This window comes from Tenrec ecaudatus, chromosome 2, assembly GCF_050624435.1.
Source record: "Tenrec ecaudatus isolate mTenEca1 chromosome 2, mTenEca1.hap1, whole genome shotgun sequence".
Lineage (NCBI taxonomy): Eukaryota > Metazoa > Chordata > Mammalia > Afrosoricida > Tenrecidae > Tenrec > Tenrec ecaudatus.
In genome coordinates, this window is record NC_134531.1 from 69,929,799 (window position 1) to 70,218,156 (window position 288,358).

General features: G+C 46.1%; 1 protein-coding gene across 2 annotated transcripts; it reads left to right on the plus strand.

Moving 5' to 3' along the window:
• Positions 1-21,268: 21,268 nt before the first annotated feature.
• On the plus strand, positions 21,269-134,281 carry ARHGEF28 (Rho guanine nucleotide exchange factor 28). Of its 2 annotated transcripts, none has more exons than XM_075541167.1 (27): positions 21,269-21,849; positions 49,144-49,262; positions 59,436-59,722; positions 64,099-64,306; positions 66,171-66,282; positions 68,776-68,818; positions 71,442-71,565; positions 72,104-72,236; positions 76,442-76,497; positions 77,446-77,494; positions 79,541-79,685; positions 79,773-79,900; positions 81,493-81,633; positions 83,255-83,502; positions 87,631-87,753; positions 89,603-89,720; positions 92,291-92,545; positions 104,196-104,272; positions 109,891-110,069; positions 111,179-111,270; positions 113,825-114,007; positions 117,224-117,376; positions 121,722-121,822; positions 124,889-124,927; positions 125,045-125,092; positions 131,919-132,404; positions 133,867-134,281. In XM_075541167.1, exons 1-27 carry the CDS (start codon positions 21,765-21,767, stop codon positions 134,194-134,196), a joined length of 4,062 nt encoding a protein of 1,353 aa, XP_075397282.1. In that variant the 5' UTR covers positions 21,269-21,764; the 3' UTR covers positions 134,197-134,281. The 2 variants fall into 2 exon arrangements, with proteins under 2 accessions (XP_075397282.1, XP_075397283.1); XM_075541168.1 differs by having other exon boundaries at positions 59,439-59,722.
• The last annotated feature ends 154,077 nt before the right edge of the window (positions 134,282-288,358 follow it).

A 288,358-nucleotide genomic window follows, 5' to 3' on the forward strand; every position in this document is an offset into this window, starting at 1 on the left:
GGCAGTCACAGCCATCGGGGCAATGCTGACTCACGGAGACCCTATAGAGCAGGGTACAACTGCCTCTGTGGGTTTCCGAAACTGTCACCGTCACAGGACTGGAAAGCCTTGTCTTTCTCCCACAAAGCGGGCTGGGCGTTTTGAACTGCTGAGCTTGAGGTTAGCAACCCAACACACAACCACTATGTCACCAGAGCCCCCTGTAGATTCCACAGCAACTGTTTTTGATGTGGTTTTTTTTGGGGGGGGCCTTCATTGGGGTATCCAACCAGTTTTCATCCCCTACCACCTAGGCCAAACTGGGTCTCACTGTTTTTTTCAACAACAGTGGGGCTTGTTTACAAGCAATTAAGTATCTGAGAAGAGAACCAATCAGCCGAGCCACAGAGAAAAATACTCCTGTAAGTGAATGTTCCCGTTCAAGCGAGACCGTCCTGGTGGCTCCCCTTACCAGGAAGCCTTTTCAGGACGAGGGCAGCGGCGGGTGTGCCTGGGGCTGGTCACCGCTCCGAGTGGCACTGGGCAGTGCTGAAGGGCCCTGTGACCCCGAGTGAGGAGAAGCCAACCCGGCTCTAGAATGAGCTGAGCGCTCCCGAAGGCAAGGCCGTTTGGGCCCTGGGTGCAATCGGCGGTGAGGGAGGCAGTTGACGCACTGCGGTTCCTCAGGTGTCCACACTCATGTACTCCGAATCGGAGCTGCTTTGAGTGGCCTTGGGTTGGTGGGCAGCCTGCTTTCCGACGCACGGGCGTTCGTTTCTGAATTGATCTCCTTTTCCCCCTCCCTCGGGATTCCCTGCGAGCTGGTGTACATCTTGGTCCGCCCCAGGAAGACTGGCGCATGGCGCAGGCTCGGGTGATTTGCTCTGGGCCCGGCTTTTTATGAAGTCTCGTCTCAAAGCCCAGGTCAGGGCATACGGCGGCTTGGCCCCTCGCTTGTACCGTCTCATCCCGTCTCTCCTTCTGACAAAAACTCCCACCGGCAGATCCTGATGCGAATTATTCCTTTCGCAGAACTTGAGAATCTGGTGTCCAGCAGCTACTCACCCGAGGAGGAGGGCGCAAAGGTAAGGATTTCTTTTCCCGCGTGTTTCTTGGCAATTTTCCTCTGGTGTTGAAGTCGATGGCAGCATCAACCACGGAGACAGTGGGGAGGAGGGAGAGCGAGCCATTCAAATAATGTGGAATTCCGCGTCTGTGATCAACGTTGCCATCTGGTTATGACCCCAACTGGGAGGGTAGGCCTTGCATCTTCCAGTGGGAATTTGGGATGGGAGGTTGGGCTCAGCAGCCGCCCGCCGGCCTCGCAGTGGCAAGAGTGAATCTGGGCGATACTCTCCGAGAATAAGAGGCCGGTGGACAGCTTCCCAGGCGTGTTCCAGCTTGGGACAGATTCTTTTCTTATTGGTAGCTTGTAAAGGAGATGGATTACATACAAGGGCAGTGTCTGTTTACATGGAGGCAATTATTCACACCTTACGGCTTTCACCACGAGGCCTCCCAAGCGCGTGTTTACTGTTTGCAAAAGCAAGCAGATAAACATTAGTGGAGCAAATATGCCACTGCAAGAGGAAAACCACCTGCCTCTGTCTCCTGCAGCGTGTCCGAAGCCCCGAGGCTCCGCCGGATGAACGTGGAGACCAGGACGATCCAGTTCTGGGTATGTTCCAAAGCGCAGCTCTCCCTGGCCCTCGGTGGGGCTCACAGAGGACAGGGAGAAAAATGTATTTTCAGATGAAAACATTCCTTTCAGGGTACCTTGGCTTTTATCTCGAAAGCCAACCCAGGTAAATGTTCTTTGCAGCCACAGTTGAAAAGGCTTTGCCTTCTGGGGCCAGGTGTCCCTTTTACGATCTGAAATGAAAAGCAAGTCAAAACAAATAAACAGAGCAGCCCACGCATTTGGGGGAGCAACCTCCAGTGGTGCCAGATGCTGACTGGGCCTTGGCGCGCGCACGGCCTTGTTGTGCCTGGGACGCAGGCCCGCTCAGCCTTCGGGTTCAGGTGCCAAGGCAGGGTGGAACCGAGGCACTTAACTCCCTTCTGCTCAGCGCTGCCACCCCCAGGCCTCGTCCTCCCCAGACTTGCCACCTGTGGGGGCTCTCAGAAGCTGAGCCCTGTGAGCTAACCCCTGGTCTGAGAAGACCAGCTGCTTGTCCCTGGGCCTGGGCGGAGATGGGATTCTTCCAAAGATGCCTGGTGCTCCCTTGGCCAGGGGGAGGTGTTTCCTCCGGTGACCTTGGAGACTCTCAGCTGCTCTCAAGGTTTGCCGGTTCACCACCACTCCCTGAGGGCACCTTCTCCCTCTGCCCTTTCTCTTTCTTCGAAGCCCCAGACACACACACACACACACACACACACCACTCACCCACCTACCCACCCACCGCTGCCCCGCAGTTATTCAGTGGTGGGCAGAGCCCAATGAAGACAGTGGTGGTAGCAGTTCTGCGGTTCGAACCCTCCAGGTTGAATCCCCAGCCAGTGCACGTCTGTGCACCTGTGACACTGAACAGGTATCAACGTTGCTTACACACTAAGACGCACCAGGATGAAAGACCAGCCCTGTGGGTCATGATGGTCCCAGGCCGGCAGTGACAACAGCAGCAGCATCTGGTGACGCCGTGGAGAGTTTGCAAGAAATAGACTGGGCTATCAGCAGAGAACCCTGGCTTGGCACCTGGGTCCATTGTGAAGCCCCGCCCCCGGGCCTGTCCACCCCCAACGCCCCAGGCTGCTCCACGGGCAGCAGAGGAGCCGTGTGTATTTCCAGTTGGCTCCTGCAGGCACACCTCGCCCCTTGGGGAAAGCACACACGTGGCTGCAGCAGGCCTTAGGCTGAAGGAGGTGGGCGTGTGGAGGTGGCGGCCAAGTACTCGGGCTGGTGTGAGCCCCAGAAAATGTGAAGCAATGTCCAGGGGGTGTGAATCGGAGAAGGTGGCCGGGCCATCAGGGAGCCCTGGGAGGGCGCTGTTCAGCAGGTCCACAGCAGGGAAGTTACAACAGCTCAGGCCCCAGGAGGCAGACAGCAGGGCCAGGAGGAAGCACCCGCCGCAGGCTTGTCGGTTGACAGTGCTGCTTGGCCAAGAGCCGGAGGGGGGCCTGCTAGATCTCCCTGCCTGGGGTCCCCCGGTTGGAGCGTCCACAGACGGAACTTGCACCGGGACTCAGACCAGCACCAAGAATGACTGTTTCTGCTCTATAAGGTAAGAGTAGTAATGGACTTCAAGCAAGGGAGACGAGGAGGAGTCAGGTAGGAGAGCACACATCTGGGGTATGGACGGCTGCTGAGGGCCAGGGGAGCTGCAGTGTAGCCCTTAGTTCCCGCAGCCAGGGTATCTCATCTCAAAATTGCCTCATGCTCCTGGGAATGTTAGCTTGGAAGAATGTTTACCGGGACCAATGGCTGGTGGGGCAGGAGTGTCGGCTGTGCCCAAGATTCAATGGGAGGAGGGTTTTTATTTGAGTCTGGAAAACCCCGTTCTTGGTGCTTTGCTGGGTGAGGAGACATGTGTTAGGGAGCTCCAGTTGCCATGCCTCATGCGCATGTTTGGTCAGTAATCTCACTGCATCCGAGGTGGATTGGAAGGAAGCCTTTGAAGGAGACAGCCACGTGCACAGCTGTAATTCAGAGATGGCTGGAGAGGGTCTTGGAACGTAGTTCCTTCTACTCACATTGGATTTGGTGGTTGTTGGTTTAAATCCTTTGGATGAAAACCCCCTAACTTCAGGAAACAAGTGTTCAAAGAACCTTCTGGGACAGAGAGGAAGGGCAGCCCACAGTGGTCTGATGATAAACTGAAGTCACCTGTTCCCCAAGACTTGAAAACATATTTTCTGCTCCCCAAGACTTGAAAACATATTTTGTACGTGGCTATATTCTGCCTCGGGAGCCCTGGTGGTTATATATTGGGTTGTTAAACTGCAAGGTCAGTAGCCGCTCCATGGGAAACAGGCCTTTCTACTCCCATAAAGAGTTTCGGTCTTGGAAACATAGGGGCAGTTCTACCCAGTCCTGTAGATTCACTGTGTTGACTCATGCAGTGAGTTCGGTGTCTTGGTTGCTACTCTGCCCAGTCTTTGAGGAAGTGCTAATAAAAGAATGTGGGACAGAGGTGTCTCTGCTGAGCTGTCTTGCCCAACATGACAGGACATAGTATTGTTACTGCTAAATGACCTCAGTCCTGTCCAGTAGAACGTTCTGTGATGATGGAAGTGCTTGATACCCGTGCTGTCCAGTATGGCTTAGCTGTCCATTGAGCCTCTAGCCACAGGTGTCCACAGAGTATGTGGCTAGCGTATTTGAGAAATGCAACTTCAAAATTTTTGTGCTGACAGGGCAGGACCAGGGTAAGTGCCCTTTGTCGTACCGCTGAGAGCATGAAGACTCACATTGGCCTACCCTTGACACAGACTGGTCTGCATATGGAATGTGATGGTTGGCTTAGCATCTCTGGTGGGAGGAGCTGAGGAGCTCACCCACGCCGGCCCCCCCAAAACCCCGTATCCAATCTAGGACTCATGGTTCCCTGGCTGCGGTTCTGTTAAGGTTTTACTGTCACAGTGGAGGGTGGGCTTAGTCAGCAGGGATGGTTTCTTCATATTCTTGGCAAGGCACACGGAAGAAATGCAGAAGGACTTGTAGAAAGTTTGTGGAAAACTAGGATGAGAAGGGACGAGGGGCTTTCATGAACTTTCTGAGGCGGTCCCAAAGAAAGAGTAAATGAAAATGTTCAATGCCAAATAGTGTAGTAAGGAAGAAAGGGCCCTTTGGGCTCCAATAGATGCGATGGAGACGTGGGATCCCAGCTTGAAGCAGAGTTAAAGTCCAATGATAACCAAACGCACTGCCTCCGGCAGTTGACTCGGGCACATAGTGATCCTCACGTGGGCCTCCCAGGCCACTGCATTTCTTTCTGCACTAGATAGCCTCATCTTCCTCCCGGAGAGCGGCTGGCGGGTTTGAACTTTTCATCTTTCAGTCAGCAGCCCCAAACCTAAACTGCATCGCCACTAGGATTCCTTCAGTAATCCCCCTCCAAACAATAACACCCCCCCCCAACTCCACTGCCACGGAGTGGGCGCAGATTCCCAGGGACCCTCTATAGCAGCGGGTTCCCAGATTGCCCTTTCTCCCATAGAGTGGCTGAAGGGTTTGATCTGCCGACCTTGTGGTCAGCAGTCTAATGCACATTCAATAGTGCCACCAGGGCTCCTTAAGGACCAGCCATCGGCAGCAGCAGATGTGGCAAGAAGAATGGAAGGCACATCTCATGGGAACATCTCAGTGCACAGCCCATGCGTTCTGCAGCAGTGGGTAAGGTTTGGATGCCTTTAATAGAATCTCAATAGCAAACAAAAACACGCGAACCTAGCCAGGCAGAGTCTTCACAGCTGCGAATGACTTGTTTTCTTATTGTCCCATTAATTAAAACAAAACAAAACACTTTATTTGAGCAAGTGGAGGTTTACAGGAAAACTGTGCAGAAAGCATCAAGAGTTTCCATATGCCCCACTCCCTCCTCTGTACCATGGCCCAAGGGCCCGGTGCTGCCCAGTCCATTCTGATTCATGGCTTCCCCAGTGCTTCAGAGTAGAATGCATTCCCTTAGGCTGTGGTCTTTCACAAGATGACTGCCAGGCCTTTCTCCCGAGGCACTGCTGGGTGGATTTGAACTGCCAGCCTCTCAGCTGGTAGTAGTGCGTACCAAGGGACCTCTCATAGGCCATGTCTCCTAGTATTATTACTATTGCCATTAACACCTTGTATTAGTGTGGTCAGTTTGTTGCAATTGATGAACTGGTATCAAAGCATTGTTACTGACAAAAGCCCACCTGGTGATTAGAATTTGCTTTTGTGTTGAACAGTCCTGTGGGTTTTGACAGACACGTGATGTCATGGCTGTGCCATTGCCAGGCCAGTATCACACAGAATAGTTGCTCTGCCCTGATACTGCCCTCTGCAACTCTCACCCACCCTCCCCTCTCCCCTCCTCTTGTCAAGGACGTCTCCTTTTGGAGAAGGTCATATCGTTGGAATCATAATCAGAGATAGCTTTTTAGACTGGTTTCTTACACTCAGTGTGCTTCTAAGGGTCCTCTATTATGTCTTTAAAAAATTGTTGTTGAGAATCTCTGCAGTAGAATATTCGCCCATTCGACAGGTACACAATTTCTACATGTTCAGGGGAGTGACAGGAGTTACGGCCTTCAAGCCGTGCAGCGGTTCTCGCCGTCCTTTCTGGGTTGTTGACCTCTTTTCCTATCAGCTCGCTGCCCGCTCCGTTTCTCGTCTGCTCTTCTGAGTTGCTGCTGTCCGGGTGAGGAGCTTTGGTGGCACTGTGGGTAAGTGCCGCGAGGTGGGTGATCCAAAAGCCACCAGCTGCTCTGCAGAGGAACGACGAGGCTGCCCGCTCCTATCCGGAGTCCCTGCCTTGGAAATGGTCTCTAAGTTTGCTGTGAGCCCGAGTTGACTCACAGTGGCAATGCGTTTGGTTTGGGCTGGTTGTTTGGGTTGTCAGTTTGATCCCATATAGATAATTCTTAAATGAGCATATGCTGAGGGCAGGCACTAGTTTAAACAACCAAGTTTGGTTTAAAGAAGACTTCTGGGTATATGATTGTATTTTTTACACACACCCCCCAGGGCAAGACATTTGGAGGGTAAGTCAGCCTCTGTAGATCTAGAGAGTATGGATTCTGTGAGAATCTTGAACTCTATTCTGCACACACACACCCTCCTCCTTCGTATCTTTCTGTAGTCCAATCGTGCCTTTGTTTTATCGCCGACCAACTCCACTTGCACAAGGTTGAATCTGGAAGGGAAAAAAAAGATAAAAAGTAGCATGGGTTTCCAGCTGAAAGTTAAGTTTGTGCCGTGGGGGAGGACAGAGCAGCGAGAGTCATGCAGAGATGTTCTAGAGGGCGCCACTCTCGTTCACTTGGAAGTGATGTTCAATGGGGGGAGTGAGTTGCGTGTGCCGGGCCAGCTCAGGCAACACGCCGAGGCGGATTTTCCTGCCGTGATTTATCAGCAGTGATTGGCATGGGCTAAAAGATGACTTGAAGCTCACTTGGCTGACTCTGCGTATCATGTGACGTTTTGGATGGAGACGTGAAGGACTGGTGAAACTGACCTGTCAAAACAAGAACTTTGTGAGCATGCTGGAACTTTCCTCTGTCAGGGAAAGCAGTGGGACAGGAGGAGCGACTCGTGGTGAGGGAATTGGCTAGCTTGCTTGGGAGTCTCCATCCTGAAGCTCTCTGTAGAAAGCTGTGCGGGGTCTGCTGGGCTAGGTGTGGCTGGCTGGCAGAGAGTGGCTGGCAGAGAGTAGCTCCTGTACCAGGGATGGTTATTTTTAAAACAATTTTCTGCTAAACAAGCTGTATAAAAGACAATTCAATATTTTATAGTTATAGAAATAAATATGCTCAGAGTTAAAAAAATGAAATTTTTAGAAAGTGTAGAAAAGAGGGTGGGGGAAAGCCAAATGATAATTCCACCACCCAAAGACTCACTCATTCACTGTCAGCAAGTCTATGCCAACGTATAGTAACCTTACAGGACAGGGTAGAACTGCCCCTGTGGGTTTTTGAGAGGGCAAATTTTTATAGGAGCAGAAAGCCTCATTTTTCTTCCTTGGAGCTATTGATGGTTTCAAACTGCTGACTTTGCAGTGAGCATCTCAGTGCATAACTCACTCCTCCACCAGAGCTCCTCCCAGTCCCCCCACCTCCCTCCATCCATTTTCACATGGTCATTGTCATGTGTTTTCTGCATTTAAAAAGTATACACCGTAAGTAAGAGCTCTTTCACGATGGTGGAAAATGACACCATCCGGTTTTCTACAAAGCACTGGACCGCGTGGGTAAGAAGGGACGGTTATTTTTTTTTAAAGATCTTTCTGCTTAACAAGCTGTACAAAAGGAAACATATCACAGATTGCTCTCCACAAATCAGAAAAACAAAACCCGAAGGAAACAGAACCCCGTTCATGATTTGTCTCGCTAACTTCACAGAGTCGCCTGGTCAGCACAGGCTGCAGCCGGGACTGCTACTATTCTGCATTCCTTCTACTCTGGGTCCTTTATGCAGAAGACAAAGAACACCTCTTGGTGGATATTGGGGAGTAGGTGGGCCCCCGGGGTCACTGATGACCACTAGTCCCAGACTAGAGGCAGGAGGACACTCAGCGCCCAGAGAGCCCACTCTGACCCGCTGGGCAGAGAAGGAAGCAGAAATAGACCCAACAACCAAGCAGCAGGCTGTGAGGTGCTTCAGATGGCTCCAGGCAGAAGACAAGGCTCTTCCATGGTTATAGGCAATGGCCAAGTGGGAGAAAGAAAGTCTCCACACAGGAAGTGCAGGGAAAACATCAACCAAAGGAAACAGAGAAAATGATGGGCAATCCAAAGAAGTCACCATTGCGTGGCTGAATGTGGTGGCGGCGGTGTTGGTTAGTGCCGCTCTGACCCTGACTCTGGGCCACCCGGTGCCCAACAGAAGGAAGAGCTGAGGCCCTGCATCATCCTCACGGCGGGCTTGCACCCAGGATCCACGTGGTTTGCTTCGGCTGACGTTAGGAAGTACCCCGCCAGTCCTTGCCTTCTTGCTTACCTTCTTAACGGTGATTCGGGTGGAAGTTTCCCGAGCAAGCTTCTTTTCCATTCAACAGTTCACACGCATTTTGCTCTGTGACATTGAGGAGAGTCCCCGCAGTGTCGTGGACTCTGCCTGCCTCCTCGCTGTGTGCACCGTTGCCATTTGCAGTGCATCCCCCTGCACATTATTTCTGGGCAGATGCTGCTTTCGGTGTGGTCCAGTTGGCTGTACCTCTCTGATGTTCTTGTCACCTGTCAGCTGAGTGGCTGAAAGGTGACCCCTGGGGGTAGCTTACAGAGGACTGAGGGCCATGGTCTAGGGGGTTCTATCAGTGTATCTGATCAGCCAGCTTGGTCTTCTTTTTATTTGAGTTTTGCTCCCCCTTTTCTGCCATTCTATTCAGAGTATCCTACTGTGATCCCTTTTTAGCTGGTCAGCAGTGGCAATTCACCATCTAGGACAGCGGTTCGCAACTCGTGGGTCTCGACCCCTTTGCGGGTTAAACGACCCTTCATGGGGTCATAATACGTCCTGCATATCAGATATTCATATGATTCATAACAGTAGTAAAATGACAGTGATGAAGTAGCATTGAAAATAATTTTATGGTTGGGGGGTCACCACAAGAGGAACTATATGAAAGGGTCGCGGCAGGAGGAAGGTTGAGAACCACTGATCTAGTGCCCATTTGGTCTCAGGTTCACGGACCTGGGGTTCCTTTGGATTTTTTCCGGGCCGCTTTGATGTTCCTCATTCTCCTTTTCCCTGGATGGGGAGAGATCGGGAGTTGCAGCTTAGATGGTCCCTTGGTCTTCTTCCTAGTCTGTTTTAGCCGAGAAGTCCATGGATGCCTGTTTTTTATCCTAAAAACATGGAAACTTCCACCGACTGGTGGCTGCAGTTGAGGTGCCTTGGTAAGCAATTGAACCCAGGTCTCTGCATGGAAGGTAAGAATTCTACTTCCTGATCAGAGTGTTAGGTATAGTGTGTGTGTGTACATATATATAATTATACACTGTATAGATTATATTTTTCTCAAGATCTTATCTGTGCATCTGGTTGGGTAATAACAATCCCATGGATTTCAGCAGCAAACTAAGCAGAGATGGTGTCCATGATCATTTGGTAAATAACTAACTAGGTTAGCCTTTATTGTTTTTTCACACGAATTCAAAGTTTGGGAATGGACCTAGGGTTACCAAGCTATAGAGACAGAAATTTTAAGGTTCTGGGGTGGAAAGAAAATTTGGAGTTGGTTCCGAACAAAGTCTTCAGCACCGAGTCCTGCATCCAGGACCCAGGTAAGCAAGTGGTGTCCGTTGTTGCTGGTGTCTTGTGCCTGAGGCGCTTCCAGCTCACGCTGGTGCTTTGTGCCACGCTAGAACATGGTCCCGGGGGATTTTTTTGACAGTAACCTTGCAAAAGCTGACTTGTCAAGTCTTTGGCAGTGTGGCTGGGCGGTTGCAAACTTTTGGCTGGCTTTTTGTTTGCTGAATGTCGAAATCTGAAGACTGGTCCTTCAACATGAAAGGAAGTAAGAACAAGAAAAGGGTCCTCGGAGGAAAACTTAGCAGAGTTTTATCTTGAAAAATAACAAGCTTTCAAGCCCACCGAGGGGCAGAGCTCACTCATGTGTCCAGGGCTACAGAGGTGGATGGGAATTTTTTCCTTTCTTTCCTGCCATACTCCTCACCCCTCGCCCCCCTTCTTTCTGATCATCTCTCAACTGCAGGTTAAAGCTTATGAGGGATTTGGTTTTGATAGGAAGGGGGCACTGGGGAGGGAGAAATACCCAAGAAGATCGTTGGGAATGCAAAATGATTTATAGAAATTCTTCCTCAATTGTTCCTCCTGCTCGTTTCAGGTAACCTTCCTGAGTGTGTTTGGTGAGGTTTGCCAAAAATGTTTTTGGTGGGGGAAAGCGCTGACTTCTGGAATTCGGCGGAGTATTAGAAGCCCAATTGGGTTTGCTGAGCTTGTATTTATTTGTGGCTTCATTGGGTGAAACTTTCCTTGTTGAAGGAGAATAGAGTATGTTCTGTAAATCGGACATGTGGAGTAGTGATGGACAGATTTTTATCCCATAAAGTGAAGGAAAGGACATGCTGAGCTTTGGAAGGCTGATAGAGACTGTGAGCCGAGGAAACCCGAAGAAAGTTTGTACTTGGCCTGAGGGTTACATTCTGTTGCGCTGACCTTCTTTCTAATAGCTGAAAACACTGTGGTACATTTTTTCCTTGGCTTTTATTGGGGGCGCTTACATCTTTTATGACAAACCTTACATTCATCCAGTGTGTCAAGCACATTTGCACATATGCTGCCATCATTTTCAAAGCATTTTCTTCCCACTTGAGCCCCTGATATTAGCTCCCCATTTCTTCCCCCTCCCTTCTCCACTCACCCTCCCCCATGAACCCTTGATAAGTTATAGATTATTATTTTCATATCTTACATTGTCCTCTGTCACCCCTCATCCACTTTTCTGTTATTTGTCCCCCGGGACGGGGTTCTAGATTGATCTTTGTGATTGATTCCCTCTTTCTCCCCCTGCCCTCCCCTAATCCTCCTGGTACCCTGTTTCCCTGAAAGTAAGACATCCTCTGAAAATAAGACCTACTTACAGTTTTGCCTCTTGCTGAAATATAAGGCATCCCCCTAAAATAAGACCTCCCCAAAAATAAGCCCCCCTGAAGTTACTGGACACTGGATTGTAGCGGCAGACACCGCCGTGCAGCTCACTGTTGGCTTCAGCGCAGCCAGAGCAGACAGGAAGTGCGAGGTCTCTTTTAATAAAACAATAAACAATAAATGTGTACCGTATTCTTCTTCATGGAAACATAAAACATCCCTGAAAATAAGACCTAGTGCATCTTTGGGAGCAAAAATTAATATAAGGCTCTGTCTTATTTTTGAGGAAACAGGGTATCTCTACTCTCACTGTTGCCCCTGAGGGGTTTATCTCTCCTGGATTCCCGGTGTTGCTGGCTCGTATCTGTAGCAGTGTGCATGTTCTGTCTAATCTGATTTGTAAGGTAGAATTGAGGTCATGACAGTGGGGGGAAGGAAGCACCAAAGAACTAGAGGAAAGTTGTGTGTTTCATCGGTGCTTTACTGCACCAACTGGCTCATCTCTTCCCTGTGACCCCTCTGTAAGGGAATGTCCAATTGCCTACAGATGGGCATTGGGTATGCACTCCATTCCCCCCACCATTCATCTTGGTATGGGTTTGTTCTGGGTCTTAGATACCTGATGCCATCGACTCCTCATGATCACACAGGCTGGTGTGCTTCTTCCATGTGAGCTTTGTTGCTTCCCAGCTAGATGGCTGCTTGTTTACCTTCAAGACTTTAAGACCCCAGATGCTATATCTTTTGATAGCTGGGCACCATCAGCTTTCTTTACCACATTAGCTTATGCACCCATTCTGTCTTCTGTGATTGTTTCGGGAAGGTGAGCATTACAGAATGCGGGATTGTTAGAACAAAGTCTTCTTGTGTTAAGGTAATACTTGAGTTGAGGTCCAATGTCCATCTGCTACCTTAATTCTTAACATACAGATATGAATACATAGTTTTATTCCCCTCTCGTATATATAACTATATTTACATGTGTATATGCCTGTATTTAAGCCTCTGTAAATGTCCTTTGCATCTGGTTCCTTCCTCTATTTCCTTTAACTTTCCTCTTGTCCCACCTTCATGTTCAACCTGCATTCGTGTTTAGTAATTCCTCGCTGCTACATTGCCCTTGATTAAACCCCACTAGGCATCCTATGACCTTCCTTCCATTTATTTTAAGTTTACTTGTTCCAACACTATTGTAAATCATAAGTCAAGAACTAGGACACCGTCTAGCATAATCATGGGTTCAATGTTCTAGCATTTGCTTGCAAATGTAAACCAAAACTCAGCTAGGTTTCCAAAATTCAATTTCCATCGAGTTGATTCTGACTCCTAGTGATCCAATATAGGGGTTCTGAAGCTGTAAATCTTAAGGGAAGCAGCTATAATCAAAGTGATTGATAGGATTGAACCGGTGACCTTGTCGTCAGCAGGCCAACGCTTGCCAGGTGTTAAGATTGGGAGTTGCTACCCTAAGCACTTGGATATCTGTGTTTCAGAAACCTGCCTGTATATGGGAATTACCTTAGAGCTTAAAAATTCCGATGGTGGACACACACCTGAAGAAAAGTTTGGTTTAATTTGTCTGGAGTGTACCTTGGTATCAGGAGTTGTAAAAGCTCCGCAGGTGAGGCTGGGGTGCAGCTGTGATTGAAAACCACTGTCATAGCTCCTGGAGGGAGCCCCACTTGGTAGAGATTGCCCCTGACTTACTGAGTTTTCATTATTTGGGGACTTACAGAATTGCACTTCTACTTTGATCTCAAGTGATCTACTCTTTGATCTACTTTGATTCCCTTGAGTAAAGAGCACCGTGGGAGCTCATTTGTATTAGATTTCAAGATTTTCAGTGATTATCCCCACCAGGCACCTCCTAGATCTCAGATGAAATGTGAAAACCTTGACAAAGAAATCTTGAAAGCTTTCCCTTGAAGCTAAATGAGGTGATTAAGCCTTATATTTCATTATAGTTATCTTTTAAACATGAGGGAAAAAATCCAAACAAATCAAACCCATTGCCATCAAGTTCATGCTGACTCAGAGTTCTGGCAGCACAACTGAAAGGCTGGCAGTTTGAATGCCCCAGCTGGTCCGCAGGTGAGTCGGCTTCAGAAAGATGACAGCCCTGGAACCCATGGGGAGCATCCTGCTCTGTCCTATGGGGTCGCCATAAGCACATTAAGAATGAGTCCGTGTGTGTGTGTGTGTGTGTGTGTGTGTGTGAGAGAGAGAGAGAGAGAGAGAGAGAGAGAGAGAGAGAGAGAGAGAAAGGGTGAGTAAGGTGGGGTTATGGGTTTGGGGAATGAAAACAGAGGTAAAATGTCATTTCCCGTGCATTGAATCAAGGGCACACATGTATCTACATGACTTGTCACTGTGGATGTTGACCACACTTACCTGACTGAGGTGAGGTGGGTATGTGAGCTTTCTCTACTGTATAGTTACTCTCCCCGCTTCCTCCCTTACGTACTGTACTCTTTGGAAGGAAACCCACACTTGGAGTGATATACTTCCTCCCCCGAAGAAAACACACACACACACACACACACACACACACACACACACCACCCCCCATACCCGTTTGGAATTCTTAAATGTGGTAGAATTGTGTGTCTTCCCCATCCCCACTCCCCTCATTTATTTATTTATTCCATCATTTATTTAAATCACTATGGGCTCATGGATATCTTCTACTTTCAGGAACAATTCAATTTTATTTTCATTTCTTGGTTCAAATTATTATTAATTTTATTCATGTATTTCCATCACTGGCAACTAGGGACTCTTTTGGTTGAGGCCTGGGACCTCTGGATTGTACCCCAGCCATGGAGGGTTTCCTTTGAGGGGGAGGAAATCGGTCTCAATGGTGATGTCACTGATAGCACCGTGCCTTTGTCCCAAGCCATAGAACGTTCCCGTACAAAGGTCCAACCTCAGTGGATACAGCCTTCAACAGATCCTGTAGGAAGTAAGGGCCTCCAGAGAACCAATCCAGAAGGTCACAGAACAACCTCACTGTAGGAAGCAGCCTCTCGAAAGGGAATTGGGGAGGAAAGACATTTGTGCTCGGGGGGGCCAGTCTTTTTCTGGAGATGGTCTTCAGGTTCAGGTGGGATCTACTCAAGGTTCCATCCCAGTTTTTCGTTTTCTTCAGCTTCAACCTGAATTTGCGTATGAGTCATGGATGGTCTCCGCCAGTGTTGGCTCTGGCTTTGTTCTGGCTGATGTGGAGCTGCCCCATCGTTCCTTCACTCGAGTGTGGTCAATTGAGTCCTCTATGTCCTGGCTGGTCTACAGGTGCTACAGATGTACGGTTTCGGTTGCTGAAAAGACAGGTTCTACAATGAAGAAATGGCTGGTTTAGGAAAGCCTGGCTTGAGCTCACTCTCACCAAGGCCGTGTTTCCCAACTACTGCTCCTGCGTCTTTGTTCCCAGTGTTCGTTGTTCCAATTGCCAGTAATTATCAATCTATCGTGAGTCCACGTCTGATCAAATTTTCAGGCTGAAAGAAAATTAGTGGAATTCTTCATTTTCTTCCTCTCTAGCTTCAGTGGTTGGTATGTCAGTTTGAACATTGACCGGACCTTATCACAGGCAGCACTGTATTTCAGGACAGGACTGAGATGTTCCTTTGGACACGGAATACAGCGTAATTCCTCTTGAATGTGTCATTCCCAGCACAATAAGCCATGTGTCTGTCCCATTCATGATGGTCCAGAACAGTCCATTTGAGCATATTAAATATAATTGAAGTCATTTCATCTTGTTAGGCTTCTTGGCTATATCTTTTCCCCCCTCCCTCTTTTTCTGGAAAATAGGGAAACTATTTGGAAGCACAGCAGAACCTTTGAGGAGGCAAGCAGAGCTTTTGCTCAAAGAAATAAAGGTGAAGCTTTTACTGTACAGTGGAATTATGTGAGGTGATGTCATAGAATTCAATTTATGGCATCACGGTCCCAATTCCTGACTGTTCTGTACAAAGTCAATTTTATGATTTCTGGGCTTTCATGTAGAGGCCATGTCATTACAAAAAATACACGTCTCTAGAAGAAGCATGAAGCCATGTGCCACGATGCCCTCACTGTGAGAAGCAGGAAAGAACCGGAGGGGAGGGAGGGAAAATAATCATGGGTGCCTTGCAGTGTCCCCACCCTCCATTCCATTCTATGAGTGTCTGTGTGTCACCGAGTGAGTGTGACACTGAGGGTGCACATGTGATGTGCTGCTGCTGCCTGGGGCTTTGCTCTTTCCTGCTTCTTAAATGGAGAAGACAGTGGCACATAGCTGGGAACTTCCTTTGAAATATGTGTTAGGTTCTGTAAAGCAGGGTGAGATAGTTAAGGTTCATTGTGCCTACCTGGCTGATAAATACATGTGGGGTTAATTGAAGGGCGGAGGGATAAATGGTTCAGTGAGCCTCGCCTTTCTATTTCTCGGGTCTCTTGTTTTGTGATGGTCAGACCAGGGTTTAGCTGCCTTAGCCAGTTCCCTGCTTCATTTGGCAAGGCTCACTTCCTGGAAGACATCCCTGAGGAGAAGCCACATGGACTTACCCAATGCAGCCCTGGGTGCTGGAGCAGCCGTGTGGAGACCCGGGTCAGCGCTGAGATGCTTACACACCACTGGATACATACTTTCTATCCACTGGCCTGTGATCCTCCTGCATTTGGTGCCATTGTGTGTGTATTTTGTGAGACTGAGGAGAACTTTGTAGATTGGTGTTGGACATATGGGCTAATGTTGGACTTATGGGCTTGGACAGCACTGGGTTGGGATGCTTTCTTAATGTACACTTAAAACTCTCGCATGTACATATGAGTTTCTGTGGATTTGTTTCTCTAGTCTACCCTGACGAATACACAAGGCCTTTCAATGACAATCAACCGTGACATCTGGTGCCCCACTAAAGAAACAGAGGAGCTCCTGGGGTGGGAGCTTGCTGAGATGGTATGGCATCTTCTTCAGAGGGTTCTGAGGAAGGCTTTGGCCATGTCTGGCTCTCACCTAGTGCTACATCCTAAGGCTGCCTGACAGGTAGCATGCACCTGACTTGTTGCGGACCTGGCCGAAGTGATACAGGAAAGGTGGTCTTGGCACCAGAGTCCCCATCCCCTCTTGTCTGTACTGTGTATGGCTTTCCAGGAATGACGTCGTACAGTGTTAAGGAATGTGGTCACCAAATAGTGGGGCAGAGAAGCAAAGCAAGGCTTCTCTTCCTCCTTTGGCGTCTCAGTGAAATTTTCTCCGAACTCTCTTGTTTTAAAAGGAAGAAATGGGGTGAGGGTGCTGTCTGACCTCCTCTAGGTATGCTAGGAGGAAGGAAAGTCTGACTGCATCAGGGATGCCCAAGGCTGATTTCTAGGAGACTGAGGTCAGCCATACCTCCACCCTCCAACCATCTTTCCCAAGGTGTCCTATGGCTTCTCTGACGCATTCTCCACTTCTCCTCTGGGTTCAATAACCCCTTGGATGACACTTAAAATTCTGGATTTAATGGGGAAGTTAACAGGAAGTGTTCAGGAAATGTTCAAGAAACAGCTGTTTGTTCAGTCAGGACAGTTTCTTCTCTGCTGTGCCTGCAGCCAGGCCTCCTCTTGGGTCTTTATCCTGCTCGGACAATGTAACAAAGCTCTTTTATGGCTGCCAATAAAAGCCCAAAGGGCATGTAACTGCCCAAAGCCTCAGCTTTGTAGGTCATCAAAGCCAGCTCCCCCAATTAAGTACCTACAGGCCCTCCACTCCACAAGTCAGCTGCCTTCCTGAAGGCATGCAGCTTTGCTTGCTCTGTGGGCTGAGAAACTTGCTCATGGCCATGTCGCTTTTAAAAATCAAGTCCTGTCTCCAGAGGTAAAGAAAGTAAGCATCATGTTCATAATGCAGACACTTTAGAGTCTACATTGTAGAAATGAAATGAAAATGAAGCTTTTAAAAAACATTTTATATTGTAACTAAATTTTATTAAAAACTAATGTTAACTTGAAACATTTTGTGCTGTGATCATCTCTTGAGTGTTACAATGTAACCCTTTAAAGTATACATATTATCACCCCATTTTATGTGAAAGCAATGAAGCTCAGAAACTCTGTCCTATAACTTGGTTAATATAGAAATGACAAAATCTCGATTTGAGGCCAGGCATGTATGTCCCCAAAAGTCACTTTAGCTTGGGGTGCCTTATAAACATGAGTGACATACAGAGGAGGATGAGAACACTGTAAAATTCCAATCAAAATATAACACCTCCCCCACCCCCCAGGAAGGCTATCTTTATCAAAGTTGAAGGCAGGCCTGCTGGTTAGATGAGGATGATCAGACAGCATTCCCGTCTGAGTTGGATCTTCCAGAAAGCTGAAACTTCAAGCCAACATCGAGTAAGTGTGCTGGAGGATTATCACCAAGGAGTCTTTGAATGGTACCAACGATTCTTGCAGTCTTGCACTCGGCTGCTAAGTAAAAGGCAGAGGGTTAAAGTCAACCCCAAGTCTCCTGGGAAGAAAGTCGGGCCACCTAGTTGAGAAAACACAGCCATTGACAACCCTCTGGCACATAGTTGTACTCTGATGTACAGAGTTTGGTCACAAAGTCATTCACATGTTCACACTAATGATCGTATGTCTGGTGAGAAGGAGGGCGCAGGGACATATCACTGGATTCTGTCAACTGCAATTATAATCAAGCAGCGGGGAAAGCAAAGAAGTTACTTAGCAGAATATGCATGATCTGTGATGAATCTAAATGGAACGGCCTCCCAGGGACCTAACAAGGACGATGACGAGGACAAGTGCTTGACAAAATGAAAAGCAAAGCAGTGGAAAGATGGAAGTGTGAGTGTGGTTTAGTGGACATAGTTTCCTTCTGTTTAAAACATGTTGATAAACAGTAAATCAAGGGAGGACACTGGGGAATCAGTCAGTTTTCTGGAGAATTTTTATAGTCAGAATCATGTCCATGTCGATAGTCAGTTGGTACCTAACTGGTAAAGATGAAGATTGAACTCTGGGGGGGAATTAGAGTAACATTTATCTAGCTTCCAAACTCCTGAAGAGCCTTGTACAACATTCTTTCCTCTCTCCATCCGTATGGTCCTCAAGTGCTTTTGAGTTCTCACAGCGGTTCTTCTTCAGATCTGCTGGTATAACCTGATTCTATGAAGTCACTGTCCTAAGATGGAGCTATTTCGTAGTTGTTGTTAAGTGCCATGGAGTCTCTTCTGACTCACCATGACCCCAAGGACAGCAGAAGCAAACACTGCCTGCTCCTGTTGCCATCCTCACAGTTGTTCTTGCGTTTGAGTTTTATTGTTGCAGCCACGGTGTCAGTCCAATAGGCCCTTCCATTATTTTGCTGCGCCTCTACTTTACCAAACAAGATGTCCTTCTCCAGGGACAGGTCTCTCCTGACCACATGTCCAGTGTATGTGATAGGAAGTCTGGCCATCCTTGCTTCCAAGGTGCATTCTGGCTGTATTAGTTCCCAGACCGATTTGTTCATTGTTTGGCCAGTTCTTTGCCAACACTGTAATTTCTTGATTAAGCAACTCTAAAACATCGTTGTGTATGAGAGTTGCTTTGAGCGGGGAGGCTCTTGTTGTAACTACAGATTTCTGGACCACTTTCAGAAAGTCACATTAAAGCAGGTGTAGGGTGAGAATCTCATTATCTGTATATTAAATAAATGAACAATCACTTCCTCTCCCCTTCTCATTCTGAGGACTTCTGGGAAGCTCAGCCCTGCCTCTACAGCTGCAGCCTCTTTAGCTCCATGCTACAGTCTGACCAGCGTGGCCAACAAGCTAGGGAACCTCTGCCTTGCTTTTGTTCTGTGGGTGATGTATAGGACAACATGCCCCTATTTTTCTCATAGTGCCAGGAAAAGAACGTGAGCACAGTGTTTCTGCATCTTTATAGTCTTGCCCGGAGTTATACAAGCCATCACTGATGCAAGAGGAGGCCTTGAATATTTGCAAATGAAGATCCTTTAAGAGGAAGAGCAGGAAGAAAAATAACAGGATCTCCTCCCCCATCACTTTGATTTCAGCGTTGTGGTTGTCTGACTGGCGGAAGTCCTTTCCTGTGGCCTGCAGACATCCTAGCGGTTGACCTGTGTGGACCGCAAGCATCACTTGTAGACCCGGGAGCAGTCGGCAGCTTTGCCTCATCACGACTGCTCTTGTATCAAATGGCTGTTGAGACTGTTCGGATGAATAAAATACAAATCTATAGAAACGCTTTCTAAGAATCCTCGAGGATTTGTGCCAAGATGAACGTTCCACTGGATTACTAAAAATGCACAGCGATTATGGAAAGGTTCTTCATCTGTAGGTTGGTATCACATCATATCATTCATTCCTTCAGCAAATATGCATGATGGACCGGGCACCGTTCTAGGCCCCACTTGCCCACAGAGTTTTGTGCATTTTCTTATTAAACATCATGGATTTCAACATTTGTACCTAATGTAAGGACTGGGAAGAAGTTATTCTTACGTTTGCACCAGCTGATTAAAAAAAAAACGTAATTCTTTCTCCAGTAAGGCTCCAAGTTAGACCATGTTTATTCTCCCTTAGTTGTGATGTTTGCAACCATATTCTAAGGGCCTTCATTCCAGTGTGTACCTGCTGGGGTAGCAAACCAATAGTAGTGATTTATGCAATTCCAAGTTGGGTTTTGAGTTAGTTAAAGTTTATTGTGCCAACCTGGCTGATAAACACATGTGGAGTTAGTTGAAGGGCGGAGGGAGAAATGGCTCAGTAAGCTTCGCCTTTCTAGTTCTTGGGCCTCTTGCTTTGTGATGGTCAGACCAGGGTGCAGCTGCCTTAGCCAGTTCCCTGCTTCAACTTGCAAGGCTCACTTCCTGGAAGACATCCCTGCAGAGAAGCCACATGGACCTACCCCGATGCAGCCCTGGGTGCTGGAGCAGCCGTAGGGAGACTCCTGCCAACGCTAAGATGCTTACTCGTTCACTGATTTGACTTTCCTCTTGCAGTCGGTGTCATAGTGTGCATTTTGTGAGCTGGAGGAGGACTTTGTGGATTGGTGTCGGACATATGGGTTAATGTTGGACTTGTGGGCTTGGACAGCACTGGGTTGGGATGATTTCTTGATGTGCACCTAACCTTTATATAAATCTCTCTCTTACACATGACTTTCAGTGGATTTGTTTCTCAAGAACGCAGCCTGACACAGGCTTGCAGTTGCCATCCCGTGGGGTGCCCCTTCCTCCCCTTCTCTCCGCTCCCCACCCCACCCCTGCTCAAGCAGGCAGAATTGGCTCCCACAGAGCTGGATAGGTGTTTCTTTCCTCACCCAGCAGGGTGCAACATGTTGGGAACTAACTGTTGATTGATACACACGTCCTGGTGTTCCAGAGCTGCCGAGCTGCTGGATCCTCAAAGTTCCACTGCCCTTTCTCTTCCTTGGATGGATGTCAGGCAACCTCCGGAATCCCAGTGCCTCTTCCCAGATCACTGCTATGGAAAGAAATACCAGAAAGCTACTCCCTGGTGGGACGGGCCAGACCAGGCCTCCCTCCCATCCCCACCCCCCTCAGATCTACGCTGCATGGGGCTTATTTGGGGCGTGTTTACATGTGTGTGCCTGTGGGAGTTGGGGGCGTCCGGTTTGATCACAGTTTGGGGAGAAGCAGTAACGGGCTTCGGACCAAGGGAGAACCAATGGTTTGTGGTAAATTAGACACCAGCTCCATTGAGATGGGCAGATGGTTTAGATAGGAGCTAGAAAGGCCCCCAAGTCTTTATGATCGGAGGCCCAATTTAGTGACCATGAAGAAAACCCGCCCCCTTTGTGCTGAACAGCAGTGGGGTGGGGGTGGGGTCAGTGGGGCTGTATGAATCACGAGAGGAGAGTGGTTTTTGTATACAAGTTAAAGCCTTTGTCCGATGGCTAACTCAGTGATCCTCCGAGCAGGTTTGGCGCTGGGCTCGGAAAAGCTTCCTGGCTGCCCATGGTCTGAAGGAATAGCCCCTCCCCCGAGGAGGGTGGCCTTTCTTTGCCCTTGCTTCACCCTTTCTGGCCAACCACACACATCAACCTCATCCTTTCCTCCCTCAAGGCCCAGGGTGGCTTTCCTGGGGACCAGCACTCCCAGCCTCAGAGCGAAAACAAGGCACCGGCAAAGAATCTCAAGCCAGCCAGCCAGCCAGCCAGGCAGCCGGCAGCCAGCTTGCTCCCAGGGCTCAGCTACCTTCCCCTCTTTCCCATTTCCAGCCACACGGAGAGGGGAGTTAATGATTCATCTGCTCCCCGTGACCTCCTGAATAACTGGGCTGCGATGGATCAGCCTGAAGCTTAGCTCCCCCTCTCCCTCTCCCTCGGCTGCTTCCCTAGTTTGGCTTGAATATTTACAGCCTCCTTCTCGGTCTACACGCCTGAACGCCCGAAGGAAGCAAAACCTTGATCGCCTCTCCCTCCGCCTGCTGCACCCTGCCCCATTCCTTCCTTTGACATCACCGGGAGCCTCCCGGGACCTTGCTGCGCGCCGCCACCGCTGCCCTTTCATCCGCGGACTCCCCCAAACGCCGCCGCGATGGATTCCGACTCCGACTCACCTTTCAACTACTCATGGCCTTCCTTCCCTAAAATGAAGATTCGGCGCCGGGCCTCGAGACAAGGTAGAGCGGGGGTGGTCTGGGCTTTCAGCCCCGTGGAGGCAAGCCAGACTGCCCGATTGCTTACCTGGTTCTCCCGCTGCGTCTTGGGCCGACCGTGCCCGTGGAAGCGCATGTTGACAAGTCTCTCTGAAAGCTCCGAGGGAGACTTCCACACTTGGGACGCTTTCCCCTGGCTTTCCTTTCGCTTTGAATCCTAACGCGGCATTCTGGTTTGCGTGCGCGATTCCCTTGGAAAAGAACCGAGGTTTCGGTCCGCGTTTTGGCGGTCACTTACCCAGAGTTAATTACCTTGACAATGGAGAGTCGTGTAGATTTCAGCCCCTGGGCTCCGGGGATTTGCAGGGCGCTCTGCCTGGGTCCCAGACCCACCTGCTCCTCCTTTTGTGTTTTCGTTTTCAAGGATGATTTCATGTTGTTTTTCATGTTCGGCATGGAAGAAAATGGTTCTCTCTGTTTCATATGTTTTATTGAATTTATGTCCGTAGGAACATGTTGAAAAACAAACAACAAACGTTCAATAAGAAAGTATGTTATCTCCAGGGGAGACAGTCGATCATACATTTGAAAAGTTTATTAGATGTAATTATAATACAAGCAAAATCTTTCACTGCCAAAGGGAGAGCCGTTTAACTGCAGTGGAACTGCTAATGGAGTGGGCTGATTTCACTTATTGCCCCCACGGACACCCCTCCGTGTGGTGCAGGCCTCCCAGCTCAGCATCCAGCCATCTGAAGTCCTGCGAGTGAGTGCCGCTGAGGGGCCGGCAGTGTTGTGGCTGCCATCCCCAGGGAGGATCAGCAAGGCCAAGGCTGCCTTGGGAGGTGTTAGCAATGATAAAGGTGGTGAGGAGCCCTTCCCCTCTGTTGCCCTGTGCAGGAATTTCTGGGGTTCTGTTTTCAATGCCAGGAGGACATTTTATGAGCTTCCAAGCAGAAGAGGGATCTTGGAAAGCAGGTTGTCTCTGCAGTATAGACCTCTGGGAGAATATCCATTCGTTAAGAGAAGTCTGTTAAAAGCTCATGGGGAAATGGAATAAAAAATTGTGGGCCTTTCCAGGAGCTTTTACGAAGCCCTCATGTACGGCTGAATTTTCTACTTGCTAGAGGAGAGTTGTTGTCCACATTGAGAGTGATTTTTTAATGATCTTCCCCCCTCATTCTAAAACAAAACAAGAGGTATGTGCTTGCTTATTCTTTGCTGGATCAAGGCCAACCTTCTGGATAAGAAGAGTTGACCATCAGAGAGTCAACCTCGGCAGATTTCTTATGCTGCGTGACTGCTGCTTACTCTTGAAATCATGTCATGGAAGAATTAAAATATATATATATTAGATATAACTATGTTTCTGCTAATTAGTGTTTATACATTAACTGTGATCTATAAGGTCAGCAGTTCAAAACTACTAGCCACTCCTTGAGAGAAAGACAAAGCTTTCTACTCCTGTATAGATTTATAGTCTCGGAAATCCACAGAGGCAGTTCTACCCTGTCCTATATGAATCAACATTGACTTACTGGTAATGAATTTGGTTTTATTTTTGTCTATTTAGGGATAAAGGGCCTAAGTTGATCTATACAACTTACCACTAAAGTGGTTCAGAAGGAAAAACATACACAACATTCGCACAACGGCACAGTCTGTGCTTGTGAGAGGGAGCAAGTGCACAGGAAGACCGAGGCATAGAATGCTGACAATAGGGAGATGGGTGTTCTTTGTGTGATTCGTCTTCTTTCAGCTTTTCTGTGTGAATTTGAAAGTCTTTCCAAATCAAACGTTTGAAAAAGCTCTGAAATTCCTCGGGAGAGGGTGGCATGGTGTGACATAATACTTTGGAGTAGAATTTATTGGTTTGGGTCGCTGTAAGAACTCCTGGAACCCACTCTCTGCGGACTATGGAATCTTCATGCTAATTCTAATCCAGTGGCATTTTTGGGAAGCATTGCTTTCCTTTAGTTTTGTATTTATAGTGTGTGTGACTAGCTGGATACCGATGTTGTTAGGGACCCAGGCAGTCTGATGACTTGGAAAGGTAGGGGATTAGCCATTAGGAAACCAGAGGAAAACCTGAGAGCCCAGTAGAGTGGTAGAGATTATATTAATCATGTTCTTGTTTTAAATCCAAAGTTGGAGCCTGGCCAGTTTGAGTTACAGCAAACAGTCATAACAGAGCTATGCGTAAATTAGCCCAATTCAAGTAAAAGCAGGTATCTGGGATGTGAAGAGAATTGACTATTTGCTCCCCAAACAAGAGACAAGTGAAAAGAGCATGGCGGCTGAGAGCCTGCGAGTCGTCACGCTGGCTTGTTCTTCACCGGCTGGTGGCGGCAGCATTGTGAAGAGGGGGGTTGCTCCGGGTTATCATGTCAGCTGGCTCAACTTGCAAAGCTAGCAGCCCTCACAACGAAAAGAGGTTCAGAGGTGAATTGGCCCAACTTCTACTTTATACTGTAGACTGAAATGATGGTCCCCCAGATGTGACTGGATGGGAAATTATTCATGTGTTGAACAAATACTGCTGAGTGTCAGACACTACTCTGCGGGAGGGCAAGTCCTGAACCAAACAGATAGAGGCCTCCCTTACAGGAGTCTGATCATTTGGAACGAACCCCAAATCTCCCAGGACTTATGTACCCTCCCTTTACGATACAGCAGCAGATGCCCCACGGCACCTGAGTTTTCAGCCCAGTGCCCCGTGTGAAGAATTCTGTGTTCTTAGAGGAGAATTGAAGTATTTTAACCAATCTTTACAACTAAGGAAACTTGAATTTATTCCCCATTCTCTCCTACCTTGTATTCGTTATCACCCTCTAACGTCATTTTGAGAAAGGTTCTAACCACTAGGTGAATCCTGATGGGAGTTTTGAGGGCTCAAGACTTAAGGCTTATTAGTCAACCTCTCCTGCATTTGATCAGAAATATGCTCTTTCAGTTCCTACTATTATGTCCAGCTTCTGCGCACAATTTGTTAGTATCCCTTTCCGTTTTAATACTCTATCATGTCCTTGTTATCACTATTCTTTGATAGCAACACGCATAATAGCACACACACATACGCACACACACAAACACACTCCTGCCTTGTTTAGAAAGTGAGGTGAAAATATAAAAAGAGGGCTTAATAGTATGAGAACAGTTGGATATGAGAAGAAAATTAGGTTAGCATAACCCCAGTGACATATTTAAAACAAACAAATGTCGATAGCCTTTTAAAACGGAGGGGAAAGCACGGCGTCTGAGAAGCCGCGGTGCCCTCGGGAAGGCTGATCGTCTCGAGGGGAGCGTGATGTCAGCACAGCATCAGAACGGGTTAAACCCAGGCTGCCCATGCTGTCTTCCTGGGCTTCTCCCAAGTCCCCTGTCGTGTTCCACCAGCAGCCCCAGGAAGGTGGTGCTGGGAGCCGAGTGGTTAATGATTGGAGTGGGCCTGAATCCACGCCGTTCTGCTTCAAGGGCTCCAGGAATGCTTGGATTTTTGTTTTGTTGGTTTCAGTAGATTCAACCAAGAAATGTATTGTTTATTTGTCAAAGATAAGAAAAATATGGAGATTGGACTTTTCCTAAGGTTTCCCTACGCATCACTTACTTAATATTTAAAAAGGTAGACGCTGGCACGAGTCGCCAGGCCCCAGCACACGTTCGAGGATGCTTTCCTTTGCGCTGCTTGTCCACCGTGTGCCTTCTCACCGCCTTTCTCACCCAGCTCACATCGGAGGCCGCTCGAAGGACAGAAAGTGGTTTTATTTATTTTTTAATACATGAGATCTGATTCTCAAAATAACACTGGAAAATAGTGTTAATAGAGAGTTTTCAAGTTCTTTCTAAGGCCGTGGTAGAAAATACAATGCAGGCAGGGCACTGTGGCAGAATCCGGAAGGAGAAGAAATGAATGACACAGTGTATAAAGCATGTTTCTTAGGTGCCATCTGGTGAGTGAGATGTGATCATCCTCATCGTTGTTTACTTGGGAATGCTAAGGCTCAGATAGGAGGAAAGAGTTACCCAAGGTCAGGACCAATAAATGGCAGCGTGAGACCTAGCACCAATACACTTGACTGCAGGAGTTTTGTTCTTCCCAGCATGCTTCACTGTCTCCTAGTAGGAATCAAAGATGGCGAGTTTCAAAAGGTAGTTGCCTTGCGTTCAGAAGTCACTATTGTGTCTTACCGCTTGAGCCTCCTTCTCTTCCTGTGAATCTTGGACTAGGAATAAAGGTGCTAGAGAAACCCTGGGGGAGAAATAAGATAGGTCTTAAGCCTTGGCAAATCCGTACACACACAGGTACAAATGCACAGCATAGGTTTGGGCCTGGGACACGTGGACAGATGACTGGAGCACTTGGTGGATTGCTGACGAGGGGAAGAGGTGGGGCAGATGGAGAAAAAAATCAGGTAGAATCTCATCCAGTGTGTCCTGAAAAGTTATCAGATTCATTTCAGCAGAGAAAGATTAGAGACTACGCTAGAGAGATTGTGAGTGCCGGCGATCGAGATGCAAATCAGGAGACCAGCTTTGGCCTTTTTCATGAACTTAATTAATGCTTGAACATGCTTGGCAGCAGTAAAGCGGAGGAGCCTCGATGGGATAGACCGACACCGTGGCACAGCAAAGAGCTCCACAGCGGCCAGGAAGGTGCAGGGCCAGGCAATGCTTTGTTCTTTTGTCCGTGGTGTCGCCTGAGTTGGAAACGCCTCAGCAACAACAGCGGCAACAACAACGGCAGCATTTCATGTTTTGAGGACAGGCATGCAGTCCGTGCAAAACGACCTTTGACACAGACAGTGGCTGTTTGGATGAAGCCATTTTAGAAGGTTTAGTGGTAGCTTTCAGGTGGGGTTACTTTTATCTCATGGGCCAACTCACTGCCTTGTGTCTCTTCCTCTTTCTTGCTCCCTTGCTTTGATGAAGCTCCTTGGATGCACACGTGTACACACCCATGTGCGTGTGTGTGCTTGTGTCTACTCAGTCCTAAAATTCCCCCAAAGGTGCCTGAATACCATAGAAGGGATGAGTCTGTACAGAAATCCATATTTAGGTAGAGGAACATTTTCCTAAAGGTGACATAACCTGCTAAGATTTCTTTGGCTCATAAAACAGATAGTGTTTAACCTCATGCGGAGCCGTTTCCATTTCAGACTTTGCCTGGAGGCCTCCCTTTGTGTGCACGGGTGTGTGTGTGTGTGGGGGGGGCATTACAAGCGGTATGCCAAGCAACAAGGCTGCTTAATCCTCCTGGTTCCCTGTAGTTAAACAAATACCGTGCCAAATTTTGAAATGGATTTCCCACCCCCCTTTATTTGGGGCTAGCTCAAATCCTGAGGCAAGGCATCTTCCTCCAAATTAATCTCTGCAGTTGGGATGAAGACTGGATTGAAATTTTATTCTCAAGTTTAGGGTCCTCCCCTGCAGGCCCTCTGTCCCACCCCTCGAATCTTCCACCCCTGTTTGGGGGAAGGTTATTAATCCCATATGGTGTTTATCCAGTTACATCAATTACATATCGTAGAAAGTGGTAAATTCCATAGGAGAGGTCAGGATACATTTCCGTGGAAACTCAAGGCAAAGAAACGGGTTCGAGCTGGCAGCCTTGCGAAAGAGACGTCCTTGCAAGAGACGTCTGTGAAGAACTGGGAGGTTTTTTTAAAATTTTTATTTATTTTAACAATTTATTGGGGCTGATACAATTCTTTTCACAGTTCATACATATACATACATCAATTGTATAAAGCACATCCATACATTCCCTGCCCCAATCATTCTCAAGGCATTTGCTCTCCACTTAAGCCCCTTGCATCAGGTCCTCTTTTTTTTTTCCCTCTTCCTCCCCATTCCCCCCTCCCTCATATGCCCTTGGTAATTTATACATCGTTATTTTGTCATATCTTGCCCTATCCGGAGTCCCCCTTCCCCCCTTCTCTGCTGTCCCTCTGAACTGGGAGGTTTTAACAAGCAGGTGGTCCCGCTAAGAAAATGTGCAGAGTCGGATATAAACGCATCGTTACTAAACCAATAGAAAATACGTCTGCCTCATGGACTGTGCATTCGTGGGGTTATGGAAATATCGACGAGTGCCAACTGTTAGAATCTTTGGGAGCTGGCGTGTTGGCTTGGGTAATGACTTTTGTCTGCCTGCCATCTTCCCTTGTCACATTCCTTCAGGAGTAGCTCCTTCCCTGCTCTGGCTACTGGTCCAAACGCGGCTGCTCTTCTCACGTGATCCTGCCTCCTGGGTGCAGTCGAGTGGACATCTCATCCTGACCGAACCAAGCGTAGCACTGGTTCTGCCCGGCCACAGCAAAGGCCTCGGGTGCGCACCTGACACACACTCGACGAATTATTTTTTTTTCCCTTGGGATTGTTTAAACTAGAGTTTAGAGAGATCTCCCATTTTGGTGATAATTCTGGATGGATTCCAGTGGAGGACATTAACTGGAAGAAGCCAGTGTTTTGTAGGAAGAAAAATGACAGTCATGCCCAATGAAGCAGAATCAAGCCATAGGACCCAGTTCTGTCTCTGTCTGTTCTCATTTCTGAGGTTCCCCCACCCCAAATACTTGCATTGAAATTCTTCTCTCAGGCCTGAGAGTTACTCTTATATGTCTGCAGTACATTTCCTTTCCTCACTCTTATTTATGTTTGAGTGAGTTCAGGTCTGTTTCTCCATTTTCATCCAGAAAACCTCTCTCTTGCCCTTCAAGATGAAGGTTGAAATTCCTGTTTCTGGGAAGCCTGTGCTGAATTCCTTCAGAGTTTATCATTTCATTTACTGGACCACACATGGTGTTTTTTTAAAGTCTCTCCTCTCATTACTCTATTTTAGATATTATTGTCCAGGGATCACCCGAAGACACTGAATTTCTCAAATTCTGACACTGGCTGACCTATTTTCACACCTTCAGGGCCCGACCAACAAACATCAGACAGCGCAATTGGAAATGAATTACGGCACAAATGGATCTATGCTGTATGGTCAGTCCTGCTCTTGTGAGGTGGAGGAGGCTAAAGGGTATACATTTAGTCTAATATCGACAGCTTGGTCTGATTCAGTAAATGTAGACATTTTTAGCAAGTGCTCAGCTTCTTTTAGTAAAATATTAGGTCTTCTAGATTTCTTTTTCCTTCACCCCTTCCTTGCCAAGATGGTGTTGCCTGTGATCACCTGACGGCTTACTCTAGACTAGGCTTTCTAGCAACGCAAGACCAGGGACACTTACACATGTCTCCCCACAGAGAGGGTTATCTCGAGGAAATGACTCACACGGTTGTGAAGGCAGGCAAGTTTCAAGTCTGTGGGTCAGATGTCCCGCTGGAGGCTTCTCCTGACTCACGTAGCTGCAGGGGCTAATGAACCCAAGATTCACAGACCCTTGCGGCAAATTTCAGCTTCAGGGGTGACTGAGTCTAGGTTATCACATAAGGTGACAGCCTCCTGACATCCCCAAGATCCTTAGGTCAGAAGATAGGCTTCTGGCCTCAGTTTACAAAACTGCAGTCAGGTCATGAATACGAGGCAGAATCCAGACTTAGTAAAAAGCAAGCAAACTCTCCTACAGTGTCCACACATATTGGAAGTGGACAATAGCTCTGTAGAAATTTCCTTTTCATTGATTGGCTGCCCATAGCTGATCTCATTGTGAAGATGGTTATAGTATATTAGATCTCACCATGGAGAATGACTCCACTATGTTGACATAAAACCGTAACTATCACACCCGATGGGGGTATGAAGGGAGAGGCAGGGCCCTTCAACTCTGGACCCTCTGGGTCTCTGGTGTGGCTTGACTGGCTAGACTTGTCCTTGAGGCAGGACTGCTGATTGCTGGGTGTCCTGGCGTCTGTGACCAAAGAGCTGGAACCCTTCCTCTGAGGACTTCGAGATTCTCCTTCACTGACTTGACCACAGCAGGGCCCTTACGGTACAGAAACTGGGATTTCCTGCCATTTGGACACTGACCCAGGACCGCATTTACATCTACCCCATTTCCTTCACACCATGGTGGGCCCTAAGCCAGTCCGTAGTGGACAACTCAGCCACTCTCTGATGTTCCCAGGCCAGTGGCAAATGAGGGATTCTGTTCCACCCCGTAGGCACCTGAGAGCCGCCCAAGAGAGCTAAGCCTGACCCTCTCACTTTTTAAAAAAAATTGTGTTATTAGGGGCTCATACAACTCTTGTCACAATCCATACATACATCAATAGTGTTAAGCACATTTGTACATTTATTGCCCTCATCATTCTCAAAACATTTGCTTGCCACCTAAGCCCCTGGCATCAGGTCCTCGTTTCCCCCCCCTCCCTCCCTGCTCCCCCCTCCCTCATGGACCCTTGATAATTTATAAATTATTATTTTGTAATATCTTACCCTGTCCAACATCTCCCTTCACCCAGTGTTCTGTTGTCCGTCCCCCAGGGAGGAGGTCACATGTAGATCCTTGTAATCGGTTCCTCCTTTTCAATCCACCCTCCCTCTACCCTCCCAGTATTGCCACTCTCACCACTGGTCCTGAAGAGATCACCTGCCCTGGATTCCCTGTATTTCCAGTTCCTATCTGTACCAGTGTACATCCTCTGGTCTAGCCAGACTTGCAAGGGAGAATTCGGATCATGATAGGGGAAGGGGGTGGTGGTGGAGGAAGCATTTAGGAACTAGAGGAAAGTTGTAGTTTTCATCGTTGCTACATCACACCCTGATTGGCTCTTCTCCTCCCTGAGACCCCTCTGTCAGGGGATCTCCAGTGGCCTACAGATGGGCTTTGGGTCTCCATTCCGCACTCCCTCCCTCATTCACTGTGGTAAAATTTTTTGTTCTGATGATGCCTGATACCTGATCCCTTTGACACCTCGTGATCACGCAGGCTGGTGTGCTTCTTCCATGTGGGCTTTGTTGCTTCTGAGCAAGCCGTTAAGGACCCAGATGCTATACCTTTCGATAGCCCCCGACCCTCTCACTTAACCCCATTCTTTCAGCAAGCTTCTTTCGAGGTGGCTTACCTAGTGACGGCATTGGCAACCTGCAAGTCACTTTTCTGAAGGGCCCTAGAGGGAGGAGAAAATGCTCTCCCATCTTCAGAATAGCCCTGGCCTACCCAACACTGCCCCCTAGCGCAGGGACATGACTTGTCTCATCCCCTCGAGGCTCCCCGCCCACCCACACGCTGGTCTTTTTAAATCATTCTAACGGAATGGAAAGGGGGTGGTCTCGCTTCTTGCTTGCACTATGGGCTCTTCCTCCAGACCTCTAGGTCTTCATGGGTTAAACGGGCTCGAAAGGAATCGAGAGCAAACCACGCACGCTCTGTCTCCAGGACATTCATGCAACAACCGTGACGTTGGTGACGCGCTACCTTCATGCCGGTTGAAAATTTGTTTCACAGCTGTGATCGTTCATCTCTTTTTGGGGGGAGGGGAGTGGCAAGAGGACCTGAAACCAAACAAACAAGAACAAGCCCAAATCACTTTAAATAAATAAACAGTGTAGGTTGATGTTGTTCACGGCCGGTAACTTGGTTCTGACCCATACGGCCCTTGGTAAGAAACCCTGTCTGGTCCTGTGCCATCCTCATGATTGTTTATATATATATTTGACTTTATGATTTCAGGGATAGCAGTTTGTGAGTTGTTGGCTGGCTTTTATAACCAAACAACACACCGCCCCGCCCCACTCCAGTCTCAGAGGGGTCATGTTGGAGCCCGTTATTATTGCAGACGCGGTGTCAACCGTCTTCATGAGAGGGCTTTCTTGTTTTCCGCTGAGCCTCCGCTCTAGCAAGCATGAGGTCCTCTTCCACGGGTTGGTCACTCCTGATAACATGTTCAAAGTAGGAGAGACAATGTCTCACTGCCATTCTTGCTTCTCAAGAACGTTCTGACTGTCCTCCTTCTACGACAGATCTGTCTGTTCTTCTGGAGGTCCATGGACCGTCGGTGTTCTTCACCAGCACCGTAGTTCAAAGGCATCCGTTCTTCTGTGCTCGTCCCTAGTAACTGGGCGGCTTGCACAAGCATAGGAGGTGGTTAAAAGTACCGTGCTTTGGGCTAGAGGCACCTTAGTCCTCAAAGTGACAGCTTTACTCGTTGACGCTTGAAATCAGTCTTGTGCCACAGATTTGTCCAGTGCGATGCATGGTTTGATTTCTTGACTGTAGCTTCTATGAGCATCGATTGTAGGTCCAACGAGAGTGAAATCCTGAATGACTTCAGTCTTTGCCCATTTCTCATATAGCCCTGTCTGGATCTAGCTGGGAGGCTTTGAACTGTAGCACATACTGAAGGTGGTAGCCTTTGATCTCCATCAGTAAGTGACAGAAGTTCATAGTCAGAGTAAGATCTAGAACTTTAAATTGCACACTCCTACCTTTGAATGTTCTGCTTCTGGTTCAGAAAGAAAGAGGAAGGAGCATGTTCAACTGCCCTTCGCCTGGGATGCAGCTGAGCCCCTTTCTGTAGGTTTGGACTCACTGTTTTTAACTACCAGTAGGAAAAAACCAAAAGTCAACCCACTGCCATTAAGTCCATTCTGACTCATGGTGACCCTATAGGACAGGATAGAACTGCCCCTGTGGGTTTCCAAGACTGTCACTCTTTAGGGGAGTAGAAAGCCCATCTCTCTCTGTGGAGCTGCTGCTGGTTTCTAACTGCTGACCTTGAAGTTAGTGGCTAAACACATGACCACGACGCCTTCAGGGCACTTTACCTCTCGGCTATGTTGTCCTAAGTTATTTTTCTTATTTGTAATTTTGTTTGTAAGTGTATTTTTCTTGCAAGATGACAGTCCCCACCTCTCCCCAAAATATTGATGGAGGAGGAGGAGGAGGAGAAGGAGGAGGAGGGGGAAAGGGGAGGAAGAGGAGGAGGAGGAGAAGGAAGGCGGAAGGAGGAAAGAAAAGAATGACTTCAAGTATCCTTGGTTATTTTACATTTCAAATGATTGCTTATGTAACTTTATTTTCATTGCTTAACTGAATACCTTGGGTTGGGTTGGACTTCATTGCATTTGTAAAAAATTGATGAAAATCTCCCATTTTTCATCGATCAAATTTGAACTTGTTGGCAGGATTTTAAAGAACGCATCAAGTTTTTAATCAAGTTGAGGTACATGGCTATTGGGGTCAGTGTGCCAGGCAAATCTGCGTCGAGATTCAAACTGGCCTGCTCTGAGTTCTCTCACCTTTCCTTGGGGGTGCGCCTCAGGCTCATCTGTGGAGCTGGAAGGCTACGGGAAATATGCTTTCAGTGGATATGCTACTGAGCATGTGGTACGTGAAGCTGCCGCTCTCTCACGCTCAGCCAAAGCCACATTAGAGGAGGCAGGACGGAGGTAGTAGTGCTTGGATGTCGTGTGTGTCCTGTGGGGGTATATGGATCCAGAGTAAGCGAGTGATTGATCTTCCTGTGGAGGTCATGTGGCTTTGGAATGTCCTCCCATTACATTGGGAGTTGATTTCTGCAGCTCTTTAACTCCTTGGGACACTCTCTAGAGCGGTGGGGGACAAGGGGACAGGAGTCAGGAATGAGCGAATCCCCTAACCAGGAGAACCTAGATCATTTGGAGGGATGGACAGTCCTACTTGTTTGTTTGTTTCTCTCTCATTTGTTTGTTCATTCAGAGTATATGTTCCCAAATTTATTTGGTCTACTTGTTTCTTGTCAGAAACAAAAACTATCCAAACAGAAATTACTCAGCAAGCCCCTGGCAATGGAAAGCTTTACACTGTAGCCCATCATCTAAGATAGAGTGTAGGCACCGGCCTTTGCCGCCTTCCCTGGATCATTCTAGTACCCCTTGGGGGTTGGCACCACCCACTTTGGGAAACACCGATTTAAAGTATTCCCGATATGCCCCCTGCCCAAGTTTACATTTCAATGGAGAATTCCCTACTTTGTCAGCATGACTCCTTGTCTGAGGAGCTCTGGGGGGGCATAGTGGTTACACTAACTACAAGGTGAGCAGTTCAGAACCACCAGCTGCTCTGCGGGAGAAACACAAGACTTTGCACTGCCATCAAGAGTTACTGTCAACTGGACATCCCCTTACAGGCAGCCAGGCAGGGGGCAGGGCAGCAACAATGGAACATGCAACTTTCCTCAAGTTCCTTAATGCTTCCTCCCCCCTCCCCGCCCACCACTATCATGATCCCAGTTCTACCTTGCAAATCTGGCTAGACCAGAGGATGTACACTGGTACAGATAGGAACTGGAAACACAGGGAATCCAGGGTGGATGATCTCTTCAGAACCAGTGGTGAGAGTGGCGATACCAGGAGGGTGGAGGGAGGGTGGGGTAGAAAGGGGAAACTGATCACAAGGATCTACATATCACCCCTTCCCTGGGGGACAGACAACAGAAAAGTGGGTGAAGGGAGACATTGGACAGTGTAAGATATGACAAAATAATAATATATAAATTATCAAGGGTTCATGAGCAGGGAGGAGGGATGGGGGGGTGGTGGAATGAGGAGCTGATACCAAGGGCTCAAGTGGAAAGCAAATGTTTTGAGAATGATGATGGCAACAAATGTACAAATGCGCTGGACACAATGGATGGATGGATGGATTGTGATAAGAGCTGTATGAGCCCCAATAAAATGATTTAAAAAAAAGTTGCTGTCTTGAAAACTCACAAGAGCAGCCCTATAGGATCACGTGTGGGCAGGGAGAGTGAGTGGGCTTGTCTGGTCGAATTCCCTGCCTTTTCGGGTGTGTATGGGGCCAAACCACACGTGGCTGCTGAAGAGATGGACATCAGAGAATTGGAACTCACCAGGGCTTGGACATGGACAACTCACTTTTGTGTCCCAGTGTCTCTCCGTAGGATGCTGCTGCATTTGAGTTCTGCAGAGTTCCAGGTGATGCTGGCCGATTGGGAGTCTTCCTGAATAAGTGGTGTCTGTTTTTATCTAGAGGCACCTGGAGTGATCTCTTCCAGGGCAGCCCCTTTATGTGAGGTTTTTCAGTTTTATTCTGGTAGCATTTGTTTACTGTGGTAAACAAACTCTCATTATTGGTCCCGAGGGGCTTATCTGTATCGCTACTCTCACCACTGGTCCTGAGGGTTTCATCTGTCGTGGATTCCCTGTGTTTCCAGTTGCTATCTGTACCAGTGTACATCCTCTGGTCTAGCCAGATTTGTAAGGTAGAATTGGGGTGGGGGAGAAGTATTAAACTAGAGGAAAGTTGTATGTTTCATTATTGCTATATGTTAAAAATAGTTTTTATTTTATTTTTTCCCCCGCTTCTCGGTTTGTCGATTTTTCTTTTATGTTAACTAATTTGTTTTAGCCCTTAGAGAATTACATGAAAATAAAAAGAAAAGTCTTGTTGATTCAATCTAATCACATCCAAGTCCCCACACGGCACAGGACGGAATAGCTGTCTGATTGGTAGCTTGAGGGCAGCAAGGGCAGGGAAAGGTGATTATATATCCAGTCTTTATTGTGGAAACAAACACTTGCACCTTCGCAAGCCATTTGTGCACTGTAAATAGAAGAGAAAACTTGGAAAGATTGGTGTTGTTCTTTGAAGATGGTTTTTCTCTGTCGCTGTTTCTCTGTCGCTGTCTCTTGCTCCCCAAGTTCTTCCAGTGTTAGGAGAGTGGTTTCTTCTTCAATAATTTTGATACTTAGGTCTTTCAAAACAGTAGATTTTGGGGGTTCATTTTGTTTGTTTTAAGATCTGATTTCACAGAACCAAATTGTAAATTGTTAGGGGTTTTTAAAGGCACCTTCTTTTTAAAAAATTATTTTGTTGGGGGTTCTTACATCTCTTATAACATTCCATACATCCATTGTATCAAGCATATTTGTACATATGTTGCCATCATCATTTCAAAAACATTTTCTACTTGAGCCCTTGGTATAAGCGCCTCTTATCCCTTCTCCCTTCCCCACCCTCCCATGCTTGTGAATCCTTGATCAATTACCTATATATTATTATTATTTCATATCTTACCCTGTCCGTTGTCTCCCGTCACCCACAGGTCTGTTATTCTTCCCCTTCATTGGGGTGGGGGGGCGCAGGGGGCAATTCCAGGCACCTTTCCAGGGAAGGGTTGGGGGAAACGCTGTCCTGCTGATACCTCAGGAACGCCCGCCCCCCCCCCCCCAGCTGCTGCTGTTGGAAGGGCTGCTCTGAGAGCCCCATCTCTCCCAGGCCGCCCTTTTCTTTCTGCCGGACCCCAGGCAGGTTAGGTCAAGTCTGAGTGCGAGTTGGCACCTGGATGTGTGTCAGAGACTCTCCAGTTTGCCAGACCAAGATTCCCTGGGCTCTTCAGACACATCGTGATGTCGGCTCGGAGCAATGCTAGCTCATTTGTGACCACAGGAAATGCCTGGGCCCAGGATAATTTTGGAATTGGGATGGATCCTCTCTGTGACTTCACTTCTAACTCAGAAGTGTGAGTGAGGCCAGGAGTTTTTCCAGGCCAACACCAATATCTGGAAAATCTTAAGTAACAGAAGGGGGCTGAGCCAGGAGCTAAAGGCCATTTACCCCTGAAAGTGTTCATCCTGACCGGGGTTGGTGGGCTTTCCCTCTTCCATCTCTCAGACCAAAACCATTGCAAAAAAAAAAATTGCTTTCTGCAATTTTCAGAACCTGGCAGGTCTAAAAAAATTTTAAAATCATTTTATTTGGGGGTTCGTACAACTCATCACCATCCATCCATCCATCCATCCATCCATCCATCCATCCATCCATCCATCCATCCATCCATCCATCCATCCATCCATTGTGTCAAGCACATTGGTACATTTGTTGCCATCATCATTCTCAAAACATTTGCTTTCTACTCGAGCCCTCGGTATCAGCTCTTCATGTTCCCTCCCTCCCTCCCTCATGAACCCTTCATCATTTATAAATCATTATTTTTTCATGTCTTACAGTGTCCAACATCTCCCTTCAGCAGGGTTCCTTTTGTAGGGAAATTTGGTAGCGAGTCCAAGCTATGGAAAAAGGTGGGTTTGCGTGTCAGTTGGCAGTGGGGCTTGCGTCCTGGGCTCATCTTCATAGCCTGGGCAGAGTACGCCCTCTATGGGCCTCACCCTTCTTACCCACTGACAAACCACCGGTAACTTCACATGGGGTAGGGGGGGTACAGGGGTGGCAGGTGGTTGAGCAAATACTGCAGCGTTGAGTAAAAGGTTTCCAGCGAATACATTTGCACATGAAATTGATTGACTGATAAGCTATGTTTTGCATGAGATCTTGCAGCTGTGCTTTTATTTAAATACAAGGTAAACACAAGTGGAAAAAAAAACCAAAACGAAACAAACTCACCACCATCATGTCGATTCCGATCTGTAACAGCCTTACAGCACCGAGTGACTTTCCAAGACGGTCCCTCTTACGGGAGTGGTCAGCCTCCTCTCTCCCGAGGTGCGGCTGGTGGTTTGGAACTGCGGACCTTGCAGTTAGCAGCCAATAAGTAACCTACGATGCCACCCGACTTACATTTTCTCTTAGTTATAGAAGTGAAAATAGCCACTCTCAGAGATCTGGAAGTGGTCAAAATAGAAAGTCGACAATAAAACCCACCTGTAACACCCCTGGCCCCCAAAGAGAACCGTTAACACTTAGTTAACATCTTCCTTCTCGTTTCCCGTCTCATGTTGAACAGAGTGCGATCATTTATGTGCCGCTTTCTGAATGCGGTTTCTCAGCAAGACTCCCGCTGCCACCTGGCGGCAGCAGAGCTCCAGGATGGATGTCCCAGACCCAGGCAGAGGGCAGCCTGCCCCCACGCCCCCCAGGGCACAAAGCGCATTTGTAACACATTTATGAGACTTCTTCATGGGAAAATACCAGGCATTGTTCACATACCATTTCCTTTGGTTCAACATTAGATGCTCAGTTAACCCAATTATGAAATAAAGTTCCTTTGCGCTACCTACTGGAGCACCTGCTTAGAACTGCCATTTACTAGCTGGGTGACCTTGGGTACCCAGCCAGCACCACAGCTTCCTCATCTGTGGTGCAAACGGTCATGCTCTCGACGACTAGTCACAGGGCTGGAGGTTCAGAGTCACCCAGAGGCTCGTCGGAAGACGGCTCTGGTGATTTGCTGACGTCACAGCCTGGACAACCTCTCGGCGGGTCTTCACTGCCCCCGTGGGGCGGTCACCCATCAGGGTCAATGAACGGCAGCCGTGCCAGCTGCTTCCCAGGACTGTTTTGAGGTCGGGGATTACTGTGTAGATGTGAACCTGGCACAGTGCCTAGCGTACAGTAAGTCTCATGTTCATGTTCATGTTAGACATCTAGGGCTACTGTGTGTCAGAGTCCACTCCCTGGCAGCAAGTTTGTTGGAATTTTAGAATCAAAGTTTACATGTTACTGGCTTAATTAGTTAATATATAGCATGTTCCATATGCAGACGTGTGTAGGACGTATTACTTTGCTTCAAAGGAGCCGTGGTGACATAATAGGGTACACACTGTTCTGTTAACCACAAAGTCAGCAGTTTGAAGCCACCGGCCATGCTCTGGGGGGCAGGGGGAGGCTTTGTGCTCCTGGAGAGAGCGTTCAAGCCGTGGAAACCCACAGGGGCAGTTCTACTTTGGACAGTGTGGGTGGGGATGGGCTCGATCTCAGCGAATTTGGTTTTATTGTTTTGCTTCTGTTCCCTCATAATTGGTCCCCGCCCCCCGATAATTTCCTTCTTCCAGCCACTCTACTCTTTAAACGCATACTTTACCTCCCCACTGATTCTTTAAGTACGAGAGAAACCTGGCTGTTGTTCGACGCGGAGGAGCGCAATGTACTGATTGGATGGCAGTGAGTGAGGCCACCCAAGGTCATGTCCAGTGACTTCACGCAGCCAAGGCCAGGGTGCCCCTGTCGCTCAGACTCTAGTCAGGAAGTCACCTGCCCTACTAGGAGGAGCAGAATCAAACCCCCTTTCTCAGGAAGGTTCCAGATGACATAGGACAAAACACGGAGGGAGATGACAGGCCGGAGGAGCCCAGAGGGAAGGAAGAAGGAGAGCCTCGGGCTCCCAGGAGCTTGTGGGGGGAGGAGGTGCTTGGAGGTCATTTGCATGAGGTGGAGAGGGAGGCTGAGGGCCTGGGCTGGGCTCAACAGGTGACACTGCCTGGCACCGGCAGGCCTCAGCGTCCAGACAGACAGAAGAACGAACACACGAAAGAATGAAACAGACAGGTAGACAGACAGACACTCTTCTTGCAACTTGGAGTAGCACAAGGATAGCTAGGCAGCACCTAAGGAAGCCGCCAGAATCTGAGAAAACTTTTTCAAAGACAGAAGAGAATATCCCCTTAGCTGAGCTGGTGTGAGGTTTCTTCTCTTAATAAAGCCAAGCTGGGCATCATTGGAACCCTGGATGGCATCGTGGTTACACATTGGTAGAGATCCGTAAGGTCAGTGGTTCAAAACCACCAGCTGCTCCTCAGGAGCAAGGCCATTTCTACTCCCATAAGCAGTTATACTCTCAGAAACTCACGGGGGCAGCTCTACCCTGTGCTATAGGGACACTTCGAGTGGGCATCGATTCATTGGCCTTGAGTTTTTTATTTATCTTGCAGGGGGCGGGGGCGGGCATTATGTACCCATTCAGCGACTATTAAGTATCTGCGATGTGCGGGGCCTTGTTCTAGACCCCAGGGAATGAATGCAGTGAGCAAAGCAGTCATGGCTCTTATTCTTTTGGGAGCTTATGTCCTCGTGGGAGCAAACAGACGGTATGCAATGAACACACATGCCATGTGCCAGATGAGTGCTAAGCTGGACAATAAAGCAGGGTCTGGAGGGCTTCCATTAGTCTATAACGGTCAGGAAGAGCCTCTTTGGTAAGATGCTGTTTGACCAGATACCTGAAGGAAGTGAGGAAGCTGGGCTTCTCATCTAAGGAGAAGCTTGATCTGGTCAGGAAGCTAGCAGGTCAGCATGGCCCGAGGCTTAACACATCAAGAACATTGGCTGGAGCGAGTGGGCCCAGAACTTCAGAGAGGGTGGGCATAGAGGGTAATTTGTAGGGTCTGCCAGATGCTGCCGGAGAGAGAGAGCCGTCAGTGGGCCTAGCAGGGGCGTGGCATTTTCGCTGCTGCTGTTGAACGCTTTCTCGTGATTGGGGGCAGATCAGTTTCCCCGCCAGCCAGTTGTACACATTTTGTTTCATGTCATCAGCTGCAGCCTTCTCCATGTGACTGCACTCTCCCCTCTTTCTTCCTAGGATCCCCATTTCCATTTGCACACCCGTCCTGCCTCGTGGGCTGTGTTTAGGGGCACATTACTTCCCTTTGTGGCTTGTGTGGTTGATTGCTTTGAGCGGCAAAATTGTCCTGGGTGTTTTGGCTGAGAGGGTCATCTTGAGCGTGCATTCCGGTCCAGGGTCAGATGGTGTCTCTGGGCTCATAACTGAGCCGTCTCTGGAGAAGGACGTTCTGCTCAACAGGGGGGCCCTCCAGTGATCTGAGTGACCACAAGCACGGACTCAGGCGGAGCAGTAAACGTGCGGAGGTGGGCACGGGGCAGTGTTTTACTCTGTTTTACCCAGGCTTGCTGGAGGTGGAAGTGGACACGATACCACCTCACAGCAAGCCTCTCTAGTTAATGATTTCCCCCCCTTTTCTCTCTCGTTGCTGGTTACCATAGCAGAGTGTTTCTCTGTGCGGGCTAATAGTGGTCGCGTACCTCAGTTGTCCCTTTGTGACTGGCTTGATCATGTCCTCCAGGTTCCCCTGTGTTGGTAAGATGCTTCGCAGATGCATTGTTACGCGTGTATGTAGCTGAGTTATTTTATCTACTTATGGGCACTTAGGTCATGTCCATCTTTTTGCCTTGGTGAATAAGACTGTGATAAACATCGGTGTGCATCTATCTTTTTGTCACGGATCATATTTCTCTAGTATATATACATAGCAGTAGGATTGATGGGACCTGTTACCTCTGTTTCTAACCAAAATAATAATATCATTTTCCAAAGAGACTGTATCATTTAACAGTTCCACCAGCAGTGTATGAGTGTTGTAATCCCCCCCCACGCCCCCCCCCTCTTTCTTCGTGCCAGCGTTGATTGTCTCTTTTCCCCCATCATTGCTGTTATTGCTGGGATGAGATGCTATCTTATGATTGTTTTGATTTGCATCTCTCTAATGGCTGGTGTTCACAAGCATCTCTTTAGGGCTGGGGTTGGCTGCCTGGAGCCACGTCTTTGGTGAAGTGTCTGCTCATGTCCTTGCTCCTTTTGTACTTGACTCTTCGTTGGGGTGTGGGCGTTTTCTCTCCATTATAGGGACCCGCCTCTTGTCAGATATGTGGGCCCAGGATTTGATTTCCTTTGGAAAGGGATTATTTCGGCCATTGGTTGTGGAGGACAACTCACCAGAAGACGGTTGGGAGTGTCTGTCAATAGTCTAGGTGGACAATTGGGTGGCTTGCCATTGAAATGGCAAGGGAAGTGCTGGGACAAAGCCCGATTCTGGTCCACGTGGCTGTATAGAAAAGTGACACTTAAAGGCAACTACAAGGGAAGATAAAGTGGCCATGCACTGGCAGGGACAGGTTTGCGAGGGGGATCATGGGGGCTGACCTGTCCAGTCTGAAATGAAGCTGCTGCGTGGAATGTGATGAAGTTGAAGGGTGGGGTCTGGGCTGGAGATGAGTGCCTGGGAGTCATCCTCGTGTGACACCATGCCTTGAGATGACTGAGGCAATGAGTGGAGAGAGACGAGCAGAGATCTGAGGCCCAGAGGACTGACCCTGGGCCACTGCACCCTATAAAAATCTAGAACATACGGAAGCACCCAGGCTGAGCCGGAAAGGCTGGCACGAAGGAATCAACTGTAGCAAAAGCAGCTGTGGGCCACAGGAGGTGAGACCGGAGCCGGCCCATTAACTTCGGTCCTGGCGCCGCCCTCTGTGACCGGGAGGGGACCTGCTTCCGCAGAGTGCCCGGAGTTGAATTCTGATAACATCTCACACAGTTTGTGCTGCTTCGTCATTCTCAGGGAAGCCCTTCTGCACAAAGCTCTAGGTGGAACCCACAATAGAGTGAATGAATGGACGGACGGGCGCGTAAAACCTACCCAGCCATCGTGAGAGGTATGGAGACAGAGGGGCCCTCACCTGCCGGGAAGAGCCTTGACCGAGAGGCCAACCCAGGCCAGCAGCAGGCGTGCCGAAGACTGCCTTCGCCTGGTTTGTTTATGTCCGGGTGTGGGTCTCTTATACAATGAGTCACGTCGGGCACATTTCCCTTTAACCACAAGGCCCTTAACCCCTCCAGGGAGAGTTGGATTTCAGTACAACCAGGTTGCAGCAGCCCTAACCTGGTCTCTGCTACTGACCATGTCTTGCCAGGTGTGGGGCAGTTGGAAATGCCGCAGAAAGGGAGCCAGCCACAGATGCCTTCTGTCCCCCTTCCTGCTGCTCATTCTAGTCCTATGGGCAGAATGCGTAGGGTTGCCTAGATCATGTTACAAAGCCAGGGGAATAATGGAAGAGGGGAGAGCTGGGGTTCCCCTGGAGGGACTGTTTATCCTCTAGGCACTCCGCACTGAGAACTTGGCCAGAGGCCACCGCATCGTGTTAGAACATCTTATTTTCTGAAATCCTCCCTAAGCTTGTTGCAAAATGCTGTCTCTGATCACCTGTCTTTAGCCCGGGTGAGCCCTGTACCTATGATCGCTCGAGTTTCCTGAGCCCCTGCCTTTGGGCTCTCGGGCAGTTGACAGCTTTTCTTTGCTCTTCACACCGTATGTGTTTGGTTACTATGTGCAGGGTGGACTTTATAACACGTTTGGACAGTAGCTCAGTCTTTTTTTTTTAAATCACTTTATTGGGGGCTCATCACAATCCATCTATCCATCCATTGTATCAAGCACATTTGTACATTTGTTGCCATCATCCTTTTCAAAACATTTTCTTTCTACTTGAGCCCTTGGTGTCAGCTCCTCATTTCCCCTCCCCCCACCCCCTGCTCCTTCATGAACCCTTGATAATTCATAAATTATTATTATTTCATGTCTTACTCTGACCGATGTCTTCCTGCACCCACTTTTCTGTTGTCCGTCTCCCAGGGAGGAGGTTATCTGTAGATCCTTGTGATCAGTTACCACCACCCCCACCTTCCTCTTCTCCTGGTATTGCTACTCTTATTATTGGTCCTGAGGAGTTTATATGTCCTTAATTCCCTGTCTGTGTTTTCAGCTCTTATCTGTACCTGTGTACATCATCTGGTCTAGCCGGATTTGTAAGGTAGAACTGGGATCATGATAGTGAGGGGGAGGAAGCATTAAAGAACTAGAGGAAAGTTGTATGTTTAATTGGTGCTATCCTGCACCCTGACTGTTTCGTCCCCTCCCCACGACCCTTCGGTAAGGGGATGTCCAATTGCCTATAGACAGGCTTTGGGTCTCTACTCTGCACTCCCCCTCATTCACAATGATATGATTTTTTCTTCTGGTTCTTTGATGCCTGATACCTGATCCCTTCGACACCTTGTGATCACACAGACTGGTGTGCTTTTTCCATGTGGGCTTTGTTGCTTCTCAGTTAGATGGCTGCTTGTTTATCTTCAAGACTTTAAGACCCCAGATGAGGAGCTCAGTCTTTAATAAAACACCCTGCTTTTCATGTACTTTGCCTATGTAGCAAACAGGAAGCTTTAGGCATTCCAGTTTGATTTGGGTAAAATTATAGCCGTTGTGGAAATCACTTTTCAAAAAGTATCAACTACATAAAAGAGCAAGCTTACATAACTTCATTTACTTGTCTAATAATAACACACATCTATTATGTGTAAGACTCTTACTAATCACTTGAGATCAACTTATTTAATCTTCACAGTAAAAATCATATGAGATAGATCTATATCATGGTCACCATTTACACAACAACAACAACAACAACGATAACAATACAACAGAGAGACTAAGTCACATGCCTCAGGTCCCACAGCTGGTAGATGGCAGAGTAAGGGCCTGAAACCAGGCAATCTGGTGCCAGGGCCCATTTTCTTGCCTCATGAAATGTACTGCCCTGCATGAATTAAAACTTGGCAGACATTTGGATGAGAGTTGAACTTCAGATTACTTTTATACTGTCTCTTTAATATGGTCTACTTAATATTGAAGGTGAATGCTAGCTCCACTGTCATTTTGCGAGGAAAAGCAGTTTATAAGACCACACTAATTTAAGAGAAAAAATATTGCACATTATTTTAATAGACACATTGAAAATGACCTGAAGGGCATGCTTTGGCAAGGATTTGTTCACTTCATTTGCAGCTAAAATAGTTACATATGGAAATAATAAAATTGTGTGTTTTGAAAATCTGTGCAAGGTTAGTCTCTTGATGAAGCCACTGTAGTTTTTTCTCTGGACTCCCCCAAACACAGTCGAGTAGTAAGCGGCTTCCCTGGGTGTTGCTGATGTACATTTGGAAACTCCTTTCGAAGCCAGGCTTGCTTCTCGTCCTCAGCCTTACCGGCACCGATTGGAAGGCTGTTCCGTGCAGTGACTGGTGTGGAAAGGACTACAGGAGGGGGTCCTGTTCCTCTTGGCTATCTTCTGGTTTGTCGGTCGGTGGGCACTGCTAGATCCAATCTTGAGGTGTCTTTTGAAAGTGGAGGGAGGCGAGGCATGCTCCAGAGAATTACACTCCGAGGGACTTTTGTGCTCATTTCTCAAACAGGGAGTCCCCGGAACCAGCAACATGATAAGTTCTGTGGATCAGTAACCCCAGTGGCTTGGTTCTAACCAAAAGGTTGGTGCAGTGCAAATCCACCAGGGCGAAGATGAGGCCACGTGGACACACTAAGCCAATGCATGACAGGGCTAGTTATGTAAAGGTCTGCATTCTGTTCTTTGAAACTCTGGGTACCAAATTTCACTTATGTTAAATCTTTTTGACCTGGTACTTACACCATAGATTATTTGATATCCACAGGAGGCCGAGCATATTAATATTTCTGTAAGGAGATAAATGCACATCCACACCACATGGGGTCCAAATATGCTCTTTTACATTTCACACATGCCATTGCCACGAACCAGGCTCTCTCTGTTGTGGAACCGTCACCAGTCCCTTTTCCAATCTTTGAAATCACCTTTACTGATGCATGTGTTATGAACCCAACTTTTTTTGGGGAAAATTTTGATTTTCAGAGCTTTCTAGCTTTTAGAATTGCCAATAGGAGAATGTGGACTTGTCTTTGGAACTAATTAAAATAATCTCCTGAAACACATGGATCAAAGTCATCATGCAGAGAACATGATCCCAGTCTGGTCAGAGAGACCGGACTCGGTCCTCTTCTAGTTTGTTATAATTTGTGGGGATTTGGGTCCAGCTGGAAGGCTTGGCTCAACATGAAGCATCCTGATAAGTGGAGAAAATATCGAAGCTCTCAAGGGTTTAATTTTCCTTGGATCGGTAATCAATGCTTCAGTCCAGAAGCAGCAGTCCAGAAATCAAATGCTGTGGCTCTAGGAAAACCTGCTGCACCAGCCTCTTAACACGTTCAAGAGCAAAGGCGACGCCCCTCTGAGGACTCAGCCTCATCGGAGCCATGGTATTTTTCAGTTGGACAATGACCATGAAACACCAACGAGACTTAGTGCCTCTGACTCATGGTGTTGGTGAGGAATACTGAATGTGCTTAGGGCTTCCAGAAGAACAAACAACTCTGTCTTGGAAGGAGCACAGCCAGCATGCTCCCTCGAGGCAAGACTGGATTTGTGACAAGTAGGTTTTGTGTCAACTTTGCTGGGCCCGGAGTCTTAGTGGTTTGGCAGGTGAGGTCTATTAATGCCCCATGATGTGACTAACAGCCTGTAGTCAACTCTATAGTGGGATCTGCTCTGAGCAACCAATCGGGTATAAGATTAGGGTGGAATGCTGTGGCAGTTACATAATCTGTCAACTTGCAAAGGGGTGGAGTCTAGCCTGTCAATCAGGTCACAGCTTGATGACCTCATTTGGGGGCGTGATGAAAATAAATAGCTCACTGGAGGCCAGGTACACTCTCTCCCCGCGAGACATTTCTGTTGACAAGCTACATGGAGCTACACTGAGGGAGTCAGAGCCCTGGATCTGGAGGAGCCACGTGGAGACCCCCACCAGTGCTGAGATGCATCCACTGCCACTGGATCCATAAGACTTTGTACCCACTGGCTTGTGATCTTCCTATGTTTGGCAGCATTGCACGTGTTGTGTGACTCTAAAGAGGAAGTTAAAGATTGGTATCGACATATGGGGTAATATCGGACTTATGGACTTGATCTGGACTGGGCTGGGGTGTTTTCTTAATGTATAATTGCTCTTTGATATAAAACTCTTTTTATACACACGTGTGTCTCCCTGGATTTGTTTCTCCAGTCTACCTGGACTAACACAAATGCCAGCCCTTTACTCACAGCCTTGATGGAATGGAAAGGAAGCGTCCCCAGGGGTGTGGCCTATTGATGTTGCTAGTGCCATCGAATTGGTTCCAACTTCTAGCCGCCCTCCACACAAGAGAAGGACACACCGCGTGGCACCGTCCTCACTGTTATTCCTGTGCCTGAGCCCATGGTTGCAACCACTGGGCCAGTCTACCTCGCTGAGGGCCTTCCTTTTTTGTTTGTTTTGCTGCCTATTTCTCATATAAGCAGGACAACTGTGGAAAAGCTTGTTTGCTTTTTGGCTGGGTCTGAATGCTGCACCTGGCTCATTGACTTCTGAATCGTTGGACTTGAACCATAGACCTGCCATATCACCTGGTGATCCCAGGAGTCATCAGCTACCTGACTTGCTGACCTTGAATGAATTCACTTCTCCATTCACAAGCCTGCCTGCTGACCTTAGATTTGTCAGCCTCTGCAGCCACTCACCTGTGGTGGTCCTGCAGCTCTTGGTCTCATCGCTCCTGGAAACTATATGAGTCAGAAGAAGCCTCCAGCTTCACATCCGACCCACAGATTTGGGACCTGCATGCCCTCCGACTGGGTGTGTTCACTTCTACAATGGTGTGAACCATTTTTCTGATAGACATTTCTCTCTCTAGATAGATGTTTCACTGGTTTTGCCTCGTTCGAGAACCCAGCCTCTGTAAGATGGTGAGACCTTTCGTTTCAAGTACTTTAAAAATATTTCCACAGAGGGACATAGTATCAGGAGAAGGACATCATGCCTGCTAAAGGAGAATGGGTTGACACAGCGCCTATCAGTGGCCTGAAAAAGAATAACAGTTGTGAGGCTGGCTCAGGGTGGGGTCTGTTTTGCAAAGGGTCGCTGCGAGTCAGGACTGACTCCATGGCACTAAAAACAACGACATACAGTCGCTGACTTGACATCTAGTGTCAGATAGATTTGCTTTGTGGAAGAAAGGTTGAGTCCTGGATAAGTGAATACAGGAGTCATTGGTGTGCCTGCCCATCCTTGAAAGGAGCGGTCGGTGTTTGGGGTGGGGGGGGCCCTCGCTTCTCCTTTGGGCATTCATGGCAGTCCTGTGTCTCACAGTCTGGCTCCACACACTTCGGGGAAACATTTCACTTGGTTTTGGTTTTTACATCAATTGTTTGCTATTGTCTCCAACATCTTGCTGGTTCTTCGACTGTCTCGTTAGCAACGGCTTCTTAGTTTGGCAGTGAAGGTGAAGTGGTTAACAGAAGGAGCCCCAACAGCTTACCAAGTGAGAGGTGGAAATGCCAGGTGTTTTATAGACTGTGAATTTATGAGGCTGCAGGACAGTTAAACTGGATTAATTATGCTTTGCAGAGGCACGCTGAGTTATTTATGATTGTTTCAGAAAACCTGCTGTAAAGTGACAAATGGGCAAGTCTTTTCTTCAGAACATGTTGAAAGTGCTTTGTCAGGCTCAATTTATAATCTACCGTTCGTATTTTTCTTTTGGGTAATTAGAAGGAAAACACACAGTAATTGATCATAAAGATATGCTTGTGAAATATGTGTGCTGTGTATAATCTAGTGCTAGTTCTTTTTAAAAGTTGGGAGAAGAATTTGGGTCTAAGAAAATCATGTTTTTCTTTTATATTGTCTCAGAGAAGTTTCGTAAAACCTCGTTCCCGTGTTCTTTGTGGAAGAGACAGCTGTGGGGGTAGCATCTGAGACTCGCCAGGGCCGTTTGCGGAGGACAATTCAGGCATCGTTGTAACGTTTCTAATGATCCAGGTCTCTCTGTGGGGAGGACAGCGCTGCTTGCTCCCGGGACACCAACTGCACAGCCAGCACCCATTTTGGTTTCCTAATTCCCTTGCATGGTCTGGCCCAGAGTTTTGGCTATGACATAGCACGGCTAGGCTGGGCCTTCTGCCCCATTTCTAATGGTACAGAAGCAATAGCAAGCTTTGTTCCCACTCGAGGAACTCGGCTAGGATAGACGCGCTGTTGCTCTGGGCAGCCGCACTACACAACCCGTCACACTCTACGAGGAGCAGGGTGAGGAAGCAATAACCAGAGCAACGGCAGATGTCTGCGAAGCTCTTGCAACACGCGGGCCACTTATTACATGCTTGACACGCCAGAACACACTTAATCCTCATAACCACACCGCCAAGGAAGCACGGTAAGAATCTGTTCTTCGGGGGGAGCGGATGCTGTGATGGTGTACGGAGATCAAATGATTCAACCCAACGTCACAGGGCATGAAACAGTCTGGCGCGATGTTTCCTTACCTTCCACTGGAGGCTCCCGTACAAATACAGGCCCATCGGCCTCCGTGAGGGAGCGCAGGGTCGTCTTATCTACTTGGGACACAGCTGAGTGCGGGGAAGCAGGCAGAAACGTTTCTGTCACTGAAAGAGGAGCAGGCCTCTCTGTGCATTTCAGATCACGCACACGTAGCAGCTCAGGTATTGTGACCAACACCAGATTTCATACTACCTGGAGCCCCTTAGCCGTCCATGGACCTGGCGCACTTCTGTGGGACCTCAGGCTTCCGATACAGTCGCTAAGGCTTTCAACCTTTGGCTAGTGAAGTTTCATTTGCTCCATTCGAGATCGAAGGCATCAATGCACAGTGATGGAAAGAAGTACTGGAAGCGGGCAAGCGTTTCTCCATCCGCTCTGTTGGTTTAAATCGGCCCAGTCCTCGGAAGAAGGAGCAGTACGGAAGCCGTCATGCTGTTGGAAGGGTCTGGGTAGCCGAGAAGGCTTACATATGGGAGAGAGGAAACTGGCATGGGGATCTCACAATGGGAGACCGTAATAACATGCAGTATTTTTAAAACAATACAATTTTGAATGCTTTTCCTTTATGGTTTGACCAAGAAGGTCACAGCTTGACTATAATGAATGCTGTCTGCTTGATTTCTGCACTTTTTGTTTGTTATTTTTTCCTTGCAGGCCGGTCCTTTGACGGGCTCAAGTCCAAGCACTCCCCAACGTTCCTGGCGGCGGGCCAGCTTTCTGACATGCTGAATGGCGGGGATGAAGTCTACACTAACTGCATGGTGATAGATCAGGTAAAGCCTTGGCACAGGTGGCAAGCCGTGACGCTCGCCCTCTTACCCAAACTCAAGTTGGTGAGAGATAGATTCCGCTTCATTGGGGCTTGCTTGGCATTTCTGCCCAATAGCAGCCCAGGTGCTGCTGCTGTGGCCTCTCATCAGGTGAGCAGAGTCCCTGGGTAAAAAAGAGGTAAGTGCTTGACTGCTAACAGAAAGGCTGGAGGTTCGAGGTCAGTCAGAGGCGCATTGGAAGAAGACAGGCCTGGCGATCTTCTGAAAATTCAATGCCCGTGGGAAACCCTGTGGAGCGGATCTGCTCCGCGCACACGGGCCACTGTGGTCCCATCAACTGCCCACTGGGCAGCTCTGATGACTTCCTGTGAAACACAGCACACCTTCACCCACAAGGAGCATGGCAGGGGATGGCGCCTGAGACTGCCCCCTCCATAGGGGAAGACCGTGAGATTCACTGCATGGGTTACAATGCAGTAACAACTTTTCATAAAACGCCGTGTGTCTTCCCAGTGAAACACAATTTAAACCCACCTCCAGGAAGTAGTCGTGAGCAGGTGGGTGGGTGCCAGCACCAAACAATGCTGTCACATAAATTAGGTATTTAATCCTCCGGCATCTGTTAACACGCACAAAGAACGTATAGAACTTACCATTCAAACAGGAGGGTGTGTGGACCAGGGACGCGGGCACATTTGGAATTCCCCATCCATTTCCCGACAGAGGCTTGTAAGTTAAATCTCAAAAGGGCCAGTTGGTTTGACTGCGTAGACATCTGCATAGAGACGTTTCTTTTCCTTCTTTCTGTCTGGGTGATCCTCCAACTTGACTTTAATTTAATTTAGATCTGAAAAACTCAGTCTGCCTTCGTGCCTTGGAGACTTACAGGGGTTCCCAGGGTAGTTTTGACAAGATGCACCTTTTTGTCTTAGCCACTGAGTTTTGAGCCTAATCCAAACGCACCGTATCTATCCTGAGAAAGTGATTTTGATCTTTGGTCCTCTCCGGGGTAGTTGCATATGCAAAGGTACTCTACAGAATTTCGCTGCTAGTGTGCCAGCCAGCTCATGCATGCGTGGGCAGATTCTACACGCAATGCGTTTCAACGTGGCTCTGAGGTCAGTGGTGAGCGCAGACAAGTTCTCTCAGGAATATACTTGTCTCAATCTCTTGAGGATGTCTTTACAAACAGAGCCAATCTAAACAGGGGTACCTTAGATAGTCTGCTGGATCAGTTAAAGTCAAGGCACAGAGGTCAGCTCAGAAGGAGATGGTGGCTTTTTTGGGGGGAGGTGTGGTGTGGCGTGGTGTAGGGAATCATTTGGATCGATTTTCTTGAAGGATACAGTGCTCCTGGGGCTTATGAGGCAGAGGTTTTAAGAAAAGGAAGACCTGCCCTGGAGAGCGAAAGCAAAGCAAGTGGGGCTGCAGGTCGTGTGCTCCCTGCAGTGACCCAGACCCTCATCTCCGATGCTGGAAAGGCCGTCCTGAAAGCATTTCATTGAGAAACCTGACCCCATTCACTGTACAGCCCAGATCTTGACCCTCCAGACTATATTTTGGGGGTTCCCCAGCTCAAAGACTCTGGAAAAGGAGCATATTTTGGGGCCCTCACAGATACCCAGGTGGCTGTTTTGCTGTGGTGTAAGTTAAAGAGTATAGCGTTCTTCAGGAAAGAGTTAGAGAGGTGGAAATGCCGCCTTCAAAGTGTATTGACCTAGATCTTGAGAACCAATAGCTTCACATTTTGATATGAAAAATGAAAGGGTTCTATGATTATGTAGCACTGTTGTTTTTTTTACTCACCCTCCTATGAATATAATTTATGCTGTTTCTATTTACAAAAAGGAGCCCTGGTAGCGTAGTGGTTACACGCTGGGCTGCAATCCACTAGGTCAGCAGTTGGAAACCACCAGCTGCTCCTTGGGAGAAAGACGAGGCTTTCTACTCCCATCAAGAGTCACAGTCTCAGGAACTCACAGGGGCAGCCCTCCCTGCCCTAGACAGTCTCTGTGAGTCAGCTTTGGCTCAATGGCAGGGATTTTGGTTTGGGTTATGTTTATGAAGTTTGCTTATGGAATGGTTTTGTAATGTAAACTTTAACAATCTTATCCCGTGGATCTTAATTTTAGCCTTTTAGCTGAATGGCTCTGCTGTCTTTCTTATTACTATTGTTACATCCAATGTGTACATCAAAGAGTATAGAGTGCGAGGATACAAAGGACCTTAGCAAAAGTTTATGAAAATGGAATTATAAGGTAATAGAATTTTTCCATGAACCGTTGGTAGCCCCCTGCCATTCAAAATGGCAAAAACAAACAAACAAACAAACACCCCACAACAAACATGTGAAGTCAGAATGGATGTTGGTCATAAAGAACTGGGATGGCTGCTCTGGTATAAAGCAAAGCAATCGAAGCAAAATATTTTAAACATCATGATACTTCGAGTCTCAGTGATATTGTGATAAACCAGTCCAATGTCAGCCATGGTTATGGAAGAAAAAGTATGTATTTTTCTTATTATTATCACCATTTTTATCTCTGCATTTCTCCACAACGCTCCCTGTCATAACCTATCAATCCAGTTACTGTCTCCTTAGATTCACCTATCTCCTTAGATTTCCTATACAGAAAAACATTAAAAAAAATTAAACCAACATCAGTAACAAAGTAAAACAGATAAAAACCTCAAAAGAAGGAAAGCAGAAAGTATTAAACCCTAGAACAAATTTAAATGGATCATAAGGGAGATCAGGTGATAGGGTGCTTCAAGAATCCATGCATTGTGCACGGTAGCAAGGCTAGTGATGTCTGTTTTGAATAGTGTACAGAAGAAGCAGTGGTGATAGGTTCTGTCGCCGTTGTCGTTGGGTGTTATGCTCTGACTCATGGTAACACTGTGTGTGGACAACAGGAGGAAACACGGCTCCGTCCTGCGTCATCCTTACAAGTGGCTTGAACCCACTGTTATCGCCACTGTGTCAGTCTATCTCATTGAAGAGCTTCCTCTTTTTGCGGACCCAAGCATGATGGATGGATGTCTCCTGATAACATGACCAGTGTACATAAGGCGAAGTCTCACCATTGTCGCTTCTAGGAGTATCCTAGCTGTATTCCTCCCAAGACAGATTTGTTTGCTTTTCTGATAGTCCATGGTCCATTTAGGTTTCTTCAGCAACCCTATAACTCAGATGCATCAAATCCTCTTCAGTCTGCCTTAGTCATTATATAACTTTCCTCTCCACAGGAGGCAATTGAAAATACCATGGTTCGGGTCATGGACATCTCCCTCCTTAAATTGACATGTTTCTCTTTAACCCTGTAACACATTGTGTGCACCAAGTTTGCCTAATGCGATAGCTTGGTGACTGGGCTGCTGTTAATGTAAGCAAAAACCGTGGACTCAAGAACAGTGCAATCCTTGACAACCTCATTCTTCTCTTCGTGTATTGTGATGGTTGTCGAGTGGCCCAATTGTGAGGGCTGTTTTTCTTCATGAGGGAGCATAAGCCACGCTGAAGGCTGGAAGCTGGATCTTCATTAGTAAGTATTTCAAGCCCTCTTCACTTCAGCAGGCAAGGCTCTATCAGTTGCATGCCCACAGGTTGTTCACGGGGCTCCCTCCAATCCTGACGCCACATGCTTTTTCATATAATCTAGCTTCTCAGTTATTTTCTAGGTACACAGACTGAATAAGTATGGTGGAAGAATACAACCCTGACACACACTTAGCCCGATTTTAAGTCATGCACTATCTATCGCCTTGTTCATTTTAAATGATTGCCTCTTGGTCTATGTATAGGTTATTTATTTAAAAGTTTGTAATTTCAGTTCCCGGGAATGGTACCCATAGTTTGACCACAAATGCAAAACATCATCCCACAGATACTTACCGTGTTTCCCCAAAAGTACCCCCGAAAATAAGACCTACCTAGTTTTGCCTTGCTGAAATATAAGGCACCCCCGAAAATAAGACCTCCCCAAAAATAAGTCCCCCGAAGCTACTGTAACTCTGGACCATAGCGGTGGGCACCACTGCGCAGCTCACTGTTGGCCGTAGCATAGCCGGAGCAGACAGGAAGTGCAAGGTCTCGTGTAATAAAACAATAAGCAATAAACGTGTACCATATTCTTCTTCATGGAAAAATAAGAAATCCCCTGAAAATAAGACCTAGCTCATCTTTGGGAGAAAAAATTAATATAAGACACTACCTTATTTTCAGGGAAACAGGGTAGTAATATGTCGGTATAATTTTACTGAACCAGAGGCCTGGCAGAACAAAGGTGACATCACTAGAGATGGGACCGGTTATGCCTAGTACCTCCTGATACAGTGCACTGAGAAGAACACAGCGTTACTTCGGTGGCACTGCTACTGAATGTGCCAGCTTAAATTTGACCACGAGGAAACATCAGAAAACAAAAATTGAGATTTTAGCCAAAAATTATATATATGTATATAAGTCTGTGCTCTTCAGAAATGTCAATGTCATGGTAGTCACTGAAATACCGTTTCACTTGAGTCTGTTTTATTTCATCTTAGAGTTTTCCTGCGCAGCCATGCTGATTTTGTTTCTTTCCCCTGCTTTTCTTTCTTATTTTGTAAAACCTGGTTGCCTGGTTGCAGGTGCATGGTGGCGTAGTAGGTACGCATTGAGCCGCTAACCTCAAAGTCAGCAGTTTGAAACCACCAGCTGCTCCGTGGGTGAAAGACAGGGCTTTCTTCTCCGGTAAACAGCTCCCGTCTCAGAAACCCAGCACGGGCAGTTCAACCCCATCCTCTAGGATTGCTGAGTCCGCACCCACTCGATGGCAGTGAGTCTGGGGTGGAGCCCGGTTCCAACAGACAAGACTGTATAAAGGGTGTCCTTGAGGAAGTGCCTCCCACCTCTTCTTTCCATCCTGTTTCTACACATAGAGAACTTAGCTCTTCCTTTTTGTGTGAGTACATGGCATGTGCTTATTTATTCCCCGTTATTTCTTACTCCAAGAAGCAGCCCTCTATAACCACTTTCTTGTGGGGACTTTGCTTTTACCTCTATCCCTTAGGATCCAGGAAGCCACTTGAGTGCCTGCGAGATCTTCCCCATCCCTTGTTCCCAGGGCCTGGGGCTTGGCCTTCTGGAGGCTCCAGTTCACTCCGTCACTCCCTTCTGTAGGTTCCTCCCAAAGCTTTGCAATTCACACAGTGCCGCGACAGCTGTCAGTAAACACAGTGATGTCTTTCTAAAGTGTGATTTCTAGATCCAAAGACAAATACGAATACACTTTTAGTTGTAAAATGTTTCTCATTAAGAGTTGTGCCATCTTAGGGCTGCCACTAGGGCTGGTGACTTCACCCAGGGAAGTAGCTCATTGTCATTGTCTGTCTGTGTCTCTTTCTTTCTCTCTCTCTCTCTCTCTCTCTCTCTCTCTCTCTCTCTCTCTCTCTCTCTCTCTCTCTCTCTCTCATGCACACACACCAGATCATACAGAATCCTTAGTAATGTTGATTATCCATTTTAATCATACAAAAATGTAAGTAGGAATATAAATTGTTGTATTTTTTCAGCTTACATGAATTCTAACAACAAAATTGTTTTGTAAATTTTGTCTATGTTGAAACACAACATTATTAGTTACAGCTTTAATTGTAACTGAATGGGAGTCTTTTTTGGCTATTTCTCTTTCTCCTTTTGTGACGACTTCATTCTCAGAACAGTTATTGGCCTAAGTTCACCAGCGCTAACAACCACCCCAGAAAATTGCGCAAAATCAGTGGCTGTGCTGCATACTCTGGCAGCAACCAACGCAGTCGTGCTGCGTTTATGTTGAGCGTGCACTGACACCACCGAGTCACATCCTCCTGATAACTAGGTCAGACGGACAACTCTGGCAGGTGTACGAGGAGGTCAAAGAGTGAAGGAGCACACTTTTAGCCATGCAGGCATTTGCATACACATACCTGGATTTCTGGAATAGACTTGCACCGTGGGTCTGTTTCCGGACTTCTCGTTTGATTCTGTTGGTCTGTTAGGTAATGCACCGTATCTCGCTCTTTAGTTAAAGGGATAGTGAAACAAGAATAATCTCGAACTCACTACCAGTGAATCATTTCCGACTCAGCAAGCCTAGAGGAGAGAGCGGAGCCGCCCCTGGGGGCCTCTGAGTCTGAATCTTGTCACAGGAGTGGAAAGCCTCCTCGTTCTCCCATGTCGTGGTTGGTGGTTTCCACCTGCTGACCTGGCAGTCAGCACTGGGACGTGGAACCCTATACATCCAGGGTTCTTTCCAGGGGCTTTCTCCTTTGGACGGAAGAGAGGCTCTGAATCTTGTGGGCTCACTCATAGCATCTGCCACTGTACATCACCTCTCTTAGAAAGTTCAAGGGACTTTCTCTAGTCCTGGATTTTAATGTTGACCACGGGGAATCTCTTGCCGTTGTGCCCTTTCAGTTCCCCGATTCTTGAGAGTTCATTACCACAGGCGATGAATATTAATCTTTCCAGCCCCAGTACGTTCATATTTTTGTGGAGTGCAATAATTTTCTAAGTTATAGTAGGAGAATAAGCTTCTTTAGGGCGTTGACTCATACTGTTGAAGAGCAAGAGATACCTTTCCATTTGTTTGTCTGTTTTATGCTTTTCAGGAATGTTTCCTTAGATATGTTTAGTACATTTTATGTTTCTTAGATTATTTTATCTTTGCTGCTTTTCAGTGGTGTGTCTCTCTCCTTATATTCTTTGACTTCTTACGATTTGGATAAATTAAAGCTGTTGATTTCTGTATGTGTTAGTTTATATCTTGCTACCTTACCTTTTTTGGTAGTCTTTGAGTGAATTATAGTATTGATTTACGAGAGTCTTCCAGATACACTATCATAACAATTGGGCTATCCTTGACTTGTTGTTACTGACTTTAATAGAAATCCCTCCAATCTCAAACCCAAACTCATGGCCCTGTGTCATCCACTTACTCAGAGCAACCTTGGGGCAGAGTGGCACCTGCCCCATCGGGTTTCCAAGGCTGTGAGCAGATACCCAGCTAGACAGCCACTGCTTTCTGCTGTGGAGCGATTCGGAGGGTCTGACGTAGACGACGCCCTGGCTACCACCTACCACTGCTCTGAGAGTTCACCTCAGAAGCTCCTCGATAGCGTGGTAGGAAAATGGGGAACAGAACTTACACCAGAGACTTACTGGTTACATAGTTGGGTGGTACACTTGGTAAGACTTTGGCCTTTTGTCACCCTTAAAGATCTAGACCTGAATTCACCCCAGAATAATCAACCACTAAGGATCAAATGGGCAGCACTTCCCCACGGGCAACGTCCAGAGGGTAGGGCAAAACAGAGGGAGTGGATACAGAACACACGGGAAGGAAGTGGAATAAGTGGCGGCATTTAACATTAAAATGAAGCTTCTTTTGGTCATTGTTTTTGGCTTGAATTTCCTGTTGTCTGATACCAGGATTTCTTGTTGTTTCCCATTGTTAAACTTTTATCCATTTTGAATCACTTTGCGTTAAGTGCATCTCTTGCATTATTGTGTCGGTAAGACTTTGTAGGCCAAATTGAAAATTCTATGATTTTAATAGTTGGAGAGCCTAACTGTGAACATTATTTCTGAAATGTTTCTTTGGTCTCACCTCTTCAGATTACTCCATGTTGTAATTGTGTATATTGTGTTTGCTGCTGTCCTTTTTCTTCATGGTTTGCTTTCTTTCATTTTTTAATCCTCTTTCCCCTAACCTGGGTTTTTGTTTTTAGTTTGGCAATTCTGAGCCCTGGTGTTGTAGTGGGTTATGTGTTGGTCTGCTAACTGCAAGGTTAGCAGTTCAGAATCACCAACCGCTCTACTGGAGAAAGATGAGGCTTTCGACTCCGAGTTGCGTCTGGGAAACCCACCGGGATTAGCATTACCTTGTCCCAAAGGATCACTATGGGTTGGAATCAAATCGATTGGAAAGTGGGGTTTGTTTTGCTTTTAATTGTAGTTATACTTAGGTATTTTTTATTGATTGTATTTCTCATTTGCTTATTTATATTTCTTTCTGTTTGATTTGTCAGTTTGTAATGGTATTATTTAGCTTCTATTTATTATCTATATATAATGATGATCTTGCTCAACTTTTATTACACATTCCTCTCTCATTTTAAAAATTAGATTATTTCTTTTTATTAAAATATATAGCACAAAACATGATGTCATTCTCCACTTTCATTTCTAGCCTTGTTTGTGTTACGTCTAAAGTAACTATATTAAATTCTCCTTAGTCTTTTAGGTGAAATTTTTCAAGTTATTTTTTCCTGGAGAAAGTGAATTCTTTTCAGAAAGTTAATAATTAATCATTTCTTCTCTGGCTCTTTTTACATCTTACTTTATTTCTTTTTCTTAGTATCATCATATATTTCTTCACTGTTCCTTACTATGTTGTTATTTGACTTTCTTATGTTTTGAGTGCCTTGTAAATTTTACTCTATTTCTCTGAAGATTTTTCACCCTTTCTGATCTCAATCAACCCTTTTCATTTCTTCCAGTATTCCTCTCATTTCTTCTTTCACTATTTCTGTTTTTCGTTTTTGGATTTCTGGATTCTTTCGGGAGGGGCCTCTGAGGGGCTTTGGACGCTGTGCCATCCCTGCCGCCACCCGGGGGATCGGTGTGAGTCAGAACCAACCGGAGGATGATTTCCATGCATGTTGTGTGTGTGTGTGTATGTGTGTGTGTGTGTGTGTGTGTGTGTGTGTGTGTAGTTTTACCTTTTAATTTCCTGGTCGCAACACTTTTCAAGATTTGTGGCTCAAGAGTGCCCTCTTCTGACCATAACACAAATTAGCTTCCCGGATGATAGCTTTTCCTTTGGGTGATGGGAGAAGAGGTTGTATGTTTGACCTATGACCTTAGATGTTCCTCATCGTTTTTCCTGCACAGCCCAAGCAGTGCTTCTCCACCTTCCCCAGGCCGCGACCTTGAAGACAGTTCCTCATGTGGTGGTGACCCCCAGCCATAAAGTTATTCTCGTTGCTACTTCAGAACTGTCATTTTGCTACTGTTATGAATCGTCATGTAAATATGTGACATGAAGGATGCATATGCATGGTTACAAATTGAACATAATTAAAGCATAGTGATGAATCACAAAAACCATGTAATTATGTATTGTGAAATCTTTATTTCTAATGACAAATACATGAAATTTTGTCTGGTAGCATGATGTCGCATGGGTAGCAGTCTTCACACGGGGTGCTCATAGGTGGGCGTGCCTGCACGTGGGCGGACCCCCCTGGAGACAGCGCTGTTTTCCTCCGATGGTCTTTCTTAGGTGACCCCTGTGAAAGGATGTTTGACCCCCAACGGGGTCACAGCCCACAGATTGAGAACACTGCTCTACAAGGGGTTGCTTCATTTAAAAGAAAAAACAACACTGTGTTCTCCCCTGGAAGTAGTGCTCTTTGATAACTGCCCCTTCAAGCCATGAGCGCTTTGTATCCCTTCACACGTGCCCAGGGTCTTCCTCTCTGGCAGCGCTGTTGGGTGCTGCGCAGAGAGACTCTGTGCCCATTGGCCGGGCCTCACCTTTGTCGGCCTTTTCTCTCGGGCACATTCCTTAGACTGCTCTGATTTTCCCTGCAGGCTGGAGGTAGTAGCACGAGAGATTTCTTGTTTTATTAAAGATAATTTGAAGTTTGGGAAATTTCCTCCCGTCTTGGTGTTCAAGTACACGCATGTCATTACGGTTTTGTTTGGGTGCTGTTTGGTGGGGTTGGGGGGCGGTGTGGCGATCAGGGACGCGGATTTTTGCAGCCACCCAAACCTCAGCTATGCAGAGTCCTAGTCCCATTTTAAAGAAACTGCCTGATCTTCAGGGTTTTTTTTTCCTGAAGTATTTAAAATATCCACCCCCCCTCATTTCGAGTCGGTGATTCATAAATCGATAAACGCATCATCCGTTTCTGAGTTGGCAAACTTTATGAAACACTGTTTCCTTCCTTTTGATGAATTACGGGACCACGGCCAACTGGATACAAACCGTATCATGAAAGAATTTATATCTGTGTGTACATACATTAAACCAAGAACAAACAAGGTAAAAAGACACACCGCGAAAGGCTTCAATTTGGGAGAGCTATATTAATTTTTAGCTAAGCCGATCTTTGCTGGTTTTGCTCAGCAGATGTTTTTCTTTCAACCAGCAGGTGGGTGATTTGGATATCAACTACATTAATATCGAAGGAATCCCTGCCAATACCACCCCTGAATCCATGGATTCCACCTGTGGGTCGCGGAGCGGCAAGAACACGCTCCCCAGTGAAGCGAGCCTTCGTGCGTGCCCACGCAGCGACCGCAGCGAAGGGACCACAAGCGCCCTGGACGCCCAGCCGTGCTGCCTGGCCCCGCCCAGCGCGTGCGTGTCCAGTTTGAATCTTTCCTTTGGTCTGCATGGGTTTGCCCGGGAACAAAGCCATCTGAAGAAAAGGAGGTAAGATGGCCCGGTTTGGAGGAACAGTAGGGAAAAGCCAGATTCTTGTCGTTGGACTTGGAAAATCCCATTTTCCGTTTTATTAGACATTATGACCTCATTCACTTTTATTCCTCCCTCAGCATGTTTTCTCCTTTTATATTACTCTCTTTGATGGGTTGGAAGGAAGACTGAACTGACGAGAGTGGGTTATAGCCATTAAGTTGCTTATTGCAAGGTCAGTAGTTCAAACCTACCTGCCGCTCCATGGATGAAAGATGAGGCTCTCTGCCTCTCGTAAACAATTACAGCTTCAGAAACCCAAAGGGGCAGTTCCACTCTTTCCTATTGGGTTGCTGTGAGTCGGGATTGACTTAATGACAACTGGTTGGGTTTTGCTGAGAAAGTTCACAGCAGGAACATCTGTATAGTACTGCGAGGTGGGAAAGGGCTATGATAACATTGGGCAATAATCTGGCCTCACTTTGTAAAAGGCCCCTGGTGGCGCAGTGATGAGGTGTTCAGCTCCTAAACAACAGGTAGGCAGTTCGAACTCGCAGCTGCGCCATAAAAAAGATGTAGCAGTCTGCTCAGGTGTGCTTTACGGCTTTCGATCCCCTCCATCCAATAGGGCCACACTGAGTCAGGATCGACCTGGTGCAATCTGTTGTTTGTTTGGTCAAACGCAACGTGCCCGTGCCCTGTGTGCGCCCGCAGTCTTATCTCGGTGTCCTGGCATACATAGCCACCAGTCTGTCAGTTTGCTGTGCCGAAGGACCTCGTGCTTCCCAAAGGAAGAGGCGAGTGGAAGAGAGGAAGGCCCTCAATGAGACGCATTGAGCCGGTGGCCGCAACAGTGGGCACCAGGAGAGGACCACTTGGGAGGATGGGCAGGACCCCGCGGTTCCTTCTGCTGTGAGAGTGTCCAGGGCGCCTCCCACCAAACAGAGCACATGGACGTTACTATTTCCCACGTAGTTTTTGTTACACGATGCCATGCTTCCATACCGGCACACTGTGCGGTAGTAAACATGAATGACCCCCATCTGTGCACAGAAGGACGTGCGTCTTTGAAACGATGCTCAAAATGCTCTTGCATTGAGGAAGTGCTTGAGTGCAGGCCCAAGAACACTTGTTCTACTAACTTGGCGTTCCTAGATGCACACCTTTCTGACACGGTCGCTGAAGACAGATGTGTGCATAGGCAAATGTTTTGAGAATGATGAGGGCAACACATGTACAAATGTGGTTGACATACAATGGATGCATGTATGGATTGTGATAACGGTTGTATGAGGCCCCAATAAAATGATTTGAGAAAAAAAAAGAAAAACAATGCTTAACAAAAAATGAGCCTTTAAGATACTTTAGATTTCATTTTTATAAAATGTAAAGTCCATCAAGGTGCAACAATTTATTTCTATAGAGCATGTACATATTTATAAAGGAAAATGAAGATACATGGAAAGAAACCCTCAAATTCCAGATTGAGTGAGGGATGTGGGGGAAGGGGGGATGGGAAGGCACCTGTAAAAGGTTTCTGAGGCTGTAGATCCCCATGGAAACAGACTCTTGTGGAGGGGCTGGTGGGTTTGAACCTGTGGTTTTTTGGTTAGCAGTCCAACATGCATCCACCTGGGGCTCCTTTGACAAAGGAGGGGGTTAGCCAAAAAAGAGGAACACCCTCAACCTAAGAGATCAATTGACACAGTGGCTGCAACAAACGGCTCAACGTGGCCACGATTCTGAGGATGTCGCACGGCCGGGCAGTGCGTCTTTCTGTCGGACATAGCGTTGCTATGAGTTGGCATCAAATAAATAGCCTGGCGTCTAGAACTGCCTTGCCATTCCTCTGAGACCATGGTAATCTCGAATATGCAGAATCAAACTCGACACCTGGCCGGATGACCTCCCTATAGACCCGACCCGACTTGGTTGTAGGTGCAAGTGTCTCTTACTTGTTCCAGGACAGGACGTTCTTCCCTGGCCTTTGAAATATTGAGGAGGGTCTTTTCTTTCTTACTCCTCACTTGTTTTGTTTTTGTTTGGGTCTTTATATTAGTATTATTTCATCCTTACCACCTTAGTTCGAATGTGGTTTTTATTGTGTCTGTTGGGTTTCCCAGTGTGTGACTGACAGAAGGAGTGGGCGCATAGTGAGAACACGGATACAGGGGTTGAAGGGGGTGCAGGCAGGGGTGAGGAGTGGGTGTTAGGGGAGGGAAGGTATTACTAGTACCAAGCATGTAAGGAACTCATTTCCAGCAGTAAAGTGGTCCCTAGTGGATAGATAAATGTCGCAGTACAAGGCATCACAAAACCTTGCATTCCCGTAAGGTCTTTGCTAATCCTTAGACCAGTGGTTCTCAACCTGTGGGTCGCGACCCCTGGGGGGGGTTGTCGAACGACCTCCTCACAGGGGTTGCCCGATTCATAACAGTAGCAAAATTACAGTTATGTAGTAGCAACAAACATAATTTTATGGCTGGGGGTGGGGGAATCACCGCAACATGAGGAACTGTATTAAAGGGTCTCGGCATTAGGAAGGCTGAGAACCACTGCCTTAAATCATTGTTGACTCAAGAAACGATTACAAGTCAAAGCACCCATCTGTCCTAGAAAATCTTTCTAATATTAAGCTTTACTCTTTTATGAGAAGCCATTTGATGGTCTCTGAAATGTTAGGGACTTGAATGCAGATGTGTGAAATCAACTTCTTTTTGCTTCTCCTCCTGCTGCCCCTGATGAGCCCTTGAAGGAAATCCTCAGATGTCCCAAAGGTGCTCTTTATTTATTGCCCCATTTGCTGGTGCCCAAGAGTGTCTGTGATGCAGACACTCGGCATTGATCACAGTGCTTGTATAAGAGACAAGACCTCTGTCGAAAATGTCATGTATCTTATGAATTGGTGTTCTGCGCTCAGTCAGGAGCTTCGGATTCTTTATGCAAAATAACCCACACTGATTATTTCAAGGTTTCATGTTCTGCTTCCTTATATTTTAAATCAACAGAGTTTCACTGAGTGGTGATTAAAATTTTGCTTTCAGTATGGCAACAACCAAAGAAAAGCACATTTAATAAAGCGCAATGTATTTCACATGCTCAGGTAAGCTGTTGGCTCAGAAGTCTGAGTGGTTCAAAACGCACATGTTATAGAATGAACCTGGAAAGTGAAAGGTCAGTTTCTTACCTTGTAGGTTTATGGTGATTCAAGTTCAACGATGAAAGGAAAATAGTGGTTGAGCAGAATCGCTACTATTTCTGAGGTTGATTTCTCACAGGAATAGTTTTGCAAAAAAAGAGGACCTGATGCAAAGGGCTTACTTACATGGAGAACAATGCTTTGAAATTGATGAGGACAAAGAATGTACAGATGTGCTTTATACAATTGATGTATGTATGGATTGTGATAAGAGTTGTATGAGTCTCTAATAAAATGTTTAAAAAATTAAAAATAAAGACTTCCCAATACTCTAAAAAATACGAATAGATGAACCCCAGGATTGAGGAGCCTATAGAGTCAGCAGGTCGAAGAGGGCCTTCTGGAGGGCCCAGGGGCCTGTGTGTGTGCGGGGTGGGGATGGCGGGACGTGAAAGGGAGCTGATGTCAACGAGTTCAGGAAGTAAGAGAATGTTTTGAAATGGATTGCGGTAGCAGTGGTACAATGCTGCTTGATGTGATGGGACTATATTAGCTCCCAACAAAATGGTTGTGGGAAAAAGGGGGGGAAAAGAGCTGTAGATATAAGAAGAGAAAAGTGTAAATCTAATAAATAAAATAATGATACAACGAAGAAACAAATCGACTACGGCACGTTGAAAAGTTGGGCTCCACCTGTGTCTCAGCTGTGCTTGATAGCAGCCTGCAGGTGTAGCCTTCTCAAAGTTCTCTGTGCAGTTGCCTCTGCCCCACACAGGTTTCCCCCGAGGGACCAGCTCGGCCTGACGCCCTGTGTATTTTCATAGGCAGATTCTCCTCGAGGGGGAGCTGACATCCAAACATTGGTTCTGTTGGATCCACATTTCAATATTGGAGCCTGTAATAATTACGTTTACAAACTAGATACCACGTGGCTCGTTCCAACTGGAACGAGTTTTTGTTTCTTAACCTAAAAACAAACCCACTGCCATGAAGTAAATTCTGATGCCTAGATTTTGCTAGCCAGGAGGGCCCACTTAAGGAATTTGGAACTTTCCAAGGAGATTTGGCAGGAAATTAAAATAGCAAATATAAAGCGCCTTAGTCAATTAATGGAATACCCTTTGCACCGCACAACTGTGAGGGTTCAAGATTTACATTTGGCAAAAATAGAAACCCTGGGCCCACCCAATTATCTGTGCACCCTCCCCACATTGTATAATAATTTACTGATCGAACGGCCCGCTTTGTGCTCCAGTTCCAGCCTCGATGCCTTGGATGCCGACAGCGAAGGCGAAGGACGCCATGAGCGGTCCCCCATGTGTTACACTCCCGTGTCTCAGGGCTCCTCCCAGACCGGGATCCCGAGTGGTGACGAATTGGACTCTTTTGACACCAGCACCGAAACGGATTTTAACATCTCCAGGGCAGAATCACTTTCTTTCTCCAGTAATCTGCAATCAAAGGTATTCTTTGGAGTATTAATTTTGTGAACAATAACGTGGTTGAAAGACATCTTTCTCGGGCTGACAGACCAATGGTGTTTTATTCCTTGGTATAAACCATGTTCTTGGCATCCTGTGAGAGGTGGGCTTGAGATACAGTCTTTCTCGCTTAGTTTTCCTGTGTACAGGCCTTACTTGTCAGGCTGATTTAGATGTTCCTATACTCTTGAAAGTACTTGAAAGACTTTAACCAGTTTATAGAATAGTTTCTATGTAGACCGTTCTATATCATTCCGATGGAGATAAACTCTTAGGATTGAATAAGTTTTACTTCTCAAATTTCCTTTGCTCACCAACGTTTTTGCTGGGCCGTGACAACGAGGTGAATCGCGCCACTGAGGCAGATTGTTAACCAGCCCCGGTTGTGTGGTGCGATCTGCAACACCATCCACTCAGCCAGCTTTTCCAGGAGAGCCAGCAGTCACCTGGTGGACACCTCCAATTGTGGTGATTTGTGGTGGCCATTTCTTAAAGATAATACACGCTCTCCTGGAATCTGGAGAGAAAGACCTTCGGCTTCTGGACGTGTTTTCTTTCCACGCTTGGTCCTGAGTTTCCTGCTGTAAAACAGTGGAAGCTGTGCCCACATGCCTCTTCCTCTGGGCACGTGGTTCTTATAACGGTGCCCTATTTTGGGAGGCTGTCCTACAACAGACGGAGGATATTTAATGCTATACCATTCCTCTTACCACTCAGCTCCGTCATGAGTCACGTGGCACTTTGTTTTCCTTCAGTGGACGAGGTTCCAAATGTTAGCTGCCTCATCCCGGGGGCCCAGGCTGAGTGACAGGGGCAGGAGGCGAATCCAGGCCTTCTGTTGGCAGATCCCATTCCCTGCCCTCAGCCCTGAACCCCTAAGGGCGGCCCTAAGCTTTTAAACTTCAAAGACGCAAGATAGCTCAGGACCACCGGAGATGAAACAAAAATCAAACCCATTGTTGAAATACAGAGACAATGTCATTTGACTCAACTTTTTTTTTTACCTTGAATCAACTTGGCTGGTGTCACAATGCATCCTGAAGTGTAGAAACACACTTTTTCCCAAAGCTCAAGTTTACTGAAGCATTAGAAAGCACGCTTTTAATTTCATTTGATTCCCTTTATGACATCTCTAAAAATGCTACCAATTACACAAAAGGTGAGGTGGAAATGCATGTGGTTAAAGCCTCCGGCGAACTCCTTGTGAATGTAGCCCAGGCCACGCGAATGGCCTCGCTTTTCGACAGAGCACGGTGGGAGGGGGATTAGGACGCATGTAAGTAGGGTGAAAGCCAGGAGGACCTTATCATTTGAGCTCCCTTGTGACACATTTGGTGTTTGCTCTAGTTTTTATGATTTTCAAACTAGGGCTCACCTCTATTGTGTTTTGTTATTGTTGGTAGCCTTCTTGACTCTGTTAACTCTTTGTCTACATCATTTGGTATCCGAAACCCAGGGTGTCTTCATCTGTAGAGACAGTGACTGGATTAAGGGTCCTTGGGCACACAGCAGGGGAGCTTGTGGGTGGGGTGGGGGAAATGGATGCTAATAACCAGGAGCACAAGAAGGAGGAAATGTTCTAAAACTGATTGCGGTTGCCATGGTACACCCCTTCTTGATATGACTTAGCTATGGAATTGAATGGTGTCTGGATTGTCTCCTAAAATGGTTTATGAATATATATAAAAAGTATACATTCAAAAACTCTAAGAAACAAAAGAAAGCAAATGTGTAAGGAGATTCTATCAGGAATGTTTAGGTTGAATCTTTTTTCGTTCACATGCTGCACACAAACAGGTCTCGTAGAATTGTTATGTTTTAACCTTGATGTGTTTCAACCTTTCAGGAGTCGTTGCTTTCTGGGATCCGCTCACGTTCTTACTCCTGCTCATCACCCAAAATTTCCTTAGGAAAATCTCGATTGGTGCGCGATTTTACAGTATGCACTTCAAGAGAAGGTAGGCACCCTTTCCCCGTGGTGGAGAGAGCATTCTAATCCGGAGCAGGGTTTCGGTTAGTGAAAGTACAAGAGTCAGCATTTCTAAACGCTCATAATGATCTTCCTGTGTTTAGCAAGATCCTGTGCCGTCCGTCGCGGGTCTATGACCGATACCGAGCACTGTTGTTTTGGAGCTTCATTAAGTGCTTCCTTTCAGCACGCTGCTGGGTGGGCTCTGCCATCGACATATGTTAGGTTCATAGTGAGTCTTCTTCCAATTCTGGCGCTTTGCTCTTCGTCATATAATCCTGCTTCTTAGATACAGATACAACCCTGGTGGGCACCTTTCTTGATTTTAAACCATGCAGTATACCCTTGCTCTGTACACATGATTACCTCTTGGCCTAGACAGAGCCCCATTAGCACAAGTGAATATTCTGGAATTCCTGTTATTTAATTATCATCCACACAAGGGAATACTTTTGCATAATCAGTAAAACGTAAGTAAACATCTTTCGGGTATTCTGATTTTAGCTAAGATCTGCCTGACATCACAATGATATCCTTCTTACCTGGCCCTCTTCTGAATCCAGCTTGAATTTCTGGCTGTTCCTGTCCATCAGTATACTGCTGTTATAACTGGTTTTGAGTTATCTTCAGTAAAATCTCACTTTTTGTAAGATGTTAATGATATTCTCATTTTTCCATGTTCTACTGTATCATCTTTTGGAATAAGCACGCATAGCATCTCTTACAGTCAGCCGACCAGGTAGCAGGCTCTCAAATGTCTTGGCACAGATGAGTAGAGCTTGGAGTGCCCACTCAGTATCGGTGGTTCTGAATCAGATACTACCTCCAGAAACGGCTGTTGGTCAGTTCTTTTTGATACAGCGACTGTGTATTCCTTCGATCTTCTTTTGCATGGAGCTTCCCGTGTCATTCAGTACTGTTCCTCTAGAATCCTTCAATAATACAACTTGAGATTTGCTTTTTTTCTTTAGCTCTTTCAGCTTGAGAAATGCTGAGCAAATTCTTATTTTGTTTTTTCACTCCATGCCTTTTCGCATTTGATTCTAATACTTTGTTTCCTTCGTCCTCTGTTCTGTTATCTTACCTCATCGTTTCCCCCTCTTGCTTTAGCTAGTCTGTGTTCAAGAGCAAGTGTCCGACATCTGATTTGGACTTTTCTTTTATTCGCATCTCGTTTTAATGGCCTTCTGTTGTCTTCACGTAAGATGCCCTTGATGTCATCCTGCAATTCAGGGCAGACTCCAATCCTGTGGTCCTCATTGGTCTAGTTTACGTTTACATAGAAAGAAGCATCGTCAATGTTGAAGTAGCAATTACAACTTCACCAAGATGACCGAAAGGGACTCTAGAGTTAAGAGTGAAAGAAAGGTGTTTCTTTTTTGTTTGTTTGTTTTTAAAGTTTTGAAAGCTGATGGATAGAATCCCATTGAACTTTGTTCAGTTGCCTGAGTTGGCTTTGATCCATGGTTTTATTATCTCACCCATAGGGCTTTGTTCTCCTGGCACCTCAGCCTACTTAAAACATGGGCAAGGATTTCTGCCCACTACTTGCATCAAAAGGTTTCATGATGGCTATGAAATAAGGCCGTCAACATCTTTAAAGTAAATTTTCTATTAGGGACAATATAGGGTGAGGTTCAACTTGAACACTTCCCCCTTTGGAGGAATATTGATGTGTTCGTTTTCCTCGTGTGCATTTGCCTTCACCTCTTTTGGCAAGCCAGCTGTGCCTCATGGCTGTTCTAGATGCTCCCTGTGAAACATTTGTCCCTGCTCCGTAGATGGCATGCTTCTCCACAGTGACCCTCCCCTCCTCCAGTCTCTCGCCCTGTCTAAGTCAGTGTCTCTGCCCCACCCCGGTAGGAAGTATTCCAGTTCCAGAAACAAGATGGTATTCAACTGCTTGCGTGAGCTTGCCTCTCTGGGCTCGCCCGTGTCCAGTGGGACCGGCGGTTCTCCCTCTCCCGGGAGGCACAGAGCACATCTCTGAACTGGCTGCTGATTGGACTTTACAAGCGTTTTGCAGCTCTGTGAAAAGAAACTCTTTGCTGCACTGGCCCTGAAGACTTGTTCCTTGGGCCTTGCTAAACAACAGCTACACTGTTTATTGTTTTCCTGTGTTTTTGGTATTCAGCATCATGAAATTTAGTGCTGTGAATGAAAAAGGAAGCTCTGGTGAGAAATTAAAAAACCAACCAACCAACCCGCAACTCATTTCCTGCACCTCTGAAAATGTTCGCTGCCCCTCGCTACTGCTGACTGGGCCTCGAAGTCATGAACGGTGGCCTCTTCCTGCTTCCAAATGCAGTGTGGTCGCAGTCTACCCAGAGCATTGGCTTGTTTATATAAAAGGCTTGTTTCTCATTATTTCCTAACTGTTGCTTTCTGGAATGACAGAACTGGGTTGAGTTGTGTGCCTTCTAGACCAACCCAGGACTCCTAGCTTGTCTGAGTTTTCATGTTCGTATTCTGTGTCTTGTAGAGCAACGAGCTTACAGCTTACCGGAACCACCAGAAGAAAAAAGGTATTTTTTAAAAGACATTTTCAGGTCATTTGTATGTTACAGGTGCAAATATGAACCTCCACACAATTCTGTGGATATTTGTGTCACTAGGTTATGTGATGAACCTTCCTGGGATCCCTTGTGTCCTCTGCCACCCTTGACCTTGTGGGTTGGCCATCCCTTGCTTTTCAGGGCCTGGGTTTGTTGGCTTCAGGACAGAGGAGCAGCATGATACTATTTGGGGTCAATTTCTAATCATCTAAGACCAAGGGGCGGCAGTGTGAAGATCCCCAGATTTTGAAAGGCAACAGATTCTCTAAGGCTTTCTGCAGTGACAAGATAGCTCACTATAGCAGCAAGCCCCTTGTTGCTGCTGCTGCTGTTTTGTACGATTTTAACTTGATCCCCTTTTGACACAGATAAGAGTACTAACAGTTAAATTAAAAAAGGGCCCGATCACCTGGCTGCTCCCCGTGATGACTGTTGCCTGACTGGGTCACATTTTGAAGCAAGGACTAACCAATGCAGAAAATAAGCAATTACCAGTGTTCTGTTTGATTTGCAAACCCCAAAGCGTCAGACTGAAGCTTCTGTTTCCTCCTTCTTTCTTTCTTCGTAGAAGGTAAAAATAGGCTACAGCAAAAATTGGAAAATGTATGGTAGCTAAGTGGTAATATGTTGGGCTTCTAATTGCAAGGTCAGCAGTTCAAAACCACCAGCTGCTCCTTGGGAGAGAGATGAGGCTTTCTGCTTCCATAAGGAGTTACAGTCTCAGAGACCCACAGGGGCAGTTCTACTTTGTCCTAAAGGGTCACTATGAGTTGGCATCGACTTGACAGTCACGAGTGAGAATTAGTAAGTGAACTTGACGTTTGTGCTCTGTTGGCCTTGACCCACTGACTGCTCATGTGTCACACACGTGAAACAGCCTCAGGGCTGTCTGAACTGGGTCCCGAGGAGCTGACATCTGGGGCTTTCAGAAACATGAGGAAAATCTAACCATGATAAAAAAAATGGTGTAAAACCGTTTAACATATGGGTTAAAACCCGCTTAAAAAAAAATCACAGACTGCTTTGTTTTAAATCTGGGGATAGAATTATCCACCAGGAAAGGTCTTCTTTGGCTTGTTCCTGTTTTTTGTTGAGACCGGACAGGAACTTTGTAACGATGCCGGTTGTGGAAGGTGAAGAATGTCGTTTAATGTCCACTGTCTCACTTCTTGCCCCAGCCCCCCTGTGCTTCCCATCTCTGAAGTAATTTTGGAACTGTGGGACTATGCGAGGAGGTTCCAGGAGAATTGTCCTTTCCAGGGCTGGGATTTGCTTCTAGGAGTGGGCTAGAAGTAAATTAGGGTAGCTGCCTCTTTCTTTGGAGCGTAAGGTGGGTGTTTCCCCCTTTCAACTGAGAAGATCAAGGGTTGCTGGCAGCTTGGCAGAGGGACTGGCCCAAGAAGCAGACAGTCTGGTTCTGAAGCTGTATCTCTGTGTCTGCCTACCGAGGAAGTGTGCATCTGCAGAGTGTTATTTGTGCCCAGAATAAATCAAAACGAGCTCCATAGTGGGCATTTGATGTCTGTGTGTCCCAGGGCATGTCTATGAATACAGTCAACCTGGAGGATGGGTGTTGTTAGAGTGAAATGATACATTGAAGATTGGCTTTTCCTAATCTTTCATGATAAAAAAGTCTAAATATACCGAAAAACTGTCAAGAATTAGAGACCCATTCCTCACCACTCAGAGCAGCGGTTCTCAACCTGTGGGTCGAGACCCCTTTGGGGGTTGAACGACACTTTCACAGGGATCACCCGATTCGTAACAGTAGCAAAATTACAGTTAGCAACAGAAATAATGTTATGGTTGTGGGGAGGTCACCACAACATGAGGAACTGTATTAAAGGGTCGCGGAGTGAGGAAGGTTGAGAACCACTGCCTTAGAGCCTACCAGTGGTCACATTGTGCGTCTTCTGTGTTACGTGTCTGTTCATTTGTCCATTATCGATAAGCTGTTTTTTTTAGTAGTTCCTTTTTGTCATTAAAATCTGGAGAGATCCCAAAGGGAACAAACTTTGGAGATTGCCAAGGGGTGGGATGGTGGGGGGGATGGGGGTTGAGCAAGGGAGGGAAGATAAATTAATGGACTGGATTGGTATTGGGTGCTCATGGGTAAAATGGAAGAGAGTCTTCCAAAAGAAGGAGAAGACAAGGGGGGAAAAAGAGGACCTGATGCAAAGGGCTTAAGTGGAGAGCAAAGCTTTGAAAATGATTAGTGCAAAGAATGTACGGATGTGCTTTATACAATTGATGTATGTATATGTATGGATGGTGATAAGAGTTGTATGAGACCCTAATAAAATGTAAAAAAATAAATTAAATTTAAAAAAAAGAAGGAGAAGAGAAATCAAGCAGCGAGGGAAGGATGAACCATCAGTGGAGGGGGGCGGGGTGGGGGTGAAGTAGGGGTGGGGTGGGGGCTGTTGAGTGGTTTAAATTGTTGAATGCAGACTTCATCACCCGACATGTTACCCCGCACCTAATAGACAATAAAAAAAATGGAAAATCAGAGCAGACAAAAGAACAGCCCTGCACATCAGGGTTTGGTGTGCTCCGCCGCCTAGGAGCCACCACAGCGGGTTCTCTGTCGCAGGACTCGGGACGAGGACTGGGACAAGTACATTCTGCCAGTCAAATCGGAGTCTGAGAAATACAAAGTGAGCCGGACCTTCAGCTTCCTCATGAACAGGATGACGAGTCCTCGGAATAAATCTAAGGTACGGAGCATCTTGCAGCTATTTTTTTTTAATAAAACGGAGGTAGCCTGTCTTCTCAGCAGTTACTATAGTTTCCCTCTTCCCTTTAATAGAACATACCTTAGCCTTTCCACATGTGCAATTGAAAGTCTCTGTTTTATGGAACATGTCCAAGTCCTTCGCTAGAGTAACACAATTACATTTGGGGGAGTATTACATTTTGATGTCTTTTTGACTCTTTTTGCAATCTTTATATTTTAATAAGCCCTGTGGTCTAGGGATTGGGCTGCTCCCACAAGGTTTTGTGGTTCAAACCCAACAGCCGCACAACAGGAGAAAGAAGAGGCTGTTTCCACAAAGATTCGCCGTCTCAGAAAACCGATCTAGGTTTACTGTGCATTGGAAACAACCAATGGCAGGGGCTTTAGGTCTGGGGCTATATTGTGATAGTAAATGTAGAGACTTTGCTTGGATGAGTTCTGTAATAAGCTTAGCTTATAGCAGTTCTCTTTTTGATTTTCCCTCCACATTCCTACCACGGCTATTGCTATATTTGAAGACAAAAAGCAAGGATGCCAAAGACAAAGAAAAACTGAGTCGACATCAGTTTGTCCCTGGACCATTCTCTGGCCTTCTACAGTGTTGGGTTTGTGATAAGCCATTCCTGGGGAAGGAGTCCTTCCAGTGTTCTAGTAAGTTCTCCATTCTAGTGTGCACTGTGTTTGAGAATAGGATCCATTGCTAATGTGTGTGTGTGTGTGTGTGTGTGTGTGTGCGCGCGCGCGCGTGTGTGTGTTGGACATCTGCCCTAGCAATTCACCATCCCCTGACTGATAATGGCTAGAGGCTTTAGTATTTTATGTTCACAAGTATTTTCTTTCCTGAAACTCAGACTTGTGTACCTCATTGCCTGCTAGATAGATGTCCCCACTTGGATGTCTAGATGTCCCCTCCAGTATTGCCAGGTGTCAAGCTGAGCCCCCGAGCTCTCCATCCTGTGTCCACCTAAGCCCCCAGCCACTCCTGGAGCTCTAGCTCCATCCTGCCAGCCAGATGCATCTGCAAATCTTGAAGTCTTTGTATTTCTTTGTATTTCTGTTTCTCTTTCAGCCCATATTCAATCGTTCAGCAATTCCCTGGGCTCCATCTTCAAAATATACGCAAAATCTAAACACTTCTCACCCCTGCCACTGCTGTGAATGGATTCAGGGTTCTTTTGAGTTCCTCTTTAGTCCACAGGTTTTTCAAAGTTTTCAGATTTGTAGTGTTTGGGGAGGGGGCAAGGAGAGGGAGCGGCATCGGTGGGGTAAAATGAAGTTATGGACATGAGGCACAGCATGCACTTGCTCTGCAGTTTTGAATAATTGCTCCTATTTCATAGGTGTATTTTTGTTGACCATGGTAAAGGTTAAACTTTTGATTTAAGGAAGAGGATATGTTGTAAAACACGAGTACTCAAAACCCTGGTGGCCTTATTCTGTGTGCTCTTGCTGTCAACGACTGATGAGTTGTTGGTTTTCCACTTGATGGCAGTGAGTTTTGCGTGAGGTTGGTATAAATAAGGTTAGCTTAATTTGCAAATCACTGTACATGGAAACACATGGAAACACTCATTAGCATAACATTTGAATGTCATGAGTTTTCTGTTGAATTATACTTTATCTAAAATCATTCTTTTTGCTTTTATTTACTTGAACTACTCTTGTGGGTATTTGCTATTTTTTTTAAATTTGGGGGTGCATGTGTGTGTCTTTTATTTAGTTTTTGATAATCTATAAAATCACTGAAAGATCTCATTTTAACACAGGCTGTTTTTCTTGGACATTTAATGTATGTCTACTAGGGATCTTTTATAGCACCTTGCGATTGCCCTTGCTGTTTGTCTTGGGTCATGCAGTGTTTGCTTTTATTTTTTTGAAGCGATGTAGGAAGACTATGACCTTTTAATTCTTAGCAGTGATAGTATTGAGGTGCCGTGGTGGCTTAGTGGGTGTGAGTTGGGCTGTTAACCATGAAGCTAGCAGTTCAAAACCACCGACTGCTCTGTGGGAGAAAGACGAGGCTTTGTACTGCCATAAAGAGTTACCGTTTCCAGCATATACCCCTTTCAAGGGGGATGATCAACAGAAAAGTGGGTGAAGGGTGACAGAGGATGATGTATATGAAAATAATAATCTATAACTTATCAAGGGCTCATGAGGGAGGAAGGGCATGGGAGGGTGGGTTGGAACTGGGGAGCTGATACCACGGGCTCAGGTAGAAAGAAAATGCTGTGAAAATGATGATGGCAACCAATGTACAAATGTGCTTGACACAACAGATGAATGAATAGATTGTGATAAGAGATGTAAGAGCCCCCAATAAAAGTATTTATATATAAAAAAAGAGTTACAGTTTTAGAAACTCACAGAGGCAGTTCTATCTTGTCCTATAGGATCACTATGCATCAGAAATGACTCACTGGTAAATGAAGGGTTTTTTTTTTGGCATTGACAGTGTTAAGACTGTGTAAGGTGGAGGATCTAATTCTCTTTTATCCTTCCCCCCTTTTGCCTCTGTTAATATAATTTGATTTGGGGGATCCAAATTACTATGACTAATTACTTCTACAATATATGTTTAACATTCAAACGCCAATTTCTGCATGAAAATATTGCTGCCTTTGTTTTGAATTAGAACAGGATTTCAGGCACTTTTTTTTTTCTTCGAAAAGGTCATGGTGAATTTTCTGACCCTTGTGTATCTAAGACGATGGCTTTGCGTCTTTCACAAACGCACAACAGAACCCGGCGAGCTGGATCCATGGGCCAGCCTTTCCTCGCCAAGCTCTGTCATGCTGGGTGATTCCTATTTGGGCAGTTAGTACTACACTGTCACCGTCTGGGGCTGGCCTGCCCTGAATCACTGGCCTACTTCTTCAGTTTGTTTTTGACCTAAATGCTCAAGGTCTTTATAATTTTTTAATCATAATGCTATTTTAAAATACATCTATAGAACGAATGTAATTTAATTATCTTTCCTGGAGCATGGTGGGACAGTTTGAATTGCCGACTTTTAAGTTCTTCACTTTCTCAGCTTTCTAAAGTTTTTTCTTTTACAGTTGTAGCTTTGACCCTAGTCCCTGATCTATGAGTTTGAAAATTTTAGTTTTTCCATCGAAATGTGCCATCTTTGTTGTCTGTCCACTTTCTACAACATCTTCTCATTAATAAATAGGTCCCTTTCTTATTTCAAAATTCTAGAGGGGGTCTTTCCACTTTCATTTTATGTCATTCCTTTGATATGTTTGTCATCTGGATTCTTCTCAACTCAGTTTAAATTCTGCTCCCCTTCCTAAGGCTTCCTCCTCAGCTCACAAAGCTACATTTGCATCTCGCTGGCCCTTCGGCACATCTGCTTTCCCCACAGACTTGGGTCCTCCTCTATGGACAGAGCGCTTCTGCCCCTTCAGGAGAGCACACGCTTCCGGCAAGAGCCCCAGTGACGTACTGGGTTACATGTTGGGCTGCAAACCCCAAGGTCAGCAGTTCAAACAACCAGCTGCTTCTCCCACACAGTGCTCCTCTGTCCTGGAGGGGTGAAATGAGTCACAGTCAACTCACTGACCAGGAGTTTGGGGTGTTTTTGTTGTTGAGTTTTTTGATACTTTCTTCTATATTTCTGGGTTTAATGATGTTCAGGACTGGCTTTTCCTGCCGTTTTTCAGTATAACATTGGTCTGCGGTGTCTTTCATTCCCTTCTCTAAGAATGAGGAGAGAGCCGTCTGACTGCCCTCGGTTCTGCCACTGAGGGGTCATTGGCTCAGATCGATGCTTCTCTACACCTGGAGTTGGAGGGGGCCCTGAATCTAGTTTGGAGTGGGCTGTGGGGGCTTGTTTTGTGTGGCTTTGATGGAGCTAATGGAATCTTCTACCTCCCGCTGAAAGATTCTTTCTAATCAAGTTTCTGATAAGCCGCAGACTCTTCTGTCTAAGATACAGTGTGTGTGTTGGCCGGGGTGCGGAAACAGTCGTCAGGTAGTAGGTGATATAGGCGTGGGATAAGAGAGAGGACAAGATGCAACAGCCTGGCAGCCAAGAGACCGCACAGCGGTGGAGCTCCCTGCGAGGGAGACTGAGTCTCCAACCCGGAGGGTGGAGAGGGGCAGGGAAAGTGTCTTTCACTTTCTTCCAGTGAGATGGCGCCATCGCATTTTATGAAGCCCAACACGGGTCAGCTGGAAACGCTTCTGTTTGGATTTGTCTTCCCCAAACTTTGGAGTTTATAGTAATTCCTGTCCGGTCCTGGCCATCGATTGCGTTCAACACGGTTGAGAATTGGCTTCTTTCTCTTGGTCCTCATAGGCATTTTACCTGTGAGGGAGTGGGGCTTGCAGCCAGATTCCATAAACAAGGCGTCATGTTAGGGTAAATGAGTTTCCAGCTGGGCACAGACGTATCACAGAAGGGCAGCTCATATAGAGTTCCAGGTAATAAGCCCCTGTGTGGAGTAGAGGTGCCCTGGTGGCATAGGAGTTATAATACTCAGCTGTTACTTAAAGGTCAGCCGTTCAAACCCACCTGCCGCTCCCTAGGAGAAAGATGAGACCATCTGCGTCCACCAAGACTGAGTCTTGATACCCTGCGGGGCCACTCTAGCCTGTCCCAGCAGGGACGCCGTGCTGGGACCGAGGGTCTGATTCAGGACAGAGGGGATCAGAGTCTCACGGATGTTAGAAGATTCACGGCGAGTTTGCTTTGAATGATGGGGTTCCCTGTGATGGAAGTCTTTTCCAAACATTTTGAATGTTTGTAATTTTTGTAGTGATCAGTCAAAGCATGATGCGGTCTTATTGATCTCAGGTGAACTGAAATCACACGCAGATGCTTCTATGTCTCCCCTCCCCTTTTTTTCCAGACTGTAGCGCCCATGTCCATAAGGCTTGTAAAGACGCCGCACCACCATGCACCAAGGTAATCTTAGAGTCACATGTGGAGGTAATCTGGGTGTGAAACCTCTTGTATGACCCGCTAGCTTTTGCTCTCATGTGATGCGTGCAGTGATGAAGTAGCACCTGTTCACGGCGTGCTTAACGGCAAAGGGCTCAGGTGCAGCTATTTGCGTTGAAAGGTGTGGGCAGGTTAGGCTTTCTGTCAGGACGCACCGGGCTGACCCGTGAAAATCACAGCAGATGTGAATGGACTAGGGGACCCTTCAGAATCATCTGGAGGACATGTGAAAACACAGACTGCTTGCCATGTCCCCAGAGTTTCTGACCCAGTAGGTCTAGTGGGGCCTGCGACTTTGGTAATAACTCCCTGGGGGAGGCGGATGCTCCTGGTGCCAGGCATGTGCTTTGAAGACCACTGGTCTAGAGAAATGCTTGATGTCTGGGGCAAAGCTAGAGCAGGTAGAGACATCTATGATTTCAGCCACCACCACCCCCCCCCGCCCTCCTGGAATCATGTTTCAAAAATGTGTGGCTAAGCCTTGATGATATTTCTTAAGAAACTCAGAGTCACAGACTCTGCTTTAATGGAAACATGCATTGTGTCAGGTCAGCAGAGTTGAGCTGGCCTACAATTTGCCATCCCAGTGTTTAGAGAAGTCGGGAGGAGAACTAGGAGGAAGGGACAAAGCAAGAGCGGATGGAAGTGACTCTTGGAGCCTGGGCCCAGCCACACAGACTGGTCATCCCTGGCTCCCTGTGGTTTGTCACGAGCCAGGCCTGTGTTAAAACATAGGCCGACATTCTATGGACACCGCACTTTTGATCTGCATCGCGTTTCTTTTTACTCGTTGGGAATAAGCAAAACAATGAAACCGGTAGATAAGGAGTCCTATCCAGAGCAATGGTGTGGACCATCTTGTAGTCAGCAGTGGTTTGGTCTTACTTGACACGACTCTGGTCTTCTTTCCAGAAATCCCAAGAGAAATCCAACAAGACCAAGCCACAGACCATCCTGGAAAGTAAGTGATGTGGAAAACAGCAGGAACCTCTTTCAGTTGAATACATTCCACACAAATTCCGCCCCCCCGCCCGCCCAGTGCAAAATGCTACCTGCCTCCTCCTGTGTTCTCATTGCTTATTTCATGACATGTGCTTGGCATAGGTTTTCATCCTTCATATACATCAAGAACGGCATGTGCCAGCCGACAACTGGCAGCATCGCGAGGGCCACAAGGATGTTTTGTATCAGGGAGGGATCTAAGGAGGAGACCCAGCCATCCTGCCGAAATTCCAAGATCCTGCCTACTGTTCAGTTAGCTGCCACCTTGGGGGGGGGGGGGCGGGAAGAAGAAGCACTGAATTAAATGTACATCTTTTATGCTATCTTAGCAGTAGCACATATTTACCTCTAGAAATGCGTACTACATGATTGTTCAGTGTTTCGGAGGCAAACACAATCTTTCCGTTTACAGGTTGGTCCCTGACATCCATTCCTTTAGGGACCTGGCACTTGTTTTCAGTCGTGCTTGAGATTGGGACCGTGTTAGCACCTTTAGGATGATGATGGCATTCGGAGACATGCTGGAGGGTAGTTCACATGTTGTTAGACTTAGGCGCCCCCTGCCCTGAGCTACGTACTGCGATAAGGAGCCTTGGTGGTAGAGTAGCTACCCCTTGGGCTGCTGACTGCGAGGTTAGCCCTTCAAAACCAGCAGCAGCTCTACGGGAGGAAGATGAGGCTTTCTACTCTTGTAAAGATGATCAGCCTCAGAAGCCCACAGGGGCAGCCTTCTCTCTCCTGCAGGGTTGCTATGAGCTGGAATTGACTCGATGGCAGTGAGTTTGTTTCCACCCCCACCCCCCCCACTGGAATTTCTAGTCATCGTCTGCAGCACTTGGCAGTTCTTCATATTGCATGTAGGGACCAGTCACATCCAAATCCTCTCAGCGTGAGAATCCTTTGTGAGATTTTTTTGGGTGACAGCTTTTGCCATTTCTTCTGCCTCCAATGACCTTGCTTGATGGGTAGTGGGCATTTTAAGTGCGTGATAATTTTTCCTTTCATCATGGCAACAAAGTGTGAGCCGTATTTTAGAGACACTTTGATGAGGGGACTATTAGGTATGCAAAGTCAAGGTCACTCGCCAGTGGGTGTGATCTTGCACAGGTCAAGCCAGCAGGTTTGGGTCCATGTCAAATATGCATCAGCTGTGACTTAACTGACCTCCCTGCCACTCAGCAGAGCCCCAAGACCTCAGCTGTAAAGTTCGCCTCAAATTCAGAAGGTGAAGTGTGAATATCCAAAACATATGAGAATTGGGAGTAAAAAGCCCTTGCTTTCTCCCTCTCCACGTGGAGTCGTGAGAGTAAAGTGTGATCACGGTATCAGTGCCCGCTCACTTCTGTTGGCTGCTGCGACTGTCGTCGGAGGAGACTGGACATCTCTTCTAAGAGCCATGTCCAGCACCCATCGAGTTCCATGCCCGTGCTGCTTTAGAACTGTCCAGAAAGGTAGCAGAGTCCCATTTGGTGTTCAGCAGGTGAAGAGGAAGCAGCCAAGTTTTCCTCATAGGGTTTCATTGGCCTGAACTTCGTATGCTGCCCAGAGCCATCTCCTACGGCATTCCATTCGGTTGACACCCGAGTGCGCCCTGCTTGTTTATGCGCACCGCGGGCTTGCTCCTCGCACGGCTAATAACACCTTGCAGCCGTGTAAAGCCGGCTCTGGGGAGGGCAAGCAGTGGTTTATAGGAGAGCTGGTCCTGTGCTTCCCCATTCCACTTCCCTGTTGGTTCGTGTCACCCCGAGCCCCGACAGTCTGCAGCTGGACGAGCTGCAACACACTCACAGCATGGGTGCCGGGAGGGTGTGACATGGAAGGAGTGTTCGAGGCAGGTGGCAGGACGTGGCAGGAAGCCTGGTTTCAAGGCTGAGCATGCGGCCCATTCCACGTGAGTCATTTCAGTGCTGAGCTTTCTGGCTTTGGGGTACTGGACGATGGCCTACACTTGTTGTGATGACTGTCCCTTTATGGAACCCCCTGAAACTTCCATTCTTATTCTCAGACTCCTCGTTTAGAGACATTCCACAGCCCGGCCTCTCCCTGCACCCTTCTTCCTCCATACCCATTGGATTGCCAACTGGCAGGAGAGAAACAGCGGGCCAGGCCAATTCTTTGTCCAGAAGCGTTCCAGGCACCGCCTTGGAAAGGTAAGGCTCAGTGCGTTTACCCCTCTGAATGCCTCGGGGCTGCTCTGGAGCTGACTTCTCTGTCCTCTCTCCCTGCCTCCATCCCAGCTTCAGGAGGTCAGGGCCACCCTTGGAGTCTGAGAGTGACAGTGGCCACTGGAGAAGCAGGTCCCATTCTGATGAGCTGATACAGTCCATGGGCTCCTCGCCCTCCACAGACTCTTTCATCATGGAAGGTGAGGAGCAGATGCCTGCGCTTTTCTTTGGGCTGCCGTGAGCGTTTATTGGAAAGGAACCGTCTCCAGGGTCAATTGGTGGGCGCCTCCTCTTCCTGAAACGAGAGTGTTCTGTGATGTCTCTCTGGCTTAGCGCAGTGTTTCCCAAAGTGGGCGACAGCGCTAACCTGGAGCTGCAATGATTGGGGGGAGAGGTGAGGGGGACTCTGTAAAAACAGATACCTATGCTTTATCCTAGATCATGGGCTAGCATACTGTTTTTAATTGCCAGGGGATTGAGTAATTTTTTTTGGTTTGAAAAGAAGACAGTAGGTGCAATACGTTTGGGAACACATGGTTTAGTGTCTCTTTATAATACAAATTGGGATTTTAACTCCAGAGGAGATGAGCCAAGGAAACAAGATGCTTATGCCACATGCACGTATTTCAGCAAGGTATGTCACAGACGCAACGAAGAGGACAGAGCACCGTGGGTGCACGTTGCCATTTACAAATGTCTTATCGCCACTGGAAAGCTGAAATAAGATCGCACCTGAAGGTCCACTACTTCAGTGCGTTAAGACCAGATTGGCCTAGATCTCTGAGGTTCTTCTTCCTATCTCTCATCTTCTACTTCTGGGGGAGCAGAAGCATTTTTCACCTGTGTTTTGTGGGGTTGGGCATAATGTGGAGCTCAGCGATCATATCCAAGCTGTGTGGCAAAGGGAACAAAAACCCAGCGAAAGGAGAGTGATCAAGAGGGAGCCCTCTCCTGCCAGGCTTGGCCTCCGGAATTTGCATTTTAAGTCCAACGTCCTCTCTCTGTTAGTGCTTTGGGGTTGAGATCTCTTTAGTAATATGCTTGGGGAAAATCCAGGAGCCCTGATGGTGTAGTGGTTACACATTGGGCTGCTACCCCCAAGGTCAGCAGTTTGAAACCACCCACCTCTCCATAGGAGAAAGGTGGGGCTTTCTAATTCTGTAGAGTACAGAACTTAGGAACTCACAGGGGCAGTTCTACCCTGTCCCACAGAGTCACCGAGTCGGCATCGACTCTGTGGCAGTGAGTGAGTCAGGACTAATGGGATCTCCTTTTCCTGAGAGTAGTGCGTGCGTGCATGCGTGTGTGTTGTCTAATTCTGCCAGAAAAACCTGTACTCGCATGTGACCAGTAAACGCAGCGAGCTGAAGGAAGAGCAGAGCCAGTGGAGCAGCACACACGTGTGATGGACTAACTAGTGCAGAATCACCCACGACAAAGGCAGTCAGTGGGTTCAGAAGCCTACGCAGACACGGCCAGGTCCAGGGTTGCCCCCAGATACAATGAAAATAGAGTGGGTGAACGAACTACTGCTTCCCCCTCACAAGGCCTGTATTGTGGCCTGTCCGCACACCTTCTGTGCTTCCTGCCCTTTTCTTCCTGGATCAGGGCAGCAGTCTGGCGCTCAGCTGTCTCAACGTCCATGGACACTATGCCGGCTTCGTTGCGTCTGTGTCCCCGCAGGCTTATTTCTGGGGATGAATCCACGAGCACTGTGCTGGGGGAGCCTTGTTTGTGTTGTGTGAGTGTTACTACACACCCGGCCCTTCCTTCCCTTCTTCACACATCTTAGATGTTGTGGATTCTTCTCTGTGGAGTGACTTCAGCAGCGATGCCCATGGCTTTGAAGCGGAATCCTGGAGTCTCATGGTGGAGCCTTCCTTTTGTAGCAGGCAGGAGAGAGAGGTCACCAAAAGGCAGGACGTCATTTTCGGTAAGTGTTCCCCACGTGGCCCCGGATCGGTCGAAGCATGGTGGTGTTGAGGAAAGTGCACGGGATTGGAATCCACTTTGATAATTCTCTAGGTACTCGATCGCAGATTAATTATTCAGTTCCCTTGAACCTCAGTATCTCCCTCTGTAAAACAGGGATCATGTCACGTAGGTTTAAGTCATGAGGATGAAATGAGGCATTGGATGTTCCAGGTTCAAATTTAAGAAAGATGTTTAGAATTCTGGTTGCTATACCCTCTTTCCAAGTGTATGTAGGCTTAGCCCGTGTTCTTTTGATGACTTAAAAAATCCCAGTGACCCCTTAGACCGCTGGGTAAAGGGGGCTGCTACACATGGTTGTACAGTGTGTGTTGCACAGCCGTGGGCTGCCGTTCGTGATGGCAGCCAGCGGCCAGCAGCGTTGGATTAGAGCCGCGCTCAACCGTGGGCTCCAGCCCCCACTGTAGAACCCACCTGGGGTGAGATTGCTACATTCATGCCCTTGGAAATAGAGGCCAGGGGCCATCTGCATTAGGGAAGTCTACATTTTATGGTTAACTTAGGAAACTATGTGGCTTTGGAAACAAAGAACAAGAACAACAACAACAAAATGAACAACAAAAACCTTTTCAGGTATACCAGGGGGCTTCAGAAAGTTCCTGGGGGGAAAATTCCATGATATTTTCATCCAGTTTTTTTCAACCAGTGCTAGGTTTAACTTTTAACGGATGCTTGTCAGTTTTCCAGAAAGGATTTTTGTATTTTACATTCCCATCGGTAGTGCATGAGGGTCCTAATTTCCCCACAAGCTCAATACTACTTGTTTGTTTGCCCTGATTATTGTCATCCCAGCGGGTGACATGTTTCTCATGTCCTTGTTTTGATCGGCACTTCCTTGTGGCTAATGTGACCGAACGTCTTTGCACGTGCTCATTAGTCATTGGTATTTCTTGGTTGGAGGAAAAAACAATTCCCCCTCCAAATCTTTTGCCTGTTTTTTAAAGTGAGTTGTCTTTCCTTATTGGGTGGTAAGTATTCTTTATATATGCTCAATTCCAGCCCCCTGCCTGACAAATGCTTTGTAGTTGGTTCTCCCCCTGTGCTGCTCTGTCGGCTGACTTCACGTTCGTCACAGGGCCCTTCGATCATAATACATTTCCCCTGACCCTGGAGAAAGTGGAATTTTGAAGACAGATCCTGCAAATAGAAGGGATCAACAATTAGCCTTCTTTCAAGAGCTTTATCATACTGATCTCCCCACTGTAATTAATTGTGCTCATCCTGAATGCAAACAAGCAAATCAACTGAGGGGGAGAGAGCCTTCAGGAGGGAACCAGACCTGATCTAAAGATGCCAGCTGCTTATCGGATCAGAGCTGCAGATCCATCAGATTCTGATGTGTTTGGCTTCTCATATACTTCTTTCAGTGTCTAAGAGTGGGGGAAATCATATCACCATTTGGGTTTGAAGGCGACGTCTTATGCATGCGACTTGCAGAGTGGCACGTCATCTCTAAGCATTTCTCCTTTTTATTTGCATAACACGCCCTGTTGCCATGCGAGGGCCAGCCCGCTGAGGTCCTTGCTGGCTCCAGCGTGTTTGTTTCTGCTCCTGTGTTTCAGAACTCATGCAGACGGAAATGCATCACCTGCAGACCCTCCTCAGCATGTCTGAGATCTTCCGAAAAGGGATGAAGGAGGAGTTGCAGCTCGACCACAGCACGGTGGACAAGATCTTCCCCTGCCTCGATGAGCTGCTGGAGATCCACAGGCACTTCTTTTGCAGCCTGAAGGAGCGAAGGCAGGAATCCTGCGTTGGCAACGACAGGAACTTTGTCATCAGCCGCATCGGCGATCTCCTCGTGCAGCAGGTAAGAGCGGGCGGCTTCAAGGCTCCCACCTCAACACCCAAACAGCTCGCAGACCCTCCCGGTGTCACAAGTCTATGGAGACATGGGGTTGGTTCCAGGACTTGAATTGCCCGATGGGCTTAGTGGGGTTTCATTGATTTGAAATTCAGATGTCTGACAGATGCCAGCCAATGACGGATTCATTTTCTTACAACTGACAGTCCAGTGACTTTGGCTGGATCTCCCCTGACCCTCTTATTCCGTTTAGTCAGGAGTCACAGTCAGAAATGGAAATTTTTACTAAGACTTTTTGATGTGCAGGACTGTCTAATAGCATGGCTTCCCTAGTGGGCATGGTGGTAGCCTCACCAATGTCTTCAAGACAGATGGTGCCTCACGGGAGCAGCAGGGGAGCATAGCTCATGTGGAAGCCCCTGAGTCTAGGTTTAGTATGGGCAAGACAAGAAAATCTCACTAAACACGGTACTTCTTAGCTATTTGGGATCCCGGAGGAAACTGTGTGAATGAGCCAAGTTAATAACAACAGGACACTAAAAAAAGCTGCCTTTGAAGATTCTTAGTGATCTCTGACCTGTTGGAAGAGACTCCCCATGAAAGCGATGCTCATGTCGTTGTACAGGTTCGTGGCGCCGGCTGAGCCTCATAGCGATCCCATGTACAACTGACTGCAGCACTGCTTGCTTCTGCTTCATCCGCACAACTGTGCCTGTGTTCGAGACCATTGTTTGTTTTTTAATCATTTTATTGGGGGTTCGTGCAACTCTTATCACAGTCCGTCCGTCCATCCATCCATCCATCCATCCATCCATCCATCCATCCATCCATCCATCCATCCATGTGTCAAGCACTTTTGTACAGCTGTTTTTCTCATCATTCTCAAAACTTTTGATTTCTACTTGTGCCCTTGGTATCAGCTCCTCATTTTTCCCCCTCCCTACCCGCTCTCCCACCACCCTTCCCCATGAACCCTTGATTCTTCTATATTATTATTATTTTGTCGTATTGTATACTGTTCGGCATCTCCCTTCACCCACTTCTCCACTGTCTGTCCCTCAGGGAGGAGGTTATATGTAGATCCTTGTAATCTGTTCTCCCTTTTGCCTTCACATTCCCTCCACCCTCCTGGTATCGCCACTCTCACCACTGGTCCTGAGGGGTTCATCTGTCTTGGATTCCCTGTGTTTCCAGTTCCTATCTGTACTGGTGTACATCCTCCGGTCCAGCTAGATTTATAAATTAGAATTGGGAACATGATAGTGGGAGGTAGGAAACATTCAAGAACTATAGGAAAGTTGTATGTTTCATTATTGCTACATTGCACCCTGACTGGCTTGTCTCCTCCCCACGGCTCTTCTGCAAGGGCATGTCCAATTGCCCACAGATGGATCCTGGGTCCCCACTCTGCCCTCCCCATCATTCCCAATGCTATGCTTTTTTTTTTTTTTTTGCTCTTTGATGCCCAATACCTGATCCCTTTGACGCCTTGTGATCTCACAGGCTGGTGGAGACCATTGTTACAACCACTGTCAATCCATTTTGTTGAGGGCCTTCCTCTTTCATTGCCCCTCCACTTTGCCAAGCAGGTGGCGTAGTGGCTACACATTGGGATACTAACTATAAGTTCAGCAGTTCAAAACCCCCAGCTGTTCCATGGGAGAAAGACAGGGGTTTCTATCCCATAGTTATAGTCCAACACAAAGTCCCCAAGGAATGAATCCCCCAAATAGACTGATGACTTGGGGGGCAGTACTTGGCACCTCATCAGACCTGGTTGGAAAACATTAATAAAAGCCAGGTGATAGACCTGGAAATATTTATAGACTTTACATTTTCCCTCTTATTATTATTAGTTAATTTTTTACTTAAAAAATTTAAAATTTATTTTTTAATATATCTGGCTATATAAGATTGGCAGGATAAACAATCCCAAGGAGACACAGACTGTTGGTTCTGGCAGAGCATGGGAAAGGAGTTGCGGGAAAGGGAACAGGAGGCTAACAAACTCAGGGACAAGGGAACAACAATGGATCTAAATTCGATGGTTAGGAGGTGGAAGAGGGTCTAGAATGCCTGATGGAGTTTGATTGATTTTAATGTAACTGAGAGGAATTACTGAGAGCTGAATGAAGGGTGAACATGATAGTGGGGCAGGAGGATAGTAAAAGGAAATAGAGGAAAGACCTATGATGTAAAATCTGTATAGAGGTATAAATATAAGCAAATACATATGTAAATATATTAATATATATAGGGGTATTGGTTTATGTACATATATTTATAGGTTAAAGTATTAAGATAGCAGGTGGATTTTGGGCTTCTACTTAAGTATTCCCTCAGCACAATAACACTTTGTTCTAATAACCTGACACTGTGTGATACTCACTTTCTCGACATGATTGTGGAAAACAAAATGGGTGCATAAGCAAATGTGGTGAAGAAAGCTGATGGTGCCCGGCTATTAAAAGAAATAGCATATGGGGGTCTTAAAGTCTTGTAATTAAACAAGCGGCCATCTAGTAGGTGAGCAACAATGCCCATGTGGAAGAAGCCCATAGCCAGTGTGATCAGGAGGTGTTGATAGGATCAGGTATCAGAAGATCAAAACCAAACAGTTATATCAGTGTAAAGGAGAGGAGTTGAAGTGAAGACCCCAAGCCCTCTGTAGACAATTGGACATCCCCTCACAGAAGGGTCCCACGGAAGGCATTATTCAGTCAGGGTGCAGTCTAGCATCAATGAAACGCACAACCTTCTTCTAGTTCTTTGATGCTTCCTTCCCCCACTATCATGACCCTACTTCTGCCTCACAAATCCTGCTATACTGGAGTGTGTACATTGGTACAGATGAGAGCCTTTGACACACAGAAGCCAGGATAAATACACTTCTCAGAAACAGAAATGGGAATAACAATACCATGAGGGTAGAGGGAGATGAGGGCGGGGGAACCACTAGCAATGATGGATGTATAGCCCTCCACCCCCAGGGGGATGAACAACAGAAACATGGGTGAAGGGATACAGTGGATGATGTAAGATATGAAAGGCAACCATATATATATATATATATATATATATATATATATATATATATATATATATATATAATTTATCAATGGTTTCTGAGTGCAGGAGGGAGGGGAAAAAGAGCTGATAATAAGGGCTCAAGTAGAAAGATAATGTTTTGAAAATAATGATGACAATATATGCACATGTTTGCTTGATATAATTGATTTGTGGATTGTTAAAATATCTGTAAGCACCCCCAGTAAAATGATTTAAATTTAAAAAAAATTAAAGCAATTTAACCATGGAAGTATTTGGTATGTGAATACTATATCAAGAAATCTGCTGAAAATGAAAAGAAAGAAACCACGCTTGGCCTGTGGTGATCATGGGTCAAGGACGGAGAGTTTTTGCTTCGGGGACATTGAGGGCATTTTAAAGGCGATAGAACCATTTGGAGAGGGATATCAATAATGGTTGTACAACACGAAGAATATAATCAATGGCACTGGATAATACACACACAGTGGAATTGGAGAATGTTTAGTTGGGTATATTGTTCCACAATTAGTAAAACAATAATTACATGACTGACAATGAGTACACGGAAGAAGAAAATGTTCTAGAATTGAATGTGGTGATAATTATACAGCTCTTATTGATAGGATTGGATTATTGAATTGTATGACATGGAGATGAAGTGCTAAAAAAATGTAAAAAAAAAAAAAAGAATTAGTCTGGGAAACCCACAGGGACAGTTCTGCCCTGTCCCATAGAGTTGCTATGGGTCAGCATCAACTCGATGGCAGTAAGCATGAGTATATATATATATTCATATATATATATATATATATAATATCTATAGAGGTATAACTATAATGTAAATAAATAATAGCTATATATTTTCATTTGTCTATTAGATAATTACATTATAATGTACAATAGTAGAATATAAATCCTTCCTTTTCCCCCACTCTTACCTTACTCAAAATTATTCTGGGGAAAAAAGATCTTAAGTTCACAAATTCCACTATTTCTTTTATATAAAAAAATTGACTGTGCTTTTTTAGTGTTCATTTCAATGGCTAAATTGATAGATTATTATTGAAATTTTATCCTTCTTAGTTTTCAGAAGAAAATGCAAGTAAAATGAAGAACATATATGGAGAATTTTGTAGTCACCACAAAGAAGCAGTCAGTCTCTTTAAAGAATTGCAGCAGAATAAAAAGTTTCAGAATTTCATTAAGGTCAGTATTTCTAAAGCCTGTTATCAATTGGTGAGCCGGCATGAGGCAAATGGTCCCCGCTCTGCTCCTTACATGACTTCACAAGTTCCACATTTAGGTGCTGTGTATTTATTTGTGTTTTAGGAGAAGGAAGCGGCAGTCAGCTTGTCTTAAAGATGGAAACCTATATTTTCCTTGTGTTCATAAAGTATTTGTCCCACATCATTTCCTTTTTATATCTGTGAAGGCATGTCTCCCAGCTTCTGAGCATGTTTATAATATCCTGAGAAGCAAGTCCGTGCCCTGACCAGTGACAAATTAAAGGAACTAAAATGAAAATAAAGAGGGGATCCATTCTCCAAATAATAGGGGCATAGGAACTGTGTACAGAGATGGCATTTGACACATGGGGAGAAGACAGTTTTGTCTCTCTTTATTTTCTCTTGTCATCAGACCATGGCCTGAGTATTTCCAAACAATGCTCCAAGGAACTTGGGCCTTCTTCTTGGCCAGTCTGCTTCACCAACTCTGAAAGGTGCACTCTTACACCTTCTTATGTTGAGTTGGAAAGTATGTTCTGGTAACTTCTATCACTGTTGCTGTATTCGCCCTGGTATATGTGTATAGGAGGGGGTGGCAGAGGGAGTGTCAAGGAATAAAGAGAACAAATTGATAGGGCAAACTAGCTTGGCAGGTGTCTTCAACACACACCACCACCACCCCACACCAAGGGGAATTTCAAACATACCAAAGACAGAGAGGATAATTCAATGAACAACCCATGTATCCATCATCCAGTTTCTGTGCAAGAACCAGCAACTCATGACCACTTTGACTTTGTTTATGGTCCTCCCCCATCCCTATTAGATTAATTCAAAGTTATTCCCCCCAATCATCTTTTTTTATATGTAAACATTTCAGTATGTCTCTCCAAATGGTATGGTCTCTTTACATCAATTACAATGGACATGCCATTATCACACATAAATAAATGAACAATTCTTTAATATCATCAAATAGGTGGCTAGTATTCAAATTTCCTGATTTTCTCAGAAAATTGCATTGATTAAATGATCTGGTCAAGAGTCACACCTTTAATGAGTCAATTATGAAATCTCTTTAATGTAAATGTCCCTGTTCCACCTTCCCTACTTTTTGAAGAAATCTGTCGTATGAATTTCCCCACAATCTGAATATTTTATCTGGCATTTCAGGAATGCCCTAGATTTCCTTTTATCTTTTTCTCTTTTCACCTAAGTGCATGTTGAAGATTTGAAAACATAAGAAGCACTTTGGGAGTTTAGAAAGATGTTGCTTTGTTTAGAGGCTACCTTAAGTATTATACACAGCCCTGGTGGTATAGTGGTTAGGCATTGGGTTGCGATCCGTGTGGTCGTCAGTTCAAAACCACCAGCAGCTCTGAGTGAGAAAGACTGGGCTTTCTACTCCCTGGAGACAGTTCCAGTCCTGGAAACCCACAGGTGTCACTGTGCACTCAGCATTGACTCAGCGGCAGTAAGGGAAGTGTTTTAATGAATAACAACAAATGCGGAAGAAGACTTGTTGGAAAAGCAAACTGTTAATTGAAAACTGACATTCCAACTCTTATTATCTTTCAAAGTGTTGGCTAATTGTTAATCTTAGTTGTAGAAGCATTGGGATTTATTTTGGGATTCATTACAGATGCATAGAGAAAGGTAAACGTCTTGGGATCTTGGCAAGTAGGCATGGAAATTAAGAACGCTTTGTATAATTTAGGGACAATGAATATGTGTTTAGTTTGACTAGAATTATACTGTAGCCATTTCCTTGTATTATTAAATTCATGCCTAAAAATTACATCGGGTAGACTGTGTCTCCATGTTTGCAGCTCCAGAACAGCAATCTTCTGGCCCGGCGCCGAGGAATCCCTGAGTGCATTCTGCTGGTCACTCAGCGAATCACGAAGTACCCTGTGTTGGTGGAGAGGATTCTGCAGTACACAAAGGGTGAGTGAGCATTTCTCTAAGAAACGTTTGCCTCTTTTATTGCTATGCGGCACAGCCACCGCGGAGAGTGACTCGGTGCCTGGGGTGGGTCTGCGTGGAACTGCGCTCCAGAGAGTTGAGAATGGTGAGTTTTTCGTACGCCAGGCTTTTCTTCGGAGGCGCCTCGAGGTGGACTCGAACCTCCGACCGTCTAGTTAGCCGCTGAGCGAGTTAACCAGCCTCCGCGTCCAAAATAGCTTTCAATCTGTGCGATCTCTGGTTCACCAAGTTTCTCACTGAGGTGGAACTGTCCAAGTATTAGGATTTAGATTAATTTTGAAAGCTTATTTTGTACAATGTGACTTAGCAAATTGTTTGGCTACTCCAGAGTAGCCCAACCAAAGGCGCCTCTTCACACTTTGATCCATATTTCCCAGTATTCTGACTGTCTCAACACTGCCTCCTCCTGGTCTTCCTACAAATGCCAAATGCTGAATGCTTTGATTCAGAAAAAACAAACAAACAAACAAACATACGAAAGAGCTGTTTTGGATCCCGTTAAGTCTGTTCAATTTCAGGAAGTGATTGTTGACTCCTTTAAGATGGTCCTAATGTATGTGGTAGGGGAGCCCTGGGCCATCATAAGCGGCTGAATGCAAGGTCAGCAGTTCAAAACCACCATTTGCTCTGACAGAGAAAGGGAAGGCTTTCCACTCCCGGAGAGAGCCATAGTCTCAGAAACCCACAGGGGCAGTTCTACTCTGTCCTGTGGGGTCATGCTGAGTCAGAATTGACTTGATGGCAGTGAGTTCAGTTTTTGCAACACATGTGGCTGTGATTTCAGTGAGGGGGTTAGGAGGTTTGTGTCTGATTGGTTTACAGATGCCTCTTGAAGGCCCAGAGCAGTGACTGGTTCAGAACTGACTCTCGATACCTGAATACATGTTAGTGCACCGAATAAATAAGCAACACTTCCCCTGCCCTACCTGTAGCCTAGCTTGTTGGTCTTGAGTAAAAAGTTGCCATCAAGTGGTGGTGTGTATGGTTGGCCAAGACTTGGCGGTCCAGTGGGGAGACCTGGGTTGCTGTCGTATAGACTTGGCTCTGCCACTCCTTAGTTGGGCAAGTGAAGGAGACCAGCCTCGTTTTCTCAATCACAAAACGTTATTCTTGTTTTATGGAATGATGAGGATGGAACGAGATTGTCCTGCAATGAGCCCAGTGACGTGCCTGGTATAAATGAGGCGCTCAGTACACGGGGGCTGTTTTCATTCCCATAGTTCTGGTCAGTTGACTTGGAGATCATGAAAAAAAGCTAAAGTGCTTATTCTAAATAAAGACCAATCAAATCCCTCAAAACCAAACCAACCTCAAATTTCCTTAAATCTCTTTGTTTTTTTTTAATGTATGCATTTAGGTAAGTGAAAATGCTTGCTTCTGGGTGGCACTATTGGGTAAGCACCGGACTGCTACCAGCACGGTCAGTAGTTCCAACCCACCAGCCCCTCCCAGGAAGAAAGATGAAGCCACCTGCCCGCTAAAAATGTCCAGCCTCGGAACCCCCGTGTAAGGCTGAAATGGACTCAGTGGAGTGGTTTGGGGATCATTTTTGCCACTCCTAGAATTACAAGTTAATGTAGTTCATTCCATAATGTAATGTAAAACAAAATATAAAGAATGTAAAGAGAAACCTGTATAAACTCGTATTATGCTAATATTAACTTCCATAAGTTAAACATGCAGCACCTCAAAGACCAAACCTTGGCCTCTTGCCTCAGGCCAGCTTGTGCTGCTCCGAGAAGCAGCCACGCCGATTATTCCGGGCCCAGCGAAAGCAGCCACGCCGATTATTCCTGGCCCAGCGAAAGCAGCCACGCCGATTATTCCGGGCCCAGCGAAAGCAGCCACGCCGATTATTCCGGGCCCAGCGAAAGCAGCCACGCCGATTATTCCGGGCCCAGCGAAAGCAGCCACGCCGATTATTCCGGGCCCAGCGAAAGCAGCCACGCCGATTATTCCGGGCCCAGCGAAAGCAGCCACGCCGATTATTCCGGGCCCAGCGAAAGCAGCCACGCCGATTATTCCGGGCCCAGCGAAAGCAGCCACGCCGATTATTCCGGGCCCAGCGAAGGCAGCATTTTGGTTTTGATTGCTTCCTCGGTGTCGGAAACTCCAGGGCCAAAAACCCACCGCGATTGAGGCGAATAGACTTACAGCAATCCAGTAGGATTTCTGAGCTGTGCATTTTCACTGAAGCGGACAGCCTCATCTTTCTCCCGAGGGGCACCTAGTGGGTTTGAACCACCAACCTTGCAGTCAGCAGTCCAGAACCTAACACACGGTGCTCCTGAAGGCTCTCTCAGGTCCAGTCCATAGGGTGGCAGAGGAGACACTGCCTCCTTTCAACAGACCTAACAATTGTCCCTGTTCTTCCAGGCCTTTGGGAATCCTCATTGTGACTGTGATGGCTGGGTTTCTCCAAGAACAGCCCCCCTTCATTGTCTAGCGTTCTTTCTGATGCTTCACTGTCCCCGTCATTCTCTTATTCACGGTCACCTTCTTTCCTTTGTGTTTTCTGTTCTCTGATGTAGAAAGAACGGACGAACACAGGGACTTGTGCAGAGCACTTTGCTTAATTAAAGACATAATTGCAGCGGTGGATTTAAAAGTCAGCGAGTATGAGAAAAACCAAAAGTGGCTTGACATCCTGAATAAGATAGAAAATAAAACCTGCACCAAGCTGAAGAATGGGCACGTGTTTAGGAAACAGGCGCTGATCAGTAAAGAGAGGACCCTGCTGTACGATGGCCTCGTTTACTGGAAGACCGCTACTGGCCGTTTCAAAGGTAGGCCGCCTCTACCGAACGCTTCGCACGTGCTGCTTATGGCACAGAGCACGGCATCTCCGAGGAAAAGTGCTGCCGAAGTGCAGGGACCCACACGCCGGGGCTAGCGGAGAGAGTCCTGCAGGGCTGAGCTGAGATCTGCGCTAGGCAGCTGTGGCCAGGGCTAAATATCTTTGGAGGGAGTTTCTTGCCCTCCAGGAAATATATATATATATGCACACGTGTGTGGTATATGATATATGAGTGTGTACACATTTATACACTTGTGATGTTTGCAATGAGGAGACTGTAATATGATTCTGCTCGTGGTGTGTTCACAAATCTTCTGGCAAGCATGCTGAGTTGAAAATAAGGCATCAGAGCTGCGGACTTAGAGTCTGCTATGCGGCACATCAGCCCGGGGTTCTGAGGCCCTGAAGGGGAGTCGAGAGAGGAGCGCAAATGGCCCTCTTTGTTCATGACTAATGGGGGGCATAACCATGCCCTCGGACACTGTGGTACACGCTTCTTCAAGGCTATTACTGGCTAATAGACTTTCATGTACTCTGGTAAGTAGATTATAGTTAAGCCCTCTCCCTAGTCACCCCCATCCCCACCCCCCCTACGGAGAAGAACAAAAATCAAATGCCATCGCCGCCCACCACAACTCATAGCAACCCTGTCCGTGGCAGAATAGAACTGTGTTGCCTAAGGATTTCAGTGGCTGATATGTTTGGATGTAGCTACCAGGCTACATCTACGGTTGCTTTGGGTGGACTTGACCCGCTAACCTTTCAGTTAGTAGCTGAGCAAGCTAACCATGTCTCCTATCCAGAAACATCATAGTCTGAAACAGTCTGGTTGAATTCTTTTTAAAAAAATCGTTTTATTGGGTGCTCTTACAGCTCTTATCACAATCCATATATGCATCTATTGTGTCAAGCACATTTGTACATATGTTGTTATCATCACTTTCAAAACATTTTCTTTCTACTTGAGCCTTTGGTTTCAGCTCATCCCCCCCTCTTTCCTCTCCTTCCTCCCTCATGAACCCTTGATAATTTATAAAGTATTATTTTTTTCCGTGTCTTACACTGACTGCTCTCTGCCTTCACCCACTTTTCTGCTATCTGTACCCCAGGGAGGGGGTTATATGTAGATTATGGTGAATTATTCCCCTTTTCACCCCTCACCTTCCCCGTATCCTCCTGGTATTGCTACTCTCATTATTGGTCCTGAGGGGTTTATCTGTTCTGGATTCCCTGTGTTGCGAGCTCTTATCTGTACCAGTGAACATGCTCTGGTCTAGCTGGATTTGTAAGGTAGAATTGGGGTCATGATAGTGGGAGAGGGGGAAAGAAGCATTAAAGAACTAGAGGAATGTTGTATGTTTTAATGGTGCTATAATGCACTCTGATTGGCTTGTCTCTTCCTTGTGACCCTTCCGTGAGGGGATGTCCAATTATCTACAGATGGGCCCTGGGTCTCCACTCTGCCCGCCCCCTCATTTACATTGATATGATTTTTTTTTTGGTTCTGGGTCTTTGATGCCTGATACCTGATCCCATTGACACCTCATTCTAGTTGAATTCTTAAACCTGGCTACACATTAGAACCACTGTGGATCTTAAAAAAAAATGAATAATGCTTAAGACTTATCCTAAGATCTTTTCTGAGATAAAGGATAATTTGGGGTGTTTATAACAGTTCCAGGTGAGTGTGTGTAAAGCATGGGTGTTTATAACAGTTCCAGGTAAGTGTGTGTAGCTACGGTTAAGAACCACTGGTCCAGTCTCCTTGTTTTTAATACTTCATTTTAGTAACTTTATCAGGCAAGCAATGTGAGGAAGAGATTGTTACATTCTAGCCTCTCAAAGGTTACTGTACACCAGAGAATAATAACATTCTCATGGAGGTTGCAGTGATTGAGATGGGGCTAGTTGAATAAGAACTGACCATATTGATATACAGTGAAACCTGTGAGAGCCACACTGAAATGGAACAGACTTTTTTTCCAGGTCTTTCAAGTTCTCCACCTTTGATAGGTTTCAGTCTTGCAATATTTTGTTTCTATGTTTTAGTGGGGGAATATTTGTGTTTTCCTACTCTGACAGGTCTTGGACTTACATGGATTCTAGCAGGTTTTACAAGTTTCATTGTGTATAATAAAAAAGAAACACCCACAATTAGTTTGGTAACTTTGTGTTTTGGTGTTCGGTGGTTAGAGGCAAAATAGGTTCTTTTGAACAATCTGAAAAGAAGAGTAGCTCACACCTTCCTTAGAGTTAGTGAAAAAGAATATCAGGTCTATGTACATAATTAAGACCCAAGCTATCCTCTGACATTTTAAAGCACTTTTTTTTTTAAAAAAAGGTTACTTTTTGCCCTTTTATGGATGTAGCTGTTAGTTGCCCACAAGTTGATTCCAGCTCATAGTGACTGACACCACATGTGCTGAACTGAACCGACGCACAAGCACCTCCAGGCTGTGGCCTGTGGGAGGTCAGCCGCTAGCCTTCTCTTTAGGGCACTCGCTGTTTGGCCAGCGATGCAGCGCTTAACCATCGATATCACCAGGGACTCCTTGTCCACTCTCTCTACTAGAACCTCTTTTCTCTACTAGAACCTCACTTTTATTTGAATGCTTTCCTGCCATTAGAAAAAAATCATTTTATTAGGGGTTCATACAACTCTTATCACAATCCATATGCACATCAATTGTGTAAAGCACACTCATACATTTGTTGCCCTCATTCTCAAAATTCACTTTCCGCTTGGGTTCCTGGAATCAGCTCCTCATTTTCCTTTTTTCCCTCCCCTCCTTGCTCCCCCCTCCCTCTTGAACCCTTGATAATTTATAAATTATTATTTTGTCTTATACCTCCTGGCGTCTTCCTTTACCCACTTTTCTGTTGCCCATCCCCCCCAGAGAGGAGGTTATGTGTAGATATTTGTGATCGGTGCCCCTTTTCTACCCCTCTTCCCTCCTGGTATTGCCACTCTCACCGCTGGTCCTGAGGGGTTCATCTGTCCTGGATTCCCTGTGTTTCCAGTTCCCATCTGTACCGCTGTGCATCCTATGGTCTAACCAGGTTTTCAAGGTAGAATTGGGATCATGATAGTTGGGGGGAGGAAGTGTTTAAGAACTAGAGGAAGGTTGTGAGTTTCATTGTTGCTACACTGAACCCTGAGTGACTCATCTCCTCCCCACTACTCCTCTGCAAGGGATGTCCAGTTGTCTACAGATAGACATTGGGCCCCCATCACGTGCTCGCCTCATATCATTCAGGATGATATGATTTTTTCTCCCCCACTTTTGGTGCTTGAAACCTGGTCCCCTCGGCTCTTCATGATCACACATGTTGGTGTGCTGCTTCATGTAGGCTTTCTTGCTTCTTGACTAGATTGCCATTTGTTTACTTTCAAGCCTTTAAGTCCCAAGACGTTATATCTCTCGATAGCCAGGCAACACCAGCCTTCTTCACCACACTTACTTATGCACACATTTGTATTCAGCGTTTATGTGGGGAAGGTGATCACACAGGGATGGTTTTTGTTTTTTGGTGTCTGCTACCTGATCCCGTCAACACCTCATGTTCACACAGGCTTGTGTGCTTCTTCTCTGTGGGCTTTGTTGCTTCTGAGCTAGATGGTCGCTTGTTTGCCTTCAAGCCTTTAAGATCCCAGATGCTATATCTTTTGATAGCCGGACACCATTAGCTTTCTTCGCCACTTTTGCTTATGCACACATCTGTCTTCAACAATCATTTGGGAAGGTGGGTATCATGAAATGACCATTTAGATGAGCAAGGCACTCTTGTATTAAGGGAATGTGCATGAGGAGGCCCAATGTCCGCCTGCTAGCCTATTACTAAACCTATAAATATATGCACATAGGTCTATTTCCCCCATAATCATAAATATATTTACATGTCTGTATTTAGGCTTCTCTGTATGCCCTTTGCCTCCTACTCCTTTCCTCTATTTCCTTACACTTTCCTCCTGTCCCACTACCATGTTCAGCCTTGATTCTGGTTTCAGTAATTCCTCTGTTACCTTGCCCTTGATCACTCCCTACCAGTCTTCCCATCCCCTCCCTCCACTGGTTTTGAACCACTCGTTGTTCCCTTGTCCCTGGGTTGGCCAACACTCCCTCCCTTCCCCTACCTTCTACACTTTCATGTTCCTCTGGGACTGTTGGTTCCATTATTTCCTTCTCACATTGTTTGCCCAGCCTATCTTATCTAGGAGTACCTGCAGATATATTAATGTATGCAACAAAAAATTGGAGGTGACTTTGACAGCACCAAAGTGGCACATAAGAACATGGCGACAACAGCTGCAACACCGATAAGCTAACAAACAAAAAAGCCACTGACATACAAAATTTAAAAGAAGAGAAAAAAAGGAAAAAAAAAAAAGGCTGTTAGTAGTTCGAGGTCTGTTTGTTGACCTTTAGGAGTGTTTTTTGGATGAGTCTGATGGGGTGCCATGTCCTGGCCCCAAAGTCCATCCTTTAGCCTCCCTTGGGACCTCCTTGCTGTGTTTCCTCCGCCGCCCCATTGCATGCCCCCAGTGGTTTGCTTCAGTGTGGTGGGGTCAGCTCAGTCGCACATCCCACATTGTGTAGGGCCATGGTCAGTGCAGGATGTCACATCTTGCTTTGGGGCCGGCTATATGGTCCTCTCGGTACATTGGGCCCTCTGAGCCGGGCTATCATCCTCTGAGCTTGGTGGGCCCAGGTGTGCTCCGCTCCATTCTTCCTCCTTCCTTTGCTTCAGCTTCCTTCTGGGTGTGGTGGGGTAGGTCAGTTCTGTTCCCACACCAGACGATCTATTTTCATTTTCTGTGGTACTCCCCGACGATCTATTTTCATTTTCTGTGGTACTCCCTTCGATGGTAGGGGTCTGGCTAATTCTGGTTAGGGCTGGCATATGGTCCAGTCTCTTTGTGGATTCTTCCACGCGTTAACATGTTGCCCTCCTGGTTTTGCGTGTCATGGTGGGGTCTGTATGCATGTTCCAGTTCTGTGGGGACACAACCAATACTCTCCCCCTGGGTGGGTTAGTGCCCTGTTTCCCCTGTGCCATCAACTCAGTTTCTTCCCAGTGCTTCTCCCTCCACCTGCCCCCTTCCCCTTCTTTATGTTGGACTCTTATGTACCTCCCTAGGTGTGGCCTGCCCTCTCTCCAACTATCTATGCTTCCACCCATTTATTGCGAGATAGATGTTTATTCTTCTATTCCTGGCATGCTGATTGTACTTACCTCAGGGGACTCATGTTATAACTGTCCTTTTGAGTTTGGCTTACCTCGCTTAGCATGATTCCTTCCAACTTCCCGCGAAACTCCGTGTTTCATGTGATTGTCTGTGCTTTTCAGTGCTGCGTAGTACTCCATTGTATGAATGTGCCAGAGTTTACTAATCCACTCATGTATCAGTGGAAACTTAGGCTGTTTCCAAGTCTTGGGGATTGTGAATTGTGCCGCAATAAACACTGGAGTGCAGATGGCTGGTCGTGTTTTATTTGTTGCTTCCACCGGGTATATGCCCAGTAGAGGGATGACTGGGTCATAAGGTAGATTAATTTCCATATTCTTTAAGTATTGCCAGATTGCTTTCAACAGTGGTTGTACACATCTACACCACCACCAGCAGTGGAGGAGGGTTCCTACTTCACCACAGCCCCTTGTTGCTCTCTGACTTGTTGATTTGGGATAGCCTCAGGGGTGTTAGGTGGTATCTCATGGTTGATTTGATTTGCATTTCTCTTATGGCTAATGACCTGGAACACTTTCTCATATGCTTGTTGGCCATATTGGTCTCCTCCCTAGTGAAAGTTCTTTTCAATTCTTTTGCCCACACCCTTAGGGGGTTAACTGTTTTGCTCTTTTTGCAGGTCATGATGGTGTTTTAGATTTTAGTAACGAGTCCTTTGTCTGATGTGTCATTACTAAAAATCCTCTCTCAGTCTGTGGGTTGTCTTGTCACCCTCTTGGTGAAGTCTTTCGAGGTGCACAGATGCTTTTTTTCTTATTAAATCACATTTGTCAATTTCCAGTTCACCTGTGTGTGTACCCTTCCCTATTGCAGTGAGCCTATGAGTTCCCTGGGCCAGTGCTCTGAGGTTAGTCCCAATTCCATCCTTGATGGTCCTGATGGTTTGGGGTTTAACTTCTAGGTCTTTGATCCACCTAGAGTTTATTCTTGTGCATGGGGTGAGGTAAACATCTTGTTTCATCTTTCTACATGTGGATATCCATTGTTTCCAACACCACTTGTTAAAAGGGGCAGCTGCTTCCCACTTGGTGGTTTGGGGACCCTTGTCAAAGATCAGTTGTCTATATGCTGATGGTTTTATTCTTGGGCTTTCTATTCTTTTCCACTGGTCTGAGTGTCTGTCGTTGTGCCAGTACCACGCTGTTTTGACCACTGTAGTTGTGTAATAGGCATTAAAATCGGGCAAAGCGAGTCCTCCAACTGTGTACTTCTTCTTGAGGAGTTCTCTGCTAATTCTGGGTTTCTTCCCTCTCCATATGAAATTGGAATTCTTTGAAGAAGGTTGATGGTATTTGAATTGGTATAGCATTGGACTTGTACAGTACTTTAGGTAGGATTATCATCTTTACTATGTTAAGCCTTCTAATCCATGAGCAGGGGATTTCTTCCATTTGTGGAGGTCACTTTTGGTTTCCTGTAGTAGGGTCTTACCGTTTTCCTTGTATAGGTCTTTAGTATTTTTAGTTACATATATTCCTAGGTTTTTCAGTTTGTTCTTAGCTACTGTGAAGTGTACTTCCTTCTTAATCCCCTCTTCCATGGTCCTGTCCAATGTGTATAGAAAGCCTGCCGACTTCTGTTTATTGGTCTTGTATCCTGCCAACCTTCCATATTCCTCTATTCCCGAAAGTACTCCAGCTGTGGAGCTTTTGAGGTTTTCAGTGTACAGGATCATGTCGTCTGCAAGTAGCGATAGTTTCACCTCCTCCTCTCCCATTTTGATCCCTTTGATGCCCTTCCACTGTCTTATGTTGTTAGCCAGAACCTCCAAAAGATATTGAATAGAAGTGGGGACAGGGGGCATCCTTGTGTAGTACCCTTTTTCAGTAGGATTGTTTTTGTTTTTCTCCATTGACTATGATGTTGGCCGTCGGTCTTTCATAGATAGCTTGTATCAGCTTGAGGAACTTATCTTCCAAGCCTATCTTCATGAGTGTCTTGATTAGGAATGGGTGTTGGATGCTGTCAAATGCTTTTTATGCACCTATGGTTATTATCATACGGTTTTTGTCCTTTATCTTCTTGATGTGGTGTATAATATTGATGGATTTTCCAATGTTAAACCATCCCTGCATCCCTTGGATGAATCCTACCTGGTCATGGTGGATGATATGTTTTATATACTTTTGTATTGTATTGGCCAATATTTTGTTAAGGATTTTTGCATCTATGTTCATTAGAAATATTGGTCTGTAATTCTCTCTACCTGTGGGTTCTTTGCCCTGTTTGGGTATCAAAGTAATGCTGGCTTCGTAAAATGAGTTTGCCATCCTCTTCTATGTTATGGAATACTTTGTTGAGGATCGGTGTTAACTCTTCCCTGAATGCTTGGTAGAATTCTGCTGTGAAGCCATCTGACCCTGGGGCTTTTTTTGTTGGTCGGTTTTTGATGACCCTCTCCATTTCTTCTTTTGCTATGGGTTTGTTGAGATTCTTGATTTCTGTCTGAGATAATCTAGGGAGAGACTGTTTTTCCAAATATTTATCCACGTATTCCATGTTTCTGAATTCATTAAATACAGACCTTTATATTACTTTGTGATTATCCTTTTAATCTCATTGGTGTCTGTTATTATTGCCCCTGTTCCATCCCTCATCCTGGTTATTGATGTTTTCTCCTTTCTATCCTTGGTAAGCTTTGCCAGAGGACTGTCAATTTTGTTCATTCTTTCATAGAACGAGCTTTTAGCTGCATTTATCTTTTGCGTTGTTCTCTTGTCTTCCCACTGGTTTAATTCCGCCCTGATTTTTATTATTTCTTTTCTCTTGCTATTGGAGGGGTTGTTCTGCTGACTCAGTTCTAGTTGTTGGAGGTTTTGTATTAACGTATCTCTCATAAGCCTCTCTTCTTTTTTCTTATATGCAATTAATGATATCAAGCTACCTCTGATAACTGCCTTCGCAGTGTCCTATAAGTTTGGATACGTTGTATTCTCATTCTCGTTAGTTCCTAGAAACTTTCTCATATCCTCTCTAATCTGGGCCTGTAACCACTCATGTCGCAGGAGATCGTTGTTCATCCTCCAACTGGCTGTCCTTGCTTTTCTGGACATTCTCTTATTAATCTCCAGCTTAATGGCATGGTGATCTGAGAAAGATGTCTTGATAATATCCAGACATAGTATGTCTGGATAATATGTGTTTGAATTTACTCAGGCTGAACTCGTGTCCCAGCATGTGGTCTATTTTTGGAAAAAGAACCATGTGGACTTGAGAAGAATGTGAAATCCTTTGCATTTGGATGGAAAGCTCTATAAATGTCTATCAGGCCCTTTTGTCCTAATTACATTGTTTAGCTCTATGGCCTCTTTGCTGAGCTTCTTTCTGAGTGATCTGTCTTTGTCTGATAATGGAGTTTTAAAGTCACCTGCTATGATTGTTGAGTCCGTGATTTCTTTTTTCATCTTTTTAATAGTTTGACGAAATTTGCTGCACCATTATTAGGAACGTAAATATTCAATATGCTAAGTGCTTCTTGGTTTACCGCACCTTTGAGCATTATGTAATGGCCCTCTTTGTCTCTTTTTATGGTTTGAATCTTGAGGTCCATTTTGTCGGAGATTAAGATAGCCACCCCTGCCTTTTTTTAGTTACAATTTGATTGGTAAACTTTCTGCCAACCCTTTATTCCTAGCATATTCTTGTCTGTGCACTTAAGATGTGTGCCTTGCAGGCAGCAGATTGATGGATTATGTTTTCTGAGCCAGTCCTCAAGCCTTTTTCTTTTAATGCACGAATTGAGTCCATTGGGATTCAGAGTTATTATCATTATCTCTGGATTCATAGTTGTCATACCCTCTTTTGTGGTTTGGGTCTTTACCTATCTCACTTCATATCAGTGTGCTGGGTTTGAGTGGAGAGTTTCTATCTTGTCCTCTTTTCCATCTGAGACCCTCTTGTCCTGGTAATTGTTGCTGGCATGTTGGCTTCTAGATGGAGATGGGCTATATGGTGGTTTCCTGTTTGTTCTTGGTGGAGGTTGATCCTCTGGCCATAGTGTGTCAGCCAGTATCTTCCGCATGGTCGGGTGACATGCAGCATATTCTTTGAGTCTTTCCTTGTACCTCAAGATCATTATCTCATCATCTATCTTAATGGGTAACTTGGCAGGGTACAGGATTCTGGAGTGGCATTTTTTTCTTTCAGCTTTTGGAAGATGTTGCTCCATTCTTTCATCCTCTTTATGGTATCTGCTGATAGGTCTGAGTATATTCTTACCTGCACTCTGTTGTATGTGACTGCCTTCCTTTCTCTTGCTGCTCATAAAATTTTCTCTTTTTTTCTTGAAGTTGAATACTTTTACTGTTATATGTTTTGGCATGTTCTTCTTGGGATCTAGTCTAGCTGGTGTCTTTTCTGCTTCCCTGTATGTGTGCCTGGTTCTCCCTTATTATGGTGGGAAAGTGTTCTTACAGAAATTCCTTTTCTATCTTGGCTGTCAATTTGTGTGTTGTGTTGTGCTCCAGTAGAATGATTATTCGACTATTATTCCTCTTCATAGCATCTGTCATTGATCTAAGGCTATCTTCTGTTTCTTTAATTTTCCTATCTGTCTTTCTCACTTGCTTAGGTCTGTTTGAGTGTCCTCGAGATCACTGATACGGTTCTCTGCCTCCTAAAGCCTATTCATAATTCTGTGACCTTGTGTGTGGCTTCTGCTACCTCCTCTGTTAGCTCCTGCAATTCCTTTTGGTGGGTGGACTTCATCCTCTCTATTGTGGACTTCATCTCCTCTATCATTGCATCCTATTCTGGGTTGCTTCCCTCAGCTCCTGTATTACTGCAAGTTGACTTCTGAAAATTTCCTTCTATGGCAGATCTGTATCTGTTTCTTCTATGAGAGATGTTCTCTTTGCTACTATGTTTTGTCCCTCTTTTTTGTTGGGAGTGATGTGGTCTGTGATTTTTCTTAGATCCTTTCATAGGCCCCATGTTTCTGAGAGGTCAGGGGAACCTTATCTGTGTTACTGTTGAGGATTCTTTCAGGCCACTGCCTATGACCTACTTTACGGATGGGTCAGACTGCTGTGTAGGCAGAGTTCCCCGAAGGCTTAGTGAGCCTCAGTGAGTGCCCCAAGCTGCTTTGACTTGGTCTGTCTGGGTACCCTTTTTTTGTTTAGTAATAAAAAAAACTAAAGTTAAAAATTAAAAAACAATTTAAAAAATTTTGGAGAGGAAAAAGAAAAAAATGGAGAGAGAAAGAAGGAGAAGCTACAAAAGAGAGAAAAGAAGTGATAATAGTGGAAGTGGAAGGAGAAAAAAGAGATAGAAGGAAAGCAATAATGAAAAAGGAGGAGGAAAGAAGAGAAAAGAAAACACAGAAAGTAAAAGTAAGAAAAGAGAAAAACCAGCACGAGATAAAAAATAATATTTAAACATTTCCCCCTTCTTTTCCCTCCAAGTTCTAGTGATGCCTAATAGAAGGCGGAGGTGGGCTAGGCCTTGCTGCCATAGCTGATCTGGGCTCCAGAGCTGGGCTATGTGGGGGTAAAATCTCATCAGATCAGCAAGCCCTCCCAGGTCCCTGCAGGCCTGTAGAGTTGAGCCTGTGGGCAGAGGCTACTCGAGCGGGAGCTGCCCCCCAGGGGCAAGCCTCCTGCACAGGCCAGAAAAGTCTGGGGACACAAGGGGTGCTGAGGGAGGTACAAGCCGCAGCACCTGCATCCTATGCCGGCTGGGAATGGCTGGGGAAGGCCTAGAAGCTGGCGCTGGGGACCCCCGCAAGGCACCACAGTGGTGAGAGCTGGCTGGAGTGCACAGACAGCTCCGGCGGGGGCTGCAAATCGTGTCCTAGGCTCCCTGGCAGGCTTTTCCCATGGGCCGCTGGCCCTGTGAGCGGCATGGGCTCCTCAGTGACGTGTTCTGAGCTGGATCGGACAATGGTGTCTCTGGTGGGAAACAGCAGGCATGGCGCCTGCCCTCCACCCTGGGAGGAATATGCCATGGTAGGCTCAGAGCTCGGAGCCGCCGGCCGCTGGAACCTCCGCAGTGAATGGGAAGAGCAAAGCCGCTCCGGCATGAGTACACAGGCAGGTCGCTCATGCTCCCAGTAGGCAGGAACGCCCACGGTTGCTCCCCGGGCTGTTAGTGCTGGAAGGGGTTCCCGAGGCAGGCTTCCTGCCATTTTTAAAACTAAAACAATGTTGTGTTTTCCCCTGGAGATTGAATACGTACAAACACGTACAATTGCCTTGAACAGTTTTCCTCTAGGTATCTATAGAGCATAACTTTGGACATTTCAGCAAACAAATTTATAATGAGTCTGAATTATGGGCTTCTTATATTTATTAAATTGCTTTAAATTTCAAACACGAAATCACCATATTAAATAAAGGAATCTGAATTATGGTTAATTGTATGAATTAATCCTACTGTTTTTTCTCCTTTGAAGATATTCTAGCTCTACTTCTAAGTGATGTGCTGCTCTTTTTACAAGAAAAAGACCAGAAGTACATTTTTGCAGCTGTTGTAAGTATATGGCTATAAGATACGCCTTTTATTTGCTTTCAATCTGCATTCAGTTGAAAAATGCCTGAAGGTCCCAGTGAATTAAAATAGTTGCTGACTGTATACCCTGTATGTTGCCATTATTATTCGGGATTGCACTGTTCAGAAGCAAGCATCTAATTGGTTTGAACCAGCATGAAACGTGTAGTGATTTATCACAGTCGGGGTAGGTAGTCAGACGATTGAGCAATTTAACTAGTTGTGAAAATATTGGGGAAACTTTTGCAAGTGGTTGGTAAATGGGCACTGTCCTGAGTCACCCAAATGCCCCCTTTGATATCCTGGAAAGCTTGGTCTTTCATCTAGGATCCCCCGCATCTGCCTCAAGATTTCTTTTCAGTTTCAGCAATGGAAGAGTTCACTCTGGGCACAGCAGGACACCACCAAGGCAGCATCAGTTTCATAATTGCCATTGTGTTCCTTCTGCCAAACCAAGGAACACCATCCCCGTGTCTGGATTTAAAGACGAGGCTTCATGGTTTCTACTATGCTGTTGTAGTCAGGCGCTGTGCAGTCAGTTCTGACTCACTGCAGCCCCATGTGCAACAGCACGAGACGCCCATGCCTGCCGCCCTCACCCTCTCATGGTGCGGCCACCATGTCAATCCACCTGGTTGAGGGTCTTCCCCTTCGTGGCTGCTCGTCCACGCTACCAAGCAGACTGTCCGTCTCCAGGGACTGGCTCCTTCTGATAATGTGCCCAAAGTATGCCAGATGACAGTCAAGGGATCCTTGCCTCTGAGGAACATTCTGACTGTATTTCTTCCAAAGAGAGACTTGATTCATTCTTTGAGTGGTCCATGATAGATTCCAGTACCCTGCTAACACTGTAATTCAAATGCATCACTTTCTACGAATTGTTACTAATTACGATGGTTCTCGTGTAACATCGATCTTTGTAGTATGATGGATTGATCTCATTATCAGCACATCATTAGACCTGGGTCAGTGGCATAACCAGTATTTTATAATTGCATGGCCCAAAGTGACTTACATAAAGAGAAGGAGGAGGTGTCAGTTAATTCCTTGTCAGCATGATGGAGCCCAGGCTGGGGAGAGGGAAGCGTGCATGAGCAAAAACCGATGTGGGCAATAGAATGGTAGCTCTTAATGATGCAAACAGATGTTTGCCATCTATTGAATGATAGGGTGTCATCCATTGCAGCTGGTCTGGGCAAACTCAAAGCTTCATTAGGTTTCTGCTCCTGTGCTCAGAACAGTGAGCCCTCTGCCTGGGGATGAGATTCTGCTGGGAGAAGACTGGAACAGAGCCTCACCTCCCCATCCCTGCTTGTCAGGTCTACCCGATAGCCCCCTCCCTGGCTGCCTGGCACATTGGCTCTCATCAACACACTGATGCTGAATTGTATAAAGTTCAAATCTGTCTTCACAGAGGAGCGGGGAAGGATAATAAGGGGCCTTTAGCCAGGCTCCATGTCCCTGGTCTTTTTCAATGGCCTATATTGCAGATATCATGACAATCAGTTGAGTGGACCAGAAGCCCCTCTCTGGTGTTGCCTGGATGCTCTGAAAGAGCAGAGAGGACAGAAATAGAAGGTGATGATGGTGAGGACCAGGCTGGAAGAGAAAGCAAACTCACCCCACACCCATGTAGGAACACATGTTTTCCCCCCACCCAAATTACAGGCACCCCCAAAAAGCAAATCCTGCTGCTGAGGCGGGGCCCCAGTGCAAATAACCTGGTAGCTGCAAGTCAAGGCGCCTGACATGTTTTCTGGGACAACATAGGCTAGGGATTCCAGTCCGGGTGTGGTGCTCAACATGGGACGAGCTGGACTCAGAGGCATTTCTGTTACCCCAGATGGTCACTGGTGACACTCATAGATACCTTACCGCGCAGTCCACCCGGGTCAGCAGTGAAGGCAGCGGCACTCTAGTTTCTGTGTGTGTTTGGGTGAGCGTCTTTGATCATGGAGAGCTGTGCCACGTTGTGGATGCTGTTTCTGGAATAGGTTATCCTGCGATATAGATACAATTCACACAGGCTAGCCAAAGCCTTGGCCATGTCAGGAGGCAACAAAGGAAGCATCGTCTTAACCTTAAAGAGTCCAGGTTATCCTAATGCCCAATGATATACTTTTGGGTCGCATCTGTCTGACAGTAGCTCATGCGATGCAGACATCTTGTATTTTAACATCCTGGGGGGTGGGGTTGGTTTATTAATTGGAGATATTGGATACAGATAGCTAGATCTTCCAGCTCCCATCCTAGTATATTAGAAACTTTTCCTCATGCTAATCCCCAGAGATGGACATTCTCCTTTCTTTGCCCTTTCAAAAAGTCTTCTTTAGGAAATGCTTCTCTTGCTTGCTTCATATTACAGAAGAAATGATGAATTTTGAATTACCCAGAAGATAGGCTGCTGAAAGCCACAATAAGATGAAGTAATATATGTACAAGAGAGTTGTTTTTCTTTTTTAAAGGACACAGAAACTGAGGTAGAACCTAGACCAGCTAATAAACAGGAAATAAGGTGATACGTTCCTGTACCCCCAAACATAGAGTCTAGAAGGAGTCTCTTCAATACATAGAAAGATAATTGTGATGGGAAGAAACACTATAAAAGACAAAGTGAACATGTACACGTGCCAGTGCAAAGACCAAAATATTAAGCAACGTTAACCCCCCAAATAAAATAACAAAATAAAACAAATTAAAATAATCAGGTGCATTCTGACTCATAGCGTTCCTAAAGGATCAAGCAGAGGGCCTTGGACCCTTTGAGCTATGGAGGCTGTCAATCTCTGGGGGGCGGGGGCAGAAAGCCCCATCTTTCTTCTGCAGAGTGGCTGGTGGGTTCAAACGGCTCACCTTGTGGTTTGCAGCGGAACACTAATCCTTCATGCCATCTCGGGCTTCAAGCACTCCTCAGGACAGCGACCTGGATGTGGTTCAACAAGGGAGCTAAAGACAACCAGACACAAACCAAACTCACTGCCACTGAGTCAAGTTCAATTGCTAGTGACCCTGTGTAGGGGCTGTGAAGCTGTAAATTGTAGGGAGCAGACAGCATCTTCTTTCTCTATTGGATCCATAGCAGGGATATTAAAAGTGCTCAAGGGTTCTGCCTACTCTGAGAAGACACCAGGAAGCTCTACTTGCAAAGATTCTCTGAAATAAAAAAGATTATTTTAGAGGCAGAAATTGGGACTACAGAGACCAGTGGTTTGTACCATCATCATCTATGTATGTGTGTATATGCATATATGTACACATGTATACATATGCATGTGTGCATGTATGTGTATGTATAGAGGCATATATGTGCAAGTGTGTACATATGCATGCGTATGAATGTGCATATGTGTATGCATATGCACACACATGTATGTATGTAGGTATGCATGTGTGCCTCTGTGTTTCTGTATGTATTTTGTCCCCTGTAATCTATTCTAAGAAGAATGGGCTATGGCAGGCCTGGCGCTTCAGATGTGGAAAGGCTGTGTAATGCTAGGAGCGCAGACAGACCAGCACTAGGCGTCAGCAGGGAGGGATGGGGTGGCAGGCTCTGCATACAGGCGTCGCTCAGTCCGTGAGGGAGAAACAAAACCACATCCAGCAGCTGAGCCCATAAACAGTGGTGGGAGCCGCAAACCATAGATGATTCTTTATATTTACCCCCAAAGCCCTTCCTCCTGGAGGCATTCAGCAATGACTACATATTCAAGTCAGCATTAGCAGAGGCTTCTTCGACTGGATGCCCCCAAGCTTGGAGCAGTCTGTTGAGGGAACCCAGGCAAGGTGGCAGAAATGGTGACTGACTTGTGGCTTGGATTGAAAGTTTTAGGACCCCACCCCCATTTATAAAAAACTGCCCGCTTCTGTTTCCTCTCTGATGGCAATCAGCTAAACTCTCATTCTAGAGACAGTTTTTTTGGACTGCCTGCTATACTCAAGGCAATGTGCTACGCTACAAAGAAAAGCGAGACTCCTGCTCACCGCACGTGGCTCTCTACCAGTGGGGCACTGGCCCATTTCCAGGGAGAGCGCTGCAAGTTGTGTTGCATTCAACTGTATGGTACAAGAGTCAGGAAGGCTGGGTATGCCTGGGAAATTCAGTCTTCTTTCTTACCTGTCATTTTTATAGTCTAGCCCCTTATATTTGGAGGTTCAGTTCCTATCATCTTAGTGAAACGGTAGCCCTGGTCAGTGGCAAATCTAATGGGCTTTTCAGAGTTCTCCAGCCTCCTCAATTTCTTGGTAATCTGTGAGGTACAACTTCTGATCCCTTCTCCAAAACCCCTCCATTCTTGACCCTTGCATTTTTTTCTCTTTTTTAAAAAAATCACTTTATTGGGGTCTCGTTGAATTCTTATCACAATCCATACATCAAGAACATCCAAGTGTCAAGAGCATTTGTACATTTGTTGCCATCACCATTCTCAAAACATTTGCCTTCTACTTGAGCCCTTAATATCTGCTGCTCATTTCCCCCTCCCTCCCCCCTCCCTCATGAACCCTTCATCATGCATAAATTATTATTTTGTCATATATTACACTGTCGATGTCTTCTCCTGCCTTCTTCTCTGCTGTCCATCCCCCAGGGAGGAGACTATATGTAGATTCTTGTAATCATTTCCCCCTTTCTACCTCACATTCTCTCCACCCTCCAGGCATCGCCACTCTCACCACTGGTCCTGCAGGAGTCATCTGTCCTGGATTCCCTGTGTTTCCAGTTGCTATCTGTACCTATGTACATCCTCTGATTTAGCCAGATTTTTAAGGTAGAATTGGGATCATGATAGTGGAGGGAGGGGTGGGGAAGGCATTTTAGAACTAGGGGAAAGTTGTATGTTTCATCGTTGCTACCCTGCACCCTGACTGGCTCATCTCCTCCCCACAACCCTTCATTAAGGGGGTGTCTGGTTGGCTACTAATGGGCTTTGAGTCTCCACTCTGCACTCACCCACATTTTCAATGATATGATTTTTGTTCCTTGATGCTTGATACCTGATCCCTTCGGCAGCTCGTGGTCACACAGGCTGGTGTGTTTCTTCCATGTGGGCTTTATTGCTTCTGAACTAGATGGCCACTTGCTTATCTTCAAGCCTTTAAGACCCTAGACGCTATATCTTTTGATAGCTGGGCACCATCAGCTTTCTTCACCACATTTGCTTATGCACACGTTTGTCTTCATTGATCGTATCAGGGAGGTCGGTACCCATTGATATGAATTTTAGCTCTTTGATGTCTGATAACTGGTCCCTTCTGCACCTTGTGGTCAGACAGGCTGGTGTGCATCTTCCATGTGGGCTTCCTTCCACATGGAAGAAGCCCCCATGAAAGACCCTTGCAGTTTGGTTTGTTTTTCCCATAGCTCTTATTGTTTTCTTTCTTTCAAGAAGCTGTGCTTTCGAACACCAATTCTTAAGGACAGACGTTCCACTAGACCCTCCTTATGAAGCTTTACTTCCTCATGCTCTCCTGCTTGCAGATCCGGGGCTCTTTTGACAGACAGGTAGCCTCCTGCTGCCTTCCTTCGCACCTGGCTGTCTTTGATGAGACCCCGATCTCCGCTCTGCCGCGGCTCCATCTGGACATCTTTGTGTTTTGCGTAGGATCAGAAGCCGTCGGTCATCTCTCTGCAGAAGCTCATTGCCAGAGAAGTTGCGAATGAGGAGAGAGGGATGTTTCTCATCAGCGCGTCATCTTCCGGTCCCGAAATGTATGAGATTCATACGAATTCCAAGGAGGAGAGGAATAGCTGGATGAGGCGGATCCAACAGGCCGTAGAGAGGTAACCTCTTGTTTGTGTGCGTTTTCTGTGAAATGGTTCTATTCAATTGGGGAGCATATTCTAACAGTGTCTCCTCTGCCTGGAAACTCTGCCTCAACCCGAAGGGTCTGCTCCTTCCCTCCTGCACCTGCCTGCAGTAGCCCCTCAGCTGTACCTTAGTCCTCCGCACCTCTCTGCATGCTCTGCCCGCCCCTCCCCTCCGCCCGTCTGAGTCCTGCCCAGCTCTGCTGCACCTCACGCCTCACCTCCTCTGGGAAGACCTTCAGCCAGAGCGGTTTCTCCCTTACCTGCGCTGCTTAACTACCTGCTCTTCAAGTGGTCATTAGGTGCATGCCATCGCGAGTCTTGTCTCCTGTATCTCTTTATGTACAATGTGTTTATATACAAGAAGACTGGAAGCCCCTGGAGGGCAGGTCCCTGTTTTACGTTCCTCTGTGTGCCCAGCATCTAAGAGTCCTGCAATAAACAGTTTTGGATGGGTGGATCTCAGTGCTCTAAGCACATTGGTTCCGGTCTCGTGCGAGGACGGTGTTTTGTGAAGGGGGTGCAGGAGGTGGGAAGTGATTCTCGTCAGCGAGCACTTGAGGATTCGGACCTCGAGTGAACATTCTGTAGAAGGTCATCCACGTACCACTCCCCACTGGGGCCGGTACTCTACTGCCACCCCTCTGATCCTTGCACCCCACCTCCATTCAAAGGGGACCTACCCAAATGTAGCAGGAAGCAACCATTCTTGTTGTACCCGATGCTCGCCTAGGTATTGTGTGTGTGTGTTTGTGCTTGTTGGCATGCTGCGGCCTCCTGTGCTGCTGTCTTTGAGATATGTGTCATGTTACACGAGGGGCCTTCAGAAGGTTCACGGACCAATGACCATCTCGTGTTCCATGTACCATGTTCTTTTCAGAGTACCCTCATACAAGGTCCTGTGCATGCTCTCGAAATCTAAAATTTCCGGCGGGGTGCATGATGAATTCTCTTGATGCTGATGTTATTACTTTCAAAAAGAGAATGTGCTCTGCATATTTCCCTAGTTCCCACATCTTTCTAATGAGCCCGAGGACCCTGGGGTTTGGCTTCAGTCGTTTCCCTTGACTGTTTGTTTTTCAAAGTTGCCCAGAAGAAGAAGGGGGGAGGACAAGTGAGTCGGATGAAGAGAGGCGGAAAGCAGACGCAAGAGTGGCCAAAATTCAGCAGTGTCAAGGTACGGTGCTGGTGCGCAGGCTCCCGAGCTAAGGCAAGTTCTTTGCATGTTGGGTGTCCTTGTCAGGGTTCGATTTTTTTTTCTTAAAAACAAATCATTTTATTGGGGGCTTGTACAACTCTTATCACAATACATCTATACATCCATTGTATCAAGCACATTTGTAATGTGTTGCCCTCATCATTCTCAAAACATTTGCTTTCTCCTTGAGCCCTTGGTATCAGCTCCTCATTGTTCCCTCTCCCTCTCCACACCCCCTCCCTCATGAACCCTTGATAATTTATAAATTATTATTATTTTATCATATCTTACACTGCCTGACGTCTCCCTTCCCCCAGGTTTCTGTTGCCCATCCCCCAGAGAGGAGGTTATATGTAGATCCTTATACTCGGTTCCCCCTTTCCACCCCATCCTCCATCTACCCTCCCAGTATCGCCACTCTCACCACTGGTCCTGAAGGGATCCATCCGCCCTGGATTCTCTGTGTTTCCAGTTCCTATCTGCACCAGTGTACATCCTCTGGCCCTTCTCTAGAATGACAGAACCAGTGACAGACAGACATTCTCTCTCTCTCTCTCTCTCTCTCTCTCTCTCTCTCTCTCTCTGTACACACACACACACACACACACACACACACACACACACACACACACATTCTACCTGAGGCCCTCGCAGTCGAGTGGGCTACACGCTGAGCTGCTAACTGCGAGGTCAGCCTTTCACAGCCCTCAGCCACTCCTTGAGAGAAAGATGAGGCGGTTTGCTTTTGCAAAGACCTGCAGTCTCAGGAACTCAAAGAGGGCAGTTCTCTGTCCCATGACGTTCCATGAGTCGGAATTGACTCGATGCCAGTGGATTTGGGGGACACACCTCCACACAGGCATAAAGAGAAAGAGGGGGATCGTTTGGCTCCTGTGGCCGTGGGGGTGGGTGAGTCCCACATCTGTCCATTAGGTGGCAGCCTTCACGCTGCAGGCTGGCATTCCAAGAGCCATTGCTGGGACAGAAGTGGACAGAGTGGAGGGACAGAGCGAGAGCTGCCAGACTGTCGACCTGTAGTCTGGAGGCCGCACATTGTTCGTTCCACAGATGAGTTGATTCTGTTCCACCCGGCTGCATTCCATTACATTAGGGAACAGCCAGGAGGTTTGTGATTGGCCAAACTGGTGGGCCCCACCGCCTAGCCAAGTTGACCCATGAAATGAGCATCACCTGGTGAAGCCCACTGCCGTCCGCTCAGGGTGTAGACAAAGAGATTAATTCAGTCCTGGGCAGCTGAGGGCCCCTCCCTCATGCTCTCACAGCAAACCAAACTGGCCTGAGGAGTGCCTCAGGTAAGATGATGGTCTCGCCCTCCTTTGCCTTCGTGATCAGACATAGATTTCTAGACAGGTATGTGCACCACACACGTAACTCCAGACTCCCGGGCAGTGGGAAGGAGGTGTGCATGGGCATGGGTGGCTGATGGCCTGATGTTAGACCCAGCACTGTCACCTCACAGCTCTGTGACTCTGGCCCTCAGCTTCCCAATCTGCGAAGTAAGAGAATTAGATCAACTTGCTAATTCTCAACTCTGGCTAAATACGAGCTTCACTTGCAGGAGGACTCTTACACATGCTGCTGCCCGGACCTCACCCTCCACCCACTGGGCCACATTCTGTGGGCAGAATGGGGAGTAGGGCTGTTACTCTAGACTCTGACAGGTGGTCCAGAGGCACAGAGGGGCTACACATCACCCCCCCCCCCCACACACACACCCTCCCGCCATGCCCCCAGGATCCAATGCTAGCTAAGAGCTCTGTGAGCTCTGGAAATTCTTCTCTGACCTGTCGAAATCAGAGGGAACCGATGCATGCAACAATGGTCCAGGAAATGGGATGTTCAGAAACAGAAACCAGCGTGTGGGGTGTAGGCCAAGGACTGGCGCAGCCCACGGAGGGGCACGTCTTCGCATTGTTTTCTTTGGTGGGTAGTCACCGCTCTTGCACAATGCCGCCTCAGTTTGTGTTCCTGAGCTTAGTGTTTCGACTTAGGAGAAAACAGCCGGGATAAACAAGTGATGGCTTGGCACCTTTTTCTGGAACAGGAGGATGAGAGATCAGATGACATTTATTGAGCGCCTCACGTACAGGAAAGACAGTGGAGAGGTGTAGACGCATATGATGGAGGCCACCCCTGGGCCACCGAATAGGAAAGGCGGGACTGGACCCCGAGTCTGTCCCACTCAGCTACCGGTACTTCTCTTGGGAAGCAATAACCATTTACCATTAAATTGGTCTGACTTAGGGGAACCCTACGTGTGTCCAAGCAGAACTGGGCTTCGGCAGGGTTTCAGCAGCTGATAATCTGGGAGACTCTCAACAGGTTCTGCAGAGGTGCCACTGGGTAGACTCCCCCTGTCAACCTTTTGGGGTTCACCCTGAGTGCCACGCAACGAGTCCTTGTTAAGACCAGGCTGCTTGCTAATGACCCAGACCTTCATCTCGGAACTTTGATCCTCATGCTGTCACCTTGTTGGCTGGGTGCTAACCTTTCTGGTACCACTGTTTCCCAGAGCTCCTCAGTAACCAGGACCAGCAGATTTGCAGGTACTTGGAAGAGAAGCTGCATATCTATGCGGAACTTGGAGAACTGAGCGGGTTTGAAGACGTCCATCTCGAGCCCCACCTCCTCATTAAACCCGACCCCGGGGAGCCTCCCCAGGCAGCCTCTTTACTCGTGGCAGCACTGAAGGAAGGTAAGTTGCCTGGAAAGAATTTGACCTGAGAGATGCAGCAGATGTGTATTGAGCAGCTACCTTGTCCCTTGCTGCGAAGGCCACAGCAGAGGAAGATGAAGTCCAAACCCTGCTATAACTCAGATGGCGGTGGCGTGTCCTCAAGTTGGTCCTGTGTCCTCAGGACCCTGTTCGACAGCGTGGCACTGCCCTATAGGGTCCCCAAGGGGGTCGGCTTTAGAGGAACAGACTTTCAGGTCTTTTCTCAGGGGTGGGTCCTTTCAATTCACAGCCAAGCACGTCACCGTTGCACCATCAGGTGCCTCTGTCTCCCGGATAGCCCTGTGGTTAAATACCCCAACCAAGCTCCCTGCCCCTGTCTAGTACAACTCGGAGCCACTCTGTCGAACAGGGGTCTGCACACTTTGAGGGTGGAAGAGCCAATCTTGTCACTCACGACCATTCAAAAAGAGCTGCATGTGCTGGCCAGTGGCTGTTTGCCAACTCTGCTCCAGAGCAGTGGGCTTCAGTAGGCGGACACTTGAGGGGCTGGCAACCGGACCGAGCAGTGTCTCCTTCTGTTGTGCATAAGGTCACTATGGGCCAGAGCAGAACCGCCCCCGTGGGTTTCTGAGACCGCTCCTCTTTACAGGAGTACAGCGTCTCATCTTTATCCCTCAGGGCAGCTGGTGGTTTCAAACTGCCGACCTTGCCCTTAGTAGTCCAATACCTAACCACTCCTCCACCAGAGCTCCCGTGGCTTAAAGAAGCACACTGCCTCTCACCACAACATTGAGAATGCTTAAGAGCAACACTTGCGTGTGGGTGGCTTGCCGCTCCTCTGGGAGGAGTTTGCGTTCTCAGCTGCCTTCGATGGTCATGAAGCTGAGGCGCCCTGAGGCGTTACCCGCGTTACAGGGCCCAACTGCGTCATGAGAGGTCCTAGTTTGGAATCCTTATGGGAGCAGCTCTTTGTAGGCTACTGTGAAATTAAAAAGAAAGAACGAAGGAAATGGGTTTTACTTGACGTAGGATAGAAAGTCATTGGAAGCTTGCAATTGTGGGTTTGACTTGACCCGATTTATGTCGGCACAAAACCAGGGGCTACCGAATGGAGACCCAAATGGAAGAAGACTGGATTCTGTGCAGACCTGATGGGAGCAGTTACAGGAGTTGAGACGAGATGTTAGTGTCTTGGTCTAGGCCAGCGGTTCTCAATCTGTAGGTCGCGACCCCTTTGGGGGTCGAATGAACCTTTCACAGGGGTCACCCAATTCATAACAGTAGCAAAATGACAGTTATGAAGTAGCAACAAAAATAATGTTATGATGGGGGGGGGTCACCACAACATGAGGAACTGTATGAAAGGGTCGCGGCATGAGGAAGGTTGAGAACCACTGGTCTAGGCCAAAACTGTTGGCAATGGAAGCAGAGAGAGAAGTGAGCATGGTTGAGCTAAATTTTACAAATAAATAAAGCCAGAAAGATTTTCAAATGGATGGAACCAGTGATACCGGATCCCGAGGATGTTATTAACTCAGCTGTCCTCCGTGTTAGCCAGTGGTTTGCGCTTCTACTGCCAATGCCCGCACCACCCCCAGCCATCACTTATGCGGTAAGGCAGGTCCACGTACTTCACATGCCCTGGCCTGGTGGAGGTGCCAGGACCAGTCGTGTGCCCAGCTCAGCAGGAAACCTAGAGGAATTGAAATACTGGATGTGGCACAGGTGGGATACTCACCCCTGAGTCTTCGATCAACACCCAGAATTGCAATACCAGAGAACCGAACCTGTTACCGGTGAATCAGTTCCAGTTCATGGTAACCCTACATTTTAGCAGATTCTTATCAGGATGAAGAAATCACTTGCCGGGACAAAAAAAGATGGTTCTGTAATGACCCTTAAGGTGCTTGCTTCCCCCAGCCTGCCTCTCCCTTTCTGTACCTGCCTCTTTAATTCCCTCCATCCATCAAGGCACGGCTCAGTGTTGCCCTGCTTCTCCTTGCTACCATAGCACGTTATAACGTTTTAATAACTCAACAATAGAACTTAGAGCTGACCCTCTGCTACAGTGTATCACAGTATGGTATTTAGCATATTGCCAGGGGCTATAACTACTTGCACATGTTTCTTTACTCCGAAAACTGAAAAATTCCCTTGTCTGGCTAGGTGCCATTGAGGTGGTTCTGACTGATAGCGACCCGGTGCGCAGCACAAGGAAACACTGGCCGGTCCCATGCCATCACACGTGTTCTGTCTGAGCCCATCTCTGCACACTTCCCTTCATAACTATCACATGTCCAATAGCCCGAGAACAGTCAATACCCTTGAAGCTTATTGACCTGAATCCCAGGACGGGGCGTTTTCGTATTTATTTTCTGCCAGGCTCAGTTTCTGAAATGCTTTCACTACTTTGTCATCCACTTCACTCTTTGTAATGCCGGGTCTCTTGCCCTGGATTCTTAGCATTAGGACTACCCGTAGGCCTCTCAGAACCAGGCTGTTCCTCCTGCCAGTCCAGGACCTTTTAGTACAAACACTGCACCCCGCTTGCCTGGGTGGGAGGTTCCCAATCTAGACAGGTCCTCAGAGTAGCCAGGGCAACTCCCCCTCCCTGCAGTTTTCTCCCCTTGGGGAATTTGATCCTATAGGTCTGGGATGAAGATTGGGCTTTTTTTTTTTTTTTTTAAAGCAAGTTTAGGGAAATACTCGAAGAACAGCAAATATTTTTAAGTGGCTGGCTTTGATGCCTGGTACTTACAAGAAGTTAAAAACATCCTGTTTTCAACTTGAACGTTATAGTGAAGATTTGTTGTTTTAATATCATGGGTTTATACCTCACCGTTGAATAAACTTGTTATCGTAGAGAGATGCTGAGTGTTCTGCCCTAGATCTCAGACGAGAGCACTCCGTTTGTGTGGATTGCTGGATCCCAGAGAGTGGAGGCTTTGCAGGCCGCCCGGCGAGTCTGTTGCGGGTCGTCTGTGTGGAGAGCTGGATCACAGAGAGTGGAGGCTTTGCAGGCCGCACGGCGAGTCTGTTGCGGGTGTTGCTTTGCATGCACGTTTGTGCTTTAAGCAACCCTTTGCAACCTGCTAAAGCCGGGCCTGGCTGTGTCAACAGAGGCACAGCCCAGTCGGCGACTTGCCAATGCCTCCTCTAGATGAAGGTGTCGCTGTCGATACTGTTTATTGTATGTGCAGCGTCAGTTGTTTATTCGGCTTTCGTTGTTCCTAGCTGAGAGCCTGCAGGTGGCCGTGAAGGCTTCCCAAGTGGGAGACGTAAGCCTGCCCGCAGAGGAGAGCTGTGTGGAGCCTGGCTTGACGGATGCGCTCCGGTCTAGTGCTGGGCCTGCACCTCCTAGTGACGGACCAGGACTCTCTGCTGCTTGTAAGTGAACATCCAGGCCTTTCTAGTGCATCTCACAGTGACCCCGGGAGCACACAGCGGAGTCAATGCTTTTGCTTCTGTTTGGAGAGGGCTTGATGTTTTGTTTTGGTTTTTTAAACAGGAAGAACCCTGAGGATAAATGTGCTAGTGTGCTTCCCAGACAGTCAGGGCTTAGAAGGTGGTTGGCAGCTTAGACGGCTCAGCTTCCCAGGCCAGTGGGGCTGTCTCCAAAGCTCACTTTTGCGCACATTTGTCTTTAGTTTTCTGAATCCAGCTTGGAAATAACTTTCTACTTGTTGAGTTTTCAAGAAGGGTCCCTGAGAGAAAATAACTTTTATACTCAAGTTCATTTCTATCCACTGAGCAGACTAGCTTGGAAAGCTGGGAACACCTGCGCGCACACGTGCGCGCGCGCACACACACACACACACATCCAATAAGAGGTTTAGTGGCACTGCTAAAGGCGGAAGTGCTAGAAGATTCCTGACGACGTTGTAGTTCAGGTTCTTTTTGCTCACTGCCATCGAGTCCCGGCCGACTCATAAGGAGCCTAGAGGACAGAGCAGAACCACCCCTGTGCTTTCTTAGGCTGCAAGTCTTTAGGAGAGCAGGCAAACTCGTCTTTCTCCCAAGGAGTGGCTGGTAGACTTGAACTGTTAACCTTGTGGTCCACGATGCCACCAGGACTCTGTAGTGTTTAGGCTAGAATTCATTGATCAAAACACTTTCAATCTATATGTTAAACACTGAAAGCTGGGATGTAGGGAATAGGTCTAGGCGATTCCTCAGAACCTAATTAATTAAGTGTTGTGTTCAGAGTTCCGATGCAGATATAAGTATAAGTACACATTGTGTAAAGTCCACCAGGCATTCTGTGACACAGGACATTGTGATTTGAATGCTGTATTAAAACCTTGAATGCCATATTAAAACCCTACAGGAGGCAGCTTTGGTTGCCCTTGTAGATGCCGTTTCTAGAGGCAGTGGTGGCAGCTGAGAAAGGACTGGCAAGAACAGAGAGCATGCCCAGGCCTGCCCGTTGTTCTGCCTGCCTCTGCACTGAGTACAGCCCTCCACAACCTTCCATAGCCTGGGCGCCCATGCGCAGAGCCAGGTCCTGTGCCTCATTGACCTGTATCCCACCCTGGGCCAGTGATGCGAGACCTTGGCTTTGGAGTCATTCAAATCATTCAACTCAACTCAGACTCCTTCCACGGAGTGAGTCCAGTACTCCAAATCAATCTCACTGCCATCGAGTCCATGCCGACTCACACAACCATACAAGCCAAGGCGGATCAGCCCCCGTGAGTTCCCAAGACACCTTCTTCCTGGGAATAGTCCAGACTCGGAGCCATCGCCTAGGACAGGGTAGAACTGCCCTTGTGAGATTTTTGTGACTGTACGTCTTTTTGGGAGCAGAAAGCCTCTTCTTTCTCCTGGGGAGTGGCTGGGAGTGGAACTGCTGACCTTGCATGTAGCCGCCCAACTCGTAACCCACTATGCCACCAGGGCTTCTGTTAGGGGAAAGTCGTAAAAAGGAGACCTATTTTACCTTAAACACACACGCGCACGCACACACGGGATCTGAGGAGTACAGGTGCCGCTGTTGTCTGCATGAGCTCAGCGGCGCCCCCGTGTCTGCTGTACCCCCATGTTCCCAGGTGAGCACCACACCTCCACAAGGCCTCACACTCATTAGAGAAAACGTCTTTACTAGCCAGAGTTTGGAGGATGAAATTACCTGCAACTTTCTTTGGTTAATTAAGCTACATGAAGTGTTGACGATCTTTTTAATTCTCTACAATTAAAAGAGACACAACAGGACCAATTGTTTCTTCCCCCCTTCAGGTTCGGTGTTACCTAATCCCGAGTTTCTATTTTCAGAACGGGCACACGTGTTTTCCATTGCTCCTGTGCCTAGCATCCCCGGGGAGTCGCGCTGCCCTGGATGATAGCCCTTTTAAAGAAGAGCCTCGTTATTCCAGTGAGGAAGTTCTTGCTAAAAATACGCTCGGGGATCTTCCCAGGCGTGCTGCCTCACCCCTGCGACAGCTGGAGAGGCTCCTTCCCTGTGGCTGCAGCTGCTCCGCATCTGACTCCACCTCCCCTCGCCGCAGGGCAGGCTTCTCTCTGCCTGGGTCCACATCTCCGGTGACCTGGGAGAGTCCCATGGGGACCTCGTTGCATCTGCTAGACTCGTTGAGAGGGTTTATGGTGGTCTGCTAATCAGGTTCATGTAGTGTAGAGGTCCAGCAGCGGGTTGGCCTATTTGGTTTGGGGCTGAATTAACATATAGTGCTACCTGAGTTTGGGTAACGGAGTTTGTAAAATAACAGGCAGACAGCGATTCCTAAAGGAAGATCTGTAGCTGAATGGGTTGGCTCAGTGACTGTCTTTGAGGATTGGGCACCCTGAGCTGGGCTCCTGGCAGCCTGCACTTAGTGACCAATACTCAAAACCAAAGTCACTGCCATCAGCTCTGTGATGACTCATACAGTCAGACAAGACTGGGTTGAACTGCCCCGGTGAGTTTCCAACACTGTAATTCTTCCTGGGAATAGAATGGTCCTTCTCCCTTGGAGCGGTGGCTGGTGGTTTTGAACGGCTGACTTTGCAGTTAGCCCAACATGCAACCACTACACCACCAGGGCTCTTTTGGAGACCAATGAGCACCTTATTTCCTCAACACAACACACAAACATTATTTCCCAAAGTGGGTCATACCATCCCCAGAAGGGCGCTGGAACAATCCAGGGAAGGCTGCCCAAGCAGATACCTACACTTTAATCTGGATTATGGGCTGTCGTGTAAGCGTTTCTCATGGCCAGGGGGTGCTGAGTAATTTCTTTTTCCCTGAAAAGAGAGTTTGAGGCCAAATAAGTTTGGAAACCTATGTGGTAGATGAATATATTTTCCATAAAATTGTGTCTACCAGACAGTTCTTAGGACAATTTAAAATTGAATACAGGAATGGGGGAGGGGGAGACTGACCTACATTCCATTTTTCTGTCTTTTTAAAAATTTATTTAAAAAATTTCCCCCCATTTTTGTCTTAATTGAGCCTGCCACCAGCTTCTTTACCCCGCTCAGTCTTCACTTCTGTGTTGGAGGAAGTAAATGGGAACAATACCTAACTCATTCTCTGGAAATGTCTTTGGAATTTCCTTAAAAGTGAAGAATAGTACCTAATGATGGTATTTTGTTGTTGTTTTTAATGACAGAAAAAATAATCACCACATAATTTCCCCTCCCTATAAGGGAATAGCATTGACCAATGTGTGCAAAATGAACTTTGATTTTACTGATGGGACTTGAAGCAGATTCAACTTAAAACAGTCTGTCTGTACAAGAAGAGGCTGGTGGAGTTCCAGGGGACTTTCATTTCCCACAGGTTACTATATATAATATAAATGTAATATATGATATATATATATGTATACATATATATGAACAAAAGCCTTTATTCTGCTCAGGTGAAAACTCAAGAGGGCACTGAATCAAAGAGTTAAATCAAACTGCCACAAAACAACAATGTGTATTATCCGGGTCCTGACTGGTTCCATTGGCTCCAGTGAAATCTTTGCAAGGCCAAGTTTTAATTACTGCCAGGTGGTACATTTTAACCGAGTCCCCAAGGGTAAGCAGAATCCTGCCCCGGAGCTATGTAATGGTTAAAATGGTGGAACCTGCGTGTGGTACTTTAAAAACACCAGTGGATGTGATGTGAGGTCAAGTAAGAAATGTGCCGAAAAAGGCCGCATTTGGCAATGGGTTTGAAATACGCGGTCCAGAGCTGGGGAGAGGTGCTTCATGTGTGTAAATCTGGGAGATCGTGAAGTATTAGCCATCTTCGCCCTCTTCACTGCGGCTGTGGGACCGCTCCTGATTTCTAAGCCCTGATTACTGTCTGACGCTCGTGACTGGTCCCTGAGGAGGTGTTTACCAGAGCCGTCTCCTTAGGCGCAGACCTGGGTCTGCCAAGAGGCCAAGGCGCTTTTGCTGGGGCATATTTCAAATTCCACCTGCCCCCGGGGGGAGAGGGGGCTTTTTCCTAATCAGTGAAAATGACGGGAGCAGCTAGACCCTCGCCCACCAGCAGCCCGTGAGCACATCACCGGGCGAGCAAGCAAACCTGAAAGGTAGACAGCTTTGACACCCCTAGTCAGCCTAGGGGTCTTAGCCTGTAAGCTCCACGAGGGCAGGGCCCGCACCCTACCCCGGGAGCACTGTTTGGGGATCTCTCTTGCATTTCAAAATAGGTGTCGACTGTGCCCTAAAGAGCCCCGTCTGCTGGCTGATGTTTGACATTGTCCTTTTTGTTTCCACCTCCACGGTGCGCTGCCAGCGCCAGTCACTGAAGGGCCAGGAGGAAGAGGCTGTTGGGATGTGGATCCCGGGATCCAGGGTGTGGTAGCCGAGCTGGCAGTCTCTGATGCAGGGGAAAAGGTACTGTTAACTGATTTGTTCGTAAACAGCACTGGTTACTGTGGGATGATGATGATGATGATGATGGTGATAATCCTAATAAGCCGACCTCAGGTCCCGGTCCGTAGACGACAGAAAGTGGAATCCGGGACTTGTTCTCGGATTTCCTCTTACGAGTCCTATCGAAGCGTTCTAACTTATTTCCTCTGGCAACATGCTGGCTCTTTCTACGTTGTGTGCATGTACCCCAAAGCAGAGAATTGGAACGTTATTAAAATGATATGAAAACGGAATGGGTATCCGTGTCTGTGCTCTCTTCTTTCTTATCTCCCTCTCTGCACGCTGACCCTTCCTTCAGCTTCCCCCACACACACGCATGCACGCGTGTGCACACACACGCACACGCACACGCGCGCACTTTACCAACGCGTAGGCTGAGCGGACATGCTGGCCGTTGGGCTGGTGCGCTCTTCGCAGCTTGTCTGCAGCCACTTTGGAAGATTCTGGCTTTGCTCACCCTCTTCCTACCTTCCTCTCCTTTCAGATGAGTAGTTGTCTCCATGGCGCCCACACTTTCAACTCCCCCCTCTAAATCGACCTGCACAGTTTTCAGTTCAGGGCAAAGTGGTCCCAAGCACCGTTTCTCGTTGACTTGCTCGGTACATAGGTTCTAGCCCTCCCTTTGAAACACAAATGCCCACAACTTCCTAGGACGGCAGATGCGAGAGGGGACGGCTGGAGCTGAGTGGCCAGCTAGCTCCTTCGGATGATCTGGGGTTCAGGAATGTTGCTCTCTCGGAGAGGGCAGCGTCAGGCACATTACCACGCCCTTGGCCTCACACAAATCGGTGCACATTAGCTACGTGTACAGAGCCTCTCTTGTAAATCTCACACGTATTCTCTCTTAATGGGTTTAAAAATATTAATTTTACATATGAATGAGAACCTAAATCCAAGAATTAGGCGAGGGGAAAGGATCCTCCCTCCCCAATAGCAAAAGGGGCTGTGGCTTAGTGTTCTCTTTTTTACAAGACGAGAATAGAAAGGCAATATTTTATTATTCTGATGAGAATCTTTCAACTTAACTCAGTGCTCAAGCTTTCTCCCCTCTTCCCTGCAGACCTCACTGTTAACTTGAAAAGCTCCCAACTTTTAATGACCTTTGAGATTCCTTACTGATCGCACACATGCAAAAACATTTTAAAAAAATGATAATTTATCATTTTTATGGAAAGTCATGGTAGCTCCTACCTTCTAACACGCTGCCCTCCCATAATGCCCTGCTCTTCCATGTCTCCACCATGGGCGGCTGGGGGCGGGGGTGGGGGCTGCTGGCACGGGAATAAGTGAGATGAAGGGTTCTGGTTCCATTTTGAATTTATCTTACTGGAAATTCTGCCCCTAGAAGGTCATTTGAGATGATAAACTAAATAGAGGGCTGAGTCTTAGAGACCAAACTTTAAACAAACGTGTAAAAGGCATTATTATCCTTTGTCGTTGTCTTCATTCATAAAGTGTAGTTCGTGGTAAGAAACTCTTAAATACTTAAAAAAATCTAAAACGCATCCGGCAAAAACCCCGGTGTAAATCGCCAGCTGCAGCTATGCACACGTGCCACAAGGTGGCGAGCCAACGCCATTGAAAATAGCTGCTGAAGCATGCTGGCTTTGTCTCAAACCTCGTGGTTCTTTGAGATAAGCAGCCACGTGGTACCATGATCTAATGCATGTCCGGGCTTCTAAGTTTTATAGGTTTCTTTTTTACTTCGCTTTTAGGTTTTAATTTTTATAAAGCCCCATGCCCTATAATCTTTATAGTACAAAAGCAGTGGCGGGTGGATGCGCAGGACAGAGGTTGAAGAACAGAAAACTCCCAGTCTGCAGAATGGGCTGGTTAGCTTGGGAGCCAGCGAACCCCGGGCCCAGCGCCTGGGAATGGGAGAGCTCTGCGTAGGGTCACAGGCATCTGGGGAGCCCAGCCCATTGCTGGGTAGGTCCGGGAGGCAGAGACTCTGGGCATGAGAAGGATGGCAGATAGCTGGCTAGCTCACCACGGCCCCATCAGCTCTGAATTCTTCCACAAGTCCAGCATCACCCGAGAACATTGCTGCCTCTTCAGTTGAGAGTAAGGAGGGCAGGGACCCTTCATCTCTCCCATCGCCTCAGGAGTGTAATGGAGGCCTAACATTTATGTAGCATAATCTATCCTCCTGGGCACACTCCATCATCCAATGCAGCCGGTGTTCATTCACCTGACAGGTGTTTGTAGAGGGACAGGCCCTTGGCAGGTATCTTTCTTAGCTCTGGGACGCTAGCCCTGAACAAACAGATAAAGCCTCGCTACTCAATGGCATGCATTCTCATAAGCGAAGACAGGAGATTAATAAGCAAATGTACTAAAGTGTCATTCTGAAAACCGGACACCCTCAGCCTCCACACACACTGTCCCGTGGGCCACGGGGGAGAGGGAGCCTGTGGCATAAAGCCCCCCTGCAGGCAGCAGAGGGTCCCATATACTCTGTGTTGATAGCACTTCTATGGCAACCCTAGGCCCAGGAGTCTCGGAGGTGTGGTAGATCCTGGAGCAGGTCAGCTAAGGGCGCTCCTGTGGGCACTCTCCTCGCTTGGACTCGCTTCCCAGTCACTGCCTCTGTCGGCTTCGTGAATGGCAAACCCTGAGCCAGGGAGCGAGAGGCCAGGCATGAGGCTCTCCAGCTTGCTGGTGTGGCCTCCAGGACACAAGGGGGCCCACCTGGCCTGGCAGACAGCTACAACCTGGGCACAGAGCTCCAGGTGCAGTGTGGTCTGCACAAGGTGAATATTGTCACTTCCTTAGAGTTTAGAGGGTCTCAGTGTCGTCCGGGTTGTTTCTGTTCTTACAGACTGGTGGTGGGGAGACAAGTAATGTCCTAAATGCTGAGTTGGTACAAATTGAGTTTATAACTCAACGGGCACATATTCCTGAGGGGAAAGGGACTCCCTATAGGTGACCCCTCCAAGTCTAGAGAGGGCAGGACTTTGGGAGCGCTACGGTGAAGCTCTGCGGGAGGCCGAGTAGTTCTCATTGAGTGTTTTTTATGTATTTTAGGTGGAATATAGAAGTTTCCCAGGCTCTTCACAGTCAGAGGTAAGCTCTGCCTACTCTCAAAACCTCATGCCCTATCCTCGCTTTCATTTGTTGATAAAGAATGCTTTTAAAAATATATATAGTACAAGAATCTGACTCGCTTATCTTACTTTTCAGATTATACAAGCCATACAGAATTTAACTCGGCTGCTATATAGCCTCCAGGTAACGATCCTTCAGCTCTGACCTTTCTCTCCATCTTTCTCTTCCAATGGATTATTATTGGACGATTTCAGATGCAAATAGAGAACCATTGAGCGAATGCCAACCCCCTCTGGGCAGCTCAGGGAGCTGAGTTGAATTTAACCTGGTTTTGCTGTCTCAGGAGCTCATTTTATGGTTTCTGCTCAGAAACCATAAGACAGCTCCCATCTTCAAAACAAATTTTTGACCATCGTGATCTGGCTACAAATTGACCATGAAACTCTGAGGGGAGTGACCCAGGCCTTCACGTGGTCGGGTGCAAACTCTCAAACTCACACCTCCCACTTTGGGGCACCTGCACACATGACCTTCGGCCTTTGTTGTGAGGTGCCTTCCAGCAGGTTCTGACTCTCAGAGAGCCCTTGGGGGATGGAGCAAAGCCCAGCAGGTCCTCTGCTTGCCTCACAGTTATCCATTGCCTTGAGCCCATTGTTGCAGCAGTCAGCGACTTGCCCTAAAGATCCATGGTTCATGCCTACCGGCGCTCACAGGAGAACCCTTTGGCTGTCTCCGGCCTACGAAACCCGGTGCCGCCCTGCTACTCTGCCCTGTGGGGGCACTGTGAGGTGGAATCGACTTGGCAGGAAATGAGAGAGAGGCCTCTAGAGAGGTTGAATTGCAAGACTCCTTCATTCTTTTGTTTGTACATCCATCCAAACCAGTAACCAAACACATTGTTATTGAGTCCATTCTAACTCATAGTGATATTGCAGGACAAAGGTGACTTACTCCTGTGGAATTCTGAGGCCAAAGATGCCTCTTTCTCTTGAAGAGCAACGAGTAGATTCAAATTACTGACCTCGCAGGTAGCGGCCCAATACATACCCCACCGGTGCTTCATCTGTTCTAGCCGGTGTTCACTAGGTGCCTTGTGTGTGCTGAGCATGCTGCGGGCTGAGCACGTGGTCAGTGCACCGCAGCCCCGACCCGCGTGTGGCTCCCCATCTTCCGCTGCCCAGGGCCTGGGCTCCCCATCTTCCGCTGCCCAGGGCCTGGGGGTCCTGTCTGCCACGGGGGTTCGAGGGCCGGAGAGTACGCACAGCATGCTCAGCGAGAGGCCAGAGGCACTCAGACTCTTACTAGACCGATAAAGCAACATTTGAAACGGACGTCAGAAAAAGAATACTCGCATCGTGTCTCTATTTTACTTCTCTGGGCTGTAACATCCATTTCAACGGGTACATAGGTCTCACAGACAAAATTCACAAGGAAAGGGCTTTTTAGGGAGTTAACAAGTCCTAATGCCAGTGAGAAATGTGCATTGTCAAGTTGTGTACCAGACATGTTACAAAGTTCCGTCAGGTCTGCTAACAGATACTCAAAGGGGCAGACCATTCCGCTCTAAGCCTCACCCTGCAAGCATTCTGCTTAAGCTCTGTGGGTCCGCAAACTCAGCTCTGAATCAAATCCCCAGAGGCACCCACTCCAGTCAGCCTCAGCTCAAAAGCACTTAGCTCCACTTCCATGGATCAGCCAGTCCAACTTCCCCGATTAAGTGCCCAGAGGCACCCCACTCTGCAAGCCAGCCTCCTGCACAAAAGTTCTTGGGAAGCCCATCTCTCTGTTCCTGGTTCTCTGCTACTCCTCTGATCATATAGTGTCTTCTGGATCCAGGTGCAGGGATCTTGGGTCCAGAGGACTTGTTCCACTCCTGCCTCTTGGTGTTCATGAGATTCCCTCCTCCTGCTTCTCAGAGGGATCATTTCATGCACAGCAGGCTGGTACTCCAGGGAATCCTGTTTACCATTACAAGTGAATTCTATGAGTACCCACCCCGCCCTCTCCCCCCTTCTACCATACCCATGCTGGGAAAGGCCCTTTGGTGGGAACTGGAGACTTTAGCTAGAAGAGCCACAGTAAATAATTCACTGCCCCTGCAGTAGAACAATTTGAGAATGTGAGTAAAATGAAATGACTTGTGATTTTACAGAGAGAATTTGTTACTGTGTTACTGTATTCCAGGCTCTTGGTACCATTTTACAGATACTTTTTGTAACATGTATTGACTCCCTTACAGTTTACACATTGGTGGTGTTATAAAAGATACTGTAGTGCTCATGGAGCCCTGGTGGCTTAGTGATTACACACTGGGCTGTGATCTGCAAGGTCTGCAGTTTGAAACCAGCAGCTGCTGCTCCTCAGGAAAAAGGGCGTTCAGCTTCCGTTCAGCAGTTTCGGAAGCCCCCAGGAGCAGTTCCACGCTGCCCTATCCAAGCGCCATCAGTTGGCCTGGGCTCCGTGGTTGAGAGGTTGGTTTGTTTTTTGGTAGTAGTCATCCTTGAAACTTTAGTAGAAACTATCTGAGAGTTGCCTGAGGATCAATTGCTGGAATTATTATTGGTGGTAGTAGTTTAGGTTTTCGATAGATACTGCCCCAATCAATCAATCAATCAATCTCTATTTTTCTTGCTCGAATTATTTTCTCCTTTCACATTTGAAAATGGATCAGCGCATCTGGTATTTTTAATGGATGTTTCTTTGATTACTGATGCGATTGAGCGTGTGTTCTCATTTGTTGATTAGGCCCTGCATGTTAAAAGTAATCAAAGTTACATGTGACGATATTTTTAGCAGGAGATGTGAGGTTTGATGTTTTCTTACTGATACTTTGCCGATCTCAGCCTTCTTTCTTTTGGTCATCTGCCAATTCTATTGATCATCTGCAGTCCACGCTTCAAAAGCAGTCTCCTAATCATGAAAGCTGGGGATTACATTTGAATTACAGCATGCCGCTATTGCAGGGGGCAGCCAGTCTGTAGCGAGCCTCCTGGTACTTGCTTTCTGTACTCACCTCCTCCTCCTTTCACAAGAGCTGTCAAGTTTCCTCCCTCCTACCAAGACCATCACATTAAAGCCTCATTAGAGTTATTAGTTACATTGGGGTGAATTGGCACCTCTGCAAAAGGCAGTCTGCTTCTCTCTGTTGGCTGCTGGCTCTCATGAACCTGGGTGTCTTCCCTCTGACTTGATGTTGTGCGGGTGAGCTGTATAGTCGTCTCTTGTAGGTGTATATATACATTTATATTTACTAAGCTTATTTCTTGATACTTAGCTTTTGTTGCCATTGGAAACAGAAACGTTTTCATATGTCTCCCCACTGGTTGTTGCGGGCAACAATAAAAGCGGTGACTTTTATGTACTTGTTTTGTAATGGCCATGCCATTCAACTTGATTTTGTTCATTTTAAGGATGTTTCCATTGGCTTCCTGGGTACCAAAAAAAAAAAAGGTGGAAAATAATGATATTATGACGGTTCTCCATGTTCATTTTCTTGGTGCTGTGCATTGGTGAGGATCTCAGCAATTGTGTTAAACTAGTCGGAGTGATGAACTCAGCTCTCACTGCCATCGAGTCAATGCTAACTCAGAGCCACTCCCTGTAGGTTTCCCAAACTGTACCTGGTGACGGGCGTGGAAAGCCCAGTCTCTCCCACAGAGCTAGTGGTTTTGAAGGCAGATCATGTGGATCGCAGCCCAAAGCATAACCACTACACCACCAGGGCTCCCTCAGCAGGGGGATAGCAAGCAAGACTTAGCAGGAATCCTTTAGTGTCTTGCCTGGATATGCTGGTCTGGGAGACATATACTTAGAGATTTATCATACAAAGCAAGTGACATGGTTGACATTTTCCACAGTGTGTCAGCTTTCCCCTGCTCTCCTGTGTGCTGGTTCTCTTCCATTCGTTTAGCTGCCTTGTCTTCTCCCTTACTGTCTCATCTTGGGTCTTGGCTGACTTGGCTCTGAAGTCTCCTTTAGAGGATCGTATGGAGGAACACGGTACTCGTGTGACATGACTGATTTTCTGAGCCATTCTGCCTTTTGGCAGACAGGTGAACTCTAAGCATGACAGAGTTCCATGTTTAAAGAGTATCATAGTCTTTGGGGTTCTTCAGTTTCTATTCATCAAGTTTGGCCTATTTTTTTTTTTCAATTTTGAGTTTTGTTCTCCACCACTCCCTCCCCCCACCCCCAAACACACACACATTCTATTCAGGACCATCCATGGTGTCCTTGGTCCAGAGTGGTTGATACTAGTAGTAGTTGGGTACCATCTAGCTCTTCTGGTCTCAGGTAGGTGAGGTTCATGATGTATGTAGACCCTTAGTCCTATTCCTTTCTTCCTCTCTGATTCTTTTCTTTCACTTTTCCTGTACATGCATAAAGATCGGTAGTTGTATCTTATAGATTTCATTCACTTTTGAGAGATGGAAACACCGAGCATTCTGGTGCCTACCAAAGCATTCTTAAAGTACTTCCTTCTCTTCTTTTCAACCCTGAACGAAGCCCTCTGAGGAATCAAAGTTCCAAAAAGTCAAGTGACCTTAAGTGCCCAAATTTTGGGGAAAGGTATTTCTTTGGGGCCACACAAAGAATATGGGGTTCTAGAATTCAGTGGATTCTCTCAGTTTAGTCAAATGTTTGAACTGTCTGGGCTCCAAAAGATCTCTGGTCACAGCGTAGGCATCTCTTTTGAAGCCGAGTCACCTGGGCATGATTGAGGTTTTCACGTGAGCATCTTGTAAACATCACTTGAAAATGAGGTTTGAGTCCTGTGGAGATGCAAGGCAGAAAGGAAGGACAAGGAGCGAGTCCAGCAAAGCAAAGTTAAACGTGAATGAGCTAGGGATTCCCCTAAGCTTGCAAAGTGCGTCTCTAGCCGACACATGAATGCACACAGTAAGTGGGAAAATGTATATCCAGGCATCAAATTCCACCTTTCTGTGCTAGAGAAGAGGAGGGTCTTCCCTCACCAGTTACGGCGATGTGCAGAATGCTTCATACTAGCAGTTGAGTATTCTCAATGGCCACTTACATGTGAGTGGTAGCCAATGGTGGCTTTGACATTTAAATATTGGACTTTTGTTTGTTTTATTCTAATGACACTTGAGGCTTTACTAGACTTCAGTGGGGATATGCCACCTCTAACATGTTCTGACCTGATCAGCAACATCCTGTATATTTATCATTATGTGCTTCTTATTCCATACTTAAAGAGCCAAGGACTTGGTGCTTGTTTTCAGTGCCAATCATAGCTCTTCTTATAATAACTGCTGAGTCATCAATACACTATTCAGCTGAAGTTGAAAATTTTCACATTGGAAGGATTAATCTTTGACTTTAGAAATACGAATGTCTTCCAAAAGCCACCGTGACCTATTTTTCCATCTTATACAAGTACCAATTAAAAACGTATCTTGGTTTCATTTTATTTTTAACTTTTAAAGGTAAAGGAAATCGCTCCTATACCAAAGCACTGATGGTCCCATCCCTATCTTCTCAGCATTTGTCACACCGATTTTCAAAATGATATTTTGGAAGGAAAATCTGAAATTATCCCTTGGAGAATAACCATTTCATATGCAGGGTCAAAACACACACCCATAACCAGTGTGTGTCCATCTTTAATTTGTTTTTCTGGGTTTTTTTTTTACTTTAAATGGAGAACTTCTAAAATTCAAAGCTTCCAAGGGCATTCCCAGGGATTTTTGGTTTTGTGGAATCCTTCCAAAGTTGGGCAGTTGTTTCCTGTGGTGCTGAAACTGTAACTCAAAGTGTGTGTGTGTGTGTGTGTGTGTGTGTGTGTGTGAGAGAGAGAGAGAGAGAGAGAGAGAGAGAGAGAGAGAGAGAGAGAGAGAGAGAGAGAGAGAGAATCTGATTGGTAATGTCCTCGGGCTGTTGAGTTTCTAGTTTCCTTCAATCATCCCAGCCTCCTGTTGGTAATCTGTTACACAAATGATTTTCAGCTTAGTGTTTCTGTGACTACATGACTTTCCTGCTATAATATAAAGAAATAGTAGTAACTAGATTAGCTTGAGCCATTTCCACCTCTCTTAAAACTAGTGTTAGCTGTTACTTGAGGAAGATATAGTAAAAATATTATTTTCTAACAGTCTCCAAATCATTGATTTTTTTTTATGTCTTCGTGAAAGCAACATAGTTCAAGTAATTTCTGGGTTAGGACTCAGATATAAGATAATGACTCCTGTTGATATATTAGGTGCCATTGAGTCTGATGCACAGTTGACCCAGTGTGTAATAGAACAAACATTGTCTGGTCCTGTGCCATCCTCACAATTGTTGCTGTGCTGTTTCAAGCCCCATGGGGGCAACCACGGGGTCAGTCCATCAGATCCTTCAAGGTCTTCCTCTTCCCAAAGTGCGTGGGGCAAAGTTTTCACCATCCTCCCTTCAAAAGGAGCATTGTCTTGGTACTTCTTCTAAAATAGATGGGTTGGTCCTGCAGCCCTGGGTGTTTTCAATCTTCTTTGGCAGCACCAGGATCGAGTCGCATTGACTCGTCTTCAGTCTCCCTTCTTCCTTGTTTAGGTTTCACACACGTGCGAGACCACCGCAAATACCATGGCTGGATCATGCGGGCCTCTGGCTGCAAAGGGACATCTTTGCTTTTGAACATGTTCAAGAGCCTTTTTGCAGCAGATTTGCCCACTAGACAGGTGGATACAAGTTGCATGATTACTGTTTGGTGCTGTCGGGTCATTTCTAGCTCACAGTGTCCACTGGACTATGCCACAGAACAAAGCAGCGCCTTGGGTTCTGAGGTTGCCTTGGGTTGGAATCAATCCATGATTGTTTACCTGATTAAGAGTTGGGGAGGCGTGAACTGGTTTAACCTGCCAAAGCCTGTCTTTGGAGACATCTTCGAAAAGGGGCAGCAATGTGGAGAGAAGCTAATTGGCCCAGGCCGTTTGTGTTTAGAGGTGGGTCCCACGCCAAAGCTGAAACAATAGGGAAGTCTTGACCTTGCTGCTCTCTTCCACTCTGACAGGCCGCCCTGACCATTCAGGATAGCCACATCGAGATCCACAAGCTGCTCCTCCAGCAGCAGGAGGGACTGTCCCCCGGCCATGCGTTCCGAGGTGGCCTGCTTCAGGACCAGGAGAAGTCCCGCCACCTGGAGAAGCAGCGCGAGGAGCTGGCCAACGTGCACCGGCTGCAGCAGCAGTTCCAGCAGGAGCAGCGGCGCTGGCACCGCACGTGCGACCAGCAGCTGCGGGAGCAGCAGGCCAAGGAGAGCAGGCTGCAGCAGCGGGAGCGGGAATGTCAGTCTCAGGAGGAGCTGCTGCTGCGCAACCGCGGGCAGCTGGCCCATCAGCTGCAGGAGTACCAGCAGAACCTGGAGCGGCTGCGGGAGGGCCAGCGGCTGGTGGAGCGGGAGCGGGAGCAGATGCGGAGCCAGCAGAGGCTGCTGGGTCACTGGAAGCACAGCAGGCAGAGCAGCCTCCCGGCAGCGTTTTCCCCAGGAGGCACGGAGGTATGTGCGCATGCGCCCCCTTCTCAATGCCAAGTGTGTGGCGGTGGTCGGTCCTGCGACTTTGACCCAACTGTGATGACTGTGTAGGAGTTTCTCAATCTGTGGATGTTAGCTGAGCCGAGCACTTTTGGAGACAATGTCCATGTGTCTAGAGTTAAAATAGGGGCATCTGACAGACACACGGCGCTCCTGTCATCGGACCACGGTCCCCTCCCCTGTGGAGAGGCAGAATCAGATTGGTCCAATGAGGCAAAGCAAGGATGGGTTTGTCCTGTAGGCGCGCTCCCACGGACACACAATAGAAAGAGTTATGATTAGTAGGTCTCCAATCTGTTGATGATCTCGAATAATCGGCACTGAATGTAGCAAGTATATTATCATGCTATCCCAAGCACATTCTTTTGGCACCATTCAAGATCCATCTCCTTCATGATAGTACATACAAGTCATACCAGCTGATCACTGCATAGGCTTCGGAAGCTCCTGCTTTCCTGTCGCATTCTCTCTCATCATGCGACGGACACACGTGCCCTTTGCATCCATGGTGTGTAAGGCTGTGAGCATTGAGAAGGTTTGATGTTCAAGGTTGCCTTGGATCCTTCTTTCAAGTTGGCTAAGTTATGTTTGCTACACATTCCTCGTGGATCTGCGGATAGGCGGTTGCTCTTTCTTATACAGCGAGCGTGAAAGTGCGGCCTTCCCTGTAAAATAACGTGCAGGCAGTTGAATGGCAAAGGACACAGCTGTGCTCCTTTGTCGGCTTTTCAAGCTGTGTTGGGCCTAACCCATTGCCATTTGGTTGCTGTGGGTGCCACCGAGGCGGTTCCAACGAATAGGGACACGCGATGCCCACCAGAATGGGACACGGTCTGGTCTCGGACCATCCGCATGGTGGTTGTTTTGTGGGAATCCGCTGCTGCAGCCACCGTGTCAGTCCAGCTCCTTGAGGACCCTCCTCCTTCTCCCTGTCCCTCCACTTTGCAAGCATGAAGTCCTTCTCCGGGGACTGGTGTCTCCTGACAGCAAGTCCAAAGTCTGTGAGACGAAGGCGCATTCTGGCTATCTTTCTTCCAAGACAGAGGGCTCAGTTCCTTTGGCAAGTCATGGTCCTTTCAATATCCTTTGCCCACACCAGAATCCAGACACATCGGCTTTTTCTTCAGCCGTCCCCATTCAATGCCCAGCTTTTGGTACTAGCTCCTGAAAAGGCGAGTCTCAGAAACTCCTAGGAGCAGTTCCGTTCTGTTCTACAGGGCCACCTTGAGTCGGGATCTACTCAGTGACAGTGAGATAGCCAGATCATTGAAAGGGGAGCTTGCCCTTTTCTGCAAAGAGAAATGTCCTTCTTGACTTCACTCGTACCGTCTCTTGCTTGTTAAGATCTCTTAGGAATAAATGCTTCATGAAAACGGTAGCAGTAACTGGAGAAACCCGTGTGCTTTCTCTGTGTTTCCTTACACAGGTCACGGACCTAAGTCGCTCTGAGAGTTTACGTCATGAAAACTCATTCTTCGTCAATGAAGCTTTCGTACGAATGTCACTCAACACTTCCAATCAACCAACTCCATCCGATACCTGCCCGGATGCAACTGACCCCCAACATGCATCAAACTCGGGTTTGGTAAGGACTAGTGGAAACCAGGCAGACCTCAAGATGGACGTTTCCCAGCCCTTGGATGTCACCCACGAACTGTGGTCAGCCCCTGGGTCCTGCTACCAGACACCTCCTCTCCAGAAAAGCAGCAAGGAGTCTTGTAATGAGGGTAATGAATACTTTCAGCATCATCTGTAGTGTTTCAAGCAGACACGGTCTCTGTGAATGGTGGGGTCTCCCTTAGAGCAAATCCTAGTGAGCCCTAGAAGGAGAATAAAGTGGTACTGTGGAGCTGGAGTTTGTGGCATGAACTTTTCTTTGGGGCGGTCTGGGGACTGCCTTCACTTGTAAGTGTCTAGGAAAGCTAGACCATGGCTGGAGGGCTTCGAGAGAGCCACCGAGAGCAGGAGCCAGGCAGGGTTTCATGGCCTATGGTTAAATGAGAATATTCCTTTAAAGGCATGGCCATGTGGTGGTTAGTCCTGACTGTAAATCCCCACCCCCAGCCTGGGTTATGCGGTCATCAACTCTCAGAACGGAAATGTATGGAGAGGGCTTGAGGGAAGGCTTTATTGTCTACCAGGGCACTTTCCTGCAAGGTTAGCGAGACCGTCTGCACTGCCATGCAACACCCCCAATGAAACTGTTAGCATCACTTGTCACTGTAAAACACCGTGCTCTGTCCCCAGAAGCACCTTGTAAGAGCACAATTTGCTAATCCCACGGTAACGTTTGCCAAACAGAAATGAAGGGCAGCTTGGGTTACCGGTGCCCTATGAATCCCAGTGATTCCAACCCAGGTCTATTAAAAATGGCTTTCTGTGTGCTACGGGGTAGGCAATGGGAAGAACTTGAAACTCCCGACTCCCAAACAGATGGCGTGCAATGGAATAAACAAATGGCCGGCCACATGGAGAGGAATAAATCAGCAGCGGCAAAATGTTCAGAAACATGAAACAAGCGATTGTGTGTGGATTTTCAGAACCGGGCGTGAGCGTGGTCCCAGGCTTAATACATGTCTTCATTTGTCAGTTGGGAGGCTAGGTTTTCAACTGAGATCTTTGAAAGCACTCAGCTTTCCTGCTGTGCTGCCCTTGTTGTTAGGCACCCAGGGGCTGGCTCCGACTCACCGTGACCCTATGTACGGCAGAGTGAAACACTGCCCCGTCTTGCACCGATTTCTGACGCTGCCCGCATGCTGATCTACTAAGGACTTGAAAAATGTTGATTCTCAGCAGTGGACTAATCCTTTACATCATGTATTCACTGCTGTGACAATTTTAAGGACCCTTGGTGGTGTCGTGAGCTATATGTTGGGTGGTTAATCTCAAGTTCAGCAGTTCAAAACCACCAGCAGCTCTGCAGGAGAAAGATGAGGCTTTTTACTCCTCTGCAGAGTTACAGTCTCAGAAGTTCACAGGAAGCTATTCTACCCTGTTCTATAGGGTCCCTCTGAGTTGACATCGACTAAAGGCAGTGAGTGAGAACATTCTTAAGGCCCCCTGGTGATGTGGCAGGCTAGGCGTCGTTCTGCCCAGCAGTTGGAATCCGCCAGCCGCTTCATGGGAGAAATTTGAGGCTGGCTGGTCCCATGCAAATGTACAGCCTTGGAAACTGTCCTTTGGAGTCATTATGAGTCAAAAATCAACTCTACAGTAGTGGAGTATACCATTCTTTTTTCCCGTCAGCACCCGGGAAGGCAGAAATTGTTCTGTAAACTACCGTTTCAAAGGTGCTTTCGATAAAATGCATAAAGGAAAAGGAGGGTGGGTGAGAGGGAGGGCTCAGCAGCCTTTAGGAAATGTGAATCACTTTGACTAGATCCTCTCTCTCAGTTAGTACTGGGGGGACCGAAAGGGAGAAAGCTTTTCCCAGGCACAGGCTGCTCTGCGTGCCATACTGCTTGCTTGCAGCGCCTGCTGTGTGGTGTCAGGGTGGTTGCGCTGGCTGGCTTGGGTCGAACTCACACAACCCTGTGTAAGTGACACCACATTCAGCTTTTGTTTCAAGCACGCATTTCTCGCTTCCTCCCGGCGGATCTCCCATCTTTTCCCATTGTCCTAATGCTTCAAAGGAAGGGAGCATTTAGACTTTTGGTCACATGGGCCCAGTAGACAGAAAACACACCAAGGCAGTAAACAGCAGTCATGCACAAAACCGATCTATCCACATGTGAGGCGTTAGATACCGCCACGGGAAAGGCTGCGGAAGTGTACTTCTGCTTAAGAAAGGTGTGTGGTGTGGGTGGCGGTGCGCAGGGCTTGGACAGGAGAGAGAGAAATCAGCTTGGCCTGGCTCTCCCGGGAACATCCTTGGATCAGAGACACGATGCCCACTCTGAATCATTGGGATTTTGCAAGTAGCCAGAAAGTCTGTTTATGTTGGTTTACTGAAGCATGCAAAGTCATTTCAGAGAGAGAGAGAGAGAGAGAGAGAGAGAGAGAGAGAGAGAGAGAGAGAGAGAGAGAGAGAGATATTGATTGATTAGGAAGTGATAGGAAGCAGGAGGAAAAATGGACATGTGCTTGAAAGCAGGTGCAGATAATATTGTTCAGAAGAGCCCAGGTTCACCAAGTTCTGCGGGGCTTCTCCCTGTGGGCTCCTGGGGTGGTAGTGAGGGGAGAGGGCTGGGCTGGAAGAAGCAGGCCCCAGTGGATCCTGGGATGTGAGGAGGGGCGCACCCCTGTGCGGGAATGGCAGACGATGGAGTGTGGGCATCCCCTCCCCTCCTTGAATTGTGCCGCTGAACGGTGGAGCGTGTGGTCAGCAGAGACCACTGCCGAGGGTGTGTGCACCCCACCAACTTCTCCCTCGCAAAATTCGCTGTGAGTGAGTGCTGTTAGCTGGCAGTCTTGTTAACTGCAGGCCGTTTAGCTGCCGCCTTCCATTATGAGACCCTAACGTTTGTAGTTTCCAAGCAACACCTTACAAGAAGAATTTGTTCCTTGGCTGGTCTGGTCTGCGTGTGTAACCAGGTCCAATCAGTGTGTGTGCACATTTCCAGAACAGTAGAATGGAGAAGTGGTGGTGGAGTGGACCACCTGTTGGACTGCAAACCACAGAGGCAGTGGTTTGAACCCAGCACTTTCTCAGCAGGACAAAGATGAAGCTTTCTGTTCCCACCAAGACGGAAAGTCTGGGAAACCCACAGGGGCAGTTTTAACCGGCCCTGCATGGACACGAGCAGTTGGAATCGAGTCAATGGCAGTGATGGTTTAAGGAGGTTAGCAAGAGCTCTCCTGACTCAATGGTTAAGTATGCGTCTACCAAATGAAAGGTAGGGCTCGAACCCACTGCGGGTTCCGAGTTGCTGGGAGACCTGGGGATTAGCATCTGTACAAATTTTGGCCTGGAAATTCTTATTGGTGGTGGTGATGTGGTGGTGGTGGGGTGGGGGGCAAGTCTACTCTGTCACATGGAGGGGCTTTGAGTCAAAATTGGACTCCATAACACCTAACAGAAAGCCGAAAGGGAAAAGATGTATTTCAATAAAATATCCCAAAATATTTCAATGCAGCCTAGACTTTATAACAATGATCCACTTGCACACACTGCCGTAAGCTTTTAACTCCTTTACTTCTCACCAACCCCCAAACCCAAACTCACTGCCATCGGATCTGTTCCAGTTCATCGTGATCCTATAAGACAGGGTAGAACTGCTCTTGGGGTCTCCCAAGATGGTAACTCTTTGCGGGAGTAGAAAGCCTCCTTTTCTCCTGAGAAGTTTCAAACTGCTGACCTTGTGGGTAGCGGCCCATTGTGTAACAACCACGCCACCAGGGGGCTGACATACAGGAGGGTATGTGACCTCTTCAACCATATAACTAGTAGGTGGCAGAGCTTGAACCTGGGAAATCTGGCCTAGAGTCCACATTCTTCATGACAACGTTATCAAAGCAGGGGGCACGCATACAGTAGACATCCTTTTGTGGTGCCTAACCATTTTCAGAGATCCCTAGTGGTAGAGTAAATTAGGCTTTGGACTGCTAACCACAAGTTCAGCAGTCCAAATCCACCAGCTGCCCCTTGGGAGAGAAACAAGGCGCTCTTGAGTGACAGCATCATAAACCTAAAGAAGTGGTTCTGCCCTGTTTGATAGGGCTGCTGAGTTGGAACTGAGTCAATAGCAGTGGGGTTGGTTTGTGAGTTCAGTAGCATTTTCGTAGGTGAGTGCTGTTAGTTGTGTGGGAGTTCGTCACCTTTTGCCATGACCATGGCAGAAATAGGAAGTGTGTGAGACTGCCTCTTGCTGCTCCAGCAAGGCTTCTGCAAGCCTCTTCAGATCTCCGCAGCGCGTTAGCTTCACTACACCCCAGTCCAGCACGTGGTCTCCACATGGAGGCCTTGTTTCTCTGCTTGCCGGCCAGGACCTCGTGCTCTCAGTAGACGTTTCTTAAGGTTGCACTTGAATGAAATTTACTCTGCAGATCTGCACCTTATTTTATCAACAGCATCTTTGGATGTTGGCACATTAAGTGCTCATTGGTACTTGTTTTTATTTATAGTGGACACACCGTTTAAGAACTTGATCTGTATACTCTGTGGGACACCAGCCAAGACAACAGAAAACTACATTTCTCTGAACACAAATGTGCCTGTAGGATTACAGGAGGTGGGGCTTCAAAAAGTTCTTGGAAGGATTCCGTGCACTTTTAATTCTGTTTTTCCAGGATTTTTTTCGCAGCCTCCTGCGGCTCTGTCATTGGTCCTATGAACTACTTGTCTTCTTAAAGACACCAAAAACAACAAATAAGAAAACTGCTGTAGCCCCACTAGTCCCCAGTGATTCCTTCGCGTTGCTTCCGAGTTCTTGAGAGACTTATCACTGCATCTATCTGTCTTTTTCACTAAGCAGCAGAGAAAATATTTTACAGTCTGAAAATTTATCAGAGGTCTTAGTTCTCCCTCATTATTTTTATCTGTATATCAGGATTTTCAGGCTACCTATAAAAGTTCTCTTTATATCTGTATTAACTCCTAATAAAATGTTTAAAAAAGTTATTCAGTACCATAGATCACGTATTGATCCAAATTCAAATTATATGCATAAGCATGTAAATTATATATGTATATATGTGCGTATATATATGTGTGTGTATATATATATATATATATATATATATATATATATATAGAGAGAGAGAGAGAGAGAGAGTAAAAAAGTAACATCTCAGTGGGTGACTGCAGACAGGTTCTCTCAGGAATACACATAGCTTGGTCTTATTGGCGTGCCTCACAAAAAGGGTCGGTCTAAGCAGTGGATTCCAAGGGGATTAGTTGGGCCAGTTAAATTCAAGGCAAGGAAGGTGTGGTGATGTTCAGAGATCCAAAGAAATAACATTGATAGGTTTTCTTGAAGGACAGTCATGGTAGCTTATTACCAACGTGTTTTAAGAAAGTCAAAAACTGCACCAATGAGCGAAGGCCAGCCATGTTGTGCTGCGGAACTTTCCATCCAATTGCCCGCTCCTTCTTTGAGGGCAGCAAAAGGATGTCATTGAGAGGCCTTCCCTCCATCTACTCTGCATCCCCAGTCTTGCCCCATTCAGACTTCTCTGCCCCAAACTCAGTGAACCTTTGAGAAGAACACAATTTGAGTCCCTTGGGGGATGGCAAAGCTGTTGCTTAGAAGTGGTGTCGAAACCCAGTTCGAGAGAGAGATGGAAACACTCTCTTCAGAAGTGCACAGGCCGAGGTGGAGGATCTAGGGAGAAACTCCCTTCCCGTTTTGAGAGTTTTGTTTAGTAAACGTGCCCCTGGTCTTGTAGCATGGCTTTTTGATTCATCTCCTTGTATATATGTGCCTTTATTCTCTCCCTTTAAATAAAACACACTGGAATTTGGTATCCACAGAATAGTTTTGAAATTCAAAAGATGGCATTAACAGAATATTTCATTTTGATGAAATGTATGTATAGAGGTATGCATATATGTGTGTGGGGGGTGTGTGTGTCTATGTATCTATGTGTTCACACATACAGATGCACACATATAGTTATTAGGTGCTGATAAGTCAGTTGTGATTCATAGTGACCACACGTGCAGCAGAACAAACCACCGCCCCGTCCTGCACCCGCCTCACGATCACTGTTAGGTCGGAGCCCATTGCTGCAGCCATGGAGACAGGCCATCTTGTTGAGGCCTCCTCTTGCCAACCCTGTTCCAAGCACCATGTCCTGCAGGGAAGGATCCAGAGACCGTGAGAGGGAGCAGCCGCATCCTCCTCACTTCTAAGGAGCTTTCTGGCTGTACTTCTTCCATGATGGATTTTTTTCCTCCCTGGCAGTTCAGGATACACCCATTGTCCTTCACTGACACCATTCTTCAGATGCATCAGTTGTTCTTCCATCATCCCTGGTCATTGTCCAGCTCCCACATGCATGTGAGGCGATTGGAAAATACCCTGGTGTGGCTCAGGTGCGCCTTAGCCCTCCAAGTGACATCCTGGATCTTCAACGATTTCAGGAGGGTTTGCGCAACACATTTGCCCAATGGAACGCACCGTGTGGTCTTTTGATGGCTGTCTGCATGCATGCTGATTGTGGATCCAAGTCCAATGACATCCGTGCCACTTTAGTCTTTTCTCCATTCATCATGATGGGACCGATTGGTCCACTTGTGAGGATTTTTGTTTTCTTGACGTTATAACACACACACATCTTAACATTTCAATGCAATCTTTTCACATAAGAAAATAGGAAAAAATTCTAATAAAGAGGGCCATTGTACTTGACATTGAGGAATAGTTTTGAAGAAGAGAGAATAGGGTAGTTTCAGTGTGTCTTAAAAACTCCGTGATCCAGAAATAGGCACCTTACTCAGGCGTATTCTGTGGAAAGAAGCTTTGCTAAAGGCTTTCAGGCAGTTTCCTGTAAAATTGAAACTGGCATTAGCGACTGGAGACAAAGGTTTATTTGAAAATGCTTCAGGATAAAATGCTTATTTTTCTTCTTGCCTTATTTTTAGGTGTCAGGAGAGCTTAAGCTTTGTTTTGAAATGCACCAGAACTGAACTCTAACTACCTTTTTTAGACATGGTTTCAGACGTGGATTAAACTTTTAAAGAAGCTAGGTCGCAGTAAAATTTTGGTGAATATCTGTGTTGTAAGAGATACAGGTATTTGATATCAAACCTGTGTGAACATGTAGAAATCAGGGAAGAGCATATTCAATCGATAGCTGGTTTCATTTAAATGAAAACACAGCTGTAGAGTTGAGAACATTTATTATGGTATCACATTATCATCCAGATTTATCTAGGAAGTTTGAAAGAAGTGAAAAATGAGAATCATCAGGCATCTCCTTTATTTTCTTCTGGGTGTTTCTTTTTTTTTTTTTTAATTTTGAAACAAACCATTGCTTGTTCTCTGTAATCGACATCGTGACAAGAGTCTAAAGAACTTGGACACAAAAGTCCTCAATTCCATCTTTCTTGCCGACTACGATCGACGCTGGCCTTCTGCAGAGTTTGCAGCAGGAAAGGGAAGCCTGCCATTTGCACATTGAACCTTGTGAGCCCGGGCGGCTTACTGCCAACTTTCTGATTGCATTGTTCTCTGGGGGCAGACAGTGTGAGCCAACTGGGCCAGGGCCATTTCCCCTGCCACCCCCACCCCTCCACTCCCCACTCCACTCTCCTGCCTATGGCCCAGTGCACAGCAGGAGAGCCGTGGTAGCAGGTGGGGGAGATCGAGAGGCAGACCAGACAGCCATGTGGCTGGCTCTCCATCCTTCCCCAGTCTCTGATTTAGTCTGGACAAGCTGCCAAAGCGGGAGCCCATGCAGTGTGAATATTCTCATAGGTTGAGGCTGATTTGGAGTCATCCTTAGCTTGAAATATGAGAGAGGGGGCAAGGGAAGGTAAAAAGAAAAACTGCATGCACACACACATGCACAAATGTATACACACACACACAGATCTGTGGGCCACATGTTTAACCGCTCTAGTGGAGTTTGGCCTTCATCTGGAAGTGATTAACCGTTTGGATTAAGAAGGAAGGTTGGTGGCTCTTTGTCTACCAAACCTCCCTGAACAATAGAGTGTGCCATCAGGCCCAGTGACTTGAAGCCGTGATCCAAAACCAGAAGGGAAGGCATTGTCCTTTCCACGAGAGAGGTCAGGCATGCTTCTCCTTCCATCTGCATCTTCCTGACACTGTCTTCTGACACCAACCATCCCTCCCAAGACACTGCTTGTCTCCTGGGTTCCAGGATTCGTTTCAGTGTCACACAGAAAGCACAGACATTACCCACCACTGTGACGTTCATTGGGGAAAGCTAACAGCGTATAAAATGTAGAAGATACAAGTCTTTTGAACACAGAGACTTTTCTCAGCCATGCTGGCAGGCATGTCTCTTTCTGGTCCTTGGTCTCTCGGTGGTGTGGCCCTGTGGGCTGGGAAACCTGCCACTCTGCCTCATGGTCTTGCTGGGACTGCTCCTGTGCTCTGCCTCAAGGTCGTGGTGCTGTGGTCCCGGCTACCTCAACTGCAGGCCAGGATCTCTCACACGGTAGCTCTGATGATCCTAGGATTGCCTGTTCTTGCTTCTGAGGGGACTTACTCTTACACCTGGGGGGACGGCGACACGGGCTAATCCTTCTATTAGTGTTTCACTCACACTGTTGGTGTGGTTTCATGCAGTTTTGGTGGGAGTTACAAAGATGGGAACTCACTACCATCAAGCTGACTCACAGAGAGCCTATAGGACAGAGTAGAACTACCCCCCCCCATGCATTTCCAAGGCTCTAAATCTTTACAGGAATAAAAGCCCTTAGCTTTCTCTTGCAGAGCAGCTGGTGGTCTTGAACTTCAGTCTTTGCTTCACAGGCTGAGGACTGCGGCTTTCTGTTCGCCACAGATGAATCTGATCACCCGGCTCAGGCAAGCAAAAAAAGGAGTTATTTTAGTCTTTGTGGGTCATAGTGTCTTTTTTTTGCAACTAGTCAGCTCTTTCTCTATGGCTTGAAAACAGTCGTAGATAATAGGCGAACAAGTAAGATGTGCTGTGTTTCAATAAAATGTTATTCACCAAAATAGGTAGCCATCGCCTGCCTGCTCCAGAAATTGGTTTCCAAACTTCATATGAAAATACCAGGGGGGCCATGTCTGACCTCTTCCACAAGGGAGAAAGAGAAGCCAACTCCTCACCAGCCCAAGGCCAATCTCCATGAAGCAGGAGTTGGACATGCCTCTAGCCTCCATCCTTCTGTGACCGTCTTCGGACATCAACTGTTACTCCCTTGACATTCTGCTTTTCTGCTGGATTCGATGACGTAATGGCCACAGAGAACTCAAAGAGAGTACTCACAATGAAGCGGGCTCATTAGAGAAGTTAACAGGTGACCACACGTTAGGATCAGTAAGCAGTAAGGGTACAGTCATTGGTACACAGCAACACCTCTCCTCAGCCAGCAGCCAAGTCTCTCTCCAGTCCTCAGCCTGTCAGCCACGTGGTCCCTGGCCTCCACCCTTGTGGGCCAGGAAGGAAGTCACCCTGCTGCTCTCTGCCTCACAGTCTGAGAGCTCAGTGTTGCTCTCTGTCTCAAGGTCTCTTTGCTTCAGCCTCTAGCTCAGTGGTTCTCAACCATCTTAATGCCACGGCCCTTTAATACAGTTCCTCATGTTGTAGTGACTCCCAACCATAAAATTATATTCGTTGCTACTGCATTACTGCAATTTTGCTACTATTATGAATTGGGTGATCCCTATGAAAGGGTTGTTCGACCCCCCAGGGGCTGCGACCCACAGATTAAGAACCGCTGCTCTAGTTTGTCTGGCTCCTCTGCTTTGTCTCATCGTCTCTGCGCTACAGCTTGTGCTGCTTCTGGTCTTTGCCTCTGCTGGTTCCGACAGAGAGCTCAAGCACGCTACATTGATGGCTCTTCTTCGATGGTTCTGGGATTTCCCAGTGTCCCTGCTTCTGAGACAGCTCATCCTTTTGGCCAGGGTAGTGGCCAGGAAAATGGACCAAGCCCTTCTCTCATGTTATACCTATTTGCATACTCTTGTTCAATCACTAGGTGGGAGTTACAGAGTGTGGATAGAAGAGCCATATGGAGAAATATAACTTCACTCTACTCCCCCCTCTCACTCCACTCCCCTGCTACCCTTAAATTGGGGTTTGATGAAGGTTACACTCCTTCTGCTTTGAGATGTTCTTCTGGATTAAGTCATGGCCCTTCTTGGCTTATGAAGCTCAGTTGAGTTCACGATCTCATGGGCTCTTTAGGCCCCAGTCTTAGACTAAGAGTAACCTTAGTCACTAACCCTGTTCTTTCTTTCGCTTTGTACTCAGTCTCTGTGAAAGAAGTGGGTGAATATATTGACTGGAATTTACAAGCAGTGGCCCCTTAATGCTTAATGAGACCCCTTCCTTTTCCCTGTGGTGGTGTTAGCAGGGCCGTCACTATGAAGCTGACGGGAGCCCAGAATCCAGGAGGGGGCTTTTTGGCTAGAACCCTGGTTGCTGTAGCTCAGTCCCGCACAGTGGGACCTACCACTCCATGGGGGACACTGGAACCATCTAGGAGGGCTGCAAATGCAGGTGCCTAGACTTTGTCCTGGACTGGGGGCTCCAGTATAAAGTGTGTACTTGCCAGGGGGGTGCTATGAAGAGGAGACCTGGCCCAGTACGTTTAGAGGTGTGTGCTAGAGTTAGATGCATCCCGGTTTCCTGGGACCTGCAACAGCGGTGCCGCCGCCCTACGTTGGAGACTCGCCTTCAGCGAGGCTGGGCAGGCAGGCAGCTGGGAATCTGTTCAGAGGTTCTCCGTAGATGATGCCACAGTTGCCAGCCTGACCCGGTTCCTGGAACTGCTGGCCTAGGATGCTGGGCTTGCTGTTAGAGGTCTCCGTTCAAACCCTGGCTCTGACTCCTACTGTTGCCTGATTCCTAAGTCTTAGTTTCCCCACGGCATTCTTTGGGGGTGATACCATTAATGTGCATGGCTGCTAGCCAGAGGGTTGGAGGTTCAAATCCACCAGGCCTCGTGAAAAAGGTCTAGCAATCCACCTCCCCAAATGCAGCCTCTGAGGGTTCTCTCCAGTGCTACTCCCAGAGAGATGTATTGGGTCCCTGTGAATCAGAGCTGACTGGTGTTTCCCTGTAAGTCCAAAGACGAAAGGAAACAAACATTCAAAACTCCCAAACAAATCTCTCTGCCACTGAGTCAATTCCAATTCACAGCGACCTTCAGGACAGAGGAGAACTGTCCCTGTGGGTTTCCCAGACTGTACATTGTTACACAAATTGACAGCCTCACCTCTCTCCCACAGAGCAGCTAGTGGAATCAAACCATTAACGTTGTTGTTAGCAGCTTAATGTGATAGCTCACTATACCATGGGGACTCCTAAGCAAACATTAAGAAGACTAAAAGAAAATGCCTAGCACGTGCTGGGAATCCACTCACCATGAACTTCCTCCCCACATCCTGGACATAACTCAGCCTCATGATTCAAGGGGAGTGGGTAAGTGCTTGGATACGAGCCTGAAGGTAGGCAGTTCAAATCCACTAGCCACTCTTCAGGAGAAAGATGAGACACTCTGCTTTCCTCAATATTTCCAGGCTCAGAAACCCAGTGGATTGATTCTCTTCTGATGAGCTGGAATTAACCCAAAGACAGTGAGCGGGCCGTTGTTGTGCCCTGTGGAGTCCATTCCAACTCATAGTGACTCCATGTGACAGAGCATAACTGCCCCACAGGGTTTCCTAGGCAATACCCGGCAGTGGAGGGAGGGGCCCTGGTAGAGTATTGGCCATGTGTTGAACTGATCCCCAAGATGAGCAGTTTGCAACCACCAGTCACTTCTTGGGAGAAAGATGAGGCTCTCTACTCCCATTAGGAGTTAGCAGTCTTGGAACCCACAGGGGCGGTTCTTCCCTGTCCTCTAGGGTTGCTATGAGTCAGCATTGACACCCTGGCGGTGAGTACATTGTCCTGGGAGGAGACTGTCAGTTCTTTTTGTCCCTGGGAGTTGCCGATGAGTTCACACTGCCCACCTTTCTGAGTGCAGGGGAGCGCTTAACCTCTGTGACAGCAGCGCTCCTTATTTGGGATGCAGAGCTTCCTGGCTAACCTGTTTGGTTGCATTATGTACATCTACCCACAGGCAAACCTCTAACCATCCTGTTCCCCGCCGAGGTTTTCCTACTGGAAGGAAAACATGGAGAGCAGTCAGCGCCAGTCTCCTGGCATAAATCGCTGTTCCCTTCACATTTCAAAGTTGAGTTCTGGTTTACGACCTTCATTCCTGTTCTGAGTTTGGCTCTCCTGAACCAATTTGGTGTTAGCCCTGGGAAAGCTGATACAAATCCAGGTTCTGAATCCACAGGAAACATCATTTGAATTAATCACAGGCACAAACATGTTTGGAATGTCTCTTTGCTCCCCTGTGGAGTAAGCTGCGTGGGGGTGGTATACCCCCCCCCCCCTCATGTTTTGGTTATTTAGCATCCCAAGCTAGTTGGGCAGCTAACCTTAAGGGCAACAGTTTGAAACCACGAGCTACTCCATGGGAGAGAGGGAGGCAAGTCTTTCCATTCCCTTAGACAGTTACATCTCGGGGACATTCTACCGTGACCTCTAGGGTCACTCTGAGTGGGCATCGGCTCGGTGGCAGTGCACGTTTGGCTTGGTTCTCAGCTTCACAAGCATGGAGCACAGGGCTGGGCACATCGCGAACATTTGGGAAATTGTTATGACATGAGTGTAAAGAGTGGTTTCTCACACCCGGCAGCAGATGCAAAAGCAACCTTGCGCGTGCCCCTTGCTCAAGGAGGTGAAGGAATGGACAAGCCAGCGGGTCAAATGGAGTTGAGTCACAGCAGACCTGTGCTCCGGGGGGCTTTCAGTCGCTGAGTTTTCAGCGGAAGGCTCCCAGGCCTTTCTTTCCAGGTACCTAGGAGCATCATGGTATCATGGTTGCACGCTGGGCTGCAGCTGTTCCCTGGGAGAGGGACGAGGCTTCCTATTCCCATAAAGCACTGCAACCTCAGAAACCCACAGTGGCAGGCCTGTCCTGCCCGATAGGGTCACTGTGAATCTGAATCAATGGGCTGGTCGTGAGTTTTAAGATGGATAGACTCGAACCTCCAACCTTTCAGCTAGCTGAGTGCATTAAGCATTCATGCCACTCAAGACTTCTATATTGTGTATGCTAGTGGTTCCTGGAGGAGACCTCCTCGTGCAACAGGTTAGGCATTGGGCTGCTAACTTCAAGGTCAGCAGTTCAAAGCCGCCAGCTGATCTGTGGGAGACAGGCAAGGCTTTCCCTCTTGTAAAGAGTTGCATTTTTGGTAATCTCACAGAGGCAGTTCGACTCTGTCCTATAGGGTTGCTATGAGTCAGATCCAACTTGATGCCAGAGGTTTGGTTTGATGAGAGATTACTGCAGGCATGAGAGACAAGCGCCTCAGATTAGCTAGCTGGATCTAGTGAATTTCCAAGGTATTCTGGAAGATCGCGTGTCTGATTATTGGCTTTTAATATCTTACTGGATTCCACGTGGCAGCCTTGAAATGTACCGGGGGTTTTCCTTCTCATTATTGTTGCAATAAATGGGTTTGCCGTCGTCGGCGTTAACTACCCATGCGATGCACGGACTCCTGGTTCCGTTGCAGAGAGAACACCTCATTGTGGGGGAGGCTTCTTCGGATGAGGCCTGGATCTGGATAGGCCCACATGGCCTTGCGAAGGACAAATGAAGACTTTCAAAAGTGACCACGTGCTTTCTTCCCAGTGCGACACTTCTTCTAACCAGGCTGTCACGAATCAAGGATTATCATTAGGAAGATGGCACATTGACAGTTGAGCAGTTAATGATTATATTCTTCACCGGGGGAGGTATTTTTTGTATATCATAAAGCAGCTCGCACCTCCGAAAACCACGGGGGCCCAGATCTGGGCCAATGCCATACTTTCTTCACGGCTTTTGCGACTGTGAAATCCTACTGAGTGTCTTTCTCCAGGCAAAACAATTAGTTATTTGTCGAGTTCCATCTGTTCCCAGGATGTGAACTGGTTTGCCTGTCCAGCCTTCTACTCATCAGCCTTAAAACGTTGCTGAAAATATTGCATCGTTATTGCAGCAAGCTTAAAAATGAAGGCGCTGGCATCAGAAGAAAAGCATTGCTGTTTGTTTGTTACCCTAGACTGAGACTGCTGCAGACTGGCCCCCGAGCTCTTAGCCCATCAGTCCCAGCACAGCTGGCTGCAGAGAGGAGTCCAGTCCTGCTGCTCCAGTCAGACCGTGGACTGGGTCATAAATAAGCCTGCACCATAGTAGTTTTGCTCCGATGGGGATGTTAATTTGCACGTGATAGATCACGGTTCAGTGTCCTTGGATAAGGGGCTGGGGCAGCCACTCTCTTTCCGGATAAGATATGAATCCACTTTATTGGCAGCTACAATTTAGTTTGAAGATTTCCCTAAGGAAAAATGGCAACTGCCCTGGCTGCCAGGAAGGGGCGGAGTCGGATTCCCTGGACAGTTTCAAGACTGCGTGACAAGTCTGTCCGAGTCCTGCGCTCTTTCCCCTAGTTCCCTTTGTGTAATCTCACTACCCTCCAGTTTCTGCCATGCACCCTGCGCCCCTTCCTAAAACATGACATGCTGGGTACTTGGATGAAGTAACAGAATATTGGGATCACCCATCAGGAATAGAGGAGGTCCTGCTTCTCCACTGAATAGAGGCTTAACAAACAGAAAGGAATAGGGCCATGGGGCTTTGGAAGACACATTGACAAGCAAAACCCTGGCTGAATTTTACTGTTACTTAATGACCAGCTTCCCACCCGTGATCCTGGCTTTCTGAGCAGTGATTTACAATCAATTCATAGTTTCGAGTGTGGGAATACTGCCACGAGGGCACGGCTCTCCAAGAGCCTCACACATCCCCAGGAAACGACAAGGCAGGGGTTGCGTGCGCCGCCAAAGCCTCTTCATGAAAAACTCCACGTGAGGCGGTGGCTTTATTTTCTCCCTTCTAATCCATCCACGGAAGCCGCCGTTGGGCCTTAGGGATTCTGAGTTTTAAAGCTCCCCTTTCTCAGAGAGGGCTGGCCCTTTTCTGGGGTCTCAAGAATAGAGGAGTCTGTGTCGTCGTGGTTCGGTGCCCCCAAGTTCCTTCTGACTCATAGTGACCCTTGACTAACAAAACGAACTAGTTCCCGTTGTTGCAGCCGCTGCTTCAGTCCATCTACTGGATGGTCTTCTTTTTCACTTTACCAAGCCTGCGCTCCGTCTCCAGGGACTGGTTTCTCCTGATGTGAGCCCCAAGCAGGCGAGACCAGGCGTCAACCTCTTCACCTTGAAGGCCGGTCTGCTTGCACTTCCTCCCGGGCAGCTCGGTTGGTCTTCTGGCAGGCCAAGGTGCTGTGCGTTGCTAGCCTCATGCAATTCGCAATTTCCTGATCCGGACTAGGGGAGAGATTAATTATTCTGGATTATGGAGAGAAGACGATGGCTTTATTCTCTGTCCAGAATCAACTGCAGCCGGCTGTGTTTCTGGGCGTCTGTGGGAATGAGTCGGAAAGGAAGCCTGTTGCCGTTTGGGGAACAGCACTGACCTTTGCCAGAGGCAGAGGGCAGAGGGCAGAGGGCAGAGGCCGGGTAGTGTGATGTTGGAAGTCAAGAGGACTTCACACACTCAGCCTGCCTAAAGGCTTCTGGAATGTGTGTTTCCAGGATCCTAGGCTTTCATTCTTTTTGCCATTTCAGATGTGTCCTGGAGGCAGTTAACTGTTTAACCTCTCTGTTTCTTTCTTTTCCCCCTTTTCTTTCCCATTTTAGCATAGCCAATAAAGAGATACTAAATATTCTTCAACTCACAGCCGGGGAGTCAGTTCTGATTCACATGTTCAAGACTGCCAACCTAACTGGGAGCCAGCGGTCTCATCTTTCTCCCAGTGAGCAGCTGGTGGGTTTGAACTGCTGACCTAGTTCCTTGGTTATCATGGATATAGATCACGTTCTCTTCCCTCATTTTTGTATGGTTCTGTTTGGGCAATATTCTCATCACAGGAACACGGGCACTTACTCGATGCCACGAGCAAAATCTGTGAACAGGTTGTTTGAGAAAACTAAAGCTGCACCCCTTCCGCGTGCTCGTTACACTTCTGACACTTGGTGGATTTATTCCCACCAAGCAGCTGTGCTACTTCTATGACACGCCAGTTTATGCAGATCGGTGTGGTAGATGACAAGCAGGCAGTGCTCATCCTTGCTTTTTAGATGCTTGATGCGTCTGCTCAGCCTGGGCCCTAAAATAGACCCACAACATTTTGAATATGCAGATGACTTGCCCCTCCCCTGCCCCGACATGTAGTTTGGAAGTGAAAAAGCACAGTGCACATGTGGCCAAATGTGATGATCTGTTAGTGAGCGCATGGTAACGAGGCCGTAGTTTGCATCCGGGCTCCAGGGTGAGAAAATGTCCGTATACATGGGTGTCTCCCTGGGCCATGGGCCGGGAGCATAGTGCCTTTGGACGGGAAATGCAGGAACATGACCAGAGGGGTGTTGACCTTGCTTACAGGTGATTTACCTAATAACATCCGTAGTTTGGACATTTTTAAGTGTTTTAATTTTTATTTGCTGAACAAGCAGTCTGAGGTAAACTGTTATGACTGGCCGCATATTCACTGTCTCGTTTATGAGCTCCCTCTGCTTTGAGCTGACTGTGACCCCGTTGTCTTCATAATGGAGGCAGGTAGCCTCAATGGGAGTGGGGTGAGGCTGGGAGCAAACCGGGTGCTGTTAGACATCACGTTCAAAGGCCCCTGCTTGAAGAAGTGCTGCTCTTGGTAGGAAATTAGAAGGATTGCCATAGGTGCTTAACAAGCAATGAAAAAAATTCATTGAAAGCGGTTCAGATTCAGTCTCTTGCCTGTTATTGAGGATATCCGGTTTTCAATCCCTTGGTGAAGACATAATCAAGTTACTGAAAGGTAAACCACTTCTCCAGCAAATTGTCCTTCTTTGGGAGTGACTCTTCATGGTTTCTTGCCTTTTATTTTAGCTGCCATTGGATAGCTTTTAAGATGATTCTGGAATGTGTGTCCCATGAAGGGCTTGGCTAAATGACTGAGTCAACACTGACCCGGAGGTGGGGGAGGGAGGCAAGAACCTCCACAACCTGCTTAGTACATCATTTTGACCAGACAGAGCAAGAAGTGGATCCGACCAGATCTGTTTCTGTAGGGGAAGTAGGCGATAGAATTTCTCCCCATCATTCAAAGCTGAGAGGATGAATGATCACATTGAGATAAAGAAAATACACTGTCATCAGGCACTTTCCCCACGCAGTGGACCTTAAGTGCATTTCTCAGTACTTATCCTTTATGTGAGGAGCTCTGGGCTGCTAACTGCAAAATCAGCAGTTCGAAACCACCAGCTTCTCAGGGAGAGAACGATGGGGCTTCGAACTCTGTAAACAGTCTCAGGAACCCACGGGGAACAGTGTGGCCCTGTCCTGTAGGCTCACTGTGAGTCGGCATCCACTTGATGGCAGTGAGAGGAATCTTCTAAGTGTCAAACCGACCAGCTGATCCCCAGGAGAAAGACAGCTTTCTATTCTTGTACAATGTTGCAGTCCTGGAAACCCACTGAGGCAGTTCCACCCTATCCGTGTTAGTCTGGGTAGACTTAGAGAATCAAATCCATGGACACACATATGTGTATAAGAAAGAGATTTATATACAAGAGCAATTACACATTGAGACAACATCCCAGCCCAGTCTAGATCAAGTCCATAAATCTGATGTATGTCTGACAACAACCTATAAAGTCCTCCTCAGACTCACAAAACACATGCAATGACACCGAATGTAGAAGACCACAGGCCAGTGGGTAGAAAGTCTTTGGATCCAGTGTCACTAGAAACATCTCAGCACTGGCAGGAGTCTCTGCATCAGGGTGGGTCCATGTGGCTTGTCAGCTCCTATGTTTCCCAGTGTGTGAGCAGAGTCTTCCACCTCCAAGGATGAAAGTACAAGGTTTCCTAGAATTCTCAGGAGAGGGCCATGCCCACACAGAAGTCTCATTTGTCATCTCCAGATTGCCAGTCTAGACTCCACCCCTACACTCTTAATCCTTAAATTGACACCAGATTAGGTGACTACCACACTATCCTATAGGGTCTCTGTGAGTCGGCACTGACTTGATGGCAGTGAGTTATTTTTTTAAGTGAAGCATCTTTGAGTGTTGCAAACTGTGAAGCTCTCATCTACTAACCCAAAGGGTGGTAGTTCAGATCCACCCAGAGTGCCTCTGGCAATCTGCTTCCCGAAGGAATACTTCTGGGGTGTAGTTCTAGTTGGTAATCCATGGGGCCCCTAGGAGCCAGGGTCAAGTTGATGGCAACTCTCTTTTGTTTTGCTTTTAATCATTTTTAATCTTGTGAGGACGTTTAATGAATAAATATACGGGTGGATGAACACGTGCCTTAAGAAGGAGCACACCTGGTAAATAGGGAGCAGTGGGGACGGCAGACAGGAACACAGGCTCATGGATGACACGGGTGTTCAGATCCTAGCTCTGTCATGACTGCCCTGTGAGAGCTTGGTCAAGTCTAACCTTGCTTGATGTGGCTCAGTGTCTGGAACTATAACACTGGGCTCTGGTAGCATCTATTTCGAGGGGCCCTGGAGATGGAGTGGTAACACATTAACTGTGATCCCCAAGGTCAGTAGTTCAGAATCACCAACTACTCCTCAGGAGAAAGACGGGGCTTTCTACTCCCATAAAGCATTACAGTCACAGAAATGCACAGGGGGGCAGTTCTACCCTGTGGGATAGGGTCGCTATGAGTCGGCACGGCCCCGATGGCAGTGTGTGTGGTGTTTTGGATTTTAGTAACTTGAATTTCGTGAGTGGGGTGAGGATTATGTAAGACAATACAAGTACAGGGCTTAGAACCTTGTAAGATCGCGCGGGCCTATCTATCATCCCTGCGCCTATTATTTCTGGTGCTCAGAAGACGTCTGTTGTCAGGACATCACTGGGCCATTCTCAAGATTTCCGTCCTGATGGCCTGACAGCTGTATGATGTCTCCCTGGGGTATTATCCACATGGACATTGCTCAAAAGGGTCCCCTGCTTCTGTTGTTTGTCGTTCGTGTTACATGATGAGAGTGCCCATCTTCAGATAGTACTGGGAAATGCGGGAGTGGAGACGGCACAACTTTGGGGGGAACCTTCACTGTGCTTCTCTCTCCTGGGACTCGCCGTCTCCCCAGACCAGTGTCTTGCAGGGTCCCCACTCTTTGGACCACGCTTTGGAAGAAGCCCCCCTGATGTTGAACCCAGCCACTGCATGCAGCCCATCCTTCAAATTCATGGCATCTCTCTTGAGGGCAATTGAACTTCACGTGACAGATCCTGAGAAGAGCGACTGCCTGCGTTCCATTTTGAAACCAAATCCTATGGGATGAATCCAAGATAGAGTTTTGGTTTTGCCTGCAGGTCAGCATCTGGCCCTGTGGACAAGGGGCTGTGTCTGGTTCTCTTAGTTGGTTTCTGGCCCAGCATCTGTGGGCTTATTCAGCTCCGCCTTGTGCCAGGAGCATCTCTGCGCTGATGCAGCACAGGGTTACCTACAGGGGCCTAGAACTCGGATGTGGCCTCTAATCACCCCACTTGATCCCATCGTGTGATCCCTTATATCTATCGCCTTTGGACCAGCCACGGGAAGTTCTTTCAGTGCCGTGGAAGGCTTTGTCCCCGTATGCTCACTGTTTCTCTGTGGAGAAAATCTGTACCTCTGCCCTCTCTCCCAGATGGCAGAGCTCTGACATTAGGGTCAGCTCTTTTTTAAAAAAAAAATAATTTTATTTGGGGCTCATACAACTCTTATCACAATCTATACATACATCCATTGTGTAAAGCACCCTTGTACATTCATTGCCCTCATCATGCTCAAAACATTTGCTCTCCACTTAAGCCCTTTGCATCAGCTCCACATTTCTACCCCTCTCTCTCCGTTCCCCCTTCCCTCATTAACCCTTGATAATTTATAAATTACTATTTTTTCATATCTTGCCCTGATGTCTCCCTTTACCCACTTTTCCGTTGTCCGTCCCCCAGGGAGTAGGTCACATGTAGATCCTTGTAATTGGTTGCCCCTTTCCAACTCACCTTCCTTCCACCCTCCTGGTATTGCCACTCTCACCACTGGTCCTGAAGGGATCATCCATCCTGGATTCCCTGTGTTTCAGTTCCTAGCTGCACCACTGCACATCCTCTGGTCTAGCCAGACTTGTAAGGTAGAATTGGGATCATGATATGATAGAGGAGGGTGGGGGAGAGGAAGCATTTAGGAACTAGAGGAAAGTTGTATATGCTTCATCATTGCTACTCTAGCTAGGGTCCACTCTTGCTGAGGACCCAGTGCAGGCCCTCCCAGTCTCTCTGGGCGTTCTTAAAGGCCCAATTTTTACCCTTGTCTTGCTCCAGCTGAGGAACATGAGGCCCACAGGCTGTATAAGACCCATTCAATTATCAGTACCAGCTACCATCACAGATGCCTCATCAAAGAGAAGCAGTCTCAGGCCTCAAATTAAACCAAAGCCAAACTCCCTGCCATAGAGCGATTCCGCCTCGTAGCTACCCTATTGGACAGAGTACAACTTCCCTGTAGGTTTCTAAGACCCTAACTCCTTATAAGAGTAGACAGCCTCATCTTTATCCCACAGAGCGGCTGGGGATTTTGAACTCCTGACCTTGCAGCTAGCAGCCTAGAGTGTCATCACGACACCACCAGGGCTCCACATTAGGGGTGAGTCAATGAAATGTCTGACCTATGAATGATGTTACAGATATACAAATGGCTGTTGGCAGAGAAAGGCTCCCCACCCTTGCTCCAGAAGTTAAGCTGATTTATATTGTTTTCCTGAATTTCATTTACATACAGTGAAACACTCAGATATTAAGCCTACTACTATTCCATTGGTCTTGCTGAAAAAACTTTCAAGACACAGAACACTTCCACTGCCCCAGAAACTTCCCTTTTATTCCTCCCCAGTCAATACCCACCCCTAGACCCAGCCCCCTCATTTGATTTTCCTCCCCCCTCCCGCTCCCGGGGCCTTCGCTGCTTCTAGAATGGAATGGGAGGATCAGTCTGTCCTGTTCTCTGTGCGCAGCCTGTGCCACCAGCACAACACGCCGTGTGGTGAATCTGCACACTTGACTTCTCCCTTCGTCTGTTGGTGGACAGCTGGCCCGTCTCTGTGTGGGCTATGAATACAGCTGCTCCGAGCACTTGTCCAAGGCCTCTTTGTGAGCCATATTTTCACCTCTCCTGGCTCAGTATCTAGGAGTACATGTCCCCTGATCATGGGAAAGGGCCTGACTTCACTTTTAAGAAACTGTGACACGGTGTCCTGAGGTCACTGTACTAGTATAAACCTCCTGGGTACTGAGGTCCGGTTTCAGTCACCCGTGTTTCCCGATGCCCTCAGCCGTCTGTCAGGCGCAGGTTGGTGGCAGCATTTACTACTGAATGAATGGGTAAAAAACCCAAAGTAGATTTTATTTTAGCACACCCCCCTGCAGACACTTAAGATAAAGGATGCATTGTTCATCAGAGGGATGGCGATTTCATTGGCTAAATATAGGTTCATGATTTGTGTTGTTAGATGCCGTGTTAGACCAGGTTGACTAGACAAACAAATCCAGGGACATTCATATATGTATAGGAAAGAGTTTTATATCAAAGAGTAAATGTATATTGAGAAAATATCCCAGCCCAGTCCAGATCAAGTCTGATATTAGCCCATATGTCTGATACTAGTCCATAAATTCCTCTTCAGACTCCCGTAACACATGCAATGATGCCCAATGCAGGAACATCACAGGGTGGTAGGTGAAAAGTCGTGTGGATCCAATGGTGGTGGAAGCATCTCAACGCTGGCTTGGGTCTCCATGTGGCTCCTCTAGCTCTCTGAGTGTCTCCTCCACAGGAAGGTGAAGCAGAGAGAGAGAGTGCCCCACTTCCTGGGAGGAGGAAAGGAGGTTCCCAGAATCTTCATGAGAAGGCCACGCCCACAAGGAGGGATCATCAGGCTGTGACCTGATTGACAGGCTAGACTCTGCTCACAGACTTATTTATCAAGTTGACATGAAATTGTGTAACTAGTACAGATGCCTGACAACATGTTCAAAGCATATGAGACACCAGTCTGGCCACCATTAAAATGTGGGGGACACAGTCTTTCTTTTTCCCTGCTCATGGGCCTCTTATTTCACAGTGGTCATGTGCGTAGGTGTCAATCCAGGGCCTGGGATCATAGAAGGAGCTGATCACACGAGCCAGTTGATTTTGCTTCCTAAGCTCTACCTCCCAAACCGACTATTTCCACTTTCCCCGCTTGGTTCACTTGCATGAATGCATATCTCCGCTGAAGCTGACAGCTTCCCTATTCTTGATTTCTCTTTCTATTTTCTCTGTTTTGCTACAGTGGCATGCTCCGCCATGTCTGCTCTGCCTTCAAGGCTCGGTGCACAGGTGATTGCTTCTCAGAGGCTTTTGTTGGCCATTGAATGTGGATGCTGGTTCGCTCTCTGGAAGGGCTCTGCAGGGATGTCTTCCCTTGGTCAGTGTTCACACCGCTCTTTCAGCTGCCTTTATTGCACTTGTCTGTGTCTGCCTCATTCTCCGGTGAGGTGAGGAGCTTTATGTAGGCCACAGGCCAGCAGCCTTCAGCAGTATGGAAGGAGATGGGGTGTGGTTGAGGCCGCGTTTCATGATCCTTGCTCTTGCTGGCTGATTCCTCTAAAGTTAAGCTATACAGTCATATCATGACTCCTTTTGGGAAGAGATGTTTTCAGAAGGTATTTTGTACATGGGGGAGAGCAAAGTGCACATTAGGAAATTGGTGGATGATGAGAAAAAAATGAGTTCTGCTTCTCTCGGGGTTCAGTGGTAGTCACAGGTCAGGAACCCCTCGTATAGCTGCTTGGGTGAACCCATATGGCATCTGTAGGCGTAAGACAGTCTTGAATAATTGCCTCACAGGAAGAGATGGCACCAAGAATGAGAGCAAGCTTCTCCTGTGCTTTACAGGTTCTGTGGGATTGTAGCTTTGGTCGTTTAAAGCGTGGATTTTCCCTCTGTCCTACCAACCGCCTGCCTCTGTAATAATAATATTTCTTTTATTTATTTATATATCTATTCATTTATTTTAAAACATTTTATTAGGGGCTCATACAACTCTTATCACAATCCGTACATACATCAATTGTGTAAAGCACATCTGTACATTCATTGCCCTCATCATTTTCAAAGCATTTGCTCTCCACTTAAACCCTTGCCATCAGGTCCTCCTTTTTCCCTCTCCCTCCATGCCCCCCCCCCCCCTCATCAGCCCATGATAATTTATAAATTATTATTTTGGCATATCTTGCCCTGTCCGACGTCTCCCTTCACCCCCTTTTCTGTTGTCCGTCCCCCAGGGAGGAGGTCACATGTAGATCCTTATAATCAGTTCCCTCTTTCCAACCCACTCTCCCTCTACCCTCCCAGTATCACCCCTCACATCCCTGGTCCTGAAGGGATCATCCACCCTGGATTCCCTGTGCCTCCAGCTCCTATCAGCACAAGTGTACATCCTCTAGTCTAGTCAGACTTGCAAGGTAGAATTCGGATCATGATAGTTGGGGGAGAAGTAAGCATTTAGGAACTGGAGGAAAGCTGTATTCTTCATCAGTGCTACATGGCACCCTGACTGAATCAGCTCCCCTAGACCCCTCTGCAAGGGGATCTCCATTGGCCGACAAATGGGCTTTGGGTCTCCACTTTGCACTTTCCCCTTCATTTACTATGGTAAGGTTTTTTTGTTCTGATGATGCCTGATACCTGATCCTTTTGACACCTTGTGATCACACAGGCTGGTGTGCTTCTTCCATGTGGGCTTTGTTGTTTCTGAGCTAGATGGACACTTGTTTACCTTCAAGCCTTTGAGACCCCAGATGCTATACCTTTTGATAGCCAGGCACCATCAGCTTCCTTCGCCGCATTTGCTTATGCACCCATTTGTCCTCAGCGATCATATCATGGGGGTGTGCACCCAATGATATGGTTTTTTGTTCTTTGATGCCTGATAACTGATCCCTTCAGAACCCCGTGATCACACAGGCTGATATGTTCTTCCACATGGGCTTTGTTGCTTCTGAGCTAGATGGCCGCTTGTTTATCTTCAAGCCTTTAAGACCCCAGACGCTATATCTTTTGATAGCCAGGCACTGTCAGCTTTCTTCCCCACATTTGCTTATTCACCAGCTTTGTCTTCAGCAGTTGTGTCGGGAGGGTGAGCATCATAGAATGTCAATTTAATAGAAGAAAGTATTCTTGCATTGAGGGAGTACTTGAGTGGAGGCCCAATGTCCTTCCGCCACCTTAATACTAAACCTATAAATATAGGCATATAGATCTATTTCCCCATCCTCATATATATTTGTACATATCCATGTCTTTGTCTAGACCTCTATAAATGCCCTTTCCTCTATTTCCCTTGACTTTCCTCCTGTCCCACTATCATGTCCCCACTTGGGTTTCACCAATACCTCTTCATTACATTACCCTTGATCATGCCCTACCAGGCCTCCCACACCCATTTCACTACCAATTTGGATCACTTGTTGTTCCCTTGTCCCTGGGTTTGTTGACACCACTTCCTTACCCCCTACCTCCCCCTATTCCATTTCCCCCTGGAACTGTCGGTCCCGTTGCTTTTCCTCCAGATAGTTCATCCAGCCTATCTTATTTAGACAGAGCTGTGGAGATAATAACATGTACAAAAACAAGACAGAGTAAAACCAAGCAACAATATACAACAAAACAACAATAACAACAACAAACCACTAACAAAGAGCAAAAATATTTTTTGTTTTAAATTCACAAACGTAAGTGTAAAAGACAAAATTAAAAAGCATACCGAAGGAGGTAAAGCCTGCACTGAACATCACATACGTTCTAAATATTATGTCATACTTTTCAAATTATAATCAGTTTTGAGCAACAGACAAACTCAGCACAGCAATTAGAAAATGCATTTCAGGATCTGGTTTCTTTACAGATGTTAACTCCAGCAAATGATGAGAATTGCAAAATTAATGTTTCTCATTTTTTGAAAAAGTTGCCCTGAAAACAGTAAATACCAAATTCTCGGGATGTCATAAATATGCCAATTCTTTGACATCTCATGATTTTGCAGTTTACCAGAGGTGGAAAATGTCCACTCATTTGCAGACCTTTCAAATAAAGAATTAGAGACCAATTTTTCTTTTCCTCTTTTCCCTTTTTGAGAAACCTGGTAATGACATAACAATTAAGCAGCAAGGACAAATAATTAGCTAGGGTGTGTTTTTATCTAATTGCTTGCCTGCTTCTGGGTTAAGGTAAAACACTGTACCTGGTATGTTTAAGAATTTTAACTGCTGCTGTTTTTTTTTTCCTACTGAACCAGAAAGAAGGAAAGGTAGCATTCAAATTCGTAGGTTCATTTCCTGCCTTAAACAGCTGGCAGAGAAAGCAATTCTTCTTCCCTCAGCAAAATGAGAGGCAGAACTCTTGGATGTGGGTGGGGTCACGAGGCAGGAAGTTGCCAGAAAGTTGGCTTTGTGTCCATGGCACTGCGAAGTCCCTGGCCTTTAGATGGGGGTGCGCTGGTGGTGGAGTGGCTTTGAGTTGGGGTACTAACTGCAGGGTGAGCAGTCTGAACCCACCAGCCTTTCTGCAGGAGAAAGGACTTTCTACTCCTGTGAAGAGTTCAACTAAAAAACAAGCTCACAGCCCCGAGTCAGCTCTGATTCACAGCCAGCCGCAGGGCAGGGGCAGTGAGTCTTCGAGACTGAACCGAACGCCCTGTCTTTCGGACTGCTGGCCTTGCAGTGCATCCTAACGGGGGAGCAGAGACCCACGGGCGCAGTTCTAGCCTCTCCCAGGGGGTTGCTATGAGTTGGCACCAACTGCAGGGCAGTGAGTGAGTGGGAGCCATTAGATCCTGCCTGGGAATTCAGTGGGTTGTCCTTGTCGTTGTAGACCTACACGTTATGCATTCAGCGCACTCTTACAAGGTCATCTTCGTTTCTGCCTAGAGACTCTGAGATTTGAAGGCCTTAATTTGTGTCAATGACTTCAATACGGATCTTGACGTGTGTCTCTGCCTGAATGTCTTGTGGCCCATTTGAAACAGGCAGAAGCAGACAGAATCGTGCAATGGCTGCTCCTGTTCCCATCACCCCAAGGAAAAACAGAGCCACTGTGACCAGCCATGTTTCAACGAGGCTCCTACCCGCATGCACCCCGCATGACTTGGAAGCAAAGTCTAAAGCCATCGATAAACATTCATCAAATAAAAACAAATACATGTAGATCTCGATGTAGCTATGAAGATATAGTCAGTATGTATCTTTTCATAATGAGTCTTTTTAAAGCCTGCCTACGTGGTGCTGTGGTTATATTGGCCTGCTAATGGTGAAATCCATGGTCCAAGTCTGCCCGCTAGCTGCTCCGTGGGAGAGAGATGAGGCTGTCTGCGCCCCAAAGTTTTACAGACTCAGAAACCCCACAGAGCAGCGATTCTCAACCTGTGGGCTGAGACCCCTTTGGGGGGGGGGTCAAACAACCCTTTCACAGGGGTCGCCCGATTCATAGCAGTAGCAACAGTACAGTGATGAAGTAGCAATGAAAATAATTTTATGGTTGGGGGATCACCACAACATGAGGAGCCGTATTAAAGGGTCGCGGGATTAGGAAGGTGGAAAACCGCTGCGCTAGAGGGTTGCCGTGAGTCAGAATGGACTCAATGGCAGTGAGTTTTCTTTCTTTCTCTCGCTCTTTCTTTTAGTACCTTGGTATCATACCTCTGAAACAATGAACAGTAATTAATAATATATTTTCAGTGTTTTAATTTCTAATTTTTCATAAATGTGTGTATGCACTTTGTGCAATTGGGTAGTTTTACATTTGACTCAGCATTCAAATAAAGACCACACAGGTAATTGACTGCTGTGTATTTTTATGCATTTTAAAATATAATATTTTTAATTTTGAAAGACTTTAGACATACTAAAAGATACATAAAATACTTATCACCAACATATTCGATGGATGTTAGCATTTTACCACATTTGCTTCAGTAATCTCATTTTGTCGTTTTTTCTAAGGAAATGAAATGTTACAGACAGAACTATTGATACTGCCCTCAACATTCCTAAAATTGTGTAGACCAATGTTTCCCAAAGTGGGCACTACAGCCCCCTAAGAGACACTGGAATGATTCAGGAGTGGCGGCAAAGGCAGATGCCTATATTTTATCTTGGATCATGGGCTATTATACAAGGCTTTCATTGTAATTTCTTTTTTTTCTGCAAAAGGTGACAGTAGGCCGGATATGTTTGAGAATCTATTGTGTATGTCAGCATTTCCATGTATGTTCTTATCCTAGTGCTATGTGTGTGTGCCCATAAATAATATCTTTTTGATGTGAATGGTTATAGAAATAGCCGCTCAGTATGTGTGCATGTAGTTGTTATTCAGTATTTACTGGTGGTTAGTGAGTTAGCGCTGCCTCCTGCTGACCTCATACGGAACGGTAGGGGTTTCAAGTCTGAGACCCACCTTTTGAATGCCGATCACTCAATCTGTATTCCAAGACCCCTCTAGGTAGATTTTAACCACTAATTTTTTCTTAGTAGTTGACTGCTTATTGGTTTGCTTTACCCAGGGACTCCATTCATATGTGTAACAAATAATAATTTTAAATGGTAGTATACCATTATATGAATAAAGGTTAGCATACAAATTACCTTACTAAGCAATTTGAATGCTTCCAATTGTCCCAACTGCATAAGGAGGTTCAGTGAACACCTTTATGCCATCTCCTTGATCACATGCGTGGGTGTTTATTTTGAGTTTAACACCTAGAAGTGGAAGGATGACTTCAGCTTTGTCAGGTCTGAGCAATTTCTATTTAAAGTTGGACATGTAATTCCTACCAGCTGTATACGAAAGTCCCAGTGTATCATCATCGTCTTCAACCACACGCAGGAGCGTTAGAACTCTAGATGTTTCTGCCAACATCCTGGGTATGGAGTGGTAATTCTTCCAATGTGTACTTCTCTGATTATGGGTGAGGTCTAATGCCTTTACTGACAGACACATTCCCTCTCCAACTCAAAGAATTTTTTGTAACTCACTGTAGATTTTGGAATTTCAAAGGAGTCTACTTTTAAGTATGCAATAATTTCATTCATATTGAATGAGCCATGAGAATTCATTTTCAAAGAAATTATATGTATAATTTCACATGGACTCTTGCACTTTAGGATCGGAAAGGACATTTGTGAGAGATGAACTGTTTCAAGAGGGACAAAAACCAACAGCAGGTGAAGATGGCACTTAGTTCTGATGGCCACCAGGTAGTCAGATTGTGATGGCTTGCATCTACGCATGATGCTGCAAGTTGTACGACTGGCACTTCTGTTCTTGAAATGAGTCTTTAAGTTCAGGTGGGGTATACTCAAGGCCATATTTCAGCGGTGTGAGCTTGTTTTAATTTTCTTCTGCTTCACCTTGAACTTGCATATGAGCAATTGATGGTCTATTCCACAATTGGTCCCTGAATTTCTTTTGGCTGATATTGTTATCCCTACACAGTTTGATACCTGTGTATTCTATCTGGTGAGGTTCATGTGTATAGTTGCCATTTATGTTGTTGGGGAAAAAAAGATTTGTAATGAGGAGTTGTTGATTGCAAAATCCTATCATGCAATTTCCAGCTTCATTTCCTTCTCCAAGGTTGTATTTTCCAATTACTGATCCTTCCTCATTCCCAACTTTCCCATCCCAATGATGCATCTTGATTGCATGTTTAATAAATTTCTGACGGAAGACATTGGTAGAATTCTAGTTTTAGTGTTTGATGTGTAAATTTGAAGAATAGTAACTGGTCATCCTTGTAAATGCATAGATATTTTCCTGTCTCCTAGAGCATATCTTTCAAGATACATCCTGAAATGTTCTGTTGGGTGATGTATGTGATGCCATTCCTCTTGAATTTGCCATTCTCAGCAAAGTAAACCATTTTGAATCAGACTATATGACTATCTAATTCAAAGTTCTCAACACCATTCTATTTCAGCACACTGCCATTTAGTCGATTCTGACTGATAGGGCTGCTATGAGCTGGGATCAACTAGATGGCAGTGAGTTTAGTTTGTGGTTTGGTTTAATGTCTAGAATATCAGTCTTTATGCATACCATTTCATTTTTGACAACTTCCGGTTCTCGTAGATTCAGACTCCGTGCATTCCACATTCTGATTATTAATAGGGATTTGAGCTGTTTCTTCTCATTGTGAGTCATTCCCTGTTGGCACATGAAGGTCCTGACAGCTTTGCTTTCGCCTGGTGGCAGCTCTTCCCAGTAGTATTTTTGAGTTCCCGAAGGAGCTCCCCTTTGGGCACTGTGTCAGACAATGTTCCCCTGAAATTCATAAAGTTTTCAGTGGCTAATCCCTCAGAATTCTTTCATCTTAACCAGCACTGACTTACTAGGTTTGGTGCTTCCCACAGCAAGTATGTGCATGTGCTTATGTATAAAACAGAGAAGTACAAGAAGAAGCGAGGGACATGAAATTACAGTTCTAATGGTTTTAACTTACACATCATTTTTCACTTCAGATTTATCAAACATTCCTTGAAATGATAAGATTTCACATTGTAGATTTTATCTTCGTTCATCAATCAACTGAGGCCTATAGGATGGTAACAGGTTTAAATGGTGGGGAAGGACTTGGTTTATAATTTGGAATTATTTTCTAAAAATCATCTTCCCCTTGAAACTTTGATACGTTTGATTCTTCTACGTTCCAGGATTGTTACTAGGGAGAAAAAAAATCGGAGACCCTTCTGAGCCTTACTCTCTGCCCCCTTCCCCTTTCTTTAACTTTTGTTCTCTAGGGGCTTTTAGAATTTCCTTGTTACACATTCTTTTTTTTATGAATTGCTTTATGGATATGTCTTAGTGTATGGTTTTGTTGCTGTTAAAACATTTCGTGTAGCTGTTCATTAGTGTCTTTCAATCTGGAGAGTTATTTATTTAATTGTGTGAAATTTCCCTTATTTGAATTATTTCAAGTTGAGAATTGGACCTTGCAGGGCCAATTATTTTTAGTTTTTTTAAAAATTTCAATTCCTTCATATTTATGAGATTTTCTTGTCCTAACGATCCCTGGTGGCCTGGTGGCCTATGGGTTGGGTTACTAATAACAAGGTCAGTAGTTTGAAACCACCAGCTGCTCTAAGAGAGAAAGATGAGGCTTTCTACTACCATAAATATTTACCCACGGGATAGCTACTCAGTCTTACGGGGTTGTTGTGAATGGAAATCGACTTGATGGTAGCCAGGTGTCCTGGTAGTATAGTGGTTGAACCCTCAGTTGTTAACCAGAAGATTGGTGGCTTGACCCCATGTGCTGCTTCATGGAGAAGGAGATGGTTGTGTGCTTCCTTGAAGATAGGCGTCCTAGAACCGCAGTCTGACTCTGCTCTAGGGGCCTCTGTGGACTTGAATTAACCCTGTAGCCATGGGTTTTAACCTCCTTTTTTTAACCTCTTCTTCTCCCATTGAACCCTGGTGGTGGTGTGGCTTATGCAAGGCCAGAAGTTTGAAATCACCAGCCACTCCATGGAGGACATGCTTCTGTGAAGAGTTACCATTTCAGAAACCCATGGGGGCAGCTACCCTGTCCTTGAGGGTGACTATGAGCCAGACTCAACTTGATGACAGTGAGCGATCCCATTTAATAATAATAGTAATAATTTCTTTATTTTCCACTTTTCTTTTTTTTCCTTAATCATTTTATTGGGGGCTTGTACAACTCTTATCACAATCCATACATACATCCGTTGTGTCGAGCACATTTGTACATTTGTTGCCATCATCGCTCTCAAAACATTTTCTTTCTACTTGAGCCTTTGGTATCCGCTCCTCATTTCCCCCTCCTTCTTCCACCCTCCATCCCTTATGATCCCTTGATAATTTATAAATTATTATTACTTTTTCATGTCTTACACTGTCTGATATCTCCCTTCACCCACTTTTGTGTTGTCTGTCCCCCAGGGAGAGGGTTATATGTAGATCATTGTGATCGGTTCCCTCTTTCTCCCCCACCTTCCCCTCCCACTCCTGGTATTTCTACTCTCATTATTGGTCCTGAGGGGTTTATCTGTCCTGGATTCCCTGTGTTTCCAGCTCTGATATGTACCAGAGAATTGGGATCATGATAGTGGGGCAGGGGGAAGCATATAGGAACTAGAGGAAAGTTGTATGTTTCATTGTTGCTACATCACACCCTGACTAGCTCGTCTCTTCCCCGAGACACTTCTGTAAGGGGATGTCCTACAAATGGGTATTGGATCTCCACTCTGCATTCACCCTCATTCACAAGGATATGATTTTTTGTTCTTTGATGCCTGATAACTGATCCTATCGACACCTCATGATCACACAGGCTGGTGTGCTTCTTCCATGTGGGCTTTGGTGTTTCTCAGCTAGATGGCTGCTTGTTTATCTTCAAATCTTTAAGACCCAAGACACTATATCTTTTGATAGCCTGGCACCATCAGCTTTCTTTACCACATTTGCTTATGCACCTACTTTGTCTTCAGCGATTGTGTTGGGAAGATGAGCATCATAGAATGCTAGTTTAATAGAACAAAGTGTTCTTGCATTGAGGGAGTACTTGAGTGGAGGTCCAATGTCCACCTGCTACCTTAATATTAAACTTATAAAAATATGCACATAGAGCTATTTTCCCATAGTCATATATAAATATATTTACATATGTACATGTCTGTATTTTGACCTCTATAAATGCCTTTTTCCTCCTAGTTCCTTCCTATATTTCCTTTTACTTTCTCTTGTCCACTGTTATGTTCAGCCTTCATTTGGGTTTCAGTAATTCCTCTTGGTTACATTGCCCAATGCTTAGTTCCTGTTTTATGGAATCTTGTTCTTACTTTATGACTATTTTTTAATGCCTCTCTGAAGATGCCAAGAACAGTTTTTGGATATGTATTTTTTTTAGCTTCTTGTGTTCCTGAGTGACACTCTCAATTTTCCCAGTTAGGTTTGTCTTTGTGGGCATTCCCTTCTTCCTCTTTCATATTTCATGCTACCCTACCATTTTGGTTGGGTGTGAGAAGTGAATTAAATAAGATATACATGCCATACAGAGAGAACAGAACCCGGTACTTAAAAAAGTTATGCTGCTTTTGTAATTTTAAAGACTTTCCACAGCCTTGCTATTTATATCTAAGGACCTCCTTGAAGTACCTCAAAAGTAATTATAGCCATTGAGCCTTTTGGGGGAGAATATTTTATAAGTATAGAAAGTTAGAGTTGTAAGAAGCCTGAAAAATCTTTCAGACCAAGAAGTTTTACACTTTAATCTGTTGAGAAGTGGTCATGTAATATGATGTTTGAAATAGTAGGTCAACTGCTAAAGTGTGCCAACCAGTCTAAAGTTTTATGTATGTGACTATAAATGGAAAATTGCTCTCATAATAACAGTTCTCTCCCTCACTTGCATGTTGACTTATTTTCCTGTGGAGGAAGGGCTTGGAGGGACTGCTGCAGCCCTTTCTTGCTAATAATCTCTGCACTGTTGTCTCCGTGTCACAGCCCGCCCTTTGGGTAAACCGTGGGAGAGGGCTCTGCATGTGGCTCTGACACTGAGGGTGAGAGGGGGCTAAAGGCTGAGCTCTGCTGTCTGGGTCCAGTGCCTGTATTTATAATGAAACATGGGTGTTCTGGATGTGACGAGGACACATTGGGCTGCTAACTACAAAGCCAGTGGTTTGAAACCACCGGCTACTCCTTGGGAGGAAGAGTGTCAGTCTTAGAAGCTCACAGGGGGTAGTTCTGCCCTATCCTATAGGGTGACTGTGAATTGTAATCAACCCAATGGCAGTGAGTTTTGTTTTTAACGATGTTAGTCCTTCACAGGAAAATCCCTGTAATCCAACACTACCTTGTCTACGTTTCCATTTGACTTCTGTTACAAAGACGACAAGATTAAAAGAAATGCACTTTCTAAATATTAGAATCCAGATTGACCGATTCCCTAAGATTCTCATTAGAGGAGATAGAAATTTTGAATTAGGTATTCATTCTTTCACTTACTCATTTATTCATTTGACATGATGTTTTATATATGACCCCAAATTTATTCTGATACTATTGGACTAGAAGTCTGACCTTTATATTTCCTCTTTCTTAAATGTTACTTTTAAGCTTCAAATTAACCCAGACTTAAAAGATGAAAGAATAGCAATCCAAATCCAAAGAATCTTACCAATCAATGTTATGGACAAATGCATCTGGGTGAACAATGCACAATATTTTTTAATGACCTTTCACCTGGGAGATATTACTAGAAATCTAGACAAGAGCAAAGGTTAGACCTGGATCTGCATCCTTTTTATGGGTAGCTGTAAACTCAAATGAACCTTATCCATTTTATGGCACAGACTTGCACAATTTGTGTGTCTTTCTAAGTAGGTAGTAAAACCATACACAGTCCTTGCCAGTGACTTATACAGATGCATTAAAATTGATATAAACACGCAGGCATCCACAATAAGCTTCTGATTTATTGTCACAAGGTCTCTTATCGAAAGATGGGAGTTGCACTGTTGGAATAGCACAGAGCACTTTACCTTCTTATAGTCCAAAATTTCAGAAGGCTATTAACTTAAATAAAAATTACAAAAATTTCCAAACATATACAAAAGCAGGGAAAATAGTTTCATGAACCCCATGTACTCAATGGGAGCTGGACAATTCCCACTCCACAGTTACATCTCATCAGTGCCCCACTCTCCTCTCCTGTTGGATTATCTTGAAGTAGATAGAGGGCATCTGATTATTTCCTCCAAAAATATGTATTAAAAAAAACATTTTATTGGGGGCTCATACATCTCTTATCACAATCCATCCATCCATTGTGTCAAGCACATTTGTACATTTGTTGCCATCATCATTCTCAAAACATTTTCTTTCGCTTTGAGCCCTTAGTGAATATGTCTATTTTTAAAAAAGATAACAACTCTTAAATTTCGACAACACCATTGTTATGCCTATAAAGTTAACATTGGATACTTACAAAATCATACTGTTACTCCTTATATTTCTCTGTCTCATAATCGCCCCCCCCCAGTTGGTTGCTTTGAATTGAGATCTAAATAAAGGCATAAATTGCATCCAGTTGGTATACCTAGTAATCTTCTTTCATCTAAAAATCCTTCTCTCTCTTTCTCTCCTTTTCAACCTGGCACTTTATTTGGTGAGAAACTGGAGAGAGCTTTGTCTAACTGAAGAATTTCCCACCATTTGCAGTTGGTGGATGGCACCTGCCCCATGTCCTATAGGCCTCTGTCTCTCCTGAAAAGTACATTCCCCATAATTGGAAATTGTTGTTTGATCAGAAACAGACTCAATTTGTTTTCAATAATTGTTTTTTTCTATTTGGTGAATGTTTACACGGTGAATTACATTCCTGTTAAAAATGTTTATAGAAATGGTTTCATGATATTGAATACAATTTCAAAATAGGTCAGCGTCCTCATATTTCACTGTTCATTCTGTTTCCATAGATCTAGCTTCCCTTTCTTGCCGTGCCTGCTTATCTTGACTTTGGTCTCACGAAATTTATTGCTGAAGGGAGCTATTACTCATAGGTGATGTAGTTTACTTTATGATTCAACCTATTGTTTGGCTGAAAGACGAGCTCTGAGAGTGTTTCCGTGTTGGGGTAAAGGGGTATTGAAGAGTAATGTACTTGTTGGATTATTCTAGTCTATCAGCCTCATCTGGTCGTTGTTTTTTGTTTGTTTGTTTTTAATGAATTTGAGTTTTGTTCTATGCTTTTTCCCTAACTGGGACCTTCTCCTGTGCGTCTGCTCAGGTGGTTGGCAGTGGAAGCGGAGTTCCATGTGGTTCTCCTGGTCCCAGGTTAACAGAGGTCTGATTCATGCAGTAGACTCGTCTGTGGGTTAACTTCATCATTGTGTCTTTGGCTTCCTCTGTTCTCTCACTTCAGACACATGGAGACCAATGGTCAGGTCTTCGGTGACCACTTACAAGCTCTGATGCCCAAACACTTCTCACGAGACTAAGCGTCGAGCATGTACGTTATGAATTATGCTATGCAGGTTTGAGTTTTCTTTTTAGGGGAGAAATAGTTTCATAGACTCAGATGTTGTCGGTTTCCTCATGAAATATGCAAAATCTGGTTGTCCCTTTTTGGAATGTTTGACCTGTGGTTTCAGATGTTACCAACTTCACTCCTCCATTATAGAATTTGCCATCGGCTTTTCCCCCTAAAGGCTTTTAATGTTATTGTTGATTATCGCCTTGGCCCTCACGACGCAGTGGGTAAGTGTTAGGCTGCTATGCACCAGATGAGTGGTTGAAACTCACTAGTTTCTCTGTAGGAGACACGTGAGGCTGTCAGCTCTGGTAATGATTTAGTCTCAGTAACCGTCAGGTGCAGTTCTACTCTGTCCTGCAGGGTGCCCAGGAGTCACAATGACCCAGTGGCAGGGGGTGGGATCATTTTAGCAGAGCTGAGACCAGCAGCCCTTTGATTACTCTCGGGGACAGGGCGAGGAGCTTCTGAATTGGGAAAAGCTCACCTATATTTCCAGCTCCCTTCTCTCTCTTCCGATTTGTCCGGGAATCTTCGTCTTCTGTTATCTCATTTTCAGTCAGTAGGTGGATTCCAATTTTCCAGCTCACTGTTCCCCCCCAAATATGTCACATTGAAGTTACACTGAGAGAAAAGGTTCCCAAGTTACATGAGGGTGGGGGTGTTGCATACTGAGTTACCTTTGTAGAGATTTGCAATACCCTCAGCATGTTAAAGCTCTGAGGACTCTGTCCATCAAGAATCTTGAGTAGCCCAACATGTCATCAGCTTGTTTGAGGAATTGGATTCCTGTACCCCAATATCTAAGAATCCTCTAATTGTTGGGCTCCATCAAGTGGCTTCTGACTAATAGCGACCCCATGTATAACAGGGCGAAACCCAGAGCATCCTCTCTAGAGAAGCGCGTTGGGAAGTTCAGTCCTAGGACGTGAAGAAGAGGCAGGGTTTGGTGATGCTCGTGTAGCACTCCTTACAGATCAAATCCAAGTTCAGACAGCAGAGAGAGGACTGATGTCTCGTCTGGTGTTTTTCCGATTGCTTCAATGGCTGTGTCTCTTTCAACATTACTTAAATGACCAATGTAGCCGACTCCAAATACAGGGGTCACCCAGATGAGAATGAACACAATTAAACTCTCACGAACTGTCGGAGCCTGAAAAAGTAGAACATAAATTGCTTGCTTGCATTATGATTGTATACTTGCATGCTGTCTCTGAAACACACACACACACACACACACACACGTGCACACCCTGCTCTTTTACTTCAGGTACAGTATTGGTATGCAAGGGATAGAAAAAGAAATCATCACACTGATGTAGATTGTTTGCTTCAGATATCAACACCAGATTGGCTTTCAGGCCAGCGGCTCACATCCTGTGTGTGACTCACGATGGAAAATTGAGTTGAGCAAAATTAGGGACAGAGACCAATTTTCCTTTGCTCTGAAGGTGCCTCCAGCTTCGCACAATAAATGTTTTCTATTAGGAGGAAAATGTTGTGCATTAGCGCTCCCGAGGAAAGACCATGATGGCCAGTACTGCCATCAGCAAACGATTGTTTAAATGTTCCAGAGCGCAAGCACGGATCGATCATCCAATCTGGAATAGGACGCATCTTGCTGAGTTGGAATGATACTCAAAGTGATTAAACATTTTCTGCACTAAAGTTCTTCAAGCAAAGTGTGAATTTTGATGTCAACACTGTGCACAGGGAACCCATTCCACAGTACAAACCAGAGGCTTGATTCCATCAGAACCGAGTCAAGGAGTAAAAGGCAGCAAGTTCTGCTTGGTGACCTTTGCTGGGAGGATGCCTTGGGCTACGCCATGGGGAGGGTAGAACCATAGAGCATCAGCGAGCTCAACTTTAAATATACTTTTTGCAGCGCTGGGCTTCGGGGAACATGGTCATCAAGTGCACAGTGGAGCTCAATTCAGACCCTGGCCGTTGATGCTTATGATGGTCGAACTGGTGGTTCTGTGCTTTTAGACTGAAATGCAACTTTCCTTTTTAAATTATTTGGATTCAAAATGCTCTTCTCTACAGAAACAGACAAGTAAATAAAGACTATACTAATTAACTACTCTCAGATGATGGACAGCCCTTTTTACTTGTCATAAATCTGTTCTGACAAGTTCCTCTGAAGTTTTCTGTTCCCAGGAGGTGAACTCAAGTACAGAATTTGACTGTGAATGTTCCACCTCACTTGCCAGTTTTCCACTCACTAAACTCTGAGGATTGTGGGTGGATCCACCTCAATTATTTGTGACAGGGAAGACTGACTATGGAAGGATGGGGCAAGGGTCTTGTGATTACCTTAAAAACACTATTTAAGTGCAATTTAAGGTAATGCTTTTGATTGCCTTTCTTGTGTAGCACTTAGTTACATGTGTGTGTGTGTTTGTTGCTGTTACAACACCTTTAGAATATTGTCAGATGAGTCACTGAGCCAAAACACAGAGGAAAGGCTTGTCACACAGTAGAATATATTAAGGAGACCGTACTAGTCATCCAGGATGCAGTCATGATGCACACACAATTACTGTGATAATTCGGTGAAAGTTGGAAAAAGCGGTCTTGGTGATAGAAACTATGTGGGAGATCTCATGATACAATCTTTTCAGACCAGTGACTTACTCAGTGAAAGTATCCTTTCCCCTTTCTTCTTATTCAGTAAGAGTTTTTCATTGTCAGTTAAATGGGGGTTTGCATTTCAGACCATCAATTTTGCATTCAACCGTTTACACAAGTTATCAAAGCCCCCGATAGTTTGTTCTTCACCCACATCATGAATTCTGTTCTCCCTCTTACGGAAAGCTTCCGTTTCACCTGTTTAATACCCAGCAGCAGTCTAGCTCGTTGCTTTATCTTCTCTTGGAGATACCTGTTTTCAGCAACAAAGGTGACTCGCTAGGTGGTCCACATCAGATGGAACCCGCAGGAATACAGTTGCCGGCACATCTGTAAAAAGGAGCCTGAGGAAGCCCATGCCAGCAGCCAGGACAAGGCCCGAGGCTGACTGTAGAGCAGACCAGCACTTGCTCCTCTGACGTTCAAGTTGAAATGGAAGAGAATGAGAAGTCCAGGAGAAGTTGCCCAGGATTTCCTTTTACTCGAATCCACAACCAATGCCTACGGAAGCAGCAGCCCATAAATCCAATGACCTTGGACCCTGGGAAAAGCTGCAGAACACCTTTTAAAAAGGTTTAGGAGGAAAGATGTTACTTTGAGGACTAAGGTATACTTGACCCAGACCATAGGATTGTCAGTTGTCTCCTATGAACGGGGAAGGGAGTGGACAATGAATAAGGAAGACCAGAGAAACCATGAAATCGAATGCTGGTGTGGGTGAAGCATACGAACTACATAGGCTTCCAGAAAAGCAAACAATCTGAGAATATGTACCCAGAATACGCCTTCGTGAGGATGATGGAGAGTGCCTCGTGTCCACTAGACATGGCGTGTGGAGGGTCTAGGTCCTGCAGAAGGACGGGTGGCGGGGGCAACGGGGAGGGTCAGTGAGAAAGAGGCAGGCGCAGTGGCTACCATGGGGGGGTGGTGGGTTAGTTCCACACAGCAATGGCTGTGAGGATGGCTTGTCCCTGGGTACTGTTCAGTTGTCCCCGGGTCTCATGGGTCCACTCTTAGTCAGAACTGACCGATGGCACCCGAACCATTGCCCTAGTGATCTACATCCCCCAAATCCAGCCACCGACAACCCTTTGGAGCAGAGCTCCTGCCCGATGGACACGGAGTCCCGGAGAGTCAGAGTCGATTTGCTGGTAGGCAAGGGAGGAATCATGAGTTTGGTTTAAGCCAGTGTTGCTCAACCTGTGGGTTGTGACCCCTTTGGGGGTTAAGCGACCCTTTCACAGGAGTCGCCTGATTCATAACAGTAGCAAAATTACAGTGATGAAGTAGTAACAAAAATAATTTTATTGTTGGGGGGTGGTCACCACAACATGAGGAACTATGTGAAAGGGCCATGGCGTGAGGAAGGTTGAGAACCACTGGTTTAAGTCATGAACGAAAGCCCAGAAAGGTGAAGCGACCTGCCCAGGGTTATGTTTTACCTTGTGCTTGAAAAGATTTCATCTGCTTCCCACTTGGGGCCCTTTATTCACTTTTCATTTGGCGCAGGCCTGGGCTTTGCGTATGTAATCGGACCTCCAAGATGTATCCAGTTGGCTCAAGAGGATGATACTGATGGTGAGCTGGTGGAGGGAAGGCTTGTTTTCTAGAACGGGCGTCTGTCGCCGTAAGCCATCCTGGAGACTATAGTCCCTGCACTGCTGTTGCTTTTCAAGTCCCGTGTGATGAAACGACACAAATGCTGAACCGAACTGTCAGCCAGTGGACTGCCTCTAAGTGCGAAAACTGGGGAAACGCAGAGTCCTGTCCCTGCGTCTCAGTCATCTGTGAAGCACATGCCCCTTGGGAGCATAGGTCCTTTCTGCCCCACATGTGCCCACGCTGGAGAAAGACCCACCAGCCCAACTGTGGCCACCTACAAACCACTCGTGGGAGGAAGGCCAGGCTGCCCGTTCCTTTAAAGAGGGGCTCTGGGAAATCCGGTGTGGAGTTGCTTTGAGTTGGAAGGGTCTCAGGGCAGTGGGCTTAGTTTACAGTTTGAAAAGAAAGCTTCTCTAGAAGCCTGCCTCAAGCACCATAGTAAGAGTCCCCATAATATAAGAAGGCAAACAAGGAAATTCCTTGTGGAGGGTGGCGTTTCCATGGGTGACTGAAAGCTCAGTTAGGTAGAAAACTCCCTGAACGAAGAGTCTACTTCTCCGTTTGGTTTAGTCATGCGTTTAAGCCTTTGTTGATTTCTTTCGAAATCTCGACTTACGGATTCTTATTTCAAGGTCACTCCTTATCCAGGATCCCTGATGGTGTCCCACCAGGTTCCACGTGGGACTGCTCGCTGCCCACCAGGCGCTCCTAGGGAGAAAGGACGGGCCTTTCAATTCCTGTGAAGAGTCACACCTCAGAAGCCCATGGGCCAGTTCTACCCTGTCCTCTAGGGCCACGCTGTGTCGCAGTGAGCCTTTGGGGGGTTGTTTGTATCTAGGAGCTCAGTGAGTCACTCGGTGGGCTGCTAGCCCCAAGGGCAGCAGCTGCTCCGCAGGAGAAAGACAAGGGTGTGATGCTCCCTTAAAGATGCCGTCTAGCCTGGGAAGCCCACGCGGGCAGTTCTCCTCTGTCCGGCAGAGTTGGCCCGAGTCCGCATCACCTCAGTGGCAGCAGGCTTGGGGTTTTGTTTAGTGTCCAGGGATCAACCTATTTCTTGTATGTCACTGAAGAGGAAAGACGGCGCTGAGTCCCTTGTTCGAAAGAGTCTCAGTAGTTCCAAGTGTTACTCTCTTCTGAGACTAACATCCCGGGTTTTGAGTTCCCTGATTATGATTGTGGAAACGCTTCTTTGCTTGTTAAACCAGGAGTCTCATATGCCCATCCCTTTCTAGGCAGTTGTTTTTATAAATGAAATGATTCATTTGACTCCCCAAGATTTCTGCTTCCTGCATCAGTAGGAGTTCGATTTTAACAAAGGTTTTCTTCAGCAGAGACTTCTGGATGATGACGATGAAGCTACTCTCTAGGGCAGAAAGTGTGGAAAAGGCGGCTGGCTCTGAGAAATACATGGTTGCTTCGCTGCTTCTTTCAGAGTTGAAATGGAGTAATAAAAATCAGAAATCACGTAGCAGTTTCTAATTTCAAAGACAGACTGCCTGACCTTGTCTACCTAGTTCAGGAAGGAACACGGGGAGGAAATTGAGTTCCTATCTGGGTGACATGGCTCCAACCTCATCCAGTCATACATCTGGAATTACAGCATGGGCCACTCAGCTCAGGCTCCAGCAAGCTTTCCCTTAGCAGTGTGTACCCACTGCATCTTTATTCTTGTACTTTATTCTTATATGAACAAGCCCTGATTAAATCTCTACTTCCACCTCACACACAAAAGATTTGCTTCCTCGCCGTACCCATTCACTGTTCCTGACTCCCAGTCTTCTTGAGCTAGAGTCTGGGATTGAATGTAAGTGATCCTGTTGGAGGCATAGTCGATGCTCTGGTTCCTTTTGGAACAGGCTTCTCTTCAGTCAGAAAGGGGACTCCCCACCGATACCTAGCTGTTCCAGTATTTTGGACTCTTTCCTTCATGTTTCATATCCCAGAGAAAGGAAACCTACATGGATTAGGAGCTTCCAGAGTCTCCAACTCCCCCCTCCCCCCAAACTCACTGTCATGGAGTTGATGCATGGGCTAACCTTGCAGGTAGCAGTCCACCATGTGACCACTACACCACCAGGGATCCTGCAGTGTCCCCAGTCCTGTCATGAATGTGTCAGCTGTCCTTCCACACGGCCTCATTCCCAGAGATTTTCTCATTCCCACCGGAGCACTTTGTGGATCCTGGCTGGCTGGTAGTGCTGCCAGGGCTTAGACAATGGGTCTTTAGTCCATTAGTGTCAGATCAATGGAGAGGGGTGGGTGTCAGTAGGTGAGCAGGGAAGAGTTGTTTGTAGAGGTGGGGTGGATTCCTTCCATCAATAGCTGGGAAGCAGAATTGACAGTGTGGCAGTGCCTGTGTTCACAGGCGGGCATGCTTTCCCTCCCACTGTGGGGCAACAGGGTGGAGAGCTTCGTCCGTAGATAGGTAGTCTTTTCCGAGTGGTGAGATAATTACCTGGGGAGAATTTGCTTTTGAGCGATTATGAGGGAGGTTGTCAATTCTGCCACAGATGATGTGTCAATTTGAGGTGTTCAAAATGCCCTATTTATTTATCATTTTATTAGGGGCTCATACAGCTTTTATCACAATCCATATATACATCAATTGTGTAAAGCACATTTGTACATTCATCGCCCTCAGCATTCTCAAAACATTTGCTCTCCACTTAGGCCCCTGGCATCAGATCCTCATTTTTTCCTCTCCCTCCCTGCTCCCCCTCCTTCATGAACCCTTGATACTTTATTATTTTGTCATATCTTGCCCTGTCTGACATCTCCCTTCATCCACTTTTCTGTTGTCTGTTCCCCAGGGAGGAGGTCACATGTAGATCCTTATAATTGGTTCCCCCTTTCTAACCCACTCTCCCTCCACCCTCCCAGTATCGCCACTCTCACCACTGGTCCTGAAGGGATCATCCTCCCTGGATTCCCTGTGTTTCCAGTTCCTATCTGTACCAGTGTACATCCTCTGGTCAAGCCGGACTTGTAAGGTAGAATTGGGATCATAATAATGGGGGAGGAGGAAGCATATAGGAACTAGAGGAAAGTTGTATATTTCATCATTGCTACATCATACCCTGACTGGCTCATCTTTTCCCCAAGACCCTTCTGTAAGGGGATGGCCAGTGGTCTACAAATGGGCTTTGGGTCTCCACTCCGCACTCCCTGCCCCCTTCATTCACTATGGTAAGATTATTTGTTCTGATGATGCCTGATACCTGATCACTTCAACACCTCATGATTGCACAGGCTGGTGTGCTTCTTCCATGTGGGCTTTGTTGCTTCTGAGCTAGATGGCCGCTTGTTTACCTTCAAGCCTTTAAGACCCCAGACACTATCTCTTTTGATACCCAGGCATCATCAGCTTTCATTGCCAAATTTGTTTATGCACCTATTTGTCTTCAGTGATCGCATCAGGGAGGTGAGCACACAATGATATGATTTTTTTGTTCTTTGATGCCTGATAACTGATCCCTCCGGCACCTTGTGATCACACAGGCTGGTGTGCTTCTTCCATGTGGGCTTTGTTGCTTCTGAGCTAGATGGCCACTTGTTTTCCTTCAAACCTTTCAAGACCCCAGATACTATATCTTTTGATAGCCAGTTACCATCAGCTTTCTTCACCACATTTACTTATTCACCCGCTTAGTCTTCAGTGAATGTGTCAGGGAAGTGAGCATCATAGAATTCCAATTTAATAGAAGAGAGTATTCTTGCATTGAGGGAGTACTTGAGTGTATGCTCAATGTCCTTCTGCTACCTTAATACTAATCCTATAAATATAGGCACATAGATCTATTTCCCCATAGTCATACATAAACATATTTGCATATGTACATGTCTTTGTCTAGACCTCTGTAAGTGCCATTTGCCTCCCAGCTCTTTCCTCTATTTCCCTTGACTTTCCTCCTGTCCCACTATCATGTCCCCACTTGGGTTTCACCAATACCTCTTCGTTACATTACCCTTGATCATGCCCTACCAGGCCTCCCACATCCACCTCACCACCAATTTGGATCACTTGTTGTTCCCTTGTGCCTGGGTTTGTTAACACCACTTCCTTACCCCCTACCTCCTCCTATCCCATTTCCCCCTGGAACTGTCAGTCCGTTGTTTTTCCTCCAGATAGTTAATCCAGCCTATCTTATTTAGACAGACCTGCAGAGATAATAACATGCACAAAAACAAGACAGAGCAAAACCAAGTAGCAATATAACAAAACAACAACAAACCAATGGCTCGGTTTTATCATGCTGTTGCACTGTTTCAGTTGTGAGGATTTTTGTTTATCGGGAGGTACATTCCATACTGAAGGCTCGGTGTTTTACCTTCATCAGTAAATGATTTAGGTCCTCTTCACTGTCAGCAAGCAAGGTTTTACATCATCTGCTTATTAGGATGCTCATGAGTCTTTTTTCCAATCCCGATACTATCTTATTCTTTATGTAGTTCAACTTCTTGGATTATTTGCTCAATATACAGATTGAGTAATTTTTGTGAAATGACTCAACCCTGATGTTCGTCTTTACTGATTTGAAACTGTGATTTGTTCAAATGACTGCCTCCTGGTTCTAGATGAGCACAATTAAGTGGACTGGAATTCCCATTATTCTCAATGTTATCCATAATTTACTGTGAGGCATACAGTCAAATGCCTCTTCACAGCCAATGGGACACTGGTAAGCATGTTTGCAGCATCCTCTGCTTTCTGCAAGACATGTCTGACATCAGCAAAAATATCCCGCATTCCACTTTCTTGAGTGCCTAGAAGTCACCTGTCAATGTACTCCCATAATCATTGTTGAATTATTTTCAGCAAAACTTTACTCGGGTGTGTTATTCAGGCTACTGCTCTATAATGTCAACATTGCACTGGATTCTCTTCCTCTGAAATGGTCACAAATATAAGTCTCTTCCACTTGGTTGGCCAGGTAGCTGTCATCCAAACTTCGTAGACTATTGAACCCCTATGGGGTGCTTCCACTCTGTCCTATCTCCTATTGCTCTGAGTTGTAACCCACATGAGGCAATGGTTTAGGTTTGGGGTTTGGATGCTTAAAATTATCATCCTTAAGTATCACACGGTGACACTTATTTATGCAACAAAAAAGAAAGAAAAACCTAAATAAATAAATAAGACATTTTGGGGAGGTGGGGAGAAAGGTAGTGGTGTTAACAAACCCAGGGACAAGGGAACAACAGTGATCCAAATCAGTGGTGAGGAGGGTGTAGGAGGCCTGGTAGGGCATGATCCAGGGTAATGTAACCAAGAGGAAACTCAAATGAAGACTGAGCATGATAGCGGGACAAGAAGAAAGTCCAAGGAAATAGAGGAAAGGGCTAGGAGACAAAAGGCTTATATAGAGGTCAAAATAAAGGCATGTACATATGCAAATTTTTGGTATTCCCTGGGGACTTTGTTGCGTTGTTCCCTTGCTGTTCTGTTGCACACCCTTAGTGTTTTGCCTTGGTGTGGTGGGATCAGATCAGGCGGAATTCCCACACTCTGTCTCCATTGTTGTCCCCTGTAGGGCTATGAATCAGTGAGGTGATGTCATGTCTCATATTGGATTGACTGCTCTGAGCTGCAATATCGTCCTCAAGGCTTGGTGGACCAGACTGTGCTCCATCTTCTTTTCTTCCCCCTTCATTTGCTCCTGTGTGTTTTGATCCGATGTTTGCAGCTTCAGTGCTGTGCTCTGAAATAAATTCTTCTGGGGGGAGGGGAAGGTGTCCATAGTTGAGATTGGGGCCGGCCCCTCAGACCCCTCCACTGGCTCCCTGGGATGTAGATTTTTATGGAAGCTGAGTGCCACATTTTTCTCCCCTAGAGCTGGCTGGTGGGTTTGAACTGCTGACTTTCCAGTTAGCAGCCTAGTACTTAGCCACTGCACCACCAAATGGAGGAAATATTGAAGTTGTCAATGATTTAGTTTAATTTAATTTTCATGGAACCAGCAACCAAGACACAAATAGATGTGTTGCATTGGGCAAATTAGCTGCAAAAGACTTCTATAAAAGTCTTAAAGATACACGATTTCACCTTGAGGCCTAAGATGTGTGCCTGACACAAACCATGCTATTTTCAGTTGCCTCATATGCCTGCAACAACTGGACAACGGAGAAGGCAGACTCAAGAATCCGTGCATTTGAATTGCGGCGTGGACTATACCCCAGATCCCCAGAAGAGCAAACACATCGATCTTGGGAGACGCTCAGCTGACATGTTTCTTAGATGCAAGGACAGAAAGACTTTGTTTCATGTATGTTCTCAGTAGGTACCCATTCCCAGAGAAGGACCCCCCAGCTGGGTAAAGTAGAGGGGCCGAGGAAAGAAGATTCTCAGGAGCTGCAGTGAGCCCGTGGCTGCAACACAGCAACCTCTGTGAAGATGGCACGTTCATCTGGTCACATCTTTCTTCTGTCAAGTAGCTGCTGGGTAGCCCAGCATTTAACCACTGCACCACCAGGGCTCCTTATTAAGCAGCCGGTGTCTCTTAATTCATAAAAGATGAAGGAGTCGTTTTCAACTCAACAAGAAATTACAGTTGCACAAGAATCTTGACTGGATGAGCAGAGCGTCCCAAGTCAGAATGAGCCTCTGTATTCAGGTCTTCTTAGCTGCAGGACGTTGGGCAAGATGTCGCATTAGCTTGATCCTCAGCTTCCCAGGGTGCGGTGACAACATGCTGAAGCCTGAAGAGAAGACCTGGGACGGTTCTGGTTCCATGGAAAGGTCCCTGAGGAATAGTTACACGCACCTTCTGTGGCCATGTTCTCAGTAGTTGGTGAGCTCCTCCTGACAAGATCTGCAGTCAGGGCCAGTGGAATCTGCATAAGTCACTTCAGTGCACAGAGATTCTATTACTGGTGCTTCCTTTGTCATTGAAGGGTCAGGGATGACCTAAGCATTTGAGCAGAGCTGTGGAGTCCCTCCCTTCCTCACCACCTCTTTCAGCCACACTCCAGCCCCCGAGGGCCCTCTAACTCTCAGACACTGGTCCTCCAGGTGCCCTTTGTCTCTGCTCTCTGGGGCTCTTGGCGCTCTTCCCTCATGGGTCCCACTTCCTATTGGAAGAGTGATGAAGTGAGGTGTGGCCAAGGTGGAGTCTCGGGAGGCCATCTCGCCCTCCATTCCAACCGAGCCGTGCTCATGCCTTCTCTTGCAGGTAAGAATACTGGCCAGGAAGGCAGTCAGTGCATGCGCTTATATCACGTGGATGCTAGCTTGCATGAACATCCACCTAAAGAACCGAGGCTGTGACTCAGACATGGCAAGGTTAGAAGGGTCTCCTGTTAACGAGTGACAAAAGGAGCCGGTGCAGGCTATGCACCCTGCCTGCCTGGGCTTCCATCGACACTCGACTGTGTGCCCTGATAACTCCTTGTCCTCAGGCATCCACGCTCAGCCATGTGCCCCATCTCTCATTGCCCTTCGTTGCCTTTAAGTCATCTCTGGCTAATGATGACCCTAGGTCTCAGAGTGATGTGCTGCCCCATCCTGCGCCACCTCCAGGATTGTTGGCAAGTGTAAGGGCGTTGCTGTCATGGTGGTGCCCACTCTACTACGGAGGGGTCTCCCTGGCTTTCACTGGCCTGCCACTTTTGCTGTGATGAAGTCAGTCACTTGTCTTTTTGCCACGGGCTGAGCTTCAGGGAAGGTGGCCCACGGGACCAGTGCAGCGAAAATGGCTCTCAGCTGCCGCTGTCCTTTCTTCCCACTAAATGCCCCCTGGACAACCATTTTACAGAGAGCGCTGACCAGAGAAGAGATGGTGTCCTGCTGTTGCTAGGCAACCAGGAGGGGGGCGGAGCAAGAGGCCCAGTCATGTCACTAATGAACGATTTTCTCTAGGATTCCGTCTACGTCTGCTAAGTTATTCATGGAGCGTTGACAGATTTGCATAATGGTGAGACTGAAAGCTCCCCTCCATCCTTCAGGCTCTGTCCCCCGACCTCTCACACGGACATCAATGACGGCCCCGCTTCAAGGTTTAAGTCTTGAGAACAGTCCCTGGCTGGGAGGGACTCTGAGGGCAGGTGCTTTGTAGACACAAATATGCTTTATGACGCAGCGGGGCTAGTCCTGAGGCCTGGGATCATTAACAAAACAAAACAAAACAAAAACCCCTAGCTAGTTCTCAGGAGTAAGGGTTTTCGTAGGTGGTGGATGCTGACGGGTCTGTCTTCATTTGATGCCTCCCTGGGTGACTTTTGGGAAGGTCGATCTGAGCCCCGGGAGGCGTGTGCGGGTAGAACCAAGCGCATTGGAATGAAAGCGATTCTGTTGCCCTTTTGACGGCGTTTTGCTTCATCCTCGCTGGGCTGGGCCCTTCTCCGCGACTGACTTTGATTTTATAGGTTCGAGAGAGCCCTGTCTCCTGAAGAGATGATGCCCACGTGCCTGGAGGGTGGGGGGCGCCCCGCGGGCCGCCTGTAACCTCAGCTGTCTGTCTGTTGCAGATCTGGGCGCCTCCTTGACCGAGCCCTCCCACCCGCAGGACCCACCTCCATCGCTGCCGCTGGTGTTCGCAGCAGAAGCAAAGCTAAGCCTACAGAAGGCGGCCAGACACGACGCAGAGAGCGAAGACCCAGCCGACGAAAACATTGTTTACCTCTAACTGTGTGTGGTTATTATTTCCCCCAACCCGACCCCCAAACAAAAGAAAGCAAAAACTCGGGCACTTTGGAGCGAAACATATTGTTGTCTGTTTTTCCTTCCCCAATGTGGGCATTGTTGTCTGTGTCAGAATGGCTTTCAGAGTGATATAAGATGTCTGGAAAGCGCACGGGAGAGGGCGCAGCATCTAATGATTACCTTGTTGGAAATGTCTCTGTTTGCTTCATCTTCCCCTTGTGACACCTGATGTCAGATTCTTGGAGCAGAAATGAACTTGACTAAGCAGAAGTGCTTGAAATGGTTGTTTGACTCATGAGTGAAATTCCACCTAGTTATGATCTTCTCTGGGATGAGCTGGAGTTTCAGGTACCTCGCAAACTCAGATGAAACAATAGGGGTTTCCAGAGTGGTGTTTGTAAGGGGCCCACTCTCCCAGTCCCTCCTGATTAGTAGGAGTGAGGACCCCCAAAGGGCTAGCTTTTACCTACTTTCTCTGTGGGGCATCAAAGAAGAGTCAGCTCCTGGCACCATTCCCAGCCACCATTTGAATCCGTCGGCCTGAGCCCTTCAGATAAGCCCTTCTCCCACCGCACTAGGGAGACTGCTGATACTCACAGGACCTCAGCGCTGGGTCTGCTGCTACTTGGCTTTCAAGCTACAGCCAGCAGCATCTTTCAGCCTAACTGTCCCCGGAGGCCCAGGGCGCACCAGAAAGTCCGTTTTGATGGAAATAGGGAAACTTCCCCTTAATGGTCCATTGGACCTGTCCCTGCAGCCAGCCCCCTGGGAGCACCGACGCCTGGCATTCACTAGCGGAAACACTTTCCTTCAGGCTTTTCAGGAAAGGCCAAGCGAAAACCAAGCCCCTCTCCAGGACTCTGGCCCGCCCTTAGAGGAGGCTGCTTCGGGCAAGATAATGGGCATACACCCTGCCTTCATAATAAGAGGGCCTCCGTGTGAGAAGAGAAACCAGGACATTTTCATCTTGTTCTTCAGGAATATTTGTGTATGTTTTGGTCAGTGTCAATAAATATCATTTACGTCGCTATTTCACCTTGTGATTGTGCTATTCAGTGGAGGCCCATAATAAAACAGACATGACCCAAATGTAATCGTTTGTTACCAGTGAAAATACACAAGGAATATCGGATTTACCTGGAATTACAACACCAGAAAGGGCCTTGGGAGCAGGGAGAGTGAGCAAAAAAATAAAAATGCTCCCCAAACTTCACTGTTTATTCTTTCCCACTGACTACTCTTAAGTTATGTACCTCTATTCTCGCTTTTGTAAGTCAAATCTTAGTTTAAAAATTTTTTTCTTTTTCTAAAGCTTCCCTCAAACACACACACACACACACACACACACACACTCTTTTTTCTCTGTTTCTAAGCATGTTGGTCACAAGAATATAAAAATGCAGTGATTGACATTTTCACAGAACATCTATAACATTACAATTCAGTTGGTCACTTCACAACCCCCATGCTTCCACCTCCCACCCTGGTATAGACAGCTAGTTGGCTATCGATAGTCATATTAGCTAGCTAGCTCACGACTGCTGAGTCAACTCATGCTCTGGGGGTCTTAAAGAGAATAAAAGGAACTTGTCACCTGGTCCTGGATCATCCTTCTAATTACTGCCCTGTCCACATCTTTGTTGTGGCAAGTGAGCCAGTCCAGCTCACCCAGTCTCCCTTATCCATGTTAGTCCTCCCATTGCCAAACAGGACCCTGTCCTCAAGGTTCTGATTGAAGTAGATCACCAGGCCTTTCTTCCTAGACTGTAAGTGCTGCTGAAACCTGCCTACCATGGGTGACCTTGCTTGTATTTGAAGCACCAGACAATTTCTAGCACCATAGCTACACCATGTAAGCCACAGATGGGCACAACAAACCCACAAGTCCTGACCCTTACACGGGAATCCTAAATTATAAGATCCATTTACCATTCTTTTTATGGTTATTTTAAAATCATTTTTATTGGGAGCTCATACAGCTCTTATCACAATCTATAGATACATCCATTGTGTCAAGCACATTTGAACATTTGTTGTCACCATCATTCTCAAAATATTTGCTTTCTACTTGAGCCCTTGGTATCAGCTCCTCATTTTCCCCTCCCTTTCCTACCCTCCCTCCCTCAAGAACCCTTAATTAAATTATTATTTTTTCATGTCTTACACTGACCAATGTCTCCCATCATCCACTTTTCTACTGTCTAACCCTGAGGGAGGGGTTATATGTAGATCATTGTGATTGATTTCCCCCTTTCTCCCTCCATCTTCCCCTTCCCCTCCTGGTATTGCTGCTCTCACTATTGGTCCTGAGGTGTTTATCTGTCCCTGTGTTTCCAGCTCTTATCTGTACCTGTGTACATGCTCTGGTCTAGCAGGATTTGTAAGGTAGACTTGGGGTCATGATAGTGGGGGCGAAGGAAGCATTGAAGAACTAGAGGGAAGTATGTTTCATTGTTGCTATGCTGCACCCTGAGTGACTCATCTCTTACTTGTGACCCTTCTGTAAGGGAATGTCTATAATTGTCTGCAGATGGGCTTTGGGTCACCACTCTATACTCCCCATCATTCACATTTATATGATTTTTTGTTCTGAATCTTTGGTCCTTGATACCTGATCCCATCAACACCTCAAGATCACACAGACTGGTGTGCTTTTTCTATGTGAACTTTGTTGCTTCCCAGCTAGATGGTCCCTTATTTGTCTTCTAGCCTTTAAGACCCCAGATGCTCTATCTTTTGATAGCCGGGCACCATCAGCTTTCTTCACCACATTTGCTATGCACCCATTTTATCTTCAGCGATCATGTCAGGAAGGTAAGCATCACAGAATGCCAGGTTATTAGAAAAAAAATGTTCTTGCATTGAGGGAGTACTTGAGTAGAGGCCCAATGTCCATCTTCTACCTTGATACTTAACATATAAATATATGTACATAGATCTATTTACATATAGTTATATATAAATATATTTACATATGTACATGTCTGTTATTGGACCACTATAAATGTCCTTTGCCTCCTAGTTCTTTCCTCTATTTCTTTTTACTTTCCTCTTGTCCACTATCATGTTCGACCTTTATTTGGGTTTCAGTAATTCCTCTCGGTTTCATTGCCCTTGATCACGCCCTATCAGGCATCCCACACCCTCCTCACTATCAATTTTACATCACTTGTTGTTCCCTTGTCCCTGGGTTTGCTAGCACCTGCTTCCTTTCCCCCACCTCCCTCCTCTCATGTCCCTCCACCAGAACCATCGGTCCCATTGTTTTCTCCCCTGGGTTGTTTATCCTGCCTATCTTATCTACATAGACATGCAGAGACAATAAACACACACACACACACACAAAGACAGAGCAAAACAAAACAACAAAAGAAAAAAAAACAGCATAAAAGCAGCATCTGATCAGAGCACAAAGGAGCAAACGAAGAGGGAAGGAGAGAGAGTGGAACACAACCTGACCCAGTAAGGCTTAAAGACGATATTCCTGCTCAGAGCACCCAATGCACAGAGAGGACCATAGGGCTAGCCCCACCATGAGACACAATACCCCTCACTGACCCATAGCCCTACAAGGGACAATACTGGAGGCACAGGGCAGGATTTGTGCCTGATCTGATCCCACTACACTGGGGTGAAACGCTAAGGGCATGCAATAGACCAGCAAAGGGAGCAAAGCAATGAAGTCCCAGGGGGACTACAAAAATAGAATTTCAGGTCAGGGCATCAGACTTGACTGGAAAACACTCCTAAAGGTCAGCAAACAGACCTGGAACTATTTACAAGCTATTCTTTTTTGGCGGGCTGGGGGGTGGGGTGGGGGGTTGTTTGTTTTCCATTTACCATGCTTAAGGGCACCTAGAAAGAAAAGTCTATCTTCTTTTTCAATATAATCTGTTCCAAAACGCTATAACCCTAGAATGAAAAGCATAAAGATATTTCAGTTTAAATCCTTGCTCTCCTAAGGATCAATACCTTGCTTTTCTCCCCCTAAATGAGGGCAAGTGCAGAGGGAAATGATGTAGAGGTGGACAAAATCCCCAGGGAGCTCTTTGCAACGGCATGTGGGCAGTCTACTTTCAAATCCCATAAGGCCTTGGGAAAGTCTCAGCATCTTCTTTAGATACGGGGTGTTGTTTGAGGACAGACTCCCTCCTGACCATTAAGGGGATGAGTGCTACTTTCTCTCTGGATGACAGCATCAAGTACATTCGGGGGGCAGCCCCAGCCCCACTTGGGAAATGAATTTTTTGCCTCATTCCCATTCAACTTAAAAGTGTGTGTTCACCTGCAAACTGAAAGAGGGAAAAACAATACAACATCCATGGGTTCCTCTTGGTAATTCTCTCATTTTAATACCATGGCTTTCTAGCTAAATTGAAATCCATTTCAAAGCTTTCTTGAGCAGTTCTTGTTTCCTCTCTTTTCCCCCACTCTGTAGTGAGGAAGGAGCGGTGGTATAATGGTTAAACATTGGACCACTAACCCCAACGTCAGCAGTTTGAAACCACTACCAGATGCTTGAAGGGGAAAAGACGCGGCTTTGTACTCTTTAAAGACTTACAGTCTCAGAAACTCACAGGGGCAGTTCTACCCTGTCCTAGACGGTCGCTATGAGTCAGCATCGACCAATGGCAGGGAGTTTGGTTGGGGGATCTAGTAAGGTCAGATCACAAGAGAAAGCCACCCTGTGGTTTCCATACAAATCCCTGAGTCTTAAGATCACTCTATTTCTGGGGACCCCAAAGCACCTCCCTTCCCCACCAAGGTAGATGTTTAAAGATAATCATCATTGCTTTGGAGATTTGTCTTGGAAATGAAAGCAGCGATTTCACTCCATCCTCCAGGCTGTGTGGACCTGGGCCCCATCTCAGAGGTTTCTGTGCCTCCATGCTCCACGAGAACAGCACAATGGCTGGAGCCAGCCCATGATAATGGTAGTTCTGTCCTTCAGGAAAGGGTGAGAACACTGGACATCAATGGCATGTAGCGCAGAGGCTTGTCTGTGCACGGAGCAGGTGAGTGGGCGTGGATCACGTGAAGATGAGTAAAGCATTCCAATGGAACATGAATCCCTCCTGGTGACCTGGGATCACTGTCAAACTCAGAACCAATCAGAAGTGATCTTGGGTCTGTCCAGGCCATTTTCCCGGAAGGCAGTAGACCGTGTAGAGTCCAGCGGTTCAGAGTATGGATCCTGGGTCTGCCCCTCATTATGCCACCTTGGCAATTTACCTGACCTCTCTGTGCCTTAGTGCCCCGGATGTTTAGCTCATGGAGTTGTCCTGGGGAATAAATGGTTAATATGTGCAACATGCTTAGACCAGAGCCGGAAGCATGGTCACCATTCAATCAATGTTAGTTGTCGTTAGTGTAAGTGCAAGGATTGCAGCCTTCAGCATGGATTTCAACCCAATGCAATGAAAACCAAAATCTCCACAAGTTACCAATTGGAAACATCTGGTAAACAGAGACAAGGTGGAAGTTTTCAGGAAATTGGTCTTACTTGGGTCCACAACCAATGCTCATGGAGGCAGCAGTCAAGAGATCAAAGGATGCATTGCATTGGGTAAATTTGCTGCCCAAGACCTCTTTAAAGTATCGAAAAGCAAGGATGTTACTTTGAGGACTAAGGTGTGTGCCTGACCCAAGCCATAGGATTGTCCATGGTCTCATCTGCGTGTGACAGTTGTGCATTAAATAAGGAAGACCCGAGAAGAATCAATGCATTTGAATTGTGGTACTGACAAAGAATATTGACAGTACTATGGACTGGAAAAAGAACCAACAAATCTGTCTTGGTAGAAGTACGACCAGAGTTCTCTTCGAGGTAAGGTTGGCGAGGCTTTGTCTCAAGTACTTTGGACATGTTATCAGGAGAGACCGACCAGTCCCTGGAGAAGGACGTCATGCTTGGTGAAGTAGAAGGGCAGTGACAAAGAGGAAGACCTTCAATAAGATGGATTGACACAGTGGCTGCACCGATGGGCTCAGGCATCGGAACAATTGTGAGGACGGCGCAGGATCGGGTAGTGTTTGGGTAGGAACTGACTTGGTAGCATCGAACAACAACAACAACCACAACACTTCCTATTGTCAGAGAGTCGGGTCCCCCGTTAATACCATACCATTGAAGATTCCTACAATGATTCCTTGGTTCAGTCCTTGTCCTGCGGCAGCTTGTTCTCCTGCAGCCAGAAATTGAATAGGGAGAGAACTCAATGGCTATTTGTAAGACTGAACTAAGGTTGCAAGAAGGCTAGCATTCAACTCACACACATCGTTAAACCTACACTCAACTCTCACATTCAGTAACCACATATTGACAGTTAAAGGTCAAGCCATCAACTGGAGCCCTGGAGAGGAGTGATTAAGATGTCCAGCAAACGCAGTCTCCTGTTTGCCTCTCTCAAGCATTGTGGTCCTCATTAAGGGGGAGCATGTGTGTTCCTCTTTCTGCCCGGCAGTAGCTGGTCTGTTCCATCCAATGGCAGGTCATAGAGGAATGCTTGATTCTACGCTGGGGTGCTGTGCTCCCCCCAAAGTATAACCTGATGCCCCTCACGCCTGCCCTCATCCTCTCATCCTTCTCCACCCGCCTCTACCATAGACTTACTTAGGTACTAAGCATTACCATTGGCTATCTGCTTACTTGGTCCCAAGCCCCAGACACTGAAAGTAGGGGGGACTCAGAGACCTCTGAACATCTTGTTGAGACAGAGGTCCCAGAAAGATGCCTTCGGGCATTGCTGTGCTGTGATTTGATGATTTGTGTGATTACCCACAGGGCAGAGGCTTAAGGTGAAAAAGTAAAAAGAAAGAAAAAGGGACAGGCTCACTTTGATCTGTATCAATTCTGATCTCACCCTCTAATTTAACTGACCAATTAGGACTTTGAAGGAAATGGAAAAGAAAGGAGGGAAAATGTGATAGGTTTTATGTCCACTGGGGTGCATCAGGATGGTCTCACGATACACAGTATGTTCAACTCCACGATGGGACCATCTGTGAAGCAGCCAAGTAGCTGTCGGGAGAAGAGACCGCCTTGATCTGGTCACAGCCTTGATCTAATTGAGGGAGGTTTTATTCAGGGCGTGGCCGACTGTTAGTATAAATGGACAGGTGTTGGTAGCTAACTCACATCACCTGCTGGATTTGGATCCTGTATCTAGTTTGTCAGCCTTCTGGCACATTGCCTGCTGATTACAGGAGCCATCCACTGAACTTGAATTCATTTGGCTAATCTCGGATTAATTAAGCTTGGCAATTACCAGCCTGTGGTCTTCCTGGCTCATATTCCTGATTCCTGCTGATCAGCTACTGAAGCTACAAGAGTCATGAGAAACCTTCAGCTTATATCTGGCCCATGGGCTTGAACGGGTCTGGAGCTACCCATTTCTACAACTGTGAGCCAGTTAAACCATAGAACCCTATCTACAGACATACACATGCAAGCATCATTGGTTTTGCTTCTTTAGAGAACCCAGCTTAACACAGAGGGGCATTGAAGGAAGATTCCGGAATGGTCTTGCGATGGACACTAAGAGTTACTGTGCTCTTTCTTGGTTCTCTCATGCAGATAACCCATTACCAATTGTGTGAGAAGCGGTAAGAAGACATGGAAAAGCCAACCAGACTTGGACTCTGGTTTACCCCCTCTTTCCCAGGCCCACAGCGTGGCACAATACCGAGGGGCATCATTCCTATGGTATGGATTTGTGCACCACACACCATCCACCCAGGTGGCATCCAGTGTGTGTCGAACCCCCTGGAGTCATACACTCATGCCTCTCAGTTATGTTGAAGCATTTAAAATAAAAACAGCCATGCCTTGCAGGGTTGTTGTGAAAATGAGATGAGCTATTTGCTGGGTTTAGCAAATGGCACATGGTAAGCAGATGTTACGTGTTGGTGATGGGATAGGTACAAGGCGGTTTCCCACAGCCCAGTCTCCTGTGCCCTGAGACACAGCCAAGATCAAGGCCTGCGTGGCGCATCATGATACCTGCTGAACGAGGGAGTGAGTGGATGGGCAAGAGTCTTTGGAAATCTGAGATCAAAGTGTCGACAGAACTAGAACTAGAACCGGATCCTATGTCCATTACTTTTCTTTTTTGCCTCTGGCCTGAGAGTTCAAAGCACTCATTTCAAGTTGATGATTGAACATTGTTTGGGGTGAAATAACTTGAAGGGGACCATGGTTCAGTAGTTTTGTAGATGCTTCATGGATGAGAAACTTCAACATGCCATTAAATGAATCCGAGTTGTCTGTCTACTAATATAGCTCCGTGAAAATCACAAGCTCCGAAGATTCAGATGCCACCAGCAGCCAAGAGTCTTAGAAAAAGTGCCCGAGGACAAAGGATGGCTTTGCTGATAAAATCAGATGCTTTCTTCGTTCATTTCCTTGGATGCTGCATGTTTCATTAGAGAGCTGGCCCTCCTGCCTGCAGTGCCCCAGCCTCCACCTCTCCCAGAGAGCCCGCTTTCATCCAGAGGCCTGGGAACGCCCTCCTCCTCCTGACTCCACTTGGCTGGGTTCTCAGGTAACCCCAAAGGAGAGCCTTGCCAAAGTCAATGTGCAGCTTCACCAGTTCCAGTAACGGATGGACATTTGGGAAGGTTCTCTCTTTGCTCCTGGCTTCAACTGAGTGTCCCAACTTTTATTCTAAAGGGAATCCGCTTTCTCTACTGAAATACATTTTCTACTTTCCCAAGGGTTTAACTAAGTCCCTTTGTCCTTTTCCTTAAGTTAGATGTTGGCTTGCGTGTGTTTGTTTATTGTTGGCTATTCATGGAAAGACGCAGTAAAAGGAAATAAGCCAGAACTCCAAGGGCAGCCCGACTGACCCGTTGGATAGTGGCGGTCGGTGGAGCCTGACAGACCTTGTGGTGCGGGACGGGCCTGGCTGCAGTTTTCCACGCCCGCGTTACCCCTGCTCCCTGCAGGCCTCCCAGCCCATGTCTCATATCTGAGCAGTTGTCAGTGCCTATTTTTACAGTCTCTCACAGAACAGCTTCAAATATAAACACAAACACAGCCAGCACCAACCGGAGCATCTGCATGGACCGTGGAGCTAAAGCAGATCCCAGAAATGTGCTTGACATTTAACTGGGCTGCATTCACAGCCGCCTTGGAAAGCCTTGGTCCACCTCTCTGCTGCTGGCAAGCTTTGACCAGCGGGGGGGGGAGGGGGGTGAGAGGGGGTGAGAGGGAGGCAGAAGCTGGCAGGGACTCTGGAAAAGGACAACAGGCTTTTAATTAAGGTCTGTGCAGCCAGCAGCTCTGGAAACGCCCCCCCCCCCCCAACCTTCTTTTTAACACTTACCTTTCTCTTGTCTCAGAAACAGTCACCGCAGGCTCTCTCGAGGCAGCTGTGGCTACTGGGCGCATGTAACCTAACCATGTCTTCTCACATAAATCGTCCTGGGACTTGTTTCTCTCTCTGTCTCTCTCTCTTGCTCCCCCCTCTCTCTCTTCTCTGTCTCTCTGTCTCTCTTCTCTCTCTCTCCCCCCTCCCCCCCGAACATTGATTTGGATTCTTGGGTTTGGCAGCTTTTACTATGGTGATGCTGCAGGAGGCCTCACATGCATGCAAACAACCCCCCACGTCCCTCCCCCCATGCTAAGTCCTCCGTACAGCTGACACTCGAAGTCATGGAGACACATTTTGGCCACGGCCGTATTTTGAGCCGCTCGCTTGGAGGAACATTTTCGTATGCAGAGGTTGAACCTGGTAAGCATTGTTGCTATGGAGACCCTGTGAGAGTTGGATTAATTAAGGCCCGAACAGATGTTGTGAAGTGTGCAGAATACACTGCTTTCTGTTTGTAATTAAAGAGGGTGCGTGTGTGTGTGTGTGTGTGTGTGTGTGTGTGTGTGTGTGTGTGTGAGAGAGAGAGAGAGAGAGACTAAAAGGGAGACAATTGGAGACAAAGCCGACAGACAGACAGACAGATGTGCTCGGCACTAGGCACAGAGCATTCTCTCCAGGAAAAGTAACAGTGGATCATGTTGCTGACACTTCTCTGCTCACCCCTTCACTGGGGCCAGACAGCGTGGCCGTTTGACAGGGTCTAGCCGTCTACTGACGCTTCCTTAGTGTGTGGATGGGCGTGGCTTATAAGAAGCACAGGAAGAAGCAAATACATATTCTTGGGTGAGTGGGTTCACAGCACCCACCCTCTGAATGCTCACCAATCACACTGGGCTGTGTAAGTCATTTTAACCTACTTCTCAGGACGACTGTGTTTGCAGCAGGCTACATAAGTGGGCCAACCTGTGGGGAGGGCAAGGGGTCTTGTCGTCAGTGACCTAGAGAGAGATTGGCTGTCCAGCTGCCACGGAGACATGGTCATGGGAATGCCGTTAAGATTAGAATGTGGTGGGCTGTATGAATCTGGTTCATATTTAACTTGGAGAACATTTGATTGTTTTTGTTTCAATAAAATCCTTGATGTTCCAAACACTATTTCTGTTTGCACTTTAGCAAGATATTAATATTGGATGCCGGTCTGAGTCTGACAAATTAGGGCCCTGCTTGGTGGTGACAATGAGTACTGTCCTCGAGGGGCCACCTCCTGGCAGGCTGGGAGGGGCACTGCCAGGAGCACCCTGGCAGTCTGCACTGCCAGCTTGCCTCGAACAGGAAGCGTTTGAGGCACAATGGTGTCCCTTTTCTTCTTCAGTTTGGAAGTGGGGTGGCCTGAAAGCACCCCCACGTGACTTTGTTTTCTCCCAGGGGACTGTATTCCCATTGGCCTAAATCCTGCCTCTTCCTACCCCTAAACCATGTGGGGGCGAGAGATGTCTCAAGCCTAGTAACTGATCACACACACCTGGCCCTAGTCCGTCAGGCACAGCCCCAGATATCTGTTTTGCCCCGTCTTGCGATGCCACCACATGACCTGGCTCTGAGCTTGGTTCTGTAAGGTTTCAGCCTGTAGTGAAGGCTTTCCTCTTTTTAATGAGGGGAAGGCTGCAGGCAGAAGCACACTTAACCTTCTAGAGGGCGGACACGTTACAATTGTGTGTGATTGAGAGTGACAGTGACAGGGAAAGAGGGTCAATTGGATCAATGGGAATTTATCACCACCCGGGGAGAGCGCTCGGATTTGCATCTTCATTTCTGCATTAACATCTCCAGATGTGCCCTGCAGGTCGCTCACCCTTACGCTTGACGTTTAAATCTGTTGTGTTTTCCACCCTTTCTCCTCTTGGAGAATGATCTTCCTTTCTTGTGGCGGTGATGGAAAGAGAAAGGATGCATATTTGCCTTTTGAATTAACTGTGATTTATTTTTATGTCACCTATTAGAAAAAAGACCCCTGAAAACGGTCCTTCTGCTTTCTCCTTCTCCCCAACACACATAGACAAACAGGAGACTAGCCTCTGGGCAATATGTGTACTGAAAAATAATTGCATGGGAGAACAGAAACACAGACAGGCAGACAAACCAGTGTCCAGGTGCCTTTGGAGGGACCATTGTTAAACGGCAGTAACAACTTCAAAACAAATGAATAGAAGCAGTGCCGGCTCAGGGGGCGGACTTAAGAAGGTAAGCTATCCTCTCCTTAAATAGTCACAGTTGAGAGAATATTTGACTTTTGGCAAACATAATATATTCTTTCTGCAGAGGTGTGTGCATGTGTATGGACACAGTACACAGTATCTGCAGACCCAGGCAACCAATAATGCTCTTTTTCTTCTACTTTATCTTCCACGTTGGTTGAAAATTGTGCTGTGATCTGCAATGTCAGTAGTTTGAAACCAGCCAGCTGATCCTTGGGAGACAGATGGGGCATTCTATTCCTGTAAACAGGTACCGGCTCAGAAACGCATAGGGGCAGGTCTACCCTGTCCAACAGGGTTGCCGTGAGTTTGTATTGACTCCATCTCGGTGAGTTTTTAAAAGAGTGTTTATATGTTCACAAGGACCCAGTTACCCTATTTTCACCTGTAGACACAGTTTTATCTGCAGTTTACCTGTAGGTAAAAACCACAACTGGACCAAGACACAAAGGCTATCAAGAAACAACGAGGCAGAGAGTATTGTATCTTCTCACTGCACACTGGCCAGTGTTCCAGCCCGAGGGGCCTCTCCATCATCTACCCATCACCGCCCACCCCACACACATGCATGCACAGGACCCTACTTGATGTAGCCACCATCTACCTGAAGATCACTGTCATCCAGAATGTCACCTTGGATGAAGTAAAGGCGAGCGCTGAGTCAGTCACAGAAAGAGTGAGAAGGGTCCCGAGGGCCGGTGTCCTGGCTGAGTTGTGTGGCTGGCAAGTCTGTGGTTTGAGTATTGTCCCGTATTGTTATTTTCAGTTTTACATGCTACTGAGCAGATTCCATCTCATAGATAACCCCCCCACCCCGCTATAACGGAATCAAATTGCCCCACAGGGTTTTCAAACCTATAACCCTTCGGTACATGTTGGGTTGCTACCCATAGGTCAGCAGTTTGAAATCACCAGCCGTTCCTCAGGACAAAGACAGGGCTTCCTACTATCTGAACGAATCACAGTCTTGGGAACTCACAGGCGCAATTCCAGCCTCTCCTATAGGGTTGCTATGAGTTGGCATCCACTCAATGGCAGTGAGTCAGGTTTTTTGGCAATCCTTATGGCAGTAGATCACCAGGCTGTTCTCCTTTGGTGCTACTGGTTGGTTAGAACCAACAACTCCTGGGTTATCAGGAGAACTTGTAACCTTCACGCCACCGAGGCCCCTGGTGTTTTCCCCTTGATTCCATAGAAGCGGACCGCCCCTCCAGGAGGTGTGGGGCAATGTATGACCATGTGTGCTGGACGGCTGTGGGAACTGGAGCTTGAGGGCGTTGAGTGGGGAGGAGGAGTCCAGCAGCAAAAAACTTACAACTTGTAGGCCCATGCTGTACGGGGAGCACGGAAACCCCCACAGCCCACTTCGATCTAATCCCAGCTTTTAGAATATTTTATATGATGTGAATTCTAAGGTGGGAAAGCATTTGAAAACCTTTATAGGCATCCTGAAAAAAGGGGGGCTCTTTCTAAATATTGTACTTTGGAACATTTTGATTTTTTGCCAGAGGTCAAATCTTTTAAGGCACATACAAAAAAGAACGCATAAATGAAATCAGAGATGTAGAGCAAGCATTTTTAGAAAAAGGACTAAAGTAATCCACCAAAAAGTGACAGACAAGGGCGAAGCAAAACCCACATTAGCAAGGCTCTGACAACACACACACACACACACACACTCTCTCTCTCTCTCTCTCTCTCTCTCTCTCTCTCTCTCTCTCTCTCTCTCTCTGCAACCTAACTTTAGCTGACATTTAAATTAAAAAGCCCAGCAGTGTAGCAGAATGCTGATTGATCTGGCAAGTCTGGATAGGAGATAATGAGGCTCTGCCATTCTCCTCATGGCCATAGATAATAAAGGATCTATTCCTGGCCAAGAGCAAAGAAGATGAGGCACTTTCTACATCTGAGCTGCAATAATTTGCATTGCATTCAGACTAAATGCCACTCAAATACTGCTCTCCTGTAGCAGACACGAAGCCCTGACACAGGCTGTATTCAAGTCACAACCAACTTCACCTAGCACCACCTGTATTTTTTTGGTATCTTATGGTTATTATATGTATGATGGACACTTTTGCAGTATGTAATTTGCTGGTGTCATCCTTCTGACAACTACTAAACACAAAGACACTGACAATAAAAGGCAGTATTAGTGAACACTGCAAAAAACCCCGAGGTACAAGTGATAGTTAGGTTTATTTTGCCAACTAGGCTTCCGTAGAAACATGTGGCAGAGTTTAATCAGGCGGCAGCTCGATTGCAGGACAATGAGATTAATGGCTTTCCAAGGCTGGCCCCGCTCTGTCTTTCTCCCTGGTGATTGGCCCAGCGCTCTGCTGCCTGAGCGAGCCCTTTGCCTCTACTGTGTGCTGCGCTATTGTGGGTTGAGCCAACCCATGAAATTGTATCATCTTGCCTTGTGTGCATTGCTAGAGCTTGAGGACCCATTGAGACTGGCTTTACCACCACGATTCTTGAGGATCCATGGGATATACTCCCACGCTACTGGCCACTGCTGTGCCTCAATTTCCCATTTTCCTGGTGTTGCTACCCTGCCCTGATTGTCTTGCCTGAGGGCAGACTCAGCTGTCTGCTTCCTTGACCTTGGACTAGCAGCTGCTTGAGTTGAAGGACCTTCAGTATATTAACTGTTCCACAAAAGTGAGTTGAACTGACCCTCTGTGCTGTTGTGTGGATTAATTAGCTGTCATATTCCTTCTCGCTATATAAACCTATCCTTTTATATGTACAATCATACGTGTCCTGGTTTTGTTTCTCTCGAGAACTCTGCTAACACAGTAAACTCACGACTTATATCTAAACCAACTCACAAAGGAGTCATTGGACTAAGACTCTGTCCTAAGTCAAGAACAGCTTTCATTTTCATATTAACTTGGATAATAAACAGGAAAATGGCCCTGGTAGGATTTCAAGTGTCAGTGACACTAATGACGGCTTTCTTAAAATTTCCAAATGCTTCAGACAATCTATTCTTGTAGACAGCCAAGCAAAAATTGATCTTAAAAGTAGGTTGGTCTTGATCTGCCCAGTGTGGGAAGTTTGAAAGCCCATGTCAGGAGACAAAGTCAACTCATCCTCAGTTAGGCATTTCTTATCTGCTTTGGGAAGAGCTTGGTGTTAGTCTGGGTAGACTACAGAAACAAATTCATAGACACTCATACGTGTATAAGAAAGAGCTTGATATACAGAGCAAATGAATATTGAGAAAGCATCCCAGCTCAGTCCAGATCAAGTCTGTAAGTCTGATATGAGCCCATATGTCTGATACCAATCTATAAATTCCTCTTCAGACTCACAAAACACATGCAATGATGCTGAATGCAGGAAGATCCCCGGCCAGTGGGTGAAAAGTCCTGTGGATCCAGTGGCAGTGTAAGCATCTCAGCGCTGGCTTGGGTCTCCACATGGTTCTTCCAGCTCCAGGGCTTTACCATAGCTCCGTGTGTGTTGTCACAGGAATACGGTGTGTGTCCCACCTTCAAGGAGGAAGATAGGCATTCCCAGAACCTTCAGGAGAAGGCCATGCCCACAGAGAGGCCTCATTGGCTGTGAACTGATTGACAGGCTGGACTTCACCCCTTCACAAGTTGACTGGAGATTATATAACTGCCACAAGCCCTGACGTGGCATTTCTAGGAATTCAATGTGATCAGAACGCAAGTAGGAAGACACATTGGTTGTCATGGGTACAGGTTTTTCTTGGTTGCCACAAAACCCTCATGCTTCTGTTTTCTCCATCCATAAAATGGGCTAATAGTAAAACTCATGCTTTTATGAAGGTTAACAAAGTGAAATTTATGAAAAACTTTAACAAGAGAATCAATTCTAAGAACGTGAAAGAAATCATCCCAGAGCATATTGACCTGGAAGCCAGGATCAACAGAGACCTCTTGGAAGACTAATCAAAATGAATCAGATGGGAGAACCTTAGCTTGTTTTTCAGAAAAATCAATACTCATGCCATCTGTTAAAAGGAGAGGGGTACAGAGGAGGAGGTTTCCTGAGAGTCACATTGTCAATGAGCACCTTGTTGGTTTGCCCTTTTAATAAAGTCCTGGTCATTGGTCAATATATGAGCAGAACATTTCATGGCTCTTGAAGCATCTAAAGAAGATGGAAGATACCTAGTCACAGTATCAAAAAGAATTTTAATCATTTCAGGAGTTAGCAGGTGATCCAGATGATCAATGTTCAACCACTTCAGGAGTTAGCAGATGAATAAAACCAGTGACATTGAACCAAGAAGTCCAAGTTGCACTGAAGGCACTGAAAACACACACAAACACAAAATGAACAGACACAGAAAGGCTCCAGGAGCTGATTGAGATGTTCTAACAAATGCATACAGTTCTGGAAATGCTCACTCACCGAGGCCAAGAGGACTGGCTAATGGACTGGAAGAGCTCTACATGTGTGCCCATTCCAAAGAAAGGCGACCCAACAAAATCAACAGAATGCAGACATTATGGAACAATGTCATCAGTATCACACACAAGCAACTTTTTTGATGAAGACACTTCAAAATGATGGCAGCAATTCATCCACAGGAAACTGTCAGAAAGTCAGGCCTGACTCAGAGGAAGACATGACATGAGGGAGCTTGCTGCCGATGGCAGATGGATCATGGCTGAAACCGGAGACTACCAGGAAGATGGTTGCTGACGTTTTCCTGAGCGTGCAAATGTGTTTGGCTTGCAGACCATAACCGGCTATGGGCAGCACAATGAACAATGGGAATCAGCTCCTTTGTGTTTAAGCAGGATCTGCATGTAGCTCACGAGGCAGTTGTCCAAACAGAACCAGGGGACACTGCAATTTAGCATCAGGGCTGCACATTTCACTGACTTTCCCATCTCTGTGCTGGGCGAATGGACTCTATGTAGGAAACACTAGCACCAACATCAGATGAAGCCTTACTAACAAGATGACATAACCGTGCTTGCTGAAAGTCAAGTGGACTTGAAGCACTTACTACTAAAGGTCAACGATTACAGACTCCAGTACAGATTACATTGAAGACAAAAGTACAACTGGACCTAGAAGCAACATCACAGGAAATGAAGACAAGATTAAAGTTGTCAAGGAATGCATTTCACTTGGGTCCACAGTCAATGGGCTTTACAGTCAAGGAGTTAAATGACAACGTAGTGCAATGGGGAGCTGTGCTGCCAACGACCTCTTCATTAAAGTGGTGGCACGCCAGGATGCCACTAAGGGCGAAGGTGTGCCCGATCCAAGTCTTTGTGTTTTCAAAGCCCCCGTATGGCCGTGAAAGCTGGACAGTGACTAGGGAAGACTGGAGAGGAATCCATGCCTCTGAATTAGGGTGTTGCTGAAGGCTACTGAATATAAGCAGCCCATGGACTTCCAAAGGAATGAACAAATCCACAGGGAAGATGCACAGCCAGAGCGCTCCTTAGGAGAGGGAGGCTGAGACTTCATCTTCCATACTCTCGATAGGCCCTAAAGGGAGCGGCGTCTCCAGAAGGACGTCACTCTTGGTGAAGTAGAGAGAGGGCCAGCAAATGGGAAGATGCTCCTGAAGGAGAGGGATTGACACACCTGGGCTACAGTGATGGGTTCAAACACAATGATGTTGTGAGGACGGCCTAGGGCCAGGCAGTGTTTCATTGATTGTACCTGGGGCTGCTTGCTGTCAGGTGAAGGTGACTTGACAACACCTACCAACAACATTCATTGGTAGACATTAACTGCAGTTCTGACTCTCGTGGAGAAATCATGGACTCTGGAATTCAAAGTTTCACGAAGTTCAAAGTCACTTGTCAGCAAGTTAATGTCAACTTTTACAGTGACCTGTTAAGTCAGAAAAAGCTATGGTGGCAAAAATAACCCTCCTGGCTTGTATTTCCTTTGAGAGGATACCCTGCTCTTGAACATGTTAAATACAAACAAAACCATAAAAACAGTTCCCTTGAAACCTGGCCGATCAACAATCGGCAAAAGCAATGACACAAAGCAGCCTCTCCAGACCTTGAAGTGTAGAATATATTACTCTAATCAGTCATTTTCTAAGCAGATCTATGTGGGAGAACTCTGAGGGTACTTATCTTAATTTGCTCCTTGGAGAAATATTTAATTATCATTTTTAGGTGCTTCTTAACTTGGTTGCTGTTAAACGTGTCTGAAGATAAACTCCTTCCTCCTTGATTTTCCCTCTGGGACTCATCAAGAGATTGGCTTACAGGCAGCTTAATGGAAGACAAGGACCTGTCACCCCTGCTGAAAGAACCCTCAGAGGCCTGCTAATTGCCAGAGGGTTTGAATGCTGGCCCGCAGGCTCCGTAGTCCACTGGGGCTCACCTGTCCCACCCTTTGCTCTAACCCTGACAGCCAAAGAAGAAAGAGCTTGAGAGGACTGTGGAATCCTAACAACTGCCAGTGACAAGCCTGCTGATGGACTCATCTGGGCAACAGGCTTACAAATTAGCATCTAGGAGCGGCTGGCACGATCCGTGCAAGCCACTGGCCCTGCTCCTGTACAGCATTGGAGCTTACCCTGCCACGTAGGCGGGTTGCCATTCAACAGAGTTTTTACCGAAGCTCTGAAATATTTCTCTGGAGCAGCACTAGGGTGGCAACTGAGATTTGTGGGCGAGGGGAGGGAGGAAGTGGGAGGAGAGAGAGAGACTATTGAGTATGTGTTAGTAATTGGCAGTGGCTGTAAGGCTAATTTATTCTTAGGCGTTCATCCATTGAAAGAAGTGTGTCAGAGAGAATCTTAACCTTTCAAACGAAACCTAGCAACATCTTTCATCATCATCTCTGTTGGCTTCAATAGGGATCGGTGGATTAGGAACCCTAACAGCCCTGAGCAGAGTGCAGGATGTACCATTCCTATCAGAAGTGGTCGCGAGCCTGGGATCCATCATCAGATGACAACTTGAAGTCCAGCATTATCACTATGCTTATGACCTTGGGCCTTAAGTGAATTCTTACATCACCCTCTGTGCCTCCGTTTCTCCATCTTTTAACTGTGGATAATAATATTATATTCCTCCTAGAGTTAGCTTGAAGTATATGCAAAATACTTAGCGTGTGCCCAGTGCTCAAATGCACTCAGTCTCTGTATTTCTTTCTTGGGCTGCTGTAACCAATCATCACGCCTGGGTGACTGTGACCCACAGGGAATTATTGGCTGCCAATTCTGGAGGCTGGGAGTCTGAGATGGAGAAACTTCCAGGGAAGAATCCTTCTTTGCTTCCTCTAGCTTTTGGTTGTTACCAGAAATCCTTGGTGTTCCTTGCTTTGTGGCAGGATCATTCCAAGCCATCCCCATGTTCACCTGGCTGTTTATCCTCTGTGTGTGTGTGTGTGTGTGTGTGTGTTTCCGTGACCGGGCTTCCCTCTGTCTAAGGGAATCAGTCACTGGATTAGAACCCGCCCTCTCACAACTGAACAATCATAAGCCACAGCATCGCACATAAAGAAACTACTGGACTTCTCAAGGATTTCTTTTTACTTGGATTGTCTGACAACGCACAATGAAGCAGCAGCCAAAAAAATAAAATGATATATTTCCTTCTACAGATCTGCTGCAAAGGACCTTTCTAGAGTTTCAACAATGAAATATTTCCCTTTAAGGACTACGGTATGGCCGGTCAGAGCCATGGTATTTTCTAGTGCTTGTGTGCGCGTGAAAGCTGAACAATGAATAAAGAAGACCAAAGGCAATCGGTGCACTTGAATGATGGTGTTGGTGCAGAATGCCGACGGTACCATGGACGACCAGCAGAGAGGCCACATCTCTGTTGGATGAAGCGCAGTGAGAATGCTCCTCAGAAAGGAGGAGAGTGCGACTTTGTCTCACTTACTCTGGATATGTCACTAGGAGGGTGTGGTCCCCGAAGAAGGACGTCATGCTTGGTGTGAGAGAGGGGCAGCCAAAAAGAAGACCCTCAAGAAGATGGATTGACACCGTGTTTGCAACAATGAGCTCAAACATAGCAACACCTGCAAGTATGGAGCAGGACTGGTTTCCTTTTGTTGTCCATAAGTCTGTCTGAGTTGAAGCCAACTGAGTGGTACCAACACGACCATACTAACTCATGCACTAAGCTCACACCTTACCTTGGTTATGTCTGCAAAGACCCTCTTTCCAGGTAAGATACCAGGTGTTAGAACTTAAATATATCTTTCTGGGTGACTCAATTCGATCCTCTAGAGAAACCTGACCCCGGATAGTTAACAGATGTGGTTAGTTAGGAGAGGTAACAACCTGTGCCTGGTGAGCAGGTAACAGAGTTGGTTTCTACCAAAGGTTGGAGATCCAAGTTTACCTAGATGCCTTTTGGAAATCAGTTGTTGAAATCCTGGGGCATATAGCTCGACTCTAACAGCAACTGTTTTTTGTTTGTTTGTTTCTAAAATGAATATCTGAATAGATATGATTTCAAGCTTACTTTTAGATACTTTATTTGTATCATCACCACCACCATCCCATTTCACATTTTTAGAAATGGAATTTATTCAAGGAGGTTGTCTTAGATGAGAAATTAGGAAGTGATCGCAGATCATTCATTCTCTCAACAGCATCATGACGGAGATAAGGGGAGAGGTATAAGCCACTTTCCCACCGTGGAGAACAAGAGATTTCCCTACTGGCATTCCTGTCCGAAATGGGACAAGGCAGTGCACGTTCCCAGGCCACCGTTAACTGGCAGGCTCTCTGGCCTTCTCTCTGAGGTGGCACACAAATTCATGTCGCCTGGAAAAGACCGTGAAAACACTGCTTTCTTTTCCATGAAAAATCTCTAAAGCGTTGACTGATCTCTCTCCCTCTTGGAATCACGTTAAAGAGGCCCCGGTGGCGCCGTGGTTAAACCCTCACCTGCCAAATGAAAGGTCAGTGGCTTGAACCCACCTGCCACTCTGCAGAAGAAAGGGGAGCAGTTTCTTTGAGAAGGATGACACCCCTGGAACGCCTATCGGGCAGTTCTAGTTTGTTCTCCAGCATCACCGTGAACCCAGGGGAACTGACTTGATGGCAGCAAGTTGTGGTGTACAGCAACAGCTCATTAATTGAGTGACTGCCTGGGTAAACTAAAAAAAAAATCATTGCCATATAATTGATGTTGACTACGGAGACCCTATAGGACAGGGTAGAACTACCTCTGTGAATTTCTGAGACTGTAACTCTTTATAGGAGTAGAAAGCCCTGTCTTCTCTTGTGTAACAGCTGGGGGCTTTGAACCCCTGACTTTGCACTTAGGAGCTCAATGAGTAACCACTCTGTCACACTAGTGGCTAATTGACCACACCTTCGAGAAGGAAGAACAAATGAAGAGGGGATAAAGAAATCCCCAGCTTTGGGATTTGAGAGATTTGTATGCATGCCATTCATTCCATCTGCTAGGACTTCTGACACTGCAAGTTAAGGGCCAGACTGTTAGCCAACAGACTGGCGGTTCAAATCCATTAGCTGATACCTGGGAAGAGGAAGAGGCAGTCTATTTCTGTCAACATTTACGGTCTCAGACCCCTATGGAGTGGTGCCATAGGGTTGCTATGAGCTGGGATTGGCTCGGTGACAGTAGGTTTTTATGGTCTTACTGTCCTGTTGTGATCTATGTAACCAATGCAGTGAGGCACTTGCTCCCAGTTTAATGCACACATGACGGTGAAGGTTCGGGATTATGTCACGTAGCCCTCCTGGGTAAGGGTAGAGGCAGAGCTCCAACGATCATTTTTGGTGCCACCTGATGACACCTTGTTGATATCATAAGCCTTTTTGCATAAAGGGGTGAGAGACGGAGCACAGTTGATTCCTTTTGGGCCCATTGTCCTCTGCTGGAGCTGGATCTTGAGTCTGGTTCCTGTCTCCTGTTGCATTGCCCGCCAATCCCAGGAGCCCTCTGTGAACTAAAGACTATGGGTTCTTTCGGCTGACCTCAAACCTCTGCATCCGCCACCCTGTCTATGCTTCCACATCCTGCTTCCGGTTCCTCAGCTTCCACAAGTCGGGAGAAATCTGTTTGTTGAACTGAACTGGAGTTACCTATGTTTCTAACCACATGAGCCATTTCTTGATGCAAATTCTGTTTCTATATACAACATATACAAGCATCACCGGTTTTGCTTCTCCAGGGAACCCAACCCAATGCCCACGAGTACTTTGGTTTCAACCCATTTCCCAGCCAAGATGAATATACTCCAGAATAGAGACATTGCCCCAAGGTCAGAGCCCCTGGATAGCTCCTAGGTGGCTTTGTAGGAGTGCTTCCTTATTCATTCCGTCTCTGATGCAGTGACCTCTCAGTTCCACGTAGGTGGATCTAGTGTGACGTGTGGCTGAATGAGACAGAAAGTGCCCTGGATCTCCTCAGGCAGTGTGGAGAAGAACTGGACCCAGATCTAATTTCCTTCCCGCCTTGATCTCCTTCCCAGACAGCACAGAAATTCAGCCCATCTCACCTCTATATTGAGACATTATATAATATCAAAAGAAGAGGAACTCAAGGGACTCATTAGTCTGACCCAATACCGTCTCTTAAGCTAGTACTTTCCACAGAACCATCCACTTACCATATAGATTTTAAGACTTCATTTTCCTGGACCAAAGTGAAGTTGGCCATGAACCGTGTGTTACTTCTCCCAACTGTGCCCACCGGATGAAGGTGGATGCTCAGCTAATGTAGTGGCTTCTGCAGTTACCACCTTGGTTTGCTTATGTAAATTAGGCTACTTATCCTACTGGAGTTGAGCTGACAACCCTGCTGATCTCTATGGGAAAACTGCCACGTGTGGCACCTGGGGATGCTGGGAGGCGTAGACCCGCAAGATGAAAGGAGTGAGTCTTTGATCTTATGGAAGAAAGTTGGCATGCTGGTGCAGATTTTTCTCTGAGATTACATAACATGATTCCCAGTAGCAACATGCAATCTGGCTCCAGTGCTGGCAGTCTCACTCGGCTTCCCACTGGGAAAATTGGGAAGCCGACCAGGCTTCTCAGACGCCTCCAGCTATTTGGCCTCCACAGCCCCCAGTGTGAGCCTTCCTGGTTCTTTGCACTAAGTTCTGAAACCCATCTGCACAAAGAAGGAAACAGTCTCTGCTCCTGCCTGAAGCTTCTGCCGAACCCAATTAATATCCTCTATTCTAAGCCTCACTGAATGTCCCAGAGAGCTCATCAGTATTTTTTTTAACAAGCTGTTTTATTTTGAATAAGGATGTCTTCTTCTGCCAAGAATTCTTTTCCAACCTGAAACTCAAAAACCGCAAGCAAAGTAAAAGTTATTCCCAGACCAAGCCAAACCACTTCCCAGGTGTACCTGGAATGAAACAGCCAACTAAGCCAACACAACCAGCTGCTGGCAGTGTGGTGACCATTTCTTTGAGAAGAATTCATACCAGACCACTCCCAAGAGTTGGAGATTCTAGATGTCCCAAATGCCCAATTCTTCTAAGATGATATTCTGCTCCATTTCCCTTAAGTATATTCACTCACATCCCTGGGTTCTGTGCAGTGTCCCACAGAAACTCACGAAACTTGGAGAATATGTCTCATGAGGTGGGTGCGGCTCATTTTCAAATCTGGAGACCAGACAGAGGCAAACCAAATGCAGGGTCCAGAACTGGAACCCAAAAGGGCTCCAAAAGTCACCCTAAATCTTTCTTCTACCAAAGCTCAGCCAGGAATGAGAGGTGTGGCTTTCCAGAGGAGGTGATCCATGATAGTGCCAGTCTACATACTGCATCCAAGGGAAACAAAGGGTGCTGTCTTCCGTCCCACCGTTCACTAAGATCAGGTCTTAATCTTACTGCTAATCCTGCATAGGAGTATAGTAGAGAATGCCTTCCCAGATGGAATTATAGCCACAGGCATATAGTGTCCAGAATTGCATCACATAAGGAATTATGGCTAGAAGGACCACCATCTATACAAAGTGGCTCTAATGGTCAGGAAGCATTGTAGCTTCAGAAGCTCCAGCCAAGACAGACAAGTCCTAGCATCTAGGTGGGAGGTGGGTAAATAGAAGGAAAATGGGAGGGAAAAAGCACTTCCTTTTTACCCAAAGGCAAGTGTGGTTTCCTACTGGGAACTGGAATTAGAGACCAGATCTAGGTCAGAATTAAGAGCTGGTTAACATGTTCAGGTCACCTTTTGTCAGCGCTCACTCTGAGTCAACCACTGGGCAAAGACTTCACAGCAGACTTCCTGCAGGTGCTCTTACTGTCTTTGCTTTGCAGATCGATCCCGCCAGGCTCCGAGTGGCTACACAGTTTTTTCATGGTCACTCAGTGAGTAAGTGGTGGAACTAGTACTCACGCAATAGCTGACTCATTCCAAAGCCCGTGCATGGTTGTAATCATATCCTGCTGCCCCTTGATCTCTGAAAACCAGGGGCAATAATAGCCTGAATTTATTGAGCATTTATCAGGTTTGAAGTACTGTCCAAAGGACCTTCAAATATGTGACTTCATGTAATCATCATAGCATTGTGGATAAATATTGCTCAGTGTGACTCATCCTTTCCCATGTCTCCACTCACCCCGAGTCAATGTCCTTTTGCTTTTAATTTAACCCTCTGGGGCCTTTGGCTCCTGCTTCCTGGGCAGCTGTTTACCTGGGACTGACCTTGATGTTCTCTTCCTCCCTGATTTTCCACACCAGTCACTTCTCTGTCTCAGATTGCAGCTAACCCAACTCTCCTCCCAGTCGCTCAACCACCTTGAAGGCATTGGTGAGGAATTGGCAGGAGGGGGAAAGTGGACCCCCTCTGTTTGGTTCCCCATCACCAAGTTCTTCAGAGAATTGACAGCTCTTGGAAAGACCACGCGGAGCTGGTGACTAGGAATGATTTCAGGGAAAGGATAACTGGTAAAATCTCGCAATGGTTCACGAGAAGCGGAGGGACGAGAGGAGATGAAGTTCCGTGGGCTGCCCAAGTCGGCAAATCCCTTGACAATCTCACTTCCAGATGAAACCACTAATGATACTAAAGGTTAGTGATGACTCTAGTGAGAGAGGTGGAAGGAGGAGAAAGATGATTCATAGTTTGACTAGAAAGGAAAGCGGATGAGGTCTTCCTCTCCCCCTGAGCCACAGGGGGGTGGGGGTGGAACAGAATGGCATCCAGAAGGAGCATCATCTGTGCTACCTCCTCCCTTCCTTCTGGAGCATCGCTCTCTCCCGACCAGCCCAGGCATTTTGGTTGCATCTTTCTAGGCCAACTAATTAAATGGATGAAAACATTTAAAGATACAGGAACAAGAACCCAAAGGAAGAAGACATTCAAGACTTTTGCACAAAAAGAAACCAATGAACACGAGGAGGGGGAAAGGGGAATCATAATAGACATATCCAGGCTGATGGAGAGGTGTTTAATAGGAAGCCACAAGGGAGTACACTTGTCAACGTGTGCTTAGGTGCTGCCCAGTGCATCGCAGCTCACAGCGAGCCTCTGCACCACAGAAGAGGACGTGCCCTGGGCTGTCCTGTAACCACTGTGCTGGGGTGAGCCCTCTGTTGGAGGTACTGTGTCGATTCCACCTCTTGAAGGTCTTCCTCTTTTCTGCTGCCCTCTTCTTAGAGAGCTGCTCTCATGTTCCAGAGGGTACGTTCCCCTGGTAACACGCCCCAAGGGTGTAACACAGTCTCACTATTCTTGCTTCTAAGGAGCTTGCTAGCTGTACTTCTTTCAATAGCGATGTGCTTGTTCTTCTGGCAGCCCGTGGCATATTTCATATCCTCTGCCAGCATCTTAGCTCAAAAGCATCGATTCCTCGTGGGTCTTCCTAAGCCATTGTCCAGCTTTCGCGTGCACACGAGGCGGCTGGAAACACCACGGGTTGGATTAGGCCCGAGTTCGTCCTCACGGTGCCTTGTTTCCTCTTGAATACTCTAAGAGGTGTTCGCAGCAGATTCCCCCACTGCAGTCCATCACTTGATTTCTGCTTCCCTGTGGGTCTTAGTAAAATGAAATCCTTTCCAGTTTCCACATTTTCTCCATTTATCACGATATTGTCTATTAGCCTCAGGTTTATTTGATACCTGGCACCTTAAGGCGAGGCAATAGACCAAACACAATGGGGAAAGCCCCTGTTGTGACAGTTCAGCCATTCGGAAGCATACAGTGAGCTCTGCGGGTCAATGTTATTTTTCCCCCAAAACTAATTGGCCAGGGTGCTCCTTAGAGGCAAGGATGGCGAGACTTCGTCTTACATACTTTGGACATGTGGTCAGGAGATACCTGTCATGCTTGGTAAGTTAGAGGGGCAGTGCCCAAGGGGAAGGCCCTTGGCAAGACAGATTAACACCATGGCTGCAACAACGGGCTCAAGCTCAGAAAACATTGGGAGGATGACTCAGTCCCCGGCAATGTTTCCTTCCCTTGGCCTGAGGTCGCTATGAGCCAGAATGGACTGATGGCACCTGACAACAACATCACTAACACTAACAACAACACCTAAATACAGGAGACGACCCTGCATCATGTACATGAGTCTCCTCCGAAGTCCTTAAGAGCCCACATCCAGGCTTTCCCGAAAGCCAGCACATGTAAATCAAGATTGTAACATAGCAGTCCTGCTGGAATTTCCAGCCTGCTTCCTGAGGTTTGGCTTTCAGACTTGCCAGTCCCCATGAGCAGATAAATCAATGTCTCTTTCTCTCTCAATCAAACTCACCAATCATTTGCCACAGAGTCAATTTAGCCTTGTGGGAGACCATCTGTGTGGAGGACGAACCCACCGGGGTAGCAATGACTGTGAGCCTTCAGAAGTAGACCAGCAGGCTTTTCTTTCCTGGCATATCAGGGTGGATTGTGAACCTCCAACCATTTGGTTGGTAGCTGAAAGCCTAATGGCTTGTACCACTCAGTCTGAAAAGATGTACAGTTTTGCAATCCTATGGGACTGCTCTACTTTGTCCTACAGGCTTGCTGTGAGTCATATGGCTCACAGTTGACTCAATGGCATGGGTTCAGATATATATGAAGGGGGGCTACAAAAGTTTCATAGAAAAATGGAATTATCTTTCAATACAATTTTACACAAACATTTGAGGTAAGGGTAACCCAAAGGGTAAGTCAAAAACAATTGCTACAGAAGAATAATATCCCAGATTTAACAAAAATAACAGAATAGGAGGCTATGATTTCTTGTAATGTCCTCTAGCTAGGTTTAAACCCTTATGAAGATGGCATTTCACCTGCTCTAACCCTTCCCTCCAGAATTCCGTGCTCCTCAATTTGCACCACATCACAATGGCAGTTTTGGCATTCCCAAGGGACACAGAAAATGTTCTTTGACCTTGACCAGAAAGAAGTCTGAAGGAGCATGGTCATGACTGTAGGGGGTGGGGCAAGGGTTCCCACGCTATTCCTATAGGACAGGCCTTGCTATCCTCAAAGAATGGGCAGGTACATTGTCAGGATGAACAACAACAAAAATTTATTGGGACAACTTTCCTGGCCTCTTTGTTATCAATGCAGTTTTCAACATGGTCAACCTGCCCTTTGAAAAAAGCCTGTCAATATTATCCCTTCAAACACGCCCCTACCTTAAAAAACGCCCCCTCCCTAAAATAGTTGCCACAACCTAACCTTCTGATCTGACCTCTCCTCTGTGAATTCATCTTGGGGAACTTCCTGACAATTGGTCCACTTAAAACTTGTTCTGTGAGGGACAGATTTGCTGTAACCTTGTGGCAAGCTTCAGTGGTTGAGGAAGATATCCATTTGAGTTTTGTAAAAAAAAATGGTATTAACTCTGACCTAAGCATTGCTTTTTTCCATGGCACAAAAACAAATCCTTCTCCTTTTTTATTTTTTGAAGGCACCCAGAGGAGACTAAGGCAAGTGTATTACCAAGAGAACTTGCCTGCAGCCGCTCACTGATTGTTGAGACAAGTTCAAGCACATTTTGTCTGGAATAAATTTGTGCATGCACGACTAGAACCCAAACAGCAGTACTTTTATAAAGGTTTTTGAGACTATATATTCTCACAGGAGCAGATAATTTAATCTGTTTTGCTGGTAATTTTGACTCACCAATCCTGTAGCAGCCCAATATTTATTCCACAGTGCTACCAGAGCTCTGCGTGTGTGTGCCCATGTACGGGTATGTCTCACCGGAGAGTCTTGACTTATATACATGATTACTTGGTGAGGGGTGGGAACTCTGATTAGTGATTTAGAACCTAGTCTTGGAGTCAGATGCCTGAGTTCAGATCCCAAATCTATCACTTTCTACCGTTGGAGCAAGTCTCTGGTTACTTTCCAGTTTCCCTAGCAATAAAACTATGGATGTAACAGCTCTCTCGCAGGATTCAATGAGAGCACGGCTGTATGTAAACTGCTTGTCATATTGCTTCATTCCTATGAAGTATTAAACATGCTGGGTATATGATGACGGCAATGATTCCTACTGGGAGAGTCGGGTTGACGGGAGAGAAAGATGCGTTAGTCGTCCACTGAGAAGCAGAGATGTCGTCACCTGGTTCTTAGGGTTGCTCTGTGGCACAGGAGTCTGCCCATTCTCTCCACAGGACCCAGCTGCCGGCGCGTCCTGCAAATACCACGTTTCCCACCGGACTCGGGGACTCAGATGAGCGGCCCCTTCCTTCTTGGCCATGCTGCCACTCGTTCTGTGTCATCTCCCTGCCTTCCATCCCACTTCTGGACAGGTGGTCCTGCCTGGCCGGCTCAGGCACCCAGGAGAAAGCACTCAATGAGCCCAGCCCTTCTACCACTTCACTTGGAGAGAATGCACACTCTCTGACTCTCTGACGGCAGAGAATCCGTTGCGGAGGAGCTGCGTGTTCCGTCAGCTTGTCAAACACCACACCACCGAGAGCCTCCTGGGCAGCCGGGTTACTCAACAGAAGAGTAATGTTGAAGGGCTTGCTTTCAAGCCTCTTTCTCCGTACGTGTTGAATGGCAACCCGGGAGCGCTTATTGAAAGTGGCGTGCCTCTGGTCTGTGGTTCCGTGGGAGCGTTCCGTCTGCCTGCGGTTATGAGTGTTAGGCTTGGGTAGTTCTGTTTTCTGTCTTGCACGGTCCAGGCCTTTCTGCATTGTGTGTGAGGGGCAGGCGGGCGGGAGGCATTTGGAGGCAATTCAGATCGAAATCAAATGGACTCCCAGGCGTTGATGTGGGTCAATACATACCCTTGGGCATGTTTATTTCATCCTGTGCTAAAGTATGGCAGTATTTACAGCTTGACTCAAAACTGGTCATTATTAAAAAGGAATGGTGATCTCTCTGAACAGTGAGCATTTTCTTATGTCTACCGGTTGAACGTATAAACCAAACTACACCGAGACACAAGCACTGTCGTCAGAGCTCTCCGACATTATGAGGCGATGAGCGCCTCCATAAGGTTTCCCTTTAAGTGTGAAAGCATTTAGTTCAATCATTTATATGTTGTCTTTAATCACATATAAGTATCTAGATATAATTTCCCTGCATAAATACGTGTCTCGGCCTTCCCAAACAATGCTGCTCAACACAAACCAGCCTTGTCTCGGCTAGCCAGAGCCAGTGCAGCACGCTCGCCATTGAAGGGACCAGCACTGCTCAGAGAGCTCTCAAGGGTGTCAGCTGGGTTTCAGAAAATCCTCGTGTAGGAATGCATTATGAACATCCATTAGGGCCACGTCTGATACAAACACAAACAGGATGCCGTTGACTGAAAGGATGGAGATCCTCCTGCGACGAAAGCCACCTACTTTGGGGGCAAAGGCAGTAGAGGAGGAGGAAGAGGAAAAGGAGGAGGAGGAGGGGTAACAGCTGAAAGCAATTGGGACAGGAGGCAGAAGAGGGGCTGGAGGCATTTAAAGCCCACGAGCAGGGACAGGAATGATAGGCAGGGAGGAAGGGAGGGACGAGGGCTGGCAGCTGGACGCATTGGTCTGATGGTTGGGCAGAGAGTGTGAGCTGCAGGGGGTGGGCACATCTAGGGCTCTCAGAGACCTGATGGTGACCAGGCAGGACAGGCAGTGGTGGAGCCTAAGCTCCAAAGAACACAGAGCCCTGTGCCCCAGAATGTATGGTGGAGACTGAGCCCCGGTGGCGTAGCACGTGACAAGTTGTGATGCGAGCAATTCCAAACCAATAGCTGCTCTCAGGAGAAAGAAGAGTCACAGCCTCAGAAACCCACAGAGGCGTTGCTACTCTGTCCTGCAGGGTTGCTAGGGGTCAGAATTGATGTGCTGGCAGGGACATGATGAGACCTTCCTTGTCTATCTGTTGGTGTAACATTGTGCTGTGCTCAATAGTCCGGCTTCCATGCTGGCTCTTCAAACTTGCTGGTCCTCGACTGCTTTCGGTCCTCTTTGCAAGCCTTGAAGTAAAGCAAGAGTAAGTAGTCTCCGAGTGAGGTTTTCTCGGGAATATGTACACATCTCGGTACGTGAGCTTTGTGAGATGTAAGAGGAAGTCCCGAGGAAGAGAGGCGAGGCTGTCTATTCCCTTAGCGAGTTACAGTCTTGGAAACCCCACAGAGGACCACTGTGAGTTGGATTCGACTCAACCGTGGGGGATGAGGGGGAAGACCTTCCACAAGACGGATTGAGACAGTGGCCGCAATAGGACGGCTCAGGACTAAGGCGTTTCCTTCTGCTGCCAGGAATTGGAACCGACTTGGCAGCACCTAACCATAACAACCGAGGTATTTGTACCTGTTTTGTGGTGTTTGCCCAAGTGTTCAAGATAAGGGAAGTCATAAGCTATCTGAATTCCAGGTAATTGAGAAGTTACTGTAATCTTGAAAAAAACAGTATCTGATTTCAATTACTTTTTCAGTCTGTGGGTCCATAGGGACAGCGGCCAATGGCTGAGTCTTCCTGATCACTCCAGCCCACACCATGCCACCCTTGATTTCCTTAGGATATCATTGGATGGCGACCACACAGTTAGTAGTTGAATATACCTAATAGACCCTTTGCTTTCACCAGAGAGATGTTCTGAAGCCTTAATAAATCTCCAAATTTGCAATATTATGATGTCATAATGGTATCCCCCACACAGTGCAATGAAGTGTGGCTGAAGAATTTAAGTGTTCCGCAGACCTCCGATGACTCCATAAATACGGGACTTAAGTTACTTAGAAAGCATGTTGGCTTTCTTCTCAGGGCCATTTTTTAACAAAGAAATAAAATTTTATGATTTCTCCAACATAACTGCCTGGGCCTGGGTAGAAGGAACCCAAGCCCACTTTTGAGGAGAGAGCCAAGAATGACGCTGGACTCTGGCAGCCAGTGAAGTGGCTCCTTCCACACATGAGACTCACACCCTGTATGATGCCAATGTGTGTGCAGCAAAACATCATGCTAGGCCAGGGACCAAAGATCGCAACTGCCAATGCTTATAAAAAACAAAAACCAAACTCACCACTACTGAGTCCATTCATAGCAACTGTCTATCGGGTTTCTGAGGTGGTCAATCTTCATGGGAACTGAGAGCCTCATCTTTCTGCCTTAGAGAAACTGGTGGTTTTGAACTGCCAACCCTTGTGCTTAGCAGTCTAATGTTTACCACCAACGCTCCACCAGGCACCTATAAAACTCAATGACCATTGAGTAAATTCTAACTCGTAGCAACCCAGTGGGATAGGGGAGAATTTCCCCTGTGGTTTCTGGGGCTGTATATATTGACAGGAGGAGAAAGCCCCATCTTTCTCCCGAGGAACAGCCGGGGGCTTCCGTGACTGGCCATTTGGTTAGCAGCCCAACCTATCTTCCATTACCCCAGTGGGGCGCCATCCTGGTACCTACAGGGCCATGTCATGTACATGAGGGAAGAGGGCCACTTCAAGAAAGAAGTTCTTGATAGTTCTTTCTTCCTCTATTTCCAGTACAGCTTTCCAGACCCTGGTGGTGGTCCTTAAAAATCAGGTACTCCCCCGCACCTGCCTTCTTCCTTGTCTTTCTCCTCTCTCCTGGCAGGGACTTGATTTCCCAGCTTCTTTGCTGCTAGGAGCAGACATGTGACAGAGTCCTGACCAATGAGGAAAAGGCCACGATTTTGCCCCACCCCACCCGTTATTTCTGCCTGAATCATGTGCAAAATGCTTTTCACCCATGAACATGAAAGTCTCATAAACAATCATAAAACAGAAACATGGAAGGGATGTGCATCTCCAACGGCTTGGCGTCACTGCTTACCCTCTCACTTATTGAAGCCAGTGGTTTTAATCACTTGCAGCTGAATGTATTCCTGCCCGATTCATTGGCTGTCGTTTTTAGCATGATTTATTTCATAATGGGACATGACTCCGTGCCCTTGCACTCTTAAACGTTTTAGTTTTATGTTTAAACCTGTTCTGCTTAGACATTCAAACATAGTCTTTCTTTCCAGAGCACAAAGCAAAACAAAAACAAATTCTTCTCCTTTTTTCAATGGATACATGTAGTCTCCTCAAATCCTCTGTCTCATTATTTGAAAAGCAAAACTCTAGAATTAGCAACCACGGTGAAGAGACAATGCATAGCAGTGAACCCTAGGCCTCTGTGCCGGAAAGTAGGCAATGAGGCGAACCATGGGGAAATGGAGGCGTCCCTGGCTGGCACCGATGTTCAAGGCAGTGGTTCTCAACCTTCCTCATGCCGGGACCCTTTCGAACAGTTCCTCATGTTGTAGGGACTCCCAACCATAAAAGTATTTTCATTGCTACTTCCTAACTGTCACGAATCGTCATATAAATATCTGTTATGCAGGATGTATTTTCATTGTTACAAATTGGACATCATGAAAGCATAGTGATTCATCACAAAACAATATGCAATGATATATTGTGAAATATTTATTTCTAATGACAAATAAATGAAATTTTGTCTTGAAGCATGGTGTAGCCTGGGTAACAGTCTTCACGGCGGGTACTCATCTGTGGGCGTATCTGCATGTGGGCGGACCCACCTGGAGACGGACAGAGGAGCGGTGTCTCAGTTCCTAAGACCATTGGAAATATGCGTTTTGTGATGGTCTTAGGCGACCCCTGTGAAAGGGTCATCAACCCCCAAAGGGGTCGCGACCAATAGGTTGACAACCGATGGTTTAAGGGTTTGGCTACTAAAAGACAGGCCTGCTGAATTGCTTCTCTCTGTTCCAGCCTTGAAACCCCCTTGGTGGAGTTCCACTTTGCACACCTGGGGGTCACTGACTCCATGACAACTCATAGCAACCACCACAGGACAGGAAGCAGGGGGAGGAAGCAGGGTCAGTGACACCACGTTGTGGGGATTGCAATCCATGACACGAAACAAAATATGTCTGCATCATTGAAGGAGAAATTGATTTGCTCTGTAAGCCTTGCCCCAATTCACAACAAAAAGGAAACAGAACCAACTAACAAACCATACAAGCAAAAACAAGCAAAAACGAGAACAAACAAAAACGACAGCCATGGGAACAGCGGGAGATAATGCCCCTCCTAGGGGTTCTTTGGGACTGGAATATGATGCCCGACATCCCCTCCAACCTACAAAGCCACTTGTTTGTCATTAGAAGCCAGAAATAGGGGTATTTTCATGTGCGTCCCATCTTTAGAGATATTTTGGCAGCTGATGTAGACAATGCGGATCATTCTGGGAGCCGGCACCATGTAGGATCCGCGGACACATCTGCACTCGGACGACTTGGCTGGCTGCCATTCTGCATCTTCTCACACGGACCGTGGGAAAACTCATTGGCATTGCACATTGGAGAACACCCGGATCTGTCATCCTGGCTTGATGGTTGGTTTTAATTTTATCCATAAAAATGTATGCTCCAACTCAACTGTAAGCCGGCTGATGGAGAGGAGGCAGTTACTGCGGGGCGACTGAGCAGTTAGCTGAAGCGCACGGTCTGTGCGTCTCTCTAGATTTTCAAGTTCACATGACATCCTGGTGCCCAATATTAACAGGAGTGTTAGCAGAGGGCACAGCCCTGTGAGAAAGAAACAAAACGATGGTGTGGGAGAAATCAAAAGAAAGGGAAGAAAGTGCGGTTAATCTCTGTGGTCTCATTGAAGGACCGCACTCACGTGACCCGGTAACCCCTGGGAACCAGCAACCACAGACCACAACGTGGGAAAGGGCTGTTGCACAAACGGCATGCATATATCCCGAGGGAATGAGAAGGTGAGGGGTTATTACTCAATCACTCAGGGAAACCTTCCTGCGGGGCGCGAATCTGAAAGTGGGTCTTGACTTAAAGGGTAAGAGAACCACCCAACGTGAGCGAAAGTGACTCTGAGACCATTCCAGAGCCTGCTGAGAATGGAGAGCCCCTGGGGGATGGACAACAGAAAAGGGGGTAAAGGGAGAAGTCAGACAGGGCAAGATAGGACAAAGTGATAATTTAAAAATTATCAAGGGCTCATGAGGGAGGGGGTAAGTTGGGAGGGAAGGGAAAAACGAGGAGCTGATGCCAGGAACTTGGGTGGAGAGTGTTTTGAGAATGATGAGGGCAATGAATGTACAAATGTGCTTTACACAACTGATGCATGTATGGATTGTGATAAGAGTTGTATGAGCCCCCAATAAAATGATATTACAAAAAAGAAAGGAGAGCCTCTCTCCTTAAGAATCGGAGACTCAAATGCCTTTCCTGAGACATCGTGAAAATGCATCTCTGCACGCATTGTTTATTTGTAGACACATAGCATGCTTCGTGACAGATTAGGTGAAAATGGAAAATGTGAGTGCTTCGAATCTGCCAGATATGTTTGCTAAACATCAAAGTGCGTTATGTGATAATGAATGCGCGATTACCGAGCTGTGAGCATCCGGGTAAGAGGAATTACCAAGCACCTGGGTGCATTTAGTGACCCTGCGGTGGCATCAGGGCTGGGAAGTGAAATTGAACGCTGTGCGCTGAGCGTGCAGTCGAGCCCCCGGAGAATGTGGAACTAAACCAAACGGAGCCACGCATCCTTTGAGACATTCCCAGACTTGACCAGCAACATGTGCTGCCTTGAACCCTCAAGTGTCAGCAGGCTGAGGGCCACGTTTTCTGAATTCATTTCATACCTGTGATAGCTTCCAAAACGAGTAGGTGTTGGCTTTGTTGGGTTCACCGTAGCCATGGCTGCTATAGCGACCAGAAGAACCATAAGAGGAGGTGAAAGCCAGTAATGGATGAGGCTGTTGAGAGTCAGAAGTGGAGTTCAGCTGATCTTCTGGGCTCTAGCGCCGAATGATGGACAGATAGTGGAAGGCAAATCGAGAGGTTTGCAAGGTTATAGCAGGTACACAATTCAATTCAATTCGAATTGAGATGCAAATGAATTGCGGTGCTGGAGAAGAATATTGAAAGTACTATGGACTGCTAAAAGGACCAACTGATTTGTACTGGAAGATGTAAGGATGGCAAGACTTCGTCTTACAGATTTGGGACATGTTGTCAGGAGAGACCAGGCCTTGGAGAAGGATATCATGTTTGGTAAAGTGTAGGGGCAGTGAAAAAGAGGTCGGCCCTCGACGAGATGGATTGACACAGTGGAAGCGTCAATGGGCTCAGGATAGGAACAACTGTGCGGATGGTGCAGGACTATGCTGTGTTTCAATCTGTTGTGCAGAGCGCCGCTCTGGGCCAAAGCTGACTCGATGGTACCACACAACAGCAGCAGCAACAGCAGCAGCAGGGAATCCAGGACAGATGAATCCCTCCGGTGTAGTGGTGAGAGTGGTGATACCGGTTAGGGTAGAGGGAAAGTGGGGGTGAAAGGGAGAACCAATTATAAGGATCTACCTATAACTCCCTCCCTAGGGGATGGACAACAGAAAAGTGGGTGAAGGGAGATGTTGGACAGTGTAAGTCATGAAAAAAAAATAATTTATAAATTATCAAGGGTTTGTGAGGGAAGGAGGGAGGAGAAAAAATGAGGTACTGATACCAAGGGCTCAAGTAGAAAACAAATATTTTGAGAATGATGATGGCAACAAATGTACATATGTGCTTGACACAATGGATGTATGTATGGATTGTGATAAGAATTTTATGAGCTCCCAATAAAATGATTTTAAAAAAAGAAGACATTCACGAAAAAAGGGGGGGGGGAAGGAAATCTTATCCTCAAATGGAATTTCACATATATAGGCATTAAGATTCCAACACACACACACACACACACACACACACACACACACACACACACTCACATATTCTATCTACCTGGCTATCTATCTATCTATCTATCTATCTATCTATCTATCTATCTATCTATCCACCCATGCACATCCATTCATTCATCCATCCCTCATTCATTTATTTATCTACCTACCTGGTGGTAGGGGGCCTGGCTGAATCCATAGCATCAATTTAGATGGTTACTGTAAGGGTCTAATGAGATAATTCAGTCAACATCTACACATGGATGGTTAGCTGGTATTTCGTAGGGATGGGAACTTGGTATTATGCAAAAAGCTAAATTCCGCTGCTTCCTCCACAATGATCTCTGGTGGCAGTGTCAGGTAAGCTATGGACTGCTGATCGCAAGGCTGGGAGTTCAGAACTACCAGCTGCTCTGTGGGAGAATGGGAGAAAGAGGAGGCGAGCTGCTCCCATAAAGATTTTGCAGCCCGTAGAAGGCAGGGGCCCCAGGAGTCCCAATCAACTTGACTAAGACTCAAAGCTGGTCTCATCCAGACACACAGATGAATTTTTCAGTGTCAGACCTTGTGCCGTGCTGTGGGGCAATACCAAAGAGGGATCTCCGAGAGGCACAAAGTCAGGTGTGACCCGAGGCGGGGAAGGGATGGTGTGGTTGCTCTTCTTTTAGAGAAGCTCTTTCTCCATCCCTCCCTTCACAGCCAGGAGTTCTCTGGCCACTGGTCAAGTTATGCAACCGAAGTCCCAGTACAACCACACCCAACCCACCTCCATGCAACCCCGATCCTACTAAAGACTTAAACTAAACCTGCTGCCCTCGATTCCAGTCTGACTCCTATGACTCTGTGGATGGAACTACTCCCAAAGGTTTTAAATCTTCATGTGGACAGACAACCCCATGCTTCTCCATCAGAGAGGCCAACCCCTCAGTTATCTGGGCAATGTGGACCCCACCATACCACCGGCTCCTCCACTAAAGGCAGAGAAGGGGAACTGCAGAGGGTAGGATTCTTGCAAGGTGCGTTGGCTCCTCCGGAGCAGGGTGGTCCCCATCCAGACTAGAACCGCTTTGAGGCTGTTCTATCAGTGGCCGTTGTTCGATGCCACCAAGTTGGTTGCTATGGCAACTCTACGCACAACAGAACAAAACAGCGCCCTGCCCTGCGCCATCCTCACAATTATTATGTTGGGACCAATTGTTGCAGCCACTATGGCAGTCCAACTTGTTCTGGGTCTTCCTCCTTTTTTTGCCCCCCCCCACACCCTCTTTATTTTCTGTCTAGGGGGTAGGGAAATGAAGCAAGATGCTGCTGACATGACTGAACCCAGGATTTATAAACAAGTCGTCACACAAACAAACCAAGGCACAAGTCTGTGCTTGTCATTTTCCTTGGGGTTGAGAAGCTTGCTTGAGTCTGTGCTCTCACTTCGTGCTTTGTAGAAAAAGGTGATGTCAGAAAATTTTCTGAACTGTATGTCTTTGGGTAATTTGCCGAGTCTGATTGGCCTTGCGAACGCAGTGATTGCTGTGCCCCTGTGGGTAAGCACACAAACAAAAACAACCTTTCTTAGTATAATGAAATGTAATTGAATGGTGACTCCATTTCAATAACCCCAGAATATCAATGCTGTCACATAGCTGTCGATGTGAGTTACAGCAGAGCACATTACCCCAGTGTGAACAAAGCAGCATGGGGGTGGCCAATGGGAGCCGTTGCATGTGCCCAGAGACAGCAATACTGAATGCTTGTGGCTGATGAGAGTCAGGTGCTATTCTAAATGTTGTGTTTATGCTGTCAGAAGCCATCCAGTCAGTGCCGACTCAGAACGAACCAATGTGCAATAGAATGAGACACTGCTGGCCCTGCACCTTCCTCACAATTGTTATGTTTTCGCTCATTTTTGCAGCCACTATGTCAATTCACATTGTCCAGTGTCTTCCTCTTTTCACTGACTTTCGACTTTACCAAGTACGTTAGACAGGGTTCTCTAGAGAAACAAAACCAGGACACTTATGATTAAATAGATAGATAGAGCACGAAGGAATATAATAGTTAATTGGTCCACATAGCAGTAAAGAGAGCTCCGTTCAACTCACTTCTGTGGAAGAGTTAATATACTGGAAGTCCTTCAACTCACGAGAGCTGGTAGGTTCAAGGTCAAGGAAGTAGACCAGCTGAGTCTTCCCTAGGACAAAGCAGGCAGTCCAGTCACAGGCAGCAAACAGAAGGGTGGGTCACCAACAGTCAACAGCTCAGGAGCTTAGCAAAGCAGGTACAGGTGGGATATTGAACTCAAGCAATACAAGACATTAGGATCCACCAACCCTAAGCTCAAGTGATGTATACGCCAGCAGCGTGGCGAAGCAGTCTTGAAGGAACCTCAAACTCTGGTGACATGATCCACGGGTTGGCCGTCCCACAGGTAGTGTAGCTCACAAGTTGAGGCAGAGAACTTGCTAAAGTAGCCTCATGCTGGTCTGATCAGCAGAGAGCAAGAGAGGGAGGGGCTGGTCTTGCCAAGCCATTTATGTCTTTGCCCTCCAATCAAAGTACAACTTTATTAATTCCACATGTTCCTATTGGCCAGGTTGGCACAATAAACCTAACTACCACACCAACTATGATGTCTTTTTCCAGGGACTTGTCTCTCCTGATAACATGTGAAAGTATAAGAGATGACACTGCACCATATTTGCTTCTGAGAATTCTGGCTGTATTTCTTCCAAGACGTTTTAGTTTGTTCTTTTGGCAGTTCATGGTACTTTCAATATTCTTTGTCAGCACATAATTCATCTGCATCAATTTTTCTTCAGTCTTCCATATTCAATGCCCACTTTCACATTTATATGAAACAACTGAAAATGTCAAGGCTTGGGTCAGGTGCACCTTTGTCCTCAAAACAGCATCCTTGTTTTTGAACACTTTAAAGAGGTCTTCTGAACAGATTTATCCAATGCTCATTTGATGTCTTTGGATAATGTTCCCATGAGCATTGATTGTGGATCCAAGCAAGATGAAATCCTTGATAACATCATCTTTTCTCCATTTACCATGAAGTTACCTATTGGTCAATTTGTGAAGATTTTGGTCTTCATCACATTGGGTTGCAAGCCCTACTGAAGTCTACAATCCTTGATCTTCATCAGCAAGTGCTTCAAGTGCTTCCCTCTTTCAATAAGACGGTCATATCATCTGCATACTGTAGGTTGTTAATAAGCCTTCCTCCAGTCCCGACACTACATTCTTCTTCATATAACCCAGCTTCTCTGATGAGTTGCCCACCGTATAGATTGAATAATAATGGTGAGTGGACACCCTCCCCCAACCCCATCCACACTTTTCCTGATTTTAAACCAAGCAGTATGCTCCTGTTGTGTTTTCACAATGGCCTCTTGGTCCATGTATAAGGAACTGTGCTGAAATTCCTATTCTTCTCTTGGCTAGCCACAGTTTGTTACGATCCACACAGTGGAATGAATGACTTGGAATAGCCCATAAAACATAAGTAGATATCTTTCTGCTATTCTCTGTTTTGAGTCAAGAGCCATCTGACATCAGCAACATCCCTTGTTCCATGTCCTCTTCTGAATCTGGCCTGAATCTCTGGCAGCTCCCTGTCAATGTATTTCTGAAACCATTGTTGGATGATCATTTGGCTTCCTCCTTACTCTACGCATCCCATGGATCCCAATGGAAAGTATAGGAATGCCATCTTACTAATAAAAAGATCATTGACTATTGGCAGTTTCTTTTATTTTCTTACAAAAATAATTTTATTGGGGCTCTTACAACTCTTATCACAATCCATCCATCCATCCATTGTGTCGAGCACATTTGTATATTTGTTGCCATGATCATTCTCAAAACATTTTCTTTCTACTTGAGCCCTTGGTATAAGCTCCTCATTTTTCCCCCTTCTTCCATCCCTCACCCTCCCGCCCTCATGAACCCTTGATAATTTATAAATTATTATTTTTTCCTGTCTTACACCAACCACTGTCTCCCTTCACCTCCTTTTCTGTTGTTCATCCCCCTGGAGTATGGGGGGGCACTGTTATATGTAGATCATTGTAATTGGTTCCCCCTTCCTCTCTCCACTTTCCACTTACCCTCCTGGTATCGCTATTCTCATTATTGACCCTGGGGGGAAGGGAAAAGAAAGAAAAGGAAGAAAGAAACAAAGACAGACAGACAGATAAAAAAGACACGGGTGGTGGGGGACCAGGTATTGACAGTTTCAAACGGCTCATCCTAACAGTCCATGGTCAGGCCACGGCTGCTAGTTAATGATATTAATTCAGACAAGCAGCACATTCTTTGTTTGTGTCATAGTTAAGGAGGAAGTTATTTGGCCAAAATGATCCGATCTGGGGGAATCTTGGGAGTCTAGTGTAGAATGTTAGAAGTTTTCATGTCCACATCATAGGTCCAGAACTCCTGACCCCATGTCAATAATAGCTACAGGCTGCAACCTGCCTATGGAGGAGAATAGAGCCACGCAAGATCACAGCATGCACAGCTAGCTCATGTGTGCCTGAATCACACTAGAACACTTGATGTTTTTTCACTCAGGAGATTCCAGAAAAGAAATGATTAGATACCAGGGCTTCTGCTTATTAACCTGCACACATGCCTCATAGACATACTGGCCAGGCCCGCAGGCTGGTGACTTTGAGTCTTGAGACTGTGAGAAGGAGGTAGCAGGGTGCAGACAAGTGTATGTTGGCCACTTGGCCATTGAGCCTGAAACCTGCCATCTGTATATTTCGGGGTCTTGGATGGCTTTCTCTGGGTGAGTGTGCCAACCTGGCTAATAGTAACATGTGGGATTAATCAGGTCACAGTTTAATTGGAGGACAAAGAGATAAATGGCTCTGCAAGGCCCGCCCCCGTCTCTCTTGCTTTCTGGTGATCGACCCAGCATGCTGCGGCTTTAGCTAGTTCTCTGCCTCAACCTGCATGATACACCACGTGTGAGTCAAGCCAACCTGTGGATCATGGAGAGAGTTGCTAGAGCTTGAGGCTCCTTTGAGACCTGCTACACCACACTGCTGGTGTGTACATTGCTTGACGTTTAGACTGGTGGATCCTGTCACCTTACTTACCTTGAGTTCAATATCCCATCCAGGCATGCTTTGCTAGGCTTCCGAGCTACTGACTGTTGGAGACCCACCTTGCTGTGTGCTGCCTGGGGGAAGACTGGGACTGCCTTTCTCAAGGGAGAACTTTGCTGTCTGCTTCCTTGACCTTGGACCCGTCAGCCATGTGAGTCGAAGGACTTCCAATATATTAACTGTTCCACAAGAGTGAATTGAACGGAGCCCTCTGTACTGCTGTGTGGACTAATTAGCTTCTATATTCCTTCCCACTCTACAAACCTATCTCTATCTCTCTTTCTCTCATCGTAAGTGTCCTGGTTTTGTTTCTCTAGAGAACCCTGCCTAACACAGTGGGTGTTTCTATCGATTGCAAGAACTGGAAGTTTATGGTTTGAGAGGGCACTAGCCACTTTGCCTAGAGGAGCCCTGATGGTCTAGTGAATATGAATTGGGCTGTGATCTGACTGGTTGGAAGTTCAAAACTACCGACAGCTCTGTCAGTGGGAGAGACTGGGCAGTCTCCTCCTGTAAACAGTTCCAGTCTTGGGTACCCACAGAGGGTCCTTAGCAGTCAGCATAGATTTGAAGGCAGTGAGTTTGGAGTTTTCGAATCAGCTCACCTGATGGACGTCGGGAAGTCATGACCTGGAGCCAGGGAGCTGGGGAGGGGCTGCAGGGCAGGAAGGAGCCCCTGGTGCCATCTGTGAACTGGCTCCTGGAGCCTGAGGAGCCTTGGTCGCTGAGGTTTCCCATCACAGTCACGTGTGTGAGAGCCTGCTCTTTGGAAGCCAGCTTTGTAGAGAGCTGAGGGAGGTGTGCTGTTTAAATTATTCGAATGTTTCTTTTTTCCTTTCTTCTTCTTCTTTTCAACCACATATTAACCGTTCTTGAGCAGATTACAGTTTGGCTACTGACAGGAGTGACAGAGAAGCAAGAACTGCTGGTGACCGACTCCTTCTACTGGAGTCCTCGGACTGCTTATCCACTGGACGCTGAGCAACCCCATCTCCATTATACTGGCCTCCCTTTCTCCCAGTTGTGCTTGGAACGCCAGCCTTCCTGTCCCCATGGAAACAGGGCATGCAGAAAACACAGTGATATCCCACAGTATTTACTTGTATTGGCAGCTAGCTCCCCGTTGAACAAGATAGAGGAACTGGGAGATTATGCACGGAAGGCACAGGGACAGCAGAAGGCTTTACATCTAACAGAGGCCTGTACAGGGACAGCAGGGACTGGGGCATGGGAGACAGTGTCCTGGTCTTTGTTATGAACTGGCTTTGAAATGGACGGGATGCTGTTTCCAGGCAGTATGCATGCCCCAAGCCACCGTCTTTCCAATCTTCTCTTCAGCATGTGATAGCTGGACAATGGACAAGGAAGCCAAAAGAATTGAAACCAAATTAGTGTTAGGAAAATACACAGCCAGCAGATTCCCTGGAGTCAGTAATGATGAGATGCCGGCTCTTTTACTTGGGCCACGTCTTTAGGAAAGCCCACCAGCTTGGTGACAGGGGAGAAACAAATCAGCCTGCTGCATTGAGCTGGTTTCTTGAGGGCGGTCATTGCAGAAGCAGGTCACCAGGGCCTTCTCCTGTGAGGCCACTGGGTGGGTTCAAACTGGCAACCTTTTGACCAGGAGCCAAGAGCAAATCCCTTGTGCCACCCAGGGCTCCTGGTAAAACATGGAGGCCATATGGGAAGTCCTCAATGGGATGGATGGACCCAATAGTCATCACAATGGAGTCTAACATTCCAGTCATCATGAACATGGTTCAAGACCGGGAAATGCTTTGTTCTGCTAAACATAAGGTCACCATGCATTGGAGCGGATTCTATGGCAGCCAATATCTGGAATGGACCTCCACCCGTTGCCCCTCCTTAATGGAATGTGAGTATCGAGTAAGAGCAGCATCACTGCTCTGGTTGCCCTGTAAAAGGCACACGCATCCTGCGGGCTGCCCCCGCTTTCTCCAGCTCCTTCCTCTCTTCCTGACAGAGTCTGCAGTGGGACCGATCTCCATGGCAGCCCTGAGTAAGACTGCTTCTCTGTCGAGCCCAGGTCGGAGGAAGGTTTCTGTGGGTTCAAGGCAGCCAGCATCAGCGTGTAGTGCCGACACGATGGCCTCTCTTCCATAAAGCCTTTGCTTTGGTGGGAAGCGACGACTGCAGCGTCTAGGAATACAGAGTGTGCACTTCAGCGGTCAGATGAGGAATGAACTTTCATCATGAGCAGTTTAATCAAAGGCCCAAAGACCGTAGTGTCTGAAAGGGAGCCTTGCAGTGCTAGTCTACTGCACAGGTGTTGCAAAACACATACCTTTCATAATGAGATGTGTTCCCAGAGGACACTTTTCTTTCTGGTCATGGGTGGGAATGGGTGGGAAAGAGAACTCTCCGGGTATGCATTGATGTAAACACATTCCCAGCCAAGCAGGGTTCCACAGGCTGTGGGTTATGTGGGGGAAGAGAAAGGTTGAGCCTCCTGAGGGACTCATTTCCAGTCTCTCACGCCAATAAGAGTCCCACCATGTGCACGACATGTTGCTTCCGTGTGACGTGATGTTGGCAGCGCCAGTGTTTTACTTCTAGTTACTAAACCCACCTGTTTTGTGGTCTGGGCAGTCATTGGAACCGTTTTTTTCCAGGCCTGCTCTGAGGGAGAACATTGTCACCAGATGTAGAGAGGGCACGCACTCTATCTGGGGTGATTTAAGTCAGACCTGAGCAAGTCAAGGCTGTTTCCCAGAGCCTGATGCAAGCGCTGGCCAGGACACCTAGCAGCCATGACAACTGGCCAGAGGGAATACTCTAGCTCCTCTCAAGAGAAGCCTTAGGAACACAATGATGTGCTTGGCTGCCTGAGGAGATCTGAGGAATGGGCCAGGGCGGTCCGGCTCAATGGGCCTTGGAGACAGTGGAAAGTGGTTGTATGTGTCAGGTATTTTGAAAGCATCTTCTGTGTCTTCATTGTTGTTCTCTCAGATCAGGAAAACTGTCATCAGAAGCACTGATGGGCTGATAGTCCAGGGAAGTACACAATGAGGAAAAGAAATGGGAATTAGATTTGTAGCGTGTGAATGGCCAATTAGAATTGTGTATGTGAATTGCTCACCATGTAGGCCAGGAGAGGTCCCGGTAGGGAAGTGAGATTGGCTGTGTGTGCTACTTCAGTTCAAACAAATAAATAAATTTATGTGTTTAGCATCCAGAGCATGTTTCTTACATAGCAGGAACATTTGCCTGTGATGTAAATACTTCTAAGGGAGCCCCAATGGGGAGCTTTTATTGCTTCGCATGTAAGGGTGAGCTACATTCCTCAACGACAAGGAGATTGGCCAATCCCTGGCTTGGGCCAGCCACCAGCTCTCCAATAGGCACGGGTGTCCCATCCCCTCTCTCAGCTTGAAAATACTTTTATCAAAGTAGTTTTCTAAAAGTCACACAATTGGCAATTAGCAATAGGATATGGGGAAACCAGGGGTGGTCCCTTCCCCCAAATCTGTAACCAAGCTCATTGAGTGTTGGGATAGCCTAGAAGCCTTAACAGCACCCTGAGCTTTTGAAATCATTTTAGTGGTAAGTCTTCCCTGAGAATCCTTCACTTCCAGTGAAGTTAGCATCCCCTGTGACTTGGCCCAAGAGCCTGGTGGTGTAATGGGTTTACTCTCTGTGCTTCTAACCTCAAGAACTGTAGTTCCAACCCATCAGCCATTCTCCAGGAGAAAGATGAGGCTTTTTATTCCTGAAAAGATTGACAGTCTCGGAAACCCACAGGCACAGTTCTACTCTGTCCCATAAGCTATGAGTGGGAATTGACTCACTGTCACTCTAGAAAGACTCTGATGGTGGCTGTTGTTAGGTACTGTCAAGCCCGTTCTGGCTCATGGGACTCTATCTACAATCAGAGGAAGCATTGTCCAGCCCACTGCCAGCCTCATATGATTGTGATATTTGAGCCTATTGTACAGCTACGGTGTTAGCCCATCTCACTGAAGGTCGTTCCCCCTTTTTGCTGACTCTCCACGTTACTCAGCATGAGATCTTTCTCCAGGGAGTGGTCGCTCCTGATGATACGTGTAAGTCTATGAGAAGAAGTCTTACCATGCTCATGTCTAAGGAGCATTCTAGTTGTACTGCCTCTAAGAAAGATTTGCTCATTTTCTGGCAGGTCACGGCACATTAAATAATGATCATCAACAGCATGATTCGAAGGCATCCATGCTTCTCTGTAGGACTGTTGTTAGGTGCCATTGAGTCAGCCTGATCCATAGCACCCTCTGCACAACAGAACGGAACACTGGATGGTCCGGTGCCACGCTCACCATTGTTTCTATGCCCGAGATCATTGATCCAGCCACTAGGTCAATCCCTCTCATTGAAGACCTTCCTCTTTTTCACCACCCCTCCACTTTACCAAACATTATGTTCTTCTCCAGGGATCCGTCTCTCCTGGCAATATGTCCAAAGTATGTAAGATGAAGTCTTGCCATCCTTGCCTCTAAGGAGCACGTTGGTCCTGCTTCTTCCAATACAGGTCTGTGTGTCCTTTTAGCAGTCATGGTACTTCAGTATTCTTTGTTAGCAGCACAATTCAAAGCACCTGTTCTTCAACAGTCTTCCTTGTTTAATGGCCAGCTTTGACAGCCATGTGATGCAATGGGTAATAACGTGGCTTGGGTCAAGTGCAGCTTCGTCCTCAGAGAAATACCCCTGTTTTTCAGTACTCTACAAAGATCATCTGCAGTAGATTTACCTAATTCAATATGTCTTCAGATCTCTTGACTACTGCTTCCATGAGCTTTGATTGTGGATCTAAGGCAAAATCCTTGACAACTTCAATCTTTTCTCCCTTTATCATGGTGTTACCTCTTGGTCCAGTTGTGAGGATTTGTTGTAATCCATACTGAAGTCTACGATCTTTTATCTTATCAGCAAGTGTTTCAATTGCTCCTTACTTTAAGCAAGCTAGGCTATGTCATTTACATATTGCTGGTTGTTAATAAGCCGTCTTCCAATCCTGATACTGCATTCTTCCTATAATCCAGCTTCTCTGATGATGTGCTCAGCATACAGATTGAACAAGTGTGGTGAGAGGATACATTCCTGATGCACTTTTCCTGATTTTAAAACTTGCAGGATTACCTTGTTCTGTTCACACAATTGCCTCTTTATCCATGTACAAGTTCAAAATGAGCACAGTGAAGTGTTCTGGAATTCCCAATCTTCTCAAGGTTATCCATAGTTTGTTATGGTCCACACAGTTGAATACTTCATAGTTAATGAAACACATGTAAACACCTTTCTGGTATTCTCTGCTATGAGCCAAGATCCATCTGACGTCAGCAATGATAACCCTTGTTCCATGTCCTCTTCTTAATCCAGCCTGAACCTCTGGCAGTTCCTTGTCAACGTACTGCTGTAACCATTGCTGGGTGGTCTTAAGCAGAATTTTATTACGTGTGTTATTAATGATGCTCTGAGCATTAATCAATTAATTAATCAACGCTGATAGTTTGAGCATTCTGCTGGCTCATCGTTTTTTGGAAAAGGGCATAGATATGGATCTCTTCCAGTCAGTTGACCAAGTATCTGTAACTGTCTTCTAAATTTCCTGGCAAGGATACCTGAGTGCTTCCAGTGCTTCAGCAGCTTTCTGAAACATTTCTGTGGACATTCTGTCACTTGCTAGAGCCTTATTTTTGACTAATGCATTCGGTGCAATTTGAACTTCTTCCTTCAGCAGCATTGGTTCTTGTTCAAATGCTACCTCCTAAAATGGTGGACCCTCGACTAGTTCTTTTTGATACAGTGACTCTATATTCTATCCATTTTCTCCTGATAATTCCTGCATCATTCAATATTTTGCCTATGGAATTTTTCAAAATTGCTATTGGAGGCCTGGATTTGTTTTCTAGCGTTCTTTCAGTTTCAGATATGCTGAGTGTGTTTTTTCCTGTGTGCTTTTCTAATTCTAGGTCCTTTCACATTTCTTTATAATATTTGGCTTTGTCTCTCTGAGCTGCCCTTTGAACTTTTCTATTCATCTCCCTGACTGCATCCTTTCTTCCTTTTGCTTTATCTACTCAGTGATTGATAGCAAGTTTCAGAGTCTCTTCTGGCACCCACTTTGGCCTTTTCTTCCTTTCCTATCTTTGTATGTGTGTGTGTGACAATGGCTTCAGTTTTATTTTGAAATGAATATCATGCTGTCCTGTGCATGCAACAACCAAAAAGGGGAAGGCACATTTACAGACAGGCTACTTATCTCCTCTATTACAAAGAATTACCATGGGTCTTTGGACAGAAATGTAAAACTTTTCAACTTCTGTCTTTTAAATGATTTCTTGCTTTCTCCATGGATGATATTCTTGATGTCCTCCCACAATCGATCAGGTCTTCTGTCATTAGTGTTCAATGGTTCAACCCTGGTCTTAAGATGCTCTGGAAGCAAATGCGGCGAAGAAAGCTGATGGTGCCCGGCTATCGAAAGAGATAGTGTGTGGGGTCTTAAAGGCTTGAAGGTGAACAAGCGGCCATCTAGCTCAGAAGCAGCAAAGCCCACATGGAAGAAGCACATTAGCCTGTGTGAGCACGAGGTGTTGAAGGGATCAGGTATCAGGCAGCATCAGAAAAAAAAATCACCATAGTGAATGAAGGGGGAAGTGCAGAGTGGAGACCCAAAGCCCATTTGTCGGCCACTGGAGATCCCCTTGCAGAGGGTTCTAGGGGAGGAGACGAGCCAGTCATGGTGCAACGTAGCACCGATGAAGAATACAGTTTTCCCCCAGATCCTAAATGCTTCCTCCCCCCCAACTACCATGATCAGAATTCTACCTTGCAAGTCTGGATAGAGCAGAGGGTGTACACTGGTGCAGATGGGAGCTGGAGGCACAGGGAATCCAGGGTGGATGATACCTTCAGGACCAGAGAGGTGAGGGGTGATACTGGGAGTGTAGAGGGGGAGTGGGTTGGAAGGAGGGAACCAATTACAAGGATCTACATGTGACCTCCTCCCTGGGGGACGGACAACAGAAAAGGGGGTGAAGGGAGACGCCAGACAGGCAAGATATGACAAAATGATAATTTATAATTTATCAAGGGCTCATGAGGGAGGGGGAAAAAATAGGACTTGATGCCAAGGGCTTAGGTAGAGGGCAAATGCTTTGAAAAAGATGAGAACAATGAATGTACAGATATGCTTTATACAACTGATGTATGTATGGAATGTGGTAAGAGTTGTATGAGTCCCTAATAAAGTGTTAAAAAAAAAAGATGCTCTGGAAGTTCAAGAGTCTAGACTGAGGGTAGTAGTTTTATTCCTGTGAACCTATTTTAATTTTCCTCAGCTTTATCCTGAATTTAAATATGCTGTTCTACAGTCTTCCCCTGGTCTGGTTTTAGCTGCTAGTAATGAGCATCTCCATCATGTCTTCCCACAGATGTAGTCAATTTGATTTCTGTGTATTCTACCTGGGGAAGTCCATGTGTATAGGTACCTTTTATGTTGTTGAAAAAGAGTATTTGCTATGATCAAGTCATTGGTTTTACAAAATTCCATCATGCTATCTCTAGCTTCATTTCTATCACCAAGTCCATTTTTTCCAACTACTGTTCCACCCTCTTTGTTTCCACCTTTTGCACTCTAATTAGCAAGAGCTATCAATACATCTTGGTTGCGTGTTTCATCAATTTCTCACTGAAGTCATTGGTAGAATTCTCCAATTTCTTCATAACTAGCATTTGTGTTTGATGCAAAAATGTGAATAATGTTTGTATTGATTGGATTTCCTTGAAGACAGATAGATGTAATCTGATCACAGAGATCATGATGCTTCTTGAAAGATTCAGCAAGATCTTTTCTGACAATGCTACAGAATTCCTCTTGATTGTGTTATTCCCAGCATAGGAAATCATGATTTTGTCAGTCAACATGGCATTTCAGCTCATGAATGCCTAGAATATCCACCTTCATGTGTTCCATTTCATTTTGGCCTCTTCTAATTTCCCTAGATTCCAAGTTCGCTCATTCCAAGTGTCAATCATTAGACGATTGTAGCCTCATCAGCAAATGAAGGTTTCAAAGGTCCCACTCACACAGGTTTTACCAGATTCACATCACCATGGTCAACTCCCTTTCAAGAAGTAGGCTCCTCTGCAGTCACATTTCGAGTGCCCTTGGACCTGAGAGGCCCATCTGCTAGCAGCATCAGTGACAATGTTCTACTTCCTTGGTTAGGCTTTCAGTATTTGGAAATGCTTCAAAGCTATCCATAAGGTTTTCAGTGGCTTCTTCCTTTGAAATGGGGAGCCACATCTTTCTTCACTGTCTGTTGTTAGCCTAGAAGCTCCGCTAAAACCTGTTCACTTTGGGTGACTCTGCTGGCCTTTGAAATACCAGTGACATAGTTTCCAGCATCCCAGCAACACACAAGCCACAACAGCATGACAAACAGACAGACAAATGGTGACAATTCTTCTAAGGTCTCCTAAAACTCACCCGCATGGCAAGGAGCTGTCACAACTGAGTTTCTAGGATGCTGCCACAGGTATGGCATGTTTGCATCCCTAATGGCTCATTTCCATAGAGGGGTCTTGGAAAGGATGGCTCTTGTGTTCTTGGCCAGCATGCACATCAACCTCCACTATAAGGTACCACTATTTCCAAGAACTGCGCAGTGTCTGTGAGCTTCAGTGCAAGCTTTGGAACTCCCTGCTGGGAATCGTGGTTTTCCAGCCAGTGGCCAGTTCACCATGGCAAACAATGACAGCGGCTCTTGTCAGACTCCGAGGAGTTGCCCATAAGATAAGGAAGAGGGTTAGCATTTCATCTGCGAAACTTCTTCCTCCCCTTCTTGATTCACACTCAGGGATTGATTCAGCTTGAGTTTTGAGACAGGGAAAGGTAAGCGTCATGGAGAAATGGCTGGGGTTACTTCCTGGGGCAGTTCCCAATGTTTAGCCACAAATATTTTCATGAGGAAGAAAGGCAGTTCTTTTATCCATAACCGCCACACACACAAACTGGTCGGGGGAGTCAGGCACTGGGGGCAGCAAGGGAGTGTGGGAAGGCGATGCCAAGGAGACAGCCACTCGTCCTTGCTGTTGGCCCGGGAGGCAGGCCAGGGCTGCTGCTCAAAGTGCCGAGCCTTTCCAATTCGGACTTCTTCCTTTGAGACACGCGCTCGTTTATTGCCAGGCCCGGATCTATGACAATAGTTTCCTTTGTTTCCCGATCTCTCAAGGAGGGAGCACCAGAGGAAAGGCCGTCTGAGCCTCATGCAACGTTTTTGATTGGAACTGCGTTCTCCAGGGAGAAATTGAGGAAACCATTCAAACCTCCTTATTACAAAATAAAAACAGACCCTCCTACGCTGTGACAGGAAATGTGAGAAAGAGAGATGAGCCCATAAAGAGCATTGGGGAGGGGGGTGGGGGAGAGGTTTGTCACCGGGCTGGAGCAAGAAAGAAATGGCCCAGACTCATGCACGCAAGAAGCACAAACGAGCAGAGGGTCCACTAGGAGCCCCTTGGCCCCTTTTGAAAAGTGGACACATAATATTGCCTCAGGCAAGGTCTTCTTTGGGGTCAGTATGCATTGTAGTTCCTAATTAAAAAGATTGATCAAGCTGCAGAGCCGAGTGGGGCCTCCCTTTTGGTTCGCATGCTGGCTTCTGTACGCTCCTGAGTCTTTCCCGGGGAGTGCTACGGGGTCCTTTGGCGATGCGCTGGTAGGATTGCGGCTCTTTTGGTTTGTTGAGTTGGAATTGAATTGATGGCAGTGGTTCTTGTTGTTCTTGGGTGCTAATGCACTTAAACAATAGCGAACAAAAGAGAGTATAGTCCCATCTCGATACTGACTGTAAGCTTACCGCCATTGAGTGGATTCTGACTCCTACTGACCTTATGGGATGTGGTAGAACCGCCCCTGTGGGATTTATCTGTCCTGAAGTGTGTTCTCCTGACGTAAATCCCTCGGGAACAGTAGTGAGAGTAGCAATGTCATGAGGGTAAGGGGATGATGGTGTGGGAGGGGGAAGGGGGAGAAAGGGGGAACCCATCACAAGGCTGGATATATAGCTCTCCCATCCCCATGAAGGGGACCAATAACAGAAATGTGGGTGAAGGGAGACAATGGACAGTGTAAGATATGCAATAATAACAATATATAACTGATCAAGGATTCTTAGTGGTGGGAGGACGAGGGAGGGAGGGAGGGAAAGAGGAGCTTACACCAAGGGCGTAAGTAGAAAATGTTTAGGAAATGATGATGGCAACATATGTACAAATATGCTTGAGCCCCCAATAAAATGATTTTTTTAAAAAAACAAACTGCCCCTATGGGTTTCTGAGACCCTAAATCTCTATGGGAGTAGAAAGCTTCATTTTTTCCCAAGGGGAAGCTGGTGGTTTTGAACTGTGGACCTCCTGGTTAGCAGCCCAGCAGGTAATCCACTATGCCACTAATGCTCCTTCAGACTGGTTAAAAACCAAGTTGAATATTCTGTCACGAGTGAATCATACAGCATGTATGTCTCTGCTACTGGCATTTTTGTGTAGCTGTTCCAGTTCTGCTGGACTTTGAAATTGGTTATGGATGGTTTATCTGTCACCAGATCAGATATGACTTCAGAACTCATGGACTGAATAACGTTTTCCTAGGCCACCAACCCCCTGTACTTTCACATCCAGCTTCTCTGGGATTCTGCCTCCCATGTGGTTGAAAGAAATGCAAGTACCAGGAGCGTGGGCCCCGAAGCAGCTGCCGCCCAGCTGAGTCACACTTGCAGCCACGCAGCATGTGGCAGAGTGGAACTGCACCCTGAGGCTTGTCAGTCAATGCTTGCTTGTTGTTTAAGGGGAAGAGCTACAGTATTTTCTTCTGAGGTGACTCTGGTGAATCTGAAGCTCAGTTAGCGACCGAGTGCCCTGACTATTTGCACCATTCAGGAATATGATGGCCATGAGGAATCAGGCCTTTCCCCAGAAAGGCATCCAGTTTTCAGTAAACACATCTCCCTTTCAGCTTGCCGTCTGCCTGTAGCTCCAGAAGAGCCTGCTCCACGTGTGAAGAGCGAGGGTTGAGAATGGACTGGGGAGCCAGCGCTCCTCTCTGCACCCTGGGTGCCCGGCGGCTGGAACTAGAATGTGTTAGTTTCCAATAGTGTTGCTCATGAGTGGTGATGGAGGCAGGTGGGGGACAAGAGCCTTGGTGCAAAGGGACTGGGAGGGAGGGTTACTTTTGTGGGAGAAGGGGTAGAGCAAGAAGACCCTGGAGAGAGGGAGGGAGGTCGCCCTCCGGGGGCTTCCAGTCAGACATGCCTGTGGACGTGACCGCTCACCACGGTACCACACAATCACATACAAAACCCACGTGCTATGTAAGGTCCTCATTCTCAAAGTACAATAAAGAAGGGAGGGGTCACCTGCGTAATCCTCGACCACCATATATTGTTTCCAATAACATGTGCCTTCTATGTGTGCTTGCCCGCGGCAACTTCTCCCTCTCCCAGGTTTCTTCATAAGTGAAACTATGCCAGATCACAAGCAAACAAACGTGGATGTCAGAAAACAGACAAGAGGAGAGAAGACAAGGAAGGGGAAAAAGAAAGCCTCATGCATTGGCAAGAATGCTTCCTAGGGGAGAGCAGTGGGCAATCGAATGCAGAAGCTGCATGTTGAGAGAGATAAAAAACAAAACAAAACAACAGTATCTAAATGGCTGGATATCTCCTGTAAGAAGCTTTTAAGTTTTCAGTGGGGATACAAAAGAACAACAACAACAAAAAGCAAACAAACAAACTCACTGCCATCGAGTCAATTCCGACTCACAGTGACCCTACGGGACAGGGTAGAACTTCCCCCAGGGGTTTCTGAGACCGTAACTCTTTACAGTTACTTTATTCTTTCTTCCACAGAGTGTCTGGTGGTATTGAACTGCTAACTTTGCAGTGAGCAGTCCGGCCTGTGACCCACTCCACTAGCCGGGCTCCCTGCGATGGGAATAAGGCTGCATCAAGTCAGGTAGCAAGCAGTATTATTCCTCTAGGCCAGTTTGGGTCTGACCAAGGCAGAATTTAGAAAATAAAAACTGTTCCCCCACTATCCATCTCTTTCTTTCTCCCCCCCCCCTTTTTAGTTGGCTACAATATTTATAGGTGTAGTATTCAGGTAGCAGATGGACATTGGGCCTCCAGTCAAGTACTCCCTCCATGCAAGAATACTTTTTTCTATTAAACTGGCATTCCATGATGCTCAGCTTCCCAACATGATCCATCCCTGAAGACAAAGCAGGTGCTTAAGCAAATGTGGTGAAGAAAGCTGATGGAGCCTGGCTATCAAAAGACATAGCATCTAGGGTCTTAAAGACTTGGAGGTAAACAAGCGGCCATCTAGCTCAGAAGCAACAAAGCCCACATGGAGAGGAGACAGGGAGGGAGAGGGGAAACGAGGAGCTGGTACCAAGGGCTTAAGTGGAGAGCAAATGTTTTGAGAATGATGAGGGCAATGAATATACAGATGTGCTTTACACAATTGATGTAAGTATGGATTGTGATAAGAGTTGTATGAGCCCCCAATAAAATGATTAAAAAATAAAATAAAAACTGCCACCTTACTTACTGTATTTCCTGGACTAACAAGCTACCAATCAGTGATTGTACTCTCCCGACATACAGCTTGTTGCGTGAGACCCATGCGCTCCCAGTCAGGATATTGGGAGGGAACCTGAGCCCACAGCCTGTGCAGGGGCCGCCACTGCTTCGTAATTCCTTCCAGAAGAAGAGACATTTAGGCACAAGTCAGCAGTGTGCTGTCCCCAAAGAACACCTGGTCATTTATTTTCAGTGTGATTATTTTCCATTCCATGCTGTGTTTTTTAATTCGATCTTTTTCTCTTTTCATGTCCCTGCATTGACTGCACCCGAGAGACTCTCAAGGTCCCCAGGCCGCACTGTGCAATATAACTGAAGCAGGTTTGAAGGAGACAACATGAGACTTCCCAGACATGCAGGAAGCCCTGCTGACAGTACTAAACTTCAGGAGCTTCCTCTCGTCTCCCAGGCAGGTGTGTGTATCCCATGAAGGGGGGGCTGGAATGTTCCCTTTGAGGATGGCCTCTCTCCTTCCTGTGGGCTAAGAGTGGGTGTATATTTTTCCTTGACTCTGTGAGCCCTAGCTTTGCCACTCCTGGGCCAGTTTAGAAGGCTTTGTTCGGGCTCCAGAGGTTACTTCCCTCAGGATCCTGACGGGCCTGGGTGAATCCTTTCATCCACACCTCTGCCTCTTTATGAACTGTGATCTAAGGTCTGAATCTTTTGCCACCAGGGACTTCTCTGGAGCTGCTCTCAAGTGCCTGATCATAGAAAACAGTTACACCAGGCCCGATCTGTAAGTGCAAGGCCTCTTTGAAATGGATTCATAGCAAGATAGCATGCTTCCCTAACAAGTGCCATCACATAGACCCCAGTGACAGATGAAATGGCCCAGAGCTTATACATCAGCAGTTCGAAACCAGGAGATGCTCCTTGGGATAAAGATGAGGCTTTCTACTTTTCTTCTCAGGCACCTCTGGGTGGACTAGAACCATCCACCTTTAGTAAGCAGCCTGGTTCATTCACTACATGCACCACCCAGTGACCACTGGGACACCTGGAGGGCTTTTGAAAACATCTTGCTGGACTTTACTGGAAAATATGCATTTTAGCATGCTTCCAGGCATGCTGGTAATACTGGTCTGGGGTCACCTCAGAGAAGCATCGTTCAAACTCAATCTGATCATCTCTCTCCTTTAAATCCTATTCTTTCTCACAGTGTTCATGAAAAATGCTTTTTCCAGAATCATTCCTACTTGCATTTGCTCAAGTCCCCCGGCCCATGACCCACGACCCACTACTTCCCCCAAAGTCCATGCGACTGAGTTGGTAAACCTCAACTTCCTTCTGTGGGAAGCCTGGTGGGTTTGAACCACTGACCTTGCAGTTAACAGTCCAGTGTTCACCCGACAGAACCAGGACTCCTGTCGGTGCCTACTTAACTTCCTGAAACACGAATTCTCACCAGCTTTGGGTTCCTTAATATTTCCCTGTTTCTTATCCCTGATCTGTTTGCCCCTAAGCCATCCTTGGGGTTTCCTTGCTATCTCTTAGCCCCCATCCCGGCAGGAAATTGTTGCTTCGTGTGGTCAGACTTTCATCCATCAAGAAGGATTTCTTTCAGGAGGGCGAATGACAAAAAGAAAAGCCCTCCATCAGATGGATTGGCACATGACAGCAAACATACCTACTATTGTGGGGGTCTTGTGGGTACATGGCTTGGCAGTGTTGTTATGCACGGGGTCACTGTGAATGATGGCACTGAACAACTTCAGTACTGGGGGGAAAGACCGCAGAAGGCCACTGTGAGAGACATCAGGGAGCCGGAAGGACAAAACATGAGAAAAGGGACTTGGGCCCTCCAGGAAGACAAGCATTCGGCCACGGAGGGCCATCTGTTTCAAGGAGCCCTGGTGGTGCATTGTTAAAGTACTCAGTGGCTAACTGAAAGGTTAGCGGTTTGCTAATCTGCAGGGGAAAGAAGATGTGACTGATAGCCCGCTCCCGTAAAGATTAGCAACTGTTCTTCTTTAGAATTGATAATGTGTTGCAATTAACAATGGCAATGGGTTGGTTGGTTGGCTGGTTGGAGGTATTTGTTTTCAAATATATGAATTGTTGCTCTGCATAAACTGTAGACAGCCTACTTTCCATCTCCATCAAGGATGGGCCAAAAGAAAGCAGGCTTAAGCAGGAGGACAATGAGCAGACAGAAATAATTTCTGAGTTTGAAAGTTTTAAGTCACTGGAATGCCAAGGGCGATAAACTTTGAGTAAAGAGTAGACGTCTCTTCAGCAAATTCGATTTCGATGGGGCTCTTCCTGGAGCCAAGGGGATGAACAAGATCTACCTTGTGGTTCACTTTGCTCTTTGGATTTGTAGCTTGCAAAAGGAGGAACAGCATCTACTGGTAAAAAGATCATAGCTAGCTGGGAAAGTGACACCTCTCTGTTGGTTTATTTTTATGATAAGTAGGGAAACTGTTGGCATTTCTTTTTGAAAGCATTTTAATATAATGCCTGGAAGGTGCCATTTGGCATGGCGTTAAGAAGTGAGATTAGTTAGAAGGTTTGGTTTCTGATCCTTGCAGTATTATCTAACCTTGCCAAGTTCACTAACCTCGCCAAGTTCAATCGAGCCATTTGCAGAATGGCAGAGGCAGGGAGTATTCACTTTGATCGCCGTCTATCCACTGCTGCAAATACGTTCCACCTCAGAGTGACCACATAAGATAGAGGAAAACTGCCTCACAGGGTTTCCAAGGCAACCTTGGAAGCAGGCTGCCATATCTTTCCCCTGCAGAACAGCTGGTGGGCTTAAACTACTGACCTCTTGGGCCACAGCCAAGTGTTTGAACCACTGTGCTGTCAGAGATCTTTGCTGCATAATAAATCACCTGAAATGTAGACCTTTAATTCTCATGGTTTCTGTGAGTCAGGAGTTTACTAGTGGCAAAATAAATTCCAACTTAGGGTAACTTCACATGTGCACAGAATGGTCCCATCAGGCCTTTCAGAAGCCAATAGTCTTGTCTTCTGCGTGCCTCTGGGTGGGTTAGAGCTATCAAACTTTGGTTAGTAGTTGAGAACTTACACATGTACCAGAACCTATTGTGGTGATATCTATATAGAGCTCTTTTTAAATATAACTGAACTATGGAAGTATATAATATGTGAATTATGTCACAATAAGACTATTGGTTGGGGGAGCACTTGTGTCACCCAGAGATTCCTGTCATCAATGGGCTCAGGCATAGGAACAATTGTGAGGATGGCACAGGACCGTGCATTGTTTCATTCTGTTGTGCAGAGGGTCGCTATAGGTCAGGTCTGACTTAATGGCATCTAACATCAACAGAGATTCCTGTCAGACCTGAGGACAGCTTTCAGCCTACTCAAGAGGAGAGAATTTTACAGGAGGTATAACTCCTGTTGGGGGGGGGGGGGGAAGGGAACGTAAGATTGTGGTCAAAATCCCTGGGGATGGAATGGCAGTTCAGATTCACTCTGAAGGGTTTAATGATCTGCTTCCACAGGTCGCAGCCTTGAAAGCCCTATCAAACACAGGTCTACCTCAACAAACCCAGGTCACTATGAGCCTGAATTGGCTTGACAGCAATGTGTTTGGTTTTACACAGTGGTTAGGAAGGGGCTGCCCTGTCCTTGCATGTCCCCAAAGGAAAGTACGTGGCCTGGAGCACTGAAACGCACAGGCTTACGCTTTAGTAGAGATTTATGTGATGAGACCATTGTCCAACTGGCACACAGAAAGCATAACTGATCCTTGCTGTACACCCTGCTGTGCACTGAAGCGCCAACAGACAGCAATGGCCAGCACAGGCACCGCCCAGCACCTGGAAGATTATGACCTCTGGGTAAAAAGTGTGCTTTGCTGGCAAAGAGTACAACAAAAGTACCATGGACTGCCAAAGGAGACACAGATCTGCCTTGGAAGATGGCTGGCCAGGGTGCTCCTGAGAGACAAGGGTGGCAAAACTTCGTCTGATGTACTTATGTTGTCAGGTGAGACCAGTCCTTGAAGAAGGACATCAAATTTGGTAAAGCAGAGGGGCAGCAGGAAAAGAGGAAGGCCCTCAAGGAGAGGGATTGATGCAAGAAGGGGCTCATGCTGAGAAAATGAAGATAACTGCAAAGGATGTCCACCATGGGAGCAGGCTGGAGATGGAGAATCCTTTCGTATGTACGTCACATCGGGACTGCACAGTGATTAACAGTGTGGCCCAGGAGATACAGACACTGTGTCTAGAAAGAGGCTTGATGTCTATGACCTTAGACAATTCATTTAACTTCTGTTTGCCTCAACTCTCCCATCTCTAAAGTGGACAATGAGTTATAGTCGGGCTTATCAAGTTTTGAGGTGATTAAATGAAATCATGTACCCATGAAGGCTTTAAAGTGCTGATCACATAGTAAGTGCTCACAAAATATCAACTCTAACTTTTAATTCTTTGATTATACAGGGAGCCCTGCCTGGTAGAGTAGTTGGGCTGCTAGCTACAAGGTCAGCAGTTCAAACCGACCAATCCCTCTGTGAGAGAAAGATGAGGCTTTCTGCTCCTATAAAGATTGACAGCCTGGAAACCACATCTGTCAGGTCACTATGAGTCCAAGCTGATTCAGTGACAATGAGTTTGGTTTGAGTTCATTGTTCAGAGAAGGCTGAGATTCAACAGAACCAAAACAACCAGACAGGTAAAAAATGAGCAAGTCAAAAAGGGAGATCTGATATTCATATTTGTGACTCTTGGATTCCTTTTCAGGTTTGGGATTCCCTTCATGTTCAGATCCCTGTTATTACTGGAACATATGTTGTTGAAAAAGTGTGTTCTGAAAGATATATATATATATTTGGAGACTCTTACAGCTCTTATCACAGTTGATACATATATCCATTGTGTCAAGCACATCTATACATGTTGTCATCATTCTTTTCAAAACATTTTCTTTCTACTTGAGCCTTTGGTATCAGTTCCTCATTTTCCCCTCCCTCCCCGACCTTCCCTCCCGATGAGCCCTTGATAATTTGTAATTTTTTTTATGTCTTACACTGACTGCTGTCTCCCTTCACCTACTTTTCTGTTGTCCACCCCTGGTAGAGGTGGTAGAGGGCCATATGTTGATCATTGTGATCAGTTCCCCCTTATTCCCACCCCTTTCCCTTATCCTCCTAGTTTCATTGTTTCCCTTATTTGTTCTGAGGGGTTACCTGTCCTGGATTCTCTGTGTTGTGAGCTCTTATCTGTACCAGTGTACGTGTTCTGGTCTAGCCAGATTTGTAAGGTAGAATTGGGGTCCTTATAGTTGGTGGGGGAGGAAGCATTGAAGAACTAGAGGAAAGTTGTGTGTTTCATTGGTGCTATACTGCACTGACTTGATTAAAGATATTCTTAAGGTAACCACATTTTCGATCTTGTAGCAGTGGTATATTTGCATAGTGGGTTACGTGTTGATAATGTGTTGGACTGCAAACCACAAGGTCAGTAGTACAAAAACATCAACCTTCTCTGAGGGAGAAAGATGAGGCTTCCTACACTTGTAAAGAGTTGCAGTCTCGGCAATGCATGGAGCACTTCCACCTGGTCCTATAGGGGCACTATGAGTCGGAATTGATGGGATGGCAGTGAGTGAGCAGTGGACGAGACTTTGAAGGACTCCGAGGGGAAGTTTAGGATGCGCTGAGAAGATGCATTGTTCTATACAGACCATGATCTCACACTGGGAAGGTTCCGTCTAGCCAACGAAGAATCACAGCTTGGTGAGCACCTCTCCCAGAGTGGGCAAGTACTCGGGTTCTGATTCTAGTAGCGGTCCCAAAGGCCCCGAGTGAGAGGCGTAGCTGGAAACCAGATACAAAAGCTGATTTCAGGAGAAATCACTGGGCAATCCTGAAAAAAATCAGTCGACATTATCTACTCAGAAAAAAGCATTTCTGCACAAAGAGGCCTAAAACAGGATGCTTGGCCTTTTGCAAAGGGCCACGCTTGGGAGGATCAGAAGGCAAAGTAGAAAGGCCAGTCTGTTGATGGCTACAGATAAGTCTGAGAGAAAATGTGCAGGCAGCCCAGGCATACAGCCTTGTGCTTTCTTCCTGGAGGTTTATCACCCAGGGAGGAAAACGGAAATGATTATTCCTGGCTTTGAAGTGAGTGCAACAAACAAAGTTGGTTGAGTGGTTTCTTTCCCCTCCAGCACGAGAGAGAATGGCAGTGGCCTTTTTCCATCTCCCTGCCCCTCCTGCCTCGCCCCAAACAAGCTGCCATGGGATTGTCTATGGAATGTGCCATTCAAGTTGCCAGCTCACCAGGACCCTAGTCAAGACTTTCCTACAGGCAACGTGCCTTGTTTCCCACGGAGTAGCCACAATTCCCTTGGTTCAGGTAGGATTTGCCTGAACCCCACCTTGAGTGGACAGCCTTCCTATAGGCAGTACCAGCCAAAGGATGCATGTTTTGACAGTTTACTTTATTTCAACCTCCAAAAACAGTTCAAGGAATGTGTTAGTCTGGGTAGACTAGAGAAACCAATCCAGGGAGACACTCATATGTGTATAAGGAAGAGCCTTATATAGAGAGTAATTGTATATTAAGAAAACAGTATTCCCGCAATACAATAGCACCTTGCTCAGCTAAACGGTCATTCCATGATACCCACCTTCCAGAGATGATTGCTGAAGACAGACGTGTGCGTAAGCAAACGTGGTGAAGAAAGCTGATGGTGCCCGGCTATCAAAAAGTTATAGCATCTGGGGTCTTAAAGGCTTGAATGCCAACAAGTGGTTATCTAGCTCAGAAGCAACAAAGCCCACAGGGAAGAAACACACCAGCCTAAGTAAATATGAGGCATTGAAGGGACCAGGTAGTAGACACCAAAGAACAAACACCATCATTGTGTGATCACCTTCCCCACATAAACACTGAATACAAATGTGTGCATAAGTAAGTGTGGTGAAGAAGGCTGATGGTGCCTAGCTATTTAGAGATATAGCATCTGGGGACTTAAAAGCTTGAAAGTAAACAAGCGGCCATCTATCCCAGAAACCACAAAGCCCACATGGAAGCAGCACACAAATATGTGTGATCATGAAGGGCTGAGGGGACCAAGTTTCAAGCAACAAAGGCAGGGGAAAAAATCATATCATCGTGAATGCTGGGAGTACATAATTGGGACCCAATGTCCATCTGTAGACAACTGAACATCCCTTGCAGAGGGGGAGTGGGGAGGAGATGAGATACTCAGGGTTCAGTGTAGCAATAATGAAACTCACAACCTTCCTCTAGTTCTTAAACGCTTCCTGCCTCCCCACCACCCCAACTATCATGATCCCAAATCTACCTTGAAAACCTGGTTAGACCAGAGGATGCACAGCAGTACAGTTGGGATCTGGAAACACAGGGGATCTAGGCCAGATGAACCCCTCAGGACCAACAGTGAGAGTGGCAACACCGGGAGGGAAGGGGGTGTAGAAAGGGGGAACCGATCTCGGGGATCTACATATAACCTCCTCTCTGGGGGATGGGCAACAGGAAAGTGGGTGAAGGGAGACGCCGGGCAGTGTAAGATAAGATAAAATAATAATTTATAAATTATTAAGGTTCATGAGGGATGAGGGAGCAGGGAGGAAGGGGGAGGGAAAAAAGGAAAATGAGCTGATTCCAGGAACCCAAGCAGAAGACAAATTTTGAGAATGATGAGGGAAACGAATGTATAAGGGTGCTTTGCTTAATTGATGTATGGATTGTGATAAGAGTTGTATGAACCCCAATAAAATGATTTAATAAAAAAAAAAAAAAGAAAACAACCCGGCCCAGTCCAGATCAAGTCCATAAGTCTGATATTAGTCCAATCTGTAAAGTCCTCTTCAGACTCATGAAACACATACAATGATGCCAAATGCAGGAAGATGACAGACCAGAGGGTAAGAAGTCTTGTGGATACAGTGGTATAAGCATCTGAGCACTGGCAGGGGTCTCTACATGGCTTGTCAGGTGCAATGTATGCAGGGAATGAGCCGAGAGAGAGTGTCTCCTGTCTCCAAGAAGGAAGACAGGAGTTCCCAGAATCTTCAGGAGAAGGCCATGCCCACACAGAGGCCTCATTGGCTATGACTTGATTGAGAGGCTAGACTCCACCCCTTCATTCTTAGTCCTCAACTTGACACCAGATTATGTAACTATCACAAGGAAGAACTCATCTGGGTGTGACATTATTGAATTGTGAATTTTTCTTCTGCTACTACCCGATTACATTCTTGATTTGGTCTTGGCATTTAAAGGACTGACACTCCTCTCAAGGAGAAGGTTACAAATGTGAGTAGAAAACAGAACATGAAAGATCCACTGGAGAACTGTGTATGAGACCAAAACTCAAAGCATGGAGGGGCCAGTACCAGGTCTGGAATGGAAACCCTGTCCAGGGGAAGAAGCCAGCCAGGGTAGGCAGGCCCCTGAAACACATATGCTCTGATAACCATTGTGTATTAATGGAGAAGCAGTTGAAGTTGTCAAAGATTTCTGTCTTGCTTGGATCCACAATCAGTGCTCATGGAAGCAGATCATGGAAGAAAAGTCTCATGGAAGCAGATCAAGAGATCAAATGTTTATCTGCTGAACATGAGATCTCTTTAAATTGTTGAACAGCAAGGGTGTTGTTTTGAAGACTAAGGTGCACTTGCCCCAAGCCATGATTTATTCTATGGCTGCATATGCACACAAAGCTGGGCATTGGAAAAGGAAACCCCGAACAGGAGTATATGCATATGAATTATGGTCTTGTCAAAAGAACAAAAACACCTGTCTCAGAAGAAGCAGAGCCAGAATGTTCCTTAGAGGCAAAGGACGATAAGACATCATCTCACATACTTTGAATATATTGTCAGGAGAGACCAGTCCCTGGAGGTGGACATCCTGCTTGGTAAAGTAGAGGGTCGGTGACCAATAAAAGGAAGGCCCTGAACTCCATTGACACTGTGGCTGCAACAAAGGCTCAAACATACGAACAAGGGGGAGGACGGCTCAGGACAGGCGGTGTTTTGTTTGGTGGTTCATGAGTCACAACCGACTCACAGGCCTCTACCAGCAGCCACAACACTCTCCGTCATAAGCCAGCTAAGAAGTCCTTCCGCAGCCCTTCTCTGTTCCTTTGATCCATCTGGACGCCCTTTGTCTCCAACACCATCAGAAAAAAAGCAAGCAAAGAAAAGTCTTATCAGACACAGGTCCAGCCGCAATAGAAAGTCTCCCTCGCATTGGCTTAGTTAAATTGCTGCTTCGTGTTTTGGTTTCTCCTTATATTATAAGAAGTTTGGGAAAGGCACCTCCTGGGCTTGGTTGTGGAGCAGGTCTTTCTATTGCTCTTGGTTGTCCCCTCGTGCCTGAGACCTTGTGGTCACTAGGTGGCTGTCCCAGTCCCAGGTGTCACAGAAGGGGCCTTTTTGGCACAAAGTGAGGAAGGGGCAGGGAGATTCTGCAGGAAACAGCCTGGAATCTGTCCGAAACAACAGATCCCACCACCACCCCCACCCAGCCTCATTCAAAGTGAATAAATCAACATACCGCCTAGAAACTTGTGCTTTTAAGAAATTCCCTGGTTGATTCTGAGGAGAAACAACTGGTTCAGGGAGCCGCTGGCTTACCTGGGAATCTCTGTTGCTCTGGGGAACTAAATGGAGAGAAAGCCAGTAACAGTGAAGTACGTTGGGTCTAGGGTTTCGCAGACCCGCAACAGCGGCGGGATGAAAGAGGCAAAAATTGAGTACAATTGCAAAGTGACAGCACCTGGGACCGGAGAAGTTGCTGTGTCTGCTGGGTGACTAGATGAGCAACGTGAGGGCCAAGGCCTTACATTACATAAAACTGGGCAGACTGAGCAGGAAGGACGGGTCTGAAACCTCCAGGGTGCCGAAGTGGAGCGTCTGAACTGCAGGCAGACCACTGGGTTATTAGTGACTGTAAACTCTCCCCAGACACGCTCCATCTCGCTGCAAACGGACAGTGCTGGCCAGAGTGGATGCCTTGGTCAGAGTCCAGGCTCCTCTTTCCCCTGGCCCTGCTGCTGTAGGTGGCTTTGTCCTTGGTGACCCGAGATCCTACAAGTTCATGTGGAGGGCAGCAGCCCAGGGAGGCACTGATCAAAGCCTGTGGTTCAAATGTCATAGGGTCTTCCAGAGGGGAGGATGTGCTATGCGTAAAGGCATTGGAAAGGATTTCAGTCGCTTCTGTTCTAGAAGTAGGGTGCTATTTGCTCAGAAGGTGGGGGGGTGTTGCCAGTTTCAAAGCTGTTTCCCCCTCTAGTATTGATTTCCTGACAAATCATAATCATTGATCAGGAAGGTTCACACCTGCTTCCTTTTACCCCCCAGGAGGCACTGCCACTCGTCAAGGGCACACTAGGAGTCGACCTTGGGGCAACACATCCCACTTGATTCTCTTATTTAACCATCCAGCGACTCTCTCAAGGAAACTTCGTTATCAGTCCCCATTTTCCAGATGAGCACATGGAAGCTAAGGGTGGTGTCACGACTTGCTCATTTTCCCACAGGAAGAAAAGGCAGAGGATAGAGTCACCTTGGTCTGTCACCTGAGAGAAAGATGGGCTTTCTACTCCCGTAAACAGTTACAGTCTCGGAAACCTACAGGGGTGGTTCCACTCTGTCCCTAGGGTCAATTTAAGCCACAATCCAGCCCTATGGCAGTGAGTTTTGAGTCAGTAGTTAATGCCCATAGTCCCTTGAAGGCCGAAGCTAAAATAATGGGGCAGAAATATGATAGAGAAATATATTCCCAGAGTCAGAAAGATAGCTGGCATTCTCAACGACAAGAGCTGCTCAGCCATTTCCAGGTTCTATTCATTTGTTGTCGCTCCAGCTTGTTTGATTGTCAACACTACAAATGTTGGTTATTTTCCAAAATGCCTGGTGCGGTACACGAGCGTCTCCTGGGGGGTCTTGTTTGAAGAAAACGCAAATGTACCACTTGGCTTGAGAACATTCTCATCAGGAAGGAGGTCTGGCTTCCTGAAGGAGTTCCTTTGAATGGGACGGCGCAGTCAGCATGGGCAGCCTGTCCCAGCAGTTTTCAACTTGGTGCTTACTTGTTGTTGTTAGGTGCCATCAATTCATAGTGACTGTGCACAAAACAAAAGGAAACACTGCCCGGTCCTGCACCTTCCTCACAATCGTCCCTGTGCTTGAGCCCATTGTTGCAGCCACTGTGCCCATCCGTCTCATCGAGGGCCGTCCTCTCTTTCCCAGCCCCGCCACCTGACAGAGCATGATGTCCTTCCCTAGGGACTGGTCTCTCCTGACAGCATGTCCAAAGTATGTAAGACTAAGTGTCACCATCCTTGCTTCTAAGGAGCACTCTGGCTGTACTTCTTCCGAGACAGATTTATTTCTCCTTTTGGCAATCCATGGTATTTTCCCATAGTCTTCCCCAGCACCACAATTTAAACGCATCAATTCTTCTCCCAGCTTCCGTAGCCAATGTCCATCTCGTACGAGTTCTGCAGGAGCACAATGCAGTGTTTTGGAATTCCCATTCTTCTCAAGCCTTACAACAGCGATTCTGACCCTGGATTCCTGGGATCCCTGCCCCGGAGGTTAGAATGTAACCTATCCAAGTGTAGCCGAGGCAATGGGAGTTCCGAAAGCTCCCCAGATGGTTCTAATGTGCAGTCAAGCTTAAGAACTGCTGATTTAGATGGTCAAGGGCAGGGGAAGTGTCAGGGGTGAGGGGCTCCAAGGGAACCATCATCTTAAGGATTAGGAAGCACTACAGGGTGACCAACTGCTCCTGGCTTCCCAAGGACCGGCCCTGGTCCTTCAATTCACATAGAAGAGCTGCGCCTAGGAACTCAAGCATCTGCACGCCCTCCCCGCCTTCCACCTCTCCCGGTCCCAGGCACACTGGGGCCATCCCTTGTCCCTTGCCCTAGCACTGCCGGGTGTTAGGGAAAGACGAAGTTCTTAAAGGACCATCTTCATCCAAGGGGAAAATGGATCTCTTTGAAAGTTCTCTTTGCACAACATTTTCAAACCATGTGGTTCTTATGTGGAAACGAACCTTCTTCTTCCACTAGAATGCTGGCGCTGTTGGCCGCCTTCACGTTGCGCCTCCCCTGGTGCCCAGGCACCCGCGGTGTTGCAGAGCAGAGTCGTTCTCCAGGGTTTCCTGGGCTGTTATCGTCCCAGCAGTAGATACCCACGTCTTTCTCCCACGAGCGGCTGGGTGGGTTTGAATGGCTAACCTCTATGTTGGCAGCACATTTCAAAGTGCCTCGCTCCCCCCAGCTTTTTAATGCTAGCAGAACGAATATACACCTGCTTTCACTGACCCGCCTTCCTTTTCTATTTCACTCTTTGCTGAAGGCGCGTCAGAGCTGCTGTTGGGTAAGCATGGGATTAGTAACTTCAAGGTGGTCAGTTCAAACTCCCCAGCTGCTCCCGGGAGACAGATGAGGCTGTCTGTTCCCATTAAGAGGAGCAGCCTTGGTAACCCTATTTAGCGCTGCAACGATTTACAATCGACTCGATGGCAGTGAGTTTTCATGTTGAGTCTCTTCCTAATGCCAGGCAGTGCCGCTAACTGTTCCGCTGGGAAAATGAAGCAATGGTCCTTAAAGTTAGAAGCAACCTTCAGACTCGGCGGATCCGTGAAGCGCCCGTTGTGGCCCTGTGCTTTGAGAAAAGACTTGGCCGATGGCGCTGTTTGCCCCGTGGGCTTTTGCTGGCGAATTCCCATCATTTGAAGATTATCAGGGCTCTTTGAAGTGTCCTATGATTCCGCCTCCCGTCAATTTACAAGGGGTGTGAGAGACGTCTGAACGCACGCAAATTAATGTGCAACTTTTAGCAGCACCCCACCTCTGGCAAGCATCCTGCCTGGATTTCATGGAATCCCATTTGAGTCTGACTTCCCACGGACTCTGGAAGCTGGCCATGGAAAGAGGGCAGCCTTCTTTCCTGCTCGCAGAGCATGTTTGGCAGCTTCTGCAGACAGGGTCTCTGCTCTGACATGTCGCTGCTGCTGGAGCCAGCCAACTACAGGTGTCTGGGGGGGGGGGAGGGGGGCGCTGCCTGCCCAGCCCAGAGATGCTGTCCTGCAGGTAGGGGTATTCGCAGGAGAGCTGCAGTGGGAGATCAGGAGAGCCCTGAAAATTTCTGCATGTGGAAGTGCATGGCGCAGGATTCCGGGGTGCTCCCTGGGGCTACTATTTTAAAAGAAACTGCTCTCAGCTGCCACTGCTTCAGTTCCGGCTGGTGGAAAGCCCATGTGTGTCAGGGGAGAGCTGCCCTACGTAGGGTTTTCTTTTCGGCTTTTCTTCTCTTATAAAAATCATTTTATTCAGGGTCTTATAGCTCTTATCACAATTCATCCATCCACCATGTCAAACATGTGTTGCCATCATCATTTTCAAAATGTTTTCATTACACTTGAACCCTTGATGTCAGCTATGCATTTCTCCCCCGCCCTTTCTCCCTCATGAACCCTTGATCATTTATAAATTGTTATTATTTTCATATCTGACATTGTCCACTGTCTCCCTTCACCTACTTTTCTGTTGTCCGTCCTCCTGGGAGAGGGGTTATATGTAGATCATTGTGATTTGTTCCTCCTTTTTCTCCACACCTTCCCCTTCCCCTCCTCATATCCCTACTCGCATTATTGTTCCTGAGGGGTTTATCTGTCCTGGATTCCCTGCCTGTGAGCTCTTATCTGTAGCAGTGTGTATGCTCTGGTCTAGTCATATGTCTGGTCTAGTCATATGTGTAAGGTAGAATTGGGTTCATAATAGTGCGGAGTGGGGGCGAGAGGAGCATTAAAGAGCTAGAGGAAAGTTGTAAGTTTCATCGATGCTATACTGCACCCCGACTGGCTCGCCTCTTCCTTGTGACCCTTCTGTGAGGGAATGTCCAACTGTCTACAGATGGGCTTTGGGTCTCCACTCTGCCTTTCCCCTCATTCCCATTGATATGAGTTTTTGCTCTGGGTCTTTGATGCCTGATATCTGATCCCATTGACACCTCATGATCACACAGGCTGGTGTGCTTCCTCCATGTGGGCTTTGTTGCTTCTGAGCTAGATGGCCACTTGTTTATCTTCAAGCCTTTAAGACCCCAGATGTTGTATCTTTTGATAGCCAGGCACCATCAGCTCCATAGGGTTTTCAGTGGCTGATTTTTCACATATTGATTGCCAGGCCTCTTTTCCAACGTGTCTCTGAGTGGACTCCAAGCTCTCACCTTGCAGTTAACAGCTGAGAGAATGACCTGTGTGTACTATCCAGGTTTGGAGGGCTTCTCTGGGCATGGGAACAGCACAGGCATGGGCCATTTGTCCTCCTGAGAGTCCACATGAGCAGTATATATTATGCCTCCAGTGTTACAGTTGACAGTGTAGAATGACGCGCTCACGTGGCTTGCACAGCTAGTGTGGGACAGGATTGAAGGATGGCAGGATTCGATCTGCCTGACCACAGTGCTATGGACTCCAGTAGACGTTCTAAAAGGGGCAAGGGACGGGGAAGATGCTGGGCACGTAGCCCATAAAAAATGACACATAGACCGGAAAGACATTTTAAAAATCACAAGTATAATGTCCCAGTTAAGAATCTGGCCTACTTGGAGTCCAGATGCTTGCTTCCAAACCGTGGTCCCACTTAACACGGGCTCCGGTGTGCTAATCTGCTTAGAAGAACATTCATTCAGTCGTATTGCTGTGTTACTCTTTTTATTTATTTATTAATCATTATATTTGGGGCTCTTACAGGTCTTATCCATCCATCCATTGTGTCAAGCACATTTGTACAGATGTTTCCATCATCATTTTCAAAACATTTTCTTTCTACTTGAGCCCTTGGTATCAGCTCATTTTTCTCCCGGCATCATGAACCTTTGATCATTTACAAATGCTCTTTTTATTTTTATTGTTGTTATTGCTTTTTGGAGTGTTTTTCTGCAGACGTACCTTAAGCTACTTGAACCATCATAATGGCAAGACTCCCGAGATGCTGAGGACAGAACCAGTCAGGAGCAGAGCACACTGATTGTACTGTCAGATCATGGACTACTTGAATTCAAGGACAAAGAAATTTCGTCAACCCCCAAATTCTGCTAATCCTCATTTGAGAAACCTTGAAAGCTGGGCTTCATAGTTCAGGCTGATTCTATGAAGGTCTCCAGAGATTATTTGACCACCACACGCTCCCCCTTCCCTGGCCGGAATTCACTTTATATTCAGTAGCACCCCCTAGGATCCTAGGGAAGCCTGCTGATTATAGACAGACACCAACAACGGGACACTTCACGCCATCCAATGGGCTCACTTTCTGGAAATCCTCCCTTGTTCCTCTCACTGCAGTTGAGTATCCCCAGAGATGGGATGCTTGCTCCCTCGAGCTGAAGTCTGTCTCCCCGCCACCCACTGAATACTGGAGATTCCTTCTGCAATCCGCCCTCCTCCTGCGAACAGCATCCAGAGTCACCCCACCAGCCTTGCCATCTTGGTCACATGGAACCCAACCCTGCCGTCTCCCACAAGAGGGAGACAAAACTAAATCAGGATGTAGGTGATAGTTGGCCATTTGCTGCTTTCCAAAATTTGTTTTTGAGGGGGAAATGCTCCAATCCAAAGAACAAAAACACAGAACCCAAATCTTAGTATTAAGCTGGCAACAATACACTTACTGTGTGGACAGTTTATGGGGGGTGGGGGGGGTGGGTGGGGGGGTAGTTTGGACACAAACAAGCAGCATTGCTTAACAGTTTTGTGCAAACATGTTCTAATGGGTTCAAATATGAGATTTGGTCATTTCAACCCAAGGCCAGGCTGGCCGTGTTTCTGGCTTCCAATGGACTCCTGAGTCCAGGATCCCTTTGAACAGCCTGGCCGGCAGGTTTCATTTTCTGGGTACGGGATCTTTAACTTCCTCAGATACTGGTGGGGACTGATCTCTCTCCATTTTTAAGGTAGAGTTTGGTTTTCAGGCTACCAACTTAGGGAGAGAAATGTCTGCACGGAAAGGTCTCTTTCTAGGGCTGAAATAAATTATGAGAGGCTATTTGTTTGGTTCAAAAAAAAAAAGCCATCCCACACTCCCACTAAAAATAACTTCCCTTTCTATAGTCACTTCCCTTCTGTAAGGGAGTTCAAAGAGCTTTACAAGCATAGCCTAATTAGACCATTTGTATTAATTTTGTTCAGTGTGAGTGACGCACTGTCTTATTACCCCCTCTGGACAGCGAGGAGGGAGAGTAGGGAAACCCCGAGCGTGGGAAAGAAGGAGGAGTTGGAAATGGGGCCACGCCCCTGTGTGGGCGTTCCACACGAGGCTGCGTGGCCGTGCACGTCCACTGTTCTCAGCATCTGTCAGTCCATTTCATGGCGAGTCTGCCTTCCAGACTGCTTGGTGCACACCTTAGGTCCCTTGATTCAGTTTAGCGTTTATTTAGAGTCACTTGATACGTAACTGGGAGCCTTGGTGGCACAGTGGTTTGGGCCTGTTAACTGCAAAGTTAGCAGTTCGAAACCACCAGCCCGCTCCGCTCCTGCTCCTGGGAAGAAGGAAAGGCGTGGCTTTCCGCTCCGGGTCGGTTAACAGTCGCAGTCTGGGAACCGCATAGGGGCGGTTCTCCCCTGCCCTGCAGGGTCCCTTGGGAGTGGGCATCGACTTGGTGGCTGTGAACCTGGTCGTTTCTGCCGTTTTCAGTGTTATCCCTTCAACGAAGGATGAACAATTCCTTAAAGCAAAAACTAATGGACCTCTGGTGGCACAATGGTTAAGCGCTCGGCTGCTAACAGATCCCACGTGCCAGCGCACCAGCAGTGCCGCGGGAGAAAAGCCTGGTTGTCAGCCCCTGTAAAGGTCCCAAGTCCAACCAAATGCGGTGCCACGGAGTTGATCCTGACGCGTAGCAACCCTAAAGGACACCTACACCCTTCCCACGGGTTTCCAAGACGACGATCTTTGCAAAAGCGGACTGCCATCTGTCTCAGGGATGCTGCTGTCTCCGGTGAGGGGTGGGAACCGAGTGTTAACAAACAAAATCCTGGATTTCTCCTTGGGGCTTAGATGTGGAGACCCGCCATGGGCCGCACGGTTGATCATTCAAGCCTGGAAGGTGGAAAGGCCTGGCAAGGAAGAGCCCCAACCCAATCAATGGAATCCCTGAGGAAGTCATGAGCCGGGTGCCAGGAGAATCCCAGCCCTGCTTCCACCTTCCACCGGAGCGTCGGGTCTCACTGAAGGGGGAGGGCCTGACAGCTGAGTGGCATAGGGTTCGCAGCACACAGGTGTGGCTTGGGCTCCCTGTCCTGCCACTTATGTGTGGCCTCAAGCAGGTGGATGAAACTTGCTGAGCCTCTGGGTTTCCTTCTGCTGGCGGAGACTAATGATAGTGTCGTGCCATTACATGAGATCATGTCTATAAAAGCGGTTGGCTCAGTGTACACTCCACATTAAGGCACAATGCACAGCAGCTATTTTTGACATTGTTATTAGATGCTCCTAATTCTAGGCGAAGTTAAAACACCCATAAAAAGGGCACAGCCAGGACGTGCAGGGGACTTCAAAGGAACGGCCCCTCTACTTTGGGAGGGCGAGGGGCCTGCATCAACCTTGATAGACTGAGGCACTTAAGGTTTAGAGAAGCAGGAAGGTAATGTTGTACAAATGTGTATCTCAAACTCAGGAGTGGCAAACGAGCGGGCTGCGGTGGATGGAGGAAATGGAGAAAGACTAGCTATGACTAGACTCGTGGTACGTTCTTTGGTTGCATTCCGTTAATGGGATGAGGTAAGGGCTTTATCTTTTCCAATCCAAACTCGCCCTGTCTCTCCTACACCCTGAGAGTGGGACTGGGAAGAGGCCAAGGTTTTCTGAGAAAGATTCAACTTTGAACAAGAGTGGCAGCCAACCGCTGTATTCTCAGGAAGACACATAACACTGTTAGCAGAAGGTCTCATGTGCACTGGTTTGTAAGTCACAGGCAGAACAAGGAAATGCACACCAAGCCGTCTGGTTTCAGACTGGCAAGAAGTCATGGCAGCCAATACTTCCTCATCTGGAGGCACCCGGCAGAGACAACAGCCATGCCTGGCTTATTGCTCTAATGGCGCTGTGGGTTAGGCGATGCACTGTGAATCACTGGGTCAGAGGTTCTAACGCACCAGCTGTTCCATTGGGAAAGATGAGGCTGTCTTGTCCCAGAAAGATTTGGTGGCTCAGAAACCCCATACAGGGTCCCTATGAGTCAGAAAAGAGCCCCGGGGGTCTGGTGGGTTATGTGTTGGGCTGCTAACCCCAAGGTCAGCAGTTCAAAAGTACCAGCTTGTGCTTGGGAGAAAGACCAGGGCCTCTGTCCCAAGAATGCCACCAGGGCCGGGGCAGTTCTGCTCTGTCCCATGTGGTCTCTCTGAGTTGGAATTGACTCAATGGCAGTGGGCTTGGGGTTTTGGTTTTGACGGCAACAAACACACAAACACCAAAGGGCACCTCGCCTTCGCACCTTGCCATTGCTCTGCACTCTGGCTACAAAAGAAAAGGCAGTTTTGGAGAATATTCTTGCGACAGATATCAATCCCCTTCAAGTCCTTAACTCCCATCTGCCTCGTACCCAGCTAAACTCTGGTTCAAATACTGCTGGCCAATTCCCCCGAGAGGAGCCACCAGACCCTCTCAGAACGGTTATCAATCTCCTACAAACCTAGTTTAAACCCTTTACCGTTTAAGTCCATCCATGTTGGTTTATGTGGTATGTGTGTGTATGACAGAATAAAAATTTCTTGATCCAAATATTTATGGACTTGTTACGTTTCCTCTTAATCATCGTCATGCCTTGACCAAACTAGAATCTGTTCTAGTCTTCCATCATGAATCACTTTATGACTCCACCTTTTCCACTCCCAGCTGTTAACCCCTTTCTCAGTGCTCAGGTGCCCAGTGTAATGGGCAGAATTGTCTATATCTGTTGCCAGATGGTGCTGGTTCCCAGTAGTCTAGTCCCAGGTCAAGAGGGACTGAAAACTTCAGGAGCAGAGACTATCCTCCAGCTTCTGAGTAACACCAATGGCATAGTGGGCTATGCTTTGAGCTGTTAACCACAAGGTCAGCAGTTCGAACCCACCAGCCTTTCCAAGGGAGCAAGATGAGGCTTTTTCCTCCTATAAAGAGTTATAACCTGGGAAACCCATAAGAGTATCACTGCCCTGCCCTATAGGATCACTGTGAATCAGAATGGACTATGTGGCAGTGAGAGAAGCCTTAGACATATTCAAGTCGCCACTCGACAACAGATGCATTCTGAGTGGGCAAGCAATAAAGACATTCGTGAAGTTTCCCTAGAGGGTAACCTCCAGGGTGCTCACCCGAGGTGGCCCTGGGTGAGGCACACATAGCAAAGGTACAAGTGTACAGACGTTAGTGTTTCTCTGTCCATGCTCTGTCAGCTATGGTTTAATTACATGTGTTATACCAATTCACATCTGATAAACTGCATGACTATACATGACCTTGAACTATTTTTGAGAAGGTATACTCTTCGAGGACATGCTTGGGACAGAAATCTGCCTCTCCTCTCAGCCAGTACTGCCCCTCTGCCTCCTTCAGCTAAGCCCTGTCCATGTACCATGGTTCACTTCCCGGGGAAGACGCCTGTAAGCAATTTCCGGTAGGCACGTGGTGCCTTTTCCATTGGCCATCTTTGCTTGCAGGAGTAAAAGATGTGCCTTGGGTATGTTTTTCAGACACAGGGAAAAGCTGAAATGAAACCCAGTGCTGTCGAGTCCATTCTAAGTCACCGTGACCCTGCAGGAGCCAATGGACCTGCTCTCAGGGGTTTCAAGGCTGTGAATCTTTGTGGAAGCAGACTGCCCCATGGTCTGCTGCTGGGGAGTTCACACCGCCCACCTTTGGGCGAGCAGCCCAATGTCCAACCACTGCACCTTAGGGGTCCCTTCAACACTGGGAAGAGTTCCTGAAAAGAAACTTGAATGGCTTCATCCATGGGCATGTTCAGTGCTGAGTAAACAGTCTGCTGAGAATTGTTCAGTGATCACACTGCCCAGAGTCAGGAACGGGCCCAGAGAAGCTCATTGCTGCGTAATGAGGAACCACCAAGGGACTTGCCAAAGTGGGAGGTGATGACACCAGAGAGGATGAGTGAGCCTTCTTCCTTAATAAAGCTAAATTGCTCTCTGGAGTTAAGAAAAAAGAAAAGAAAAAAAAGCATTCAGGGATAAGGTCTGGGGGAGGCTAGTATTTTGACATGCATTTTTTGAACTCTGACATGGGCCGATCGGTGGTCCTTTCAGGTCTGCTCTGCTATGAGCCATCTAGAGAAAGTCATTTGCTTCTCTGCTACTGGAAGACAGTACTGTGGGGGTTTCCATCCCCCTCCCCTCTGCCCAGAGCTGATGTCACTAAGTCACTTTGGAAAGTTATTTCCTGCTAACAGGTCAGTTAAAGTTAAGGGGAAATTTCCCTAATGGGGAGAATGCAAAGCACTGCTGTGGTGTTGCGATGATTTCAACAAGAGTCATGGTTCAAGACAACCTAGTAGTAACCTACTACGGAAGACCACCTGTCGGGCAGGGGTGCCGCGCAGTGGGGGTTTTAGAGTGGGAATACTGCAGCACACAGCAGCAAGGGGAGCAAAGCAAGGAAGTCCCCAGGGACCTGGACTTTGGGGCCAGGGCATGGAACCCCATCAGACTTGACCAAGAACACTCCTAAAGGTCAACAAACAGACCTGGAACTATGTATAGACTTTTCTCTTTTTCTGTCATTTTTTTGTTTGTTGTTGTTGTTGTTAGGGTTTTTGGTTTTCTTTTGTTGTTTTGTTTTGCTCAGCCTTGTTTTTGTGCTTATTATTGTCTCTGCATGTCTATCTAGATAAGTGGGATAAACTGTCTGGAGGAGGAAACAACAGGACCAACTGATCCAGGGGGGGACATGGGCCAGGGGAGCTGGAGGAAAGAAAGTGGATGTTAACAAACCCAGGGACAAGGGGACAATAAGTGATCTAAAATCGATGGCGTGGAGGGCGTAGGATGCCTGGTAGAGCTTGATCAAGCAGCCATCTAGCTGAGGAGCAACAAAGCCCACATGGAAGAGCACACAGACCTGTGTGATCATGAGGTGTCGATGGGATCAGGTATCAGGCATCAAAGACCAGGAAAAAACATATCAACATGAATTATGGGGAGTGCAAAGTGGAGACCCAAAGCCCATCTGTAGACAATTGGACATCCCCTCTCAGAAGGATCACAAGGAAGAGATGAGCCAGTCAGGGTTCAGTATATCACTAATGAAACAAACAACTTTCCTCTAGTTCTTTAATACTTCTTTCCCCACCACTATCATGATCCCAGTTCTACCTTACAAATCTGGGTAGATGAAAGCATGTATTTGGGTACAGATAGGAGCTGGAAATACAGGGACTCCAGTACAGATACACCCCTCAGGATCAATAATGAGGATAATGATACCAGGAGGGTAAGGGGAAGGTAGGGTAGAAAGGGGAAACCTAGCACAGCGATCTACATATAACCCCCACCCAGGGGACAGAAAACAGAAAAGTGGGTGAAAGGAGACATCGGTCAGTGTACAACCTGTAAAAATAATAATTTATAAATTATCAAGTGTTCATGAGGGAGGGAGGCTGGGGGAGGGAGAGAAAAAAAATGAGGAGCTGATACCAAGGGCTCAAGTAAAAAAAATGTTTTGAAAATTAAGATGGCAACAAATGTACTTGACACGATGCATATATGGGTTGTGTTAAGAGCTGTATGAGCCCCCGTAAAATGATTTTAAAATTTAAAAAAAGAAATACTGCAGCTACCACTCTCCCTAGGCTGGAAAACAGAGCACCTCAAGTGCTATTGGGGAGGGCGAGGCTAAGATGCTGGTGACATGTAGGTCACAGAGGGGGACAAATGGACAGACCCACAGTCTCCCTGGAGGAATTGCTGTTGTGACTATTGTTGATTTTCGACTCCTGGTGGCCCCATGTGACAGAGTAGACTGCCCCACGGGGTTTGCAAGGCTGTCATCTCTCTGGGAGCAGATCACCTGGTCTTTCTGCTGCAGAGACACTGGTTGGGTTTGAACTGCCAACCTTTGGGTTAGCAGCTCAATCATTGTGTCACCCAGACTTAAAAAAAATTTTTTTAAGGAATCAGCGTTTAGTCATAAAAACAGAACAGACAGTTGGTTAACTTCGCTCAGTGTTACAGACCAGGCGGGTTTCTGAGAAGCCAATAGAAACCTCTCTCTGACGTCTCATCTCTGACCCTGCAGTAATTGTCACCACCTGCTTTGTCTGTTTGTTTCTTAATTCCCATGAATTTAACACTTGTAAAAGTTAGAGTGTAGTGTTTCCACATATGTGAATTCCTTGGAATGCAGTAGAGATGCTGTGGTTAAATGGACTTGGAAACACTGGTTTAAACATCGTGAACATTCTTTGCAGCGGGTCTTCTCAGGGCTCCCAACTATGCTGAGGTGTGTTGTGAATCTCTAGGCAGGGCCTGGGAGTCAACTTATCTCACCACAGAACCCTTTCCTACCCACCCCTCACAATGTTTTGAACTGGATGAAATATTCCATGACAGACATTAGTCAAGAGGGAATAGTCCAGGACTGAGTACTTGTTTATTAGGATTCCACTTCTGTTTGTTTAACTTGTTAAACTGGGCCTCAGTTTCCCCAAGGAGTTGATCCCAATGGGTCCCAGAATCCCTTACATTACGTCAGCATACCTCCTCCCACTTATTTTCTTCTATTTCAAAGCGTGACCCTCTCGAGGTCTCTTTGGAGGGGCAGTCAACCCATCACCAACTGCAGACCCCCCAGGAAGGAGCCACCAAGCACCCAGCACCATCTCTGGATGCACCCACGTGCTGAGACAACCGAGTGTTTTTGCATTTGACAAACGCAGGACCAGCCAGGCCTTCCTGGAAAGAGCAATCTGCTCTGATGAGGGACTGCTTGGCAGATTACGCTTAAAGAACAGGATTCACAACTTCAACTCAAGTCCCTTGAAAACCCATCATATTTTCCACCACGGTCAAGGAGAGTTTTCACTGTGGAGGGAGACACAGTCTGTTGCCCTGGGGCCCTCTGGCAGAAAGACGAAGCAAACCATGCTAGAGAAAGTGTTCGTGTTCGCTCCTGTCTGGAGCCAATAACCAACCAGCCGCTGTCAAGGCGATTCTGACTCTGAATCATGACCCTGCATGTTTCAGAGGAGAATTGCACATAGGGTTGTCGATGGCTGTGACCTTTCAGAAGTAGATCACCAGACTTTTCTTCCTAGGCAACCTTGGGTGGCCTGAACCAACAACCTTTCTATTAGCAGCCGAATGTGCAGTTGTTTGCACCACTCAGTGACTCCCTCATAAAATAGCTGTTTGTTGGGGCTTGGTAGTATCTTTGCTGGGGTGGTCCATGCCAAGTCCCCGATGAATTGGAAGCATTGTTCCTTGAATTTTACATCCTTTCCTGCATTTGTTCACTTATTCAACAACTCTTCGCTGAGCACCGGAAAGGACAGGGCTCCAACCACTGTCCGCATCATCATCATCATCATCACCACCAGGAGCAAGTCCTCATGCATTCTTGTAGGAACTGGACATAAAGATGTAAAACTCCTTGTTGGTTTCATACGTAAAAGAAATGGCCTCTTACTGTAGTTTTCTGTTGCGTTTCAGATGTTCGACACAGTGCAGTTTGGTCGCTCACTGTATTTCCTCTTCTATGTATTTACCTCTTATAGGGCTGGCCGTTGGTATTTTGAATGAGCAAGTCAATGCAAGGAGAATACTTACTAATATAATAGGATGGAGTTGATGCAAAACTGCGAGGTCATGTAATGGTGTGCGCAGCACTGACTGCCCACCAGATGCCAGGCACAGCTGGGGCTTCTCTCTGCCACGTGATTCTGGCTGCCAGGCCTTCCTTTCACCAGTGCAAGCTGCCATTTCACCTCTACGCGTGACCCAAGACTCCAGGAATGGATGTTCGTCTGAACTGTGTGGAGGTGCAGGACTCTAGGGGGTAACTACCCTTTGTTTCCGCAGAGTTGGGCTATCCCCGTTACCCAGCCACTGCATTTATGGACTAAGGAATGTATTGATTTCATTATTTGTCTTCTCTTCTCAGAACCTCACGTTCGGTCAGAATCCTCGTTGGAGAAAAGAAGCGTCATCAGCCATCTGTTCGGCGGAAAGGGAGCTCGTGCCTGAGTACGTCTCACAAGAAAACACAAATCCTCAGCGAGCACTGAAGCCGGCCACTCTGTATCCTTCCAGCCTTTCAGTCCGCACAGAGCGCACTTCCCAGAAGTGGCACTGGGCGTCCAGGGCAGCAGGCTCATGGGGAGAATCCCTGTCACTGGTGGCGCCAGGGATCGGGAGATACAGCCATCTTCTTAATGGTGACACTCTCCTCTCCTACTGGAACCCTTTTCCAATCTCTCTCTCTCTCTCTCTCTCTCTCTCTCTCTCTCACACACACACACACACACACACACACACACACGCCACATTTGTGGTCCAGACAATTCTGATACCCGCGTTCCCTGCTGTATGCCAGCTGATGAACCTGTCTCCCATGGAGTTGTCAGGACTTCTCAGAAGCAGATCGCCTGGCCTGCCTTTTGGTTAGCAGCTGAACATTGTTTGTACCACCCAGAGTCCAGCCTGATTTTCTGCCTCAGTTTACCCTCTAGATGAATAAAGACAAAGTGGTCTCCCTGTTCTTTCTCCCCCCTACTCTCGGCGTTCACAGGTGAGCTTGCCATTTGGTTGGGGGCTTGTTTCAAGGTGAATTTTTCACCTTAATGTTGTTAGCCATTAAAGTTTCTCTATCCATTCTTATACTGATTGGCTTTTAGAAGTAAGAGCCATAACACACACAGGTACGCACGCCCATGCTCATTGCAACACTGGCCATAAGAGCGAACCGATGAAAGCTCTGAATGTCCACCAGTACCACTGGTTCTTGGCCATGTGCTTCCTCCTGAAATGGTAGAATGTGGACTGGTTCTTTTGGTGCAGAGACTCTGTGTTTCTTCCATCTCCTTTGGCTGCTTTCTGATATCATTCAACAGTTTGCCCATAAACTTTTAATATTTCAAATCAAAGCTGGAGTTGTTTCTTCAATTCCTCTGGCTTGAGATATGCTGTGTTTTTCCCTTTTGGCTTTTTAACTCCAGGTCTTGGCACAGTTTATTGTAACAGTCTAGTTTCTCACACCGTCCTTAACATTTTTCTATTCAAATGTTTCACTTCACCATTTCTTCCATAGCTTCACAATTGCTTTAGTTACTCTATGTTCTAGAGCAAGGTTCAGAGAGTTTTCTGATGTTCATGTTGGTCTTTTCTTCCCTTTTATCTGTGATTAAAAAAACAACACTCTTTTGGTTCTTCAAGTATGACATTCTTGATGTCACCCACCATTTGTGGAGTCATTGGTCGTTAGTGTTTAATGAGTTCGATCTGTCTTTGAGATGTTGTCTAAATTTAGGTGGGATAAATTCAAAGTCACATATTGGCTATCATGTGCTTGTTTTAATTTTCGCCAGTTGCAACCTGAATTTACATTTGAATAATGGACCGTTCCCTCATCGCCCCCTGGCCTGGTTTTGCCGGATGATATGGAGCCTCTGCAGCGTTTCCTTCCACAGAGGTCGTCAATTTGATTCCTGTACATCTCGTCTGGTGAGGGTCAACAATAGCCATCATTTTTGTTTTTGAAAAGGGTGTTTACAATGAAGAAACTACTGGTCTTGCAGAGTTCTATTATTTGATCTCCAGCAATGAAGCCATTTATCATCTATCCATCATCGAGGTCATATTTTCTGACTATCGATCCTTTCTCATTACTGCCAACTTCTGCATTCTACTCACCAGTAATGACCAGTGCATTTGGATTGTATATTTGATCAATTTCAGACGGGAGAAGTTAATGCAATTTTTCAAATTCATCACTGGATTTATTAGTTGGTACATCAGTTTGCATAATAGTTGTACTAATTGGATTTCCTTGGATGCAGAGAGATATCCCATCATAGAAACATTGCAGTTGAAGATAGATCTTGAAATACTCCTTTTGATGATGAACATGACGCCATTCCCCTTGACTCTGTCATTCCTAGCACACTAACCACATGCTATCTGATTCAAATGGCCAATGCCAGTTCATTTCAGCTCACTAATGCAGAGGATATCTGTCTTTAATTGTTCCTAGATTCATAATTAGTACAGTCCATGCTATGTTTACTCATTGATTTTTGGCAGCTCTTTCTTCTCATCTTGAGTTGTGCCCCATCAGCAAATGAAAATTCCCAAAGCTTCGCTTCATCGATGTGACTAAGATTGACTTGACTTTAGGAGGCAGCTCTCCCTGAATCGTATGTGGATACCTTCCAACCAAAAGGGCTACATGCCAGCACTTTAGCCAATGAGATTGAGCTGCTCTTCCTAAGGTTTCAGCCACCGGTCCTTCAGAAGTGGGGGGCATATGCCTTTTTTTGTAGCCTTTTCTTAGTCCGATCTCCTCCGAGAGCTGGTAATCCTGTGGGGATTTGAAACAGTGGTGGCACAGCTGCAGCATCATAGCCACCCACAAGCCACCACGATATGACAGATTGGTAAGAGTCAGGCCTAAAGGCACAAAGGACATGAAAAGAGAAGGCTATTCATCGTGCCACTACCTATTGGTTACTGATGAACTGACTAGCAGCATGCAACAGAAAAGATGCCCTGAAGCTCCATTTTGCTTTGTCATATCGCTAAAGATGACTTTAATGTATGCATTCTCCTGTCCCTCGCCATAGAATATTAAAAGCATAATTGAATTAATGTCTCTAGGAAGCATTTTGGAAAGGAAAACACAAGTTTGTCGCCATAATGTTTTCATTTCCATCAGGGAAGTGTTTCAGGGTTTTTGTTGTTTTTTTACTTTATAACCAAGACAAGTAAAGCAGACTTTTTTTCTTACCCTTCAACTACTTTTTTTACAAAGTGGGCTTATAAGAGAAAGAGGCCTTCTGAAGAAAATGCATCACTGTTAGGGCTTGTTGCATCTAGCTGCATTATTCAGTCATCAGTGCATCGTGACAGTCAGTGTCCAGGAAGGCATTGACATAGAGAATCAGGAAGACAACAACACAAAGGAAGTTATGAGATGTGTATTTTGCAAACAATAGCAGAAGTCATGATGCATGGTGAAAATGGTCTGTTTTAAGCAAAAGGAATAGTTGGGTGGCATAATTGGATGAGTTTGATGACTGACGAAAGACTGTACCCACCTAAAGGTAGCTCAGAAATAGACCAGGTAATGTGCTCCTAAAAGGGACATAGCCATGAACAGCTCTAACCTGAATCGCATGATGTCACGAACCGTGGGTAGAAATCAACGTGAGGGCTACTGGCTGGATGTTATGAAAAAAACCCTCAGTTAACCCAACACCTGGAGTGCCTGCCTGGAGGAAGTCAGACAACCGCTTTCCAACAAGTAAAGGAAAATTGCAATTCACTGGGCATCTTCCAGCAGCATCTTCTCGGTTACGCTTGCTAAAATTTCTTGGATATTGTCTGTGCTCCATGCCCTTTCTTACAATGTCTTTTGTCTTTATAATCCTCATTAACAATTCAATGAGGCACAAATTGCTATGCTTCCCATTTAACAGTCACTCACAGAGAAAACAAGAGAGGTTAAGTAAGTTGCTGAAAATAATAGCACATAAATGGCAGATCCAGTATTTAATAAAAATCGGAGTACTCTAAAATTCACCACGGTAACCATTATGTCATGCTGCCGCCCATTTGATTAATGATCAACAAACCAAAAGCCTCACAAGAACAAGGGGATACCGCACAGTTTAAAATCAGGAACGCTGTGTGTCAGGGTTGTATCCTCTCACCATACTTTTCCAATCGGTATGCTGTGCAAACCTTCAGAGAGGCATTAGGGTTGCAGGAAGGCTTCTTAACCACCTGCAATATACCATGACACAACCCTGCTTGCTGAAAGCGAGGGTGACTGGACACACTTGCTGGTGAAGGTCAAGGAGGGCGGCCATCAGTGTGAATTATCACTCAGCGTGAAGATAACTAAAATCTTCATAACTGAACCAATAGGTAACATCATGGTCGTCAGGGAAAAGATTGAAGTTGTCAAGGATTTTGTCTTACTTGGGTCCACAATCAATGCTTATGGAAGCAGCAGTCAAGAGATCAAAGGACACATTGCATTGGGTAAATGTGCTGCATAAGACCTCTTTAGAGTGTTGAAAAGCAAGATTGTTACTTTGAGGACTAAGGTACACCTGACCCAAATCTTGGTATTTTCAAGTGCCTCATATGCATGTGAAAGTTGGACATTGATTAAGGAAGACTGAAGGAGAATTGGAACATTTGATTATGGTGTTGACGAAGAATATTTCAAGTACTGTGAACTGCCCAAAGAACCAACAAATCCAACTTGAGAAGCACAGCCAAGTTCATCTTAGAAAAAAGAGTGGTGGAACTTCTTACACTTCGGACATGTCGGTAGAGACCATTTCTTGGAAAAGGACCTCATGCTTGGTAAAGTAGAAGGGCAGTTGAAAAGAGGAAGGCCCTCAGCCAGAGGGGTTGACATAGGGAGACACAAGAGCAATCGTGAGGATGGCAGTGTTTCATTCTGTTGTACCCAGGGTCGCTGTCAGTTGTAACTGACTCTATGGCACCTAACGACAACAGCATTGACACTAATCTCTATTCATGTCTGTACTGGAAAAGTAATAATAGTGTGTGTTCCTGTGATAGTTTAGGTTTTGTATCAATTGGGTTGGCCAGGATTCCCAGGGGTTTGGCAGTTAAGGCCTCGTCATCTCCTGTGAGCCCTGATGGCACAATGGGTTCCAGGCCGGCCTGATAATGACAAGGTCCACAGTTCAAAACACCATCTTCTCCACAGGAGAAAGAAGAGGCCTCTGCTCCTAGACTTGCCCTTGTCTGCAAGTTCGTCCGACTGGTAGCTTATGTCCTGCTGTGATGCTGGACGTTGTCCCTGGTATTTCACATATGACAAGGGTCACCCAGAGTGAGCAGGTTTCAGCAGAGCTTCCAGACTGAACGGACCATGAAGAAGGAATAGATTGTCCACTTCTGAGCAATTGAAGACTTAAAAAATAGTAGCGGAGCATGGTCAGATATTGAAAACATCATTTATGGCAGCAGAATATTGTCAGAGTGCCAGAAGACGAGGCTCTCAGACTCCGAGAAGGCCCCTAGGAGACCCTCAAATATGACTGACAGCAGCTGACTTCTCAAAGTGGAGTCAATCGTAATGACATGAATGAAGTAAAGCCTTCAGTATTTTTATTTGATGATGGGGCAGTATTCAACATGAGAATAAACAACTACAAACAAGTATTACGACTATATATACTCGTGTATAAGCTTAGTTTTTCAGCACATTTTTCAATGCAGTTTTTGAGGTAAAATTAGGTTCCTTGGCTGATATTTGGGTCAGCTTATACTCCAGTGTATACAGTAATTGAAATTTGGAATGTAAAAAATATGAATCTAGGAAAATTAGAAGCTGCACAAATGAAATGAAACACATAAAGATGGAACTAGTAAACACTCAACCATTTTAAGCCTATAATCAAGGATCAATGATATTGAAAGGAGAAGTCCAAGCTACACTCAAGGCATTGACCAAAAACAAGATCCCAGGAAGATGGAATACCAGTAGAAATATTTCAACAAGCCGCTGAAACACTGGTGCACTCACTCTTCCATGCCAAGAAATTTGGACAACAGCTCCCTGGCCAACTGCCTCGAAGAGATCCATATTTGTATCCATTCTAAAGGAAGGTGACCCCACAGAATGCTCAAATGATAGAAAAATATCACTAATATCATATGCAAATAAAATCTTGCTGAAGATCACCCAATAACAGTTGCAGCAGCACATTGGCAAGGCACTTCCAGATATTTAGGGCAGCTTTAGAAGAAGATACGAAATAATTATCATTTGTGACATTAGATGGATCTTGGTGACATTAGATGGATCTTGGTTGGAAGCAGAAAATGCCAGGAAAATTTTTAGTACAGTTTTACTGACAATACCGAAGCATTGGCTATGAGGATGATGAATTATGGGTAGTCTTGAGAAGAATGAGAAGTGCAAAACTCTTGATTGTGTTCATCCAGATTGTACATCGATTAAGAGGCAGTTATATGAGGAGAAAAAGGGAATACCTGGTGGTTTAAGATCTTCTCATCACACGTCCTCAATCCATATGCAGAGTAAATCATCAGAGAAGCGGAAGTATATGAAGATGCACGAGGCATCAGTTGTGGATGCGATACGCAGATGACACAGCCTTGCTTGCTGAAAGTGAGGAGGACTTGAAGGTCTTGCTGATGAAGATCAAGGGTTGTATCCTTCAGTCTGGATGACAACTCCGTGTAAAGAAGAGCACAATCCTCACAACTGAACCAACAGGCAACATCACGATAAGTGGAGGAAAGATGCAAGTTGTCAAGGATTTTGTCTTGCTTGGGTTAACATTCAATGCTTGTGGAAGCAGCAGTCGAGATCAAAAGATGCATTGCATTAGGTAACTCTGCTGCCCAACAACTTTTTAGAATGTTAAAAAGCAAGGATGTTACTTTGTAGACTATGGTGTCCCTGGCCCAAGCCACAGTATTTTCAATGACCTCATATTGTATTTGGGAGCCTGAAGATGAATCGATGTTTTTTAATTGGTGGTGCCAACAACAAATATTGAAAGCACCATGAAATTCCAAAAGAACAGGCAAGTCTGTCTCGGAAGAAGTATGGCCAGAATGTTGCTTAGAGGCAAGGATGGCGAGACTGTCTCTGACACACTTTGGACACGTTATCAGGCTAGACCAGCACTGGAGAAGGGCATCGTGCTTGGTAAAGGAGAGGTTCAGTGGAAAGAGGAAGGCTCTCGATGAGATGGATTGACACAGTGGCTGCAACAATGGGCTCAAGCACTAAGAACATTTGTGTGTGTGTGTGTGTGTGTGTGTGTGTGTGTGTGTGTGTGTAAGGATGGTGCAGGACTGGCCAGTGTTTGGTTCTGTTGTGTGTAGGGCGGCTATAAGTTGGAGCAAATTGATGGCCCCTCACAGCAACAAGAACAACTATTATTGTAAAGATCTACAGAGTCAGAAACCTATAGGGGCAGTTCTACTTCTTTCTATAGGGTCTATATGAGTCAAAAGGAATTTGATGGCTGGGAGAGAAGCATATAACCCTCCATGAGGAAATCTCCTTGGCAGTATGGAATGCTTCCAACAGGAAAAGCTTGCTCGCATTTTGCTGAGGTCCTCTATCTGGCTCGTTATCCATCTAATGGCTGGCTCTTTGGATTTGAGCCAGCTATATTGTCTCCTGCTTCTAGGATTTGTCAGCAGCCTGACATCTTACCTGCCGACCTTGAATTCACTTTCACTAAAGATATGTGAATCAGAAGAAGTTGCAGTTTGACATCTGACCCACAGACATGAGGCATGCCCACCTCTACAACTGTGAGACATTCCTTTGATGTAAACCTCTCTGTACACACACACACACACACACACACACACCACTTTTCTAGAGAATCCAGCCTAAGAATATGGTCCAGTATAACAGGGATAGGGAAACATCACACCGTGTGCTATCACTGTTGCAGACTCTTAATTCTCGAGAGCATGAACTGACACTATTAATGAACAGCTCTAAACACCCATTCTACTGCCATGGAGTCTGCTCTAACTCTTAGCGACTGTAGAGCACAGAGCAGAACTATTTCCTAAGGTTTCCGAGGCTGCCATTCTTTGTGGAAGCGGACTGACCGATCTTTTCCTTTTGGACTAAGTAGCCTATAGCTTCACCCACTGCACCATCAGGACTCTTTGAATAGATGCAAGTAAAATAAAAATGTGTTGGGCTCAGTATTTCCATGGTAAGTGAGCTCAGGCTTGAGCCCACAAAGAGCTATGCATCACTGCTCCCCAGCAAACCATAAATAATAACGGCAACTAATAAAATCAAATTCATGTGCACCCCATGATTACTTGAGCGTTAGCCCTTCCAGGGCAAGTCCAACACATCTGCTGCTGTAACTCAAAAGAAATCAGACTCTAGGCATTTCTAGTGGGCAGTTTGGATAGCCACTTTCTGGAAGTCTGGAATAATCTTACATACTTCGGTGAATATGCAATTGACAGATAGTTTACTTCCCACTCATCTGCATCCTCAATGGAGGAAAATGTTAGCATGATTAATATGATGATTTAATGGGGGAGGGAAGGAAAAGGCTCAGTCTGGAAACTTGGTATTTGGATAATTTATGGGCAGTATGCCATGGGAAAGGCGGCATTAGTTTGTGAGCAAATATGAATTATGTGTCTCAATAAAGAGTTTATAAATAAACATGAAGGCAGAGCAATCTTGAACTTCCGGATTAGTCTGCCCTGAGCCAATAAGGGGCTCAGTTTCAAAGAAGGAAATTGAGGGCAGAAGGCCTGGTTCAGTAGATAATCTGCGGGAGCAGAATGTTTCAGAGAAACAAAAAACCTTGACTATCAATAATTTTTATTTTCCAGATGAAACATACGATTACTAAAGTTCATGTGTAATCTTTGCAGATTTTAAGAGTGTTGAAATCTTATGGTAAGAAGAGCTTTAAAATGCATCTAGTCCAATTCCATGGTAGATAAAAGAAGGGAGATTCCAGAGAACTGGATAGACTTGCATGGCTGGACAGATGGTTACATGGTCAACTAGCCTTCATTTCTGAGTAGAAATGAACATTGCAAATGTGTCTAAATTATAAAATTGTCCTAAATATTATTTTTGAAATATTGTGAATACAATATTTTTAAAATTTAGGACAATTTTATCATCTTTTTGATGATAAAAAATGACAAAAGCTCACTGAGTAAAATTCAGAAGAGACAGAGAAGCAAGCAGAGAGGAAGTTACATAATTCAATAATTCAAAGCATCGTTCAATTAGCATTTTTGTATATTTCTTCCATTTCCTCTTTTTTGACATTTATAACGAATTTGCATTTACTGAATTGGGGGCATACCAGAAATAATATTTTTATTCTGCTTTTGCATTAGAGAATTTTTAATAAATTTTATGACAATAACAATTATACATGTTGACTGTGAAACACATTCAGGCAATACAGAAATTAAAAAATAAAAGGAAAATGGAAATCATCCCAAAGTTTCTCCCTATGATACATTTGTAGCCCAAAGGCTCCCTGGCTCGTTAATTTGTGGGTGTGTATGAAGTCACATGAAAATGGATGCCTATGCATCTCTAACGATATCAAACTCCTCCCCAGTGTTTCGGGAACCCCTGGGGGCTCTCTCCGTGTCCCACGGGCTCACTCTGTCCCCTTTGGCTCTGACCTCCAGGTGGCTCTCTGATCACTGAGCTCCTTGGAAGACACGGAGCCGTCATAGCTCAGGGCAGGAGCTTTCTGTGGGAAGAGTCGTCCTTCTCTGCCTAGCACAGTGTCTCCTGGAACACCGTCACAGAGACACTAGGACTTCTGTAGTCCTCTGTGTGGTCCTCTCAGAAGTGAGAAGGAAACGCTTTAATCCAGCATGTTACTCTGGTTGTCTGGAGCCAAAAAGAAAAGAAAAAAGAACTACATTTTATATCAAGAAGTAATTTTATATAAGACGGCATCCCAGTCCAGTCCAACTCAAGTCCATGGGCTACCCAGAGCCTTCTTCAGACTCACGTAGATAAAACAGACGTGGCAAGCAGGGAGATCAGAGGCCATTGGATGCAGAGTCACTTGGATCCAAGATCTATGGGGACACGGCAGGGTGCCGTCAACCCACATGGGGCTGCTCCTGGAGACAGACACAGAATCCCAGAAAGCAGGGAGGGTAATGGACAATAGAGAGGTTCCCCCACGCCCCAAAATGCCACCCTCAAGGAGGCATCATTAGGCTGTGACCTGATTGATAGGTTGGGTTCTATTCCTATCTTCATAGGGGTTCAAGTTGACATAACACCTAACCCTCACATCATCCCTTGTCTTGGTGACTTCTACTTTCCTTTCGCTTTTCGTAGTCTCGTGTGCTTACAGGAGCCCTGGTAGTGTAGTGGTTACATATTGGGCTGATAACCACAAGGTTAGCAGTTCAAACCCTATTTGGGAGAAAAATGAGGCTTCTACTTCCATAAGAGTTATAGTCTCTGAAACCCACAGGGCCTGTGTTATCAGATCACTATGAGCCACAATTGACTTGATGACAGTAAGTGGAGTCTGCTAAAAACCAGCTTCTTTCAGCCTACAATATCGATGCACTCCACCCAAGGAAAAGAAATGACCAAGGTCCCAATACACAGCCCAGGTATGTGTGGCTGTTAGAGTTGTTTTCAACCCATAGCAACCCTATGCACAACACAATAAAACACTGCCTGGGCCTGCACTATCCTCCCAATTGCTCCTGTGCTTCAGCTGCTTGTTGCAGCCACTGCCAGTCCATCTTGTTGAGGACCTTCCTCTTTGTCGCTGCTTTCCAGTTTACCAAGCACCATGTTGTCTATTCCCAGGGACAGGTTTCTCCTGACAAAGCACATGGGAAGTCTCAACATCTTTGCCTCTAAGGACATTCTGACTGTTCTTCTTCCAAGGCAGATTTGCTTGTCCTTTTAGCACTTGAAGATACTTTCAATATTCTTCCCCAGCAGCACAATTCAACCACATGAATTCTTCTTCAGTCTTCCTTATTTCACGTCAAACTTGCACATGTGTATGAGACCATTGAACATTCCATGGCTCGGGTCAGGCACACCTCAGTCCTCAAAGTAACCTTTCTGCTTTTTAACATTCGACAGAAGTCTTGTGCAGCAGATTTACCCAATGCAAGGTGTCCTTTGATCTCTTGACTGCTTGTATATGTACACAAACCAAACTATTTCATGGAAAGCACTGTGCTCACTATTTTGCACATTGTTTTCTCTATTTTCTCATGATAGATAACATAGATATGTTTTCATGCCACTAGAGTTAAATCTATAATGCATCATATTCAAAAGCGGCAGTCATGTATGTACCCCTTCCATAATGTACTTCATCATTCTTTTTTTTTCTTGAACATGGAGGTTGGGAAATTTTTGATTATATATATATATATATGTATATATATATATATATATATATCTGTTTTATGGGATTAGGGCCTCAATGTAGATGCCAAGGTGTGGACGTCAAATTGCTTTGACTTTTGTTTTGTTTTGTTTTGAGAGAAAGGTTCAAATACAGCCACGATGGTGAGGTGGTTGCAGGACCAGGCATGATTTTGTTCCACTGTACAAAGGGTCACTTGGGACGGACACAATAGCACCTAACAACAATAGCCTCCAATTGTACGAATATATTACCATCTGTTCTTCCGGTGATCTATTGATGGGCATTTGGATTGTTTCCAAGTTTTTACTAACACAAATAAAGCTGATATGGCCATTTATGTACAAGTGTTTGTGTGGACATATGTTTTCATTTTTCTTAGATAAGTATCTAAGAGTTGAATGACTAAATCATAGGTAAGTATACGTTTCACGTTTTATGAAAATGACATACTATTTTCAAAATGGCTGCACCATTTTAGATCCCCACTGCAGTTTCTTTGCATTTTATCAACTTTGGCGTGGTCAGTGTTTTGTTTGGAATTTTAGAAATTCTAATAATCTATAGTGGTATCTCATTGTTGAGCATCTTTTTGTGTACAATTTCCCAATATAATTTCATTGGATGAAGTATATGTTCAATTCACTGACTTATTCTTTAAAAACCAGCTTCATTGAGTCTTGAAAGTTTCAAAATATATAAGAAATAAGTTACCTATGGTGATTTAAAGTATTTTCTGCCATGTTTTATCTATTGGTTTTTTAAACACCGATGATAGATGAAGTCTATTTAACACCTTTTTTTTCTTTCATGGCTTGTTCTCTAATAGTAATAGCTAAGAAAACTTTGTTTGATTCAGATTCACAAAGATTCTCTCTTATTTCCCCCCACTTAGATGTGTATAGTTCAGGTTCTATTTTTATGTCTGTGATCCATTTTGAGTTACATTTTTATATAGGGGGAGGAGTGGATCAGATTTAGTTTCTATGCATATGGGTATAAAATTATTTCAGTATATTTATTAGAAATATTATCCTTTCTCCACTGAATAGTCTTTACACCTTTGTTGCATCTGTTACAATGTGAGAGTCTAGTTCTGGACTTTCTTCTTTGTCCCCATTGATCTATTGGTCTCTATTGATACCGATATCATGTCTTATTGGTTGTTACTGCTTTTAGGTGCTATCAACCCATGTCAACCGATATACAACAGAATGACCTATGTACAATGGAATTAAACAATGCTTGGTCCTGCACCATCCTACAATTGTTGTTTGAGGCCATTGTTGCAGCCACATGTCAATCCATCTTGTTGAGAATCTTCCTTTTCAACTTCCTTCTACTTTACCAAGCATGATGTCCTTTTCCAAGACTGATCTCTCCTGGTAACATCTACAAAGTACTTGAGACTAAGTCTCACCATTCTTGGTTTTAAGGAACATTTTAACTGTATTTATTCCAAGAAAATTTGTTTGTTCTTTTAGTTGTCTATGGTACTTTCAATATTTTTCACCAGCACCATAATTCAATTGCAAAGATTCTTCTCCAGTCTCCCTTAATCAATGTCCAACTTTCACATGCATGTGAGGTGATTGAAAATTACATGACTTGGGTCAGATACATTTTAGTCCTTAAAGTGACATCCTTGCTCTTCAAAATTTTAAAGAGATGGTGTGCAGCAGATTTACCCAATGCAGTGTGTCATTTGATCTCTTGACTGCTGCTTCCATGAGCATTGATTGTGGATCCACGCAAGATGAATTCCTTGACAACTTCAATCTTTTCTCCATTTATCATGATGGTCAAGTTGTAAGGATTTGGGTTTTCTTTACATGAATTTGTAATCCACACTGAAGACTTCAATCCTAGAACCACATCAGCAAGTGCTCCAAGTCCTCCCTCACTTTCAGCTAGCAAGTTGTGTCATCTGCATATCACAGGTTGTTAATAAGCCTTCCTCCAATCCTGATGCCCCATTCCTCTTTATGTAATCCAGTTTCTCAGAGGATTTATTCCACATGCAGATTGAATAAATATGGCGAGAGGACACAACCCTGACACACACCTCTCTTGATTTTAAACCATGCAGTATTTCCTGGTCAGGCTTGCACAACTGCCTCTTGATCCACGTACAGGTTCTGCATGTGCACAAATGAAGTGTTCTGGAATTCCCATTCTTCTCAAGGTTACACATAGTTTGTTGTGGTCTACACCGTTGAATACCTTTGCATATGAAATAAAACACAAACATGTTTTGGGCATGCTCTACTTTCAACCAACATTCATCTGCTATGAGAAATGATCGGCCTTGTTTCGTGTCCTCTTCTGAATCTTGCTTCAACAGCTACCTGTCAATGTGCTGCCACAACCGTTGTTGGATGATCTTCAGCAAAATTTCATTAAATGTGATATTAATGACATCGATATAAAGTTTGTACATGTTGTTGTGTCATCTTCTTTGTAATGGGTACAAACATGGATCTCTTCCAGTCAGCTAGCCAGGTAGCAATCTTCCAAATTTCTTGACATGGAAGAGTGTTTCCAGGGCTTCATCGGCTTGTTGAAACATTTGGACCGGCATGCTATCAATCCCTGGAGCCCAATGCCTTCAAAGTAACTCGGACTTCTTCTTCAGTACTGCTGTCTTTTGAAATGGTTGAATGTTGTTCTTTGTGAAGTGTTTCCAGTGTGTTCTTTCAATCTGCTTTTGATACATCCTGCATAGTTCAATATTTTGCCCATAGAATCTTTCAGTCTTGTAACTTGAGTCGTTCATTGTTTCATAAATTCTGTAATTTAAGACATGCTGAATGTGTTCTTCCTTTTTGGTTTTCTAACTCTGGGCCTTTGTACATTTCATTATAATACTTTGTCTTCTCAAGCTGCCCTTTAATCATTTCTGTTCAGCTCCTTGACTTCATCATTTCTTCCATTTGTTTTAGCGACTCTATGATTAAGAGCAAATGTCACAGTCTCTTCTGACATCCACTTTGATATTTTCCTTCTTTCCAGTTTTAAATAACCTTTTGCTTTACTTGTGAAGGATGCTCTTGATGTCCTTCCACAGCTTAAATCTTCTGTCATTCATGTTCAATACATCAAATATTTTCTTGAGATTTTCTCAAAGGTCAGGTGAAATAAACTTAAAATCTAATTTTGGCTCTCATCATTTGTTTCAATGTTCTTCAGCTTTAGCCTGAATTTGCATGTGAGCAATTGATGGTCTGTTCCACAGTTAACCTTGTTTTAGCTGCCAAGATTGAACCTTTCCATAATCTCTTCCTACAGATGCTGTCAATTTGACTTCTGTGTTTTCTATCTGAAAAAAATCCCACTGTATAGTCACCTTTTTTGTTGTTGAAAAAGGTATTTATAATGAAGAAGTAGTTCAGCTTGGAAAATTCTATCATGCAATCTCCAGTTTTGTTTATATCAATAGAGACCATATTTCCAACTACTGTTCTTTACCATTTATTTCTAACTTTTGCATTCCAATCACCAATAACTATCAATGCATCTCAATTGTGTGCTTGATCATTACAGACTGAAGACACTGGCAAAATTATTCAATTTTTGCATCACTAGATTTAGTGATTGGTGCATAAATTTGAATAATGGATTTTCTTATATAGGGAGAGCTATCCTCTTACAGACAGCATTGAACTTCCCCAGTAGATCTTGAAATGTATTTTCTGACAATGGATGGGATGCCATTCTTCTTGCATTTTCATTCCTGGCATAGTAAACTTTATACTTTTCTGATCAAACTGACCAATACCAGGACATTTTCGCTCACTAATGCTTAAGATATTAATATTTGTGTTCCCACCTCCTTTTTCTGTATGATTTCCTATTTTCAAAAGTTTTACTGGCATATCATTCACATATCATAAAATGTAATAGTTCAATAAGATTGGGAAGGGTTGTACATTCATCACGATAATCAACATTAAAGCATCTTCTTCTTTCTGGACTCATGGGTATTAGCTCTCCACTCTCACACCTTCCCTGCCACGCCCCAACAACCAGCTATTGTTCCTACAAATTCACTTATCCTGGATTTTATATACAGAACAAAAAACAGTAAGAGGAAAATCAAAGCAAAAAATTAACAGTCACAAAGTAAAACAAACAAAGCCTCCATAGAAAACAGAAAATATTAAAAACTAGAACAAATTTAAATGGATCATAAGGGAGATCAAATGATATAGGACACTAAATTTTAACCTTACTGCATCTGCAACAATCCACTTTCCAATGCATTCTGCATGATAGGAAGGATATTCACATCCCTGGTCCATGGTCAAGAGGGATTCCCTAGGGGCTTAATCCATGTGCACTCCCAATTCACTTTTTTTTAACGGAAACAACTTTAAAATGGATCAAAAGTGAGATAAAAGGATATTATATTAAATTTTTTTATTGATCGTTTTATTGGGGTCTCACAGATATTTTCACAATCCATAAATCAATTACATTAAGCAAACTTATACAGATGCTGCCATCTTCATTTTAAAACATTTTATTTCTACTTAAGCCCCTTAATATCAGCTCCTCTTTATTCCCTCCCTCCCCGACTCTATAACCCTCATGAACCCTTATATAAAAGAAAAATATATATATTATACATCTTACACCATCTGCTGTATCCCTTCACCCACAGTTTTGTTATTTGTCCCCTTCGAGGGGGGTTATACATCCATCATTGCTATCAGTTCCCCTTTCCCCCTCCCCCTTCCTATACCCTCCCGGAATCATTATTCCCATTACTGCTTCTGAGGGGTTTATCTCTCCCGGAGTCCATGTGTCAAAGTTTTTATCTGTACCAATGTGCATAGGCCAGTCTAACAGGATCTGTGAGGTGAGACGGGCCATGAGAGTGGGGGATGGTATTAAATGTTAATCTAACCATGTCTGCCAGGACAGACTTTGCAATGCTCGCAGTCTGGTAGTGGGCTATTCACAGCCCTCAACTATGATTGGGGGGGCGGAGGGGGGGGTGTTCGCCCGAGGCTCAATCCATGTGTGGACCCTGCAAATGGATTGTGGGCTTCCACTGCCATCCTTACCTTCTGCAAACCAGGTGTTCGCAATTTAAGCTCTGAGACCATTTCCTCTTTTAGATTTGGATTATAAGCAGGGTACCCTCCAAAACACAGAAAAAAAGCTCTGCTGGGAAGAGCTTTCGTAGTGCTCATTTTTTTCCCCACTAGATGAGCATTCAGCAACTTCCTTTGAGTTAGTGAACCCAGTGGCGTTGCCTGGGAAGGTTCTCTCTGGTCACAGTGAATTTTTTGTAAAAGCAGTTTCGCTTGAACTTTTTTTTTTTTTTGTGATGGTTGATTTAAGAGAACAGCATGCGGCTGAGAAATTTTTCTTCCTGCTCAGGGAAAAAGCTGCCGAAACTGTTGTGATGTTGAACACACAACAAGGACAACGCTATGGGAACAACTCCAAGTGTACAAGTGGTGTTCTCGGTTCAAAAATGGTGAAACGTCGATTGATGGCAAGTCTCATTCTGGATGTCCATCAACTTCCCAAAAGGATGAAAATGTCAATTCGTAGTGCATTTAGAATTCATTCCACCAGGTCAGACTGCTAATCAAACTTTCTATGTAAAGGTTCTGAAAAGATTGTGTAACAGTGTACAGGGGCACGGGGCAGTGGGGAGGCCTGATTCGTGGCAGACGGGGGACTGGTTTTGCCACTATGACCTGCTCACACAGCCATCTCAGTGCACCAGTTTTTGGCAAAAAAACAGCATGCTTCTCTTGCCCCAAGCACTTTACTCACCTGACCTTGCTCTGGGAGCCTTCTTTTTGTTACTGTGAATGCAGACAGACATGGATGGACAGCTATTAGAGGAGATGAAGAAAAAAATGAGAAAGGTGCTGTCAGTCATCCAAGCAGATGAGTTTGAAAAAAGTTTCCAAGAAATGAATTTCAAAGTTGATAACTATATTAAATTCAATGACGAATACTGTAAACGCGATGTTTGTTTTGTAAAAACAGAACAAAACAGCTTTGAAAAAAATTCTGTTTTTTTTGGAAGGAGGGGGTAACCCCTCGTATCGTGTGCAATCCCTGGATCACACAGGCTGCTGTGCTTCTTCCACGTGCCCTCAGTTGATGCCTCATATTCCTATCTTCCAAGCTCCAACTACTAATGGAGATTTGCAGCGGTTTCTTCTCATTTTGCTCGTGTCCATCAGCAAGTGATGGTCCCAAAGGTTTTCCTCCATCCACCCTACTATGGTCTTCTCTCTTTGAGGAGGCAGGTTTTCCTCAGTGGTGTTCCGAATGTCTTCTCACCTGAGGGATTCCCATTTCGGCACTTTTTCTGGCAATGTTCTGCTGCCATTCATGAAGTCTTCAATATCTGATAATGTTCAGCTGCTATCCAGAGAGTTCTCAGTCTCTGATTCCTCATAAGAGAGCAGCCTATTCCTTCACTGTATTTTGTCCTTAGTCTGGGAGGTGTGCTGAATGCCGTTCATGTTGGGTGACCCTGCTGGCATTTGAAACGCCAGTGACATCACTTCAGCATCACAGCAGCTCACAAGCCACCACCGTCTAACAAACTAGAGGACAAGTGGTGGCTGCCATGCTCAGTAGACAGCTTTATGATACATTCTGGGATGAGATTATGTTAGCCCTCCAACTTCGTTCTGCTTTTTCGAAGTTTTTAACACACAAATGTATGTATTTTAGATTTCTATATGAATTTGAGAATCAGTTTGTAATACTTTACAAAAAACAATGATGTTTTTAAAATTGGCATTTACTGAACTTCTAGGCCAATTGACTTGGTAAAGACATAGAATAAGGAGGAAACGATGCGTTTGAATTCTTGTGCTGGCAAAGACGATTGAAGAACAAATACGTCTGTCTTAGAAGTGAGACTGGTTGATGTAGTCTCACATACTTTGTCCGTGTAATCAAGACAGACAACTCTCTGGAAGGGACATCATGAGTAGTAAAGTCGAAGGTCACTGAAAAAGCGGAAGACCTGTGACCTGATTAATTGACACAGTGGTTGCAACAATGGGCTCAAGCGTAACTATGGTGCAGGTGGCACAGAACTGGGCAGTTTCCTTCTCTTGTCCTCAGGGTTGCTATGAGTCAGAATGACTCAAGGGAACCTCACAGTATCCTAACAAATAGATCAATTTGGGATGTATTGATATCTTGGTGATATTGAATCTAATGATTCAGGTACATGGTACATTAAAACATCTTTAACTTCTCTTAGTCGTGTATTGTACTTTTGGGGGTAAAGATCTGCATCTTTTGGTTTTGAATATTTGTGCTTATTTGACCCTGTGCTTGGGGGTTGTTTTATATCTTAGAACTTGGATTACAGTATCCATGAAATATGGAAAATGTCTTACCTTTAGTTCTTTGCTGATTTCCCCCCCTGCTCTCTCTATTTTGATTATATGTATTCTAAGTAACTGGAAGTTGTCTCACAGATCACTCATGCTTTGTTCATTCAAATTCACAAACCTTTTACTCTGCAATACTGAAAACTGAAAAATGAAACTTAACCCATTCAATAGACATCTGCCTCACAGCAAACAGGGCAGAGTAGGCCTGTCCCACAGGATTGCCAAGGCTGCAAATCTCTATGGGAGCAGACTGCCACGTCTTTCTTCCACGTAGTACCTGTGTCTGGTGGTTCAAATTGCCAATGTTTTAGTTAGCAGCTGAACACATAATCACTCCACACCCAGGGAGCATACTGCAATGTCTATTTTATGATGAATATAATCCAATGTATTTTTATTTCAGATATCTTATACTTTATGTTTAGAGGTTTGATTTGGGTCTTATTCATACCTTGCATGAAACTATTTAACTTTTGAATTTATGGAGCATCATTATAAGAACTGTTTGACTGGCCTTGGTCTCATAATTCCAATATCTGTGTTGACTTTGTGTCAGTTTTGATACATTGATAATCTTCTTCTTTCTGAAAAGTGTATTTTTAACAGTTGTATTGGTTTATCATTCACGTACCATACAATTAGATGGTTTAAGTATATTGAAAAGTGTTGTACAGTCATCACACAGTGAATTATGGAAAATTTTATTCATTCTTGTACCCACTGTTATTACCTCCCCATCCCCCCACCCATATACTCCTATCATATCTCTAAGGAACTATTTGATTATCTTCTTCATTGTGGGCCATATTTTACCATGTTATTGAATAGCTGCTCATTTTTCGTAGGTGTCAGATATTGTGAATTTCACTTCATTGCGTGCTGGATATTCTTTAGTTCCTATAAATATTCATGCACCTCAAGATGGTTCATGAAATGTTCTTCTTGACAATGAATGAATAGGATTTGTCATTTCTTATAATTATCTCACTCAGAATGACCAGTACCACTCTACTTCAGCCCACTAATGCCTAGGACATTGATCTTTATGTATTCCATTTTTACTTTTGACATCCTAGATTCACACTTAGTAAATTCCACATTCCAGTGATTAAGGGATGTTTGCAGTGATTCTTCTCATTTTGGTCCATGCCCTGTCAGCAAGTGAAGGTCGGGGACGCTTTCCTCTGTCCATGTCAGTCAGTCAACTCGACTTTGAAGAGGACACTTTCCCCCACTCATATTTTGAGTACCTCAGCAAAAAGACATTAGCAAAAACAAGGCTCTACCATTGGTGCCCAACTATCTAAAGATACAGCATCTGGGGGCTTAAAGACTCAAAGATAAAAAAGTGGCAATCTAGCTGGGAAGCAACAAATTCCACATGGAAGAAGCACACCAGCCTGTGTGAATATGAGGTGTATGGGATCAGGTATCAGCTATCAGAAGACCCAGAAAAACAATCATATTGATGTGAATGATGGGCGTGGGGGTGGAGTGGAGCTCGAAAGCCCACCTGTAGACAATTGGACATCTCCTCATGGAAGGGTCATAAGAAAGGAATGAGCCATTCAGGGTACAGTATAGCACCAATGAAACATACAACATTCTCTAGTTCTTTAATGCCTCCTTCTCTGCACTATCATGACCCCAGTTCTACCTTACAAATCTGGATAGACCAGCACATGTACACTGGTACAGATAAGAACTCTCAATACAGGGAGTCCAGGACAGATAAATCCCCCAGGAACAATAATGGGAGTAGTGATACAAGGAAGGTAAGAGGAAGGTGGGGAAAGAAAGGGGGAACTGATCACAGTATTGACATACAACCCCCCACCCCCACCCAAGGTGGATGAACAACAGAAATGTGGGTGAAGGGAGACAGTGCTTAGTATCAGATGTAATAATAATAATTTATAAATTATCAAGGGTTCATGAGGGAGGAAAAAAATGAGGAGTTGATACCAAGGGCTCAAGTAGAAACACAATGTTTTGAAAAGGATGATAGCAACAAATGTACAAATGTGCTTGACACAATGGATGTATGGATTGTTGTAAGAGTTGTAAGACACCCCAATGAAATGATTGAAAACAACAACAAGCCTCTAGGAATTAGGAGGATACCAACTGACACCTTTTCATCGACGGAGACAGTGCTAGAGGAGAGGTTCATATGTGTGTTCCTGCCACAGAGAGGTGACCGGATAGAGTGGGGAAAGTATTGAGTGACATTATTAATATCACATTCAAATACATGTTGTTTCAGATCATTAACAAATAGTTGATGCAATCGATCACCTGTCAGAAATTCAAGCCTGATTCAGAAAAGGACATGAAACTGGGAACATTATTGCTGCTGTCAGATGGATCTTGGGTGAAGCTACAAAATATCCAAAAGATGTTTCCTTGTGTTTTATTGACTGTAAAAGGCATTCAACTGTGTGGATCATAACAAACTATGGAAAACATTGCAAAGAAAGGAAGTTTCAGGACACTTGATTGTGCTTCTGTAGAACCTGTACATCAGAGGCAGTCATTGGAACAGAGCAAGGGCCTACTGCCTGGTATAGACTGAGGAAAGGTATGCATCAGGATTGTGCCCTTTCATCATACTCATTTAATATGTGTGCTGAGCGAATTATTTGAGAACCTGGACTTTGAAAGGAGATTGATGCATTGGTTAGAGGAAGGCCCATTAAAGATCTGTGATGTGCTTGCTGAAAGCTAAGAGGACTTGAAGTATTTACCGAAGAGGTTCAAATAATAGACCCTTCAGTATGGATTACAACTCAACATAGAAATATATATCCTCACAACTGGGCAAATAAACAATGTTATGAGAAATTGAGAAAAAACTAATATTGAAGTTGTCAAGAATTTCATTTTACTTGGATCGACAATCAATGCCTCTGGAAGTAGCAGCCAAGAAATCAGGCAACGTTGTGTAAATCTTCTGCATAAAACAAGTGTAAAAGAGCAAGGCTGACACTCTGAAGACTGAGGTGTGTCTAATCCAAGCCAGGGTGTTTGAGTCACCTCAGATGGAATGAATGTTGGGCTCTGCAGAATGAAAAGTGGAGCAGAATTGATGAATTTGAATCATTGTATTGACTAGGAATTTTGAAATTACCATGGACTGCCAGAAATACCAACACATCTATCATGAAAAATGTATAGCCATCATGGTCCTTAGAAGCAAGGATGGTGAAATGAACTCTCACATACGTTGAAGACATTATCAGTAGGGACCAGTTCTTGGAAAGTGACATTATGCTAGGGAAAGTGGAGGGTCAGTGAAAGAGGAAGACCCTCAATGAGATGATAGATTAACCTGTGACTCCAACAATGGGCTCAAACATAACAATTGGAGGATGGTGATGGGCAGGGTATTGTTTCATTTTATTGCTATGAGATGGAACTGACTTGTTGGGAAGTAACTAGAACTATGCATAACTGTTCTAGGACACAGTTAAGGTACTTGTAACAGTTTGATCCTTTATGGTCTTGCTTTTAAGATTTTTAGGCAGGACCAGAATAGTGCTCAGCATAGGGTTTGGTATTTCCCACTTCTGAAGCAAGATCTCGCTGTGTACTCTATACAGCGAATTAGGAGTTTTCCCAGCTTGTCGTGTGGGAGCAGGCCTTCTCTCCTGTCCTTTTGGAGTGCCAAGCGCTGTTACCTCTAATCTTATCGAGGAGTTCTTTCCCCAGCCTCGGGTACTTTAGTCAGGTGTGCACTCCCCATTCCTCAGTTGAATATGCAGACCTCTCTATGTAGCCTTCGCAGACCTCTCTATGTAGCCTTTTCCACTCCCGTATTCTGTCTTGGGAGCTCTGTATGCTTAGTCTCCCTGGACTCTCCACTCTCTCTCTCTGCCTGCAGTCCCCTTCCCTGCACCTGGCCTGGAAATTCTCAAGGCAGCAAGTTGAAGCAATTGCAGGACTCATCTCATTGTTTTCTGACTGCCAGGGATCATAGTCTTGATCTGATGTCTAGAATCTTGAAAACTATCAATATATTTGAGTGCTTTTCTGGAGTCTCTGGCAGGGGAGGAGTCAACCTGGTCTCTTCTATCTCCTTTGGAAACAACACAATTAACATGCTAAAGGTGCTTGAATCAGAGCTGCATTGCCAACTTGCCCTCCAAAAGGGTTTATCAATTTATTCTCCTCCCTGCAGGGTTGATGAATGTTTTTTTGGGACCACCAACATTGGGTAGAATAACAACAGCTTTTTATTAGTTGACATCGCATTAGTTCTATGTGTACATTACCTAATATTTTAATCCTCTATAAATCTCAATGCTGATGATACTATCTCTATTTACAGAAGAAGGGTGAAGTTTAGAGGCCATGTCAGTTGGTCTGTAAGAGCTCTGTAAATAATAGAGCAGTTGGATCCAAGTTTACCTATTTTTAATGGTCATTATTTTATTTTAAATGTTTTTATTTAAAATTTGATAAGTGGTGTGCTTTTTAAAATGTGTTATTTTTTTAAATTCCCAAAGAAATGTAATATAAACATATCCCCTTGTCGGTTGTTTGTATTCCATCATGGGCAGTCTTGACTGCTCCTATTCTATGTCCTACAGCCATTAGTTTCAAGAAGCACTCAAAGGATTTGCGTCAGCATGAAGAGTGGTGAAGGATAGAGGGGCCAAACACTTCAGGTTCCTGCTCCAGAAAGTGCTCCATGCGCAGGCTGTGGAGAAAGAGGAAGAAGTAATTGGAATGGTGACGTTCAGCCAAGGTGCTCTGAAAACCACTGAGCCATTACCTAAGCCCAGGACATCACCAGAGTCTCCTTCTGTCAGCAGCAAACAGAGATGTAATTCAGTCAAAGAACCCAACTCTGGTCACCGTTTCTTCCAACAGTGAGTTACGTGTGTGTCTACAGGTGTTAGCCAGCGATTTGGATTTACTGGTAACTCTGTAGAAGTGATAGAGGTTTCTGGCAAAGAGAATTCAGTTGTTCAGGTCTAAGATTGCTCATACTCTGGTCTGTAATATCTACTTGGACAAAATAACCTTCCTGATAGAAAATAATATCCAATTAATTCCTTGATCCATTTTGTTAAAGAAACGAACAAACAAACAAAACCAAAATACTCATATAACAACTTGGCAACGTAGCTGATTCCCTTCAGCTTTCTGTTTCAGATGCAAACAGATCGAAGTAGAGGCAAAGATCTGCAACTAGATTTGTTTTTAAAAATCTTTTAAAGTTCTTTTTGGTGCCTAAATATATTTGGTTATATTCACTCTAATAATGCATGTGAAAATGACCAATCAATGACTACGCCATTTAATTCCTTGACTGTTACTGTCACAGGTGTTGGTTGTGATTTCAAGTCTTATGAAGTTCTTTAAAACTTTAATATGTTCTCGAGTTGCCATCGTGTTACTTAATGGTCCAGTTGTGAGAGTTTTGGCTTTCCCAATGTTGAGTTCTAATCCATACTGAAGGCTGTAGACTTTGATCTTTTTTTAAACTTTGATCTTTACCAGGAAGTTATTCAAGTCCTCTTCACCTTAAGCAAGCAAGGTTGTGTCATTTGAATATCACAGGTTGTTAATGAGTTTCCTCCAGTCCAGATGCTGTGTTCTCCTCCAGATCTTCCATCATTGCTGGTTATTTGCTCAGCATATAGACAGTGGTGAAAGGATACAACTCCGACGTACACCTTTTCTGAATGTATACCACTCAATATCCCCGAGTTCTGAACTAAAAAAAAAATACTGTCTCTTAGTTTATGTACAGGTTCTGCATGAGCACAAGTAAGTTCACTGGAATACCCATTCTTCACAATATTACTCATATTTGTTATCATTGAATGCCATGGGAGGTCAAATGCCTTTGAATAGTCAATACAACACAGGTAAACCTCTCTAGAATTCCCTACTTCATCTAGCCATTGGCCACACTATCATTCATTCCACATCTTCTTCTGACTCTGGCCTGAATTTCTGCTGATGTACTACTGCAACCATTTTAAAATTATCATTAGCAAAATCTTGCTTAGGCGTGGAACTAATGGGATTGCGGTTATTAGGTACTTTTGAATTAGTTCAAACATAGAACAGAACCCAACAGCACCTGGTCCTGTGCCGTCGCACAATAGTTCCTTGCTGGAGCCATTGTTGAAACCATTCTGTCAATCCATCTCCTCGAGGGGCTTCCTCATATCCGTCAACCCTCTACTTTACCAAGCATGCTGTCCTTCTCCAAGGACTGACTGGTCCCTTCTGATGACACATCTGAAATACATGAAGCAAAGTCTAGCCATTTCACTTCTAGGAGCCATCTCACTTCTCTTTATATTTCTGCCAAAGCTCAAAGAACTCACTGCCACCAAATTGGTTGATCTACAATGACCCATAGTGCAGGGTAGAACTGCCTCTGTGGGTTTCCAAGGCTAATTCTTTCAAGAAGTAGAAAGTCTCATCTTCCTCTTGCAGAGTGGCTGATGGTTTTGGACTGCTAACTGTGAGGTTAGCAGCCCAACCTATAGCCCACTATGCTTCCAGGGTTCTTCAAGATAGATTTGTTAATTCTGGAAACCATGGTATACTTATTATTCACTAATACAAAGTACACCATAGTACAAAGGCATAGATTCTTCAATCTCCTTTATTCGATGTACAGCATACGAAGCAATTGAAAACACTATGGTTTGGACAAGGGTACCTTAGTCCTCAAAGTGCTATCTTTGACTTTTAACACTTTTAAGAGGTGTTTTGTGGCAGATTTTCCCAAACACAATGATCATTTAAATTCTTGATGGCTGCTTTCCTGATGTGGATTGTGAACACAAGTAGGATGAAATTTCTGATAACTTCAGTCATTTCTTCATTTATTGTGGTATTGCTTAGTGGTCTAGTAATGAGGATTTTGATTTTATTTAAGGTGTAATATTACTGAAGGCTAGTTTCTTTGACAATCATTCATCAGGAAGTGCTTCAAACATTTACTTTTAATGAGCAAGGTTTTACCATCTGTACATCCCAGGTTGTTAACGAGCCTTCCTCTAATCTTGATGTTCTATTTTTAGTATAGTCCTGCTTCTCAAACTATTTACTCAGCATGCAGATTTAAAAAGCCTGGCAAAAGGATATTACCTTGATATTTTGTTGTTAGGTGCCAGGAAGTCAGCTCCAACTCCATAGCCACCCTATGCAGAAAGGAAAAACCACTGCCTGGTCCTGCGCCATCCTCACAACTGGTCCTATGCCTGAGCCCAATTGATGCAGCCCCGTGTCCATCCATCTTGTCAAGGGCCTTCCTCTCTTTCACTGCTCCTCCACTTGACCAAACATGATGTCCTTCTCCAGGGACTGTCTTTCTTGGTAACATGTTCAAAGTATGTAAGATGAAGTCTTGCCATCCTCGCCTCTAAGGAGCACTCTGGACTAACTTCTTCCAATACATATTGGTTTTCCTATTAGCAGTCATGGTACCTTCCATGTTCTTCTCCAGCACCACAATTCAAATGCATTTATTCCTCAACAGTCTCCCTATTCAATCCCCAGCTTTCGCATGCTTATGACACAGTGGAGAGTACCATAACGGGCCAGGTGCCCCCCTTAGTGCTCAGAGTACTATCCTTGCACTCTAACCCTTTGAAATCTTCTGTTTAGATCTTTTACTTTATCATTTCTTCAGTTTGCTTTAGCTACTCTCCTCCCAGAGCATGTTTCAGAGTCTCTTCTGAGATCCACTTCAATTTTTCCTCTTTTCCTGCCTTTTTAATAACTTCTTTCTTTTTCTATGATTATCTCTCTCCCACCCCCCTTTTTTGTGATTTCTTAATTAAAGTGTGAACACCAAATTTGTTCTTTGGCTCTTGTTGACTTGTTTTAACTTTCATCAGTCTCAGTTGCATATGAGCAATAGATTGTTGACCCCTGGCCTTGTTCTGACTGATGATATTGAGTTTCTCCGTGATCTCTGGCCACAGATGTTGTCAATCTAACTCTTGGGTATTTCATCCAGAGAGATTCATGTGTATAGTCATTTATGCTGTTGAAAAAAAAGGATATAGCTGATGAATAAGTTGTTAGTCTTGTAAAATTATTTCATGTTATCTCTGGTGTCATTCTGTCCTCAAGGCCACAGTAGGACCTGAAGATTATTTTGTTCAAAATAGCCATCAAAAACCTTTGGAACATTCATTACTATGAGGGTCAGTAAAAAAGTACTGCTACAAAATAATGAAACTCTTTATTAAATTAAAATATGAAGTTATTATTTCTCAACATATCCTCTGTTTAGATGTACATATACCTCAAAGAGGTGTTACTATCTCTATGACTACCACCACCACCACCACCACCCCGGAAGAATTCTGCATCCCTTGATCCACATCAAAATGACAGTGTAGGCATTCTCGAGGGACTCTGATATCATTTATTTCAAAAGTTTTGTGAATTTGGAGGGGCAAGCGCAAGGCTGTAGGGTGTATGGGGTATAGCAACACATTGAAATTCTAGGACAGCCCATGCTGCCCAAATTTCCACGATCATGATGGGAAAAAACAAACAAAGCAAATCATCTTGGGGCAACCTGCTTACTCATTTTCTCATTAAGGTAGTTATACATTTTCTTAAAATTCCTGCCTAATTATTCCCTGTGTCCTTTGAGAAAAGTTATCCATTAGATCCTCCCCAAAACCATCATGATAACTTTCTTTTTTTTTGATAACTTTCTAACTGGCCTCTCTGCCCCAAATTATTTAACTGGACTAACCGACTAACTCGATGCCCTCAGAAGTTACAGTTTTCATCATCATTATATATATATTTAAAGATACCTTATCAAGATGAAGACAGGTGAATTACTGAGAAACTTGACTGCAGACATCCATCGATGACAAAGGCATATTTAAATACACTTAGTTTTGAATGCATTCATGCTTGTATAAACTGAAACCCTAGAAGCAATACCTTTTTAATCACTTTCATATTTACTTATTTTGGACAATGCTATGATATATGTTTTAAATACACGAGGTTCTTAATTTTTGAATCCTGTGGATTACAAGGTTGAGTAAAAGGGGCAAAATTTAAATAGTATGGCAATATTCACTAAAAAAAGGAATCAACTTTTAAATGAGCATTCATCCAAATACGTCTTCCTACTGAAATTAGACATATCCATTGGTGGGCCTGGGCTGATGCACATAGGCCCTCAAAGTTTGACATCTTTTTTCGAACTGCGCATTCAATGGAAATGGTCATTTTGGAAGTGATTGAGAATACATATATTTGCAAAAACCTGCTGCCATTGAGTGGTTTCCAACTCTTTGTACTCTATAGGACTGTGTTAGTCCAGGTTGACTAGAGAAACAAATCCAGAAACACTCATATGTGTGACAGAGTGCTATGTCACAGAGTAATTGCATATTGAGAAACATCCCATCCCAATCCAGATCAAGTCCACAAGTCTGATATTAGCCCATATGCCTGATACTAGTCCATAAATTCCTCTTTAGACTCATCCAGTACTTGCAATGTTGTTGAATACAGGAGGATCACAGGTGGTAGGTGGGTAGTTTTGTGCATTCAGTGGTGGTGGAAGCATCTCAAGGGTCTCCACTTGGCTCCTCCAGCAATCTGAATGTCTCTTCAACAGGAAAGTGAAGCAGAGAGTGAGTGTGGCCCACCTCTGGGAGAAAATGAGGAATCTCCCAGAATCCTCCTGAGAGAGTCACACTCACCAAGAGATACAATCAGGCCAAGACCCGATTGACAGTCTACAGTCCACCCCTTCACTCAATTTATCAAGTTGACATGAAGTTACATACCTACCACAAAGACAAAGTAGAGCTGTCCCTGTTTCTGAAGCTATAAATCTTTACTGGAGTGGGAAGCCTCATCTGCCTCCCTCAGAATGGCTGGTGAGTTCAAACCACCGGCCTTGTGGTTAGCAGCCCAACACCTAACCCGCTATCCCACCAGGACTCCAATCGCACTATAGAAATTGACAAATACCAGAAATCGGAGCTATTTGTTTTTCAAAAAACTAGTTGCTTAAGATTTTCCAGCAAACCATTGTGCCTCTTAGTTCAAGTGCTTGAGCTCTTATTGCTTGTTGTTGAAAACATCTCAATAAAAATATAGTATCAATCGAAGGTGGAAATTCTAAATCTTTCACTTGATACAAGATATTATGACATCGATTAAATTAATGTTGGGCAACTGTTTAACATTCACACTTAAATAACCAAACCCTCTGCCCTTGAGTCAATTACAACTCATATTCATCCTAAATAAGACAGAGAAGAACTGCTTCTTCAGATAGCCTCATCTTTCTCCTATGAAAGGCCTGGTATTTTTGAGCCTGCAACCTT

What these genes read in the sequence shown, in the direction of transcription:
- ARHGEF28 (XM_075541167.1), top strand. Translation starts at nt 21,765, where the DNA reads ATGGATTCCGACTCCGACTCACCTTTCAACTACTCATGGCCTTCCTTC. An exon ending in AGCCATCTGAAGAAAAGGAG is followed by an intron (nt 59,723 to 64,098) that starts GTAAGATGGCCC and finishes TTTGTGCTCCAG; the next exon opens with TTCCAGCCTCGATGCCTTGG. An exon ending in CCAGTAATCTGCAATCAAAG is followed by an intron (nt 64,307 to 66,170) that starts GTATTCTTTGGA and finishes TCAACCTTTCAG; the next exon opens with GAGTCGTTGCTTTCTGGGAT.